The sequence below is a fragment of the Gymnoscopelus microlampas genome (genome assembly GCF_963454915.1).
Source record: "Gymnoscopelus microlampas genome assembly, chromosome: 19".
NCBI lineage: Eukaryota > Metazoa > Chordata > Actinopteri > Myctophiformes > Myctophidae > Gymnoscopelus > Gymnoscopelus microlampas.
The window spans coordinates 23,993,068-24,281,425 of record NC_139956.1 but is presented as its reverse complement, the minus strand read 5'-3'; the positions used below and the strand labels follow the sequence as shown (position 1 = coordinate 24,281,425).

Sequence of the window (288,358 nt, the reverse complement as noted above, 5' to 3'; positions counted from 1 at the left end):
CCATTGGTTGAATTCATATTATACAACACTGAGTGGTAGCCACGCCTACAAATCAAATATATATTTTTACAATCAATAGTGCATTTTTCCCTCCTAAGTCAACGATTATTCAAGGCTTGATGATTTATTTGACGGCCCTATGTGGCACCAACACTTTGAACTTGCCCCTAGTCGCCCCTAGTCGCCTACACGAGATACTGTATGCACACATATATTCATGTGTCACTGGGGGTTTATCTTTTTGTACCGTACATGCTCACAGCACACACGCACACAGGCACACACACACGCGCACACACACACACACACACACACACACACACACACACACACACACACAGCACAGTATGCATTACATACAGTCCTTATCGCCATGTGATGTGGCCTACGTGATGGCGTGCATTATGTGACACCAAAGGCGTCTGACACTGTGTCCTGCCCTGAACCCTCGTCCAAGGCTCCTATATATAAACATATATCTGGCCTGCACAACTGCTCTTTCCATGGTGTCACCCTGCACACATGGGAGATTTATGACCTCGCTTCTGCAGCCCCCGAGACTGTGAGGGGTGAAAGAGTCCATGTGTGTGTGTTGTAAGGTGTGTGAGAGTGTGTGTGTGTGTGTGTGTGTGTGGGGGGGGGGGGGTGGCTGAAGTTATACTTTTTCATACTGTCAGCAAACATGTTCTGCACCTCTGTACGTCTGCAGTGATTGAAGAGGTACGTCTTCAACAGAGAGTCCTGCGGGAACAGTATGTCCGTGGAAAATAGTTGATCCTTTCCTATGTGATCTGCAAACATGAGCCCTAAGGCGCTATGATTTTTTTTTTTGCACTAAGTTGTCTGGTACAGTACATTATAAGCTATGGAAAAGTATTTTAAGAGCATTACAATACTCTTTAAGTATTTTGGTGAAAATCTCTCTAATACATAATGTATGATACTGAGAGTGTGTAATCTGATCCAAGTACAGAATGTACAAACATAATGTACATACAAAAAAAAAGCTGTGCTTTCAAGAGGAGATTTCCAGGACTCTTGAATAATGAATAAGTTTGAGCAAAGAGTGCGCTACTGCCCGCATTTTTTAAGTTTGAACATGCCGGAGAAAATTAAAAAAGTATTTAAGAGATATTTGTATTACATTTTGAACAAGGAACTTTTAGGGGTTTTAGACTTTAGACTTTAAACTTTGCCAACTAGTGTTAGACCAGCAATTTCTTATTTAAAACAAGGTAACACAAGTTTCTTTTCATTTGTTTTGAAAGGCAAGGCCTTAAAAATAAAAGTATAAAATAAAATAAAAAACAGCATGAATTCAGTTATGTTGAAGAAGCACTCCTCTGAGCCTGCAAAGCTCCACACCGCATTTGGTTTCAGCTGCCCTCCTGCCCTCTTTCATAACTAGCTAAAACCCAGAACTTTGCTCCAACTGGCCCACACCTCCACCCGAACCCCAACCCACCAACACCAACCCACCACCAACACTTTCCCTCTCGGTCTTTCACTCTCTCGCTCCCTACAGTGGGATCTCACTCTAAGTGTCTTGTGGCTTTTATCCGCAGGGCTACACGCCACAGCCAGAAGGCCTGTGCGCGGTTAATTATTCTTGGATCGCTGAGGGAAAAAGAAAATGCGTTCTCTCTCTCTCTCTTTCTTTTCTTTCTTTCCTTCTTTTTTTCCCCCCTCTCTTTTGATTTTTTCCTCGCTCGGCAGCGGTTTCTCATTCATAATAGTTGGCACCGGCCTTGCACGGCCTGCCAGACATCACACCCTAACCATTTTCATTTTCCTCCTTCCCGTTTGGTTTCATTCATGTCATAGCTTTGGCAGAGGCCCGCGTCGTTTTCCTGACGCTCGTTACGCCCCCTTTGACGGCCCTCCTTTGAGTCTGAAGCTACCGTTTTGTGGCCTTGTTTACGTCAGAGATGAGGGAAAATGTCGAAACAAAGATGTGCACTGTTTTGTATCCGAGTGGAGCTGTCTTTTATAAATCAATACTGATTCAATACAGAATTAAAGAATAAGGAGAAAAAACTAAACCAAACCACAGCCCTGCAAAACATGAATTCCTTCTGAAACTCCATGCCAAGAGACTTGACTTGGATTGTGTTTGTGCGGTGTGTGTTTGTGTGGTCAAAGAAAGAGATAGCCATTAGCTAGGGATGCTAACATTCCCGTCTCTCAAAGCTGTATTTTCCTGTAACAACGTTCCCTATAGCCCTCCATGAAAATGATGCATACGTCCACAGAATAGTGCCTAGGGACGGGGCAAGGAGTGAGATGGAGTAATATTGTGCTTACAGCGAGGAAGTGAAGTTCCTTATACGCTAAAGAGTATTCAGCTGTCTCAGCCCCAAAGAAACAGCAGTTTGTCATCATACAACTACTGGAAATATGCCTCCTGACAGCAAACCTTCACGCACACGCACACACACACACACACACACACACACACACACACACACACACACACACATCTACACACACTCACAAACTGCTCTCACCCACCCCGTCAACAACCACTTTGCTAAATCTATCAAGTGCAGCTGTGGGCATGTTTTTATGCATGCACATGTACACTGCACACGTGCGTCTGCATGTGTGTGTGTGTGCGTGTGCGTGTGCGTGTGCGCGTGCGCGTGCGTGTGCATGCGTGTGTGTCTGCGTGTGTTTGCTGAGCACCATATATATTGCCTGACAATTATATTATACTGTATGTACTCCACAGATGTAATGCGTTCTCTCTCATTGGGCTGAAACCCAATCCCAGGATGAAAAAGAAAGACCGACAAAACCTAGCAGCTCTTTAGGTTAGCTAGGATTTCCCAACATGGAAACAAACAAGATGGCTACCACCAATGTCTCCAAGCAGAGCACACTCTGCAGCAGCGAACGCTGGCTGCCATCAGGCTGTGCTGGCTAGCCGGAGCGTGGAGGAGAAGAGGCTCCCGGGGCTGTTGACTGTGCGAGCGGGACCGAAGAGGGTGGCTGCGACGTGGATTAGGGCCCCACAGTGGTCCATTGTTAATTGGGCGCCATGTGTGAAAGCTACAGAGAGATTAGTTTGTACAGCTGCTGCCATTTGTCATAACTGCCCTTAACAAGACACACATGGCAACCCAAGTTACAGCCAGAGGTTTTTACAGAAAAAGGTGGAGAAAGAGAGAGAGAGAGAGGGGGGGATGGGGGGGGGGGGATAAAGAGAGAGGGAGAGAGAGAGAAAGAGAAAGTCTGCAGAGACGTGGTCTGATAGGTTGAGAAACAGACCTGGCCATAAGCAGATGAAGATGTTTCTGGGAAACACCACGCAGACGTTGCCGCGTTCCCATAAGAGGCGATGGAGTGTCGTCACCGTGTTTGAGGTTTAGCCATCTGTAAGTCAACTGAGGTCGCTTTCAGAACAAGTAACAATGAAGAAGAAAAAAATACATAAATTAAGCCTAATTTAAGCCTGCATAAAATGAACCAGTATCGGTTACAGACAGTTCAGCAGAAACTATAAAGAAAAAGCAAAGACATCACTGCAAGTTCAACTCAACTGATCCCTGTATTCTGCAAAGACAGAGGCCCACAAAACTTATGAGCTGGTGATTTGCATGGCCTAGCTGTGGCATCAAGAAAAGTTCCAAGGGAGGGGTAGAGATGTAGAGAGTTATTTTTTGGTGAGGATCCGCAAAGTAATTGCGGGTTGTAGGCTTGTGCATATGCTGCAGACCTAATTACAATCTCCACATGGTAAATCCGGAACAGGCTTTCTAAACCAGCCTCACTTTCAGCTGGTCTATGCTTTCAATTTTTGCCTGACAGACGCTGGTGCGCTGTGTTTATTGAGGAGGTGCGGTTGATTTACTCTAAATGCAGGCTTTTGCGCCAGAGTGCAGGTGAGCAATAATTGTGTGTTTGTGTGCACAGTCCATGGGTTTGTGTGGCTGTGTGTGTTTCTGGTTCCTCAAACTCAGCGCGGCTCAAATACCAGCTGGAATCTCACGCCAGAGGAGCAATGCGGGCCAATGCGAGAAGAATTCAAGCTATCTGGAGTTAGCCAGATCATATACAGTAGGCTTTGAGAACGCACCATGGTAACAGGCTTCGTTTCTCCCAAGTAAAAAAAAACACTTCTTTTCCCAATGCAAGGAGTGGTGCAGTGGCAAGGCCCATTTCACCGCGACTATTTTTTATCTGTGCCAACTGGTTGTCTTTATTAAAGAGGGTCAGTGGAAATATGTGTAGTCAAAAGGCAAATGGCGATTTTTGATGGTTTGGTGTGGTCTCTGTGGTTCAGCTACTGTCTACAAGAGATAAACTGTATCTAAAATAAAAGCACGTAAGACGTTGCACTCATCTCTCCAGCAAAGCAAAGCAAAGTTTGTTGTTTACCCAGGGTGTCGGACTAAGTACGAAACTTGTTTCCAGCCGGACCCTGCATGGAAGCCTTGCTCAAGGGCTATTCAGCAGTGATTCATGATCGATGTGATGAATTGGGGAATCGAACTAGGGACCCTCCGGTATCAAGGCCGCCCCTCTGACCACTAGGCCACCACTGCATCTGTCTGTTGCAGACAGATGCAACAGACTGTATTTTCTTTCGGTGTCTTTGATTAATTTGGCTACTCCCTGAAATTCTCTGCTGAAAAGTTGAGGGATTTTGGTGCTTTTCTCTTCTCTATTCTCCTCCCCTTCACGCTCTGTCTCTGTCCCTCTTCTGTAATGCCTCTACACAATGAGGCAGTGTGAAAACAGGATATGATTATCACAAGGGGGAAAGTGGCTGTGCAGAAACTCTTTGACATCTGTCGTTTCGGTGATTTGAGGATTGGTTTTCATGTTGTCGCAACCAACGGGATGTCCACATTTCCTCTCCTTTCACCCCCGATTTATGTCTCACTTTTATTGGCCACCCAAACTTGGCACAGGTTTACGGTTTTCGCTCGTAATTTCGATAATGGAAAAAATGTTTTACTCTTCTGCCGTTCTACCATTATTCTCATGGTCTGTCGATTTTCTTTCATCAGACAGAACCAACAAATGACACTGATGACAGAACGGCTGGTGTGTCTTGGAGAACATATCATAAGATCATCCGATATTGACTCAATAATGTCATGGGGGGACACTTTCCAACAACGAACCTGACATATGCGTGGGAAGAGCGGAGCCTCCGTTTGGGCAGGGAGTATGTTTTTTTTTTTTGATGACTCAATGGGGCGTTCGCTGAATCCTTATTCCCAAGCCCCAGACACTATATCCCCTCTTTGACCTGCTGCACTAGACATTAGATAGAATTCCTCTGGGGATTCGCACCACCCTACCCCCTCTTCATCAGGCCCTAAGCAACGGCACCACCCCCCCCCCCCCCCCCCCCCCACCCCCCCAGAAAAAGTACATTTTGCACGGAGTTGCAATGGCGGGGGCCTTTCTTTCTCTTGCCGTCTCGCTCAGGTCCTGTCGAGCCATCACAGTGACGGGCCGTATACTGTACGGCCAGACAAAAGGCGGAGACAGCCATCACTCTACGCCGCTGATCAGCCCTGTCTGGACTGAAAAGGGGTTTGATGGGGCAGAGCGGTCGGGGGGTGCTCCGTGGCAAAGTTAGCGTCTCCTGGGCAACCACCCCGATTGTCTGTTCCTGCCCTCAGTTCCCCCCTGCCCCACCCCACTACCGTCTAGCCCCTTCCCGTCAGGTCTTTTTTTTTCACTCTCTCTCTCTCTCTCTCTCTCTCTCTCTCTCTCGCTCTCTCTCTCTTCTTCTTCTTCCCCTCAGTGGCTGTTCACATGGCTCGTTCCTTGATGAAGGGGGTCTGGCTTTTGCATACCTCGGATGTGAAAGTCACAGACTGGCCTTTTGAGAGGCTGCCTTTCTTTCTCTCTCTCTCTCTCTCTCTCTCTCTGTCTCTCTCTATCTCTCTGTCTCTCTCCCTCTCTCGACAGGACTATCTTTCAGTCCGTTTGTCTGGAAACACTCCACGGACTAAAACTATTTCCATTTCTGACGTTCGGTAGCGCTCCGTTCTGCTTCTGCCTCTGTCCCACATCAATCCCCCTCTTTCCCACACAGATCCAGCTGTCCGGACACAAACGGGTTCAGTAGGTATAGGCATTGAGACGGTCAGGCCGGTACTGTAGGATGGCGTAAAGGGGATGGGTGGCCATTGGATGGAGAAGCTCAGGCACTAGCAGGGAGGGTCTTTGTGAGTGCAGGACAGTGCGGTACAGTGTAGTGCCTGGGACAGGGGGTGAATGTACCCATTTGTCTTCATTTGGGAGGGCCTGGCGGACAGGGTGGGGGTGGGGGAGCTAGCTGAGAGTAGTGGGAGGTGCCGGTTCTCCAGTCAAGTGGCCTCGAGGGGATTTGAAATGCATTCGGTGGTCCTCCCCAAAAGCCTGGGAAAGTGTGGTGAATCTGAGAACTTAACCATGAACTAACAACGTACTACAGCATACTATGGCCCTAACCATGCAATGCATGCTGGGTGATATTACTTACAAGTAACACCACTATATTTTTGGAACAAACGTCCACAAACAATTGTCTGCATATTGTTACATTCTTTCAAAATGTCCTTAATGACACAATTCAACAGATGATTTGACTAAATATTCGCTTATACATTTTTTTAAAGATCATTTGAAAGTACGAATATTTTTTCAATATATTTTCAGTATCTAAATTTGCAATATGGCATATTGCATTATTTCATATTGCTCTAAGATTATCGTCAAAATACACCCAAATGAACCTGGCCTATTGGGTTAAATTAACATTTTACTGTGTACTAACACAAAGAAATTATATTTCAGATACTCGTTTGGCAGGTTGCTATTCGACCATAATTTCAATATTTGGATGATACATGTTTCTATTTTAAATCTTGCACAGCCACATCATGTGTGCACACACAGAGCTTATGAGGAGCGTATCCATTCCTCAGTCTGCTCCCATGTTGAACTGCTGTTGGCTGCTTGTGGGTGTTTCAGCCAGTGTTGTGTGGGAGTGAGTGACTGTCTGGGGTTCATGTCCCCTTTGGCTAAATGGACATGGAGCGATCTTTAAATATACCAAACCTCCATGAACAAAACTGCTTCACAAGAACAATGTTGGTGTAACAGATACTCGCTGGGAAAAAAATAAATAACAGCCAACATTAAGTTGCACATTCTCTTAATGACTTTCACTGTAATTTCATCATAGAGATGTCAGTGCAGAGTATAGTTGATAATCAATGCATTTAAACCATTTTATTTTTTGGTTTGGGGGTGGAAATCTGTCATTGTTATTGTGAAGCAGTTCATAGGTGAACTATTAAAGATCACTATTTCCATTAGCCTGTGAGACAACACAAGGCAGTGGCCAGTTTACAGTCGGCTTGTCTCTAAAACAGACATCAACGTATTAACCACCTAATTCACAAGAACAATGACGCTGTAACAAAGAGATTCCGTTTTTTTTTTACATGCATACTATGTGAACTATGTGCAACTTAAACAAGCTGGCATTTCCTGATTTTGCACAGATAAAACAGGGCAGCCTCTTGTTTGGACGATGTGATTGGCTGCCGAGACACGACTTACTGTATTTAACCTCTGCAGAGAAAACAACTTTATTAGATTTATTGGTAATCAATTTAGAACAAATATTTGGACATTTGCTCTAAAAATGCAAAGAATATCTGAAGCTTGAAAAAAAAAAGGTATTCAGGACAGCCCTACACACCAGTTACTGACCCCACATCTGCAGCAGAATTTCAACAAAACACCTTTTCAGGCACAAACCTCCCCACAATGTATTTAAAAGGGCCCTTTCTCTCGCTTTTGATCGATTCCCGTTGCGCAAACAGCGACACAAGTAAAATTAAACACACCGCGGAGCAAAAGAGAAGAGAGTTGTAAATTTTGCGGAGAAGCAAGGCCTTCACAATTCGCTGTGGCCTCTGCTCCGGATTGCCTCGTTTCCATGGAGATTTATGTACACAGGGAACACAAAAGAAGGCTAAGGAGGTAACAGGGTCTGTTTAAGCCTTGAGGTATTTGCTCGAGCAAAACCCCGCTGCTAATAACACAAGCTTCATACTGAGTCGGGCAACCTGGCTGCACTGCACCCAGGTTGGCGTTTGGAGAAAGAGCAGGAGGTGGAAGCAAGAATGAAAGAAAACATGTAAAAAGTCAGACATGGGGGTCATATCATAAACAAGGGAACAAAAAAAGAAACCTCTAAGACAGAGTTGTAGAGAGCGCAAGAAAAGGAAAATAAGCGAAAAGAAAAGAGAACACTAAAGATTATATGTAGACACACAACCGATGCTGCCCCAGCACTGGTATAGCTCCCGGGTAAGGAGAAGAGGGATTGGGAAGACATTTAGTGAGAAGTGGAAATCAATAAGGCAAGCGGTGGAGCTGGGAGGGAGTTCTAAGTGGATTAGATGGAGAGAATGTGTTCGATAGGTTATGGCTCTGAGAGAGAGGTAGCCAGACACCGCAGGCTCTATTGCATACTAATAAGGTAGCCAGCAGAAGAGCCAAGCATGGGGTTGAGCGGTTCACTCTGCACAGAGATTTTCACAGAATGTCCCAAGAGGGACATTCTATGTGTGTGTTACATGGCTGCAAAAAAACTATATATATATATATATATATATATAGTTTTTTGCAGCCTCTACATTTTGTTTAGAAGAGTTATTTTTGCCCAGTTCACAACTGCTTCCCTCACCAGCCTGAGAATAATGTACCATTGTGAGTGCCGTTTCTCAAATCTGCACAATTTATCCAATCTCATCCAACAACAATGAAAATGGCAGAATTAAATTAAATAGAGAGAGAGAGAGAGAGAGAGAGAGAGAGAGAGAGAGAGAGAGAGAGAGAGAGAGAGAGAGAGAGAGAGAGAGAGAGAGAGAGAGAGATATGAACACAAACAGTGATGTCCTTAACGCTGTCTGCTTACAACAAGTTTTGTTTCACACTTCTGGCCTGAACCCAGCCACCCTTGATCTGGCCAAGTGCCTGAGCCCAGGACAGCTGTCAGGGCAGGAGTCTAGGGCTTGAGAAAGAGAGAGAGAGAGAGAGAGAGAGAGAGACAGACAGACAGACAGACAGACAGACAGACAGACTGAAGAAAGAGACAGAAATACAGAGGGAGAGAGAGAAAGAACCAGACAGGGAAGGAAATAAGAGAGCGAAAGAGAGAGAGAGAGAGAGAGAGAGAGAGAGAGAGAGAGAGAGAGAGAGAGAGAGAGAGAGAGAGAGAGAGAGAGAGAGAGAGAGAGAGAGAGAGAGAGAGAATGAGAGACATGGAGGGGGAGATAGAGCCAGAGAGAGAGAACAACCGAGAGAGGGGAAAAAAGAAAGAGGGAACGAAAGTAAGGGAGAGAAAAGGGAGTGAGCTTGCAGTCGCTCGACCGGGCAGTGTGCCGCGGGGGTGATTCCTGATGGCAGAGGCGGATAGGGGGGATGGACAGACGGAGGGAGGGAGGGAGGGCGGGAGGGGATAGATGTTGTGCTTAGTCACCGACCACCACTGTGACCCAGGAGGTCAGCCCACCGCACCAGCCGTGCCTCCAGCGCAGCCGGGCGTTTAAAACGAGACGCAGGCGACCGACCGCTAGAGCCCCACGCAGCCTAGTGAGGGAGAGCCAGGCAGCACTAGCCCCACTGGCTGGAAAACAGTAGCCACGCTAACTCAGCCTGGGGGTCTGAGGAAGGAGGGGGACTGGGGGAGTTGTGGCGGTGGGGGTCAGTGATACTCACTACTCCCCTTCACTTAGGTCACTGAACCACGAGGACCACCGACCTCACCAGAGCACAGAGGGAGAGAGTGTGTGTGTGTGTGTGTGTGTGTGTGGTGGTGGGGGGCACGACAAACAGTTGCCAAGAGATCCATGGTGATCCCACGACGGTTTGACCCCGATTGAGGGAGGTCAATGAGGGGAGCTTACAAAAGTAGCTACCCGGCTTCCACGTCCACCTCCACCACCCCTGACCCCCCCACTACACTCCGGGGCCAAAAGTCTTCCTCCTCCCCCCCACGTGCCTCGCAGGCTGCAAATGGCTATGTTTTCACTGATCTGTTTTGCTCAATTAAACTTCAGAGGACACCCTGCCACATCTCTTTGCAGAGGTCACGACCCCAGGGTGCAGGGGCTAAGTCTCGCTCTCGTAAAACAAGGTCTCTGTTAACACGACGGCCGGCACATATTGCGAGGTAATCCATCCGGATCCGCAAGCTATCTGGATGGTGAGGGGGGGTGGGGGGGAGCTTGTTGGAGAAAGGGGGTAAAAATGCAAGGTAATGATGTTTTATGGCCGTGTTAACTTTCAGCACCGGAGTAATGGGTAAGCTACTTGACCCTGACCCCTCGAGTCTCCCACCGGAGCACCTAACCAATCCTTTTCTGTCACTGGTTATAAGGGAACCCATAGATAACTTTCAAAGAAGCTCATTTGTAAGGGAATTTGTTTTGTGGGTAATGACAAGTCCAACTGACATCCCAGATTTAATGTGCCTAAGCTGTCTCCTGTAAAGTTCATTCAGAGTTATGGCAACTCCGGGCCAAATAAATACCAATAATTGCTGCTCAGAAAAATCCCCCCCAAAAAATCCCCAAGATCCCTCAATGTGATAAAAATCTAAAATATCTATCTCACATTATCTTTGCAAAATATACATTTTTAGCCAACTTATAACTAGTGTAATGATGACTGCAAAATGTCGATCTAAATTTGTACAGAGGAATGTTCAATGTGCTTTACTGAAGCTTAGCTTAAATACACAATGAATACTTTCCTACATTCGTGGAAGAAACAGTGATGAGTAATAAGTGGAAACCAAATGAGGATGAGGAGGAATTCGAACGTGTCTGGACATGAACATCATCTATTCATCACTGATGACTATTCCCTCAAGAAGTAAAACCAGGCATGCAATATCTCAATACAGGTGGCGAATTTGGATGATTAAAGGAAGAATTAAAATATCTATTTGATCCAACGAGGGTAACTTACGATAACCGTATCTTGGGTGGCTCTGTTATAAACCAGGGTTAGTGCCACTGTGTGTGCCCATGAAAAGCCAAGGCCCGCTATTGAAGACAAGCTGCCAGTTGGCACAAAGGATGCCACAGCCACCACTCCCTGCCCCCAGCGGGCATTCATCTGGGCATGCACATGGGCGCTATAGCTTTGCTCTGCCTGGCTAAATGCTATGCCCAACAACAAGGGGAGGGCTGAGAGCCGTCTCTAAATTCACCCAATGCAAAATCGCTGCCAACTCGGCGACCTTTCTCATGCAATGACCCAGGGAGAATCATGAACAAATACATATTTGGCTTATAAAAAAACAAAACAAATAGAAATTAGGGGGGAAAAGCATGGCATCAACATATTTGATGTGATTCTGTTTCATTACACTGCAATACACGTAAGCAATTGCCAGTGATCCAATGCATGGATGTAAACAGAGTTTAGACCCATTTCGCTTTTTTTGTAGCGATTGAGCACATAGGCTAGATTGAGTTTCAGGGACAGCCGTTTCGTGGGTTCTTTGTGTTCGATTGTTTGTTTGTTTGTTTCATGCAGTTGCAGTAGAACAAAGGTGGCGGGTTTCCATTCTGCCACTGTCAAAAACTTTCCAACGTGCCCACTGCATTGCGGATGCCAACCAACGAATCAAAGGCACGCTGCAAGCAGACAAAGAGGGTTTGATGCCAACCTCCGAACCTCTAACAACCATTACTGGCGATTTCCCTGCCTCCCTGGCACGGTGCAAAACAAAATGGCGCCGCACTGCACGCTACCACAATATGGCTGCATTGTCTGGAGATGGGCACTGCTTGGTAACTGGGAGAAAAGGATAAAACGCTTTTACTCAAAATACCGAAAAAAAGAACACCGCCCTTCCGTCATTGCGATGCCGTTAAAAGACTTCCGTTACAGCGTTTGTCACAAGTTACAAAAGAAATACAAATCGTGAGGGCAATTGTAAAGGAACGCGTGATATGCGAGATGTGATTGGAAAATCACCATTCAAATATTCTCGTCAATTAGGAAATCTATCAATATTTATTTCAAACAAAGGTAAATTTTCCCCCTCAAAGTATGCTACACAGTAAAAATCAATTTTGCTAATTGAAATCCAAAAGCATACAAATGGAACCAAACAGGACTTTTACGGGTCCATTTGGTTCCATTGTACACTTTCGTACAATGGAACAATTAACAGATAAATGATTTTAACTTAGAAAATAACTGTTTTAAATTGTTATATTCAAAACATCAGCTGACCAAATGGTGCACTCCGTCCTCGTTCCGTCAAGTCTAGCAAAAGTGCTACTTATTCAATCATGTCTCTTATATTTTAAAATAACAAACGAGCACCAGAGAGGCATTCTGTGATTCTGTGATACTGAACAGTTAAAAAACACAGCAGATGCCAACCGAGGAGGCAGCGGCATCCTACAAAAGACACAAAGGAGGTCTGATGCCAACCCTGGTGCCAATGGCAACCATTATTGTCTCTCTGCTGTGCCTTCTGCTTTCCCTGGCACTTATCAAACACAAAATGGCGCTTGGAGTTTGATGATAATGAGCTAGCTATACTGACATTTGAAGGGGGCTCGCACAAGAACACAGTGTAGAAAAGAATGGTGTTCATTGGATAATGTTTAAAAATCGCAGATCATTATATCCTTTAAAATGTTGTTAATTTAAAAGCGTCACGCTCATAGGCGAGAAGTTCAGCGAAATTCAGTAGCACGTAATGCAGCAGCCATTTACATTACATAGATATCTCATTTTGAATCTCAGCCTTTATGCATAGGAGTGAACTTAATCTGGCCACTCTTTATCTTCATTTAAGTCTAATCAAGAGAAGGGTATTTCAAATAGGACCAATATTACAGAAAAGCAAGAATGTCTAAAATGTAGAGAACAAAATGACAGTGAAGTGAGGCCTTTAACAACAATAAGGCTAACTCATTAAGCAGGAGACAGCATTACATCGTGTATTGAAAAAGCTGCTATGAAGTTATGCAACAGTCTGAAAAAAGAAATTCACTACTAGTACTACTGATGTCCAAACGCTACTACAGTCCACAAACATTGTGGATTATTAAATGGACTGCATATAAACAGCATTATTACAGAACGTGTGCAAAAATGCAACTTTTACTTTCACACTTTTACATAACCTAAAATGGAATTATGAAGTGTCACATTTCTACCTGCAAATGGTTGAGGTGGAAAAATGTCCAACCATCTATTTGTGAATTTTACCATTCAAATTCAGAGATTAAATTGCAATGGTTATTGATTATCACAATTTTGCTGTAAAAGTACAGGATGATTTTTTTGGGGGGCAAAAAAAGAACATTTAAAAAATGGTGTTTTGAAAAAGTATTGTAATATACGGTATTCAATTGAAGCTCATACTCAAAAGCACATGAATTCAGATTTCACATTGCTGACAATAAAACCTTTCAGGGATTAAGAAAATAATGATTTTCCACATAACAGCAGTATTGATTTAAAATAACAAATTGAATGGGGAGTATCGCTCCTGAAATGTATGTGAAATGTATTTGATTGGAGAATTTTCAATTCAGTCAAATTGAAAAATACCAAAGTTGAAGTCACATGTTAAGCTGAACAAACAGTGATGTGTAGATTTAAAATGAATCAAATGTGGTCCTGACTGTCCTCTATACTTTATCTGCATTATACTATTCCACAAGTTTGCGGTCAAGATAAGAACAAAAAGGATTGTGTCTTGATTGTGTGTGTGTGTGTGTGCGTGTGCGTGTGCGTGTGCGTGTGTGTGTGTGTGTGTGTGTGCGTGTGTGTGCGTGTGACGTGTGCGTGTGCGTGTGTGCGTGTGAGAGAGCTCACTAATCCTCTGAGTGCATATTAGCAGCACTATTGCTAATCTACATCAGTGCACATCCAAAGCGCACATGACATTCACACACTCATTGTATCTGTGACAAACATAGCTGTGGTCCCAGCTACTGTCCAACAAGCTTGCCACAAAGTCAAGACATGTGACCCTTGACCCTGCCAACCTGTCATGCACACATTTGTGCCAACATACATACACACGCACACACACACATGCACGTGTGCACACACACACACGCACACGCACACGCACACACACACACACACACACACACACACACACACACACACACACACACACACACACACACACACACACACGCACAGATCATTCACACCGTGGAGGAGCCTACCTTGGTCCTGGACATAGTATGCTAGAAACAAGTCCAGCTCCTTGACCGACACTGTTATGTGGTGTGGCTGGACGCAAAGTGCTGGGTTGGTGCAATGCGGAGACTTGACGAGGCGCTCGCCGTCTGTACTTTCCAGAGGGATGCCTTTGAAGAGGATGACCATCACCAGGTCCAGGCGCCAAACTTTGTCGGCCTGCCGCAAGCAGTCGATCCTGCGGATCTTCCCCTTCTGGTCCGGGTTGGAGAGCACGCAGCACGGGTGTTTCTTGCCCGTCACGCTGAGGACAAAGTCCTCCCGGTACTCCTGGCGAATGTCCTTGCGGAGCTTGGCCAGCAGCCTGGATGCCCACTTCTGCTTCACCTCAGGCTTCTCGCTCAGCAGCTCGTCCTTGACCGCGCGCTCCTCGTCCTTGGACATCCGCTTCTCGTGCTTCTTGAAGTACTTGCGTTTCCTGGCCTGGAGGTTGAACCATGTGTAGGCGATGGCACGGACATGAGGGAGAAGAGCCTCGATGAAGGGATGAAATTCATCCTGGAGCGGTTCCGGGGAAAGGGATGCACCGGGACGAAGAGGAGGGAAGAAAGGAAGGAAGACAGAAAGAGATAAAGTTAAACACAAACTATTTGCAGATGAAATGTTCATCAGTCGGCCTGTAAAAAAGTTAAGACTATAATAAAAGTAAACAGTTTCAGTTTAGTATGGTCTTGTCATGTGATAACGTCATAATGTCAGTTTCAACATTTATACAGGTAAAAGGCACTCTCTTTACCATCCTAAACGTATCTGGATGTATTGCAGGTACCACAACCAAATTACACTGTTTATATCAACTGCCAGCGCCACAATAGGAGAAGGCACAGCAGCTCAAGTCTCCCCTCTCCGCTCTCCGAGCATGCTCTGAGCGGGAGTCCCATGCTGCTGCTGACGGAGAGAGCATGCGCCCCGCGCACTTGGATTTCTCTTATCAAGGTAGCCGAGCCACATACCAATGTGAACTTGTCCCATGTTCAGTAAGGAAGGAGGATAGGGGGGGGCAGGGGTACAGGACTGGAGTAGATTCCAACAAATGCACAAATAAAATAGAGTAATCTTCTCTGTGAGCACAAGCGCTCCTACATCAACTCTGTGTTCCATGAGTAGTGGGTCTACGGTCAAGGAACTGTAAAAGCTGTATATTGTATAATAAATAACAAATATAGGAACTTAGTGGAAGCTAGTATTTGTACGTTTGAGACGGGACTATGTTTGTGATCCTTCCAAATCCCACACTGTGTTGACATTAACGCACGCCATGACACTTGACCGCGTTCATTCCAAAATCTGACTGAGCTTCGACAACGAAAATAGAATTCTGGCCTAGTCTGCAAATTCTTTGTTGCTTCTGACTCTGCACCCCATAAAAAATGTGCTATTGAGTAATATCCCGCAAATATATTTACGTGAAATTATTTTATTTAATGCTGGTAGAATCTCCTATAAAAATGTTATATACATTTTTGTGTCATAGTATAGTGCAATTTATACCACAGCTTTTCTTTATGTATAACTTATTTCTGAGACGGGGCTTAAAGGAGAGGAAATGTGAGCTTTTGATCAACAAAAAAAAAGTTTGTGTGTGTGTATATAGAAATATATATATACATATATTTATACATATAGTACATCATTGTTTTAACCTTACAACTAATAGTATTCCTGCGAGCTGGGAGATAGGAAGAAAATACTGTACAACAAACCTAAACGTATTAATACTGTAGGTTTATTTCACGGTATCACTAGGACAACTGTAAAAAAAAAAAAAGAAGAAAATATAACTTTTCAGTGTACATTCCCTATAAGTTTTGGAATGTGCTGTGAAATATGGGGATTAATTTGGTACTGAATTATCTGAAATTATAGTAGCTGTGGGTGAGAAGTGGAAACATGAACATGTCATTGTTTTAGGTCATTAAAATGTCAAACTGAATAACCATAAGACGCTTCATTTGAACGGGGCCTTTGAAGAGTTAAACCACATATTGTTCTTTGTGTAGGCAGGCAGGCTATGGGAAACCACAGACATCCACTCCCTATCTATGCTTGCCGCTGGTGCTCCAACCGAGAAGCCACATTTCTGGGCCTCCCTTTCATGCCAATAAAACTTTAAACTCGTGTTTGGTATAGTTGTCAAATAATAATGAAATTAAAATTACAGACTTCAGTGATGTTTTGTGATATACAATACTTTACAAACTTTTAAACAACAGTGTGTCATCTTGAGCGTAAAAAGTGTAAAATAAAAAAATAAAAAAATCTAAACAATTTATTTAATTGCCATCTCCCTAAAGTTGACTGTGACACTGAGAAAGGTGAGTATAGGCCTAATACTGGGAATAAATATACACGGTAGCAGCTTTTCCCCCCTAAATGTGTTATACACTTGTGGTTTCCGGTCAAAAAACAATCAAAATATTGAGTTAATATTTTAAACCAGACTAAAACCAAGCTCTCTTAAGATAAATGACTTGGCGAGGAGGCCCTATGCAGTGCACTTCAGCTGAGGCCATAAAAGCACAATCCTCTTAAGTACAAACTAAACCACATCTCAGTCAATCACTTACTTATGCCAAGTAAAATATAAACAGTAAAACTGAGTCAGCCAAACAGTCAGCTACTCTGTCCAAGTCCTGAGTCAACCTTATCATTAGTATCTCTTCATTCAGTGAAAGTGCCTCCATCTCCGCACAACTTGTTTTTTCTTAAAATGCAAGTGTTTCTGCACTACAAATAAAAATATGCACAAGACAAAAATATTAAATAGAGGTTAGACAAGGTCCTATTGTGTATGTAAGGTTATTTGAGGGCGTGAACAAACTAATTAAACTTGGCAGAAATTGTGCATGCAGGTATGAATTATACCGGATTATCAAGGTGACAATTATTGTTGCTTCCTTGGGTAACAGGATAGCTGGGCACTAGGGACATCTGGGCACCTCGGTTGTAAAATTGGCTATTTTGTCCAAAATGTAAAAAGATATACATATATATTTGGAAAATGTTTTAAGTAAAATAAAGTATACTTGATTAGAACATGCTTAAACATTCGACAATTAAGGTCTAATATTTCTACAATTGCTACAAATTGCTACAAAACCTGTTTATCCAGTCATTTTGGGGCATAAACAAGAAGTTGAAGGATAAATGTAAGTCTGATAATGATGTACCGTGCATGTTCACATCATGTATATACCTCGATGTAAAATTGCCTATCTTTGCGCACAACTTTACGCAGTTGGGGAGCAGCTCAGCACATAGGCTATTTGATGGTTCGGGTTTGACTCTGGATTTTCACTGGACTCTGATCTTTTCCTGTATCTATAAAGCCAACGTAACGCTGTTGTAACACTGTCCTCACCTTAAACCACACCGTTTAGATCGATAACCTACATTTAGTTCTGTTTGAACAACCTATATCCGCCAAAGCGGCGATTCCCCTTACCGCCCGAGGTCGGTGGAACATTATTTACATGGATTATGAAATATATATTCACGAGGACAGGAAATTGAACGATCTTTAACAAAAAAAAACGTGCACACCGAATGATTATAGCCTATTACGCTGTGGTAATATTTCAAATAGCAAGAGTAGGCATCAAACAACGGCAGGTCAGTAACAGTTTAAAGGAGTAGTTCACCCCAAAGAAATACGTATTTTCTATCAATTACACAGCCCATGAAGCCTTGAATTCATGGAGATTTGTTTGTTTTTGTAGCATTCCTGAGCCAATAATTTGATGACCGGCGGAGACTCAAAGAGTCTCCTACCGAGTCTCCTACTGACCGATGACCCATCAAATTATTGGCTCAGGAATGCGACAAAAACTAAATAATCTACATGATTTCAAGGCTTCGTGGGGTGTGTAATTGATAGAAAATAGGCTACGTACTTTTTTTGGGGTGAACTACTCCTTTAAATAAATAAAAAAAACAAAGAAAGACACAAATACCTGAGTCAGACAAATGGGAGAATACATGGCGAGCCAGTCCAGTCGCGCACAAAACCAATGTTATTTCGAGTGATTCCCGTGAAGTGTGCGGATCACTTTATTATCGCGCCATTCCTCCTTGCAGGGCCGACGACACTGACTGTGTGCACCGTGCGTTCACTTCTGATCCGCGTCCGAAAGATTATCCAAGAAGAACATCCATGGAAAACCGTGATGATCCGAAAGATTGTCGTTGTGTCTCTGAGTTGTAAAATGTAAAGTACGGCTATGATAAAAGAAAAAAAAAAAAAGTTCACATGCACGCGTAACGGCACTTTTGTAGCCTATGATTAAAAAAAAGAAGGAAAAAAAAAGTTCAACATGCACGGCGTAACTCTAGTTTCTAGTTCTAAATGCCTCCGATCGGACTCGTACTAACGCCGGTAACTGAACAGCCCTGCTGCCGGGGTTGGATGGATGATCATGGATGGATGGATTTGATGGGTGTTTAGCGCTTCTCTCTCTCCAGTTTCAGAGTGATATCTGCTTCATACACGCATCGTGTACAGCGATGTGTGCACGCAACGCAACGCACGCTCCCGCGTTTCAAACTTGATATGAAATGGACCTGCATGCATATACACCTTCAGCCCTGCATGCACGATCCCAGGCAGCAGCAAATCACACACACACAACTTTTTTTTTTCTCTCTTTCACCCACGTAATTACATAGTCACACTCCTCCTCCTCCTCCTCCTCCTCCTCCTCTCCTGCTGCAAACACATTCCATATTATCAACCATCTATCCCACCGACCGAACTATTCTGTTCTCTCTTCTGCACAAAACCACTGTGTTCATTTAAAAACTCTGCGAGTGTACAAATGGGACCGATCGAATGGTAATGGTGGAAAAAGTATTTTTTATTTTTTTTACTTAAGTAAAAGTATCAATACTGCAATGTTAGAAGTACTCTGTTACAAGTCCGGAATTCAAAATTTACTTGAGTAAAAGTACAAGAGTATTGGTATCAAATGTAGGCTACTTAAAGGAACCCAAAGTAGAAAGTACACATTGTGCAGAATGTCCCATTTCAGGTTTTCAAATGTATAAACATCTTTTGAAAATTGCAGATCTATTGTAGATCTGCTATTTTCAAATGGCCGAAATAAGTAGTGCTGAAGTGGTTAATGTATGTTTTGTAATAATAATCAAAATCTACAAAGTAACTAGTAACTAAGATTTTCAAATAATTGTAGTGGAGTAAAAGTAGCCTACCATATTTTCCTCTGATCTAGTGGGGTAGAAGTAAGAGTACTGAAAATTGGAAATACTCCAGTAAAGTAAAAAATACCTCAAAATTGTACTTAAGTACAGTACTTGGGTAAATGTACTTAGTTACTTTCCATCACTGAGCTGCTATAGGGCTACAATTTATTTCTGAGAGGATTCTTTTATGGGCTCAGCCAGGTCAGGAGGACTTTGGACCGGTGCCTCCCTCCGGAGTGTAACTTTATTCCTGCACACACACAAAGTCGTGCGCCCTTTTAATCGCACTTTATGTTTCAAGAGCAAAGCACTATTAACTTCTTTATTAAATTAAATTAAATCGTCTTGCAGATTTACAGCAGCAGCAGCGACACAATCGTTAACTGATCCCCTGAAACAGCAATTCCACTCTCATCCCTTCGACATTTATAGCCGTGTAAAGGGGCTAATACTGGGCCCTGTAATGATGATAATCCACCAAATATAAAGGTTATCTCTGCAAAAATGTACCTTTTTAGTGTGTGTGTGTGTGTGTGTGTGTGTGTGTGTGTGTGTGTGTGTGTGTGTGTGTGTGTGTGTGGGGGGGGGGGTTAGGGTTAGGGTTAGGGTTGGGGGGGGGGGTGCAAGATGCAGCTTTTTGTTGGCCAGAGTGAGTTATGCATGGGGGGGGGCTAAGTCTGATAGGCTACATAAAAAATCATCAATCATCAATCTACTATAACAGAATAACATTATCTAATATTATTCAACTTGACTGAAAAAGTTTCAGGCTACCTGAATGACTATTTTTGTGTAGGCTGGTGGGGTAAAAAAAAAAATCACAAATCTGTTCTGTGTGTATAGCCTATATCTTTAGGCCTAGTGTATGTGTAGGTTAATGAGATAATGTTATTCAAATTGTGTGTGTGTGTGTGTGTGTGTGTGTGTGTGTGTGTGTGTGTGTGTGTGTGTGTGTGTGTGTGTGTGTGTGTGTGTGTGTGTGTGTGTGTGTGTGTGTGTGTGTGTGTGTGTGTGTGTGTGTGAGGCTGTCTGTGTGGCTGTCTGTCTCCGACACAGAATAGTCCAACATTCCAAATGAAGTTCATTCGCCAATAAAGGGGCGTGGAGGGTTAACGTAGGTTACTGTAGAATCGGTGCCAAATTGACACGTCTTTTGGCGCTACAGTGTTGTTGTTACATTGTTTCCAGCCATGTAACAACCCACTTATTACTCCATCGTATTGGTTACATTTCTCTTGGCAACCACCACCACGCGTTATTTTACTACCATACAGCAAAATGACTAAATGTCATCATCATAGATATCATCCTAACATCTCAGAAACATGTTCACGTACCATCGCACTGTACTGCATGGATTGACTGTGGGTCCTGGAGCCTTGATGAGACACAAGCCGGTAGAATCACATTTCTCACGTTGTTCAACTTTGTGCTTTAGGAGGCTGTTTCTCTTGCAAAAAAAAAAAAAAAAAAAAGTCAATACCGGAAGACAATTCTTGGCAGAAGGCGGTCAAATCAAGTTAAGAGCACCTCGATTTTTTTTTCTCTCTCTTATCTTCCTTCCTCTTCGCAGTCTTTACTTTTTGGATCGGATTTTTTTTGGGGTTGTTCGGTTGGATTTTGAACGCGATCCAGAAGAGGTTGAGTTTTGGAAACTGGGAAGCAGGTCTCCGCCTTCACTTTCACTGACTGACTGCCGCCCCTCCGACGGGCTCTCACCAGCCCACTGAACGCTGCTCTCCTATTGGCTGCCACTACTGCCCCGGGGACAACTATCCCATAGCCTGACGGCCGCACTGTGATGTTATGTATCATATGCAAGTGGTGGGAAGAAGTAGTCTACTCTGATAAATAAAAAATAAATACAAGTAGCAATACCATAAGGTAGAAATACTGTTACAAGTAAAAGTCATATATTCAACATTTTGACTTAGTAAAAGTGCAAGTGTTCTCATCAAAATATAGGCTACTTACAGTAGTATTGTCACATCACAGGTTTACAGTTACAGGTGTAAATAAATGGGTGAAATTCGTTATTGCGCAAGCTCCATTAGTTTTTTTTTGGTTTGTTTTTTTCAGAAAGAGAAAAGAAAAGAGGGGGGGGGGGGCAGGTAGAGCAAGGAGAAAAAAAAAAAAAAAACAGTAGAGAAAAAAATGCCAAAAGTAGATATCTACTCTATATATATATACACAGCATAATCCAGCTTGTACAGTACATGAGGTTAGACATACAGTAAGATGCATGATGCATGGACATAGCAGCAGGTATATGTTGGTGCATTGTACATGAGATTAAGGTGCGAAGAGAGTATCAGTGTATTGTCAGGTTCAACCACATGTAGCCTATTCATTATGCATAATGGCCCTTTTCACAATCATATTATTGCATTTATAATTAATAAGTAATGCATTCATGTGTTCATCACTTTAATGTTGCAGCTGGTAAATGTAGGTCTGATTTGAAGGACTTTGTGCTGCTGGGTATAACTTACCTAATAATACATAATAATAATCTATGAGTTAATGTACGTTTTGTAGCAATATTCAAGATATGCAAAGTAACTATAAAATAAAGCTGTCAGATAACTGTAGTGGAGTAGAAATACTCAAGTAAAAAGTAAAGTAAAAGTACCCCAAAATAAAGTACAGTAAGTACTTACGTACAGTAGTTGAGTACATAGTTTAATTCCACCACTGCAACTTAAATCAAACAAGATAATTCAATTGCTACCTCTTCAAAGATTCCACAGAGAAGCACTGTAAATGTATCCATTAAACTGAAGATGGAAAATTGGACAAGGTTTTCCCCTCAACATGTTTGATGTAAATCTGTCAACGTAATTCATATTATTACATTAAATTCCACTGTTGCATTTGTTGTGGTGTGTGGCCTACCATGTTCCCTGTCAACAGTCAGTCAGCAGTGAAAACCAGCCAATCATGGCACAACCATCTCTTCAGGCCATAGGATCTCTTCGGGCCATGGGAAACTGTGTACCCTCGGCCCCTCACTTCCGCCCGCCTGACTCACTGTACTGTTTGTGTGACTGATGTGTTGTACTTGCATGACCATAGGTCAGCATGCAAGACCACTGGTCAGTGTGCATGTCAATAGAACACAGGTCAGCATGCAATGTGACCCCAGTCAGTGTGTCGGTTGTGTCAGTTGTCAATAGAACATACATAGGTCAGCATGCATGACCCCCGGTCAGTGTGCATGTCAACAGAGCATAGGTCAACGTGCATGACCCCTGGTCAGCGTGCATATCAGTAGAACATAGGTCAACGTGCATGACCACGGGTCAGTGTGCATATCAGTAGAACATAGGTCAGCAAGCATGACCATAGGTCAGGGTGCATGTCAATAGAACACAGGTCAGCATGCATGAACACCGGTGAGAGTGCACGTCAATAGAACTTAGCGTGCATGACCATAGAACGGCGTGCAAAACCATAGAACAGCATGCATGACCATAGATAGGTCAGCTACATGACCAGAGGTCAACTACATGACCATAGGTCAACTACATGACCACACGTTCAGCATGCATGGCCATATACACATACTGTACATGTATGTAGGCTAAATGTCTATGTGCATGACAGTCAGATCAGCGCTTCAGTCATCTTGAACTGTCTAGTATCAGGGGATTGATATTATACACAGTATGATTAAGAATTAGGTAATATATCTATTCTCACCTAACAAGTAGCCCACCAATAGAGATGACTAATAACAATGATACAGAAATAGGCATATTATTATTATTATTAGCAGTGTAATAATAATAATATTCCCAGGCCGGCCATTTTATCAAGTTATAGACCTACCATAAAATAAATTATACGCTACCTTACCACAACAAGATTTTGTTCTAATAGGCTATATGAGCCCCTGCCTTGAATACACATGGTAACTTATCATTTATGATTCATTCCACAAACAATGCCACAAATTAAGTAATACGCATTAAGCCGTATAAGTAGCCATAATGTGATGATCAATGATGAATGATGGTTTCAGAGATAACGCCAATCTAATACTTAATGTGTATCTAATCAAATTAAGGCCGACTTGAACCATACAAAGGGGTTTTGCCTATTTAATATAATGTCACGCTAATAATAGATGAAATGATAAGTATGAATCATTGTCATCCATTCAAATTGGCCTCAACACATGCATGGCGTGGAACACACACACACACACACACACACACACACACACACACACACACACACACACACACACACACACACACACACACACAGTGGTGTAAAGTAACTAAGTACATTTACCCAAGTTCAAATTTTCAGTACTTTTACTTCTACTCCACTACATCTAGAGGCAAATATTGTACTTTTACTCCACTACAATTATTTGAAAACTTTAGTTAGTAGATACATTAACCACTTCAGCCCTATATACATTTTGGCCATTTGAAAATAGCCGATCTACAAGCTCACAATGCGTCGCATCGCAATGTATTGTGTGCTTGTAGATCTGCTATTTTCAAAAGATTGTTATAAATTTCATACATTTGAAAACTTGTGAAATGGGACATTTTGCATAATGAGTACTTTCTACTTGTGGTACTTTAAGTACATTTTGATACCAATACTTTTGAATACAAACATTTTGAATTCTGGACTTTTACTTGTAACAGAGTATTTATACATTGCAGTATTGATACTTTTACTTAAGTAAAACATTTGAGTCCTTTTTCCACCACTGCGCGCGCGCACGCACGCACGCACGCACGCACGCACGCACGCGCGCGCACACACACACACACACACACACACACACACACACACACACCTTTCCATGCAACTGGAATGCAAAGTTTTAGTCTTTCAGATTGTATTGATAGGTCCATTTGCTGCTCCAATAATCCCTCACTCTCACTCTCTCCCTCGTTAATTTTCACAACTGTGACATTTTCAAGGTCTATAATATTAATTAGGGCCATTTTACACAATATGGAACGTGATTCTGATAAAACATTTGATGACAGTAGCACATATATTTTTTATGAGAACCATTACTTGAGATTAAATTGCTTCATATTTAGTATCACATGGGGATTTATTGTATTTAGTTTCCAATTGTCTTTATTTTTCTAGGCTGTCTAAGGCCATATTTGTCTTTCTTACAACAGACGACGGATTGAATTGATTTAAAATATTTCGTTAGCATAGTTATTAAATTGATACTTTCCCAGTTATCATCAACTATATTACGTTATAAAATATAAGACCGTCATTAAAGCACATTGTAAGAACTGTCTTAATATTCAGCTTTCTCCTTTGTGTCTGCTGCCTCCATGTGGTGAGAAAGGGGACTGCGGTTTTCTGAAAGTAGTCGGACTGGAGGACGGTTACACTGTTGTTGACCATTGACCAGTGGTGGAAAGTAACACTTTTTAGGTACTTTTACTTTACTGGAGTATTTCCAATTTTCAGTACTTTTACTTATACTTGACTACATCTCAGAGGCAAATATTGTACCTTTACTCCACTATAATTATTTGAAAACTCTAGTTAACCGTTATTATTATTACAAAACATACATTAACCACATTTTGACCATTTGAAAATAGCCGATCTACAAGCTCACAATGCTTGTGAGCTTGTAGATCTGCTATTTTCAAAAGGTTTTTTGAAAACTTGTAAAATGGGACCTTCTGCATAACTTTTGGTTAAGTGTTTGGTACTTTAAGTGTTTAAGAGTGTAAAACCCTACTCACTTTCAAAAATGCCCTAAAGATACACCTTCAGGAGGCTGGCCCTCGAAAATGGCCCCTGTCTAAGTCTTAACCTATGCCAATACCTTTGTACTTTTAGAGTATTTCTACATTGCAGTATTGATACTTTTACTTAAAGCTAGGGTAAGTGATTTACTTTGGTTAGAATAAGTGTTAAATTGCTCTATATTCTGATAGTACTCATTGCTATAGAGTGTTTGTTCAGTAAAAGGAGTCTCCCATGTCTCTCCAGCTCTTTATTTAACAGAAAATGCATTTTCAGTACTCTCTCCTGATTGGCTTAAATTTTGTCACCTACCTGAGTCCTGAACTGTACTTACTTACTTATATTCTATTTACTAAAGAGCTGGAGAGACCCCTGTGACCGTACAAACGCTCTGTAGCAATGATACTATCAGAATATAGTAGGCCTACTTAACCTTTTAACTAAAAAATAAATATATATATATATATCACTTACCCTACCCCTAAGTAAAATAAAGTGAGTAGGCTACTTCTTCCACCACCACTGCAAACAAACAAACAAACTATCTTGACCGAAGAATTACCTTTCTAAATGTGTACGCTATAGAACATAAAGAATGTAAGGGTCATACTTTTCAGGTAACTTAAAAATTAGTTTAATGCATAAGGAGAATGACGCATCTCCAGGACAGAGTCAATAGCTCTATGCACAGCAGCCATATTGGAGAGAAATTGGGCCTCTTCTTACTTCCTTCACAGGTGTTACCAATGATACCAATGAAGGCTCTGTACCATTCTGGTTAGGGTGCTGATATCGTGCATGTTGGCTCACTAGAAACACTCCATTTTGGTTCCCAAAGGGTCCATTTGGTTCCATTTGTACACTCTCAGAGTTATGGGGGCCTTGAAAATAAGACAACCACTATGCCACACTAAATGGAACAGAGCCTTAATTAGTATCATTGGTAACACCCGTGAACACCCGTGAAGGAAGTAAGAAGAGGCCCAATTCATTCCCAATAGGGCTGCTGTGCATAGAGCCTATTGATTAAACAATGATTTAGAAATTAGTCTCAGCTGCCACAGTAGGCAGACGCTTTATGGCTGTGATATCTCCCAGATAGTCTCTCTTCTATAAGCTCTTAGTCTCTTACTAAGCGTATTTATATCCAAGGGAAGGTCCATTTTCCTTTTCTTAAAGCTTATTTTCAAGGAAAGATTAAAGAAGGTAAATGTGGCTTCTTTTCTTACTAAGCTTATTTTCAAGGAAAGAAGGTACATTTAGCTCCTTTTCTTAATACGCTTATTTCCAAGGAAAGAAGGTACATAACATTTAGTTAATTTTCAATAGACAAAAAGGCACGGGCCTTCACAAGAAATCACATCTACCAAGTAGTCTTCTACGCTACAGGCCAGCAGGGGGCCAGCAGGGGGGGCCGGGCAAGGAGTTGCCTGCCTGCCATAGCTTTTATTAGTATGTGCATTTGACCAAAACAGGTGCCCATTTTTATGTAAGGAGTACAATGCAGACTTACCTGCTGGAAACTCGGGAAAGTGTTTTTGCGGAAATGGAGGAATTCAGTTTTAACATGCTATTCTAGACCCCTTAACAGACGACAACACTGGCTCCAAACGTCATACTGGCTCCAAATGAAACCCATTCTGTCAGGTCTCGCTAGGGCGCGCCTCACTAGTCAACACACAAGGGGGGGTCCGGGTGCGCTGACGAAACAACAGGTTGAGAATTGATTGCATGAAACAATCACCTGTGCATCCAGTCTCAATGTTAGTAAACAAATAATTGGTCTATACATGCTCTAATCTCTTTATTCCGCTAGATGGCGACATGCTCATTCTGCCGATGTGCTGACTGAACTGAAGACCTTGAAACCAGCTTTTAAACAGTGGTGGAAAAGGTACTTTTTTAAGTAAACTTAAGTAAAGTATCAACACTGCAATGTAGAAATACTCTGTTACAAGTAAAAGTCTGGAATTCAAAATTGACTTGAGTAAACGTACAAATGGTATCTTAAGTACCAAAAGTGGAAAATACTCATTATGCAGACTGTCCCATTTCACAACTTTTCAAATGTATACACATCATTTGAAATTATTTTCAAATGGCCAACATGTATATAGGGCTGAAGTGAGTAATGTATGTTCTGTAATATAAATCAAAATCTACAAAGTAACTAGTAACTAAAGTTTTCAAATATTGTAGTGGAGTAAAAGTATAATATTTCCCTCTGAGATGTAGAGGAGTATGTAAGTAAAAGTACTGAAAATTGGAAATACCCCAGTAAAGTAAAAATGCCTAAAAATTGTACTTAAGTACAGTACTTGAGTAAATGTACTTAGTTACTTTACACCACTGCTTTTAAATGGTACGTTTTATAATTGAAGTGAAACAAATAAACAAAAACTTTATTTAAAACATAAAAACAAGTTTTTAAAACGAGCTCAGTGGCCTTGCGGTTAGAGTGTCCACCCTGAGATTGGGAGGTTGGGATTCGATTCCCTGGCCGGGTCATACCCAAAGACATTCAAAATGGTAACAGGAAAGGTGGGCACCAAAACATTCTGGGCACTAGGCAAATGTGGGCACTTCTGGGGGAGAAGAGTGGGCACTAGGGAAATCTGTGCACCAAAACAGAGTGGGCACCTCAGAAGAATGGGCACTAGGGAAATCTGGGCACCAAAACAGAGTTGGCACCAGACCTCGGAAGAGTGGGCACTATAGGGAATACTTTGAAGTCTTAGGGTTTGTGTCCACAGAATGTGTTTTGCACTTGCCTGGCATGCATATTACTGGAAGTGTGTGTGTGTGTGTGTGTGTGTGTGTGTGTGTGTGTGTGTGTGTGTGTGTGTGTGTGTGTGTGTGTGTGTGTGTGTGTGTGTGTGTGTGTGTGTGTGTGTGTGTGTGTGTGTGTGTGTCAAATTTAGTAAATCTCTGTTTAATTGAACAGAAAAGAAGTTCCAGGTTGTGTCTAGACTGTTTCTGAAAGAGGTAGGGATGTTTGCGCTCTAAACTCAAGGCTTACTATAGGGCTGAAAACAGGTGGGAGAGGCCAGTATGAAAGTCCGTAAACAAAAATAAAGTGCTTGCACACTGAAAGATGAAAATTGAGGCTCTTTAGATGCAAAAAAATAGTCCTTTACTTTCAAACGTGCAAAAAGTGACATGGTGAAAATAAAGTGACACAGAGAGTGGACGTTTCAGTCCTCAGACCATCATCAACCATATACTGGTTGTGTCACGTCATTATGATGCCATCGTGGACAACAATTTCCCTTTAGTTGCTTTTACGTTTATTTTAGTAGCTTCTCATTTAAGTTCACGTAGTTGCCTTAGCTTCTCTCTTAAGTTCACTTATGAGTCGCCTGTGACTGCCCTGATAGTCTGCTCAAAGTAGCTCCCTTGCCCTGCCTGCCAACCGGCCTGCCAGCCAACCTGCCTGCCTGTCTGCCAGCCAGCCAGCCATCCAACCTGCCTACCTGCCTCGCTGCCAGCCTACCTGCCTGCCTACCTGCCTACCTGCCTTGCCTGCCTACCTGCCTTGCCTGCCTACCTGCGTGCCTAAACCTGCCTGCCTGCCTGACTGCCTTGTTCTGGTCTCCTGCACTTGGGTTCACCTGTCTGACCCTTACAGGTTGTGCATTACAGTGAGATCACAAGGGAGGTTCTTGGTGGTGTAGTTGCTGGCTCATAAAGGGAGAGATGCTTGTTCTCTTCACAAGTAGTGACAAATCGCTCTTGGAGAATAATTTAAGTGACTACTGAAATGCAGTGGTCTTCCTGTTAAAGATAGGTTAACTCAGTAATCTAGAGCATATAGTTAGTTTGATAATGCTATTAGACACTTAAAATATATATATTTTTTCCTTATAAAGCAAAAATGTTTTTCAAGTAAACTTCAGACAAAAAGAATTGTACCGGGGTTTCAGATGCAGTGTAATAGCAAGATGTCTGTAGTCAAGTAAATAAATATTCAGTAATAAATGTCAGCCTGTGTTGCCTCTGTAGCCTGGGAAAGGCGCGGGCTGGACAAGGGCTCTTTGTTTGGCACTATCAAATTAACACTGTAGAGAGTGCACGGAGAGGTGCACTCCAGGAAAGCCTTTACACTGAAAACAGGTGAAATACTCCCTTTTGTTATTCATTGTAGATAGAAAATAACATTCATTTCTGTCTGCACAGTTCACCCCCTCCTCCTTTTAATACAGTTGCCTGATGTAATACTTCTTTGTGCTTTAAAGAAAGTCTACAGACTTTGTAAGTGAAAATTGCAGTGGTTTCTATAAGAAAATATGGGGATAATATCTATAACACAAAATTTGAATGATTTCCATGAATTCAAAATAAAAGCTGATCAGTGGTTACCGGTACTTGAATTAATCATACAAACAAGGGCAGGGTTTAAATAAAGCACATGCTGATTGTGTGCAGTCGAACCCTTTTATATCAAAGTGCTTTTTTCACCATATCCCTAACCGAACCTTACCTGCTGTGACACAGGCATACAAGGATACAGGGAGACAAAATCCCATCGTCATTTGATGTGACAGCTCAGTCAATTTAGTGATGCAAAATTATAGCTAAGTTCTGCTTTCCCGAAAGTTGTAAGCAGAGCCAAACAAGGTTGACATCAAATCTTATTAACAGACACAAAGCCCCCAACTTGTGTTCTTTATCTGATAAAACTGTAAAAGACACAGTCTGGGTGTGTGACATATAATCCCTAATCCCAACGCATTCAATGCCAAAGGATACATTGTAATTTTGATTCAAGATGCTATTCATCACAGAGGGATAAAAACCAAGTAATTAAAAAGCCACAAGAAACGCAAAAGAACTGGCAAAAACAGGATAGGGAGCAACAAGAGAAAACAATGTAAAAGATCTCCACTTACCATCCACCACGTCCTAGCTGACATATCATAACAAAGCTGCCATTTAATGGAGCTGTCTGTCAGTTTACCAGCCATAACTTTGTCCCCGTCCTCTCACCGGACACGGCCCGATGTAAGCTAAGACACCTAATCAAGAAGACATCAGAGAAGACATGCTGTGCCACATGTAGGCCAATCCTCGGCAGATGGCATTATGGGAAAAGAAAAAGGCAACAAGTTGACCAGCAAGTGGAACCTGACTGTAGTAATTACAAAAGCCGTGACCCTGCTCTCCTTCCATCCACCCCCACCCCCTCGTACAGTGGCCCCCCCTTCTTTATTCCTTTCTTTCTTTCTACCATCTCTCTCTCTCTCTCTCTCTCTCTCTCTCTCTCTCTCTCTCTCTCTCTCTCTCTCTCCCTCTCTCTCTAGTTTAGATTAGTACCCTGATTAAAAAAGGTACATGAGTTACCACAAAAAAAGTCACTTTTGAAGTGAGTAGACCATTTGTTGAATTACATAAAAACTAAATATTTAGATTCATTTTTTTAATTGTATTCTCTAGAATAAATATATTCTATATTATGCATATATATAATATATTATACATATATATAATATATGCATAATATATAATATATGCCCCCCCCCCTTGCCACACACACACACACACACACACACACACACACACACACACACACACACACACACACACACACACACACACACACAAATTAGGCTCGGCTAATTTCAAAGAGTGGTTTAGAACAGGAGCATCATTCTTTTGTGTGGCCTCTGATTTAGCAAGTGGGAGTCAGACGCAAGCTGCTTTGTGAGTCACTGCTGACCTTATAGAACTACAGTCCTTGTCTCTTTCTCAACCTCATCAACCCTGGGATTGTCTGAAGAGAAGCTGCCTCTGTTGTTCATAGAAAGCTGCACTGGAAGCTTGATGGTGCTTTGTTGTATTCAAATGAATATTAAAAAGGTCTTCAACAGGTGGAGATGTTTTTATATTAAAAAGGCCCCAATATGAAGACTATTATTTATTCTCCCAGATTGGTTCAGTTATTTTTAAATATAAAGTGACATTTCCTGACATAAATCTTTACATTTATGTTGAAACATTTCTATTATTTGACCAAATGAACCCTAGCGTCCCTATTCCGGGGTGAACATATACAAGCTCACAACGCATCAGATTGCAGCACGTTGTGAGCTTGAGAGATTTGGTGTAGAGGGGGGAAAAGGACCGGACCAAGTAGAGACTTTAAAGTTAAAAGAGGCCCATACATATATATACAATGATCATAGTTGTGTAATGAGCTTGTTACAGGGTTACCAAAATGTCCACTTCTGTCCAGTACTGTTTGACCCTCTTCCTCGCTTTATTTTGATATTAAGATGTTGGACATATCCATGTAAATGTTAAACGGATGCCAGATGAAAAGAGCTTTTCTCCCCTGTCACATTCCAAACCGCCTCACTGAGGCCACACAGTGGCAGCTGGATTTCCCCCACGTGGATGGTGGGTGGAATTAATAACAGTAAAATATGAATGGCAATGCAGCACTACACAGTAAAATCCTGTGAGTGTTCATTCACCTCTGAGAGTGTACAATTCTTTATTTATTTTATGAAATGTATTTTCCATTCCTTGTATATTTTAAACTTTTAATTATTCATCAATTTAAAAAAATCTGATTAAATAGATTAATTGGCTTATTCAAACTGGCCCTTGATGCTTTTTATTCTGTTCTTAGTTTGGGGGAAAATTACATTAAATACAGATACATCGTGTACCACCAGTGATGCAAAGATGAGCTGTCATGTTCTTGCAGAAAGGAAAATCCTCAGTCTCTATGCATGTTATTGATTTTGAGTGCAAAATCGTAAATACATTTCATAGTGTTGATTGGATTAGATATTTCACGTCCAACTTTTAATTGGATTGCTACTTTATACAGTGAGAGCTCATATGAAAATCAATAGGTCAATCAATACTTCCATGTTCACAAACTTAGTTTGGTTTTTCATGCTTGAACTTGGCGTAGCAATGAGCAGCAGAAACCAATGGACGCAACGTGCGTCTCAGATCTCTTGGGCACACGAAGGATGATGATGGGTTTGGCTGTTATAGATTGCTGAAAACATTTTCACTGAATCCTGACAAATTCAATTATGTCTCGAAAAAGAGCAAAACACAAAGGCTAATGATTTTATATGAAACTATAAGTCTGTTTGACATTCTCATTCCAAAGCTGTGAAGTTGAACTGCCAGCCCTGGTCTGACTTCCACTCCATCCAACAAACAAACATGGATGTGACTGAAAGTCGTAGGCTACTTTTTGCATGTAGGTTCTGAGCTACAACATGAATGTAAATGATGTATCTTTGAAAATGATGGCATGAACAGATTTTGCAGATGGAACCTTTCATGCAGGATGCTGAATATTCAGCTTACAGTTTGCTAAACATTTGTGATATAAGCTCAGTGTATATGATGGACCATATGGAAAGAAACCTAAACATCCTTGTCTAGGCTTAGCTAAATGGGTGCTACACGACAAACCCCTAACTCCGATCTTACTCATAAAAATCATAGACAGGGCTTGCATCTGAGACATAATTGTTCCAAGCATAGTTTACGTTTATCAAGCCAATAGCAAATTATTTCTTTTGTTCAGCCAGATGTCAAGTACAGTAAAAATAGCAGTTGGCCACTTCATTAATTATCTCAGTTGACCAAGCACAACCAGAGATTAGGAATGTACTGTTAGAGATTGCCATTATCTAGACAGCAGTGGATCTTAAACTTTTTCAGCCCATGGTCCAAATTACTGAAATATTAAACTTCACCTTCTGGGGCAGGCTTGTCATTTATTTTAGTACTCTTTTCCTCCTAACCTGCATTATACAAAATACTGTTAGAACAAGAGATGTCAGAATGATTACATATCATCTACTTCGGGATTTCAGGAGAATGTGGATGGATGTTAATTGACTGATATTAAAAAGGTTAATTTCAACATACACCACCACTATCCTAATTGGTGGATAAACAGGTGGCTACTTGTCAAAGAGGACAAAGGTATTCCGTTTTATCTCTGTGTCTAACTAGGAACATATTGTGAAACATGTGTCTAATTTGTCTGTGCTCATTTACATTTGCAGTTAAAAGATACAGCAGCAGATATCATACAGGTTATGATATCAGCACTGGACAAGAAAGGGTAAGTTAAAATTGAGATAGATTTGATTTTATGAAATTATATTAAATTGCTGTTTATATATTAGTAATTACATTAACTTTTGATAATATGTGTCGTCAATACTTATTGGGCTGAAGGGAAACTAAGGTGGGAGCACTGAGGTCAGTCCAACGTGTGTGCACCGTGTTGAATGTGCCTCTTTGGTGTTTAACAACATGGACCCTAGTGTCCCTGTTCTAGGCCAAACAGTCAGCAAAAATAGCTGCTATTTTGAAGCAGCTAGGAAGATATTTGGTGTAGATATGTTGGGGGGGCCTCCGGTCAACCAAGTATATACAGTACGTAATGTTAAGTGGTTAACAAGGTGATACTGTGTGTACATGGTGAAAGGCCTTCTTTTTCCCAGAAATGTTCCCATACTCAAGGTCTTCCCTTAAATAGATCAAATGTACAGTTACCCCCCAAAAAAGTCAAATCATCATGGGGATCTCAGGATCCACATGGGAATGGCATGACTCCACTGTGGATGTCGGACTTCATGTGACCAGCCTGTGACATCAGTCATCTAACATGTCTACTGTGCTGTATGTTGTATGACTCCAAATTTGGGCAAGGTTTCAGCTCCATCAGAGCCCCATTGACTTCCATTATACATGTATAAATATTATCATTTAAAAGCTTATAAAATGTAATTTAAACCGAGGAGCGCCAGACCAATCTGCCCGGGGATAAAACAAATGTATAGCTGTGGCAGATTTGTCTGGTTTCCAGGTTAGCGCTGATCAGTCCAGCTGTTTGCGAGATTAGCTCCGGACACACTGACAGACACACAGACCCTCAAACACAGACTTGTAAATGGCTAGACTCCTGTAGAGCTACACCGGTAAACATGAGTTAGTGAATATCAAAGATGTGATTTTCTGTCTCTACTCTGGGCAAGAGGCATCATTCCATTTAAGTTATGAGCTGATAACAAATAACTTTAAGTAAAGAATACCAACCACTTCACATTTATTCAGAATCTTATTTATTCGAATATTAATAACTATATGATGACCTTGATCATCACAAATATTACAATTTTCAAAAGTGGATAATAGACAATGTATTATAGGTAAGCTGGAGAGAAAGAAGTGGACATCTATTTGTTTGGTACCATTATATAAACTCCATTAAATAAAATTCTCAAAACTTCATTGTTCCAGCGTTTGAGACTAGACGATGATTGACGTTTTAGCGCATCCCTAAAACATACATCCATGAGAACTTAAACATAATAAAAGAAAGGTGGGGAAACGTGGCCATATGGTGTGGTGATGGTACAATGATAAGGAACAGTACAGAACTGAACACAAAGGCCTGGGGAACACCAGATAATGTGGTCGGCAGTGAGCAGTGAGGTCTCTCGTCCTGAATGTAGCAAATATTTTACCTGTGATCTTTTTACCTGTGATCTGCTGCCGCCTCCTCATTTAAATAAAAACATTGAATTGAACTCTGAGTCTGAACCCCAACTGCTCAGGTCAACAAGTTTCTAGGTTAAGATTATACTGAGTGAAGCTGCACATACTAGCAGCACTAATTGTAAATGTAACATACTGTATGTATGTCTATCGTAGCAATGCTCAAGTGTTTTTGGCAATAGAGCATGTGTGAAAAGTGGAACAAACCATGTCATCGTTAAATTGTGACAGTAACTTTCTCACCTCTCCACTATTACAATTGCTGTACTGTTTCAATAAGTGGTTATTGCTTGTACAATTAAAGGAATATAAATAACTTAGACATCAATACACCTTCTGTGTGTGCCAATTATGTACATCTACATATCCCTGAAACAAAAACATAATTCCTGAAACAAAAACAAAAATAATGTCACAAAGCAATAGCAGCCGTTGAATTAATTCAATTTCAAATCACAATTCAATACCAATGAGTCATGATGATAATGATTTCTATAAAAAAAGATGATAAAATCAATCAAAATACCAAAAATATAAAAAATGGCAATGTGATTAAAACAAAGCTTTCCCATTCAATACAATATGATAAAATGACTTACAGCATAAACTTTTCTTCACATGGACAGTGTGCTAAATTAGTGCATTATATTAAAGCATCACCTCCAAAATGTTGGTACAACCACGGTGAAAACATGCACTTGTTGAATGCTTATTTCTTCCATTAGCTAGGACTTTGGTTTGTACGAAGACCAACGCAAGGTGTGTGTGAGCTAAGTGCGAAGTGGGAACTGGCAAAAAATAACAGCTTCTTGACAGGCACTTAAACTACTTGGAAAACCTAATATTCCACATGGCAACTTTAATAGTTCATTTACAGGTTTAACCAGCAAATTGCTAAGTAACATAGAAAATATATGGTAGAGATGCACGCCAACTCATCTTAACCTTAAGGTTACTGTAAGATGAAGTCCCTTTCCAGTGTCAGTTACACAATGGAAACCATTCTCTAGTGCAGCCAGCTGTACACCACACCACCACACAAAGACTCCTTTGATTCTGCACAAACAATAACGTTACATGAATATATACGATCATCCTTCATATTTAAGACCTAAATCGTATGAGTCTATTAAAATACCAAAAGGTACTCAGGTATAATAAATCACAACGTCATATATGACCAGTACAATATGAAAGACACAAAGCATTTGTTCCACTGACTGTATCCTCAAAAGCTAAAGCTTGATAGAAGAGACCTAAGGGGTCCTATTTTGGGGCAGGTGCATTGGTGTGAAGCACACGGTGGATGGACAAATTGAGCATTTCTATCGGCGCAGTGGCATGTTTTTCCCTGCCTGCGTGTTTGGTATTTTGGATTTCAGTACAGGCTTTGTCATTTAGAAATCAACAGCAAATTGCAATTTTGGGGTCAACAAGGACAATGATATGAGCCGTCCGCCTGCTTGGACCAGGTCACCCAGTTTAAAGCGACGTGCACCCAGCCATTGCTATTTTTTCTTTTTCACTTTACTGTTAAGCAAATTCCCAATTCCCCCATGTAATTGGACTTTTGAAAAATTTGAATTGCTTCCCATAGGACGAGTTATAGACTCGTCCTTTATTTCCTCCGACGCAATTTTTCCACCGTGTGCTCTTGGCTGTCCGTTTAAGGTGCAGTAGATTTGTTGTTTTATAACTGCAATTCCCACACAAGGACATCAGTTTGCTCTTGGGATAAATTATGTTTCAGAGGCTTTTTCCCCATGGCACTATGAACATTAGCAGTACGCCATATATGCACCACACTGTTCTTAAAGGTAATGACAAGTGTTCATTTGATGGGATGACTGAATCCACCTGCAACACACCAAATGTCTAATCCAACTCATCTTGCCACTGCACCACGAGTACACAGTCCGATCCCAATAATAATTAATAACAATAACTTAAGTCCGTCGCCAAGCCCTATCCACAATGCTATTGACTGCCCCTCACGCCGCTTTGTTTCCCTAGAATAGGGCCCACGGTAATAGGTTGACTTAAGTTAACCTGAAGGACATGAAGAGACACTTGGAATACATTTCAATGTGGAATTCAAAAGACATCTTAAGACAGGCATGTGGAAAACGTATATGCACTAAAACATCCCATGTCCGTGCGTAGGGTCCAACAGTTGTTATTCTATTACATGACAGAAATTGCTGTGGTATATACAGCCTAAGGTAGATTGTGTTAGTCTGCTGTCTGTCACAGCATGGCAAAAAAGCACTATAAAAAAGTATTTTAAATTCTCTGTGTGCCCCAATACATAATTCATAATCCAGCGAACCCCAGCAATGTTCAAGTTAACGACTCACGTTTCCTTTGTGCATGCGTCATCAAAACAATCTTGTATAAATAATAAATATACAAATGAATGTAAAACAACAGAACCATATAAAACATGATTATCAATAAATGGATGCTCCATCCCTTCGCTTGCCAGAAATAACATTATATTGGGTAAGGGCTTTCACTCCCTTCAGAGACAAGAGAAAAGTTTGATCTACTCCACTGGGAGATCACTAACCAGATACATTAAAAAACACTGCACATACATGGTAAATTCATAGATAGAAAATATAATAATGATAATAATATAAATAAAACAGAAATAAGAACAAGGCACAAATCATCAACAAACAGCCGTTCTTATGGACACACTGGAGTTATTGTAGTTTTGACTGTTGTATTGTTTAAAAGTTGGTTGCAGGGGCTCTTTATTAAAAGTAACCTGAGATGGTTCCCTTCTGCCAGTGGCTTTCAGGTGACGATGTCCGTCTTTGCGATGCAATTGCCTTATTTTATGTGGTTACCAACTGCAGCAGTCACAGTGAGTAATATGTATTATTGAGGTCAACAAAACATTGCCGCTCCTTGAACACTGTACTTGGCCCTGCTTTACTGCCTTTATGGGCACAACAGAGAAAGGCAAAAAAGAAATTTAAAAAAAGCTTTATGTATCCATTGGTAAAAACGACGACTGCTGCCCAGTTGCCATGGCACGGAAGAGGAAGGTGACAGAGACAAGCAGATGGATGCTTACAGTGTGTATTCAGTGGTTCTCCTTGCCGAATGGGGCAATTCTTACCATCTGGACAGGTAGGAGTTAACAGCTTCCATTGCTTGTCTACACTTGAGTGCGATAGTGGTGGATTTGGAGGGGTCGTCTGCTTCTAAGAGGGATGAGCCAAAGGACCTTCCAGTGCGTGCCAAACACCTCGGCTAGTGCCCACTGCCAGGATCTTGTTGATCCAAATCTGTGAGGGGGCACCACAAATATCTGCATGGGTTTGTTTGTTTTCAAAACAATGGCATCATAACTGATTTACAGGATCAGAATCAACTTAATTGTTCCATCACCGGTTTACAGGTGTAAAGAAGCAGGTGAGAATCATTCCTGTGCAAGCTCCATCATTTTATGGTTTTCAGAAAGGAAAGGGGGGGGGGGCAGAGGGAGGGAGGGCAAGGAGAAAAATAAAACCATAAAGAAATGTGTCAACATGTGGAGTGTCGCTTGGGTCCCGGTGCAATTGCCGTCTCCACCAAGGTGAACAGATGGCTGAGGAGAGCTTTCAGCACCAAAGACAGTGCAGAGCACTGGGGCAAGTGGTGGAAGGAAGGTATGTGCCTGTTTACATTCTCACTCAATTGATATGATGACACCTGGTGTCTGACTGCCAGAGTGGTGACAGCCCTGGTCTGATCAGCCCAGCCCCATAATGTTTGCTGAAACCCTCAGTTGGAACTCACACCTTTGGTGAATGGACGCAGGATTGGGCGGTAAGCGATACAACATTGTACTGAGGATGAGATAGCTTGTGAAGATTTCACATTACTAATTGTAACTTTCTGTTTCACCATAGGGCTTTGCATGGCCTTAAAAACTTTTGTATTGAAATGCCCAGGTCCGGGAGGAATTTGTGTTGACGTTTTCCCCCTACCTACCTTTGTTAAGTTCTCCCCCCAATAAAGGTTTTTGCAATTCAAGTGTTTTAATTGGTCATAGATTGACCACACATATAAAGTTAAACAACTAAATTCTATCCAAACGATATCTTAAAAGTAAATTCCGTGCCTCAAAAAATAAGTTTAAGAGCGTTATAAAACCGAAAGTGAGAAGTAAAAACAGCGCAGCAGAAAACAATGGCGGCTCGTTCCATTTTCGTCGGCTGCACTCGGTTCCATTCGGTTTCACTCGAACAGTTCACACGGACACGGACGCGACACGGACGCGCACGAAAATTGTAGGGAAAATACGGATTTCAGAAAGAGGACTGTGTTTCAATGCAGGAAAACACCCCAGCATCATTATATATTGGCTGATAGAGGGGAAAAATCACACCCTGTGTGAAGGTAGCGGCGATACATTTTGTCATCGATATGTGTTTATAATGTGTTTATAGCCATGTGTCACGTGAAGCTTGACCAATCACTTTGTTGACGGGTCTGACCAATCAGAGCGTTGACGGGTCTGACCAATCAGAGCGTTGACGGGTCTGACCAATCAGAGCGTTGACGGGTCTGACCAATCAGAGCGTTGACGGGTCTGACCAATCAGAGCGTTGACGGGTCTGACCAATCAGAGCGTTGACGGTGAACACGGACAAAGTCAGGTATAGAGCAGGATCCGCCGCTAAAAATGCAAAATATATACTGTATATATAAATATTTTTTAATTTTAGGCTTAATGTTGCCTAGAATCCCTTTAACAAAATAAAAAGATATCTACATATACAGGTAGTGTAAAAGAACAGCAGGTATGTACATGAGATTAGATATCAGGTGCAAAAAAAGCGCTCTATAGGAAATTAACGAGACTCACGTTTCACTTGAGAACTGTGCCATTTTCTCAATCGTGGTGGTGTCCTGTTTGTGGAGAAACCAGTAATTATACATTTCGAACAAATAGTAGCAGGTGATCATCAAAGCAGCACTTTGTTTGGCTATCTCTGAAAGCCAAACTATGTGGCAGAATCTAGAGAACCTCAGGTTTTAGGGGGCAATTAGAAAGGAGGGGTGGGAAAAATCATAAAAGATTAAAATCATAAGTATTATTGTGCCAGTATCAACCTGGCATCCCTATTTTGAGTAAGGCATTACTGTCAAAAGATGTTCAAAAACAGTGAAATCCCATATCCACAAGTTCACAATGCATAATGAATTAAAAAATAATAATTACGTCACTTCACAATAGGGGACCGCAGCCACAAGCTATGGCTATTTAGGGGTCCTTGGTGTGGAAAGGTTTGGGAACTCTTGTACTAAACCACTGAAAAGGATTTCTGCCACAAGCCTAGTGCAATAGTTCTTGAGACTGTAAGGTAGCAGTCCTGTCAGTTAATTAATGAAACCAACTGACCATGTGAATTAGACGGGGAGGATAACAGGATTTTCAAGGACAGCAACAGATACGGGTACTTAGCAGCCAGGATAAGTGAGGTTTACTCTACTTAACCCAGATGTAAGCTGTTTAACTTATCACACAAGCACTAGTCTAGTCAGTCCACTCTAACAGACACTGCAAGGGCAATGACAGAGCATACTAAATAGAAAAATGCAAATCCATTACTTTGTGCTTACTGAATATAAACGAAGTACCCTATTTTCCGCACTATAAGGCGCACCTTCAGTGCGCCTTATAGTGTGGATGCGCCTTATAATGCGGTGCGCCCTATATATGAAAATAATACATTTATTGAAGGTGCGCCTTATACTCAGATGCGCCTTATAGTGCGGAAAATACGGTAATATCAAGTCCAAACAAAGAAAAGCTGTCTACCTGTGTCCCCTGCATACCCATATATGGATGGTATATGCCCATACCCTGTACATTGGCATGCCCATATATGGACATATTGGTTGGATCGGCGGTTCTGGACAACCGCATATCCGATTTTATTTTTTAACACAAATCTTCTCTTCTGGGGGGTCCCTGGCACAAAACATTTTCAGATGGGGGTTTGCGACCAAATACATATCATTTTGGGAGGCAAAGGTTTGAGAACTACTGATTTAGAAGGCATTTGTAGAATCGGCCACAGGTCTTAATGGGTTAATTCTCATCTGTCATGCAGCCATAATCATGTGTCAGAATGTGTGGAGGGAGTTACTTACAGACAGGATGCCGGTCATCTGAGTGTAGAAGAGGCTGCTCATGCCTCCGAACATGACCATGCCCATGAGTGCTGAGACTCGGAGCAGTGCCAGTTCATGGCGTGCAGTAAACTTTTCCTGGAAGAGGCAAATAAAAGCTAAATGAAAAATCCTAACAAATGTCATTAACACCATTATCAATCCAACACTTTTTTGTTTTTGTTTTACAGTTTAGGGGGCCTAGTTAAAGATCCTTGAAATACTTGATATCCTTAGCTTGCCGTTACAAAGTAGTTCCAGTAGCAGAACATCGAGCACCTGTCTATCTGCACATCATCATCAAAGCAGCTAGCTAGACTTTTCGATCTGAGAGTGCTGTGGCTTGCTTCTTGTGGTCTAAAGCCTATTTACCTTGTCTAGTCCTGTCAATGGCTGGAAGTAATAATACTGGCAAAAGTCCAGGGCCAGGGTGAACAAACTGAGGACCTGAGTGTAAAAACAAAGCTGTAGGAACAGCCAGTGGTTGTCCTCTCCCACACAGTTATTTATCCTGAAGGGGAATAAAGAGACAGAAATAAACAGTGCTTAGAGTTCAACTCAATTCCTGAAAGTGGAGACTTATCTTCTTTTTTTGTATGATTCTGTTTTTCAATATTTGCAAAATGCTATTGTTTGGTATACGGCTTAGAGGACTTTCAGGGAGCCTTACCAAGGGCAGTGGTGGTCCATTCTGCGTACACAATGGCCACAACGACTGCAGTGATGAGACCTTTTAGGTCTCATTAAATTGCACTTGTTGCACAATTCCCAGAGGTCTCGCTCTGTGAAAAAAAAGAGGATAGCATTAAAGCCCAAGGTGGTGTACAACATATTTACAACTAATTCAAATGAAATGGGCCGTGCCTAAGGACGGTAGTTTCACTTGCCATCAGCATTGAGTCCTTGCACTGATAATTGAAGGAGCAATAGGTCTATTAAGTAACCACTTACAGGTAAGCCCTACATTCATTGTACATTAATAGTGAAAATAGTGGAAATGTGTTGCATTGCGCGTGTTGTGAGCTTGTAGATTAAAATAGGGATGCCAGGATTAATGAGGTTATATGTCCGGAATTGCATATTTTCAGTGTGCATTATGTTTGCACTCAAAGAGGCTGATTAAACGCTGTGAAAATATGAAACCTCTTACTTTTTCGTTTTTGAGCGGTGTAGCCGCTCCTATAAGTGGGGTTGGGAATTCGTCTTTCCCTGTACTGTGATTGGCTGACTCTATTCAGACCCTTTGCTTTGATTGGCTAGCGAGACGCATGATGAAATAATAACCTATAAATATCACCACGCACTTCAAAAAATCTTTTTTTTTAAAAGTGAGCTTCCAGTGATGACCACTGTTGTTTCTAAATAACACCGCTCACTTCACACTGGGTGTGATTTTTTTTCCAGTTCAACTGCACAAACATTCCTCCCCATTTTACAAGCCATTCCAAATTGTATCCTGGTTTGATATCAAGACCAAGCATTGTTGAGCTTCCCAGGAACGAGGTTAATAGAATCGTGGTTGTAGGCTTGTAGCCATGCCAGAGGGAGTTAGAACTCAGATGAAGGTAAAAACTGAAGGCTTGGAGTAGCCTACAATAATTTGATTGTCTACAGTGTTGCTAACAGCTGTACAACTTGAACTTAAGTTAGCATAAAATGTATGGCTTAATGTGTGAATTAGGCAATGGTTACTGTATTTAATCACTTTAGATCATTTTCCCTATCCTCTCCTAAATCCACATGCTCGGGAGTGCACAGCACATTTCACACCAGATTGCATAAAAAAACAGGAAGGAACTACTGTATATAATGCAGCAAGCATGGAAACAGTAAGCAACTGTTAGATACATCATATTTATTGATTATCGCAAGTGTAAAAGTACTTGTAGAAGTTGTAGCTATTTTTTGCTAGCCTGTTTTTGCCTAAAGAGGAGATTGTGTGTCAGGGAGAGGGCGAGAAAAGTGTTTTTTTGCACAGGTCTACAATTTTTGCTAGCTTCAGTATTCATTTCTGGATTGTGGATTAACCTCATTCCCTCATTTTCTCACACTTGGCCAATCAATAGTCAGATAATGAATATTAATGACTAATCAGCAGTTACAACTGAAAGTGAAAACATGCTGTGAGTTAGAAGAGCAGAAAGAGGCACCCAAGAGAAAAACAGATGGAGATGTGTAAATATAAGTCCAGGTGTGTTTAATTAATAGATCTTAAGGAATGATCCCAAATGACTAAAAACTCAAATATGGGACCTTTTTGGCCGGATCGTGACCCTATGCTATCAAATGTCACAATAGGGATTCCTATTGGACTTTACTTGGGTGTGATGCACACATTTCTGACCACCAAGGAAGGATTTTCTTGAAATATTCTTTGTTTCATATTTTACACCGAGTTTGTCATTATATTCCCCTATGCATGCAAGGCTGAGTGCTCAAGAGTCACTGATCTCATATTACCACATTTGTGGTGACCAGACTTAAAGGAAGAGCCAAGTCCCTGCCCTCAAGCGGTGTATAATTTACAATGCCCTGACCTTAAGGCAATGCCCTGTGCCATATCCCTGCCCTCATGTGGTGTATAAGATGCCCTGACCCAAAGGCAATGCCCTGTGCCATATCCCTGCCCTTGCGTGGTGTATAATTTATGGTGCCATAACCTAGCCAATGCCCTATGTCAAGTCTCTTGTGCATTGTATGATTTGTGATACCCTGACCCAAAGACAATGACCTCTGCCACATCCCTGCCCTCGTGCAGTGTACTGTATCATTGGACTACTTGAAATGCGCTGAAGAGACATGTGCAGTTCATTCATTGGAATTTCCTAAAAGCTTTTGTTGCTTATCTCAAAGGGCTATTCTTCCAAATAGTTTTCAAAAACAAAATTGTGTCATAATAGGCGAACATTTAAGCTCACAACACGTCATGTCGTGAGCTTGTAGATGGGCTATTTTCAGCGAAGAGGTTTGGTGTAGAAGGAAAAAAGGAGAGGGTCAAGTATAGACTTCTGGGGACTCCGGTCAATGATGTACAGGGTTTAAGTGCTTAACATCCATGGCCAGCAAAAACACTTCTAAAGTTAAAGGACGATTAACCCATTTTCACCCATTTTCCTATCGTCATATAATTGGTCCTCACTAATGCTCATTATGATATAGTACCATTTTTGTCTATCCCGTCTGTGTCTCAGAGGAGGGCTGTGGACAGTTCAGAAACCCGCCTACCAGTGACATCATCGATGGGGAATCCAAGCCAATAGAAAATGCAGGCTTTATATTCCTGGAAAGTTAGCATTCTATAATGGAAGTCATTGTTCTCACAATAAAATAGAAAAAAATAGCAAATTTGAAATGTGTCCAATTATATGAAGATAGGTTGAAAATGGGTGACGTCGTCCTTTAACTAAACAGATGTGGAGTTCAATGCATGTTTTCCAATTTAAGCTGTTCAGCTTTTATTTGACTGAGCCTACACCAGCTGACATCTCTATGTGGGTATTAGTTTGAGCACTGGTCTGAGAACATTTCCACTACGATTTCTTACCAGAGAGAGGGATTTGTGGGTCCGTGGGAAGACGCCCGGGGTCTGCTGTGGAAGCTCTGAACAGGGCTGCTACGCAGAGGCCTGACGCAATGTAATAGCCTGAAGTGAGACATGTGAAATGATGTCAGAGATTAGTGCAGAAACATACATACATAGAGTGATTCACAGCTGGTTTCCACTCTGGGGAGTAACATTTTTGGCTTAATTGGCTTAATGTGTCGTCCTATGATTAACCCTGTTTAAGCGTGAAATGTACATGCTAGTGAAAATTAGCCGCGCTCTGGTGGCACAGGGGTAAAGTTCCTGCCCACCACCACAGAGATTAAGGCTTTGAATCCTCCTACAGGTTGGTCAAGACAAGAGTGCCTGTCAGCAGGGGGGTTGAACTGTGAGGAATAGGGTATTCCTCGGGGCCCCTAGGTTCTGGAATGCCATGCCAGAGGATCTAAGCCTTAGAACCCTAAGGCTAGCAAAGTCAATGACTTATGTAAATCCACTTTTATACCAAGGCCTTCTCTTAGATTCTTGGATTCATTGATTTCTTTTTTACTTCCTTACCTTTGGTTTTAATTGATTGTTGTGTGTTGTCATTATTTTACCTTGCCGCTCTGTATTTTATCTTGTTATTACAAAGCACTTTGTGTTTTGAAAAGTTCTTTATAAATAAAGCTTAGTTCAACACCATCCCTAGGACCAACCATTCTGAAGACCACCAGCAGGGGTCAGCATTAACAAGACTAAACAAATGTGTGGGGAATTTGGCATAAGGACTAGATTGGGAGAAAAAGGCAAAAAAGTAAGTAATAATAATTTTAAAAAAGAGTATTCGCAAACAAAAACAATACCTGTATTTGATGATGGTGATTTCATGTAACGTTTTGACCATTTAGGAGTGAGATTGGTGTGGTTAGGTTCTGGAAGTAAGGTTATGATTAGGCAAAGCTAGTGGGGTTAACATTAGGGTTACGCCAAGGCTTAAAGGGGGTGTGAGGTGGGGATACCAATTTCATCCAATCAGGAGAGAAAACTCATACGAATTGGAAGTGATGAAACTTGTCAAACATGAGCAGACATTGGAATTGGAATTTGAACACTATAAAATGTAATCTGATAAATGGGATCTCTCTCCTGATTGGATGAAATTGTTGAACCACCTGATACTGGGTTGGCCAATTGTGTCCGGGCAAGTTGGAGGCACTGCACTGCTGCTGAGAATTTGAACCTGGGTCTCTGTGGCAGTGGGCGAGTGTGTTTTACATCTACGACACAATCTAAATCAAACCCTTTTGGAGGCAATTTCATCCAGTCCATTTAAACCACTGGTTTTAAACCGATTTTACACATGAGCCGTATGTTATTTAGTTATTATAACCCAATTTATTACATATTAACCACTCCCACAAGGTTACCGTTAAGAAAGACGCCAAAAGTGGCTGAATCACCCAAATCTTAACATAAGAAGTCAAAGGGTGTAGAGACTCACAAACAACTATGGCCCAGGGGATGTGTCCTTCATTGAAGTGTGGAAGCAGCACTAACGTAGGAACGAAGAGGCTGTTGTACAACCAGATACCAAACACCACACTGATGCACAGCCAACCCATGGGGTCAACCACAAAGTGCAGTCGAAGCTTCATGGCTGCTCTGGAGTACAGGACAAAGAGAGACCCCCAAACCTACAACACAGTGGATAAAACCAAAAAACGTAGTTTAAGCATGCTGCACGACGACGGCCAGTAATGTCCAGTCCACGTTATGTCAGTGTCCTGTGCGAGATGTGTAATTTGTAAGTTTGAGACTGCCTCAGCAGACTGTTTAGCTCATCTCTCCCAAATGTGTTACGTTAGGGGGAATAGGCAATAACATATCTAGTACCACAATGTTTACTAAAATGAAACTGGCAAGTACATTTAACTCATTCATGAATATTAAAGGTTAATCCGTTAAAACCGGGAAAGAATTTGGGTCAATTAACATTTCTGCTTTGGCTATTCAAAAATAGCAGATATACAAGCTCACAGCGCGTCACTTTGTGCCGTGCTGCCGGGCTTGTACATCTGCTATTCTTGAAAAATCTTGGAAAGTGTGAGAACTACTGATTTATAAGGCATTTGTAAAATCGACCTCAGGTCTTAATGGGTTAAAATACAATAGTCAACTTAGGCTGTGATTGCAATTTGCAGTGATAATATCTAGGTATGGGGAGGAGTCTGCAGAGGAAGTCATGCAACCAACTTTAAATAGATTACACAATTCTGTTCTGCCAAGGTGTATGTGTGACACACAGCAGGCCTTCTATAACTGGTATGTCTGGTATGTATTTGTGTACATATCTGTCAACCACCGCCCTTGATCCACCCTGCCCTGCCCAGCAACCTCACTGATCTCCACTTAAGATCTGCTCTTGCAGTTCATACTGTATGTTCATCATATAGTCTATAGCCAGTATAACCACACACACATTTTCAGTTACTAAACAACAGATGCAAGGACAAAAGACAAAGACAAAAATCAGTGAAATAATGCAATACAAACGACCTATAACTGTATTTTTAATAGCAGAAAAGTAGGTTACTGGTTAGGGTGGAAACAGGATAGGTGAGCAGTGGGCACTAGGGGCATCTGGGCACCTCGATGTAAAATTGTCTATTTTGTTCAAAATGTAAAAGAAAATATATACATATATATATATTTGGAAAATGGGTTTAATTAATGTCAAGTATACATGCTTAGAACATGCTTAAATATTAGACAATATTGTAATATTATTGTAATATTTCTACAATTGCTACAAAACCTGTATATCCAGTTATTTTGGGGCATAAAAGGATAAAAGGATAAAATTAAGTTTGATAATGATGTACTGTGCATGTTCACATCATGTACACAATATGGACAAAATAGCCAATTTTATATCGAGGTGCCCAGATGTCCCTAGTGCCCACCTATCCTGTATCCGTTAAGATCCTCTGCTTCTGGGTTAGCAAGCTATACTGTTGTTGACGTTGTTGCCTATCTTCACTAAGCAAATGTAACACAATGTTAAATATTAATCATTTGTAATCGGATTGCAGCATGATTTGAAATTTCGAATGAAAGATGAAACCGAAACAATAAAGATACATACTTGTTATTCAAAGCCAACACACGGCGGGTGTGATGAACACTTCCTCATCTGGATCATGGATGGGTGGTTATTTAAGGTGGGTGGAGGAGTAGGAGGAGGAGGAGTAGGAGGACTCGCTCCACCGACAGTGTTGCCAGATTTTGCGAGAAACAAGCAATAAGGTCTATGAAAACAAGCCCAAAACAAGCGACTCGGTAGACCGGACCTCCAGAAAAAAATGAAATATGCGCGACTTTTATGTGATCTTATTCGGTGAAATTGCGGAAGTTGTGAAATATTCGAAAAGTTGCGGAAAGTTTTTGCGATGCAATGCGATTGTTGCGGTGAATATGCGGCCTTTTGCAGAGGTGGACGAAGTACTCGACCCCAGTACTTGAGTAAGAGTACAGAAACTCCTTGGTCAAATTTACTCCACTATAAGTAAAAGTAGCTCAGTCAAAATGTTACTCAAGTAAGAGTAAAAAAGTAATTGCTTTTAAATATACTTAAGTATTCCAAAGTACATGCTTTGAACAATACTTAAAGTAAAAGTAAAAGTGCATTTCTTATTTTTTAGATCAATGAATTGCTGTAATGTTTTCACAATGAATTTATAGGACCTTGTAACTCTTGTTTCAGAGAAGTACTGTAACTCGGCACTGAAACCAGCACATCACTGCATGCACTCATGTGCTTGTAGAACCACTACGTTATACAAAGCCTGCAGAAACGCCATATAAGGAACCAGAACTAAATACTTCTACTCCTATACACGAATACAAGAAGACTCACCTCAAGACAAACTCACCTCAACTGAAAAAGGAATACTCACCTCGGGGGTAGGAACAGTCACCCCGGGGGGTGGGTAAACTCACCTCAGGACCTGAGAAAACTCACCTCGGAACACTCACCCCGGGGGTAGGAACACTCACCCCGGGGGTAGGAAAACTCACCCAGAAAAACTCAATGGTGTAATGTACAGTGAGTTTTTGTTTTGTGGGTGGGTTTAACCTTTCCCCTCTACACCAAGTCTGTATGTTTAAAAAAGGCACATCTACCGGCTTGTGAGCTTTCCTTTTTCACAGAATGCTTTCATAATGAGACACGTTTAATCCATACTGGATTAAATTCTGTCTTTGAAGGTATAGAATTACCAAATTATGTTGTTCAATGATATATTTGTGTTTAAAATACACACACACACACACACACACACACACACACACACACACACACACACACACACACACACACACACACACACACACACACACACACACACACACACACACACACACACACACACACACACACAAAGAGTAAGGCATCAAAATGTACCAAAAGTAATATTTCTAAAAACTAAAGTTCTCAAACAATGCATGTGTGCAATGCAATGTTCTATGCTGTTATCATTTATACCAGCAAAGTAGTAGGTAACTAAATATCCTAGGTAAAAATAGGGAAAAGTGTTTAATGCATGTTTTACAATAGTGAACTAAAGTAGTATAGTAACTAAAGTTCAATAATGCTTACTATAGTGAAATGTATATCTAATAGTAACTAAAGTTCAATAATGCTTACAATAGTGAAATGTATATCTAATAGTAACTAAAGTAACTAAAGTTCAATAATGCTTACCAAAAGCTTTTCTCACAAATGTGTTCACACAGAAAACAAAACATTATACCTGTGTTTTACCTTCACTGGAGTTTTTCTTCATTTTTCTTTGTTAAGTAAGTATTTGTTTGCATTATACACATTGGAATGTTCACTTTTCTGATGAAATCTACCTTGTATTTAAAGCACTTTAATTAGCTAAATGTAATTTAACAACATACATTGACATTGGAATGTTCATTTCTCTGGGTTCCTACCTTTGTTTGTTTGTTTGTTTGTTTGATGGGGCACAGGAGTGAAGGGGAGGAGGGGGGTTGACCACTTAACACTAATATCCCATTCCACTTAATGATTCATTGTTTGATATCTAATAGGTGGATGGGGCAAGGTGTGGAGCTGGAGACACATAGCAAATGACCATGCTATTTGCTATTTGCATTCCTTGTTCACTTTTCTGATTAAATCTACCTTTCATTCATTCTGTGAAAATGGAAAGCTCACATTATGAAAGCATTCTGTGAAAATGGAAAGCTCACAAGCCGGTAGATCTACCTTTTTACCTTTTCTGATGAAATCTACCTTGTATTTAAAGCACTATTTAAAGCACTTTATTAATTCTATACCTTCAAAGAAAGAATTTAATCCAGATATGGATTAATCCAGATATGGATTAAACATCATTATGAAAGCATTCTGTGAAAATGGAAAGCTCACATTATGAAAGCATTCTGTGAAAATGGAAAGCTCACAAGCCGGTAGATCTACCTTTTTTTAAACATTGGGGTGAGTATTCCTACCTCTGAGGTGAGTCTTCCGAGGTGAGTTTTCTCAGGTCATGGGGTGAGTGTTCCTACCCCCCGAAAATCTTGGGGGTGAGTATTCCTACCTCTGAGGTGACCGAAAATCTTGGGGGTGAGTATTCCTACCTCTGAGGTGAGTCTTCCGGGGTGAGTATTCCTACCTCTGAGGTGAGTTGGTTTTGAGGTGAGTCTTCTTGATACCCTATACACCCATAGAAGATGTAACAAAGAGGCGAGTGGAGGGGGAAGACAGAAACACGGCCAGTGTGAGAGCAGAAGTTAGGCCAATTGCATTTTAGGGAAGACAAGAAAACAGCCAACCAAAAGGCCAAACCGCAGCAAGGCAATTAGTCACAACTCCTTTCAACAAAACCGTTTTAAGGTCAACCGCACCAATGCAACTCCTGGCAACTGCCATTGGGGGAAATGGTTGCAAGACAAGTAGTTGCAAGTAGTTCCATGTTGCAAGGAGTTGCATGGCGAATCATTGGTGTGGATGTGGAGTGGGCTTAAAAGTACTCAGTACTTCACAGCCTTCCTAGAAATGTACTCGAGTAAAAGTAAAATATTTTTCTTGGAAATGTATTCAAGTAAGAGTAATATGTATCAAAAAAATCTAATACTCAAGTAAAGTACGGATCCTCAGAATCTGTACTCAAGTACATTTACTCCGTTACTGTCCACCACTGGCCTTTTGTAAAAACATTAACCCTGCATAATCTGCGCCATTTTGGCTGATTGCGCAATGAATTATGCGATCGCATAATCACGTTTATAGGCCATTATGAGCACACATAGACAACTATTTGACAATAGCAGATCTGCATGCTCACAGCACGTTGCATCGCATGGCACAAAATATTTTTCAGATGGGACTGGGAGTCCCTGAGTCCGTGGAGAAATGCATATTCATTTTGGCTGTCCTTGACATGAAAATGTTTGAGAACCACTGGGTAAAACAACATTTAGGAAACAACCCCAAATAACCAATTAACTACACTTTAGAAACAAGCCTAAATAAGCAACTACACTTTAGAAACAAGCCCAAATAAGCCCAAAGTCGCTTATAATAAGCGGACATGGCAACACTGTCCACCGGTTGCTGTGCAAGAGCGCAGTGCAGTACACTGCACAATATGCCATAGCCTGGCGGGATGCTGCTTTTTTCAACGTTTATTATGGTCCAAACAAACCCTCTAATAAAAGTCAATTGCATTATTATTATTATTTTTTTATTTATCTTACCAATAAAATAATATCTTGTCTAAACAAAACTTGTTACTTTTGACATAGTAGTCAAGGGTATCATTGTATTACTCTCATTTAGACAATATTGTTTCCTCAAAATGATTGATTGATTGATTGATTGATTGATTGATTGATTGATTGATTGATTGATTGAATACTTGAATTAACAGTTTGCAAAAAAAAAAGCATTGAGGTACAGATTTATACAAAAGGACAACCCAAGAAAGCCTATGGTTTATTTCCAATGGGGTCCTAAATTATTTGTATTCATCAATGGAATATATTTATTATTATTATTATTATTATTATTATCATTATTATTATAATCATTATTATTGTTGTTATTATTATTATTATTATTTTATTACATCGGGTCATATTTGTTGTTCACGCCCAACTAACCGTCCCTCCAGGCTATGGGATGTAGACTTTGGAGTCTCCTCTCTGATCACACTTGTGCTGACACCTATTGGTTAAATCAAGGCAACGCTCGAGGAGCTCTTAAAAAACAATGCATATCTGCATTTCATTGTGATTAACGGTTAAATAATGTAATTGAGGTTAATACAATTAAAATGTAATAATCTTTGAATGAGAGCATTTATTTATTTTTAATTTATAATTCCGTATAGCAGTAGCCATGGATTACACGACGGTAGTCTGTCACGACCGTCATGGATGAACTTCAACCTGGTGTTTACACTTTCTCTATTTTCGGCCCGGCCACATACAGCTACATAAACGTTCATATTTCAAATATAAAGTGCATACGGCATACCCCATGACCATTGACCACAAATGTTAACATTTTGTTCGGCCCCTCAGCAGTACCCGTATCTTCCGTATTGTACAATAAAAAGCATTTTAATCCGATTGGTGCCCATTTCCTCATAAAGTTATAATGTATCAGAGTGCAACACACCCCTCAAACAATAAGGTCTCATAGTTGAAAGCATATGGCGAAAATACGGAGAAAATTGCCACCGATCGGATTAAAATATTTTTTATTGAACAATACGGAAGATACGGGTACTTATGTGAGCCCGAACATAATTGTAACATCCGTGGCCATTGGAGTAAGCACTTTATAATTTAAATATGAACGTTTATAGACGTACGGGGCAAAAAGGGAGAAAGTGCAAACACCAGGTCTAAGTTCATCCATGACTGTCGTGACTCGTGACAGACAACCGTCGTGCGCTCCATGGCTACTACGTCATTCAACTTCCGCTAACAATAGCTACCGGTTTTATTTAGGGTTGAGAGCCACGCTACTCTTGACAACAACACTTGGTTGGTAGTAATATAAACTCAGTAATAATAATGGCATCGCCCAACTCGTTCAAACTGAGCTGTTCTGTCCCGGGACATGAGATGGACGTCAGGGGGCTCACAGCGGCGCTCTTCCCAGAAGGAGCTTTTGTTTCTGTCTCCAGAGACCGGACCGGAAGGCTCTGGGTGCCCAACTCAAGGTAGCTAGCATTAGGCTAGGCTAGGCTAACAGCAGCAGTAGCTAAAAGCTAAATGATCATCTGATTTGTGTTGTCGTGCTGCTTTTTGCACACTGTGTGATAGGTTTTTAGGAGGGCTTGTGTTTACGCAAACTATCTATGATACCAGTTACGAGATGTGTTTTAAGAAACTTAATGATACTAATAGATGTTGGATTAGGTTGCTGCTAGCTAAGCTGTTACACAAAATGAGCTTTGTCATTCATTCCTTTCCTAACAGTTAACCTGCCAAACCAAAGCCTCCCACATACTGTAGTCATTCAGTAACTCTGAGAGTGTATAAAAGTCACCAAATGGACCTGGTGACATTTGTACACACTCAGAATTACTAAATGGATAAACCATTTGTGATGTCATGGTTTAGTGTAGTATTTTTTATTACAGGCATCCATAGGAACATGTCAAATTTGCTATAATGTAGTAGGTTTTACTACAGTCGTCCATAGCACCATGTCAAATTTGCTATAATGTATGTTTTACTAAGACATCCATAGGAACATGTAAAATTTGCTATAATGTAGTAGGTTTTACTACAGACATCCATAGGATCATGTCAAATTTGCGATAATGTAGTATTTTGTACTACAGACATCCATAGGATCATGTCAAATTTGCGATAATGTAGTATTTTGTACTACAGACATCCATAGGATCATGTCAAATTTGCGATAATGTAGTATTTTGTACTACAGACATCCATAGGATCATGTCAAATTTATGATAATGTAGTATTTTGTACTATAGACATCCATAGGAACATGTCAAATTTGCTATACGCTGTTGGTTAATAGGTCAGAAATACAGTTCTGGTGGACAATGCTATGTGAACACGTGTGAATGAGCTACACTACAGCAAAGGGCGAGGTCACTGATGGGGCTAGGATTTAATACTAATCAATGGATTTGACCATGTTTATATCATGATTCCTCTCATCCCTACAGCCCGGAAAATGGTTTCACAGAGATGCACTGTATGGCCGGCCATTCAAACTACGTGTCCTGTGTATGTTTCATCGCACCGAGTGAGACGTATCCCCGAGGGCTTATCGCCACAGGTGGACACGACCATAATATTTGTGTTTTCTCACTGGACAGACCGCAACCAGTGTTCACCCTCAAGGGCCACAAAAACACAGGTAAAGTGTGGTTTTCAACACCTGCATTGGGCCACCTTATATTTAGTATTGTTTTTTCTTCACTCAACAACACCTCTCACACTTATGGTTAGGGTTGGGATCCTTTAGGATTTTAACGATTCCGGTATCCTTCTTAACGGTCCAATTCCTTAAAGGGATATTTCACTTTCAAAAGAACTTTGGGTCATTTTATCGTCTACTCAGGCTTTTGTGAGCCCCCCAGACCGTTTTTAAGTTGCTTGATTTAGTATTTAGATATTTGATAATCATTTTATCAGACACGCCCCCTTCCTATACAAACCCATTATAACTTCAAACTCCATTTTTAACCTGTTGGATTCATCAAAAACGCCCGTCCTTGGTTCTGCTGACTCACCCTGCCCTCTTAATACGTGAGGGGGCCGTGTTTTTCCGATTACTTTTTTCATTTATTTTATTTTATTTTTTTATTGTATTTAATTTTTTTCAATTTTTTTCAATGGACCCTTACGGGTCCATTTGGTTCCATTTGTCCACTCCCAGAGTTATGGTGGTCCTTGAAATTAAAAAGTTTGACAACCGCTGGTATTGTAATTGTATAGCAGACGTGAAGTCCACATACCAGCCAGCTCTGACAGTGTGATAAACCGGTTCCAGAACCGGTTCTGGTTCCTCAATGTTTGATCCGTTTCCTACGGTTTCGGATCCCAACCCTACTAACGATGTAGGTGCTTTGCATTATTTGTCATCAGCATTGACAGGATTTCATGTGATCAACCACTGTCCTATCCACAGTTTGCACGCTATCCTCTGGGAAGTTTGGGACACTACTAAGTGGCTCTTGGGACACAACAGCCAAAGTCTGGCTCAATGAGAAGTGCATGATGACGTTGCAGGTATAGCCACTGCAATTGTTCACATTTCAGTGACCCGTCTCCTTGACAATAGTGTGATGCTAATAGTAGGATTTTAACCTCCCCAGGGTCATGAGGCGGCAGTATGGGCGGTGGTCATTCTACCTGAACAAGGCCTTATGCTGTCTGGATCGGCAGATAAGACCATCAAGCTTTGGAAAGCCGGCCGCTGTGAGAAGACCTATACAGGTGAGGGGGCTATTATTGGTTATAATAATAATAATAATAATAATAATAGTAATACATACAATTTGTACAGCGGTTTTCTGAGTACTCAAAGTCACTTTAGAAAATAAAAACAACTTTATTAGGAAAACATTTTTTTAAAAAGTGAACTATAGAAGTAAAGGTAAAAAGGGGGATTAGGTAGGGAATGCGAGTCTGAAAAGGTGGGTTTTGAGTGGTTTTAAATGTGGCGAGGGTGGGGGCAGCTTTCATGTGAGCTGGGAGTGAGTTCCATAGGGAGGGGGCGGCCATCGAGAAGGCCCTGTCACCCCAGGTTTGTTTCTTTGTCCTGGTTATGGTTGAATCAACAACTCTGCTTTTTGGTTATCATGCTGTTTGAAGGACATGAGAGATTTATTTTCGAGTTGGAGTTATCGGACTGATACACGTAGGAATGACACAGAACAACATCATTTCAATAATTTGTTTATTGAATGATTCTACTTTTGCACTAAATTATGAGTTATATAATGATATGCAATTGGATGAAGCGGTCTTATCAAGGAAATAAATGCGATAATCTACTCTTATCTGTGAATGAATAGATGAAGACAGTGCAATAAACCATTGATGAATGCCTGTAATCCATATGAAAAAAGGAAAAGTGATAACTTTGACTTCTAATTAACAAATCCTACATCAATTTAATGCCGTGGATATGCGCTGACCTCATGTTCGTTTGGAAGGATCTTAGCCAGGCAGGCACACGCATGCCGAACTGATAAAGATTTTGGAGGTCGGGGTCATTGGCAGGTGAGTCCAGTTACAGCGGTAGTTTGGCTGTCAAGGGTTCTGTGGGCCTTGGCTCGTCGAGGTCAGCCAGCCCAGTTATACAGTGTGGATCTTGTGGACTTCACATGGGACTCAACCCTGGCGATCGCTCTGGGCCGACTTCTAATGTTGAGTTAGTACCATTAGGTGGTTACCAGAAGTTGGGCTTTTCTGGTGACGGTGGAGTGAACACCAAGAGATCAAAGTCTTGGTAACTCAGTTCTGGTATTTTGTAAAAGCTTGGCATATTACTGAAGTAGTGTGAGAGGGAGTCCTGGCTTCCAGGGACTTGGAGGAGGGGTTATCATGGCGTTGTCATAGCAACCGCTAAGAACATCATGTAAACACAGATAGAGGCAGCAGGCAGAGTAGCTCACTGCCTGCTGGGATAGTCCGGCCTGATGTCTCAAACATAGCTCTGCTGCGCACTGCTAACGATGTTAACTATCAGGCTGATGGGAAATATTACGTCTAAATGTTTAGTAAGCTGGTAACATTGTTGATGATGCAAGATGTTGTAAGAGAGAGTGAGACAATGACCCTGTAACCTCATACTTAAGGAACAGGATATTTGCATACTGCTGGCCTATCAGCAACTCCCTTTTAGTGAGACATGAAAATTAAGATTACCTCATCTAGGTTGAAATGTATTACTGGTACAAGTCTCTTTATGACGGTGACAAACCTTGCCATTGATTTCACCATTAAATAGGCTTTTAAGGGTGTGTCCACAGAAAGAATGTTCTGGGTTAGGGGTTAACTGTCATGCTTAGGGACACTTTTTTATGGGTGGGGCGGGGGGGGGGGGGGGTAGAATTCCCTGGCAGCCTCTCTGCCCACCAAGCTACTGCTGCACCATGATCACTGCTGCACCATGATCAAGGAATTGAAATGATTCTATGATGTGTGCGTGTGAATTGATTTCCTACTACATAACTTATATGACATTAATGCCTTTGACATGCATGACAAGTTGTGTTTATGCATTATTATAAAAGGTTACTGGCTGTCAGAAAATAGAATTGTGATCTTTTCTCTCAATGCTCAACTGCAATTAATGCCATCCATTAAAAAGAATAGCACCGTTGTCCACCCATAGCTATGTGTAATTGTTTTGGTCATTAAACACTTTGAGCAAAGAAATTTCATAGTTCATAGAAATTGTTCAGCAAATGATGTAGCAACAATATTAATGCAGTTACACATTATTGGTATATATTATCAACTTCCTAGTTAATTAAAATGTACAATTCAGGTATTTAGCAGATGCTCTTATCCAGAGCGACCTAGAATAAGCTAGGTGAATAATAATAATAATGCATATGATTTATATAGCACTTTTATAGGTACTCAAAGTCGCTTTACAGAAAACAACTTTATTAGGAAAAACTAGTTAAAAATATTAAACTATAAAAAGGTAAAAGGGGAGTTGGGATTTATGTAGGGAATGCAAGTCAGAACAGGTGGGTTTTGAGTTTTTATATTTAATACAATTATATATGAAATTACAAAGGAGATTTAATCTTTCACAATAGTTCAGAGATCTGTATGCTTTTGTTTCAATTATTATTGTTCCTAGTTCATTTTAATACCTCTTATATATATATATATATATATATATATATATATATATATATATATATATATATATATATATATATATATATATATATATATATATATATATATATATATATATATATATATATATATATATATAAATATAAATAAATAAATAAATAAATAAATAAATGAGCAATTCCTGTGCACTTCTGGAATGGAGGAGGTGCTGGCCCGGGTAAGCAGGTAATGTATCAGACAGGTGAGATGAGGCCGCACACTCCAATGATGAGATGGACTTTTATATTTTCATTGCTTTTATTTGTGCACAACGCGGCTTCGTCAGGTGCAGAGAATGCACCTGACGAAGCCAAAAGGCGAAACGCGTTGTGCACAAATAAAAGCAATGAAAATATAAAAGTCCATCTCATCATTGGAGTGTGCGGCCTCATCTCACCTGTCTTATTTATATATATATATATATATATATATATATATATATATATATATATATATATATATATATATATATATTTAAAAAAAAAGAGCTGGTTAATTATTTAATGATTGAAGCTTGAGCTGCAAAGCCATGACTACAGACAATCTCTTTGTGTTCCTTCGTTTTAGGCCATGAAGGCTATGTAAGGGGCCTAGCAGTGATCAGCGAAACAGAGTTCTTCTCTTGCGGCAGTGATGCCAGCATAAGGAGGTGGCTCATAACAGGAGAATGCGTACAGGTCTATTACGGCCATACCAACTTCATCTACAGTATGGCCGTCTTCCCCAACAGCCACGGTGAGTTCCTGAGAACTGAGGTATAAGGAGAGTTAAGGATGTCACAGGGAAATGGAAACGATGCGAAAAATAATACTACACCTGTTTCCAGGTCATATGCTCTTTCATGCGAACACAGGATCAGACAGGATGCTTTTTGAACTTATGAGGTGGCTTCAGTGGCACAATAATTTCCCCAACCGTAACATTCAAAACCCTTCAAGGCACTTAAAATGATCATTAATACAATTATATATGAAATAACACACTTGTTTTGCTTCACTTGATAACCTATTCCATCCACCTCATCTTTAAAACTTTGCGCACTCATGGGATGTTGAGTGAACCAAAACAAGCGCTCCCTCTCTAAAACATCAGGCTTGGGAACTATGTCCCACTTCATTGACATAGCTATAGTAGTAGTAGTACCTAAAGATCTTCTACTTCACCTAATCGCCCATTATCACAACTACAGACTTAAAAATGGACCAGCCAATGTGTCTGGTAGGATGCAAGGTGTTTTGCCATTAAAACTTTATTTTTGCATTTGAAGACGGTGAGTGGGAGTTTTTTTTCTGTCTAGAATGCAAGGTGTGCAAGCTCATCTCAAGAAAGAGCAGCTTCTTGCAATATATATTTTGGGGCCTGTATTGTATAAACCTGATCACTCAAGCTGCCTGTGTTTCCTCACCCATTATAAGACATGCAATGCAGTTAGTGCATGAATCGTCTGTTTTATTCAATCAGTCCAGGAAGTTCAAGTCCATAGCATCTTCAGTGCTATTGCGAAGTCGGGTCACAAATCTCTGCACACAATCTCATGGCTGGCAGATCTCCGTTTACAAACGGATTTCCGCCAAAAGTGAATTATTTGTTATGAGTTTTTTCTTTTTTTTTTTTACAATTTGATGGTTAATGGGGATCTGTCTCTTTAAGAACAGTTCTAATAGCGATGTAGGCTCCAAAGAAACAGCCGTGACTGACTGAGCCAGAGATGGTAGAGATGAAACCAATACACCGCAACTTCTATTCATTTCCTGTATCATGTTGTGTCACGATGGGTGAAGACTAGAAGCAGGTGGTGAGTCTATTCATTCCAATAGGAGAAGTGAATGTGACCACAGATTTTAACAGATTTCTTCACCCCATAGTCACTGAGGTAAATATTGGACCCAAGCCACACATATTCAAAACGTTCAGACACTATAATGGCATTTTTCACACACGTAAATCAGGAGAAAATGTATTATGTACTGTGTTAGTGACATGTCTCTGTGTCAGCATTCAGCAACACGTAGGCCTTTAACCCAAAATATGCGTAATTATTTAATGTATGCCCGGAAATTCAGAATAAACAAAACAAGAAAGAAAAAAGATCACACAGATCACACCACCATTCACGAGATCTGACAACAAACTGTAGTCACGTAGGGTGACCACGCCCATACCATTTCATACCATTGGCGAGGTGGAAGGACATATCTTCTGTATTAAGGATCTTTAACTAAGCCGCAAAGCTCTCTTAAGAAATAATATATCTGGGTCATGAGGGGGTTATGTAAGGTTTTCCAAAACAACACGTTCTATAAAAAGCATGATAAATTGAGCTCTTAATTTAGACCAGAGGGCTCAAGCATTATAAGAGTGTGGACCCAGTGTGCTTCTATGCATAGTCGTTTTTTCACCTCAAGGGATTCGGAACTTTTTCAATAACCCAGAATTTCAAAGATGCTGGGGAGCCATGGTTGGCCTGAATGTAGCGATTGGTGTTCTGATGTTCTGGTTTTCAGTGGTGGTTTGAACAACATAGGCCAGACCACCAGGGGCATTTTAAAGGGAGAAATGTCATTTGTTGAAGCACAGCATTAGTTTTCATTCTAATCACAATATTTACATAAACATTCTTTGGGTATGTAATGCTTCGGCAGTGGAAGCTATCCTATTCGCTCCTACTGGAAAAAGCATAATTCTAATTAAGGTGCGTTCAAAGTCTGTAAACCGTACACAACTGACCAAAACAAAGTGAACGGCAACCATCATCTCTAGGAAAGCACAGACTATTCATTTAAATGTGAATTCAAAGGGTCAATGTAGTCCTCAGAACTATGTTCTAAATGTGCTAAGTTGTTTATAAATATTATAGATTTGTGAGAAATGCGCTTGTGGAAAAGAATGATTCTGGGGTACCACCCAATGTCTACCATGGTAATGCCCTTGGTCCCGGGTGCATATCTGTAGAGCGTAAAAATACAAGGTACCTTGCAATACAGAAACCGCTCAACATCCTGTCTGGTCGGGGCCTAAGCTTTTGACCCAGTGTTGGACTGCTGCTCTGACATTTTGACTAACTGTAGACTGCCTCACTTCGCCCATCACAGACTTTGTGAGCACAGGAGAGGACAGAACAGTGAGGATATGGAGGAAAGGAGAATGCTCCCAGACCATTCGCCTTCCAGCTCAGTCGGTGTGGTGTTGCTGTATCCTGCCCAATGGTGACATAGCCGTCGGTGCCAGGTAATGGATCCCAGTCTGTGTGGTATACATTAAATAATCATTTGCATTTTCATAAAGTCAGGAAAATGTAATGCTGTTAAGGGCAAACATCATCTGCTTTGTGTGTGTATCTATAATTAGGGATTATGTTTCATATACATCTTTCACCCATGAAAGCACATAAGAAATGGTATCCTGTTACTTCTTTGCTAGCAATCATTATGGGTGAATTTAAAGATTGAAGTTACATTTCTAAGTTTCACCACTAACACTATTTACTGCTTTGGCTCTATAGTAGTCTCGCATAGCCAGACAACTATTCCACACACGAATGCTATATAGAGTCTGGAACTACACCTCCCGAAATCCGAGAGAGTTCCGTTGACGAAAATATATTTATAAACATCTCTACATTTTATTTTTTAATTTCCATTTCTGCTTAGCAGCAAGCTAAATATACTTAGATCATTCTGATTTATATTAGGATAAATTTGCGCGACTGTAAAGATGAAACGGAAGTGGGGAGGAGGCTTCACATCCGGTTTATATTTTAATCATGATCAGAGCTTCCGAGTCCCAGACTGAAACATTTGAAAATTGTGGGAGGCAACAGTCTGGCCACACAAGACTAGCTCTATAGGGCAGAACAGATGTCTTCATCTTGTTTCATGTTGTAGGCTGAATAAAACCAAATAGAGAATAGCTGTCCTGCTCCTAACCTTGGTGGTGCTCCTCTCTCCACAGTGATGGCATCATTCGTGTGTTTACAGAAGTTGAGGACCGCATAGCCAGTCCACAGGACCAGCAAGCCTTCGAGGATGAGCTCTCCAAAACCACCATAGACCCAAAGACGGGTGACTTAGGAGACATCAAAGTGGAAGACCTGCCTGGCAGGGAACACCTTGATGAGCCAGGTAATGAAAAGATTGACTGGTAATAAATGTGTTTTGATATTGTTCCCCAAATCATTGCTACTAATAATAAAGGTCTTGCTATTATCTAGCAAAAAATGATCAGTATTACGTTGTGGCAAATATTCATAGAATGCCAAATGTCCATATTTGTTCAAAATAATTTCTTCATAAAATAACATTCATTTGGAATGTCTCCCTGCATCTGTGAGTCTGTGACCGGCCTATTTATTCTATTTAAATGTTGTATTGGGACTGCCTGTCTCCTCTCCACAGCAGTCATACTTCACTCTTGAGTTTTTTTTGCCATAACAATTATTATTTTAACTTTCACTTGTGTTTATATTATAACATCATACAGAAGTCAGGCTGATTAGAAAACGGATGTGTTTGAGAAACTTGCGCCCCTTCTCACATCAAGGTGGTTTTGTTCACTGTTATTAGAGATTACACGGTGTGTAATGAAAAAAGAATCTAGGACAGTGGATCTCAAAGTGATAGTGATGTGCGGGTCGGGTTTTTTCATGACCCGCCCCGCCCCGGAACCCAACCCGCCTCAACCCGCCCCGCGAACCCATATATAAATCTATGGCTCAACCCGCCCCGCGACCCGCGGTAAAAAAAAAACGGTAAAATCATGAAGGAAAAAAATCTTCAAGTATACACCCCAAGTGTAGTCAAACTGTTTTATTGTTATTATTCTTATTATTATTAGGAATAAAGACAAAACAAGAGCTTTTTTTTTTTTTTTTTTGCGTGTGAGAGCGGCTGACCCGCTCACCCGCATCCCGCATAATTGCCTCCTAATTGAAATCCTGACTCGACCCACCCGCGCCGCGGGTTGACCCGTGGGTCCCGCGGGTTACGGGTCGGCCCGCTCATCACTACAAAGTGAGGTCCAGGGACTCAGGGTTCCTTGAGGGGGTTCCAAATGAACCAGGTCTGTAACTCTGAGAGTGTACAAATGGAACCACATTTGTACACACTCAGTGTTATGGGGGTCCTTGAAATTTAAGAAGTTTGAGAACCACTGATCTAGGAATAGATTAAAAAAAATAAGAATATATATCAAACATTAGTGCAACATCAACTGAAGCATTATAAATACAAAATAATTGATTACTGTGAATGACATATCATGTGATAAATGATCTGGTATGGGAATGGCATAGACTGGCATACTCACCGATACCAGCATTTTAGGCAGTATCGGCAGCTTTTCCGATACTGGTAACTCTAGTTTTGCTCACTATAACATTTCTCTCAGGAAATCGTGATGGGCAGACACGTTTGATTAAAGACGGAGAGAAGGTGGAGGCATACCAGTGGAGTGCCAGTGAAGCTCGCTGGATGAAGATTGGAGACGTGGTCGGAGGCTCCAACCAGCAGACGTCAAAGAGTGTGATGTATGAGGGGAAGGTATGGCCGTCGTCTCTGTGTGGGTTGTTATTAGCTTGCTTGTCCAAGTAGACCAGTGGTTTCCAAACTTTTTTGCTCAAGACCCAAAAGGGAAATTAGATGTTTGCCGGGGACCCAAACTAGTGAACATAGCATATAGCTATTTTCACTACCTTAAACGTTTTTAAATCTAACCCCCCTTTTTAGATATTATGCTACTCTCCGCAGTCAAAAAGCAATTACTACTACTTGTATGTTTCAAAGGTTCAGTGAGTGTTTATTGTAGATTCGATGTTTAAAATCATACATGTAACTTCTAATAAATATAATATGCTACTAACAATGCTTTAATTGCAATCAATGCAATGCTTTTCTCTAACCTTAGTGTTACAAGAGTCACACAGGTGGTGCGGTGTTGTAGGGCAGAGTCCAATTCTGTCATTTAATCGTGGCATTATTCCAAGATCTGTGTGAATGTTTAACCTGGCTGTCTTCCCATAGATTGAACCCTGATCTCTCCGTAGGAGTACGACTTTGTCTTCACCATTGAAGTGAACGAGGGAGGGCCCTCAATGAAGCTCCCTTATAATGTGGCAGAGGATCCCTGGCTGACGGCGCATAACTTCCTGCAGAAGAACGACCTCAGTCCCATGTTCCTGGACCAAGTTGCCAACTTCATCATAGAGAACACTAAAGGACATGTGCTGGAACCTGCCCAACCTGGCACTGCTGACCCATTCACTGGTAAAACCCCCTAACAAAGTAACAGTGGCTACTCTGAGACATGAAAGAAAAATTATGGAAAGTATATTCACCACAATCATAAATTTAAAAAAAATCACGTTATCAACGCCACCATGTTTAGTGTGCCCATTCCCATTGCGTGCATAAGTTCATTAAAACCGAAGCACCTCTGATGACCATGAATGAATTCCATGTTTTATGTCTTTGTGCAGTATACCCACCCCAGTTTTGTTCTCTTAATTTACAGGGTCTGGTCGCTATATCCCTGGCGCATCCGACAACAGGCCAGGCGGGATAAATGATCCCTTCACAGGTAGCTGTGTTCACTAAATAATTTAAATTAAGTTGTGTGATGTTTTCTGCATTTAAATTTAATCTCTGATAAGAAATTGTGTTGCTGACATTGTATTTGGATGACTTTTTTTCTCCCAGGCTCTGGTCGGTACATCCCAGGGTCAGGCACAACTGCAGGTGTTCCTGGAGGCGTGGCGGATCCGTTTACAGGTGAGCTTTTAGTTGCACAAAGAACGAACAAGCTGAGCAAAAGCAACTTATATAGCTACCATTACTCCGACTCCCTTGAGAAGATAAACTGTACAAGGCCAGTGGTGGAAAGTAACTAAGTACATTTACTAAGAGGTACTTTGAGGTATTTTTTAGCGGCGCTAGCCGCTCTATACCTTTAGGTATAGAGCGGATATTAGCCCTCTATGCCTGGCTTTTGCGTCAACGTTCTGATTGGTCAGGTGCGCCAACGTTCTGATTGGTCAGGTGCGTCAACGTTCTGATTGGTCAGGTGCGTCAACGTTCTGATTGGTCAGGTGCGCCAAAGTTGTGATTGGTCACTATTCATGACATCACTATGATGTCATGAATATAGAATTCGATGTCTATATAAACGATGACAATGACTTCATCTTATTATTCATTTGGCTAAAGTCTCCGTCTAGGTAAGTTATTTAAAGTTAATATGACGAATAGAAAGAGAAAGATACAAGAACAGATGAAGGGTGAATGTATAGAAAGTCTGAGTTCGGGACCCAGTCATCCGTTATGACAGAATGGTTTGATAGAGACGATCGAGAATCCAAGAGTCCGTTAAGGTTCTGATTGGTCAGGCCCGTCAAGGTTCTGATTGGTCAGGCCCGTCAAGGTTCTGATTGGTCAGGCCCGTCAAGGTTGTGATTTGTCAGGCAAGGGGACTATTCATGACATCACTATGATGTCAAGGTTTATTTTTTATTTCCTCATGTTTTTTTTTGTATATATTTTTATTTGGCTAAAGTCTCCTTCTAGGTAAGTTATTTAAAGTTAGATCCTCAATTTAACTTTATCTGTCGTCGACGCTCTGATTGGTCAGACCCGTCAACAAAGTGATTGGTCAAGCTTCACATGACACATGGCTATAAACACATTATAAACACATATCGATGACATAATGTATTCAAAGGCGCCGCTACCTTCACACAGGGTGTGATTTTTACTTAACTGGAGAAATGTTTCCAATCTTCAATACTTCATTACTTCTACTCCACTACATCTCGGAGGCAATTATTGTACTTTTTACTCCACTACAATTATTTGAAAACTTAAGTTACTATTATTATGAAACACTTCAGACTATATACGTTAATGCCAGATGCCAATACTTTTGTACTTTTACTCATGTCACTTTTAAATACCGGACTTCTACTTGTAACAGAGTATTTCTACAATAAGGTATTGATACTTTTACGTAAGTAAAATGTGAGTACTTCTTCCATCACTGTACAAGGATTTTTGTACCCCATTCCAGGTGGAGGCGCCTACTCCTCAGCCGGCTCAAGACAGACCGCAACGAACATCTACTTCCCTAAAACGGATGGATTGACCTTTGAACAAGCCAACCCTACACAGATCATCGGTGTGCATTTTCTTTCTACTATGGCTTTGATCACATGACATTATATCCTAGAGGCAGTAAAGGGTCAGCATTTTCAAAATTTTGCTTTGGATTATATATCGTGCTGTATATCGGTTGGCCGATCTTGGGCAACGACAAATACCCTTTTGATAATCTCTTTGTGTTATGCCTAGTTCAGAAAGTCTAATTGTACCATGGTTTGTACCCTTCCCCAGCCAAGCTGAAGGAGCTGAACAACGGAGCCCCACAGGAGCACAAGATGTCTGAGGAGCTGCTGGATGGCCTGGAGAGGCTGCTTGCATGTGTGTGTGGTCAGAGCTTTGAGCAGCTCCCTACCCTCCAGCAAATCAACCTGCTGTGGAAGGCTGCTCACTGGCCTGAAGGTACACCTGTTAGCCAATGAGACACCACTGCTACGTGTACTATAGTGATGTTCTGAAAGAATCGTAAAGAAAAAAGGACAATTTGCCACATTCATTTGATAGGTGAGACAGGATAATGGCAAGGCAAAGATCACTGGATTTTCTATTTGGTTTGCTCCAGTTATTTACCTGCAAAGTGCTAAGACGGAACCTACAAACCACATGCAGCGCATTTTAAAATCCAATGGTCCTTGTTTTTGTTTTATTTGAATCTTGCATTGTTCCAGTACAAGACGCAAGAACAGAAAACACACAATTATACCCGTATGAATCTTTATTAAAGCATCAGTTTTATGCAGTTAACTACAAATAAAACTGGGATCAACCACAGAAACAAACTGAGGATCACAAAGAAATGACATAACATTTCACATTTTGGAGTTCCAAGAACTTCTCCTCTTCACTTTCTGTTCATTCTCATTCTGTTGCTCTTTCCTCCTCTGGACTTTAGACATTGTGTTTCCGGTCCTGGATATTCTGAGGCTGGCGGTGCGGCACCCACAGATCAATGAGAGCCTGTGTGGTGAGGCGGAGGGCGTCCAACTGTGCAACCACCTGCTGAGCTTGATGAGACCACAGAGCCGTCCCGCCAACCAGATGCTGGCGCTACGGACTCTGTGCAACTGCTTCAGTGGCAGGCATGGCCGAGCACTCCTTATGTCGCAGCGTGAGACCGTGCTAACACGTGCCGCTGACCTGGCCTCTGTCTGCAACAAGAACATCCACATTGCCTTGGCCACTCTGCTGCTCAACTACGCAGGCTGCCTGCACAGCCAGCCTGACCTGGAAGCTAAGGCCCAGTGCTTATCTGTTGCCAGCACTGCCTTAGAGACGGTGCAGGATAAGGAGGCTGTGTTCAGATTACTGGTGGCCCTGGGAACCACTCTGGCCTCGGACCAGACGGCCCAAGACCTGGCCCGCTCCCTGGGTGTGAACTCCCAGATTTCTAAGTACACCTCAATCTCAGACCCACCTAAGGTGGGTGAGTGCTGCCAGCTGGTGTTAAAAGAACTGCAGTGATGTGAATGACTTGTAGAAACAACACTTATTTGTTCCTGTTGTTATTATTACTCTTGTTTTGATGAATCATGTGGTGGGGATTTGACTGATTGCATGTTCTGCAATAAAAATTATGTACAAATTAAATATTTCCTAATGCATAGTCTGTTTTTATTCATGCTGCTATTACATCAGTTAAGCACTCATTTCCTTTTGCTTATGTCCTTTGATATCAAATTGGAAAAATATAAATGGTGAAGATGACACTTAATAGGATCAGTGATATAATGTTTGGAGGCACTGTAAATCTAATTAGTGCCCAAGATAAATTAATTACAGACGAGCCATTTTATTCTGACTCACAATGGTATTGCTCATGAAATGCAAATTTATAACGTCTGCCAGTGTTAATCTCAGATTAATTCTAGTTTTAGTTTATTTCAGTAAATGTAATGTAAAGCTCAATCAAGTGTAATCAAATATCTTTCTTCAAAACTTTCAGATATGTGTTCTGCTTAATGCACACCAATGAGAAAAGAATGCTCGTTATGGTGTCAATAAAGAGCTGAATGTGTGGTATATGAAATACCAAGACTATGCTTTTCTATATTCCTATCATACTTGATGTCATTTGTAAGTCTGATGCAGTATCTGATATCTTGTGTGTTGCAGTTAATCTTAATTGCTGAATACACTTAATTTAATTCAGGCACAATGACACGAGACAGAGGTACTTCATTCTACCAAAATAACTTTATTTGACATCTTAAAACCCATTTTCTGTCTAGAAGTCAAATAATTTGGCAACTGCTTGTCGGTCTCAAAATGTTACTAAAATGGTCTTGTGTACAGGATACAAATTCTTAGAAACAGACCGCATTTTATCATCTCAAGTGCATGAAAGAAAATCTCTTTATCAAACATTAGGAGTGATTCTGCAGTCCTGGCTTTGACACTATTAATAGACCAAATCTCACAGGGAATTTAAACCAGTGGTTCTCAATTATTTTCTTACACTTTCTCTCATTGGGCTAACTTCACTATAAAAGTAAATATAACCACTCTCAATCTGGCATGCCTATTTTGGGTGTGTCATAGGCAGAATATTAACATAAAAAATTGAAAAACAGCTGTAAGTAGATAGACTTTCTACTTTTCATTAAGTATAAAATAGGGGTTAAACTGTAACTCATTTTTCTGGGCCCCACTTTGATAAGTAAAGTTGTAAACAGAAGCCAGGCTAGAAGGCCAAGATGATTTCAAATGTTGCATTATATTGATTTCCAAATAACACTACAACTTTTAATTCAGGCACAATGACGTAGTGTGATAAAACAAACCCAAGAAATTGTATTTACTCATTTACAGTGGCATCACTTGATAAAAATCAACACAAATCAAAACCAGAACATTTTTTATGAAAACATTTGATTACTGTTAATCCGAGTTCTGAAAATACTGGCTCATATCAGTCAGGTTCTACTGTGGTTCCACAGTCCTGAGTAAATCTATGAAAGACAAACACCCATAGGTTGGGTCGTGCAAACAGGTTACTGTGGTCACAACTGAGCCCATGTCAAAGGCCTGTCATGTCCATAGTCCATTTCAGCTTGGCATAGGCTGCCGCCTAAGGATAGTCATCCGACCATGTTCGACGAAAATAAATTCTCAACTGAAAAACATGACACATTGTATGTTATTGTGACACAGGCACAATGCCATCCTAGGCTTAAGCCTAGGCTGGCATTACAATTTGGCTTTTGGTGTTTCCTCCAGCAGCTTCCTCATGTCCATCAGTGTATCCTCCAGGACCTTGGCCATACGCACTGCACTAGTTTCTTCACAGCTGTTGAAAGCAGACACCGCAATGTTGATGTGGTTAGCCATGGGATTGTAGCACACACCGTACCCATCAGGCACCCCAGGTCCAAAACACATCACGCAGTCCGTTTTAGCTGGCACCTGGCTTGTGGAGAGATTGAAGTGCTGCGCCACAGCATAAGCTGTGTCCATGAAGATCTCAGGCATGGAGGCCAAGTCCTCGATGGCTTGCAGCTTAAGGCCCAGGAGGTGTCTGTCTATAGCTTGGCCACGGATTGCGCTGTCAGTGTATGCCCTATGCGCCATCACAGCTTTCTCCATTAAAGCCACCTTTTCTGTGTTGTGCTTGGCAGGGTCATCAAAGGCCTTGACAAAGTTGGCAGAGTCGATTGATGCCGAGCGGATCGTGTCTGTGCGGCCCCGTTTAAACATTCTCAATGAGGCACTTTCATATGTGGAACAGCACCGCTGGTACATCCTGTAGTAGGCCAACTGCAATGCAATCTGTATGAATGCATCAGGGCTCATCTTGTGGGCCTTTGGGACATTTTTCCCAAAATGGTCAAACACCACCACTCTAACATCCAGGTCATGAACCATTATGTTCATGTCCTGCTTGGCCTTTTCAATGTCTCTCTTGATCTCAGGGGTAACATTGAAGCGTAGCTTCTTGGGCATGGGCAGGGGCACCATGGGTGTCCGCACCATCTCAGACGTGTTCATGTACTCCACGACGTGGTCAATCAAAGCCACGATGGGTGGGCCTTCAGCAGGGGCATGCTCATAGATCAGACCGCACGTCCCATCTTCTCCGACAATGAACTGCAGGGTTTTGTCAAACCAGCGGTTGCCACTGTTCCAACGGCTACCACCACCGTGCAGCATCTGGAGAGCGGCGCGGCTGCGATACATCTCGTCTGACACGCGGGGCATTGGTGCGTCCAGACACACGGTGAATATGCTCTTCTGGATGGCCCGCACCGACTCTTTGTTGGTCTTGTCCCTGGTGAGGTTAATGTACGCCTTGCCCCAGTCGTTGCGATGCTGGGAGGTGAGGATGCCGACCGGCTCCTTGTTTGTCTGTAGTGATGAATTCCAGATTTTCTCTAGCTGGACATACAGCTGATCCACGGTCAGAGGTGTGCGGTCGCTGTTGTACACATCCAGTACGAAAAACTGGAAGTTATGCACCACTGTGATGTGTGTGGGCGCCCTGGCGCCCCTGGCATGGTTGACCACCGAGTCTCTCTTCAGGCCAGGGATGCGACAGGAGGACAGTATCTGGTAGTACTGGTGCATACATAGAGGTTTTCCCCCGAGGAATTCCAGTGGCAAAGTCTCAGCGTCAATCATGGTCTTGAAATCCAACACCCCAGCTATAAGTTTGGCCGCAAACCTCATCTGTCCCTGCCTGTCATTGAACTGCATCCGCGGGAGGACCACCCCGGGACTGGAGTGCACCACCACGGGCATCCGAAAGTCCAGATAGGCCGCCTGCAGCCACCAGTCCGAGAGCCAGTTGTCGGTCCTCCGCGCCCTGCTCTCCAGCCCTTGCTGTAACCTTTCACCTACTCCCCCGGAGCGCTGGAACTCACGTACCAGGTCCGTGGTATGTGTCAGCTCCTCGCTCTCCAGAACGGGTTCCAGGGCGGCTAAGTAGCGGTCACAGGTCTGCTGCAAGGGCGGCACGGGCAGGCAGGGAAGGCCGTTCTGGTGCGACAGGTAGCGGCCACCGGAGGCCACAGGCCGGAGTCCCAGCCTGTGCCTGCAGCGGTTCGCCGTACTACCCACCATGTTTCTGAGTAGAACCAGCAGCATTCTGAAAAGCTATACAACGCAACGCCCCTCAGACAGAAGCGGAACTGAACCCTTTGGACTTGTTTGTGTTGTGGTCGGGTGATCTCGCCTGAAGTCTCGCTACGACAACCTCGCGTCACTTCGTAGTACGAGCGTTGCCAGATTTTGCGAGAGAAATAAGCAACCATTTTGATTTGATTTGATCTTTATTTATCTTGAACAAATAAACTACAACAACAACAACACGTCACGATGTGACGTGTTGTGAGCTTGTAGATCTGCTATATATATTTTTTATATAGGCGTCTTTTACAAGCCGACTCAATATATATATTTTTTAAACAGAAAAGAAAATAATCTTGAAAAAGACAGTGGTAATCTTGGAATATTTTTGAAACATTTTAACAACACAAATCTATTGTATGGGTGCGGTTCCCTGGCATAAAATATTTTCAGATGGGGTCCTTGGACAAATACATGTTAATTTTAGAACCACTGGTTTTAACAAGTTCAAACAACATTAGGAAACAAGCCCAAATAAGCAACTACACTTTAGAAACAAGGCCCAAAAACCGCAATCCGCAACAACCACCAATATTTACAAGCAACTTTACAGAAAAACAAGCCCAAAGTCGCTTATAATAAGCGGTCATGGCAACACTGGTGGAAAGCCTGGTTTATATTTACTGCGCAGTGTTCAGATCCGGTACAGCCCGCGTACTGTATCCGGTAACGTCCACACATCATGGACATACAGACCGTTTCCGTATCCGCTAAGCTGCAGAGACGCACGAATGGAAACATTCCACATTGACACACACCACGGACATTCTGCATAATGAGTACTTTCTACTTTTGGTACTTTAAGTACATTTTGATACCAATACTTTTGTACTTTTGCTCTGTAATGGATATTTTAGAATGCCAACCTGTTCTAAATCATTTATGTATCTATCTGTATTTTGGCCCTAGACACAGCAGGGTTCTTTTCACAGCTTCTGTTCCTGTCATTCAACAACTGTTACAAAGGTCTATTTCCACATGCTCCCTCTGTGTCAGCATATAATTTGTCCTGTGATACTATACATGGGCATTGCTAATTTAACCAGTCAGCTCTATGGTACTGTTACTTAGTATATCCTGTGTATATTTATCTACATTTAGGGAAGAGATCTTTGTGTATAAAAGGTGTCGCATATGACACTTCAGGAGGCTTCTGCCCCGATGGGCTGGCTGTTGGTCAGGCCAGGAGGCCTGGCTCTACCGATCTGTGTATGCTGTTTGCTCTGCTGAAATCTTCCTAATAAATGATCTAAAACTTCACCCAAATGGAATATTATTATTATTGATATTTCTATAATAGCTCAAGTAAAGTTTGAATTCCGGACTTTTACCTGTAACCATAGCTTGTAACAGAGTGTTTCTACATTGCAGATACTTTTACTGGCAGCCTCAATGTTTCTCAGCAACTCTGGGGGCCTGATAAAAACCTATGATAAAAAACAGAGAATGAAGAAATGCCAGGATAGATGGGACATAGATAGCAAGTGGAAGGACATACCATAATATACAGAAAACCATCAGTGCACAGGGGGTGGTGAGAGGGAACAGAAGGGAAGAGACGGTCCTGACCAGACTGAGGTTCGACCATTATACAGTACTAAATAAAACATTAGTCCTAATAGGGAAAAGTATAAGTGATGAATGCTCAGAGTGCCATGAGACAGAAAACGCAGAACATATTTTAAAGCAATGTAGGGAGTATAGGGAAGAGAGGAATAGAGGAATAGATTCATGAATAGGGTAGCTGAGGCAGGGAGACAGTGGAGAGAAGTGTAGGGAGTCAGACTACATACTCCAGTACAGTAGGTGGCGGTGTGCACCTAAAAGCAAACGGTTGCGACCCGCCATAAAACCAAAGAAGAAGAAGATACAAACCAGAGAAGAAGAAGAAACAGAATAAGAATAACTTCCGGTTCACTGTGTGTTTGCAAAATAATTTGGCGGTTTGTCTGCGTAGCAGCATTTCCTCTCGACTTTTAAAACTTCGGTACAAAGTGTATATTCGAATATCCTAGACCTACATTTGCCAATGATTAGCGATTTGTTTGAGTCAAGCAGTGTCAATTCAGTTTATTTCAGTGTTACACGTCGACGCGTATAATTCCGGCAGCAGTAACGTTAGTTAGTGAATGTTGTCAGTTGAATGTTAGCCGAGGTGGGATCAGACTGGCGGCTCGTAATTAATTAATGAATCGACTGATTATCCTATAAAAGTACTTAAAGAGGCGTGAACATGGCGGTGGCAGTGACGCCTGGCTTTAAGAAGAGCAATGGTAGGTATCTGTGGTGGTGTCTGCTGAGCCAGGGCTTTGAGCCAGACTTGGCAGCATCACACCTGAAGAGAACCAACGTCAAACACATCCACCTCGGAATGTGAGTTATTTATTATTATTTTATTTGTATTTATTTATTATTATTTTTTTGGGCTGGTGAGTTCTTTATTTATTGTTCATCCTACTATTCTTAACCCTTTAAAGGTCACACCAAGAAAAAAGCAGTGGAAAAAATATTTCTTTGCATTATTTATTTGGGGCAATAGTAACAACAATCAATTATATATATATTTTTTAACAGACCCAACAGTTTTCTAAATATAGCCTCTACCAAACAGTTGAGATGTCACTTTATGCTAATGGTAAAAGTTTCATGCATTTACATTGATTTATATTCATTCACTGAGAAATGTATATATTTCTATTCATACCTAGCTCTGTCTATGCACATGACTATGTATACAAGTTGGAAATGTAAATTATCAACAAAATACATTATCATAGCGAATGTATCACAAAATCTGGCAACACTGCTACTACTAATAATAACTTGAATAAAGCCTGTCTCTGAATAAAATGTGAATGTTTCATCACCAACAGAGAAATGTTTGACAAACCAAACAAGGATGCTTTCTACATAGTCAGCCATTTCTTGCTGGAGAAACTCAACCCCACACGTTTTCATGATTCGTACAGGTACGTTGACAACTGTTGTTGACATCAGTGACACATGTGTACCCTTGATCCCAGTCTGTATTATGACCCTAAGTTATAAGGAAATGCCTTGTTTTGTTTAGACATTGCTGGCCTGTATTGGATCACAAAGCAGATGCAGAGTATCGTAAAATCACCTGTGCATGGCTGCGGGAAATAATGGTAAGAGGTTTTAAAATGTTCTTTTTATGTACATCCACCTATGGGGCTCCCTGCCTATTGGTCATACTACAACAAAGTGGTTAATCCACAAGCTCTCAATGCGTCTGCGATGCATTGAGAGCTGGTAGATGGGCTGTTTTCGGTTATTTTAAGCATTTGTACTAGTCAAACTATCAATATGTTCAGAAGCATTTTCCAGACAATGTTAACAGTCTCAGATTTGTCATACTTTTGTATAAAAGTAAAAGTTAAAGCCTCAATCTGTGATTTCTTCACCTGGTTGACAGTATGTAATACAGCAGGAACAATATTACTAAGACATCATAATGTTACATGTTGTGTTAATTGTTTAGGAATCAGTGCTTTAATACATGGGTATGAAAGCCAACATGGGGAACGAGTTGAGAAAGACAGGTGTAATGTTCTTTGTCGTCTCTGTGTGTATTCAGGATGAAAACAGCAGTGGGGGACCCAAAGTGGTGGCGTCACTTTTTCTATCGCCAGGAGGCCCAAAGTTTGTCAACTTGATGCTTCACTTGGCCAACCACGTCATGCTGCTGGAAATGAAAACATTTACCAGAGGTATCTTTTATTGTTTTCAATAAATGCACAAATGACAGTTACATTAGCATAGAACATACAGATATCAAAACGGGACAGGACATCCTATATCCAGTAGACAAGCCTCAGCCTGTCAATCCTCTCTAGAATTGTTCCACTGACCCTGTGTCCAAATCAGTACTTTCTAAATATTCAATAAAGGAAAACACTCAACTGTTCTTTTTAGGCAGTAACCTGATTCACACTCTTATTCTCCAGGTGTGCATCAGATAAACAGATGCACACCTGGGAGCTGCACAGCATAAGCACAGTCTCATTTTGGCCACTGAGCAGCTCCACTAGAGCAGTTTTGGGTTAAATCCTTCACTGGTGAGTGTTTGGGTAGGGGGGTGTATGATGCTCTCACTTCCCCATCCTGATATATTAGTGCTGCACAATTAATCGAAAAAAGATTGTGATCTCGATTCAGACACCTATGCAATCTCGATTCTAAATTATGGCGATTGTTTTTTCAATATACTTCTTTTTTTTTTTTTTATATATATTTACAAGAGAATCGTGTGCGAATCGTGATCTCAATTCTTATGGAGGAAAATCGTGATTCACATTTGAGCAAGAATCGTGCAGCACTATATCCTACCTGTCTGGGGGATCGAACTGGAAACCTTCCGTTCTGTGACTCCCCTTGTTGGTTGTTACTCTAATGACGGGTCACAAGCACGTTCCTCTAACCTTTTAACCACGGCTGCCTCCAAGTCTTTGTTCTGTATGTTATATTTACTTTCAGAGTGCTTTATTGCAAAATGAAGACATTTGATAATATATGATAAGCAGCAGTATAGATGCTGTAGTTTATGCTTTAGGTCGACTATAATAATGATCAAGGCAAGAATGAGAGTAGTTAAACCTTTTACACCATTTAGTGCAGTTTTTTGCACGTGGTGTATCTGTGCTGCTTCTTAAATGATCACCCAAGAGGGAAGCATACCCCTGAACTCTATATGTACAAGGTTAATGGATATCTTTCTGAACTTTGTGTATGTCATTGTTAGATGCCAGCTGGGTTCCTGAGACTGCGGCAATGCCTGCCTCCTCACCGGACATGGCCGTAAAGAGATGCAAGCTAACCAGGGCCAGGTTCTTGAAATACTCTGTTGAGCAGGACCATCTACTACATGAGTACCAAAGACGAGCCCAGTATGTGTGCATCTTGATACAAAGATTTAGGCATCATTAATGGCACCCACTGCTCCTAAAGGCCAGTCTACAACAACGCAAGTCCTTGCAACAAGACGTTTTAGAGACCGTTGCAGCAGTCTGTTTAATTGTTGCAAGGAGTTGCAATGGTGTGCACTGGCCTTTTTAGTTAGGAAGGGTAGCAGAGGAGCACATTCAGGCACCACAAATCTGATTCTCCAAGGATTATACCCCTTCACTTGTATGATTAAACTTGGGCGGGGAGAATATTTAATTCAAAGTTGTCATGTCAGATTATTTTCACTTATCTGGCTCTTTCATTTGTTTATTGGCTTGAATACCAATTGCCCAACCAATGAGTAATCGTCTACAATTAATGACTGAAATGATTGGTTGGCGTAACTGCGCCGTCAGCTATGTATGCAATCACCAATTTAAATACGCATGTGCATGAAAACACACTTGTGTTGTGTTCCAGTACCTTCTGGCACATCCACATTAATATAGGCTTAGTTCTTTTTCATCTGTTACCTAAGTTGCATTTGTGTCTTTCTTGCAGGTCCATTGTGAAATCTAATAGAGACAACAGAGCTGAGTTAGCCAAATATAATGAACTCCTTAAGTAAGTAACCCCCCCCCCTACCTCAAATATTTTGAGAACTAATTCTAGAAAAGTTTGGCCAATCCGTGTCTCTTCTGCGTCTTCAGACGTCACAACGTTGATGCTGCACAGGATGGACTGTCTTTGGAACAGAACACTCAAAAGGTAACTTTATAATAACATTCCAAGAGGTCTACATATCAAAAATAGGTAGCACATCCCAAATTTCAAATCAATGGAGGACAAAGTACCGTACTCACATTTCCACTTTTTTTAGTGGCACACACCAATAAACTAACACTTACGCGTTTCGGCTAAGAGCCTTCAGAGCATTTCAAGAGGTCCGTTTCTTGCAAAACACAAAACGTAAATCATCTCTTTACAGTTTACACCCCACGTGGTTAAAGAGAATTTCATTGTAAGCTTGATTTTCACTTTTAATACATATAACAGTTTAACTCAATATCAGCTTTGAAAATATATTTGAACAACCTCAAAAGTAAAGCAAGTTTTTGTTGAGGCTTGTTTTAGTAATGATGCCCTGGTTCAAGTTCAAAATATATAGATTGAAATAAATACTCATAAACCTCTTTACTCACCTTATGCTTGTATTCAGGTGCGCGCCCTGTGGTTGGCATTCGATGGATTGTTGGCAGCAATTAAAGAAGAATGGCGGGTGACCGATTGTGTTACGAGAGGAGATGTTGATCAATACTGCTTGGATGGAAGAGACTTCACCCTCAAACTCCCCCGGGTTTTGTTGGACAGGATCGAACAGCTCCCGCAACATGTGAGAACATGGAATAGTGCGATTACTCTGTGAACAACGGTTCAATAATTCATGTTTGCAAACATGTTGAGGTTGTTTTACCACTTAAGCCTGATTTATTCTTAGTCATACAATAATGTGGTGCCACGAAAATAGAGGCTCTCAATGTGTTGCATCATTGTGAGCTTGTTTACAAGTTTATTTATTTACTTGCACCTACTGTATAACACAGGGTTAGTTGAAAGTGGTTAAAAGAGTGAACAGTACACACTTTTTCCTTAGGAATTTGTATGAAAGCACAGTTGATGTTTGCAAAAGGGGGGCGGGTCAGGAACAGAGGTAGTTCATTCTGGTTGTGGCATGGATTATGTGGGTCCAGAAACCGGGATCCTAACCACCGCTTCAACAATGGACATTGTGATTGTGTTTTTTTGTTTTTTCAAGCCTTGTCTCGTGTTTCTTTTCCAGTTGAGCACAGGGAATGTGTATGAAGAAGGGCAGCTTAACCTCCTGTGTGTGCTCGAGTTGATGAACCACGCTCTACAGCTGCTGAAAGAGGAATGGTCTCGAAATGGCACCTCCCTCCCTCGGATCAATATGCCACACCTGGAGGAGAAAAGGCTGCAGATGGCCAGTGCGTTGGATAATCTGCTGCTCATGAGGTTGGTAGACTAATATATTTACGATAGCCTAAACCAGTAAGTCACATTAGTCACTTAAAAACCTCTTTCACAATGGAGCCAGCACCGTATATATCTTTGTCGCTGCATCTGTGATTCCTACAGGTTGGTCAAGGGCACCTGTCGGAAGGGGTGTTGAATTGTGCGTTCCACTGCCCATGCTACGTTAGTGAACCACTGGCAGGTGAAAATAAGCAAGAGATTGCATGTGTATTAGTTTCATTACCATCCCTAGGACCAATCAGTCTGAAGACCAACCAGCAGGGGTCAGCAGTGGTGAGCTTAAGCACAAGTGGGAGAAAGGGGAACAAATTGCCACACAAAAAAACAACAATGGTGGATTTGTGCGAGCCACGTGTTTGTGCGATCAGAAATACATTGGAGGAGAAATATTGTAACTAAGCAGGGAGACATTCAAGGCATTAAGGTCACGGTGCACAGGATTTTAAACTTTACACCTTACACTGTGCCCCCAAGGAAGGAAGGATATTGCGGTCAAGTCAAGAGGGAATCCTGAAGTTAGTCATCCCCTGAGATTCCTAGTTGCCTAGTTCGGCAGCCTTTGTGCAGAAAGGTCCAGTTACTGCTCTCATACTGAAGTTGTACAATGTGTACCAGACAGTGCCTGAAATTCCACTATTTTAGCATTTGGCCATGATTTTCTTGCAACATGCAAGTTTGCAGACAAAGCTGTTAGAAGGCACTGCAGATCTTTCCGATTGATGCTTTCTTTAAATATTTTTCTGCAGTTCTTTTCTGTTTCTGAGGGTGACGGGTTTGGATTTTCTTAAGTACTTTGGATTGGTGGCTGTCAGGGAGATGTTTATCTCTGCCAGAAAATAAGTTTTAGACATTTCTGTTACAATTACTGTATGTCTTGAAAGTTCACTGAAGCGCTTAAGTTTAGGGGGCGCCGATAGCCAAGTTAGTAAGGTGTGTACCACAGGCTCTGTTTCCTGACTGCAAATGCCCGCTTCGATTCCCAGGACGGGCAGAACTTTGCTGCATGTCACTCTCCTACCTATCGTGCGATATACTGTAACTAGTATCAATCAATAAATGCAAGAAAAGCCTGGGAAAAGTAGAGTGGAGAAAAAAAGGAAAGGTCTTAATTCTGCCTTGCTTTATTTCCAGGGATAAGATCACCAAGGAGGAGGTGCCTGAAATCAGGAATGTTATTAAGAAGCTGGAGTTGGAATGGGACAGAAAGTGGACAGGAACCCTGAAAGACACCCCAATGACAGCCTTTCTGAATGAGGATCCTGTGAGTGGGCTTTTTGAGCTCATGCGTTCATAGCTTATTACATGGTTAAAAATACAGCTCACTATAGCAGTTCTCAAACCTTTTTAATTTCAAGGACCTCCATAACTCTGAGTTACAGACCTGTAAGAGTCCATTTGGGAACCCCCCAAGAAACCATCCCTTGACCACATTATAAGAACTACTGCGATATAGGGTTGATTTATTTTTCACAATAACAAGACTGGATAGATTTGTCACTTGTCTCTCAGGAGGCTGATTTTTGCAAAACAAATCTTTTGATATCATGAACGCTTACCTAAAGCTTGTCCGATTGTTGTGAAAGGCAAGGAAGAAATGCCACACTTTTCACATTGGCTTATTATAGCACCACCAGCAGGCCGAGTTACACATTTTGTCCAAGCATCACGCAAATTGGTACACATTGGCCCTCATTTATCAACGCGGTGCAGCCCAAATAATGGGCGTACGGCGAGATCACCGCACCTTTCGGCATTTATCAATATATCCTGAAATCTCACGTCTGGTCGAGACCAGTTGTTTACGTTGGCTGCACCCATTTATTCCATCCTAGACCTGCGGAGCAGCTTTGTTTGACTGTCTGAGAGGCATCTGGACACATAATCCACTCATAAATGTATATCTACACTAATAAATAATCCCTGTGAAAATATAACATTTTATAAAGTAATTTAAACAAACTGCTTTAACAGTCATTCAGATAAGATTGTAGATCTGGCTGTATTGAAAATAGCAGATCTACAAGCTCACAAGCCAGCGAGGCGTCGGGAGTCCTGCGGTCGGGACTCCCGACTATCTTTTCATGGAGTGAGGTCTACAAACTTACAGTAGGCTAGCTTGTCCTCTGGTATGGAGTTATGTCATAGAGAGTTATAGGCTACAACCTGGCTGGGTTAAGGATATAAACCTGACGCTCCAATCGCTTATATATAACGTGGGTTGCGGCACGGGATCACTGCAGTCTGCAGACCGCCCGAGTCTCATGGGGAATATAGCCAACATGACTCCTTAGTGTAACTTGAACGCGCGGTATGGGGTAAATAAATATACAAACGTATTACATTCATGGCGATGTAATTTGTATCATAATGTCATTCACGTAGGCTTAACCTACGTGACAGACAAAAATTATACCGTAACGGATTATGAAAGACACAGTTGGGCGCGCGCATGAGCGAGAGAGAGGCGTGTGCATGTGTGTGTGCGTGCGTGCCTGTGTGTGTGTGTGTGTGTGTGTGTGTGACAGGCGGCGAGCCGGCTAAACTCTTTCTTTGGTCGTATTCTGGTTCTTCATGTCGTAAAATCGGGGTGTTTCGAGAATATTTAAGGGCGTGTTATTTAAGTGACGCTCGTTTTCAGACGTGAGATTTATCAAGGCTGGGACCAAATGTATGCTCGGATCGGCTGTGTAGGATTCGTTGATAAATGTGACTTCGACGTTGGTGTACGGCCGAATATATGGGAAAATATACGCCGGTTTATACGCTCCGTTGATAAATGAGGGCCACTATGTCTATAGTCATGACTGAATTCCAAACATTACTGGCCCACAATAACCTACCTGACCTGGCAGAAACCTGTGCTCCAAGGAGCACTTTTTCTAGTTTTAACGTTTTTTTTTGTCTCATTGATTCAGATATGCATTATTAATTTAAGTACCTCCTTCTGCAGGCTCTTGCGTTCCTTTCACCCATGGCTCCACTGTCTTTTGATGTGGACAATGATGCATCTTACCGGGCCAACATCTTCTCCCAATACCCTGCTAAGCTTCTTGGTGAGTAGAAATTTGTACTTTTCTTTTTAATAGACCCTTTTCACAGCTTTTATTTAAAAGTGTTTTTAAAAGTTTTTTTAAAAGTGTTGTTGTTCTCAATTATAGTCAAAGTACTTACCTGGTTGAACTCCAACCTGTGTAGAGCCTTAAAAGGAAAAGTGTTTATTATATGGGACCTTCCTCTTCAACAAAGGTGCCGTAGTCTGCAATTGATTTATTCCATTGATATTCACAATAATTATGCACTCCGCACTTTAATGTGTAACTTATATTTTATTTTTGTGAATCTAATTTAAAGGATTAAAAGGGTGCCATTAATTTGGCAAGTCAAATGTGACACTGTTGGCCACAGTCACATATTTGGCACACATTAAAGTGCGGAGTGCGTAATTATTGTGAATACCAATGGAATAAATCAATTGCAGACTACGCCGCCTTTGTTGAAGAGGAAGGTCCCCTATAATAAACACTTTTCCTTTTAAGGCTCTACACAGGTTCGAGTTCAACCACGTAAGTACTTTGACTATATTTGAGAACAACACTTTTAAAAAGGCCCAATCCCCTGACAGGTGACGTCACCGCAGCTTAAGCTAATGCCATTAACTGTAGGTAGGTGTGTGTATGCATTTGTTACTGTGTGCTTATCCTGTAGAGTTAACATCATGCAGGCACCCCTAAATACGTAAATGAAACAGACCCACAATTAATGTAACTGCATTCAGCTGTGTTTGTCATAATGTCTGCTGTGAAAACTTTGAGTTGAGTGTCAAAGGTTTTGTACTAGTAGTATGTTGTAACAGATTTTCTCCAAATGCTACATAAAAAAAAACATGACTCCAAGTAAACAGTGGTGTACAGTAACCTTCCATTCCTTTAGAATTTTCAGATGCAGAGACTAAATCCCAGAGAAGTACCACTATGGATTCTGACCTTGAAAGGTAATGGCTGCATTATTGCATTCTTGTTGGTTAGATTTGGAATGTCTAGATCTGCTCTTTTTTATTATTTTGAAGTTTTTAGAAATGTTTGCTTATAATGAAATTCCCAAAATGGCGACGCCAGGTTAAAAAGGTTTCATTGTTCCTACTTGGAAAGGTGTGTTGGTACCCCTCTGGGCACTGCCACTCTAACCCTATTGGTCAGTTTATGTTAGTAATGCAAGATGTCAAGCCTATTTGATCTTTTGATTTGATAAATTTAGTGTGACTGTAATAGCATTGACTTGGTAAGGTAAGTGTGACTGTAATAACATTGGGTTTGATTTTAGTCTTGCTTTGGGAGACAGATTCCTGGGCAGGTCTTTGAGCAGTGTTCTGTCCGGCACTAGTCCTCCCTATAGAATCCCTGCTCTCTGATGACCATGGCGAGTTGAGGGAAATCGCCACGGACAGATACGGAGCTGACACTCATTTCCCTGCATGAACATTTTATTTGAATTAATTATTTTATATGAGGTTTTTCTTTTTATTTGGAGTTGCATAATCATAATGTGACTGAAATTTTTTTTTTTTTTTAAGTTTCATAATCACAATGTGAAAGAATTATTTTTTGTTCGTTTTTTGTAAAAGGAGCATGTGTAGTTGATCTTGAGAAGACCGTAAACACAGGTACTCATGCTGCAGATGAAATGCTTTCTTTACCCCATTATACCTATTATATACTTTGTTGTGCGATGGGGTTGCGCAAAAATCTACAAGCTCACGCTGTCACATTGTGAGGCGTTGTGAATTTGTAAATCTGTTATTTCCGCTATTTGTGGAGGTTTTCGCCGGACATGCCCAAAATAGGAACACCAGGTTGACGGTGGTTAAATAAAATGACCATTTCTCCTGTTTGTGAACAGTATCCGCTCACCACTTGTGGAGAGGGCTGAAACTCCTGTTGCGACGACCAACGTGTTGCGCCAAGGGAATACATCCCTCTGCGATTTCCTTGAAACATCACCATCTCTGCCGGAGAAGACGACATCACTACCACAACATGAAAAGGCTAGTATTGTGCATCATTTGACCAACTAGACTGGCTGGCACCGGCCTAATCGGGAACCTCACAAGTCAGGAACACTTCAAGTTGGGTTGCAAACCCCTTGTACCTTTTATCTGAGTCCGTTGTACCCAGTGCAGTAACCACCAACATGTGACCGATTGACTAAATATGGAGATACAGGGATCGCTGATGTCAGAAATTCACACTCGGCACTGCACACCCCGGGTCATTGGCGACACTCGCACACCAGGTTTGAGGGAGTGTTATGCCATGTTTTGTGAATTTATAGATAGATTTTGCCTGCAGCCCAATGCCTCACTACGAATTCAATCATAGAAAGTAGACCAATCTTGGTTATTGCTTATGAGCAGTTAGTGTTTGCTTGTTAAACCAACTTGCAAACCACTGCCATCCTCTTGTGTGTGGTGCATATCATAATTTTGATCCTCCATAATCTTCATCCAAGTGTTTTTTTTAAGCTCTTCTTTTTAATCAATATTTAACTCTACTGCTACTCTTCTCTAGGTCAGCATGAGGAAGACGGCGCTGCCTCGTCCAAAGTTGTCTGCCATGGAGAAAAAAGTTCACATTTTGGACAGAGAATGTGACAACCTCGCAGATCAGGTATGTGGGCTGCTTTCTACTGAAAGGAATCATTAAATGTAGCATTCAGCCTGGGGGGTAAATACTGGGCTATTAAGCGATTCACAGAACATTTATTTAACTAAATGTTTGTTATGAAATCAGTTTAGTGATATCTAGGCATAATCACTTGGTCGCAATTATTCAAGATAATGAATAATGCAATTATTTTGCATAATTGTCAGAATCATTTCCATTAATCTGTATAAGCTCATCTGTTGAAATCTACAAGCTCACAACGTGTAAAAAATATTACATTTATGTCTTTATTTTTTGCAGCCATTAGACACCCATGTTCCTACTATTTCTGCCACTCTTATTGATTCGTTTTTTTGGCACCTTATCTTACCCTAAGTTTTGGTTTAAATGAATCCCATAGATTGTATAAAGAAAAAAACATTGTATTACTGTCTATTATGCAAGTGGATTTAGCAATGAATATCCAGGCAACAGTTTATTACCTTGGTCCAGGGTTTATGGCTACACAGGGTATTGAATCTGAGAGCTTTGTGTTATTTTGCATAAGTTTTGCCAAGTATTGAAATAAAAGATCTCATACAATATGGATAACACTGTATTCGCCATCTGACTTTGATTTTGAATTAATTGGATTCAAATTGGTATGAATTGCATTTTATAATAACACAATAATATAGTTTTGGCCTTTCGCTATCAACGTCTTAAAGACAAATTCATAACGTAAGAGAGCTGTTGCAATATTGCAGGACCTTGCTATTGACAAGCCAAACGGGGGATGGCAAGCAGCCCTGGCATCCCCTGCATTCAAGTTTCTATAAATGTCTTCCCATGAGGCTAGGCCCTTGTCCTAGACTTAAACAAATGTGTATTGAATGCTTTGTTTCAGTCAAATGGCATGTAATAGGATTTTGGTTTTAAACAATTGTTAAACACAGATTTATAATCTTCAAATACTTGTCGATCATTCAGCTAAACAGGTTATTTCCTCCTGTCCATTATTCCACCACTGTTGGATCGCATCAACTTACCGCATAAAGTCAGTCTTTCATAAAAAAAAACATTCTGTAACGTTACAATAAATTTCTCCTTAGATCACTCAAAATCACTACAGGGGACATTCCTTCACTGCTACAGCCCTACATAATTGATTATCAAACCCAAACCCTATTAAACTAAATCTGTAATCAAGATTATCAAGTTGGATTTACATGGATACAGTGCCAAATGAGTGTGTGTGTGTGTGTGTGTGTGTTAGTTTGCAGATGCTGTTACTACAACCAGCCACACAGAGGGAAGGAACAAAGGCTTGGATCTTGAAGATCTCCTCGTCACTATGGGTGGAGACCCCTTCTCCACTAGGAAGCAGTTGCCACGGACCCCCGAGAGCTTGAGTTAGTGATTGTTATTGATGGATTGCATTTGGTTATAGTCCTGATGTGGTGGAAATGTTTCAATCACTTGAAAAGATGCATGCTTTTCTTAATGTATTCACCAATTGGTTATGTTGTTAAAAATGGCATAGGCTATGTAACCGTTACATTTTCTTAAGTTTATTTTTTTATGACGGGGCATGTTACCATCTTTGGAGAGGTGTCTCCCTATTGTAGATGGGAGAGTTTTTGCATGCAGTATTCTCATCTGATCTAGATATTCCCATCGGATCTAGAAATAAATTCCAGGAATCTGTATGCCTGTTTGTCCTTATCTCGAACCAGCCATTCAATCAACTTCACACGTGGCGGGTGTACTGCTTAGGACTCAAGTAATGTTGAGTGTGAAGTTGACCTGTGGGCAGGTGTTGTCTCGTGAACCACTCATCCAATTGACCCTCACACTTGTTTGGTGTATTGCCGTGTTAAGTCAATCGGATGATCGGTTCTCCAGACCCTGCCTAAACTTGCATGGGTGCCCAAACGGACAATCCAATGAGTAAATGGCACATTTCTAGTGGGTAAGGTTCTTGAAGACCATGAAAGTCAAACCACTGGTCTCCTTCCTGCTTGTTAGTGGGGTAAATATGCTTTGTTCTGTTTTCTCAGTTTTGGACGTAAAGAGCTCATGGCGAAAGGCAATTCAAGCAAAAAGTCAAGAGTCTGCGACTTTGGATGATGACAACTCGATGAGAATATTTTTCTCTCCCCTTGCTGAGACGGAAGACGTCTTTGGGAAACCTGAGGCGCCTTCACAAAGCGTTTCCTGTGACCCTGCCTCTGCAACCACGTCCCAGAGCAGCCCACCCGAATGGGAGCAGGGGGTCTCTCACATGTTCACACCATCCGGGGACTCCTCCAACATGGAGGCTCTCTATCCAATCGAGAGTGGCGTTGAGGCTTTACACTACAGCCTCCAGCACGAGACACTTCCTGATGCGATGGACAGTGACAGCATGCTGAGCCTAGGTGATGAGGAGTCTCCAAACGCTTCCAATGACACCGAGGATGAGCTTCTCCTCCCAGGCATTCCCTCCATGACAATGGAAGCCAGGCTTACGCCACTGGCCGCACGTCAGCATATGGACTGGATCCAGCAGATGTGCAGTGACTCGTCCTTTATGGACAACAGGAAGAAGACGCCTGACCGCCTCATGTCTCATCACTCGCCACGTCTTTCACACATAATGGAGAGTCCAACAAGCACAGGTCAAGTCTTTTCACTCGATCTTGACTCGCTAGAGAGTCACTCGCCGTCAAGCAAGCAAGAGTACAACCTCCCTAACCTGGTCACGTTCTCTCCCATGGAGAGTGGCTCACCGTCAAGCAAGCAAGACTACAGCCTCCCTAAACTGGTCACGTTCTCTCCCATAGATGACATATAGTGTCTGCTAGCATTTCTGATACAACCTGTTTCTCAGGGGTGCAAACTTGTGACCTTTCAGCAAAACTTTAGTGACATTTTACCTCAAAATGTGTCATCCACGTGAAGATCTGCAAATAATTAAATACAAATTACGTGAGGGGGATGGGGTTGGATCTGTCTCTTTAAAAAAAAGCACTAACAGCTGTTATGGACCTGATGATGCACTAGTAGTGACGTACCAGGAAATAACCCTGAATGAGTTTGTAATATGAGCCACAGTTCAAGTGACGGTTCATGTGCAGAGTGGAGTTCTGGCTAGAAAAATGTGTGGAAAAAAACATGTTTTACATTATTAGAATACGAGCAGATCAAACAATTTGTCGGTTCTAAATCATTGAAGTTCGCGACAAGCGAGTGCCCTGGCTTTTGGATCTCATGTCCTGGACAGCTAGTTTACATCCCATAGTCCGAGGAGACTGTCTGCTGCAGTATCCAGTAGCTAAACAGTTATTGGTTACACTTACTGGTGGTCACACCTTTTTGAGCCATCACCAGTTTGCACCCCTGGTTTTGTAGTTTTAACATATTGTACTGTGCCTAATTCTTTTTTTTTTTTTTACATATACATGTTTTAAATTATTGTATATAACTAACTGTCTTAAACTACTGTAGATATGCTTGTATAACATTTTTGGTTGAGAAACGGGAGACATTTTATTTAACTACCGTCTACCTGGCATTCCTATTTTGGACATAGGTAGACATAGGCACAGTGCAGTAGGTTGCTGCACTGTGCATAACTGATGTAGCTCTGTATTTTTTAAGATGTTTTATGATTGATTTTAATAAAGTTTAAACTTTGCCTAATTTCTTAATGTGTACAGTTAAAATGACTTGCTATTCAAAATGGAAAATGAATTATTAGGGTGTGGGGATTCGACCCTTCTGGGCCACATTTCAAACTCTTGTTTGGAATTTGTCATTGATAATTCATCATTAACCTGGCGTTTACTATGCTGGGAGTGTAGAAAATATTTATATATACACAGAGAGATCTAAACAATTAAGGGAACACTGATTGCTTAAAGTGTTTTGTTTTTCAAAAGGTTTTAGCCTGAATCTCTCAGATGAAGACTGGCCATGCTATGGGGCACCCGCTGGCCTAGTGGTCCAGGTGCATACCACATATGCTGGTAATCCAGCTTGACAGCGAGTTCGACTTCCGATCCCGACGACCTTTGCTGTGTCACCCCCATCTCTCCCCATTTCCTGTCAGCCCACTATCCTAACAATAAAGGCAACAAGCCCCAAAAAATATCTTTAAAAAAAAGAATGGCCATGCTATTGTCTGTCTTGAGCTTTTTCAGCTGAAATTACATTTACACCTGTGATTTATAGTTTTTGACTGTGTACGATAGTTTTCTTTCAAATACCATAATGCTAAGCGTCCGGTACAATAATTTAATATTTCCCATCTGGCGCCACTGTTCAGTATGTAGAACACTTGGGCAGCTGGTCCCCCATCAGGACCTGTCTCTCCACTCCGCTCTCTGAGATGGCCGCCAACCTGATAACCCCTCCACTGGACCCGTCTCTCTCCATGGCCAGGGCCAGAGCGGTGGCAGTGAGCTGCACACATTGCTCCTTGTTCATCCCAGCCTTGTAGTTAGAATCCATGAAGCCGTAGATGTAGGTACTCCCACTTCCTCCGATAGAGACGGGCTGTCTCACCATCATACCCCCTAAGGGGACAGAATACACCTGTCCCCCCTTCCTCTTGTCCCACCCTGCCACTATGATCCCAGCGGTCAGTTCCTCTCTGTAGCGGTAGCAGGTCCTTTGGAACAGATTGGCTGCTGTCTCCACCAGCGGAGGTTGGTTCATTTCGATGCCATGAAAACCCAGCTGATAAGCCACCACGTCGGCGATGGCCTGCGTGTCGGCGGCAGAGCCGGACCTGCAGCAGAATATGCGGTCGTGAATGGGAGTCAGTTTGTCCGTCACTCTGTTAGCGATGTACGGCCCTGTGGTCGTACGGGAGTCGGCACCGATCACGACTCCGCCATCGTATTCGACAGCCATGATGCTGGTGCCGGTGCTGACCTCCGTCCCGGTCCAGTCGGGTACCAGGTCGTTATTGCAAACATTCGCTTGAAACAATTCCATCTTCACCGCCGGAGGACCAGTTAACTTCTGATGAGACTCAGATCCCAAAAAACCTTACATACCTCTGATCTGACGACACATGCAACACTAAACCGTTACCCATAACAACTTCGATTTGTGCAGGTGCTGTTGCCGTTAGTCTGCATTGTAAGGAAGGAATGGTTCACTTAATAGCAAGTAGAAGCCCTAGAAGCATACCCTACTTATCACAAAAACGCATATGATAATTGAAAGAACACTTTAAACTAGCGACTGAATGCATAAAGTATTCAGGTCAATGTTTACTAGGATAATAAAATCAGTGTGTATCGGGGTGTAAAGTCCACCCAAATACCCATTCACTTGAATGGGAGGTTAATTTTTCTGCAACCAGCAGAAGTGGAAATAGTGTTGCCACCTTCTAGGCCATTATTGAGAACAGCAGCGTTTTAATGACTTGCTTATTGGCTTCATATACAGGACCCGATGCTTGCCGCCTGTGTAAAACGTGGATGTTTATTGGCAACAAATCAAGTGGACAACAGAATATCCAAAATTACAAGTTATAAAATTCCATCTACAGGCTTGTAGATCTGCTATTTTGAAAGAGCCGATGTTTATCCACAAGTTTCCTAGGGCATTGTGGGCATCACTTCCTGTCAATTTGATCCCTGATACCTGATTAAATCGACAGGGTGGGATGCCCACCATGCCCTAGGAATGATTTTGGTGCTTTATTATCTAATTTAGCTGGGAACCCCCTGGAACCCCTCAAGGACCCATGGGGGGTCTCCGGACCCCACTTTGAGAACCATCAATATTTGTTAATTTCGAGGTATGAATGTATTATTCTTTTGTGGGAGGAACCCTTTTATCAGACCAAATATTTCTTACTGTCTCAAAATGTAATTACATTTAATTTATCAAATGTAATGCACATTCTATTTATCAAAAATAACATGCATTTTTCAAGAGCGTTACGCAAAAGTATCAAAAGTAGACAATCTACAAGCTCATGCGATGCGTGGTGAGCTTGTAGATCAGCTATTTTGCTACTTTTGAAACATTGTGAAAGTGAAAGTGGTTGAGTGTTTCTGTCTTTCTTAAATGTAGGGAAGCAGCATTTAGTTTTTATGCACCACATATCTGGAACAAACTCTGCCACTCTTATTCCTTTTAAAACACAACAAAAGACCTTTCTATTTGCCACTGCCTGATTGAGTTACTTTTCTTTTTCTTTCTCTTCTGCACTGTAGTTGTATCTGTTATTTTTTACTTATTTTGTTTAATGCATCCTAATGTCAATGTATGATTGTTTTTCCTTTGCTTGATGTTCTGTGTAAAGTACATTGAATTGCCTTGTTAAAATATACTATACAAATAAAACTGCCTTGCCTGCCTTGTCTTCTGAAGCAAGACCCGGAGCCCCCTTTCCCGAAGAACAATACAAATAAAACAATTATACAAATAGGTGGTCATCTTTCACGCTCATGCCACTATGACTATCCATAACTCCATATATGGGCACAATAGGGGCATGCCCATATATACGGTATATGGGCATAAAAGGGACTGTATCGGTGGTGAGGGCCATGTAGGTAGCAGCAAGTGTAGGGAAAACACTTATAGGCAGTGGTTCAAAGTAAATAAGTACACTTACTCAGGTACTACACCTTTTTCATCTTTCTCCACTTTCTCCCACTTCCAATTGCCGAGCTCTGACCATTGCTGCACAACAGCTATAATTATGTATTATTGTTATTGCACTTCATGCTAGTTAATTACATGTTTAGTCAAACTACAAATCGGAACTTGTGCGGAAAATAATTTCACATTGCTGCTGCACTACATGCTTAATTACATGTTTGATAACTGCTACTAAGAGATTCCTCTTCGTTTTTCCTTATTTGTGTTCTCCCATCATACACATAATGTACCTATATATGTACATGAAACCCTGTATTGCCTTGGTGATTGCGCGGTTAACATCAGCTCACACTCGTTATTCCTTTCCTCCTCACTGGGTCACTCTTTGCCTCTCAACTCACCCGTCTACACCCCACCACCTTGCATACTTCCCCCAGATCACTCAGTGAGGTACAAGAGCATTTTGTCATTGACATTCTTGCGCTCAGGGTTGAGGCGCTTAAGGATATGTGCCAGTGTGTTGACCGTCTGCTTGCTGCTCAGGCCAGTGCGCTTCGTTTGGAACTTCTTCAGCAGGTCCTTGGTGGTCATAGGCTTGCGGATCAGGTAACGGCGCACCGCATCCTCCGTCAGCTGCATATCACTGGAGTTAGGGGTTGATCTGCCAGGCTGGGTGTGCCAGTTGGGTTCCGTCTTCAGCGTCTTGGCGACCGGTGTGTCAGTGACAACACCCTGGTGCTGGCTCTTACCTTGCTCCAGCTTGCTGGCTGTGACATGTAGCGTACTGGATGTAGAGGCGGGGTCTGTGGACGGTGTCCCAGGGCGACTGCCAGTGGGGCTGCCTCTGCACTTGGGAGGCGTGAGCTTCTTCACCATGAAGAGAGCAGAAGCCGCCCATCCTTCGATGTCACTGTCGTCTGAGCTGTCTGTCACTCCGTTACTGTCTTTCTTTTCTCCTTGGACTGGAGTCTTCTTTCCCTCCTCTTCCTCCTCCTCCTCCTCCTCCTCCTCTTTCCCTTCCTCTTCAATCTGCTTCTCCTCCTCACTCTCTTCTTCGCTTTCGGAGGTCTCATCGATTCCTTTGGGGACGTCCTCTCCTTTGTTAGGTTTCCCCTTCTCTGGCTCCTCCTCTGAACTACTTTCGTCTGACATGTAGTCGACCTCCATGCCCTCGTAGTCTCCGTCGTCACTGTCTTCCATGGCCTCATTGTCGCTTCCCTTCCTCTTCTTACTGGCCTTCCCTTTGCCCATCTTCGCTTTCTTCACCTTGGACCTGCCCTCCACGTCTTCTCCCATGCTACAGTCGCTGTCATTGCTGGTTAGTTCCAGGTCCTCCTCCAGGTCGTGGATTTGCAGATCGTCTCTGCCTCCCTTCTTTCTTTTGTTGCTCTTTTCGCCCTCTTCTTCCTCATCATCACCACACTCTGTCCTCCGCAGGCGCCGCTGCAGCATGATGTTGAAGTGGTTCACCACCTTGTTCCTCCTTCCCCACTCCTCCTCGGCTTCCTCTGTTGTGAGCGTGCGGTGTTTGGCCAGTGGTGCGAAGTTGTACCAGCCATGGACAGGGAAGGCCTCGAAAGCCCCGTCGGGACACTGCGTGAATATGTAGTAGGAGGTGTTCTCTGTCACGCCACCCTTCTTTTGACCTTTGAACTTCTTGCCGGCCTTCCCGTTAACCTTGAGGATCCAGGGCTGGTCCTCCGTCTTGAACTCGCGCGCCACCATGCCATACTTCTTTCGACGTGCCTCCTGCCGCTGCTTCTTACCGAACTCGCTTGCTGCCGCGCCTTCATTACCTTCCTCTTCGCCATACATCCGCCGAGCACTCATGTCACGCTCCATGCGAGCCCGTGTCCAGGTGGAACAGTTGACTTTGTCACCCATGTTGAACGCCATGATATTATACTTCTTAGTGGTGTTCTTGGGGACCCGTACAGTGTATTCAATAGGTGAGGAGCTGCTACACCCACTCCCCAGTGACATCATGGCTGGATGTTTATCTGTGTTCACGCTAAAGCTTACTCGCTAGGTATCAAACAATAGTAGACACGATTGAAAGACAAAACGTCAACTTTATTATATATATATATCAAGGTTGTAATCCTGTTATTTGACTTTTTCTTTTGTTCTTTCCTCTATTTACAGTATAAGAAATGTATGTGACTGCAGATCGTTGGGACTTATACAGAAAATAATTTCAACCACTTATACAACTGTCAATTTGTGATGTGACAGATAATGTGAAGTTGAGCTGTTTTCACAGAACAGCTACAACACATGTTAGAATGACCACTTATGTTGGTATAACGGCACAAACATCACGCAATGTTGGCCAATCAGTGAAGCTCATGGGCTGGGTTGCATATCCGTATATGGAGCTAGTGATGTCAGGGGGGGTTCTCTAATAGAAGTCTCTGATGTCAGATAGGTCGGTTGTCTCCATATATGGGTATCTCCATATATGGGAAGGTTGAGATTGAATAGGTCACTAAAGGTCGGTACTGAATAGGTCATTTATCCCCCTATGGGTTTCCGGGCATCCTGCCACGGTCTACCTTGCAGTGATGTCCATTTAAGGCTAATGCTGGCAAGTATGCTCTGAATGTTCGCTACAGGTATGGAGTATCAAAACCCTGTTTGATGGTCACTGGCACATGACTCATAAGATTTGCGAGAGACGTGGCCATAACTTGCTCCTCCAAGGGAGCTCGTTTTCTTGCCGTTTCCTGTTACCTGTCGGTCTGCCAAGTTGGAGCCCGGAGTTCGACTCTATAATATATTTTCTGCATCAAAATGGCTTGGTTTCATTCTCTGGGCTTATATTTCAAACTGCACCCCATGACTGTCCCAGCCAGTGGCGGAACAACTGAAGGGCGGATTGTGTTCGTTTTTGTGTTACTTTATTTCGGTTTTAGGGTTAGGGTGAGCTTCCAACAGTGTAGCCTATTGGGGTGCCTCGAATATATTTGCAGTTCCATGTAAGCTGGTGAATCTCTGGGAAAGTTGCTGAGTGGCGGCCGCGGAGAGGCGGAGCACGCAAAGTGCGTCTAATTCTAATAAAATAAAGGTCCATGTGATCTGACGGCCCGGGCCCTCCGGAGTCCCGGGCCCGTAGGCAGCCGCCTACCTGGCCTACCCGGACACTCCGCCACTGGTCACAGCCCTGGCCAACCCGGCCTGGCAGAGATCTGCACTCCAAGGAGAACACCTTCTTGCACAAATTGCTCTGGAGGGGAGAGAATGAAGAGCAAGGCTTGTGTGTGATTTCTACAACAGCCTCTAGGGGGCGTCAGAGAATAAAGAACAGTGTGCGTGTGTGTGTGTGTGTGTGTGTGTGTGTGTGTGTGTGTGTGTGTGTGTGTGTGTGTGTGTGTGTGTGTGTGTGTGTGTGTGTGTGTGTGTGTGTGTGTGTGTGTGTGTGTGTGTGTGTGTGTGTGTGTGTGTGTGTCTGTCTGTGTGTGTGTGTGTGTGTGTGTGTGTGTGTGTGTGTGTGTGTGTGTGTGTGTGTGCGCGCGCTCTGCTCTGGGCGGATCCGTTGTGCCTCAAGCTGCCGTCGGTGGCTGAGAGGAAAAAAAACGCAAGAAAGAAAAAGCTGAACTGAAAAAAGCATCGGGTCCAAACACACACAAACATGGCGTCGCTGGTCTCTACTGGTGGAAACTTCAGATGAGAGTGTAAAAGAAACAAGAGGGTAACAAAAGTTTCCAGGGAACATCGGAGGAAGACACATGTCTGCGGGTTTTTAGTGATCTTTTATCGATCTTTTGGATTCTCTTGGATTAGAGCGACGGGATATTACAGATCGAGGGGATCTAAAACAGCCAGTTGCATACATGTCAACATTGGCGAGTCTCGCCGCGGTGTAAACAGCTGGTAAGTGGCTCGGATCGGCAGTTCATTAGTTTCATGTTGACGAGAGCAAATGGAGTTTGTTGTGGGGATTTGTTTGAGCGACTAAATAATTCGATTTTCTCACGTTGTTTGACTTTGATCGGAGTGTTAACTTGATGATCTGCGATATGCTGATGATCGACCATTTGCTTGCGCTGCCTGCAACTTGCTGATATGTGGACTGCTGCTGAAAGAGGTGTAAATGATCATGGTGGGAAAAGTACTCACATGGTTTACTTTTAAGTAAAACTTGTAAAAGTATCAATCAATACTGCAATGTAGAAAAGGTATGTTACAAGTTAAAGTCTGGAATTCAAAATGTACTTGAGTAAAAGTAGTTCCAAAAGTAGAAGCTACTCATTATGCAGAATGTCCCATTTCACAAGTTTTCAAATACAAATCTTTTGAAAATTGCAGCTCTATGCATTGTGAGCTTGTAGATCTGCTATTTTCAAATGGCAGAAATGTATATAGGGCTGATGGGTACTGTATGGTTTGTATAACCATAATACAAATAATAATAATACAAATCTACAAAGTAACTATAACTAAAGTTTTCAAATAATTGTAGTGGAGTAAAAGTACAATATTTGCCTCAAGATGTATAGTGGAGCAGAAGTAAATGTACTGAAAATTGGAAATACTCCAGTAAAGTAAAAAAAAAATACCTCAAAATTGTACTTAAGTAGCCTACAGTACTTGAGTAAATGTACTTAGTTACTTTCCACCACTGGGTATAAATGATACGTTGACTGATGAGTAGGAAATCTAATTATGTTCTAAAGCAGTGTATCTCAAACTTCTCAATTTCAAGGTCTCCCCTTAACTCTGCCAAATGGACCCGTTAGGGTCCATTTGGTTTAATTTTGTACACTGTCTGTCAGACTTGCAAGGGTCAATTTAGACCTCCCTAATGGGAACCCCGAGAGTCCCTGGACCCCACTTTGAGAACCACTGTTCTAGAGTAGCTGTAGAATACAACTCTCGTAGACGTATTTATGATTCTGACGTTTTCAATCTACGAGAGTTGTAGGGTTCACCCCCATGGACACAGGGACTTTCAGCACTATACCTCGTAGACACTCCATACATGTACAAAAAAAAAAAACGGTGCTTACCGCCACGGCCCAAATGTTAACTCTCGCTACGGGGTAGTAGTTTAATGTAATAATCCATATCTTTCAATAAATAAGTGTTTTAATGCCGTCTGTGGCCGAACGCCATTTTTTCCACCCTCGTTTACTTCCTGTTTACATTGAGTGTAATTCTGGGTTTCACCAGATAGGCGCGTCACTACCGCTCATTGGGAACTTCCGACAGAATCAGCCACAGACGGCATTAAGACACTTCTTTATTGAAAGATATGGATTATTACATTAAACTACTACCCCGTGGCGAGAGTTAACATTTGGGGCGTGGGGTTAAGCACCTTTATTTTCAATTTGTACATGTTTGGAGTGTCTACGGGGGTATAGTGCTGAAAGTCCTTGTGTCCATGGGGGGTGAACCTTACAACTCTCCTAGATTGAAAACGTCAGAATCATAAATACGTCTACGAGAGTTGTATTCTACAGCTAGTTCTAGAGTGAAGTCAGAAGCACCGTCTTTTAATGGTGAAAGAAATGTGACCTAGTTAATGGCAATGGCTGCATGCAACAGTTGGGAATGTAATACTTCTTCCCCCGCCCATCGCAGGGCCGCTGATAAGAAGGGCTCGGCTTTACAAACAATACAGGTGTCTTTTGTCCATTGAAATTATGTTATAGCAGCTTGCAATGTTGGCCTTTCGCCACAAAGCTCTCTGCTAGTGTTATTTAGCCAGTGGTGGAAGTACTCAGATATTTTACTTTGAGTAAAAGTAGCAATACCACTATATACAAATACTCTGTTACAAGTGAAAGGCCTGTGTTTGATGCCAATAGTATTGGCATCAAAATATACTTAGTACCAAAAGTAAAAGTACTAAAATGTTTGAAAATAGCAGATCTACAAGCTCACTTAGTTTGTAGATTGGCTATTTTCAAATTATAGCCTATGTATAAAATAGGGCCAAAGGGGTTAATGTATCTTTTATAATATAATAATTGATATCTGCAAAGAAACTAGTAACTAAAGTTTTCAGTTTTCATTGTAGTGGAGTAAAAGTACAATATTTGCCCCTAAGATGTAGTGGAGTATTAGTAAAAGTACTGAAAATTTCCCCCCAAAATACTCGGCTAGTGTTATTTAGCATATTACACTCAGGGGAAACAACATTTCTCTTGGTTTTGGCAGCCTGCAGACAACAATACTACTTTACTACTACTACTAAGTTGTTTAATAATAACTTTGGATAAGAAACTGCAGGCCTACTTAGTTACAGGCTTTACTTGTACACATAAGCTAATCATTTATTTCTGCCTTGTCGCTTGAAGCCAAAATGTATGGACTGAAGTGGGTAATGTATGTTTAGTTACTTGTTACTTTGTAGATTTTGACTATTATTACAAAAGTTTTCAAATAATTGTAGTGGAGCAAAAGTATAATATTTGCCTCTGAGATGTAGTGGAGTAGGTAAAAGTATTGACAATTGGAAATACTCCAGTAAAGTCAAAAAAATACCTCACAATTGTACTTAAGTACAGTACTTGAGTAAATGTCGGTGTGGGAGGCTGACTTCCGCCTCTGCACTACTAAAGATTGTGGCTTTCATTCACTCACTCACTGACTGACTATACTGCTTATAGAAGTGCCGTGTCTGCATTTATATGACCCTTACAAAGGAAGGACATGCCGGTGGTCTGTAACACTGTATATTATAATACCATTGCATGCACTGTCTGCCAACTAGGTGGTGTTCAGACTGTGCTCACATATCTACACCTCAGCATTTGACTGTTTGCCAGCCACCGGTAGGTAGTTTTAAGGACAGCCGCAGTATAGGAGCCATTCACAATACCAGCTTTCCATCGCAGCGTTTTGATGCATGCAGGGGTCGTTGCCATGTTGGCTTGTGGTGGACATTTTTGTCAAAATTCCATTTTTGCCACGGACATATAAGATGAGCGGACAATAAATATTACCAGAAACTCATAAAGAGATAACCCTGAATGACCATAACAGGTCTGTAACTCTGAGAGCAACCAAATGGACCCTACGGGTCCATTTGGTTCCTTTTGTACGCTCTCAGAGTTACGGGGGTCCTCGCAAATAAAATGTTTGGGAACCACTTGTACTAGTAACTAGTGGACTCATAATGTGTCATAGTAAATCAGTGTCATACATATTTTGAAGAAAACCTGGAGACTGACATTCAGTAACTGCCTGGGTATTATGATCAAAATAAGAACATTATAATGGTGTGTAAAAAATAAAATAAAACGTTTGCTGCGGACACATTTCTCCGTGTACGGACACGTCGGTCATATCGATGACCCCTGGATGCATAGCATCGCTGTGCCATCATGTCTTTTTTGGCATCGATGGCACAAGTCCCAGCAAGCCAAAGAGGACGGAGATTCCTGACCGATAGGGCAGCAACATGCATCTTTTTATACGAGAGTCAGGGACGCGTGACAGTTAATTGAACTAATTGATTATAAAACAAAACTAATCGATAATAGTCAATCATTTAATGAAACAATCGATCAATAATTTATCCCTATTTTGGGCATGTCGTTATAGGCAAAGTTAAAAATAAATAAATAAATAGATGCGTTGATGCGTGAACTTGTAGATCTCCTATTTTCACTATGTTTGTGTGACACGTTCGTGTGACAAAGTATAAAATAATGCTTAAGTGGTTAATCGAATCCTTCATATATTTTATTTTTTTGTACTACAAAAGAAACACTTTTAAATAATTCAGTTAATCAAAAAAAGGAAGTGATAGAATGATTATGTATAGAATGATACTGTACATAATTTATAGTAGTTGCAGCCCTTTTTCAGCTTTTAATATTGCTTTTTAAGAGTGTCAGACACTCATGAACAGGCAGAAGTGTACTGCGAAAAGCCAGGTCTTTACCTGCTTTGGCACGTTAAATGCCCTGTTGTAAAATAGTAAAATGTCTTGACCTTCACGTGGTCAAAGGGCCTGTTGGAAAAAGGGAGTGTAGTGGATTTAGCCTCCTACTTAGCAGCGTACACACAGTGGTGGGAAAAGTACTCAAATGTTTTACTTAAGTTAAAGTATCAATACTGCAATGTAGAACAACACTGTTACAAGTATAAGTAAGTCCGGTAATCAAAATTGACTTGAGTAAAAAATACAATACAAAATATACTTCAAAGTACAAGAGTAAAAGTACTCATTATGCAGAAGTTTTTTAAAATAGAGTTACAGTTTTCAAATAATTGTAGTGGAGTAAAAGTATAATTTTTGCCTCTGAGACGTAGTGGAGTAGAAGTAAAAGTACAGAAAATTGGAAATACTCCAGTAAAGTAAAAAATACCGTACTTTTTTATTTTTTACTTAAGTACAGTACTTGAGTACATGTACTTAGTTACTTTCCACCACTGAGTACACGGCATAAAGTGGGTCACAGCAGGCAGCACTGTGCCTTTGTGTACATTGAACTTGCACTTTGTCACCACCACCAGTCTCCGAGGTTCTCGTCAGGTGACCCTGGAAATAAGGAAGTGGATTGGCCGAGGGAGGAGCAACAGGCGGTTTGAAGGACTCGGCACAGGTTGCCTAGGAGAAAGTCACATAGCATTATGGGTATTATGAGAAAGGCCAATAATTCACACAGAGGGACTGTAAAGGAAGGGCATTTCCCACGAACAAGAAGTGACCATGTCTTGGGGGAACTGGCCATTAGGGACATACAGTAAGCAGTGGTGTAAAGTAACTAAGTACATTTACTCAAGTACTGTACTTAAGTACAATTTTGAGGTACTTTGACTTTACTGGAGTATTTCCAATTGTCTATATTTTGAACTACTCCACTACATCTCAGAGGCAAATATTGTACTTTTTTATTTTTTACACACACGCGGTACATTCTCATGCGGCCAGACCCCCGCCACACACACACACACACACACACACACACACACACAACGGTACATCCTCATGCGGCCAGAGCTGTCCCCCGTCGCGAGCACACATACGCGGCCGTCGCACGAACACAAATAATGTACATTTTGACACGTGCCTCCCCAACGTGCATGCGCACGTGCGTGTCCGCGCATACACGGCCGCGGAGGCGAGTGTTAGCTCAACAGTGTAACGCAGTGGGGCTGTAGATGCGAGCATGGAGACATTCTTTGACATAAAAATGCGAATAAACAGCTGAGATTTAGTGATATTGAAAAACGGGCTTCGCAGTCACATGCACATGGTAATGATGAATGGCTGTGCGCAATTTGAGATCAATAGCTCCAGGCACTGAGGAGAACCGGGCAGAAAAATGTTTGGGCTCAGAGATTTGGCCTCACAGGTTTGGCCTCAGAGGTTTGGCCTCACAGGTTTGGCCTCAGAGGTTTGGCCTCACAGGTTTGGTCTCAGAGGTTTGGCCTCACAGGTTTGGTCTCAGAGGTTTGTGGAATTATAGGAAGATAAAACATACATTAACCACTTTAGCCCTATTTTATACTTAGGCTATTTGAAAATAGCCGATTTACAAGCTCACAACGCGTCGCATCGCTTTTACTTTTACTTTTGATACGTTAAGTCCTTTTTGATACCAATACTTTTGTACTTTTACTCAAGTCAATTTTTAATTCCAGACTTTTACTTGAAACAGAGTACTTCTACATTGCAGTATTGATACTTTTACTTAAATAAAACATTTGAGTACTTTTTCCACCACTGCATGCATACAGTATGTGTGTGTGTGTGTGTGTGTGTGTGTGTGTGTGTGTGTGTGTGTGTGTGTGTGTGTGTGTGTGTGTGTGTGTGTGTGTGTGTGTGTGTGTGTGTGTGTGTGTGTGTGTGTGTGTGTGCGTGTGCGCCAGAGTGGAGCACGTCGTCTGTCTGTTTTTATTCACATCAGCCCTGAGAGCAGTGAGTTGTAGTTCATGGTCTGAAGTTGATACATTGCTCACTTTGCTCAGGTGTATTTAGATATCGTCGCTATCAAGTGGAAACCTTGTACTGTGTGTCCAAAACCACTTTTCAGGAAATGAAAAAAGAACCTGTGTGCCAATGTGGATCCAGTGTAGTTATTATTTAGTCACACCAACTACTTTTCATTTGGTCAATATTTATAAAACCCTCAGACCACTTTCACATTTGCCTTCAAAATGTTTTGAAAATAGCCGATCTACAAGCTCCTAACACGTCAAGATGCGACCGTTTGTAAGCTTTTTGCTCCTTTTGCGTGACAGTCTTGTATGTCTGTTATTTAAAAAAAATTATACCTATACATCCCACGGGGGAACTTCAGTTTTCAGCTTCACCCAGCTGACTGCTGCCCACAGAGGAGCACGGAGGGGGAGCAGTTAGGGGTTAAGTGTCTTGCTCAGGGACACTTGGACACGGAAACAAGTCCCCAGGACTTTTCTTGGTTATCTTTTAGCCTTAATGTCTTGACTGTACCACGTGCTATTTACATTTCTTACTAATAAAGTATTCAATCAATCAATCAATGCTGAGGGTTGGAATGATACCTGGGACCTCCGGGACCTCTGGACTCCCAGGCGGCCTCTCTAACCATTCAGCTATTGCCGCCCCAAATTAATCTCTCTCACACACACAAAAAACAAAACAACATAAAGTTGATATATGGAGGAGATAGAAGGTTTCTGCCCGATTGCGATGATATACAGCCTCTAGTTAAAATAGTTCACTTAAAGTAAGTAATAAGTTCGCCTCCAAAAGTGACAAGACCACCGTTTTTGCTCTAACCAAGTTAAGCCTAGCGTCCATAATATTCTGGGGATGAACATTCGACGAAAAGATCAGATCTACAAGCTCACAACGTGTCACGTTGTGGTGCGTTGTGAGCTTGTAGATCTGCTATTTTCGGCGAAGAGATATTCAGCGAAGAGAGGGAAAAAATAAGCTGACCTAGTTTAGAGCAGTGTTGCCATGTCTGCTAATTATAAGCAACTTTGGGCTTGTTTTTCTGTAAAGTTGCTTGTAAATATTGGTGGTTGCTTATTTTGGGCTTGTTTCCTAAATGTTGTTTAAACCAGTGGTGGTTCTCAAACATTTTCAAATCAAGGACCCCCACATGAATATGTGTTTGTCCACGGACCCCTCCACCTGCAAATACTTTGCACCAGGGACCCCTGTACAAGATTTGTGTTGTTAAAATGTTTCAAATAATATTCAAAATGTTACACTTTTTTCTATTCTTCTTGAAAATAGCAGATCTACAAGCTCACAACGTGTCACATCGCGTGCTTGTAGATCGAACCCATTGGAACCCCCTCAAGGACCCCACTTTGAGAATCAGTGTATTATAGAGAGAGAGAGAGAGAGAGAGAGAGATCAGGGATGACATGCAGTAAAGGTCATGAGCTGAACCTGGCCTATAATGTTACAAGAGCGTGGTGTGTGCTACAACCCCTGCACTTGACCACTGTGCTTTACTTAATCATTTCAAGCCTGCATAGGGCTGCTGGGCAATTAACTGAAAACATATTGAAACCGATATTTAGAACCAATGACCGATTTATTATTGCTCATGTAGGTTGATCTATTAATTCGAGAAGCAGGTTATTTTTTTTGTCTTATATAAACGAATCATCGACGCGTTGTGGGCTTGCAGATTGGCTATTTTCACTATTCGTCATACGACACTTAAGTGGTTGAGCAAGAGAAAGGCAAACTCTTACTTCGTTTATGGGCCTAAAATGAATAAATAGGGGTCCATCAATTAATGGAACTAATCGATTTAGTCGATTATAAAAAATAAACGATAATTGATATTTTAATAAAATTAAATGAAAATGCCAATCTACAAGCTCACAACGCGTCACAATGCGGTGCGTTTTAAGCTTGTACATCACTATTTTAGCACAACACCGTTGTGCGGCAAAGTATAAAATAACGCTTATGTGGTTAATCAATTTGTTGAAAACGAACGTCTCGATTATTCGATAAATGCAAAAAGGTAACCGATAGAATAATCGTTAAGAAGAAAATCTCTCTCAGGCATCCTGATCCCTTCCGCTGGTCTTGCTGTGACGTGCCATTTAAGACCTTTTGCTGTGGTGTTCAACCAGGCCACGATCGGGAATCTGTTTGTCTGATGTGAACTGGTCTGGACTCGGCTAGTAAGCGAGGGCAGTGAGTTTGCGCTCTCTCTCTCTCTCCGCTCACTTCAGAGTGGAAAGAATGCTCCCTGTCTGCCGGGCCGTCACGCTCCAGGGAGGGAGCCAGTCTTGTGACGTCGGGCTTTTAGCCTCACCCCTTCACTGTTACGTGTCCTGCTGCAGTCATTGAAAAAAGGATCTTTTACGGAGGCAGATTATTATAATTTCTTCACTTTTTTTCAATTGTTTGGGGGGAGTGGGGATAAAATGTCTTCAAATAATTTGACCATAATTCGGCATAGACCTACGGCTAATTCTTTTTCACAACCTGCTCTCTCTCTCTCTCTTCCTCCCTCTCAACACTGTGGTTGTTTACCAGGCCTTAAGGAAAGCATGTCTGCTGCTGGCTGTTAAGGCAGAACATCAAGTGCTTAACACGGAAGGTTGGGAATTAAATGAACACTGATGAATCTGGATTTCTGTTGAAGGTTTTCTGTTTAATGGCAGGTAAAAACGACGGAGCTGATAACCATTTTACAAAAACAGCTCGTTTGGTCTCTGCTGCAAACATTGGGACTCACAGTTTACAAAATCCATCCAATCTATCAGCCAAAAGTGAATTCCCGGCACCCACTGACCCAGTCTTTTGAAAGTGTGTTATTCAAGATCACACCTGTTTTTGTCATTATTTTGCTTAGTTTTCTTTGTTTTGGTGTAAAGCGTAGTTGGGTTTCTCGAAAGGCACTATATAAATCTAAGTTTTTGTTATTAGTATTATTATAATAATTATTATAATTATAGTTGTTTTTTAACATCATTGAACTTGAGAGATATTCAGGCCTGAATGAAGAGATAAAGTAGCCATGTACTGTAGATGAAGAGGGGAAATGTTTCCCTCTCTGTCGTCAGTTTTTATTTGACAGCACCTTTTATGCGGAGACGGAGCCGTTTAGGATTCAGCTGCCACCACTGCGGAGGTTGTGGGTTCGCATCCACCGTGGTGCAACCGGCTTTGTCGAGCGTCTGCACGAGCACGTGGGGGCTCCTCACTGGTAGGTGAGTCAGTAGGTCATGCAACAGCAGTGACAACACAGAAATGTGTGTGTGGGGAGGAATCAATTAGCATAACGACTAAATTGGGGAGAAAAGGGGGTAAAAAGCAAAAAAAAAGGATTTTGGTCAGCCTCTCACTTAGATGTTATCTCCCCATAACAAGTGCCTCAAGGAGCTGCGACTTGCCCTGGCTCTTCTGAAGTGCAATGCAAAGAGGAGCAGACGGCATGGAAATGAGCCAGGCCTCCCTGCGCTTGGATTAATTATTGTCGTAATGTGTGTGTGTGTGTGTGTGTGTGCGTGCGTGGTTTTTTTCTTTTTTAATTCCACGTGAAGTGAACATGTGCTGTTTGCGTAGTTAAGTCGGTCTTGTGATGTGACATGTTGTGTATATCAGTATAGCACAGAACTATTTTCTGGGGATTATATTGTAGGCTAATTAAACAAGTTCCGATATAGTCTAAGTGTTGATTTGCTGGCTTAGTTTATCCTCATGCCATGTAGGAGAAAGTTGTTGGTATCAGCTTATCTCACACCAAAGAGGTATTACGTTGGTCTTTGTCAGCGCACAAGAAAAGGTGTCATTTTGTTAATAATTATCACCTGACCCTCTCCTGCTTCCCCTTTGAAGAACACCATTAAAAATAATAACACATCCTGTTTTGTTGGCACACAGTTTGATCATTTGCTTTGACCGGTACAATTCAACCATGATAACAGCCTGTGTCCAGACTAAGGAAACTGAATTTTGGTTCATAGCCAAATAAATTCCTTTCACTGAAAAAGAAAAAGAAGTTGTGCAACAAAGTAGTAAGCCATGCCGAGCCATGTGGCCCTTAAATCTAAATTAGCCTTCAATGAATGCGTTTTCCCAATTGACTTTGTCAACTGATGACTGACAGCTCCTAAACGGAAACAGAATCTGCTCATTGCCTCATTATTGAGCAGATGGCTTGACATACTGTGTCATCGTCATGGTCAAACAAAAGAGCCATCTTCGTCTAATGTTTGGTTTACGTGTAGACTAGAGGGTGCTTTGAATGGATTCTGTTGTAACTGTAAGCATACTGATATGATGATGCAATACTACCAGACGGGCTCATGTTTAGGTAAATGGCTGATATGCCTCTGAATACTTCCAGAACAATTATCAGTGGCTGTTATTATGATATCTCTCATTCTGCTGCATTTGCATCCTCAATGAAAATACAAAGGCCAGTATCATACTTCTTATTTTCCTCCCTCTTTCTCTCTGTCTGTCCTTTTAATAATTTTCCATATTGTCAACTGAAAGATGATGTCACTAACAGGCTAGCACCTATGCCAAGAAGGGCAGTTTGAATTCCCTCAACACACTGTTCAGATTAATTAGCAGAACAAAGTTATTACTAACCACAGTTTGAAAACCCACCCAGTTTGAAAACCCAGCCACATGCACGCACATACACACACGTGCGTGCACATTTGTGTGTGTGTGTGTGTACACACACACACACACACACACACACACACACACACACACACACACACACACACACACACACACACACACACACAGCCACAGCCTGCACCATATGAATCCATTCAGATGGCGCCTAACCTAGTTTCACCCCAGCTACTCAATCCCATGATCCACCTCAGAATGAGCATGCTCGGGTTTTCCTGTGGTTGTCGCCTTGTAAAAGGAGGTTTCACACTCACAGCCACGTTGCCACCTCAGACCTCACACTCCGCCTGGCCTGCACCGCCCGACACACCACGCTGTGATGACAGGTGGCACAGGGGGTCACTTTGCCAGTCAAGGACCCTGATGGTCATGGTAATGAAGAGGCACTTGAAACACATGCCAGTCGTGTGTTTGAGCACAAGGTACTGATAGCAGTAAGATAAAAAATAGAAGTCCGCACTCTGTGACTTTGCAAAGCTCCCGGTCGAGGCTCTATTATAGATTAACGTTTTTCGCCACATTGTCTTCTTCAGAATTCTGAAGAAGACTAAACGTTAATCTGTAATAAAGCCTTGACTGGGAGCTTTGCAAAGTCACAGTGTGTGGACTTCTATTTTTTTATCTTGCCTTAAATCCACTGTTGGTCCTCCACCTGCCATCCAGCGGATGTGCCAGTTTTATTGTTTCTTTACTGATAGCAGTAACCCTCCCTTCTTGTTGTCGACTACAATGGCTGCCTGGCTGGTAAAACACCCAAATGCACCAGCCAGTTGTTTTACTTGACAAGTGGATTATTTGTATGACTTCTTTTATCTTTAAAGAATGGATAAGGATGGTTTTGTGTTATGGATAAGGATGCTACCAGACTGGCTGATAGACACTCCATTTACTGCCCTCTTGTTTTGTGGAACTGGTTTTGCCCTTTTTGGTTATCCATCATTCCACACACTCACAGTAGAAATAGCTCTTTTAGTGCCCCTCAGCTACAAAGTGTAATTATGAAATAATTACACATATCTCAGAGACACAGCTATGTCAAATGCTCAGAGGGAAGTGTCATGCAAATGTGGCAGAGTGGCCCAATTCCTTTTTGCCTGAACATTAGGTTTGGAATCTTGGTTCCCCATGCTGGAGACCCAGGTTTGAATCTAGGTGGCTACACGAGCCCAGCACTTGGATCGGGGTTAAGTGTCTTGCTCTTTCTAGCCACTCCTCTAAGACCTGTTTCACAGACAGCGTAGGTCTGCTGCAGTGCCTATTAAGCAAATAGTGGCGCGTGTCTACAATTAGGCCTAGAAAATCATGTCTGTCCTGTCTCTTCTGCAATGTGAAATGCAGCGTGGGGATATTGCATGTGTCATCTTCTGCAGAGTTAGGACCACTGAGACAGGTTCATTGAACAACAGACACAGCACTGTCCACACACATAAACCCCCCCCCCCCCCCACACACACACACACACACACACACACACACACACACACACACACACACACACACACAAACACAACAGGCTCATTCTCACTTGCTGTCTCGTTCTCCCGCTATCTCATTCCCTTTCTTTCAACACACAAACACACACACACACACACGCTCCAGCATCCAGGCTCTTTTGTGTGAAAGGGGGTGAGATCACTGTGGGGTAGACTATGGGGGACAGAGTTGAGAGGGACGTTGCACTCTGTATAGTTAAATTGGGAGACATTTTTCTCTCTGTTTTTCTCTCTCTCTGTCCCACTCTGCCTAGCTTTCTGAGCTTTCTTTCGAATTGAATTTGGGATCTTCAGAGACTTAACAGAGCCAGGTGACTGTTTATTAGTGTCAGATGAGGCAGAGAGAGTGAATAAACAGCAGTTCTTCTGGCCCACACGTCTATTAGGATCAAGGACCTCCCGAGTTTAATTTATGGCAGCTAAAGACTTCTCTCCTGCCCTAAGGTGTTGTTGGGCTGGCACAGCCGGCCTTTGGACAGCATACAAGTTGAGACCAGCGACATGGGCCAAGAAACAAGACTCAGCAGTGCTCAGGCGAATCAGAGGCCTTGTTTCACAGCTAGGAAGGAAGGAATGATCTTGCCTGTTCAAATAGCCAAACTGTTTTTCTCTACAGGATCAAGTAGATGTTTACTTGATGATTAGCCCATTGGTATGGGCTACATTGGTATGGGCCCAATCGGGGATATGGATGTAAACAAAATTGATACCATTTTGGGTTTCATACCTCAAATATTAAATGGCTTTGGAGAGACATGTTGTTATTCTCCAGGTGACTGAGTCGGCTCTCCTCATTGAAGGGCCAGTATTTTTGGACTTTCATAGTTTGTTTATTTGTAAACACTGGAGTAAAATAGACTTATATTTTCATCTGTGATGGGGTAAGAAATATTTTCCTGACTGGGTCTTTAAAGTGAAGCAAGCAGTAAGCATAGAGGAGTACAAACATTCAGAATGGAAGGATGGACTGTGCATCATTTGAGTACCTAACAACACATTTGCACAAAGAGAGCCTGACGAGTCAAACTCCAAAACCAGTGTTGCCAGATTTTGCGAGAGAAATAAGCAACCAGATCTATGAAAACAAGCCCAAAAGAAGCGACTAGGCCACGGCTATTTGAAAATAGCCGATCTACAAGCTCACAACGCGTTGCAATGTGACATGTTGTGAGCTTGTCAATCTGCTATTTTAAAAAAACCCACTTTTAACAACACAAATCTATAGGGGGTCCCTGGCACAAAATATTTTCAGATGGGGGCGGCCCACGGACACATATTCACATATACATATTCATCTGGGGGTCCTTTGCCATGAAAATGTTTGAGAATCACTGGTTTAAACAATTAGGAAACAAGCCCAAATAAGCAACTACACTTTAGAAACAAGCCCAAAAAAACACAACCCGCAACTTTACAGAAAAACAAGCCCAAAGTCGCTTATAATAAGCAGACATGGCAACACTGCTGACAAGTCAAACTCCAAAAACCTTCCAACTAGAATCTGTCCGCACTGTAGCCTCACAGTAGCTTCCCCCCCCCACCATGCTCATTACCACGGTGACCGTACTCCCCGAGTGGCGTCCAAACAAAGGGCGTGTGACACCCGATCGCTGGGGCTCAGGCGCAACAGAGGAACAGGTTTTCGAAAAGGGAAGGGAGGGGCGGTACACGACCTGGACTGGCTGGGGTTCAGGTTACAATGTGAGACTCAGTACAATGGAAATTTAATGGAGCAGTTTTGTCCTCCACTCTGAGCCTGGAAGCTGTCCGCTAAAGATGTCGGGACTGCTTGTGCAGCGAGACTAACACGGCTTACTCATGTGCTATTCACCAGTTTTCCTGAATGCTGCCCTGTGCTGCATGCTGTTACAAGTCAAGGACAAGAAAGCCAAGATCCTAATGTCATGTTCACTCCTATATGGTTGCTGTCAGGTGGAATATGGAGTATGTCAAACTCGTTACTTTTCAGGTAATGGGGGGAATAAAAGAGCCTGTGTAAAGGGCCATTCACACTGAGCACTATAACTATAAAAGTATAGTCGTTCTAAGCCAAGTGGATGGCAGAGTTCACACCAACTATAAAAAAAAATACAATGGTGAACGATATAGTTATAGTTATCTTTATAGTTATAGTGCTCAGTGTGAATGACCCTTAACAATGGATCCATTTCAATGCAGTTATTATTTAGTCACAAGTTCTTGATAATACTTTTCTTTGGTTCAATATTTATAAAAACCCACAGACACGACGCTTAACCACTTTCACTGTCATAAAAAAAAAAAAATTGCAAAACTATCTCAAGCTCTTGTGACACTGTAGTATGACGAGGTAGGGCATTCATTGACAGAAAAACATAAAAAGTTGAAATATGGAGATACAAGGTTTCTGCCTCGACAGTGACGATATACAGTACAACGCCCCCATGGCTTTTAGTGTAATCCCCTTATCCTACTCCATTGCCATTTATGGCTGTCATCATGTTTTATTTGCTTGACAGATATTAAAGTGGACTTTAAAATGGCTCTTCCTCCATGCCTTTGTTTACTATAGTTGTGTCTATATAAAGCACCAGTCCACAGGTTTTTGTTTGTAAGTTCCTGTGAGCCAGTTGGCGCATTACAGGAGGATGAAGGGCTAATAATGCTTGTACCTTTTGTGTCAGATAGCGTGAAGATCAATTTCCTCCGCTGAAATATCACAACTGGCAGCACCCAGGAGGGTATTGTTTGGAACTTGGTTGCCATGGCAGCGCCAATGTTTGCTATCATGCACTGTTCACAAAGAGATGTTTGTATGGTGAATGGGGGGGGGGTGTTCACAATTGGTTCCTGTCGTGAGTATGTGCTCACTGTTGTGCTTATTCTTAAAGGCATAGTGTCAGTAATGCGTGCACTCATCTGTATTCACTTGTGTGTATGTGCATTCAGATGTGTTTCACCTTTAAGTGGCATGTAGCTTACAATGAGAGCTTGTAGATCGGCTATTTTCACTAGTGTGGGTCCCGGGGAGACATCAAATTTATCTTTTGGGTCTCGAGCTAAAAGGTTTGTGAACATGATCCTTTGTGAATCAAAATGTATTATGATGTTAACCACACTAACCATATATAGCCTACTACTTAGATGACTGGAGTCCCTCAGGCCAGGGCTCTGTACTAGTAGACCCCTCCTGCCTTCGCTCTACTACACTAAACATCTTCGCCGAAAATAGCCCATCTACAAGCTGCAACACGACGCGTCGTTGTGATGAGCTTGTAGATCTATTTTCATTGGATGTTCCAAATCTTCTGTTACATGCAGTTTGCGTGTTTCGTTTTTTTGTATTAAAAAGGTTACTTAAACTGTCACTTCACTGTCATCTGGGGACCCCCCCAAAATCATGTGGGCACCCCCCTGGGGGTCCCGACACACAGGTTAAGAACCACTGCTGTATGGAAGCACTGGTGTGAGTGGAAGAATTGGATCAGATAGCATATTGACACACTAGCATTTGTGACACAACTTGGCACAGTGTTTCACAACTGACCATACTCATATGACACAAAACCGCCAGAGCTTTCTTGTGAATGAAATGAATAATTATAAAGAAACTTTTGAATACATTCCAACGAATTGCTCTGTCGGTGGTTTCCCGTCCGGTCTTCTTTCTGAGAGGGTGGTGCTGTGGCTCTAATGAAGGAAGACTTCTCTTTTGCTGATATGACACCTATTGTAACTGTACAGGTGATCTTATGCTGCAAGCCAGTGTCAATTTTGACAGCAAATTTTTATTTAGTCTATTGAATAACACACCATTTAGATTTAATTTTAGTCTTCTGAAATTGTTTAGTCTTAGTCTAGTCTTAGTCGACTAAATATCAAAACCATAGTCTTTTAGTCTTAGTCGACAAAATTAACACTGCAGGCTTAGCACTCCGGTGGAGCTGGTGCCAGGTGCAGAGGATTTGTAATGCTGGGAGAGGGAGTGCCAAAATGCCAGTAGAAAAGGGGGATGAACGATTAATTCTTCTATTAAATATGATAATTTATATTCAATCAATAAATAGCTTAGTCTGATGAAAATAACCTTCTGATTTTATATCAACCTATCTGTCCCACAGTGCCAAGCATCAACATGTAGTGTAATCATCCAGGTTGAGATGTAAATAGATTTTAGGGGCACGTTGCCCCTCAGAAACGGAAACAAATTATTTCAATCCAGGCAGCAGCCATCTTTATAAACATTGTCCTTCTAAGTTAGTGTGCTCGCTAAGAATCTCCCTTTGGTGCATTGCCATTTGTTTGTCATAAAATAAAAGGTGTTTTATCCAGGGGGGGCACCAACCACATTGAATCCAACCTGTCATGTCTCCTCTCTCTCTGCCCTCAATTTCCTGGCTCTCTGCACTCTTTTATCTAAAATGATGGGCAGCCACTGCCAAGAAGTATCCTAAAATGAATTATTATTATCCTCATCAATACTGAAAGTGCAAATGTAATTATGTATATTCCAGACAGTTTTAAGAGCTCACTGTCTGTGTAGTTCTCAGTACACCAAGTGCTAAGACTTGAATTGAAATTCTTTTAATCTTTTATTGAAGGAGTGTGTGTCACCCTTCATGCAGGATGTCTGCAGTTTCATAGCAACAGCAGCGGTCATGATGACCTGCCTGGCGTTCCTTAAGTTACAGTACAAGCACTTTCTAAGAACTGATGGCTTAAAACAATCTGCCTGTTGGACTCAGGGGTTCGCTGTGATGTGGCCTTTCCACTGTTTAGGGTAATGGGTATTATCCTAAACAAGCAATTTGAGGATAACCTGTGAGTGAACTTGGGGCATTTAACCATCACTATTAAAACCTCATATTGGCCTAGTATGTGATGATAATTTAGAGGTTTTACTTAAGATACAGCTTATTCATATTCTGTTGGAATAAAGATTGGCTATCCTACAGTATTTGTGTTGTATATTGGCCACTTGGTGGGTTACTCACACTGGTTCCTCAACGAAATGCAACTATTTAGAAGAAAGGCTATGTGTAAAACTACAAACTAACCACTAACAATTACATTCACTGCATCACTGCACAGACACAGATCAACCTTTTGATGAAAACAGCAGAATTTGGAAGAGAGGGAGATGGAGCGAGAGCTGTTCCTTATTAACACCGGTTCCATTTTTGATAAAACTTTTCAATCGTTTCAGCAAAAGTTCACTTATTTTTTTAACAGCTTTCATAATATGCTACTGAATGTTTTCACGACTCTCTCCATGGTGCTGAATACGCCTAAATGTATAAAAAGTGGATGAAATTTGTTTTTGTCTTTTGTGCAAGCAAGTTTTTGTAATTTCAGAAAGAAGAAAACAAAAAGAAGAGGGGAGCAGAGGGGCAAGGGAAATAAATAAATAAAATCAGAAAACATGTCAATGAGAGGCAAAAATATTAAATATATACACATAGCATAGACCCCTTAACAGACGACGTCACACTGATAAGAACCAGTATGCGTGCAACCAGTATGCTCTCAATGAAACCCATTCTGTCAGGTCTCGCTAGGACGCGCCTCACTAGCCAACACACAAGAGGGGGTTGGGGTGTGCTGAAACTAGCGCACCCCAAAACAACAGGTTGAGAATTGATTGCGTGAAACAATCACCTGTGCGTCCAGTCGCAATGTTAGTAAACAAATAATTGGTCTATAGACCAGCAGGTACAGTATGTACATGACGTTAGACTCAAGGTGTGAGGTGGTGAGTGGTGACACTTTCAGTAGATCTACAATCCACATTAGCAGCAGTATGTACATGAGATTTAGACATAAGGTGTACCAGTAAGACTCCCTAATCGGGAGATAAGCGACCGTAGGTCACATGTATACAGAAGAGGGCTGTAACGGCGATTGGTTCCTAGTTGTGTGGGCAATGGTGTGTGTGGTGTGGGAGAGAGAGTGTGTTTATAGGGGAAAGGAGGGATTGTTTGTGGGGGGCAAGCCCCCGAGTTACGGCATTTTATGTGAGCTGCAGTGGCAGGGGGTCCTCCACTGGGGGCGCCACCACTTTTGCATCCGTTCTGGAGCACCAGGAGTGGGTGGTCCCCGGGAATGCCCCGTGAGCAGCCCCGTTGGGGTGGTCATTTGGTAATTTGTCCACATGTGCTCATTTTTTACACTTGGGGGTCCCCGAGGCAGCTGGGGGTCCCTGGAGCTCCGGGGGTCCTTGGAGGGTGTAGTTTGGCAGGTACGGAGTGTGTGTGCAAAATGTGGCATGGATCGGGGCAATGGGTGCGGAGATATGAGCAGGGCAAAAGTGTGACGTGTGTGACGGAGTGACGGAGTGACGGACGGACACCTGGAGCAGCTTTCTGTAGTAAGTGCGACCTACGGTCGCAATTATCTACACATTGTCAGGACCACATATGTTACACACATATTACCACAAAAACATATTACCTATGGTCACTGGTCAGTAGTTTGCATAATACAGTCAATGTACACTATCAACTGCAACGTGCCAGCGTGGTTACATTAGCCAGTACCTGCTTGTTGTCTGCAAAATACTTTTCCATTTCGACCTGGTGGGCCTTTTTTTGATCCAGCTACTGTATCTATGCAATCCAAACAAGACATGTACATCAGATCTAGGATGGTTATCTGCACTTTTCCAGGATTTTTTTAACCCAGAAAGTTTTCCAACCTTTTCCCATTCCCTTCTTGTATTGAGTTTAGGAACACGGTTGCTTCTTGGAAAAGCGAATCATCCAGTCAACTAGAACATGAGGTGCTGTTCTCTTAGTACCCAAAGCAATAGGAGTGATCAACAGACAGCAATATATAAATAGCTACTAACCAAAGACTTGCAATAACTGTGAGGTGGGGAAACTATGTTCATTGATTGATTTGCTGGTATGTATGACCAGTGATTAGGAAGCACTAGAATCCAAGACGTTCATGTGATACGCATAGTTAGTGTACTGGCCATTTAATATCTTGCACTTTACCCTTGCACTGTGAGGATTTGTGAACCATGTGTGTCTCTAGTAGTATATACTTGATATTTGGTAAGGAACTCTCATTCTGATGTACATTTATGTAAACTCTCAAAGCTTACCTGAAACTATAAGTCACACAAGAGTGGCATGCTATTGACACACACTCGCCTTTCTATGCCTCGTCAAACATTGTCAAACCTCCCAAACTTGACATTGTCCACATTCTGTAGCTGGCTGGGACCTGCACCCCTCCCCCCCTTCTCCCCAGGGGAAAACCTCCATCTATGGTTAAGGGTGCGTGTGTGAATGAACAGTGTCTGTTTAGCGGACAGTACCGTCATGACAGTACGTGATGATGATGCTTAGGTAAGAGACGATAGTTGTATGAACAAACAATGAAAAAAAGTCTTCATAAAACCAATGTTGGTGTAAGAGATTCACTGGAAAAAGCTCTTGTATGTAGTATGTGTGCGTACTGGTGGGGAGAGAGGAAACGCGTGTGTGCATGCTGGTTGACGTTGGACCATATATATATGTGTGTAATTGGTCAAGAGAGAGATAAAGAGAGAGAGAGTGAATGACTGTGAGACTGCCTGCAACCAGGACAAAACTGTTCAATGAATGCTTCGTAAGAGCAATGTTGGCACAGCTACTAGATTAGCTGAATAAATATACAGTAATTTATTCGTTAAAAACTGCGATGCAAGTTATACAAGTAGCATAACTCCTTCTAGTACGTTGTGTGCAGACAGAGATCTGTGACGGAGCAAGAGAATTAAATTAAACTTATATTAGCCGGGCGGTCTGCCAACCTGCAGATGGATATTTATTGTTTCTGTTCATCCCAGACGTATTTTATCATCCCCAAATAGACTCCTCATGCAAGCATTAAGTACTGTACTGTACCCATTGTCTTCATCTAACATTCATTTACAGTAGGTGTGAATTTGTATCTCAATCAATCAGTGTTTATAGACATAGTAATGTGTAATTCAAAGTGCTTCACACAAAACTTAATAAAAGGAAATACAAACATGTCACAATAGAATAGAGTATAGAAAATATATAAAAGTAGAAGCAATAGAAGAAGGAAACATTGAAAGGGGGAGCAATGGTAAAAAGGTATATTGTATGAAATTGAAGTGTTCCAATCTCTGGCAGGAGGTACACTTTACCTCCCTTCATCTGTGTATGAACAGCATAGCATAGGGCAGGGGTTCTCAAACTTTTTTATACCACAACCCCATATTATGAGGGCAATTTTGTGGCGTTTTTCTCCATCGCGGCAGATGTTTGTAACTGGTCTGGTTGTCTGTCTGTGAGAATGATCTCCCCGCTCGGTAATGTTACATCGCAATCTAAATTTAACTCCGCGAGGGTACAGAAGATGGAACCAAATGGACCTGTGGTCTGATTGTTCTGATTGACGTCCGTGTGTGTGTGTGTTGCGGATTGTTCTCGTCGGTGTTGGAGGCGGAGCTGTGTGTGTATGAGTAGTCAAGTGGCCGTCCTCTTCACGTTGGTCGCGACTACATGCTTATACATTTTTTTTACCGTTTCTTGAAAAAAGAAATTGCCAATGCGGAACCTTCCCGCGACCCCACTTTTGGTCGTGACCCATAGTTTGAGAACTGCTGGCATAGGGCAATGTCGAGAAGGGCTATAATAAAGGATGCTGATCCTCGATTCCTTGTTTCAGTTAGGTTTGTACAAGGGCCAACTGGGAAAACCAATCAGCCCGCGAATGGAAATTACAGCGCCCCCCATATCTGTCCAAACTTAAGTGACATGAAGATAAACCGTATTAATATTCACACTCTCCCTCTCTGTCTGTGTCTGGTACACACATGCCCATGTGTGTGTCATAGAAGTGTGGGGTATGTTGTCACCATGTTGGTGTTAATCAAACGTGCGCTCCAACCAAACAGTGTCTCTCTCCTGGGCAAGTGCACAATGAACTCGCATCATAGGTCTCTCTGTGTCGCTCACTCTCTCTCCCTCTCCATGTGTCCGGCACACATGCATGGATGCATGGCATGAGCATGCGTCGTAATGATCGTGTGGTCAAGGGTTACCCACAGTGTTACCCACACTGTGTCTCTATGTCCCTCTGATGTCTCTCTCTTGCTCTCTCTCTCCATATCTCTCTCTCTGTCTACGAGTGTGTGTGAGTATAGGACAGATGATGTAGTGCGCAATCTTTATAAACTGCACCAACAGTACTTCCCCACAACAATGTTGGTGTAGCTAAGAGAATCGCTCGGAAATATATTTTCAATTGTGTGTAAATTTGGAGGAGTTGACTGATGGGTGGTAACTACTTATAGGGAAATAATGATCAACAGTCCGGAACTCCGGGTACAATCAAATTGCTTTGCCGGAATTTACCAATACTGTCCAATACATATTGAGACACATATGTTGTAAATAATGACAGACCTCTTCTTAATATTTTTATATTTACAAGAGAATCGTGTGAGAATCGTGATCTAAATTCTTATGGAGGAAAATCGTGATTCACATTTGAGCAAGAATCCTGCAGCACTACCCGAGATACATAACCTGTTTTAATTATTCATGCATCCAAACACTTGCAAGTAGTGGGCAGTACCCTTATGGAATAGACTAGGCGATGGAATAATAGCGGTTTAATATGCAGTCTTGGGCAACACATTTATTAGTGTGGTTTGTCATTAACAAACAGCATCTAAAAACAGCTGCACTTCACTCTGGACCAGACTCTGAGAGGTTTTGACCACTGAGTTGTAACCATGGATACAGAGCAGCAAGTCTCTTCAGAGCAATAAGTAACACTTTGTGTAGATTACCATTGTACATCCACTGCAGCCCAATGAGTTGGTCTCTGTCGCAGGCACAGCAAGCATTGGGTGTTGAAAGAGTTCTGTAAGGACAAACAACATTCTTTGCTGACTTGCAATAATGCACATCTGGAATTGTTTTGACTTGTTGGTAGAACTTTATTTACAACAAGAAATAAAAACTTAAAGTAGGTCAATATTGACAAAAGAAAAAAAGTAAATGACTTATGTACAAAGTATGTGTTTCTCGTGAAAAGAAGTTTACCAGAAAAAGGTTACAGTTGTTTTTAGAATTGTCTCTACTGTCAGAAGAGGTATTGAAGTCATGAGTCAGACGACTCTGTCCCACTCTTTTTTCCCCACTGACTTGACCAAAAAGCAAGCAGATCCTAAGACCTGACCTGCGGTAAGTTTTCTTTCATGTGTCCTTCTCCACGTGTGACCAGCGGACTCCACAGGAGCCCTAGCTGGTTAATGTTTTACCACTGCACTGTTGCTGGACATCTTCAAAGTAACCTGGAAGTGAGTGACTCAGTATACCACCCAGCCCTTATTGTTCCAGGCGTTTCTTTTTTTACTGCCTTCTTTGTTTATGGAATGCTGCAGTCATTCATCCAAAATGCTTGGACATGACATCAAACTGCATTGTTTTTCTGCTCAGGGCTAAAGCTTATGTAAGCCTTTGATGGCAATACAACTGACACTCAACACTTTTTCTTTGTTAAGAGTTGGCTGCTTCCAGACCATTATTATTGTTATTACAAAGCTGTTAAAGAAAAGCGTAGATTTCAAGGATTTATCCATCATTTCTCTATTACTGTCTTGAGAGTGCCACTGCTGTACCAAAATATAATGTTTCCACACTGTATTGTCTAGCCTAGGGATCTAATAACAAATTATGGGTAGAGTAAAAAGTATGAATGATGAGCATGAGAGATGTACAGAATGAAAATGTGTATTTTGTATTTTTGAGACCAAAGTGTTGGATGGACAAGTTTCACGGCAATCGTGCAAGTGGAAATGTTGTTGACCTAAAGGTGACATTAGATTAGAGGAAAGGCCATGGGGTCACCAAAATCATTATGGTTCATTCTCCAGGGAGCATGGAGCTGCAGAACAAGTTACATGCAATCAAGATGATATATTTTGAGATATCAAAGACAAAGTCGTGGCTCCATCCTTGGAGCCACACCGCTATTGGGGCTAAAAATTTGTATTCATTGTGTTAGCTGTCTCAGTGTCTCCGTGTCTTTCATGTAGACTAGAGGACTATTCTTCAGACTTGGCTCCCAGACCTTCCACAACACAGGCCAATGGATGTCCTGTACTGTACTGTAGCCAGTGTGTGTGTGCGCGCACACACACACACACACACACACACACACACACACACACACACACACACACACACACACACACACACACACACACACACAATGCTATAAAAATGTGGGGCACTTTCTAATTACACAGCGTTTTTATATTTCTCCTCCATATATAGCAAATGATTACTCTCTGGAACTTTCTCTACCTTCTTAAAAAATAAACTGTTGGACAGGAGTCTTCTTTTCCTTTTTTCAAACTGTAATTATTATTCTGCATAGGCCTCAGCGTAGTTATTTTGGCAATAGCTCTGTTTGGAGATTCTCATGTGTCGTCTGTGTGGCAGACTCCTGAGTGTGTTATGAACAGGAAGCAGCCTAGGTCAGTGGCCGTCTGAGACAATACAGTACCGTGGACCCCTTACAGTTCACTCAGTAACTCTTATTTTTTAGCTTTTCCTCTTCATCCTATTTCCTCTCTATATTTCTGCAAACGTTTTCCTTTTGCTAACCACTTAAACGCTCTACACTTAGAGAACCGGACCTGTATTGGCTCTGTACTTGGTTACGTTGTGATGCGTTGTGAGCTTGTAGATAGGCTATTTTTGCGCCTATACAAGAAGGTAATTATTCTTCAAATATCTTAACTGAATTTTGTCACCATATTTTATCACACCCTGTAATGACAGGATTTCATCGTTAAGTCATTTTTTGAGGGAAGTCCGTGTTTTTCGGAATATGTATGCATTTATGTATGCATATATGCGTAACAACACATAACAAGTGTATATTAAGTTCCAACTTGTAGGTCACTTACTTTTAGAAGCAAACAAAGCAAACATGGAGCACAAAGGTCTCAAATATAGCTTTCAGATTATAAGCCTTTACCTTAATCTCAAGTTCAATACATGCTCCTTCTGACGTCGGAAAAATGTTCAGTTTGGGACGGGCTTCCTGAACTAGTTCGGACAGTCAGGACATCTGGGGGGCTTTCTGAATAAAAAGATCGGACGTCGGAAGGAGCATAGTACTGCGCTTTAAAGTGACCATATGAAGAGATGCCTGGACAAGCAATACATAGTTGTACATCGTGTGTGCTCTATTAAAAATATATATATTTTCATAAACAAGAATGCTTCTGCACACTTGTATGGAAAAGGCTTATTTTGGAGCACGGTTTGTCGGACGGAAACTATTAGAAGAAAAAAGTGGAGGCCAACTCAATAAAAAGTCGGGATTCACTTCTCGTTATTCCCTTATTATTCTTTTAATAAAATATCTCAGGAGTTTCCTGAGCATAAAGATTTAAAAGCTCTCATGGGTTTTCTGAACACAATAAAGATTACAGAGCAAAACTGGAAAGCCTAAAATGAATCTTGGATAATATAAATCTGTGTTGAAATCCTTCCAATCCGATGTCTTCATCCCTGTTCTAACGGTTTAACCCATTAAGACCGGGAACGCATCTTGAAAATGTGTGCAAATATTTGAATGTGTGTGTGTGTGTGTGTGTGTGTGTGTGTGTGTGTGTGTGTGTGTGTGTGTGTGTGTGTGTGTGTGTGTGTGTGTGTGTGTGTGTGTGTGTGTGTGTGTGTGTGTGTGTGTGTGTATTAACGTTTGGGAACCACTGATATATAGCAACATGAGTAAAAAAAAAAAACTGTTAGGATTTAGGAGACATTTGTAGAATCCACAGAAGGAAAGATTTGAGTTAAAAATGTTCGCTTTGAAAAATATATATATTCAAAGATTTGCACACATTTAAAAAAAAAGACCCCAAAAACATCTAAAAATGCCACACTGATGCGTTACCAGTCTTAACGGTTTAAAGGGGTTGAATTTTTGTCCTGCTGCAGCTGACTCACCAGTCACCACTGGAAAAAGTGAACTTCCTGTGTGGGACTTCAGAGCTCTTTGAAGGGGGATATGGATGTTTGCTTTCTTCTTTCTTCTTACACATCCATTTTCCCCCTGTGTGTCGCTTTTGACGTGTCCTCAAACAGCCGAGTGTTTGTCTTGGACAGCAGGACATGTTTTCTTTGTGCCGTGCTACACCGGGTATGAATGATGGGCTTCCACTATCAAAGACGTCCCATAAAGCCCACATGTCACACTCATGATGTGCAACTTCAATTCTTTTGCTGCCTTTTTTATGTAACATTTGACATTTTTACAAAATGTGAATGTTTTCCCAAAATAGGAACACCAGGGTTCATGTGTTTTAAGATATGTTTTAAAACATGCATAGCAAACTTATCAGACAGGCTACATTTCCCAAAAGGAAATGCACCAAAAGCGGAGATCAAATATTTCCCCACCGGTGATAAAAATGACTGGGGAGGGGGGGGGGGCTCTGCTCAAAAGCAATGGCATGGATTTCCTTCTATCCCCTCCAGCAAATTGAACCCAGGTTTACTTGAGAACTCACTTAACCTGGCAGGCATAAGATGAATCGATTAATTTATTTATTTGTAATTTTCATGCAAAGAGCAAATGGGTGCAATTATTATACTGAAGCCAACCCTAAATTGTGGCAGTTACTGTAAATATAGTACTTAACTGAGTCATTGCCTTCCTTTCTCCAAGTCTTTCAAGTTGGTACATTTTACAAGTGTGCAAACAATTTCCCCCCCACCAGTTCTCAGTGTTTCAAAAGGGAAATGAGAATAGAAGCTTCCTTTCTACATTGATGCACTGAAACTCAAAACTTGAATCCATCAACTTTTGTGTATAGATTTATAATTTTTCTATTCTAATTAGGTACATGTTGTGTTTTGCATTTCTCCTTTTGAAGTCATTTTAAAGTCCCCCCTGCTGGGACATATTTTAAATTTAATCTAGAAGTTTTGTATTGTAACTTTTTTCCCCTCATGGAAAGAAAGGCGGTACATGGAATTTCCTACTTACGGGAGTGCTTTTTTGTTTTTTTTAGACTTGTGTGTCTTGATTTATGCTCACAATGACATTTTCATGCATTCCTCAAGGCTCTGCTGTTTTGCCTCTCATCTCCTTAGCCACCACAAGCCTTAACTCTCAGTGTGTCTTCATTTGGAATGGTGTGGTTCTATACAATGACAAAAGTGTTTGACTGTGAACAAATCCTCGGTCCCTGGACAAGACCCCCAGTCATTCATTCCTTAGTTTATTTGCTTCTTGGTGGTGGAACCGTCTTTAAGAACTCGCCTACTGCTGTACACATAATTATCATTAGGCATTCTGTGTGTGTTTGCATGTTTGGTCCAGTCCAGGGTTGAGAAAGAGAACAATCGCAGCGCAGTGGTTGCACTTTTATTACCATGTCAGTGTTCCCATTGATAGTCATGGTCCCAGTATGCTCTCAGTGTTAAGTGCTAATACTATGTGATACAGACCTACATGAATGGACAGGAAGGTCTGCAGAGTTGCAAGGGAAGGCTAGATTTCCAACTAGACAACCATACCAAATGTTTGATAACAGAAGGAATCTACTTTATAGGCCGAACCCTATCTTCCACCAGGCTTTTATATGGACATCACTGCGTGCCGATTATTCTTACCTTAATCTTCTTTATTTCCCACGCAGGCACGCCCAGCCATGATCGAGGACAAGGGTCACCGTGTGACCGACTACTTTGTGGTGGCCGGGCTGACGGACAAGTCCATGCCCCTGGAGCAGGACCTGTCTGAGACCAAGTCCAGCGGTCCAAAGGGCGCCATCACAGACCTGGCTGTCATCAACAAGTCGGCGGGCGAGACGGTACCCGAGGGTTTCACCTGTATTGAGAGCACCTACAGTGGCCAGCAGGCTAACCTCAACCATGGCAGCCTCAAGAGCCCCGAGCTCTTCCTGTGCTATAAGAGGGGTCGAGGGAAGGCCCCACTCATTGACATCGGGTGAGTGAGTCTATTGCTTAAAGGTAGGGTACTAGGGTAAGTGATATTTATTTGTTAAAATGAGTGTCAAATAGCTCTATATTCTCATAGTACTCATTGCTATAGACTAGAGTGTTTGTTCAGTTACAGGAGTCGCTCTGTCTCTCCAGCTTTATAATAAACAGAAAACTGCATTTTCAGCCAGGTCGGGATACCAATTCTATCCAATCAGTAGAGAGAACTCACACAGAATACAGGATAAACAATTGAATTTGTAAGTGATGACATCATGACACAAAGAAATGAGCAGACAAAATGGAACTGGAGCACTCTAAAATTGAAGCTGATAAATGTGAACTCTCTCCTGATTGGCTGAAACCCACCTGAAAATGTTTGGTATAGAACTGGACAGATGGGGAGACCTCTGTTACTGAACAAACGCTCCATATAGCAATGACTACTATCACTTTTTTTGTTTCAACCAGAAAAAATATCACTTACCATACCTTTAATTTATTCTCCGTGGCACGATGTCGCGGTCCGAAATTAGCCGATCTATAAGCTCACAGCACGTTGTGGAGTGAGCTTATAGATCGGCTATATTCTGTCTGCGATGTCGTCGTACAACAAAGTAGAAAACAGTATGTTTTCAGTTGGATGTGCATGTGTGTGAAAGGCTTTGGGTCGCAGCTGTGAGTTGTGTCATTCATGGACGGCTGCTGGCGTCACTATTGATTACTTTGTGATGATGTAACCCGCCGTCTGTTGGGAACTCCTTGGGTGGCACAGAAGTTGAAATCCAGCAAGTTTTTGTGATGCTTGACATGCAACCTTAGTCTAAAACGAGGCCATGTGTGGAGAAGTGTTTTATTTCAGAGCTGTCTGGGTAAACCTTTAGAGTGGAGATGAAACATATCCTTCCAAAGCCCCATTAAAATCTGTAAACCATAACAATACATTTCAATCTCTCTCCAGATCCCCTGCCTGAGGCATTCTATGTTAATGCCACTAAATACTGCATGCTAGGGTGGTTAGGTCTGATTTAGTTGTAATAGAAGTAACTTGTGTGGCAGAAGAACAATGTTTGTCAAAGGGAGTGTTGGGTGGACATTTACCCAGTGAATCCTAATATGTCCTTGACTATAGAAATGAACATTCTGATGTTTCTGATGAACATTCTGAACATTCTGATTTCACAATGGCCACTGGCTATTGAAAAATCAACATTCTGATGTTGATTTCACAATGGCCACTGGCCATTGAAAGTTGGAAGAATTAAAGGTTTATATAGAGTTTACAAATACCATGTGCATGCAAACGAGCTTATAATGACCATATACAGTATTTGTACATATCTGTCAAAGGGATAAAACACAAAAGCTGGAGAGCTTGTTTCCATTGTGGTCTGTTACTTGTCAATCATATTCCTGAATCATGGCCTAAGCTATTGCTTACTGTGTAAATATTTGCAGTCTGCTTTTGCTCATTGATGTGGCCACTTTTCCCATCTATGCTGTGAAACACAAATTCAGTTTACGGGAACTCTGACTCAACCTTTGATTTGGCCCAGTAAAACAGCATGTTCAGTATTCTTTTTATTTGGCCATAACAATGATGCAACCATCTTAGCTGTGTCGTCTCTCTGTACAACTTAGGACTTTGTCTAGAGCTCCTCGTCGGTGTTAGCCAGGAAGCCTGTGTGATAGAACCGTTGCAACACTTCCTAGACAGATCCTAGCTTAATTTCAACTGTTAGCAACAAACTGGAGTTTCCAGTTACACAAGTCTGCACTCTGCTGGTCCCTCTCAAAGGATTTCCCCTCCCGTCTTTGTGTGAGCATGTCATTGACGTGGGCTGCAGTATGAATTGCATTATGTTAGCATAATTTGGTGGGATATTAGTGGTATAATGGGATATAATTAGTTCTAGGGGTGCAACAGATAAACAAACTAATCGATTTCATCAATTATAAAAAAATAATCAATAATTTTCATAAATAATCAATTAATCGATTAGTCTATCACTATTTTGGGCATGTCAATGTCATTATAGGTAAAAATTTCAAACATGTTGAAAAAACCCTATTGACAATAGCTGATCTACAAGCTCACAGCGGTGCGTTGTGAGCTTGTAGATCAGCTATTGTCCCTATTTGTGCAGGACACTGTTGTGTGACAAAGTATAAAATAGGGCTTAAGTGGTTCATCGATTTGTTGATGTACAAAAAAAGATATTTAAAAAATATTTTAAAGGCACGCTTCCCAATTATTCTATTAGTCGAAAAAGTAATGGCTAAGAAAATAATTGATAGTTACAGCCCTAGCTATAAGCCCTGTGAAGACTCACTGTTTGTATCTCTGTTTATAGAATTGTGTGTGTAGAATGCTCATGTGTTGATGCAGCCCTGCTTGCATAGAGTGTAAACAGAAGATCATGTTTCTCAGAAGAGATTACACAATCCTTGAACAGGACCACTCATTGACAGGAGCTCTGGGTTGGGGGTGGGGGGCATATTCAAGGATTCCTACTTGTTGCCAAGCAAAGATTGTTTATGGACAGCCTATATTGGTGGTTGAAAAGAAGTTTCAAGTTCACCAGCCGTTTCTCAGTTGAAGCTTTCTTGTAAACAGGTTGTCATTGTTAAAATAAGGCCTAATCCATCAGTGTGACGAGGCCTAGATTGCTACTAGGAACTTATTTTATGTTTTTTATTTGAAAAGAAGATTGATTTCCTGTCTTTGTCAACTATTGCATTTTGGGGTTCTTGGAATACCTGATGTTCCAGTTTTGGTTGAACAAGAAGTCTTGGTGCAGGTGGCTAGAAGGTCTGTAAATATTTGTGGCCAGTCTGTTGCAACAGTGGTGTTGTCTTGATAACCATCACATGTCATGTCCCTCTCAAAGAATGATTGAAAAACTATCAGTGTGTCAATTATTCATTCTACACTCTCTTGCCACCAGCAAAGCCAACATTCCTAGCCTGGGCCTCCGCGCTTCACGATTGACTGTGTCCATTGGAACTTGGGCTGGGCTTTTGTCGTCGTTAATTAAGAGTTTTTGCCGGCAATTGTCTTCCTGGCCTCTTTAGGTTCACCCTGTGCTCTGTTGCAGTGAATGGAGAGGCGATCACTAGAGAGCGCAAAGTTGCAGGACCATTGTATCTCCCCCTGTAACACTATGTCTACTTCCTGGCCGCCTTTTGGAATTCACAGGACTCTGAGATCTGTTTTCAGGTCAAGTCCAACATTCTATATTACATTTCATACAGGGGGAACCTTGGCGCACCTCACAGCAACAACAGGTTATTTTCTTTCACGCGGATACATTACATGTCGGAAGTCTGTGTGCGTACATGTTGAGTGAAGAACAAAGAGTGGAGGCTCACTGGTCTCAGTCCAAAGACTGCTACGACCCCTTGGCACTAGGCAGATGGTAGGGGACTGGTCAGTACAGAAGCCCTGCAGCCATGCAAGACAAATTGGGCTGCAGGCAGCAGTAACGTTGCGATGACTGCTTTCATGAATTTAGTCTTGCAGGAAGAAGAAAAATGGACCTGGGCACGACCATCATTCTTGAATCAAAATAAAGACACATGGTTTTGAGCTAAAAGTGAAGAAGAGCCAAAGCATCGAGTCGAACTGACAAAATGTCAGATTTAATGAGTCAGCCAGTAAATATGTCTGATTCACATTATCCGTTGGAGATAGGCTTACCCCCAGGAAGGGGGGGGGGGGGGGGTGTGTGTGTGTGTGTGTGTGTGTGTGTGTGTGTGTGTGTGTGTGTGTGTGTGTGTGTGTGTGTGTGTGTGTGTGTGTGTGTGTGTATGCGTGTATGCGCAGTCTGTTCTCACAGACATGCATGGGTGATGAGTCAAGAGGTTCAAAAGGAAAAATCAGCCTACGGCTAAAGGCAGTGTTGCTGACCACAAACTGACCCACCTTGCAATACATTTCTCACTGCTCAGAGCCAAGCTTTTGAGTATCTCAATTATCTTTGATTCCTGTTTTGTCTTCACTGTACAAAGTGCCTGTATCAGTCATTTCACAGGGTCATTTTCATTCAAGAATGAGGACTTATCTGAAGGCTGCATTACTTTTGTATGGCAATGACATTTTGAGGAAACATATTTTTGATACTTAATTGTACGACGGTGTCATTCAGTGAAAAAGCTCACACAATGTTTAGACATTTGTGACACCGGGTTGAAAGTTGCTAAATATTACGTAAGCTAATAAAAAAACAATGGGCCCGATTCATGAACCGTACTTACGAACAAATTTGTTCTTAAACCCACTTAAGAAGTTTTTTAAGAGATTTTGGCATTCACAAATGTTTTCTTAGCTGTGATTTGTTCTTAAGTTAAGAAGAAATCTACGCATACTAGAGAGCACTCTTAGGGTGGCCTTTGAGTTCTTAAGTGTGATATGTTTGTGCAAAAATAATTAATTCTCGAAGTTTCTTCAATTCTACAGTTGTATAATATAGGATTTAAATTACAATAATATTTTTATCATATCTTTAGAGCAAAAAAGGTTCTCAAAGGTGTGGTCTGGGGACCCCCAGGGGTCCTTGAAGCTGTTCCAGGGGGTCCACAGCAAACGAGGAACAGTTTAATCACTTTAACCCTATTTTATACTTTGTTTGAAAATAGCTGATCTACAAGCTCACAACGCGTCCCATTACTGGCAATTTTTCGAAACATTTTGATAAATCTTGAAAACATTTCCCTAGCAGAAAATATTTTCAGGTGGGGGTCTGCAGCCAAATGCATCTAACCCAAACAGACCCGGTTGAGTTGAAGCCCAAGCCCCATACCCACCCCATACCCCCCCACCCAACCCACCCTCATCGCCCCCCCATACCCCCACCCCCATATCCCGACATTCGCCACACCCCCATTTTCAAGTCCCCTTCCTACCTGAAAGCCCCCCTATACCCACCCGTCACACCCATCCCCATACCCCACACAGCCCCCTACACCCCTCCTTGCACCACCATATCACCCACCACACCCCTATTTCCACCCCATTACATACCAAGCAGCTGCTACCTTAAAGACCCTCTATATCCACCCACCAGCTTTCAGTACTAAAATGTTTTATATCCACTACTAACGCTACTCCTGAACATGAAATATGGATAACATTTTTAACGGCTAATTTCAGCAAATTTACATTGATATCGAGTGGTGATATGTTGATTAATGTGAGAGAAATAATAAAATACATTCATTAATTAAATAAAATAATTTGCTGTTCACTTCAGAAGTACCTCCACAGAAATATTTATTTATTTTTATGTTTGGAGTCTGGTGTTCCACCATCTTTAGGCTTTAGTTTAGGTATTCTTTACTTCATTCTCTCAACTTTATTTCTCTGTGTGATTTCCTGTGATTTCTGTGTGCAGCAATCACACACAGGTGTGACTGCAGGCAGAGCCTAAGAACATTTCATGAATCTGACTCGACTTCTCTTAGGAATTCACTTAGGAAGAAATTTAAGAAGACAACTTACGAATTTATTGCTGAATGAGGCCCAATGTGTATCTGGGTACGATCCAATTTTGCCAACAAAGAACAATATTGTATCTTTACTGATACATTTACAGGAGTGAGAAGCTTTTTTTTTTTTCATTTTTTACATCCCTTAGACTAGAGTATGCTACTGTAGTCAAAATGTTTTTTTGAGAAAACTATCATCATCTTTGGAGCCCTAACCCATTTACCGTCAAATTGGTGACACAGGCTAAGTTCCCCCTTAAGATCAACACTTAATACTGTTGTGTGACAGAGAATACATTTGGCTTTATGAGGTCATGGTGGGCACCTTCTGCGCACATGTGAACGGAATCCACAGATGAACCACAGGCTCCCCACAAACAGAAAACCACTTGGGGTGGGGTTCTGAGTATGAGGTAGAATTACAGTATAGAAATAAAACTACTGTATAGATCAGTGGTTCTCAACCTGTGGGTCGGGACCCCCAGGGCGGTCCCCACATGATTTTTGGGGGGTCCCCAGATGACGGTGAAGTATAATAGCCGATCTACAAGCTTGTAGATCTGCTATTTTAACAATATTTATCTGTGGAACTGAGTTAAACAAAATGTAATGCCTCAACTCAATTCCAAGTCCCTGTCAGGGTGGGGGTCCCCAGTTCAAATATGATTATTTTGGTGGGTCGCGGCCTGAAAAGGTTGAGAACCACTGGTATAGAGAAAGAGACAACCTCACAGGATGGCGCCCGGCGCCGCTGTTCGTTTGAGCTCAGTGGGCAAGTGGCACCATCTTGTGAGGTTCCAAGCTATTTCAACAATGCAGTGTGATGTCACGTTCTCTTTCTCTCTATAGGAAAAGTTTTTAAAAATCTAGTATAAATTTAGCCTAACTGCTGCAGAAATGAGAGGTGTGCTGTTGTGGCCTCAAATCAAAACTGTGATTGCAGATGGGCACTCAGGGCTGGCATGATGAAATTCATTCATCATCATGCCAGCCCTACATTCAGAACGCCGTCTGTGTGTATGTGTGTGTGTGTGCATGAGCCAATTCCTCTGCCAGCACTGCCAGCACCTTGCACTGCCCTGCAATCTGTCATCTCTGCTTCCACACGGAGATAGATATCTTTTTCGTATTTCCTGTTTGTTTCTGTCTCTCTCTCTCTCTCTCTCACAGCTACAGAACCTCGTATTACTTATCTATGGCGGCTCACAATGTTATCATTTCAAGTCCTAGGGAGTTTTCTCTCCTCAGCTGTTGCTGGCAGTTCGTGCACCCTAAGTAATCCTGAGCACTCATTTCACCACCAACACATCCCTCGCCTTCAAAACTTGGCCATAAATGATAAACCTTGCCCTTTTCTTAAGTGGAGGCTTACGACATTCACATCCCAATGTTGACACAATGTTGCAGACAGTGATTTGTTTTTACTCATAATTTCTTTAGGGCTGCAACAGTAAATCGGAACTAATCGATTAGAATAAATAATTGATTTTTAATAAAATCATGGATTTTGAATATTTTAGTTTGTGGTGAAAAGTTACATGAGTGCATACAGTATGGTGTGTGTGTGATACGAAATCTAAGCTGACCATAAACACAGCTATCATTGTTTTGTTAACATTGACTGCCTTCCATCCTATGTATGTTAAGGGTGTGGTGGAATCTCTCGAGGAGTAAGGCTTTGACAGACCAGTCTGCATGTTCACTATTTATTCAGCACAAAGTACATTTACAACATTAGTCTAATCTAAGCAAGCGAGCGAGCAGGCGGCGGCGGCAACTTCATTCCGTTTCAGGCAGCTTAGATACCCTCTTTCTTACCCTATCCAGGCAGATGGAATCAAATCTATTCTTACCTACCAATCACAAGGTGTTTTAATTATATGAGCGTCCTGCATCCATCATCAGCATTCATGTTGATATCCTAATATTATGTCCTGTCTCCTTCCCGTCGTTATTTAAATCAGAGACCTTTAGTGACCAGTACAGTGACTGGTCAGTGTGACCCTTCCAGATATAATATTATGTGTCGTCACGTTGCATTACTCTTAATATAGCTGTTCAAGCGGACAGTGATGAAGCAATCTACTAGCTAGTCTTTTAGTCTGTCTGACCAAATAATATATGTCTGAGTATTTACTTTTTACTCAAATACATACACACACTGTACAATATGAATCTTGCATATCACCGCATAGCATAGAAATTCCCTAACAAGGGCTTCGTGAAAAACAGTTCAAGTCATTCAAGGTGTTTACCCTAGTAGGGACGAGTTACGTTTTCTGATTTTTCGTGTGTGTGTGTGTGTGTGTGTGTGTGTGTGTGTGTGTGTGTGTGTGTGTGTGTGTGTGTGTGTGTGTGTGTGTGTGTGTGTGTGTGTGTGTGTGTGTGTGTGTAAACATTTTGGAAACATCTGTCCCAAGCATAGTACAATTTGATTTTGGTCAGTCATGCACATCCATATACTCTAGTATCCAATCAAATAAATATAAAAAAAGTTCTGTCTGTCTCTCCTAAGACGTGACACTTACGTGACTCTTTCATATGTGTGTGTGTGTGTGTGTGTGTGTCAGTGTGCTGTATGAGGGCAAAGAGCGTCTGATCCAGGGATGTGAGGTCATCCAGGCCACGCCGTACGGCCGCTGCGCCAACGTCAACAACAGCTCTGCCAACTCGCAGCGCATCTTCATCACTTTCCGCCGAGCGCCACCCGTCCAGCCGCAGAATTCCCTGGCCGTCACTGACATCTGCGTCATCGTCACCAAGGGCGAGACTCCTCCACATACCTTCTGCAAGGTGGACAAGAACCTCAACTGTGGCATGGTGAGGCGAGATGCAGCTAGCGGTTACTAGGCCTGTGACAATTATCACATATTCCCCTGATCGCAATTATTTGAGCTAATCGTAATTATTATGCATAGTCGTTAGAATCGTTTCCATTCATCTGTATAAAAACAGCTTGATTAAATGAGCAGAAAAGTCATATTTCCATCATTTCCATGTCATTGTCCACGTTCTTTTAACCACTTCAAACCTGGCATTTAGGGCATTTTTTGGGGGGGGAATGTTCTTACATTTTCCAAAACAAATCCCAATATAGCATATAACAGATCTACACATTGTGAGCTTTTAGACAGGCTATTTTAGCTATTTATGTACTTTTTTTTTAAATATCAAGAGTATTATAATATTATTAACAATTTCATGATCGTGACAGGCGTAGCGGTTACTCTGGGTAAATACTTATTATACAGGGTCTGTGTAACCATCATGTGCTTAACTTTTCAGTGGGGCTCCAGTGTGTTCCTGTGTTACAAGAAATCGGTATCTGCGTCCAACTCTCTAAACTACAATGCCGGTGAGTTCTGTGGCCAGATTCTTTGATGGCTTTCTCGTTTCCATGTTGAATTTATCCAAATGAGAATCACTCTGTTGCCAAGTATGAGTTTCATGCAAGGAATGTTGTTTGGCATCTTGTGCTGTGACAGCCCAACAAATAAAAACACTTGACAATTGACACAAGACCAGGAATATTGACATACAATGCTCCTTAAGTGCCTTTTCCACTGGAATACCACTACTGTACATTGCTGGGTCAAAAATAAACATAAATTGCCGGTATAGGCTTTCCTAAAGTAATTCCCACATGCTGCCCTCCTTAACAGTTTAGTGCTGTCATATGTCTGTTCCCACGTTAGATGAATGTAATGGTACAGTCCTTAATGCTTGCGCACATGCAGGTTGGCAGACCTGCTAATTTATCTTTGATTAAATGTACTGTAACTCCCTGCTATCTCTCTCTCTGCACAGCGTACTGAAAGTTACGCTACTATAACTTGCATCGTAGTTTGACACGCCATCTCAATGCGTGTAAAAATATATTTTCTCACCTAATCTCTTACAGTTATGTAACACACACACACACACACACACACACACACACACACACACACACACACACACACACACACACACACACACACACACACACACACACACACACACACACACACACACACACACACACACACACACACACTCACACACTCAACCACACACGTGTTCTGCTCTCTAGACCCAGTGCACTCACACACACGTTTCTCTCCCTCCCCATGCTCATCTCAAGAGCTTTTTCAAGTGGGAATGGGATTTAAGTGTAAGAGGGCAGGAGATGGTTACATTGTATTGAGAAAGCTTTGAATTAATTGTTTACGGTGGTGACTATATTTTCCCCCCACAAATGCGGCCTATTGCTTTGCAAGCTTCTCCTTTTTGCCTGGCTCAAAGCCGAAATGTGCCAAAATAGGCAACATAACATTTGGCTCAGAAATTAAGTAATGCCAACTAGCATGAACTGTTATGGGCATTTTCCGAGAAGAGCGTTCGCTATAAGCATTTGTAATTTAACGTAACTATATACCATTTTTGCTTGTCTTTCATGTCTGTGTATTATATATATATATTCAGTTGAATGTTATCCGTAGATGTCCAGTACTTAAGTCTATGAATAATTAATAATTATCGGACACACACAAAATAAATCCCCCATATGATTAATAATGGACTGCCCCCTCCCCCCACACACCTCAAAGCTGAAGTGACCGCTTCTCCAGAAGTCAATGATGAAAAATAAACAATGACTATTGTGCTTATTGGAAGTTTACCTGTCATATAACATTGTATGTCATACAACAGCACTCCTGTAACTTAGGAAAAAAAAGAAAAACAATTGTGGTGTTGATGGTAATGAGCTTGACCCCACGATATGCATCGCATTACGCGGGTTATTGTGCCAGCCCTAATTCTAATGCTCTAATTTTGTATGGCAATCTTTTTGCTCTGTCTCATTGTATCATTTTCAGCACTGTTTTCCTGCATAATATCTTGCTATTTCAGTCAGCTTTCTTTTCTTCTCCACTGTTTCTTGTGACTGAGTCACAGCTGTCTGCTTATCTCTTGTGATTAGCCTCGCTGTGACGTGCAGGTACGGATAACAGCTGCCGTTTTGCGAAATGACATTCATTTTTGCTCCCATTGAAATCCTCAGAAGCTGCACAATGCCCAATGACGTTCAGCAACATTGTGAAACCATTTGTCATTTTCACAAAGCAACACGACTACATTAGAATGCCTCACAAATGTCGAGAACTCTGTAATGCAATAACATTACAGTGAACATTGAAAACAGTGCATCACAGCAGTCACCCTTAATTGTTGCTGATGGAAAGTGCAAATAGTGTATGTACAGTATGATTACATTTAGAATGTTATTGTAGCTGATTCTGAGCTAATGTGGGGTGTTTTGACCATGAACCACAGTCTGGCCTTTGGAACAGTTATTTATCCCATTCTTATACATACTGTAGAGTACACATAGAAATTGTACGTACCCACAAGCTTTATCTTTGGCCAGCCTTTTTTCCTGTGAGATGACTGCGTATTCATCTCAGGCAAACAGCACTTCCTGCAAAGCCTGTTGCTTGTGCAAGCATACATACATGTTGATTTGAGTTTTTGCGTCTTGTCTTGAATGTCATCTCACTGACATTCAAAAAAGGTCAAGACTCAGGGGTCAAGACAGATCAGGCAAATTATGCCATCGACTGCAGGAAATTATTTCAATGTTTAAAATGATCTCACTGCACTCCTATTCAGCATGTTTGCCATTGTGACCAGTTTGAAGAGCTGGTTAGCAGTTGTGAGTGACAAGAACGCTTTTGAAGCTCAAAAGAAAACTGCCTCTATACACAGAAGTTAATGAACTCTGCAGTACTGTTATCCTGAGTGATGTGTACAGATTTTATATGCTGACAAGGTGGTTATTCTGAAGATAATTGGAAAATAAATCTGACCTTCGATGTGCGCTGTGGTAACTAGGCCTATTACATACAGTATGTATTCTGCCTCTTAATGCCGTGACACACTTGACGTGCGTCAAGAAATAAAAAGAGGTTGCCTTTCTGCGTTATAATCAAATCTTGGAAGGCCTGTGTGTGTGTGTGTGAGGCTCAAAATAGAACAGATTTCTGAGAGGCGCGTCAACAGGTTTTGACGCGTCCAATTGATGCCTCCAGTGTGGCTGCAGCCGTTGTAAAGAATGGGTGCGTTTGATAATGCTTGGTCTGACGCTTACAGTCAGGAGCTTTAAAGTTTATGTGACTTCTGCAATTTTTCCATGAAGAGTCAAGGAAATTAGAAAAGAAAATCATCATATGAAGGGTCAATGAAATCAAAAAACAAGATTCATCAGAAAACTTACACTGATTTTAGTTAAGTTTGCATCCTTTGCTTTATTATTTGTTTGTTTTTTACCAGATTTTGGTTTTTACCTTATTTTATTAAACCATACTTCGCAATTCAATCTCTCCGTTCCAGGCCTCATCTTCCGTTACCCAGAGGATGATTATGAGTCCTTCCCTCTGTCAGAGTCTGTACCTCTGTTCTGTTTGCCCATGGGCGCCAAGATCGAGTGTTGGGCACCGAACACACGTGACCCTCTGCCCGTCTTCTCCACGTTTGTCTTAACCAACTCCTCTGGAGAGAAGGTAAAGTGCCGCAACCAGGAGGCTCCTTTCCTTGCCAAGAACCCAACATCCATGCATTTTTCTTTCATTATAAATCCGTTATAAAATGCTGCACATCCTGTAGCGCTGGGCATTGTGGGCAATATATCAATATTGTATCTAGCGTGATATACTGATACTAGATATTGTCTGGGATTTTGGATATCGTGATATTGTATAATTGTTGTCTTGTCCTGGTTTTAACCACTTCAGCCTTATTTTATGCTATATATTAACTTTTTTTGTTTTAGACTATATAAAATGGTTCAAAATGTAAAGAAATTGCACCCCAAAAAAAGGGCGCTGATCTACAGTACGAGCTCACAACAGGACGTCGCATCACAATATGTTATGCTTTTATCTTTTTGTAAAATCTTTGAAAAAACAAACATATACAGTACTGTATGTTATCGTCACAATACAATATTATAACAATATCGAGATTGAGGTATTTGTTGAAAAATATTGTGATATTTGATTTTGGCCATATTGTCCATAGCCCTAACATCCTGTCTGTCCACGTGTTTCCGTGCCTGTCGCCCAGGTGTACGGTGCAGCCATACAGTTCTATGAGCCCTACCCGGTGGACCTGTTGAACGAGAGGCAGAAGATCCAGTTGGGTCTGATGACCACCGTGGAGAAGAAGATGATCCCCAACCGGCCCGTGAACACCAACAAGTGCATCTGCGTGCTCTCCCGCTGGCCTTTCTTCGAGGCCTTCCGCAAGTTCCTCATGTTCCTCTACAAGCTGTCCGTCTCCGGGCCGCACCCGCTGCCCATCGAAAAGTAAGAACCCGTTCTAGGACTCATGTGAACACTTGAGACAGGATGTCTGAACAAGCTGGTTGCCGGAGGGAACCACGCATTTGTAAGGATGTTTCTTTTTTTCTTTTAAGATTTTTGGCATTTATGCCTTTATTGATACGATACTGACAGGAAATGGGGAGAGACAATGTGAAAGGACTTAGGAGCCACCAAGTCAGTGTATGAAAAGGATATTTATGTAGGTGTGTGTGACATGTGAGGACCAAATGTCCTCACAAGTATAGTAGAATTTGAGAAATAGACATTGTGAGGACCATTTTCCTGGTCCTAACAAGAAAAAAAAAGGTTTACTCAGGTTGGAGTTCAGGTTGGAGTTAGGGATATGGTTAGGCATTTAGAGGTTAGTTTTGGGGTTAGGGTTTTCCCTATTTTATAAGTTATGTGGCTATGTCATACACCGTGAAGTAGCTGATCTACGCAAAGCGTTGTGAGCTTCTAGATCTGCTATGCATCGGCATTTTTTTGCTATTTTCAATGACGTCCTAAAATGTTAGTAATACAAACGTGTGCGCGTGTTTGTTTCTCCCAACAGGCACATTTCGCACTTCATGCACAACGTGTCGTTCCCTTCACCACAAAGGCCTAGAATTCTGGTCCAGGTGAGCTATTCTTCCTTCCTCTTCTATTCTTACAGGGCAGGCCGTATTTGACTGGGTACAGTAGCTGTCTGGGAACCAGAAGATTGAACCCCCGGCACACCCAGTATACTGTATGTGTCAAAGTGTCCCTGAGCATGACATAGCCTCCCCCCGTGTGGACTCATCAAGGGCATCTTAGCAGCCATCAGCTGGGTGTAGTTGTAAAATTAATTTCCCCCTTGTGCTTGTGATGAGGGAGATCCCCGCACAGATTTACAGCGATGTTATTAATATATTCGACCAACGTGAATGTGGCAACGACTGGCCGGAACCACTGTGTCATCAGCCCCCTCTGCTGTAGTGCACTCTCACTAGTATATCAGGTTTCAATTTGAACTGCGTTCAAAATATTGAATATATTGCCCCCTTGAAAACGAGATGGTACATCTCAAGGGGTTATTACCAGTGAAATAATTTCAATATATATATAAAATATGAACCACTGGCTTAATCCTCCGGATCCTGAAGCCTGTTTCATACTTCGTTGCGAGGGAGCATAAATTAGCCTTCAGACAGATGAAAACAAAAGTAGCTAGACAGGTGACAGTAACTTAAGTAAGATGAAGCAGCAGCCAAAAGACAAGTTTTAGCCTAATTGGGTCAGAGCATGACAAGGAAGCAAAGACTGATGTCATTTAAGAAGTTTTATTTTACTTCATTTTATTTATAACATTTAAGTGGAAAGACATGAAGCAGAGTGGAGGAGACGGCACACCAATGTAGTTCATAAGATTCCTGATGTCATGTGAGCAGTCTGATTATTATTATTAATTTCTACACCATAATTAGAGGAGACAGTACAAGAATAGAGTATGGAGCCACCATAAGAAAGATTAAAGGAGTCAAAGGAGAAAGAAAGAGACAGACAACTACAGCATAGTTAGAATCCCTTAAATTGGATCAGAGCGTAAAAAATGCAATCTGAGGTTAGAATAAGACAACATAAGACTTTTTAGTTATGCTCACAAGTATTACCCCCCCCCCATCAAAGAGCATAAATCCCCCCCTATACAGTATGAAGCATACAAGCGAGAATTTCCCCCCATTTTGAAAAAAATAAAATTCAGGCCCTCTGTGTTTTTTCTCCAGCTCTCGGCACATGACACCTTGATGCTTGCTCAGCCTGTATGCACACCTTTGCCTCTCAGGTAAGACCGGTCTCATATTATGTTTGTAGCAATGATACGATCATATCTTGGTTATTTCAGTTCTATTAACACTGGAAAATGAGGTTAATCTTTTCTCTTAAATCTTGATCACTGTTTCCGATTCAAAGAAGCTAAATTAAGTTGTTGGTACATGTGCTTCACTTCTGCATATTCTGAAAGCATAACGTGTACACACAAGTATGACTGGAGAAAGACCGCAGTGTGTGTGTTGTTGTTGTTTTTAAACCATATTGTTCCAGAGGAAATGGTGAGGTTATGAAAGCATTCATCCATTTAATTTTCCTGGCTGGCTCACATGAAATTACATTCATCCATGTCAGTTTTCCAAAGGTCAAACACAAACAGCCATTACTCTGTCACTGTAATCATGATTGTAATCATTGAAGGTGCCCTATGAATAAAAATAAATACATTAAAATGAATATGGGAAGACAGCGCTGCTGCGGTTGCTGCATCGCGTATACTAGTAATGGTTGAAGTCATTCTATCAGCTTATTTGCATGTTAATGATTTGCCAGACAAAGCAAAAAAAAAATCTAAAATGGCTTCCCACAGTCATTAAATTAAGTTAAAGTTGATCATTGAATTCTAGACTGATGTGTTTACTTCCAGGTGAAACCCTTCATTTTCTTTTTAGCCTCACGTTCCCAATCTTCTCTTTGACTCGATTTGGGTACCGTACAGTACTAGAGGTTCGGCTCGCTGTGCGGCCCTCCCGCCTAGCCGCTGCGCGGTGCTCCCGTCTTTGTAGCCTAAGTTTCCATTAGGTAGACCTCTCTGAATCAGATCTGTGAATAATGCATAAAATAATGCATATTCACGACCCGTTGCAACACGGGTGTTTGTGTCGACACGCAACTGCAACATGCAAACCGAAAGCGAAGCGAGACCGAACTTGTTGGAGACCCAGACACACAAACAGCTTGGAGACGCAGACAGACAGCCAAGCATGCACGCTACTCTCTATTCATGTATATTAGGATGACCCTTGTGCACATCCTAGTTAAGCACATCGGTGTCCCTATTCTGGCCATGTCATAGGCGAGCATTTGGTGAAAATAGCCGATCTACAAGCTCACAGCGAGTCGTTGTGAGCATGTAGATCGATAATTTTCACCAAATAGATTTGGTGTAGAGGGGAAAAAAGGAGGGGACCAATTATAGATCCCTGAGGGACCCCCCGGTTAACTGAAGCATATAGGGGTTTACGTGGTTAAATCATCACCCTAGCCTAGAGGACTCCAAATGAGCTTAAGTAACACCAAGGTCTCATCTCTCTTGATTTCTTGTTTTTTTTCCCCTTCCATTCTTGTTTTGTTTTCCTTCCATTTCCCACGCCGTTGTCTTCCTCTCATCTGGTCTGTTGTGTCTTTATCTTGCAGCGGGGCAGACTACGGCACTCTGCTGATGAACCTGGGCCCAGAAAACTCTGCCACGCTGCTGCACTTTGTCTTGCAGGAAAGCAAGATCCTGCTGCACTCCCTCAGACCCGCTGTGCTCACTGGAGTGGCTGAGGCTGTGGTAGCTGTGAGTCACCTCCGCCTGCCCACAAATCATCAATCAACATGAATAGATTAGATCAGTGGTTCTCTAACTTCTTAATTTCCATGACCTCCATAACTCTGAGAGTGTACAAATGGAAACAAATGGAGTCTGGACCCTTGCGGGGCCATTTGGTTCCATTTGTACACACTCTGAGTTACAAACCTGTAAGGGTCCATTTGGACCTGCTGAGGGTCAATAGACCCCTCTGTGTAACAAAGACGAGCATTCACACTTTATTGTAAATAGAATAATACAATTGTAAAATGTTTTACATGATACATCACTAAACTGAATATTTAATTTCGAAAATTGTATTTGATTAATTAATCGATAATAGTTTCCCTCTTAAAATCGTTTGAGATGTGTCTTTGACATTTGTTGTGGCTCTTTGTATGTGTATGTCTTTATTCTTGTACGCAGATGATCTTCCCTTTCCAGTGGCAGTGTCCCTACATCCCTCTGTGTCCCCTCTCTCTGGCGGGGGTCCTCAATGCCCCTCTTCCTTTCATTGTGGGCGTGGACTCTCGCTACTTTGATCTGTATGACCCGCCTCCTGACGTTGTGTGTGTGGACCTAGACACCAACACCATCTACCTGTAAGGCACCGTCTAACATCTCACTGGATATTTAAACATGCGTATTTGTTTTGTTTGCTAGTTTGTTTCTTCATTTTATTTATTTGCACATATAAAACAGAAACTGAGTGGTGCGTTGTCAGTGCAATAACCTTAGCAACACAGGACAAGCTGATAACGCGGCGTGAAGCTATGTCGAGTATTGCATCAACACAGGCAGTACTCAGTGAGGGTAGCAAATAGTTGCTGTCGGGCGTAAACCTCTTATCTACATATTTTTAGTTTTTGTGTTTTTTTGTAAATTAATGCCCTACTTGATCATACTATAGCGTTACTAAAGTATCAAAGGTAGCAGATCTGCATGCTCGTGCCGCGTTTTGAGCTTGTACATCTGCTACTTTTGCTATTTTTTTATTTGAATCCTGAAACGTAACAGTTTTGGACGAAATGGTAGTTCTTCTACCACTGCTCAATATTATGTCAGTATTTTACTCATGTTCCATAGAGTAAAACACCTTAGTTACTTGGAATGCATTTCCAATGAACTGGGGTTATGTTAATGTGACCTTTAGGGATGTCACGATTATGAAATTTACTTGATGAATTGTTGTTCAAATAATTTGCGAATAACAATTTGATTGTGTTTCTGTGGTTGAACAAAAATGTAATTTCTGTTTGGCTTTTCAATGATCATGACGATTATGACGATTATGCAAAAAATAATTGCGATTATCGCAAATAATTGTGATTTAGGCGATTATGTAGTAATTGTGACAGGCCTAGTTTCTACAGGTTTAAAGCAGCTAAGTGCCTGTATGGTGTTAATGCATTACAGGTCAGACGAGAAGAGACACAGTAACTGGAAAAACCTCCCAAAGAAGCCCTGTAAGAGCCTGCTCAACTCATTGAGCAACCTGCACCACCAGCTGGCCACCGGTACAAACAGCACCTTACCTCTTTTTTTTCTAGATACGCTCATTCTCCACGGTAGAATTCAGCTGTTAAATTAATAGAAATTCTGCTGTTAAATATCTGAATTATTTGTATAAAATGTTCTATTTAAATAAACAAGCACACAGTGCTGGAACAAGGTTTTGTGCGGTACAGTTACCGTAAATTGACTCGAGCCTTGTGTTCCAGTACGTCGAACAGCGCAGGAGGGCTTGGCGGTGGATATGACCCCCATCGAGGCGGACTTCACCTGGCACAAGAAGATGACTGCCCTGGAAATGGAGATCCAGGAGGCCTTTCTTCGTTTCATGGCCACCATCTTAAAGGGCTACCGCTACTACCTCAAACCCATTTCCCAGTGGCCTTCTGAGAAGGCCACATCCGCAGACTCACTATACGACCTGCAAGGTAAATGAGGGAGACGATTCACATTTTACTTCCTGAATGAGGTATGGGAAAATGGTGGGGGAAATTAGTTCTGGTCTCAAAGAGTAAATCGTTGTTCAGATAGCAACCTAGTTTGTATATAGATTATATTATTGACCTTGGTTTTGATTATGGGTTGTATCATCCATTTCGTGAATATGCATTATTTTATGCATTATTCACAGATCTGATTCAGAGAGGTCTACCTAATGGAAACTTATCGCCAAGCCTATTTCAAGAACCATTTCAACAATAGCTGAGACAAAGTGTTTTCAGCAATCAATCATCTCTATGACATTGGCTGTAAAGGGAGTTGTGTAATCCATTTCCTCGAAGCAACCATTAGCCATCATTGAACTTGATACTGCCTGAGAGGCCAATAGGAGATAGAGAAACAGAAGATCAATGGATCCTAACTGGGTCTTTGAAAGGTGTTTCAAAGTATTAGACCACACAATTGTGTTTATCTTACTTTAAACTGCAGAGTACGTTTTAGTATACGTTCTTACAGCCGGAAAAGTTTGGTTCTGGCTTGTGATTGGACTACTGTACCAGCAGCTTTGTGAGATTGCCAACAATCATTTGGAGGTCCTGTTAAACACAGCAAGTGTGGCTGGTGGTGAATTTACAGTACAGTACTACATGCGGTCAGTTCCGTCCCTTCGCCAGGATACATTGACGCTGACGCCTCTCCTCCTCCAGGGTTTCTAAAGAGTCGCGACCGCGCCCACCAGAAGTTCTACCAAGTTCTCACCAAGACCCAGATCTTCATCCGCTTCATCGAGGAGTGCACCTTCGTCAGTGATAAGGACACAGGCCTGGCCTTCTTTGACGATTGTATTGAGAAGGTGACTGCCAGCCTGGCAACCGTCCAGGATCAGATCCTGTCCTTGATTTTTATTTTTATTTTTTTTCTTCACCAAAGCTCCTTTCTAATGAAAGAGCTTTTGTTTAATGTTATTCTATTGGCAGGGCGAACATTCCTCCACTGGGAGATGAAGGAAGCACAAATTTCCTCTGATTCATTCTGTTCCTTTTCGCTCTTTCCTCTTCTCGCAGCTTTTCCCCGCCGATAAAGTCACTGACAAGGGCACCAAGGTAATTGCCCACTCCATAATCCAGTTTCCTAGCACCTTGTTTTTTTTACTGTTTGAATAGTGTGTGTGTGTGTGAATAGTTTCAATGGTTAGTTGAGTTGCAAATGCAGTTCAAAATAGAGCCTGTCAAAGGTGTCATCATCTCTTCCTGTTAAGAAATCCCTCGTTCTTTCCTGCCTTTCCTCCTACTTGAATCCTGATGATCAACTAATAGGCTTAATCAACTAATGAAGTAGGCCTAATCAACTAATGAAATAGGCTTAATCAACTAATGAAGTAGGCATTAGCAACTAATGAAATGGGCTTAACTACATGAACCCCTAGCATCCCTATTGTGGGCATGTCATATTACAGTAGGTGAACATTTGGCGAAAAGCGCCGAACATTTGCAAAGAATAGCAGCTCTGCAAGCAAAGAGCTTGTAGGTCAGCTATTTTCGGCAAAGAGGTTTGGTGTAGAGGGGAAAAAAGGAGTGGACCAAGTATAGACCCCTGGTGGAAGTAAAGTATACAGGGTGTGTTAATCAACTAATGAAAGAGGCTTAATCAACACAATGATGTGAACCACGCTGCAGGTGGAAGCCGAGTTATCTGAGGACACAAGGCTGATGGAGTTGGATGAGTCCCAGAAGAGTGAACACACTGTGTTCGTCATGCCCCCTGAACCCCCCGCTGAGGAGGGACACGAAGCCCCTGCCCGATACAGGTCAGTCTCTCCTGGGGGTGCAACAGTTAATGAAACTAATTTAATCGATTACATCGATTATAAAAAAGAATTGATGATTTGATAAAATAATCGATTAATAATGACTCCCTATTTTGGGCAGTAAAAATTGCCTTTATACAATCTCACAACATGTTACGAGCTTCTACATCGTCTATTTTTGCACAACAATGTTATTCGACAAAGCATAAAATAAAAAAGTGATTCATCGATTTGTTGATACATAAAAATGATAATGTAATATAAAAAAAGTGTACTTCTCCATTATTCGAATAATTGAAAAAGTAATTGATAGATACTAAGAAAATGATTGATAGTTACAACCCTTGTCTCTCGCCTGTGAGATCCTACACTGCAGCTGGCTCACCTGTGACCCATGATTTACATGAACCCTAGCGTCTCTATTCTGGGCACATCAAAATAGGTGAACATTCGGCCAAAAATGCTGATCTCTTCACCAAAAATAGCCGTTGTGAGCTTGTAGATTTGGTGTAGACAGGGGGGGACCCCATCAACGGAGTGTATTAGGTTTAACATTTGGAACTCAAATCTTTGCTTCTGGGGGTCCCTGGAACAAAATATTTTGAGATGGGGGTCCGTGTCCAAATACATGTAATTTTGGGGCTTCTTGACATGAAAAGTTTGAGAACCACTGATATAACAACATGGGTGTTTCAGAAAACTGTTAGGATTTAAAAGACATTTGTAGAATCAGCCTCAGGTCTTAACACATTGACTGCCATCGGCTAATCTCAGAACGTCCATCGTAGTGCCAAGCAATTTCTTACCTTTTTTGTTTTTTTGATTCCGTCATAGGCCCCGCTAAATCCGTTTAAAATCCGCGTTCATTTGGTTCGACACAAACACGGGACCCGACCGAACAAAACGCTGAAAACCGTGCGGCGATCCGACACTGCATTCTGGAGAACGAGAGGAAAACGCTAAAATGGTGGATGCGGTGAGAAAAACAACAAGCCAGAGATAATGGCGTCCAAAGTTGACCGCTAGACAGGAAACGGAGGCGGGAGAAAAACCGGAAACAGTATTATTTCGTTTCCGGTCCGCCCACTTCGAGACCGGAAGTGCAAAAAAAATCCGGAATCTGCACCTGCACGATTTAACATGGGAAAACTACGGGACTACGGGCTACGGGAACGGCAGTTAACGGTTGGATTTAACGGCCCGTAGGACTACGGGCCTGGCAGTGGATGTGTTAATGGGTTAAGTGGTTATTGTGATTGTACGCACTGCAGCGCAACATTGTTGGTGAACAGTAGTTTGTGTTTTCTTACACCCCCCGCTCTCTCCAGCTATAAGGGCTTCCCCAGGTTGCGGACGGATCTGTTCGACCGGCCCAGGGAGCTAAGACCAGCACTCAGTACCAGAGCAGCCGGATCCAGTCTGTCCAGCAGCCCTGCACTACTTGCAAAGAGGACCAAGCAGGTACACATGCACATACATTCGATTATTTTCTTAGCCGGTATTATATCGATTACTTTTTCAATTCATCGAATAATCGAGAAGCACGTTTTTTCTTTATGTCAATGAATTGGCCCAAAAAAATGAACAGGTTTTTATTATCAACTAAACTTAGTAGGATTAACCACTTAAGTCTTATTTTATACTTATACAACAGTGTCGCGCAAAAGTAGGCTATATAAAAGCTCACAACATGCTGCGAGCTTGTACATAAGCTAAAACAAATTGATCCATAATTCTTTATAATTTATGATTGATTCGATTAACCGTTGCACCCCCGGGAGGAGAGCTAGTGCTAATGCCATACTAGGTGATACCCCAGCTGCTCCAGACTTTGCCCCACACACAAGTCTCAAAATAACTAGCGGCACACATACTACGCTTGGAATATTTCACTACTACTCATCAGCTAGTTTATTTACAGAACAACAGGCCATTAGATGGAACACTCAGTTTCTTTAGCGTTGGCTGGAGTACAGAGTTCTGTTACAGTGTGGTGTGCAACATGCACAGTGCGCTTGACTTCAAACGAAATGTCCGCATGTTGGCCAACGGCAAGTTTATTTTGGACGGGATTTGAGAGGGAAAAAGGCACTCAGTGGAACCTATCTCTCTGAGAGACAGATGAATCACTGGAAGAAGAATATTCCCAGCAGGATTACTGGGTGTTTTTATTTATTTTTACAACATTCTGTTTTACCATCAGTAATGTACTGTATTATTTATTGATGACAAGAAAGATAAATATTATTTAATATAAAAATGTATCGTTAGGAATCCACTCCAGACATTTCTGATAAAAGACTGTGTGTTTAAAGGCGGAAAAGTTTACAAAATAAAGGCCAAAAGACTAGTTTCCATTGTATTAGCCAAATGACGCGAGGAAGCTGGAATTAATCTTTTCACGCACCTTCCTCCACAAATATTAAATTTGTCAGAGGTCATAACACAGATTTTCCTTTAGTTCACCATCCTGGGGCAGTTTAGAATCTAGTGCCTTGCTCGAAGACACTAGAACTGGGCTGTGCTAACTCACCGCTCTAATACACCCTCAATTCAGTTAATATTTAAGTTATTAGTCATAATTGACTACCTCTTGGCCAGCGTGTCACCAATACTAACACACACACGTGTGTGTGTGTGTGTGTGTGTGTGTGTGTGTGTGTGTGTGTGTGTGTGTGTGTGTGTGTGTGTGTGTGTGTGTGTGTGTGTGTGTGTGTGTGTGTGTGTGTGTGTGTGTGTGTGTGTGTGTGTGTGTGCATTTAAACTGGTATTTTAATTTAATTTGAAATACCAACACAAATATTATTGAATAAAATGTCAACAAATACATAATTTTTCATTAAAATGTGACCTCCACATGTATTGCAATTTGTACTGCATTAGACATTCAGAATATTTAGAGTAGGACTTTGGTACATAACTGTAAGTATGTCCCATTCCAGGAGATAAAGCTGGCGTACAAGATGGCCAAACGTTTCTACTCCAACCCACCACTATGGGCACGCTGTCTGTACAGTCACTGCTACAGCCTGTGGTTCATCTGTCTGCCAGCAGCTGTACGAATGTCCAAGTCTAAGAGCCGCGCCATGCAGCAGGCCTACACCATTCTCCTCAAGATGAGGAACACTGAGGTGGAAGTGCTGGATGAGGTACACATTTTTTATACTGTATATATTTATTATAACATTTTTCACATTTTAGTTTGTATACTTTTTTTTTTCTTTCAATTATGTGTAATATTAGACCAAACTACAATAAAGATGGCGGCGCATCTAGTCGTGTCCAATATTATATAGTTTCAATGTACAGGCTGATGTTCTTGGTTTACTTATTAGTTATTATTAGATTATTGGTTTACTTATGTATTACTTTATTTTTAGATTACTATTCCTATGCATTTGATGTATTATCTTGTGTTGTCCTTGCTTACTGTAAATCGCTCTGGATTAAGAGCGTCTGCTAAATGCCTAGATTATAAATTGTAAATTGCATGCTGTGTATAGTACTGTAACTGCAGTCCCGGTTCCCTGAAGGTGGCATACCAGTTTCAGGTTCAGTTTCCCTCAGCACATTTGAACTAGACACAGGCAAATGTGTTTCCGGTTTAAATCCCCGGAAATGCGTATGCCATCTTCGAGAAACCAGTACTACAGTTATGCACAGAGTGGACCCTATCCAGTGCACCATCTGCTTCAAATATTTTTTATAGACATTGTCAACCAGTAGGCATCCCTGTCCTACACGACAGCAGGGTCTAAATTTCTCAATGGAAGAGTGGGGAAACCACATCCAACCACTGCAACTGTGCTAGTTATATTGTATTAACATACTCTAGCATACAGAATGGTTAAAATGTTTTATACATTAAAATAAGTTCCAGAATATTTTAAGGTATGTTACAGAGTAGTAATGCAGCTGTGCGGTGTGTGGGGACTTCCTGTCATGGCCGTGCGTGTCCTGGTGGAGATGAAGAAAGCCGGCGTGCTTCCCAACGCCATAACATATGGATACTACAACAAGGTAGCATAGAAACATTTAACATTATACTACCACGCTATTGTATGAAGCCACTTTGCAAATGGCTCAATGGAATAGCAGTTAGCCACAACAAACTTCAGACTCAACCTGGAAATGTGCTGACCACATGGTCACTCTGGCACTGTCACTTTATATATGACTGGGAATACACTTTATAGACCATATTCACACGGCGGCCATATTGGAATTTAACATTGAAAGTGCCACCACCCGGGGTGGCTACTTTCATTGACTTCATAGAAACATGGCCGCCGTGTGAATATGGTCTATTGCCTTTACACTGGCACTATCACTTTATGTGTACCGGTATATGACTGGGAATACTCTATTCCCACACATTTCATACATAGTTGATATCTGCTGCTATGTTGTTTTGATATTTTATTTTTTTCTACTATCTCTATAATTTATGTAATTGAAATGCGTTGGTAGCATGTACAAAAAGTAATTACACTCACTCCTTTCTCCTCTATGATTGCTTTCCATATCAAGGCGGTTCTGGAGAGTCCATGGCCCAGCCGTAACCGCAGCGGCCTCTTTATGTGGACTAAGCTTCGCCTTGTGCTCCGTGGGGTGGCCCAGTTCAAGCAGGCCCTGAACCGCACATCTAACAGCAAAAGACCTACTATTATCACTACAGGTCTGTAACATTTTAGGTCCCGACTGGGATGTTTGAATGGGCAACATAAAGGGAGAGAATAAAAATCACAGAATTGTCTCTTGCGTAATAGATTTGTTTGTAGAAGTCAGATTTGAGATTGCAAATGATCTCTTTGTCTTCTAGCAAGGCTACTAATCCATGCTGATTTTGACCTTTCATAGTTGAGCTTTTTTTTACCAGGTGCTCGAAGAGCGCCTGAGTCTAAGAAGAGGCAAGGCAGAGTTCAACAGATTACAGATTTGCATTCGACACATTTTCGACACAGATTTGCATTCGACACATTTTCGACACATTTACGTCATTGGCTGTCCTTTAAGCCAATGGGGACATTTTCCCATACTCTGCACCTTGTCCTCCCAAGCTATGGGTAAGCGACAACTATTTGTCATTGGCTGTCCTGGCTGTCCTTCACTCCTTTAAGCCAATGGCCACACGAATGGGGAGACGGCCCGCCCCCCACTGTAACAGCTCTCCGCTGTCCGCTCCCCTCATTCACACTGTAACAGTTGCAGGCAGGACAGTTAGCCTAAATGCTAGCGTGCTTCATTAGACCTAGTTTGGCTATTAAGTTATTATTTGGCCATGTTCACACTGACTTCAAACTTCGCTATTGTTGGGAAGACCTGTGTGGTGTCTAAAAATGTTGCCACCACTTATATAAAAAACATTATTAGCGTTTAGCGTTGCAAATTCTGTTGCCAGGTTTGGCGAGAGAAACAAGCAATCCGAAAAACAAGTAATCAGGTCTATGAAAACACACACACACACACACACACACACACACACACACACACACACACACACACACACACACACACACACAGAGCACCTGGTAGAATAATTAAGACAATTTAAGTCTCTCTCTTCTACCTTTCTGTTTATTTTCCACCTTTCTTTCTCCATTACCCTTCTTTCCCTGTCTGGTCTGTCTGTCTCTCTCTCTCTCTCTGTGCAGCTGCATCAACAGGTGAGTCAGTGGTTGGCGATGGTGACCGCCTGAGTCACGGCAGTGCTGACAGCACCGGTGAAGTCAACGGGGAACACACTCTGTTTGCCCGCGGCCTGGTTATTGCCGACTCAACCGACAACCACCGCAGCACAGGTACATACAGTACTTGTTACTTCAACAGGTCGAGCTGTTAAAACACAACTATGACATTTGAGGTCCAAAAGTCACATCAGAGTTTTTTATAGGGTCCCATTTCCTCCCCACCATGTGCCCCAAGCTTGACATTTACAATATGTCAATTTGTATTATAAAATAAAAGCTGTGTGCAAAGCCAATAGTTGTAATGATGAGTGAATTTAAGTCTAGTGTGTGAATACAACACGGTATGTGTGTGTGTGTGCCACAGGGGGGCAGTCTGACCAAGGCTACGGCTCCAAGGATGAGTTGCATCAGGACCTGCCAGACTCTTCACACACTGCTGGGTCTGTTCTCTCCACAGCGCACAATGCCAAGGCACAGCACAATGGTGAGTGGCGCTGTTTCATTCACCCCCAGCCCCGTGAACAGCCTTGTGCACGGCGAAGGGTTATTCTAATCAGCACTAGCGCCGTATTCAAATGAGTTCATTGACCCCAATGTCGATTCCGGCTGGAGGTCCCATTTTGTGTGTTGTGCCGGTGTGCCCCTTCTCTTCCTGTCTAGCTACACTCATTAATCTAACGAAAGCTTAATGTGTATGTGGCCTCTTGTAATGCAGGGGATGATGTGGCTGACTCTGTGGACAGTGCTGTGGCAGTAGCGGAGGCCTCCGGCCCTGTGGACGGCCTCTCAAAGGTCCCCAGCATTGTGAAGCTGTCAGCTGGGAGCTTCGACGCTGGCAGGGAAACTGGTGAGGGGTGAAAAAAGGGAGCATCTTGAGGTTTACCTAAAACCAGTTAGCATATAGTGATATAACTGACTGACTTGGCATCAAATGGCATCAAAAAGTAGATATACAGTATAACTGAAAGCTCTTTTGGTTTGGTCAAAAACACACAAACCCCAGTTGACGAAGTCGGTGGCTTTTACTCGGATAACATGACCAGACAAACAGAATATATATAAGCTTCCATTATTCTTGTTATATCAACCTTTTTGTTGTTATTGCAGTTTACACAGATATTCTCTGAATTTGACCCGATGGCGACTGTATTGTCCATCTGTGCCCTTTTCCTCAGGTATGGGGAAGCTCTTCAAGCTGCGGGGAAAGAGCGAAGACGTGTCCCTCCCCGAGGAGACCACTCTGCTGGAGGCAGACGAATCAGCCCCCCAGACGCAGCAGCAGCAGCAGAGGCAGAAAGGCTTTGCCGAGCAGCGTAGCTGCAGCTTCAGCTTCAGCGCAGAGAGCCGTGCGGGTATGCTGTCGGAGAAGGGCGTGGACCACATAGCCAGCCGCATGGGCGCAGACGCCCGCATTCTGGCGGCCGCCCTGTGTGTCGGTGCCACGAGTCCGCCCCCGCCCCCGAACACCGTGTCCAAAGCACTTTTCAAAGACCTGGAGGAGGAGCCTGAGGACGACCAAGGTTTGATACTGGGCAAGCTGTCAGAGGAGGAGGGACCTGTAACGGACACGCCCACACTGGAAGACGAGAAGGGGCGTGATGAAGAGGAGACAGCGTCTGAGGGGGCCAAAGGGAAGGAGGCAAGCAAGGAGGACACTACTGTAACACAGGAGAAAGAAGAGGAGGAGGAGGAGTCTGGGGTCCGCGGGTTGACCCTGGAGAGGGAGGACGTGGAAGTGGGCGCTGACCCCCTCTCCCTCCTGGTGTTTGAGAGCGATGAGGTGGCCTCGGTGACGAGCCAGGAGCCACGCTCCGTCCCCGCCGTGGTGTCACGCAACCTGGCCGAGGAGATCGAGATGTACATGAGCCTGCGCAGCCCCCTGGGCACTAAGTCCTCCAGCATGGAGCTCCACCAAGGCCAGGTAGACGCTCCCGATGCTCTGCCTGACAAGCTGCCCCTGGAGAGGAGGTCCAGTCTCCCTGTGCCTCCCATTAAGACCCCGTCTGGCTCACCGGGCGTTACCCCCAACCGCAGCCCCAACACGGTCACTCGTTCCAAGACCTTCGCCGCCAAGAGCAGAAACTCAATGACTGTTGCGGCAAGTCCGCGCTCCGCCACCCTCACGGCGCTGGTCAAGTCGTCCCAGGGGGGCTCGCTGGGCTCTGTTATTAACACCTTCTCAGGCATGAAGATGGACACCCTGCTCTCGGGTCCTAAAATGGACGTCTTTAAGTCGGGCATGAAGCAGGCAGCTAATGTTGCTAGCAAAATGTGGGGGGCAGTGGCATCGGCTTACTCGTACTCGGATGACGAGGTACGTTGTTCATAAGCGATTGACTCGAGACTAGCGCTTAGCGAGGTCTGTAACATTTGGAGGATATAACCATGACAGATAGACTAACAGGGCGTTAAAATAATCTCCAATCCATCTGTGTGTTCCGTAGGATGAACTAGCCCAGGGTGGCGGCTTCCCTGCCCATCTGGAGGAGCATATGTTGGCTGGGCACAGCGGGGGGCACAGCCCCAGCGAGAGAGCCATCCCAGGCTTGGTGTCCAACGGCCTGAACCATAGCAACACCAGTCTGGGTAGCAGCAGTGGCAGCAGTGACACAGGCCGGGGGACCCACCAGACACGTAAGAACCCTCACACATGCATGGTTTGTTAGCTTGTTTTTGTGGTGAGGAATATGGACAGTGAAGAAACCCGAGTAATGAGCAGGTAAAATAATCCATGTAAGAATCCATGTAAAACGAACAGTCCCATAAGGGTGCAATCCAACACCCAACTTTAATTCTGCCTATGCGGTCGGATTCTGACAGTGCTTTTCAATGGGAACGGAGCTTCTTTTTTTGCGGAAATCCTCGAATGGCAACAAACCGTTGCGTTCCCATTGAAAAGCATCGCCAGAATCCCCCCGCATAGGCAGAATCAAAGTTTGTTCGTGTAGGCAGATTTTGTAGGCATATTAAATGATACAGGATTCCCCTAATAGCCCCAGCTTGACAAAGGGACTAACTAGTAGCAATAAGGCTTACTGTGAATCTGTCAGAGGATAGTTCTTTGTGTACCTCATGAGACATAAGGGAGCATTTGTTTCTGGTCTCTCCAGATATAACCCCGGGGCGAGCAGGCAGGGGTCCTGACTCAGAGCAAGGCTCCTCACACCACGCCTCCTCTAACAGCATCTACCAGAACTATGCTCTGGAGGTTAGAGACACACACACACACACACACATACACACACACACACACACACACACACTGTGTCTGTACATGTCTGTCATTTTGAAGTTGTAATATTTAGGCATGTAACGATTCACTCAACTCACAATACGATTCAAATCACGATACAACCTTCACGATACGATTTTTCAAAAAAAACATTAACACAAAATTAGTTTCCAGATAAATGACCGAAAAAACTGTTTTTTATGATTTCTCTTACACAAATCCAGTATTTTCTTCTCTTTTATTTTTTCACAATACTGGGTTTTCTCTTATCCTCTTTTCAATACAGTAGCAAATGACTGAAAACTTTTTTTCAATTCTCTTAGAAAGATACTGTATTTTCATTATTTTCCCCAATCGATTTAAATTGTCACCAGTTTGAATCGATTTTAATCGATTTACGTTAAATCGTTACATGCCTATTAATGTTACACAAAGGCTCTACGTGGTGTTGCATCAGCACTACTCTTCAGTGGTCGTAGGTGTGTAATAGGCTACTAATGGACTCCACTACCAGGTGCTGATGTCAAGCTGCTCCCAGTGCCGCTCCTGTGAGGCCCTGGTCTACGACGAGGAGATCATGGCAGGCTGGACGGCAGACGACTCCAACCTAAACACCAACTGCCCTTTCTGTGGCACTGCATTCCTTCCCCTGCTGCAAATAGAATTCCACGACCTACGCACCACCACCGGGTAGGAAGCCATCCTCTTAGCTACGGGCATGGGACAGTCATGAGTCTATCCTCTCTTAAAGGAATGCTTTACCCCCCAAAAAATCTATTACTCCTCCTATGAATTCATGGAGATTTTTTTGTTTTTGTCGCATTCCTGAGCAAATAATCCAGTATACCTGGTGTCCGCCGCTGTAGGAGACCAATGCAAAACTATATAAAATAATAATATAAACCCCAAAACAACTTTCACAGTGTAATCACTGATGAGCCTACTGATGATCCAGGTTCAAATAAAATGTTTTAAATATAGTTTTGCTTGGTCTCCTATTAACTTCAATTGGTCAAATATTGGATTATTGGCTCAGGAATAACATAAAGAATCTCCATGAATTCAAGGCTTCATGGGGTGAGTCATTGATTGAAAAAAATGACATTTTTTGGGTGTTAAACCTTACATTTGTGGAGCTGCTTTTGATTAAATCCATTGTCAGTATACAAGCTTGCTTATAGCTTGAACCACAAAGGTAACTGAGAATAGGCTTGCTCAAATGTTTATTAATTAAGTTCCTCAACTTTCATCGTCTACCCTCTTTATTTATTTATGAATGAGGATTGCACCTCTGATCATACTAAATCATTATGTATAATACTTTGTACTTCATGTGCATTGAAGTACTTGGCAGTAGAAGCTAAAGGGAAGTGGTGCTGATGGCTGCCAGTCAGTAGTACAGACTCTATGATTTTCCTCTCCAGGCTCTACATGAAGCCCAGTGTCTCAGGAGACAGTATCCACAGCACCAGTACCCAGCCTACAGCCAGCAGCTCAACGCCAGACGCCAAGGCCTCAGACCTCATCTCGTTCCCAGAGTCGACTGAGGAAGAACCCAGGGAGACGCCAGATAACCACTCAGCCACACACAAAAGGTTATTATACTCCAAATGTTTTTATGGAAACATTTGTATTTACGGGGTCAAGCTGGAAGCTTGAGCAACTCATGCAATGTGTTGTGGTCACGGATTCCAAATCCGTGTCCACAAGCGAAATCATTTCTGTATTGGATTTTAACCCATTTTGACCTGAGGCAGATTCTAAAAACGTCTTCTAAATCCTGATAAAAATAAAAATGAATGTTGCGTATAACAATGTATACAGTAGGTGTTCCAGGTCTAAACCTACAGGCCTCACTTCTTCCACACTAGAAGGAAATAGATAATATTATCTACATGCTCCAGTGGCTTGCAATCCTTCCCCAAAAGATCCTAGGAGACACTTTTCACTATTTCACCATCCATATATAGTAGATATTTTGGACCATAACAGGACCTCCAAATGATTGCTGCTTGCCTGCTAATGTGGCTGATAATGCAGACAATTTTCCCAGTCACATAAGAACCAAAAAACAGCACCATCGTTTGGTGGGTTGTCAGTGTTAATTTCCCATTCTGTTGTTCCAGCAGCATCTCAAGCTGTAACTGTTCTCGCTATTTTGTGTTCCCCCAGTCTTGTTCCAGAGCCAGCGGAGTCGGACCCGCTGGGTCTGGTTGAGCACCAGGCCGCAGGTAAGCAGCAGCGAAGCAGTGGCACGTCACTGACACGCAGCAACAGTGTGGGCGGCCCCCTGCAGAGCCTGGACTCCACGCAGCAACCAGGACATGGCATCTCAACCACCAGTCTACCTTCCAGTCTGTACGAGGTGGTGGTGAGTGCCCCCCTGTGTCCAAAATGTGTCATTGCTTTTTTAAATGAACCAGCAGAATTTTTATGCCTGCAAGCAATTGGTAATACTAAATGCTGTAGCTCACAATTCTGTTCTTGGCCTATGAATCGATGTGTCAATGCCTTTGCATCACTATAATGTTAAGGGAGGTTTTAGTAGAATTCCACAGTAACCCAGTGAGACAAAGCAGCTGTCTATTTAGCTCAAAATATTGGAAAACGGCATACATTGACCCTGTAAATGAGGTTATGTTGGATATGATGGATCATGTAAATGCCATTACAACTTCACCAAAATGAGTTTTGGTTTTCTCTCTTAAAGTCATGTTCTGACTGTGTAAACATATGGTTTCAGATATAATATTGTACTTTATTACATTATTTCACAATTTTGAGTCTAAATTAACTGCATAGATTTATCACATGATCGGAAAAGATAATCAACAGATTAATCAATTGTGAACATAATTAGTTGGCTCGGCATGTGTCATGTTCTTGTGACAGGATGGTGTGAGAGCAAAGAGGCCAAACCCCAAGCCTGTGTCCGTGCCCTATCTCAGCCCCTTGGTGCTGCGCAAAGAGCTGGAGACCCTGCTGGAAAATGAGGGAGATCAGGTAACTCACCCATACAGACCAATACACACACTATGCCATTACTTTAACCACTAGTCTTAAACCATAATACTTAGTTCACTGCAATCCTCCCAGGCTACATCTGTGGCCCACTCCTTTTTTCCCTCTACACCAAATCTCTTCGCCGAAACTAGCCGATCTACAAGCTCACAACAAGTCACGTTTCCATGCGTTGTGAGCTTGTAGATCAGTGTAGCGCCTAGATGAATTTCGGGGTGGGATTTTGGTTCTTGCAGCTGGAATCCCGAACCTAAATACATTGCATGGCTAGTCGGAAGCGCTGTATCATTCCAGACTGTCTTTTGTGGCGCTCTCTCTCCCTCCCCCTCTACAAGACTATGAGCCCTGTAGCACACTCTCACTACCTTTCAATGTGAACTTTAAACCTCGAAAGCATTGGTGCAAACAACAGGACCAGTCAACATCGTTATCGTTAATTCTCCGAATCCTGAAGCCTGATTCATACTTTGTCTCTTCAGACAGATGAAAACGAAAGTAACTGGCGCAAATCGCAAATGACAGTAACAGTGCTAATCCTCCAGATCCTAAAGCAGATGACGGTAACGTTACTAAAGTGACGCAGCAGCCAAAAGACAAGTTTTAGCCCAACTGGGTCAGAATTATATTTCAAGTGAGCAGTTTTATTTAATTTACTTACATTTATTTATAACATTAAGTGGGAAGAGTACAAGAATAGAGCATGGAGAGCCACCATAAGAAAGACTGAAGGACACTGATGGAGTTCAGAGATTACCACTAAGAGAGGAGGAGAAAGAGACACAATTACAGCAATGTACAGTATATAGTTCATACAATTCCCGATGCCAAGTTAGCAAATACTGATGTCATGTCAGCAGTTTTTTTTTTTTTGTATATATAAAATATCTATATATAATATATATATAACAACAAAGTTGTAAAGTGGAAAGACATGAAGCAGAGGAGACAGAGGTCAAGAACATAGTATGGAGACAAGAGGGAGCCACCGTAAGAAAGACTAAAAGACAGAGTAGAAGGAGAAAGAGGCAGACAACTACCGCAAAGTTAGAATCCCTTAAATTGAAGTGGAGTGACATAATGCAATCTGGGGTACGAATAAGACAACATAAAAGCTTGACTTAACCTCACAAGTAGTATCTCACACCTAAAGTGTATAAATTCCCTGCTGAAAAGCTGAAAATCATTTTTTTCACACTACAAACATGGTGTAGCAGACATTGTCACTCATGTGCCTTCAATAGATGGATATGATACTAACTGGCAGAGTCCCCCACTTTTGTCTTACCTGGTCAAACATTAATAGCAGTATATGGAGAGTGTCTCCAACCATAGTAAAGATATTATGAAAAAAAATATTATGAATTAACTATTTAACAATGAAGTAAAAACCCAGATTGGAGCTTATTTAGTAATCCATGGGTCTTATTTTTCAGACATTAGGCATGTAACACTATCATGTATAACGTGGCATTGCGAGAAACACTGTAATATGTGGTACCAGGTGATCTACACCCACAAGTTCCTGAGCCAGCATCCCATTATCTTCTGGAACCTGGTGTGGTATTTCCGCCGCCTGGACCTGCCGAGTCACCTTCCCGGACTCATCCTCACGTCTGAACACTGCAACAACGGAGTACAGGTTAGAGATTGATTAGGAAGTCAATTTCCCTCTAGCTGAGAGGAGGAGAGGAACTTGAATACACAATGACATATCCATTTCCATCCATAATCCATCACATAATGTCATGAAACGACAACTAGAGGTGTGCATTGTTTGAGCCATGTGGGGTCATTGCCAGATAACCTCAGTTTTTTAGCTAATAAACATTTTCTGAAATCGTTCTTTAAAATGTCTTCATCATTCAGTCCAGTTCAGAGTAAGATTTAAAATCTGTCGAATCAGGAGTCAGAGTTTGAAAAACTTTGTGTGTGTCTCTCTTTGTAGATACCCGTGACTTCTTTGTCCCAGGACAGCAAGCAAGTGTACATCCAGCTCTTGTGGGACAACATCAACTTGAACCAGGAGCCTGGAGATCCCCTCTACCAGCTCTGGAGAACCTTGTGTAAGTAACCGCCTACCCTGACACACAGTTCTCCAGATTCTGGGCCCTATCTTATGCCTAATGTTTTTTGGCTTTTTTTTGTTGTGTTTTTAGTGTTTTCTTAGAGTTCCACGCAAGTCACTAAGAAAATATGCATCATTTCTGACATTCTCAAGGATTGTGAGCCTAGGTTATCTACAGACTAATCTCTCAAGATGATGGGTTCCCAGATTACCTACAGACAGGATGTGATCACCACTTGAAACAATACTACTCTCAATGCTACTCTCTATCCATTTAATAAACATAGACGTTTTAGTCGCAGTGGGACCTTCATCAGACATGTACAATGATTAACATACTGTAGGCCTATACATTCTGTTCAAGTGAAGGCAGGGGTCAATAGTTAACGACTTAAACCCTATTTACTTACAGTAGTTGACCAGGGCCCCCTAGGTCCTCAAATCTTTCCCTCAACACCAAATCCCTCAACACCAAATCTCCTCGGTGAAAATAGGCGATCTGCAAGCTCAACGCGTCTGCTAAATTTGTTAAATGTTTGCCCCAGAATAGAGCTCCTAGGGTGCTTAATCAGGGGACAAGAAAGTACTGGAAAGGTTTCTTTTCAAAAAGAGAAGAGAATAGGTAGCCAGTTTGCTGGAAATGTGGAGGTAACTTGTAAAGTATGTTTCACTCATTCAAAATGTTTATTGTGAAAATAGCTCAACTGTGGCTTACTATATATGCGTTGACTTCATATTTATTATGTAAAGAGGGAACACTAACTATAAAATATACACTGATCTACTGTGCATTACTGTGAATCACCCAAATGCTGGACTTTAACGATTATGGTAACATCTGAAGCTATGCATTAAAATCCTCTGTTCATTTAACCAATTAACATTTCATTTAACACTACTGTCTTAATGTGTTGTTAATTAGGGGAGAAGAAGGGTACGTTGGCTCCCACTGACCACCAGGAGACACGCACCCTCCTCAACACCATTGTCCGCAACATCCAGACCAACGACGTGTATGGACCCATCAACCTGCTCATCCGAGAGGTCAAGCGGCGGCCAGATGGCAAAAGGCAGAGGTCAGCCTCATTCACCGGGGTTCCTTTGAATTAATGTTGGCCTCCCTGACGAACTTTACGGTTCATTTGTATTCTTTCCACTAATGTTCATGTAGACTCCTCCCAGTCATTGATAACCAACCTTCTTATTCTTCTTTCGGCTAATTCACAGAGGATCATCAGATGATCCAGATGATTCTGTTTCCATCTGGTTCAGATGATCCGCTGTGGCGACCCCGATGTAAACAGTAAAAAACAAATGTCATTCTTTCTCCCTCAGGAGTATCTATAGAGAGATTCTGTTCCTCGCACTGGTGGCTTTGGGACGGGAGAACATTGACGTGGGTAAGTGATGCATACAGCACTTCAGTAAAGCATCTGAACAACAGCAGTGTCTTAACACTTTGAGTGCCAAAAACGGTCCGGACCGTTTTTCATAATCCAAACGAGGTGTGCCAAAAACGGTTATGACCGTTTTTGGGCAAAACTTTTTTTTTTTCAAATTGATTTTTTTTTTCCTTCACAGCACCAGGAGATATGATTTTTCGAAGATTTAGACTCCAATCCACTTCCTGGTTAACTTATGACTTCAAAAGCCTGTATCTCGGCTCCTGTGTACTTTTCTTTTTTAGTATGTATTTTTGACTATTTTCAACTGGCTGCAACTATGGAACGGATTACCGAATGTTTTTAATGTTTTTCCCCGGATTGTACGAGACCCCTGTGTGTGTAATGAGGGGATCACCGTGAGGACGGTGATCACTGAAAATATTTTGTGACTACTTGAAAAAGGTCCAAAAATGGTTAAAAATCCAGGCACTGGAGGTACCCTGTTTTGAAAAACCCCTGGCACTCAATGTGTTACATATATAAACCGTGGCCTGATCAACCCATTGAAACCGGTAAAGCATCTGTGTCATTTTAGATTTTAGCTTTATATCATCTTTGTTCGTGTGGAAACCTCATATGTCCAACACTGTTACTTTTCAGGATTCAAATTCAAAAATACCAAAAGTAGCAGATCTTCAAGCTGAAAATGCATCGCTTCACGCTGTGTTTCGAGCTTGTGGATCTGCTACTTCTGATGCTTTTGTGTGACACTGTAGTATGATCAAGTAGGGTGTTAAAATATGAATGGAAATAAGAGGTTTCTGCACCGACAGCGATATATAGCAACATAGGTTATTCAGAAAACTGTTTGGATTTAGAAGGCATTTGTAGAATCGGCCTCGGGTCTTAATGGGCTAAATACTTTTGTATAGTGTTTTTTTATTGTATTTATGTAATAACTGTTCCCTGTCTGTATATGTGCAGAGGCCTTCGACAGGGAGTACCGCTTGGCCTACGATGAACTGAGCCCGGAGCAGCTCAAGGCTCTGCACCGCATCGACCAGCCTCCAGGCTCCAGCGTCCAGTGGTGCCTCAAGGCCTTTGGAGCCCCCTTCATCTGAGTGCCTGCCTGACGCCCTGAACCCAGGACCCCACGGGGAGGGGTGGGATGAGAGGGGTGGGATGAGGGTAGATTGTGGGCCAGATCATGTGAGCGAAAGAAAGTTTTGTAAAGAGTTTTTTTTTTTTTTTTACACTTTCGACTTGCCCAAAGATGGTACTTTTCCCCCTCTCTGCCTGGAAAATGCCTTTGTGTGCTTTTCCTCTTTTTCCCCACTTCCTTGCTATATTTTGGTCTTTCCAAGCAACCACTTGTATGCAAGAGCGTGTCTGTGTGTGTTCTCAAGGATTGTGTGTGTGTGTGTGTGTGTGTGTGTGTGTGTGTGTGTGTGTGTGTGTGTGTGTGTGTGTGTGTGTGTGTGTGTGTGTGTGTGTGTGTGTGTGTGTGTGTGTGTGTGTGTGTGTGTGTGTGTGTGTGTGTGTGTGTGTGAATTGCTTGGAAACCTGCAGGTGGGTCTTTGGGGGTCCGGGTGAGGTGTTTCTTTACAGATCTTATATGGAATGAAAATCAGCTGTATAGAGTGTGTTTGCTGTCTGTCTGTGTGTGTGTGTGTGTGTGTGTGTGTGTGTGTGTGTGTGTGGTCTTACGGTCACTGCCCAGTCTAGAATGATTTTATCCCTGCTCTTTACACATAATTGCTTAATCTCTTATAGCTCTGCCCAGACGTATCTGTAGATTCCTTGATCTGTAGGAGTTGATTGACCATCTGACTGTGTATAGACCTCCAGCTGTTTGTTCGTATGTGCACTTTCACAAAACAGTAACACCAGTCCATCTGTCTTTTTTTTTGTACATATTTTTCTACTTGGGAGGGGGAAAAATCTAAAACCAGGGTTGCCTTTTTTTCGGAGGCAAACGAGTCTCGATGCCTTGATGAGTCTTTCTACCGATCTTAAGTCTTAATGAATGTTGTGTCAATGTGAGTATTTGTTTCAATGCAAATGTACAGGTTCAGAGTAGTAGTTGTCCTCTGTGTCTGTGTAAATACGTGTCGACTGGCTGCTCATGTGAACGGGAGAGGACGACTGAGGCCATGGACAATCGAGTCAAATCTATTTCGGAACATTCCAGAAGCCCTGCGCCGCAAGTACAGGTCTTAAATAATAACTGTTCCTCTCCTCTGGGGAGAGAGTCGATCGCTTATGTTTCCAATTCTAACCATTTTGAAGGGGGCAGGGACATCATAACAAAATGCATCACTTGGAAGGGAAATTGCATGCCAAATTACTGAAAAGCAGCATTCACACAGCAAAATCATGTGTCGTACAGGTATAACTGTATAACTGAGGGTGTAAAAATGGACTTGCAAAGGTCAACAAACGGCAACGTGCTGCAGTGCCTTGGAGATGGCAGTAATCAGCAGGCCTACAACTCTTTGTCTTAATTTCTTTTAAACTACAATATACAGTACATCACTTGTTCAGCTAATATGCCTTATTGTTATGATTACTGTAGTTTAGTCGTATAGTTGTCAAGCGTTTGGGTAATCTTAAATCGACTCTAATATAGTTTCATCATGGCATAGTTGAACCTCGCTTGGTTTATGAAATCTTGTATGTTTTTTCATTTATGTAAGGCATGCTAATGGCTGACATGTTAGACTTTTAAGATTCACACATAGCATCAGTATATAATATTGCCTCTCCATTCATTTTGAATGATATCTTACAAAGGTAACAATTAGAGCTTTGAATGGCACATATTACTTCAAAGGGCTTATTCGCACTGCTGATACTGGCAAAGCAATATTGCATCGGGGAAGGGGTTTTGTGCCCCGTTTTGCAGGTTACTCACAAAGTGTAACTAGTCCACAACCATACTAAACATGCTATGTTTTTGTCTCTCCATTAACAAAAATTATGATCAATTTGGAATTTAAATCTATGAACTTATTTATTATTGTCATGATTAAATTTGGCTCGCAGACATTGCTTTTTTCCACTTTTGGAACTTTGTCATTATAAATTGGTTTTAAGTCACACCCCAGACCCTCTTATGTGTCTACTATGAAATCTGGTCTCATTGTAGCAGAGATTATGGTGCGTCTGGCCAGAGGTTGTACAGAAAAGATTATTCTTTATCAATGGTTTAAGCGATCTCTTACCGTCCTGTGGAATGGATTTGAATGTGTACACACAATTGTGCTGCAATAAATGAGTATGTGACCTGAATACTAAGCGTGAGTCAGTTTGTTTATGGGACCTTTGATGAATAGGATTTGAAATTCAGTCAGTGTCAGGTGTGAAAATCTGCTGTTGTGCTGGAGAATATGCACATAAAACACACTGGCTAAGTTAATTTAGTTAATTTAGTATGTAAAAAAAAAGAGAGAAAACAAAGCCTTTGAAACTTAATATTAAAAAAAGGTTATGGCCTCATGAACGCATCTACACATTCATGAAAAATGTATTGCACTCTGTACAATTATAACAATGCCGTTCACATGTAGACCTGCAGTAATAAATTTGTTCTGCACGGTTGAATCATCGGTTTAAACTAAAGTCCGCCTTCCAGGCACCACTGGGTTGGACTGGATTCTCACTATGGCTTTCTTCCACCGGGAACGGTCCATGGCCACCATATGGTCGATGCCGAGTGCTTTCATGACAGCCAACACAGTCGTCTGCCAGGTCTTCCTAGGCCGGCCAGTGGCTCTTGTCCCTTCCAAGTTAATCGACATTACTTTCTTCACCCAATCATTCTCTTCCTTCCTTACTGTGTCCGTACCATCGCAGTCTGCCTCAGCTCTGCACTGGTCTTTCTCTTCCTCAGTGACACACCGCACATCCATCTTATCATCCTCCTCATCTCTGTTCAGCTTCTCTTCATCCTCCGCCCTCGGGGCCTATGTCTCGCTTCCATACGTCATGCCACTTCTGACGCAGGCTGAGTACACACTTCATCTTCAGGGATAGGGCCTTGGATGTTAGAAAGGGCATGAGTTCTCTGAACTTCTTCCATGTTGAATGTCGATTATAAGCTACAACAAAGAATTTAGGCCAATGGCACTGTTACAACAAGACAATCCCAGGGTTGTCAGCCAGCATGGTGCAACAGCAGTGACAACACAGACATGTGTGGGGAGGTATTAATTGGCATAACAACTAAATTGGTCATGCTCTAAATTAAGAAATAAAGAAAAAAGAAATCCAATTTGCCAATATGATGGCCTAGTTCTACACGGCCACCTCCATCCTCCCCACAGCATCACCATCTGCCTCTACTGACAAGGCCAGGTGCAGACTGCAGAAGATCATCTATTGTAACCTGCGCCTAATAGTTCTGAACCTGGTCTGTAAATATAGACTTGACTTTGTTGAATCACAATCATCTTTATTGTCACATCACAGGTTTACAGGTGTAAAACAGTGGGTGAAATTAGTTTTGGTGCAAGCTCAATTGTTTTTCATTGTTTCCAGAAAGAAGAGCGGGTCGTTGCTTAAGACTAGTCTTTTGTTAGGGCACTAACCTCACTATAAAATGTAAATGTCCAATAAATGTACAAATATACGCAAGGATGGCAATGCAACACACATAGCTGATTCCAAAGACACTACCCGACAATATGGCAATCTCCAAACAAAATCACAAATGTATTGATTGCAGCAAACCTACATATAGTGGTGTACATAGTGGAAGTATGATTGCTCCTATTGTAGCCCACACTACAAGAGCTCAAACAAACGTAATGGGTGTGGAGCAGTCTCCTATCGAAGATTGTTGGACCCTGGTCCATCCAGTCCCACTTGAATCATTCCTGGTCCAATTTGTAACCTCTCTGACCTCTTGGACCTCCTCTGAGTGGTCACTACAAAGAATAGACAAAAGAGAGGCTTCACCACAACACCTGTCTGAGATCTTCATGGTTACACTCCCTTTTTGATGCCTTTTTGTGTTTCTTTCTTTTAAATATAATGATTTACTACATCTAGTACTATAGCCTTATCAGTAGCCTTGCCTAATAAGACAAGAAAAGACAAAAAGCCTTATGGGGTGACGAGGGTACTAGCATGAATTAATACTGCTGCATGAGCCAGTCCCAGTTCAACTGAGTATTCTCCACAAAGAGAGACGGCATAAAAAAAGAGTAGGGGCGGTCCGGGCACCTAGGCTACAATGTAGCCTGACAGCACGTCGCGGGTTCGAGTCCCGATCCCGGCGGCCTTTGCTTCGTGTCACTCCCCATCTCTCTCTCCCCAATTCCTGTCAGCCTACTGTCCTATCAATAATAAAGGCATAAAGAGCCCAAAAATAAATATATATATTATTATTTTTTAGGGTAGGGCCCATCTGACTGGGGCGTAATAGGGGATTTTTTTATATGCATAAGCCTACATTATTCTTTAAACTGATTTGATTCAAAGTTGTAGGCTTGGTCAGAGTGAATACTGCATTTCACCGCAAATTAAGACACTCCTCAGTCAGAACTTTACCAATAATGCAGGCTTTGGAAAAGATTCACTAACAACCAGAATATATACTCTCTCCAGAAGAGGGCCAAGAACATCAAGTGCCACCCGTTTGAAAGGCCTAGATGTCAGTGATGGCTGCAAAGTTTCACATGACTTTTTCCCTTGAATCTTACGGGAAGTCATTTGAGACACCCTCTATTGTACTATATTGCCAACACATTCTTGGGTACCGCTACCTCCATACTTGGCCAAAGCCATTATGTTCAGAAAGGACATTATGTTCTTAGCACAGCACATACTGCAACCACACGCGTGTAGAGTTGGAACAACGTATGTTCAGGAGTGAAGACCATGCCTGACAGCAATTGTTGATTGACAGCATATGAGAACAACAACTCCCCCTAACTCCTCCTCGCACTCACTGTCACCAGTTCATCTTGTAACTCCTCCCTCCCTTACCTGACACCATACATTCTTCCCCCCTCAAGCCACGCAATTGTGTGTGTGTGTGTGTGTGTGTGTGTGTGTGTGTGTGTGTGTGTGTGTGTGTGTGTGTGTGTGTGTGTGTGTGTGTGTGTGTGTGTGTATCCGTATCCTATATATAAAGTGTAGGTAAAAAATGGTGTATCATTTTTTACCTACATTTTATTGCTTACTGTATTAGTTAGGTTATTATTAGGCTACTACTATACCTTACTTGCACTATAACTTGTTTTCCAGTACCTTATCCTATGCTGTACATTACTTAGTAGTAAAACAAAACATGAAACATTTCACTGCACATGTATCAACATGTGAAGGGATGAGGGCCCTAGCGGACAACACACCCACCTGTTAACAAGCTTATCCAAATTTCGAAGCAAGGGGTTTGGCTTCTTGACAAGCAAAAGTCATGCATTTGTCGCCTGGGACTAGACTTTAGAAACAATAGCGTATGTGAGCAACTTGGATGCCTAGCTACTAAGCATCACAACAAATGCAAAATGAAGAAATGCAGCCTGAGAAATTTCACAGACATTATTGACAAGAATTCTGCCGTTGCTGAGCAGGTAGGAATTCAGACAAACTCCAGAGTGCCTTCCTGGATAGATATGGTAGGGTAGATGATGTGGACTATTATTGCTAGAGTTTGTCATGGCACACAGACAGGTCAGATACATACAGCTTATAGATATCCAGGGGTTCCCCAGGCAGGGCTCCAGGTCCATTGTGGGAATGTGGGACTGTAATGTTCAGAGCCAGAGGCAGACAAGATAAAGGAGAAATTGTGAAAATTTACCGCACGCCTCATGAATGGAATGAGAAAATAAATGAGAGAAGATGATCACTACAAATATAACCGTGTATATGTATGTATGTGTTTATGGTATGTATATATATATTCCCTCTATTCAAAGTCACATGAATTGATGTGACAAAATTGGCTGGATTTATTTCAGGACTAATTAGAGAATGATCAGACATGTTCATGTTCATCATTACTAGGGTATGTGGTATTTTTGGTTAAATCAAAACGTTATTTGTTAAAAGGTTAAGGCACTATATTCTGATAGTAATCATTGCTATAAAGTGTTCAGTAACATGAGTCTCCCGATCTCTCCAGCTCTTTAATAAACAAAGAATTTTTCAGGTACAGCAGGTGGCACAATCAGAATCAGAAGAGAGTACCCATTTATCAGCTTCGTTTTTATAGTGTTCCAGTTCCAATTTTGTCTGCTCATTTCTTTGTGTCATCACTTCCAATTTCACTTATTTAATCTGTATCCCGTCTGAGTTCTCGATATTGATTGGAGAGTTGGAGAGACATGGACACTCCTGTTACTGAACAAAAACTATACAGCAATATACTATCAGAATATAGAGCTAATAACTCTTATTTTAACCAAAGAAAATCTTACCCTACCTTTACACATTCCATGCCAGCGTTTAATTGTTTTAGGTACTCACCAGTGCCAGCGTTTTATTGTTTTTTTCTTTTTTTCATGTCGCCACAGACCTCGTTAAATTCCTTAACTCATTGAGTGCCAGGATTGCCAGAATTATTTCAGAATGAATTCTGAAAAGTGCCAGAGTTTTTTTTCAAAGAAAACAAAAAGTGCTTAGGAAGCGAGATACAGTCTTTTTCAGTTCTAAGTTAAACAAGGAGTGGATGGAGCTGCACATCTTCAGATAATGATATCTTGGGTTCTGAACATGTTTTTTTTTTTTTTTTTTTTTTTTCAAAAACACGTCAAACACGTCATTGGCACCCAGCGCAAAACTCCAGTATTTTCGGGAGCAATGGACCTTCAGAAGAATTTGAATTTGTTTTTGGGATAACAGGCTAATGGGATTTTGGTCCAATGGGAAATGTTTCGGAGTATGGCACCTGAGAGACGGAGCCCAGATCATTCTAAAGTGTGTTCTTAAATTAGACAAACAATAAATGTTTCCCAAAGGATAACTTTGCTAGAACACTGTTTACCTGGCTTCCAATTTCTCTTGCTCTGAGCAGGTCTAATGGTCTATAATATATTCAAAATAAATGAATATGCTTGGCCAACAAAAATATCGATGAATTTTAAATATCTACGTATATATGTTATGAGATATAATGATTCTTGTCACTTTGTTTGAAGTCATTTGATTGGCTGTTCCTACTTAACTCGCTAAAAGCCTCTTGATTGTTTCTCTCACCCTGATGATTACTAGGCCTACATACTAGCATACTAGTGCCTGTGTGCCTATACTATATTGATGATCTTGAAGTGAGTACTTTTTTCCTTCCCACAGGACTCCCGTTTTGACAATAGGGATGACAATACTCAGCGTGAAACCTGGACCAATAAAAGGGAGTACACTATCTCCATGATTAGCCACGCTGTTGGCCTTGGTAATGTCTGCCGGTTTCCCTATCTGGTTTATAAGAATGGCGGGGGTGAGTATTATGGCATGTAACAAGTTCACTGTCTAAGCTGTCAAACAACCCAAATTAAAAAGAACTGAGCTTTTGCTCTATTTTCTTCCCCAACACAATAACCCCCCCCCCCTTTCCCCTGTGACCAGGTGCCTTTCTCATCCCTTATGTTGTGATGTTGTTGGTGGCTGGCATTCCTCTGTTCTTCTTGGAGAGCTCCCTTGGTCAGTTCTGCAGTCAAGGCCCTGTCAACATATGGAGTGCAGTGCCAATACTCCAAGGTGGGAGTACATGGAGTTCAGAAGAACTACTAACCTTAAAGGAGTACTTCACCCAAAAAATTACTTATTTTCTATCAATTCACGCCTTGTTTTTCTGGCATTAAGTTCAATTCATTAACTTGTGGTTAATTTATTTGAGTTAGCCACATTGTTCTGTACGCTTGTGCTGTCTTGGACGAATGGTTAAATCTGCTCTTTATAGACATTTACTACAATTGCCATATTGTTATGTTATATACCTGAAAATGCCAAATAAATATATTGTTTTTAAAAAAGATCTGCTCTTTATTTTTGTGTATTCAAATAAACTGACTACATCTAAATTATGTAGTGAATGTTTTTAGGGAACATGTAGATTCTTTAAACACTATTGTTTTTCATCTCAAAGCCCTTGGATATGCTGTGCATGCTTTATGTACCCATTCGTAATGAACTAATTACATTTTGTGATATCACTTTTTTTTCTCTTCTCCAGGTGTTGGAGCTACCACGGTGCTGGTGAATGCAATAACGTCCATTTATTACAACGTGATCATCGCCTACAGCCTGTACTACATGTTTGCTTCCTTCCAGTCTACTCTTCCATGGAGCAAGTGCTCAAGCTGGGCTGATTCTACCTACGGTACATTCTACTCTTATAACTTTAAGCAGCTCATAGATTTCACGCCTAATTTACCAACTCTGACCGTTAGTTGAAATCATTTGGTTTGTTACTAGAATTTAGGATACAGGACTGCTCTGTGAGAATTGGTTTGGCTATATATGCTGATGCTTAGGGACCAGTCGAAATTTACAGAAGGGGGTCCCTGGAGGAAAATAGGGGAGGGTCATGCCTTACTAATTTTAGTACAAGGGAGGGTCAGCTAATTTTACTTTGAATCCAAGGGAGGGTCATGCAATTTTGAATTGATAAAATACTATATAAAAAAACGTTTTTTATATACCTCTTTAGTACAGCAGAGCAGTGGTCAATGACCCCTCTATATTTCAAAGGATACAAAGGATTCAAATCCAGTAACATCTTGGTCTGTTTAGAATCAATGACGGTCGTTAACAAGCCATCAACGCACAGCGAGTGTGAACGACCCAGTCAAATCTATTCAGCGTCTTAACGATGGTGGTTGAACAACTAAGCAACACTTCAACAGGTGTTAGGCATATTAGAGAGATGCATTATCCCAATTTCCAACACAGAGATATCCTCTTTTAAGTGTTTTTGTTGCTCATAGAATTACATACACCAGGTAGGTTACAATGACCAATTTATAACTGGATATTCATAATCATTTGAAGTAATTCTGTGCATGTGATTCATTTGGATCTATATGGACAGTTGTGCATAGATGCCAGCCTAGCTCCACAAGTAAAACCAGAATCATCAGGCCATAATTGATAGCCTAATTTGTTACATGTAGGCCATTGGTTTTCAACTGATTATGAACCAGGGACCACCACCCTGACTGAGAATCAACCTGGGGGATATGGGCGTGGTGTGGGGGGAAAAGCTTGAAATTAAATAATGACTGTTAAGGCCTTAATTTAATTTTTTAATGGGAGGTGAATTAAATCAAGCCCTTAACAGTCATTATTTAACTGAGATATGCTAGTGGCAGAGCTCAAAAAAGATTGAGAACCACTGATCCATTCCTTTCCCATGGTTGCCCTTATTCTGTTCTCTTAACCTTCCATATTAAACTCATGTTAACTGATTCATTGCAACATATGTATGAGCAAGCACATGCGGTTGATATGGGCACATTTCCTACTAATGATGACTCAACCAGGTACAGTTTCCCTTGAAATTCTAACTCCCATTTCTGTGGAAGTTCTTGACATCCGACTGCCAAGTAACTGACAACATTGATGCGTCATCATACAGTACATCATACTGTTTCTCAACCTGTGGTCGATAAAAAATAAAATATAATACAAATCTTCACTTTCCTACATTACTAAATGCATGGTCAGGGACCACATGCAATACCTTCATGGACCACCAGTGGTCCAAGGACCACCAGTTGAAAACCCATGATGTAGGCAACAGTGTAGTCACTGTAGTTAATACGTAAAAGGGCAGAGTGACAAAAGTTGTAAACTACTGACTACCAAATACTCAACTTTTTTCAATCTGCCCAGGATTCAATGGGTTTCCCACATTTAAGTTGTGAACACTGTCCATTCTGCTACCACTACAGACACTACACTGTCCATTTAGATATCATACACCATACAGTAAGAACTCCTATAACTTTCACCGGCAAAAAAAAGTTTTTTAAATTTTTTTTATTAAAAAAATAATTTAAAACAATATTACGATACAGTTTGACATCATGACAATACCTATTGTCATGATATCGTGACACTCCTATAGGCGGGCAGGGTTAATCTTTTTTTTTTAATCACTTGGGGTCCGGGAGGGTTATTGATTGTTTTTTTTAGTCAAAGGGAGGGTCATGGCATTTTAGATCAGGGCACATACATTTTCTCCAGGGGTACCCTTCTTTAAAAATCGACCTGTCCCTTAGCAGTCCCACGGTAGAGCCATTTGTATTTGTACCCACTGACACTGATATTTTACACAATTAACACATGCAATTTTTTTGTATTATGCTACAAAATGAGGAAGTGCAGAACAAGGTTTTCAGTTATCCGATGCTACGAGCACTGTCCAATATATTCGGCATAAATGATAGCTTCACAAGAACATTTTAAATCATGCAAACGGATACGCACTTGATCAGAATATTCAGTAACTCACTATCTTTACCTTACATAGAGTTATGCAATATGACTGGTCTGCGATTGACCAACGGGACTCTGGAAAATGGCACCTGTCCGGCAGCAAACGTCGACTCCGCTCCTGCACAGAGCCTCACTGAGCAATACTGGGAGTAAGAAATACACATACTGTACATGCAAGCAATTTCAAATCAAACGCATACAAAGTAACCAGGGGTCATCACCATGGCAGCTCGTGATGGACATTTTCATAAAAATATTACATTTTTGCCACGGACATGCAAAATAATATTTTTCACCAAAAACACATTGGCCTAGCTGTAAATGTATACTAATGGACTCCTAATGTGTCATAGGGTCTATTCCAATGTGCTGCACATTTTAAAACAATAGTATGTCTGCATTAACTATACTGAGCCACCTAACCACCAAAAAATAATCCTAAATATAGCTGCAAGCAGCGATAATATGGGGCCAGGAGAGAGAAAGAGAAATGATAATTCCTTTAACAGGTCAGTTCATGAAAGTCCTTGCGGTCTTGTTTCCAATGAGTGCCTGTGAGCAATTAGGGGTTAAGTGTCTTGCTCAGGGACAAATTTCATTTCATCGACACATTTGCTGACCTGGCCTGGAATCGTACCTGGGGCAACCAGAGTCTCTGGCTCCCTAGGCAGGCTCACTAACCACTCAGCTATGGCCACCCCTCAGAGAGAGAGAGAGAGAGAGAGAGAGAGAGAGAGAGAGAGAGAGAGAGAGAGAGAGAGAGAGAGAGAGAGAGAGAGAGAGAGAGAGAGAGAGAGAGAGAGAGAGAGAGAGAGAGAGAGAGAGAGAGAGAGAGAGAGAGAGAGAGAGAGAGAGAGAGAGAGAGAGAGAGAGAGAGAGAGAGAGAGAGAGAGAGAGAGAGAGAGAGAGACGGAATAGATTGAAGAGACATAGAGAGAGACAAATGGAATAGATTGAAGAGACATAGAGAGAGACAAATGGAATAGATTGAAGAGACAGAGACATGGAAACGGAATAGATAGACATGGAAATGGAATAGATTGAAGAGAGAGAGAGAGCGCCATGGAAACGGAATAGATTGAGTCATGTTTTTTGCATTTCAACTTAAATGAGTCTGCATCAAGTGAGGCTTGAACCGGCAACCTTACGGTCATGAAGCACTCGTAGGTAGCTGCAACACTATCTATAGTGCTATATCTTTGTCCAGGTTGATATTGTCTGTGGAGGATCACAAACTCTTGCCTTCTGTCATGACCCAAGCCCCTGTTTCACTAACACTAAGATCACTCGTTCACAAACCATTTACCAATGAAGAAATTGTACATCTCCTCAGAACCAAAATTAGTGAAAGTAGCCGATCTACAAGCTCACAAACCATTAAAAGTTGTCAGATTGTACATTGGCTATTTTCACAATGAAGTATGTTATACATTGAAAAAACATACTCTCATTGCTATCTGAAAAGTTGTGAGATTGTAGATCAGCTGTATGTAAAAAACACTCAATTAAGTATTTCATGTTATCTTTAACAATTGCAGATGTATTCATTGATAGTCATGTTGTGTGAAATGCAACTTGGATGAAGTCTGCACCAAGTGAGGCTTGAACTGGTGACCTTCAGGTTGTGGGGCACACATTTAAGCGAGAAGCCACCAACAGACAAGAACCTGTGAAAAAGGAGATCACACACATCATACAGTTTCACGCAAATAGCTGAAAAATCCTGGGTTTAAGTGTTTTTCAAACTGCTCAAGATTGCGGACAATCTAAGGGCGGTGCTTACTGGTCAACGTGATAGATGTGTTCCTCATTAGTCCAGGCACATGTGTAAGCAGGTCTAATGGCTGTCGGCCAAACGAGGCATGACTTTTGCCTGTTTAAAGTTTCAATTTTCAAAAAATTGCTATAGCGCCCCCGTTTGACCAATTGGAGTAAGATTGGTTTCAGTGATATTTGGAATGGCCCTTTACATTTCTGCAAAGTTTCAAAGAATGGTAAGTCTGCATGTACTGTATGTGTTAGGGGCAGATGAATAATTGTCATAAAACTGCAATATTCATTGGCTCATTAAAGCTTCATTTTTTCACTTATGGAAGATATTTTGCAAACGTTTTTTGGTATAGGTCCAAAGTTCATGTGTAAAAAGTTTTGTGCAGATTACTCAAAAATCCCAGGAGGAGATAGGTTTTAACTGTTTTTCATATAATTCAAAATGGTGGGAGATCTAAAGGTCAGAGGTCAAAAGTCAGAGTGTGAAAGTTGTTCAGCATGAGGAGACGCATGTGTGCATCGAAGTTTCATGGCTGTAGGTGAAACAGGGCATGAGTTGTACCTGTTCAAAGTTGTCATTTTCAACTGAGTGCTATAGCGCCACCTTTTGACGAAAGATTGTGAGAATTATTTCTTGATCGTTTTTCATGACCATCTATCATATGGCCGAGTTTCATAAAAAGCGACTGCACGGTTCAGCCAGAACTGCCAAAAGTGGCAGAAGAAGAAGAAGAAGAAGAAGAAGAAGAAGAAATGGAATAATGCGAATAACAATATGGGTCCATGCTGGAAGCCTGGCCCCATAATTATTTTGGATGATAATAATTGAGTCTAATCAGTACAGACAGTGCTTCCATCGCAAAGGGTACACTTAGCTGCAAAGGTGAGTGGGTGCGTATTATACATCATATAGCTATTATAGAGATTGCTGGCTTTTCAAAGGACAGTGTTACTTGAGTACAGAAGGAGATCAAGGTGATCAGGTATTCTGCTGTTGATGGGAAAGTCTTGATTTGATTTATTTAGACGTAATAATTACATGCTTCTCACGGAAACAAATGCCAATGGAACAAGGAAACTTGAGAGACAAAAAAGATATGTAGGCCAACATGATGAGTGATTAATGGGCATGCCAGGATTTTAATTGAATGCAGTGTCACAATAGTTTAAAGGAGGAGTTCACCCAAAAAAATATTTAGTTTCTATCAATTGCACACCCCATGAAGCCTTGAACACATGGATTTATTTTGTTTTTTGTCGCATTCCTAAGCCAATAATTTGATGCCCGGGTGTATTTCCAGTAGGAGACACAAATAGTCTACTTTGTGTCTCCTACCGGATACATTAGCCGGTAGGAGACAGGAATCACATTATTAGCTTAGGAATGCGACAAAAACACAAATAAATCCATGGATTCAAGGCTTCATGGGGTGTGCAATTGATAGAAAATAAGTCATTTTTTGGGTGAACTACTCCTTTAATGCGAAGGTACCTAACTGTCATGATTTATGACCTTTATCTGCTTGACCCAGTACACGCACATGTGGCGAATCACTCATCTAAGTAAGCATAACATAAATCAATCTGTGCGTTCTAAATACACGAGGCCAGAGGCCTGTTTTAATCAGAAACTATGAAAGCACAGATAGAGTAATGACTAATCAATTTATTAGTATTTAATATATAATAATTTTTGAACAGATACAGTACATGAATTGTAGGGCAAGAAATTAAGTTGATTTCAGAGGCGAACATTTCATGCAAAGGCACCTAACTTTGGTGAGCTAACTTTTAGGTTGGAGAAGCACCCAGGCGGATGGATGGATGGATGATTTCCATGGATTATGATTGTTAACGACAGTCAGATTTACTTGTCCAGTTCTACCCTCCTTTGCCTTGGCAGCAAATAGCTCCTTCTGAACAGATGACAAGCCTTCTGTTTTTGCAATTTTTTTCACTGTGGTCCCTCGCATGCCGTTGACTTTAATTATTTCATTGTCTGACCACACCACATACACTACGACATTTAGCTATTTTCACAGAATTGAGGCAGCTATTAGCAATAATTTCTTCTGGCTGTCTTGTCTTCACCTGATGCATTTGTGTACAGGTACCATGTGCAATACTACAAATCTCCTGCACATATTAATGAGCATGTTACTTTACGAGTCACCAAATTTATTCAAACATTTTTTTATATGGTTTTATATTATAATGAAGAAAATATGTTTTGAATATTTTTTTCCCCCCAAAAAAAATGCCACAGACATGTCTTGCCAAGGACACGTTTGTCCGTGTACGGACATGTTGATGACCTCTGAGAGTAACTGCACTGTAAAACCCTGAGTGTTACTTTAACTCGTTGCACACACCGAGTTAAACTAACACTCGGGGGGTTTTATTGTGCACTGTACCTTTGACCATACCAGTCAATCTCTGCACTCCCCCCCCCTCCCCTTTCCAGTCGCGTGGTGCTGCAACGATCGAGTGGTCTTGATGAGACAGGGCCCATAGTGTGGCACCTGGCCCTCTGTCTGCTGCTGGCCTGGGCCCTTGTTGCAGTGGCCCTCTTCAAAGGCTTCAAGTCAACAGGCAAAGTACATCTGCTTTCTCTCCCCATGGCTTCCTGTGCTACATTATATCCCATCCCCACTTGTTTGAAATGCCTGCAATTCACTGGTATGTTTAGACCCTAGAATTCCTATTCCATGTCATAATAGGCAAACATTTGGCTAAAATGGATAAACATCTGGCAAAAATAGCAGATCTACAAGCTCACAACCCAACGTGCTGTGGTGAGCACATAGATCTGCTATGTTCGCTGATTGACGTTCAACACAGTATATAGGGTTAAAGGAGTAAAAGAACAAATGAATCCCATGCTTTGATTTAGGTCAGTATTTTGTGGCAGTTTTTGCGTTTCTCTATCTGACCCTTGCTGGACAAATCACTCAAAGTGAGTTGGGAAGCTCTGCCCTGGGCTCTTTCCTTGCTGAGCGAACACCCATCTTCCTTATATCCAGTGTGTATGCTTGTGTTTTTTCTCCCCTCAGGTAGCGTATTTCACAGCCACATTCCCTTATGTAGTGCTGCTTATTCTGCTGATCAGAGGCATGATACTAGAGGGCGCTGGAGATGGGATCGAGTACTACATTGGTTCTCAGTCCAATATGACTAAACTCAGTGAAGCAGCGGTAATAACGTCCCAAATAACCTAAATAAGTCATCACCAGAAAATTGTGTTTCGAAATCCTGCTTTCCGATATTGCTCTCTTCTAATGTACACGAGCATGTTTTAGGTCTGGAAAGATGCAGGAGGTCAAGTCTTCTATTCTCTGACTGTTGCATTCGGTGGCATCACAACCCTGTCCTCCTACAGCAAATTCCATAACAATGTGTTTCAAGACACTCTTGTTATAACTCTCAGCGATCTTGGTAAGTACACAGTAGAAAGAGCATGCCATATGCTATGTCAGGGGTCTTCAACAGGGGGTCCAGGACCCCTAGGGGGTCCTCAGAGTTTCTAGGGTCCGCCAAATCTTTGTGTGGTGGGGAACATTAGCAGATCTACTAATGGAGAGTTGGTGCAGAGGGAAAAAGAGCAGACCAAGAAATAGTGCAATTGCTAAACTAATACAGGAGCTACTTATTAATACATGTAATATTTATATGTACAGTATAATACACATGTGGGTTTGAGGTAAAGCATATGGTTTTTGTTGCATTTCTTCCAAGGAACCAGTGTGTTTGCTGGCTTTGCCATCTTTTCGATTTTGGGCCACATGGCTCACATATCAGGGAAGCCTGTTGATGAGGTTGCCCAGGCAGGTGAGATAACACTCTAGATTCCACATAGTAATTTATAAAAAATCCTACCAAAGTGATCGACACATTCTCTTTGACATGATCTAATTTACACCTTTATTTGTGTGCAGGATTTGGTCTGGCATTCATTGCTTATCCAGATGCACTCTCAAAGATTCCCCTTTCTCCCCTGTGGTCCGTTCTGTTCTTTCTCATGGTGTTCATTCTTGGACTGGGCTCCCAGATTGCAGCGATTGGTGAGTTTCAGATCTGCCACTGACTGCCAGTGGATATTCAATCAATACATGGCATTGATCCTTGCCTAATCTTAACAATACTAACAGTGCAGCACCTAATTGACCCTTCATTCATTAGTGTAGATCACAGAACCTACGATTGTTATAGTTTGAATATATGTTATTGTCTTGTCATTATTGAGTCCTTCTTCTCATTAGGGATCATCGAGACCAGCCTGCAAGATGCCTACCCTAAGTTCTTCAGATCCAGACGCCCCTTAGTTTCTGTGGTAACCTGTTCCGTCCTCTTCTTTCTCGGCCTCCCATTTGTCACAAGGGTACGTTAGCTTCCTAAGTGCCACTTTATGTTACCTGATATTGTAATTGCACCCAATACCTGTGTGTGTGTGTGTGTGTGTGTGTGTGTGTGTGTGTGTGTGTGTGTGTGTGTGTGTGTGTGTGTGTGTGTGTGTGTGTGTGTGTGTGTGTGTGTGTGTGTGTGTGTGTGTGTGTGTGTGTGTGTGTGTGTGTGTGTGTGTGTGTGTGTGTGTGCGTGTGTGCGACAGGCAGGAATATACTGGGTGACTCTCACAGATGCTTTTGTTTGTACCTGGGTTCTGCTAATTATTGGTTTCTTGGAGATCATTGGCTTCATCTACATATACGGTAAATATAAACAGGTGTTGGATAATAAAAAGGTTTAAGTCAAATAAGTTTCACTCACTTATTGTATGTTGTGTGCATGTACAGTCAGTGGCCACTTTTGTCCAACTGTTCCTAAGCCAATCAAATGGCAGCAACTCTGTTGCAGTTTAAACTGAGCATCAGAATGGGGGGGAAATGTGATTTAAGTGACTTTGAACGTGGCATGGTTGGTGATGGCAAACAGGCTGGTCTGAGTATGCTAGAAACTGCTGATCTACTGGTATTTTCATGCACAACCATCTCTACGGTTTACAGAGAATGCATCAGATTTGGCATTGTTTTTCCAATCTTCTATTGTGCAATTTTGGTGAGCCTGTTCGAATTCCTGTCAGCTTCCTGTTCTTATAGCTGAGAGGCGTGGCACCTGGTGTGGTCTTCTTCTGAGGTTCAAAGTCACTCAAATCACCTTTCCCCCCATTCTGATGCTCGGTTTGAACTGCAGCAGATCGTCTTGACCATGTGTACATGCCTAAATGCATTGAGTTGCTGCCATTTGATTGGCTGATTCAAAATGTGCGTAAGGAGCAGTTGGATAAGTCTACCTGATAAAGTGGCCAATGAGTGTTCAGTATATGCGCATACATCTTTTTGTGTCATGTGTGCGCTCTTTAATATGCTTTCCAGGTGGTAACCGTTTGATTGAAGACATAGAAATGATGATTGGGAAGAAGAGCTTCTGGTTCTGGTTGTGGTGGCGAGCTTGCTGGTTTGCCATCACCCCCTGCATCATCATAGTGAGTCTCACAAACACTGTCCCTTTACACTTGTGACTCTTCACATTCTGTTATACCATGGCACAGATAAAAAGCTACAGAAAAGTGTCTCTGTACACATTTTTAATGGAATAGAAGCATACTCTTTATATAGCCTATATGTTACGGCTCGCTCCTCCTCACCTTCACATTCACGCACTGCTCGACTCAGTGCACCTGCTCTCCCTCACCGAGGGACTGCTGCCTCGACAAAACCACAGTCTGCACGTCACTCCTCGCCAGGCCTGTCAACACATATGGTAAAGTACAGGCCAGCCTACAGTTATTGTTAAACTAAGTTGTAGAACAAGTTTACTGTTAAACAGTAAAGTTGTTCTACAACTTAGTTTAGCTTTACACAGCTATTTTGCCACGCAGTTGCAGCTCCAGCCTGTGGTGGTTTTTCACTAACCCTGCCTCTCCTCTCCTCTCCAGTATTCCGGATTCCTAAGCTGAATTTGTGCCAACCTGCCGAGCCACCAACCCACACAAACTTCACCTCCCTTCCCCAAAAAGACTTTCAATAAATGCGCCCTTGGGCTTCATCTAGCCTACGTCTCCTTTTGCTGTGCGCTTGGGTCACATACTGTACACCGGTCATAACACTATATCTGTTGCCAGAACCTTAATTAAAAATAAAATGGCATAACTGGTTATGTATTTGTTCTATATATATATACATAAAACAGACATTATGTTAAGGATACATTTTTCTTTTTTTCACCTTCCTGTTCTTATAGCTGACAGGTGTGGCACCTGCATGGTGTGGTCTTCTTCTGTGGAAGAAGACCACCCAAGGGGTGTACGGAGGGGTGTACGGACTCAGTCCTTTTTTATCTTGATTCTACATTTTGTCCTGCGCCAAGTTATGAGATTAGATGTGAGATGAGATATGCTCTACTCTATGAGCATAATTATGGTATTTAACATTTTGTCTGTCTGTTTTATGCTTCCACTCCCTGTGAGATTTTTCATGCAAAGTAACATCCTGCGATTTAAACAGAACTTTGACTTTGTCTTTTTATAAACTCTGCCGTCTGCTCTGACCATACGTAGGTGCTCCTGGTTTCGTCTCTGGCACCGTTCGTTCCTCCTTCCTATGGAAACGTGGCATACCCAGCCTGGGGCCTGGCCCTAGGCTGGTGCATGGCAGTCTTCAGCCTCATCTGGATTCCTATCATCGCTGTCTATAAACTGAGTAAAGCAGAGGGCAGCCTATGGAAGGTACGTGTGTGTGATTGCTTCTGTTACTATTCAATACTATCTCCTGGGATTAGTTTTTTTGCTGAAATCTAATTTGATCACTGAACGGTTCTCCTCCTGAACTCTGTTGACTTCCCGCAGCGTGTGAAGTGTTTGTGCTCTCCAACTGAGGACTGGCATCCCTACCTGGATGTTCATCGTGGTGAACGCTACCAACAGTCTCAACAGGCTGTGCAAGTCCAACTTGTATAATTTCTTTGAAGAAAAAAAAAGAAGTGCAGATTAGAAATTTTATGTAAAAAAAAAAACTTAACAAGCAATTTGATGAATCAACACCGCCTTGTCGCCGTCCATTCTGTAGCCTATGTTGTGTACCACCGAATATTTTCGCTGTTGGACAGAAAACTTGTATTTCCATATTTCATCTTGTTTTTTAATGTTTTTTCATAAATTAATGCCCTATTTTATACTTCAGTGTCGTGCGAAAGTAGTGAACATAGCCGATCTACAAGATCAGCTAGGGAAGCTGATCTTGTAGATCGGCTATGTTCACTCATTCTACTAACATCTGTATTCTGCTCTTGACTCAAAGTACATGAACATTCTGCATTCAAGCTCACTGTTTGTAGATCTGCTATTTTCACTATAAGAATCATAAAACACGGGACGTGATGTTGATACTGTCCATTGTGCCAATAGATGGTGTGCACTCACATGAGATTTGCCTTGATGTTACGAGAGTGGCATGGGAGGTGTCTTTCTTAGACTGGGGTAAGATGTCAATTTTGGGACACATCCTCAGTAGTGTGCCTTTGGATCAGGGGGTGTTTCGGCCTTCAAACACTATACACCCTCATCAAAGGTGGCCAGCTACAGGGTGATCAAGCCTTAGCTTGTGTCCCATGCCCAATCATTAAGATTTGCCTAGTTGTTAAATGGCAGACATCCCAAGGGACTGTGCAAGGCAGGGGCGTCCTCTTCCCTGAGCCAACCCTACAGCTGACCGCATACCTCATATGCGGTCAGCTGTAGGCTGAGAATTATGGTTAAAAAAAACATCAGCAAACTATCTACAATAATGAAAAAACTATTTCATTTCTATTTGAAATAGCAATGCATTAATGTGTGATGTTATGTACCTCAATAAAAAGTTAAAGTGTAATCCAATTAACTTTTGTTGTTGTAAATTTCTCTAACATGACATACTTTTGCATGTTGCTTTTGATTGTGTGACATCAAATCAAATTTGAGCTTTCTAACTTGGAACTGAGAGATGGATGCCCAGATGTCGGTAACCTTGCATTGCTTTAGTTTCCACAGTACCTGCTATGGAAAGCCTGTAGTGTTCAGTGCTTTTATCCGGTGGACAGCCCACCGCATGCACACAGATTGTAAAGGTTTAAATAAAACCGCAACCTATATACTACCAATATTTACAAGCAACTTCACAGAAAAATAAGCCCAAAGTCGCTTACAGTATAATAAGTGGACATGGCAACACTGGTTGGTACTTTGTGCTCTTTAGATTGCTCAATAAACTTATACAGTGAACACATCGAAAAGCAACACAACAGAAAACAATGTGTGATATGTCTTCTTTTATTTTCCAGAAGCAATTACTTTACAAAGGTTTCAGTCATTCAGAAATATATTTTGTTCATGAGCTGATCCACCGGGCTCTCATTAACTCCAATGCATTCCACTGAACTCACGGCTGCAGTCTGGCTCCCATGGTGCGACGAATCTGCCGGCTGGAATTGCATGATAGCGAAAATGACGTAGGTGACCCTACCTTCTTTAAATATATCTTGCCAGAAACCAGGAAGTTATTTCTTTGCCTTGGCCGTGCTTTTTTAATGTGTAACGAAAGTTAAACGTATCTGATCTGATAGTGGATGGATCGTTGGTAAAATGGCTGAAGGGGGAGTCCAGTTGGACCAGGAACAGTTCTGTTGTCCTATTTGTCTGGACCTTCTGCAGAAACCAGTAACTATCAATTGCGGACACAGTTACTGTAGCGACGAGAACGGCTGCAGCCTGGGGGAAGGGGCGGGGCGGTCTGCAGACAGCAAGCTCTGCAGACAGGCCTGCAGAGCCAGCAGGACCGACATTACTGCCCCCTAGTGTTTCGGTGACTCATGTATACTCGTATTGGGGCAAACGCAGTCCCCACCAAAAATATTTACGATTCTGTCCCTATCGGTACATAACTCGGACGGCGCTGAGTCGACTAGCAGACCTTCGGCCGGTCGTTGCGGGCACTCGCGCCTGGAGGCGCTCGGGCGCAACTCCTCGGCCTCAAGGTCTGCTGAGTCGGCGCGCCTCCGTCATAGGGTACATACACACTTGTCCGTTTTTGTCCGTTTGCAACCGTACGGACGGCCGGAAGTCCCATCCACTCCCATGTTAAAAAAAAACGGATAAAACGGACGCGATCCGGTCCGGAAAAAGCACATCCGGTTTCCGCAACACATTTGTATACATAACAAAATTGCCGGATCCGGAACAAGAGCTTCCGTTTCGTAGCGACCCGTTTTCCGCCAGCAAACGGACAAGTGTGTTTGTACCCAGTGGGTACAAACAGACATCTCCGTTCGCGACCGAACGAACGGCCGGAATTCCCATCCACTCCCATGTTAAAAAAAAAACGGACAAACGGACGCGATCCGTTCCGGAAAAAGCACATCCGGTTTCCGCAACACATTTGTATACATAACAAAATTGCCGGATCCGGAACAAGAGCTTCCGTTTCGTAGCGACCCGTTTTCCGCCAGCAAACGGACAAGTGTGTTTGTACCCACCGTCCAAGGAATACGAAATGCCCCTTTACAATAGGAAACGCCCCCGCACGCGGAAGCCACTAGTCGGAGTGGCGAGATGTCGGCATGGAAGACGGTTGTTGCCACTAGGAGGAGTAGGGAGGTGGCTTGTGTCTGCAGACCTGTCTGCAGACACAGGATCTGCAGACCTGTCCTCCAAGGTTGCAGCCGTTACTACTTGGTAGCGACTGCATCGAGGGTTGTTGGGATAAAAATGGACAAGAAGGGGTGTACTCCTGTCCACAGTGCAGACAGGCCTTCGCCCCAAGGCCTGTTTTGAAGAAAAACAACTTGCTGGCGGAGGTGGTGGAGCAAATGAAGAAAACGGGACTCCAACCTAGTCCTACACCTCCTAAACACTACGTAGAACCCGAAGACGTGGCTTGTGATTTCTGCACTGACAGAAAGCAGAGAGGCCACAAGTCGTGTCTAGTGTGTCTGGCATCTTACTGTGAGGCTCACCTGCAGCCACACTATGATGTAGCACCGCTGAAGAAGCACAAGCTGATCCCAGCCTCCGCACGGCTACAGGACAACATCTGCCCCCCGTCATGACAGACTCCTTGAGATCTTCTGTCGCACTGATCAGCAGTGCATCTGCTACTTGTGCACGATGGATAAACACAAAGGCCATGATCCAGTATCCGTCGCTGCAGAAAGGGTTGACAAACAGGTAAGAACGGTTTATTTGGAATTAGGCCCAGCATGGTATCTTTTCATGTTAACATAACATGTGTGTGAGTGTGTTTCATAAATAACTCTATGGTTACATATGATCAGGATAAAAGAAAAGATTGTTGATGATATTGTGTAGAGAGAGAGAGAGAGAGAGAGAGAGAGAGAGAGAGAGAGAGAGAGAGAGAGAGAGAGAGAGAGAGAGAGAGAGAGAGAGAGAGAGAGAGAGAGTATTTAGTTGTATCTATGGCTAAAGTTTACAATTTGTTTGATAAGTTATTCACTAAATATATCACTTGAAGTATTCATTATTTTTTGCCCCTCCCCCCCAAAAAAGGACAACAAACAAATCTCTCAAGTGCCCAGTTCTCAGATTACCGTTCAATTGTACATCACTGCAAAATATGAATCAAACATTGCATTACATATTTTATGTATAACAATGAAATTCTTCTCTGTAGAAGGAACTTGGAGTGACTCAACAGAATCTCCAGAAGATAATCCAGGAGAAAGAGAGTGGTGTTGAGGAGATTCAACAGTCTATCAGCAATCTCAATGTGAGTATCATTGAGGAGACCTGGACATTTTGTTTCAGATACTTTATTCAGCACAAAATGTATTCAATTAATACTTTTTCAGTTTAGTTCATGCTCAGGACAGTCCAAAAAAAGTTCATTACATTTTTGGTAGATCCTCACAGTAAAACTGTTTTACAGCAGAAAGCTTTAAAGCAAATGAAATAAAAAGTGCAAATGCAAAGTGTATAAAATTACCAAGGTGGTGGGGCATCTAGTGCAGTGGTTCTCAACCTTTTCAGGCTGTGACCCCCCAAAATAATCATATTTGAACTGGGGGCCCCCCTCAAGCACTTGGTATGTAGTTGAGACATTACATTTAGTTTGACTCGGATAAATAGATAAATATAACAGATCAATATTGTGAAAATAGCAGATCTACATGCTCACACCACCCTACGTTGCAAGGCGTTGCGAGCTTGTAGATTGGCTATTTTCACAATGTTTGCCTCTTTCGTATATTATATGACAATTTGAAAAAAATAAACAGTTTTTATAGTATATTTAAAAGTATTAAAGGGGTCTTAAAAGACAAGTCATTAAATTGTTACTGCACTGTCATCTGGTGACCCCCCAAAAATCATGTGGGACCCACAGGTTGAGAACCACTGATCTAGTGGACAGTTTAACGTCAAATGATGTATCTTCTTTTCCCCACGTTCTGTGACAGCACTCGGCCCAGGTAGCACTGGAGAACAGTGACAGGATCTTTACGGAACTGATTGGCTCCTTAAAGAGGAGGCACTCCAACGTGAAAGAGCTGATCAGTGCCCAGCAGAGGGCAGCAGTGAGTCGAGCTGAAGAACTCGTGGAACAGATGGAGAAGGAAATAGCAGAGCTGAGGAAGAGAGATGCTGAGATGGAGCATCTTTCACAAACAGATGATCATGTTCATTTCCTGCAGGTGATTCTGCTCAACTTATTGACTTGATATTTAGACCCTAACCCTATATCTGTATGAGATATAGGGCTCTCTCTCTCTCTCTCTCTCTCTCTCTCTCTCTCTCTCTCTCTCTCTCTCTCTCTCTCTTATTTGTCATAATAAACAAATGTAATATGTATACTGTATCTGTTCCCAAAACAATATACAGAGAAAATGGGCATATTTTGAGCATATTTACAAATTGTGAATAATCATAATGAATCACAGGAAACTATGATAATAACATGCCCTTTTCCTTTTGTCTTGTTTCTTAACTTCCTCTCCAGTGTTACCGTCCTGCCTGTAGTGAATTTTCGGACACACCAAATGCAAATATCCCGACTCTTGAGTACTTTGGAGAAGTGAGTGAGACGCTGAATAATCTAAAGCAGAGAATGCAGGGGGTTCTAGACAGAGAATGGACACGGATCTCTGTCAGAGGTATACATACAGTAGTAGTTGGTAAAATCATATATATATATAAAAAAAATCAAATCATATTATATAAAGATATATTTTTGTGGTGATTTTTAATAATCTATTAATGCTCAAGAAGACCATCACAACATACAATGTTGTGAATATTTTGTCCTAATCCTCAAAGGTTAAGTTACATGATGATTACAGATTGAGATACAATCATTAGTTTGAATTTGCCTTTCAGCGGGATTTGGTGGATGTGTTACATCAACCGACACCCAAGACAAGAGAAGAGTTGTTACAATGTGAGTTTCAGCATTATGAAGCAGTTAAACTTCTGTGGAGCAATCTGTGCAATGCTGTGGAATTATATATTTTATAGTTGTATAATAGAGTATAATGTTTTGCATCATGATCGATGATCAAACATTTGTGTTTTTAGGCAATGTATTTTCAGTAGACTACATTGAACCGCAGCTCATTTGTTTGCGCAAAACATTTTATATATCAAGAATAATTTCCAATTAATAGTATCATTGTAAAACATGTTTGTGTGAAATGTGATAATACATTTCTAGGCAAAAACCTAATCAATATTTTCTGCTAAAGTACATTGACCAGAAGTGAGCATGTAGGGGTATACATTTATCATGTTTCTCTTCTGTTAATATCTGATATAACTAGTCACACAGACTGCATTCATTGTATCAGGATCTCATTGGGATAATAGGACCAGAAGACCAAATGAAAGATTTGACATCTCTGTTTCATTTGACTTCCCTTTCTGCTTTTGTCCCAGATTCCTATGAGCTCACGCTGGACCCAAACACAGCTTACGGGCAACTCTTACTGTCTGAGGGCAACAGGAAAGCGGTGTTTGCGCACAAATTCTTTGGATATCCTCATCACCCAGAAAGATGTCTCAGCCACAGTCAAGTGCTTTGTCGGGAGGGTCTGTCTGGGCGCTGCTACTGGGAAGTCGAGTGGAGTGGGTGGGAAGTTAATATAGCAGTCTCATATAGAGACATACGCAGAGGAAGTTATATGGAACATGGATTTGGAGACACTGAATGGTCATGGACTCTACATTGCTGCAGTAATGGCTACTTTTTCAAACACAATAACATTGAGACTGCAGTTCCGGTGCCGGAGACCTCTAGGATAGGAGTGTACCTTGATCACAGTGCAGGTATCCTGGCCTACTACAGTGTTGTTAATTCTGACACAGTGACCCTCCTCCACAAAGTCCAAGCCACATTCACTGAGCCACTATACCCTGGACTTTATCCACGTTGTATTCCCTCCAGTGCTGAGCTGTGTCTGCTAGAGCAGAAGTTCTAGTAGTGAGAGTAAGATGTTTGATTGCCATGGTCTCTGACTTGAGTGTTGAATTATATTTTTTCTCTCTTTTACTCTCATACTAGTGATGTTTTTAGTCGAAAATGAAATTCAAAAGTGGTTTGAACTTAGAGCCCCTCGCTCTCACTACTGGGGCAAAAATGTCAAAAGTCTAAACAAAAACAAAAAGCCTTGTGGTGCCAGATTAATATTTGTAACATTACTATTTATGTGTATAGTATATTCACTGAGGGATTAACATCATATAAATAACAGAAACATTTTTTTATCGTGAAATAATATAAAGTACCATAAACAAATAATTATAATGAATCTGTTTTACATAATGACTAGTGATGCAATATGTGCTGTCTGTCTTTTCTTATATAGAACTAATGAATCAAAGGTTCAGTCTTTTTCTTAAAATGGAAACAAATGGGACTCCAATTGAGATCATGTTTATTGGCATATTATAATCCAATACTAATGTGACACACATCTTTCTTATTTTAAAACATTTAAATAAACATCTTGCTAAAAATCTCTCTTCTCTTCTTCCCTTGGCAGTATTGCAAGACAGAATTGTGATTATTGATATATGATACAAGCTTGTGCATACAATGTGAACATCACCACACAACAGGTAACACCTTAAAATGTTGATTTGATTGTCCTTGGAAGTGCTGTCTTTGTGTGATCATTACTTTGATTTAGGAAATTCGCGAAATGTACTTTGTCCTCTGATGGAACGAATGTGTGATGGCCCATTGTCTGGGAAAATAATTAGCAGAGAAACATGTCGGTTAAAAACCATGGACGCACATTTTCATGACCAGTTGCCATCTAGATTTTGACATTGCCTCTGACAAGGTCTTCCAGCAAAATCATTTATTTTCCTCTTAGATGAGACCTATGCACCTACTAGTTTGGTGGCTTAGACCAGTGGTTCTCACCCTTTTCAGGCCGGGACCCCCAAAACAATCATGTTTTTACTGGGGTCCCCCAACCTGACAAGCACTTGGAATATACAGTAATTACATTTTGACTCGGTTCCATAGATACATATTGTGAAAATAGCAGATCTACAAGCTCACAACGCCTCACTGCGAGCTTGTAGATCGGCTATTTTTTATGTTATATTTGATAATTTGGCCAATGTTTGACCATTTTGATAGTATAGTTTGTTGATTACTTTCGATGCAGTAATTGTCTTTTTTCTTTTCTTACTTTATTTTTTTATTTTAGGTATTAAAAAGTATTAAAAGTCCTTAAATTGTCACTTCACTGTCATCTGGGGACCCCCCAAAAAATCCTATGGGGATCCCCCTGGGGGTCCTGACCCACAGGTTGAGGACCACAGGCTTAGACCATGAATGACAAGTACAGTATAAGTGGGATAGTCAGCACTGAAACTCAAGAACACCACAAACTAAACTTCAGCTTAAGTGACAACTGCCAATTTGCAAAGCTACCGTACATTTTTTATTATAATTTTTTTTATTTATAATTTGGCTCACAACCTCCCCTTAGCTCAATCAATATACCATAGACTCAACTTTGTGTTCATGAGGCTTTGTTTGAAAGATTGTTTTCTTAACCGTGTCCAGATTAATGGATCACATTAACCTGGATTTGATGGATGAATGGCAAATTGATTCATTCCGAGGTGATTGTAATATAATCTTTTATGTACGTTACGAACAGTATTTGGTTCGTCAATGCCCATATGAATTTACAGGAGGTTTAATCATGGATGTACAGTATCTGATGTGCAGTGAACAATCGTATATGGAAAATTCACAACTTTTGAGTTCCTTGAGGCATTTATTAATATGGGCATCTCAATGAAAAAAAAAGTTTTTAATTTCATTTCCTCCACCAGTGGCCGCTGGACCATCTCTCAAGTCAAAGTCAAAGAAATCCACTATAGGAATCACTAGTATCGATTCAATTTGAAATAAAGTAATTTTAAACTAGATAAATACTTTTTCTTTCATATATTATCATATGAATGCACTATCATTCAAAATAAAAAATGTTTTATTAAAGAATCCTCCATCTAAATTCAACACCTCAAAGATACAGCTAATAGTTCTAAACCACTTACTGTAACTCCTACTTTAAAAATCTGTTACTTACTACAAAGTTGGTTTTACACATGGAAAAAGACCCCACATCTGCAGATTTGTGTTCCAATACAAATTTTATTAAACGTCATAATTTGATCACCTTTGTCCAGGAAGCTGGAATTTGTAACATGTTAGAAATGGAGAGAGATTGTCATCTTAACCACTTAAGCCCTATTTCTAAATTAGCTAAAATAGCCATTCTACAAGTCTACAACATTGATATACAAGGCATTGTGAGCTGGTAGATCAGCTATTTTAGCTATTTTTGAAAATCGTTGAAAACGCTTCGAAATGGTAGAAGATTGTCACCTATAATGACAAAATAGGGAGGACAGCAGGTTAAACGTGGTTAACATGCTCAATAGAGGCAGCGTTACTCTACAAAGCCAAAACTCTGAAACAGCGTTCATTAATGCTCGCTGTCCGTGAAAATATATCAAATGAACGCTTTACAGGAGGTTTAATCAGGGATGTACAGTATCTCATGTGCAGTGATACAAACTACTGCTGCATGCTGGGAGCCAGTGAATCCATCTCCACCTCCATGGGACACTCTGGGTGTGCTTGTGAGTTGGGATGGGGGGAGGACGTGGCTGGAGTGTTGGTGGCAGAACAGCAGGAAGCAGAGTCTTTGCTCGGAAGATCCATCCGTGGGTAGAATGGCCCGACCAGCCAGTTGAGCGGTGTGTTATTGACTAAGTAATCCATGACGTTGTCTAGGGAGTCCTTCATCTTGCCCAGCTGGACTCTGCTACTGGCCAGAATGCTGTCGGGCAGGTCTCCAAAGGCGGTGGCTTTACGGAAGCTGATGTACACCTGGGAGGCTGAGTAGCTGAGTGAGAGTGCCTCCTGCTGGATATGGTTGGGAAGGCCATGCAGGCCGGACATCATGACCAGGCAGGTGGTCTGTAGCTGTTCGGTGAGGGAATGCGCCAGGGCCAGGGTGCGAGACTCGATGACCTGAGTGAAGAAGATGGAGCAACGTGATGAATGTTGGAACACCGTGCTTTACAGCCATGCCACAAGGCAAGGCACGTTTATTTGTATAGCACGGTTGACATTTCAACAACAATTCAAAGTGCTTAACGCAAAGCATTAAATGCATGAAGACCAAACATTTAGTGCAAAAGAAACAAATAATAAAAAGATATTTGAATACAATTAACGATCATTATTAAAGAGTTAACTAGAAAAGGTAGAAGATCAAATTTGTAAACGGATGTCAAGTGAGCTTTGTCATCCCTGTCTTATACACACTCATGGTGTGAGGAACATGATATTATGGTATCATTTAGATTTATATATTTTTTATATGTTTTCATTTGTTATGGTTTACTTTAGCAAATGTATGGTTGACACGACGGTGAAACAGAAATGCAGAGTTGGGCTGTTTTCTGTTGTGATTTGTGTTTATGATAGAACACTCAACATTCTTGATCTGTTTCTATTGGTTCCTCCAGGGTCGAGATCATTCTCCTTACCTCTGCCTCATCGCAGTCCTTCTCCTGTTTCACACTGCTGGATGTCCATTCTACCAAGGAGTTGAACTTGTTATATACTGTCTTGTTGGCCCCATCGATGTTCTTCTTGGCATATTCAATCTGGTGAAGTAAAATGATGTATAAGCGTTACTAAAGAGAATTTATAAAGTAATGTATCCTGTTGTAATTCAAAGTAATTTAATTCATTTATGACAGTGTTAGTTTCATTTATCTACCGTGTAGCTATTTAAATAACAGTATAGGTCTTTATAGAAAAAAAAATCACCTCAATGATACATGACCAATTTACCATTGCTCACAAAAACAAGTTTTCCTTAAAGCTCATGATTTTATTAATTTGAGCTTTTAACTGGTAGATAAGCGCTTCATTAATTTTATGACCAACAATAAATTCTACAACAATCATTAGTTAACTCTAGGATCACAGACATATTGTCTGTGATGGTAATTGTCTGTGATGGTAATTTGTTTCAGTGGTTCTCAAAATGGGGTCCAGGGACCCTCAGGGTTCCTTTACGGGGATCTACCGATATAAATGTAAAAGCAGACCCACCAGGTTCACAGTGTGGTTAAGCTGAGCGATGGACTCCTGGCTACGCTGCTTGGCGTCTCGCACTTTGCCCAATGCTCTGGTGTACGCCCGCTTGCGCAGTTTGGTGGACAGTGAACCCAGGCGGACATAGTAGCTCGGCTCCTTCCTATCAAATCCTTTCACCATTTTAACCTCAAGCTCTGTGAACAAGGAAAGGGGAAAAAAGTGTCATTACATAAAGAAACAAATGGCGTGGTCATGATTTTTCTACGTTCAGTGTTTTTGAGTTTTTAATGTCTGAAAAAGCTTTCATAACAATGTCACAACTACTTGGATCTGAAGTGAAAAAAGGTTATGGATGTTAACAGCAAAACGACAGCAAATGAAAGTATCTCTCTTCTCTTGGCTTATTTATATCTTCTGCCTCTGAGTATTTGACAAGGATTTAACTTTAACCTTATACACTGCATTAAACAGGGTACAGTCCCCCCGGGGTCTGTACTTGGCCCCCCCAGGGGTCTGTAATTTACACCAAATCATTTTTTTGCTGATCAAATAGCTGATCTACAAGCTCACTATACTACACGGTTAAGTGGCTCGAGGCCACAATAGAGTAAATAGAGTAGTTATTCACTGAATACTCCCTAAAACTCAGTAGGACAAGTATCTTCAGTAAGTACTATAGCACACAGGAACATAGTGTATAGGATTTATAGGATTTAAATATTAGCTTCTGAAAGCCTTAGTGGAGCTCATTCAGCCCTGAACAGCTAACGTTCAGTTCTCACTTGGTGATGGAGAACTCTATGGCCTCTGAAGGAAAGCTTGACTTCTGCTAATGCAGTCCGATAAGCTGTGCTTTCCCCCTGAAAACTGGGCCAATTCCAACATCAACAACATACTTGTGGCTCCCTCTTAATGACCCCAATAATCCTTTGTAAACATGTTTTTAAGAACTGGCTAGGCTCATCTCAAAAACCTTTCATTAAGACAGATTGAAGTAGTGCATGTGTGCTTTAAGATAAATTAAACAAGATTACTCATTCAAGTACAATACTTAATGATCTTAATAATGAATATATTCACATTAATCTAAATGGATAAAAACAAAAAATAAGAATAAAATACAAATACATCAAAAAGACAAAGCAATAAGACTTTACTTAGTGGGTGATTAGTGGATTAATTATCTAGTTAGTGTATTCCAATGAGGAGCTATGTAACCGGTTGTGTTCAGTCTCTTGTCCGTGGTTTTGACTGTCACTCACCCAGCTCGCCCTCTGTCAGTGGCAGATACTGCTCCACCAGGCTCTCGGAGGTACTGAGGGCAGTGTCCATGCCGCTGCTGACCATCCGGACCATGCGGCTGTCCAGCACCGTGTTGACCACAGAAATGGTGATCTCCACCCCGTCCTGCACTGCTCCCCGTGTCCTGTCGACCACGATGGTCAGCGTGCCGGAGACCGTGTCCTTGGCACCGGTGACGGTGACTGACACGGCGTCTTTGGCACCGCTCACGGCATGCCTGGCATTGGCCACAATCTGTCCAGACGGGACAAAATGATGATGAAGCAAGCTAACACCAAGGGTCGTTTGTGTCCAGATAGTGATACCATCAGCATAGACATTGTGAAATGTGAGGTTGCGTATCTTTGCCAAGCCCCATCTATCTCAATTACAATAGTTGATGATTGAGTCATTGGCTACTGTACCTGCTCAGAAGATTGCTGTACAATTGGCAGAGTTTTCTCAATCTTATCCAGACCTCTACAAGCAAGGACATTGGCAATGGCAACTGTTGGCAGTACAAAAATGGAAATAATATCAATAAAACATACAAATTCTGTACAAAGAAAACTGTATATAAAACTCTTTGTTTGAAAAAAGGATATCCAATTGAAATAAATGGAATATTGATTTAAGTGAATAGACTATTTTTTATTGTGTCATCTGTCATGTGGTTGCCAGTTTTATTTAAGGGAGGGAATCGAGTAAATAACTGGGTGACAGGTCAAGACGAGTATGAGCCAACTTCCTGTTTCCCAACGAATGACTCATTCAGTCACACAGCCCAAATATCTCTGCTGAACAGGAACTGAGGATTATAAATATTCTCGTGTACAAACTTTTTGTAAGTAAATGACACCAATTAAGCGTTGGCGTGAATTGTCTTCAATGTTGACAGTCGGTACAACTAAGTACATTTACTCAAGTACTGTACTTAAGTACAATTTTGAGATATTTTTACTTTGATGTTGAGGCATTTTTACTTTAATGGAGTATTTCCAATTTTCTGTACTTTTACTTCTACTCTTTAGCTACTAGTTACTTGGTCAATTTTGATTATTATTAAAAAACATACATTAACCACTTCAACCCTTTATACATTTCGTCCATTTGAAAATAGCCGATCTACATGCTCACAATGCGTCTGCTAATTTCAAAAGATTTTTATACAATTTATACATTTGAAAACTTGTGAAATGGGACATTCAGCATAATGAGTACTTTCTACTTTTGGTACTTTAAGTACATTTTAATACCAATACTTTTGTACTTTTACTCAAGTAAATGTTGAATTCCAGACAGAGTTCTACATTGCAGTATTGATACTTTTACTTAAGCAAAACATTTCAGTACTTTTTCCACCACAAAATCTTACTTTGAGGTTCTAGCTTGCCAATGATGGGCTGGGCGCTGGTCATCGCCACAGAGGTGATGGTGTGGACTCCATGCTCCGCGGCCTCACACACAGACTTGATGTAGGGGTGTGTGCCCTTGGTGCTGGCGTACACACCGGACATCAAGCCATAGGTGGAGCTCACCAAAGGAAGGCTTGTCACCCTCTGAACCACATTCTGCAGAGAAATTATGTATAATAATTAATAATAATAATAATTGTGAATGAATGTTTTTCTTGGTATAATCGTTATTAATTCATAATAATTAATTAAGCAAACAAACAATTATTACAAATATTCCCAGAACAATCATCCTGTGAGGTATCACAGTCATACCTTTCAGTCTTTCCATTTTATTTTTGTTCCAGAACTTTAGGCTACATATGATCATTTTGGCTGAGGGAAAGAGTTGACATAACCTCACTGATACTTGATTGATTGATTACGTTATTTAGCAGTTTGAAGTCCTGTGTATTCAATTCATCAATATAATATATTATACTGCACAAAGTGTTCTGTGCCAATAGGAAAGGCATGTTTACCAGTATGTAGAAATCCAGAGGAATGAGACTACACAATAGCTACATGTTTATCAAACTTTAAAATAAACAGTTCAAGTACAAAAGTACAAAAGTACAAAAGTCTTACACACACATACCTGATTTGGGAGAACTGCAACTGCTGCCATATTATCTACTTGCAAAACCTGAAGCAACAGAAAATCAATGTCAACTTTAACAAAAAGTGACTAAAATAAGAGGATTAAATACAGTATCCAGTCATAACTGGATACAGTATGTTTAGTGATCAACAGTGGTGGAAAAAGTACATTTTTTAAAAAGTATCAATTGCAAATTTAGAAATGCTCTGTTAGAAGTAACAGTTTGGAATTCAAAATTGACCTTGAGTAAAAGTACAGAAGTATCAAAATGTGCTTAAAGTACCAAAAGCAGAAAGTAGTCATTATGCAGAATGTCCCATTTCACAAGTTTTCAAATGTAAAAATCTTTTGAAAATAGCAGATCTACAAGCTCACAATGCCTCACATCACAATGCATTGTGAGCTTGTAGATCTGCTATTTTCAAAAGGCCGAAATATATATAGGGCTGAAGTGGTTATTGTATGTTTTGTCATAATAATCAAAATCTACAAGTAACTAGTTAGGCCTACTAAAGTTTTCAAATAATTGTAGTGGAGTAAAAGTACAATATTTGCCTCTGAGATGTAGTGGAGTAGAAGTAAAAGTACTGAAAATTGGAAATACCAGTAAAGTCAAAATACCTCAAAATTGTACTTAAGTAGGCTACAGTACTTGAGTAAATGTACTTAGTTACTTTCCACCACTGCTCCAATGGTCTACATACAGTATATTATGTCTCATAAAATCGTGTACTTACCGATGCTAAAAATGAATGAAGAGTTATTTCAATTACGATGTCAGCTCTCTCATGAACCTACTGAAGCTGTTCCGTTTAGAATGTGATGTTGGGACAGTCAGTCAGTCAGTATTTATAACGTTGTCCTATCGCGAGATGCAGGAGTTGACGTAATCCACAGCAACTTTTCTGGGTCAAAGGTAAGGTGAAAAGGTGAAGTCTGCGGAATTCCCGGATCCCGTCACGAGTTGGATCAGGTACCACATGACACACTTTTGAGGGATATAGTAAAGGATATCTTTTACATTTCATTAGCCTTGGCTTGGATCAAGACTATGCATTTTATCGAGTCTGACTTTTACTTTGGTATCTCCGCTGTCTTGGCCTGCACCCTCCAGTGCGTCCTGCACTTTCACCAGTAAAGCCCGTACTTCTCCGAATATAAAGGGGCTTACCCGGTTGCCCCAAATGTTAACTCGCCCGTCGGAGTCTTTGTGCAATGTGTTAGTCCATATTTTTCAATAAAGAAGTGTTTAATCCCGTCTGTGTTGGATTCTGTCCCTGTATCCCTGTATTCCTTAATGGGTGGTAGTGACGGGGCGCCTCCGGTGAAAGCCGGTATTACACTCAATGTAAACAGGAAGTAAACGAGGGGGGGGATATGGCGTTCAGGCACAGACGGGATTAAAACACATATCTATTGAAAATACGGACTAATACATTGCACAAATATTCCGAATGGTTGGTTAACATTTGGGGCAACCGGGTATGTACCTTTTTATGTTTTGAATTTGTACATTTTTGGAGAAATACGGGCTTCACTGGTGAAAGTGCAGGACGTACTGGGGGGTGCTAGCCAAGAATATCGTAGATATAAAAATGTCAAAATCTATCTATGATAGTCTTGATCCAAGGCTAACATTTCATAATGTAATCACTCACAGCATTATGAAGATTATGGGTCGGATGTTATTGTATATATATATATATATCATGGCATTTTGTTCAAAAGGGGCCACTCCAGCAAACATTAGATGGCAGTCTTAGCCAATCAGGATGGAATATGAAACATCAGACAGATCTGTGTTGATCACATGACTATAGAGATCATGTGTACCGATATGCATAATGTTTGGATAAAATATGCAGGAATAATCTCAAGAAATGTGTTTTGCAAAAATCAACATCCTGGTGGCGCTATAAAAGGCTGACGTGAAAAATGCAGGGCAGAGATTTTTCCTTGGCCTCTAGGGAGTGTGCGCGCAAAGTTTAACCTCAATCGGTCGAGTTATAGGTAAAAATCGTCCTGTTATAGCGCCACCATAAGGCCGATTTTGAAAAATATAAGGTGGCATGTCATCCTCGGCCTAGTGGCAATGTGCGTGCAAAGTTTCACGGCAATCGCACACTGTGTTCATGATTTGAGGCATTTTGTTCAAAACGGAGCACTCCTCTGAAAAGCCTGTTTTGGTGTAACGACTATAATAGAGATGATGTGTACCGATGCTGTTTGGAAAAAGTCTGTCGGAGTAATATCCAAAAAAATGTTTTGCAAAAATTGGCCTCCTGGTGGAGCTATAACAGGCCCATGTGAAACGTTTGGTGCAATGGTTCTGCTCTGCCATCCAGGGAGTGTGTGTGCACAGTTTCACGTCGATCGGGCCAACGGTGTCGGACACACACACACGGACGGACGGACGGACGGACGGACAGACAGACAGGGTACAAAACATAGTCTCTGCCAGACTGCCCCGCCTTTGGCCGGGCGGAGACAAAAATACCATAACTGCATCAAATTTGTAACCAAACTACACTATAAAAACTGGTCAAACATTGGCCAAATTGTCAAATAATAAGAGGCAAAGATTTTGAAAATAGCCAATCTACAAGCTCATAACGAGGCGTTGTGCGCTTTTGGTCTGCTATTTTCACAATATTTATCTATGGAACCGAGTCAAACTAAATGTAATGCCTCAACTCCTACAATTCCAAGTGCTTATCAGGGTGGGGGTCCCCAGTTCAAATATGACTATTTTGGGGGGGGGCGTGGCGTGAAAAGGTTGAGAACCACTACTTTAAATCACCCCCCCCCCCCCAACACACACACACACACACACACGCACGCACGCACGCACGCACGCACGCACGCACGCACACACACACACACACACACACACACACACACACACACACACACACACACACACACACACACACACACACACACACACACACACACACACACACACACACACACACACACACACACACACACACACACACACACACACACACACACACACACACACACACACACACACACACACACTCTCAACGGGACCGCAGCAGATCCCACTGGACCCCGAATATTACATCCTAAAATCTGGGTATGTGTGACATACCCAGATTATGTGTTTTACAACATAAGTAACTTGTCACCTCTATTCTGTGCCAATGTATATGGGTGTAACACGTTGTGCTGACCTATGATCTGTTCATCATTTATTATCCACATCATACTATTTTAATTGCTTTAATCAGACCTGATGTGATGTGTGTTGGCAAGCAAAGTACAACCGGAAGATCATCACTACTAGGCTAAATGTAACACTTTACACCACATGCTGTGGTTTCATCATCACAACATATTCATAAAACCATAGAAATCCTATACTGTCTGATAATGAGGATATTTATTCACTTGCAGAGTTTATAACAGGTATTTGTTACAGTGAATTAGGGAAAAGGGGATTTTTTAAATTCACTATACCACTAGGGAATTGAAAAGTTCACTAGAAAAAATATTGAAAAAATCTGTACGGAATTGTTCAATTCCCTATACATACTAGAGAATTAACATTCCACATGACAAGCATTCGTGTTTGATAACTCATTTTAATGTAAACTTGATGAAAAAAGTAAACTCCATATCTGTAAAGGCTATCGGCTGCTCAGCACTCAGCAGTGGGCACTTAAATTCCCTAGTGAAGTTTAAAATGCCTTAATTTTCCAAATTCACTGTGGCATATCAAGTCGTGGCATATCAAATCTCTAATCTAATCTAATCTAATCTAAGGTTTCTGCGAGTGTCTCATTAATGTGAAACAGGAACAGAATTAATATATGCCTGTAATGTATTGGACATTACTGTACATACACCTGGTTTTGGTGTTGAGCTATGATGAAATAAAACTGCACTAAGTATTGCGCCCATTATGAGTATGGTTTAACTTTAACATTTTTTTCATTTGCTCAACTTGTTTGTCTTGTTGCAGTGGCCTGTGGTCATCAGTGTTATCTTGGTTCAGTGTCCCTATGTAACTCTTCTCCTCTGACATCATCTTCAATATGTGGTACGAGGGTCATCTTATGACCATTAAGTCTCATTCTGTTGAGGGGTTTCCCAGAGGTGGTGTAACTAAGTACTCAAGTACTGTACTTAAGTACAATTTTGAGGTATTCTTTACTTTACTGGAGTATTTCCAGTTTTCAATACTTTTACTGTTACTCCACTAGGCAAATATTGTACTTTTACTCCACTACAATTATTTGAAAACTTTAGTTACTAGTTACTAGTTACTAGATTTTGATTATTATTACAAAACAGACATTAACCACTTCAACCCTATATACATTTCGGACATTTGAAAATAGCCGATCTACAAGCTCACATTGCGTTGCAAGATTTGTATACATTTTATACATTTGAAAATTTGAAATGGGACATTCTGCATAATGAGTACTTTCTACTTTTGGTACCTTAAGTATATTTTGATATCCCGGACGAGCCCTCATTATGTTACGACCCAGGCAAGGGGTCTCTAGGTGTAACATAGATAATGGACTCCCTCCTTCCCAGTCCCCAAACAACCAGGCCAGTGAGGCCACACAGGTTTAGAATCACAAGAATCAAGGATTTATTTCAGGATTTAGGATAAAAGTCATGACCGTGTACACATTACCTCAGGGTGGGAACATAAAAGCCTAACTACAAAACAAACCTTTTACCTAATATAGGAAACCAAAAATACAAATATCTAACCTTCCATAACCTAACAAAAACAGAGGACAAACTAATAACACGAAAGAGGTCACCCACCCCTACACACACAGATCTTTAAACCATGAACATCTTAACAACAGGACAGAATGCTGGTGTTTGGAGGCTGACTAGGAGGAAGACACCTGAACGCTGGTTTATAGTTGAGCCCATTGTCACAGGAGTCAATCACCAACCTGGTTCCACATATTAGTTAGCCACTCATACTCAGCCACGGTAGAGCGGCCGGATGGGAACCGTTAGGTTCCCAGTTTGATCCCGGGCTCCCCCAGAGTTAGTGTCGAAGTGTCCTTGAGCAAGACGCTGAACCCCTATTGCTCCCGATGAGCAGGTTGGTGCCTTGCATGGTTTCCTCCGCCATCGGTGTATTAATGTGTGTTAATGGGTGAATGTCATGCACAATCTATGTAAAGCGCTTTGGATAAAAGCGCTAGATGCACCATTTACCATTTACCACCACTCAGTCACCATTAACACCATCTGGCAGTCAATCAGTCACTCCTCACCACGCATTCACAAACACACCAATGAGGGGGAAAACATACACAGGGCAACACCACACAGGAAAATACATATATGACCCTAGAGTCATAACACCAATACTTTTGTACTTTTACTCAAGTACATTTTGAATTCCGGACTTTTACTTGAGTATTTCTATATTGCAGTATTGATACTTTTACTTAAAGATAGGGCAAGTGATTTTCTTTGGTCAACATAAGTGTTAAATAGCTCTACATCCTGATAGTACTCATTGCAGTGTTTGTTCAGTATCAGGAGTCTCCATGTCTCTCCAGCTCTTTATTAAACAAAATGCATTTTCAGGTCAGGATACCAATTTTATCCAATCAGGATAGAGAACTCAGTCAGGATACAGATTAAACAAGTGAAATTGGAAGTGATGACACAAAGAAATGAGCTGAACAAATTGGAACTGGAACACTATAAAATTAAGCTGATAAATGGGTACTCTCTCCTGATTGACTGAAATGTTGTCACCTACTGTACCTGAAAATGTACTTTCTGTTTATTAAAGAGCTGGAGAGACAGGAAGACCCCTGTGACTGAACAAACACTCTATAGCAATGATTACTATCTGAATATAGTGCTTTAACCTTTTAATACAAAACTTTTAGTTTTAACCAAAACATACCTTTTAAGTAAAACATTTTAGTACTTTTCCACCACTGGTTCCCTATCAAATGAGTTAATATAGCATAAACATAAATGTATTTTAACCACTTTAACCCTAGATACATTGAAAATAGCCGATTTATAAGCTCTCAACATGTCACGATGCAACACGTTGTGAGCTTGTAGATCGGCAATTTTTAAAAAATGTTGAAATGTAAAAAATGTTGAATGTTTTTTAAACATTTTAACACCACACATTTTTTATGGGGTCCCTGGCACAAAATATTTTCAGATGGGGGTCCTTGACATGAAAAAGTTTGTGAAACACTGGTCTAATAATAGTCTCTCTATCTGTGGCTCTATTTGTCTTTATGATGCAAGAATCATAGTGGATTGATTCAGTCCTCCAGGCCACAGAGAAATCAAGTTTACAAAAACAGCACTGGGTCTTTGACTGGGTATTTGCCCATTTGGACCTTACTGTGTATTCAGTTAACGCAAAAACTGACATTTTGGCCAACCCAAATGCAATGTGATTGTCAATGGTGGAATAAATGCTACTATACCTTGACACTGATGGCAAGAACATGAAACAGATGTTGGTGAATTAGGTCTGTGTCAAACCCCACTGATCTAGTTCTTAGTAGCCTAATGTAGGAACTTCTGATGTTCTTCTTCTTAGCTGATGTTGACCACAAGGTGGAGCCCTTGTATTTAAATCCTCTCCATGGTCTCCACTCTCCAGAATAACTAAAGTCATATAAACTTCCTCTACTGTATCTTATAGTTACAGTAGTTTTAATCAGTTAATTTAACAAACAAACACAACATATGTGTTAAATATTCAGTAACAACCAACAGACTTAATGGTGTTTTTCTGACCTATTGGCCTATTTGTCTAGTAGTGCCATTGCATGACCTAACAGCCCCTTGATTCTTTGATTACAGTAATGTGCCCCTGTACTCTCTATCATGCATGGTTTTTGATGTTATTGATTATATTTATATGATTTGTCATTGCCTCTCTTCTCTTTGAACTGCAGAACCAATATTTTAAGTTTTGTGTTTATTTGCAGTTGAAATATAATACTAAATGCATGTATACTTTTACAAATTGCATTTTTCTAGGTCAAGTAAGAAAAAATTGTTTGACAGTAGCTGCTTTAATTTAAATTCATTCAGGCAGACAACTATGTTTTAAACTGGTCCTTTTATTGTCCCATAAAGAGAGCTTGCTAAATTTCTGAAACAAAAACAAAGAATCTGCATTAAAATAAAAGCCCACATCCAATGAAAAGATGTCCACAGTTAGAATCTCCTCGACTTTGAAACTATGTGACATCCATGAAGAATTTGAACTGCTCCTGTTCTGTTCTGGGGTACAGTTACAGTGTTATGCTTAGGGAGATCAGTCACACAAGGCACATGGGATTTATGTATGAGACCTCTCATAAAGTGCAAAGCACATGCATACACAGTAGACTCAACATTCACATTAAAACAGGATGTGTATGAACAGTATATCAATATAACAGACGTAAATGGGGTTCTGGATTTGAGGTGGCAGTGACAGTACTGGTCACTAAAGAATGAGAGGCAAGCTATAGATGAAAAGAGAGATCTGTCACGAAGAGCTTTATCCTCCACTCTCTCCTGAGGGCAAGGGCAGGTGGCAGCGGGAGTATAGCATCGGGCTGGGGGAAGGGGGGGGTCGCCTCTATTGTGCCCTGAGAGATGGGCAGGGTTGCGGGCAGCGTGCCAAGGTTCCCTGCTGGGTAACGGATACCTGCGGGCTTCTGGGAAAGTGCCACACCTCCGGATCACACACAGTCAGAGGCGCTGCCTGAAGAAAGACAGGCAGGAAACAGAAAGAGAGACGGAGCAGAGTAGAGGGAGTTACTGGCCCTTTACCGCTCAGGGCATAGAGAGAAAGAACAAGGAAAAAAACAAAACAGCAACAGAGAAACATGCAGTCATGTTTGGTACAACAGAATCAATACAACTGTCAAACGACTGAACTCTACTGGAACTTCAAATATAACTACTGGCAGGAAAATGTGAAACCACTCAAATATCTCTCAAACATGTTTGAAGACACCACAAACCATTGTGGGTTTGTGGTTCAGTCTGACCTTACCACAAAGCCAATGACCTTTTTAAGTGGACAGGATTTTGGTTCTCGAAATATCAAATTACCAGACATAGGAATGCAATTTAAAGATGGATAAGGACAGTAGATGACACCAAAATACAACTCTTTCTGGGGGTAAAACGACATACTTATGTTGTTGTATATCATACAGATTGGTTAAAGTAACATTTTATTCATTGAAAGCAGTCCCAGATTGTAGCTTATAAGTCATATATATATATAGACACACTATATATAGGTACAGTATACCAGGTTGGAAGTGGTAAGAGTCACAATATACTAGGCAAAAGCTAAGAGCTTGTGTAGCTGGGCTATATGCACCTGTTCAGTGTAATCCTCAAATAATGACTCAGGCTCATTAGACAGGGCATCCAAGTTGATTGTCCACAATCCCCACAGGGAAGATTAAGACAGAGCATGAATCAACAACTGTAGATGGTTATACGTACCAAAAAGGGTCAGAGGGTAAGTACAGCATGTGACCACCCTGGTCATAGGCGGAAGTCTTTATGCACCACCTGAACACTACACTTATCTTCATCGTTGAATAATTGTGCTGATTGTATTGGAAGATAATGTAGGGGTGAGGGACGTGTAATGGTGCCATACGGGTCAATTTGGGTAAATCTTTATTACAAAGAAGAATAAGAAGGAGAACAATGGTTCGTTTCATTGCGATTGGCTATCCTTTGATACACAAATACGGGTATTTCGCCACGTGGCCAAATCTGACATTACCTTGCAGGTGCAAATAAAACGGGTATCGTTGGGATTGTGAGACAGAACATATACAGTGTTAAATTTTTATGTTTTTTTCTTTTTTCTTAGTGCAAAACTATGGTCAGGCTCAGGTATTATAGTACAGGGAACTGCAACAACCACCAAAATGAAGTCGGGCCCCCAAATAATTGAGTTCCCAAGCCTCATTATTTAAATAGTTTTCCTATAATAATATGCCCAAAATAGGGACGCCAGGTTGACAGCAGTTAAGACAGAAGTAGTTACCTGCCAAATAAACACTTTTAGGACAAAATAAATAAATAGAATCATGTGGGGAAAATTTGTGGCACTTAATCATTCTTTTGGGGAGGAATCGAGGATTTGCAATAAATGACACCCACTTTTACATGTGAATGTTATGTGACAATAACGATTGATTCTGATTCTGATTAATGGAATTCAATCTGGTCTAAAACGGGTGCAAATATTTTATTTACAACGTAGATCACCAACATCATTCTCAAATGACGTCACTGTAGCTGAAAGAATAATTTCCATCCAACGTTTGTTGAAGCTGGGGCCTATTTGACAAAAAATGCCAAAGATCACAAATGCATCACCCTGTTTGCTTGTGATTATCTTCCAAAATGAGTGGGAGGGGCCTATTTCTTTATGTGTTCATGTGTTCATAAACACATAAACATCCACCCCAAATTGGAATTGCATGTTGAGGGGCCTCAACAGAGCACACCTCACATGTGCACTTTCACTTCAGCCCACAGGGAGCACCACAAATGTGAGTGTTGCGCCGTATGTCGTATGAATGCTATTCCCTCACGCAGCTTTCTCAGGTCTCGATGGTGGCAAACCACGACTGACACAGCCATGGGTAGGCCTCCCAGCCTGGTGGAGATATGAGCTCCACCGAGCGACCCTTTCTAGTTAGTTCTGTTCCTGTCTGACATCAACTGACATAAAAAGTGCAACAGCTTTGCACTGAACACTGACCTCTGAGGGGCGAATCACAGATATGATTCCCAAGGCCGATCAGTGGGCAGATATTTTGGGGTGTGAAAACTGTGCCATCTTAACAATAGCTCAGACCATTGATGGCTCTTGCTGTGTGGTTAAAGCTTCGTTGTATATGATCCCACCATGTTTGGACTTTATTCCATCACAAGGGCAGACCCCTCTGGAGGTGGCAAGCCGTTTTCACGGAGTCGTGCTGGGATTAGCAAGCCGGCTGTTTGTGCTGGCAAGCGTGCTGCTATTCGCAGCTATATTTTCAGGGGTGCTGTTGCTGACAACCATACCCGAGTCCCAAGTAATTATGATATAATTGAGAATGATCTAAAACCGAATGTCCAGGCTCGGCCATCCGAGCCAGTGTTTACAGAAAACAGCTGCTTAAATAGGCACTTAGAATGAATTAGAAAAACAGTTTTTTGTGTGTGTGTCCCAGTGTGTGAGTGCACCTCTGTCCATGTTTAAGTGTGCATGTATGCGTGGGTTAGCTATTTGGGCACCTACACAGACAATCTTTGTTTTTGATGTGTTCGCTTAATGTCCAATTTATGCACTGTCGTACAACGGTGCTATGCGCTGAAAATAGCAGATCTATAAGCTCACAACACGTCACTTCTGTAATATGTTGTGAGCTTATAGATTAGCTATTTTCTGCGCACTACACTATTGTACAACAAAATATATATCAGGTTTAAGTCTTCAGGGGCAGATGGGAGCCAAGAACAACGTGGGAAACGGGCCTTTGGTTCAGTTCTGCTTTCTCTCTGGGCTTTTCTCTTTGGCAGATGGACAGTCTGCTGGCCTCAATGACAGTACCTGAGCCCTGCACGGGGCAGTGCAGAATTGTAGAGAGACCGGTCCGGGAGACTGGGCCTTGGACAGGAGAGAGGTTATGAAGGGAACAGAATGCCTGGCAAGCTTTCGACTGTGCGAATCATGTCGCTCGCCGAAGATTTGCAGATTTTCAACTGAAAGTTTTAAGTCGTAAGTCTTTGTCATCTTCATACGTTCCCCTATTTGCTCTCTCTCTCTTTCTCCCTCTCTGTCTCTCTTTCAGACAAACACACAGGCATCTATGCATTCTTGTATGCACACAGACACATCAATTCAGACACACACATGCACAGTATGCATTCACACACACACACACACACACACACACACACACACACACACACACACACACACACACACACACACACACACACACACACACACACACACACACACACACACACACACACACACACACACAGAAGCATGTGTATTCGATAGAAGACACACACTGAGATAAACCTCTGCCCAGGTGGTCTCTGTGGGTGGCTCGTGGTCTGCAGCCCAGTACAAGATGCAACCACATTGGCTGGAGCAGCATTCACTGTGAGGTCTGGGCCTGGGAAGCTTCATATTGCATGTTTCAGCCATTAATATCTTTTCACTTGAGTGGAATACACAGCGAATAAGTCAGTTTGCGATGTGCTGACAAAACCCTCAACCACGCATGCAAACACAACGGCATGCCATCACGTAACGTCTTACAGTACGTATGTGGTAGTTTCATTGACCAGTTAGAATATGATCCACTTGAGAGGAAGGGAGTCTGAGAATCTGGATAACATGAGGAGATGATATAGAGCATTGAGAGCTGTGATTTATTTCTCTGGTTCCCCGTGGCGAGATGGGAGGTGGAGAGTGAGAGCAGAGGAGAAAAAGAAGAGCTGGAACGAAGCTACTGTTCTTTTCTGCTCTAGTTCAACGCGCTCGGGCGCCTGTTGACCGATCCTTGCACATGTAACTGATCCCGGGGGACGCTCAGTCCTCAGACTAATGCTGTTGCACTTTCAGCCAGGGAATTGCTAAAATAATATTCACTGGAATGTGTGTCTCCTTTTAGTGCCCACTTCATCACTTGCCTGACTCTGATTTTTGTTGTGATACAGTATTCAAGGGGATCTTCTTGAATTTTGTCAGGTAATTAAGAGCCTCTGGGGATGAAAACCCTGGCCACATCAACGTTTCCTGTGCCTCTCGATTGTGACTTTGACCTTTGACCTTTTCGACCCAAAACTCAACAATCTCTTCATGGCAGCCTAGTAACCGTTCTCCACCAAGTTTTATGAAAATCGAAACATCTGTTCTCAAGTTATCACGTTAGCGAACAAACAAACACAAACAGGCAGGGCCTATTATACAAACACTGCCTGATGCAATGCTTGCCTTTTTTTAATGGCGTTAATGAATCAGAACATGACAGGGAGTTGATTTGAATGGTATGATGCATTTGCTTCTGGTCTGGAACACTGTACCAAAAGTAATTGATTGCTACTGCCTGCATTTTGAATATTGAACATACACAGTATTGGATTTAGCATGTAAATGCAGTCCGAGTTCTCAATATTTATGCTCTAACACTTCTTTACTAAAAGCCACAATACTACTTCAGAGCGCATATGACCTCTGATACTTGACTTATTTATTTTGACTGAATGGACGTACATTTGCTGCAGCAGCAAAAGTATTTCTACGCTGACCGACAGGCGTATGACAGGTGTCATTTCTTTTGATCAGAAGAACGTTATTTTTTTACTGGAAAGGAAAGGGAGTATTTTCTCATCTCAGGAGGAGTGGAAATTGCCTTTACAGCTTCACCTAGCTGGTGGCTGCTCAGAGGGCTTTGATGAGTGCACAGGGGGGAGCTGTTAGTGTTTAAGTGTCTGGGACACTTTGACCTGTACACTGAGCGAGTCGGGGGTCGAATCGGCTACCTTCCGTCTCCCATACTCAGCTTTGGCCGCCCCTGTTTCTGGCTCAGAGAAAATAGTGGGCCTATACATACATACACATACATACCGTAAGATGCATCTGAGTTGCAGATGCAAGTGCTCCGAAATATTGTGTAGACCAACTGACCTTTGGCCCTGGTGAGGTTAGAGCATTTTGCTCTTTTGACTGGTGGACGGGAGCAGCACGGTGCAATTGGCAGGACAGCATGCGACGGACAGGACATGCCTGACGGAATGCAGCCGCGCAGCTGAAACGGATCTGTGCTGCTGACAGACAGACAGGTTACCATAGACCCCTGCAAGCTTGGCATTCTCGAGACACCATGGCCTAGCAGCAGCCAGAGCTTCCTTTTCCCCCGAACTTGCCTTGGTGATGAACTGTCACACGTACGTACGCACGCACGCTCTCTCTCTCTCTCTCTCTCTCTCTCTCTCTCTCTCTCTCTCTCTCTCTCTCTCTCTCAGCCTCCAATGTTGCTTGCTTTTTAGGAAATTACCTCAATGTTTTTACAAAGTTAAATAAGCATCTGTACAAGTCTCTTCTTCAAACACTTGCAAAGTAAATGTAAATGTGAAAACAAGCTGGCTGGTGAAACGCACCATCAAGGGCATTTTCTCTAACTGGTATCCGTCAAATTCCTACCCTCTCTTTGAACACATGGTGAGCAGTGCCTTGAGTCACAGGTCAAATATCACTGATCAAACAACTGTGTTTGGTGTGAACTAAATGGAGGGTAAAGCCTAATTTATGCTTCGCCGAAAAGAACAGGCATATTTCACTAAAATCAATTATTTTTGAAAATATAAATTGGACCCACTCATATGGGGGATGCTTACATAAGCAACAGTACCTGGTCCCATATAAGTGTATCTGCATGGTACGCATACACACACACACACACACACACACACACACACACACACACACACACACACACACACACACACACACACACACATTTTAGCTTGTAGAGATGGCAACAGAATTGACACACCTATCATCACACTCAAACAAAAGAAGTTCATCTCAACCAAAAGACAAGACATTTGCTACTGCCTCAAGTTCAACCCCTTATTTGTTTTCCTCTACAGAAATGTCCCTGTGAGCTCTGTTGAGCAAACACCTGACAGATGCTATTTACGCATGCTGAGAGTCCCTAAAAATACATTTGCTCTCGGGCAGTGGTGGACAAAGTACTCAAACTCTTGCGTCAAAGTATACCCCTGGTCAAATATTACTCAACGACCATGTGAAAGTTGCTCAAATGTAGTCCATAGATGCTTTTACAAATAATGAAGTATTCAAAAGTTCATTTTCTTTTGTTGATTTGTCTTTTGGGGGCCGGGGTTCCCTTCCTATCCCTTCCAAGTACAATTTTGTCATTGACATGTAAGTGAAAGTCATAAACTTTAGTAAACTACAGATACAAAAACGAAATGCACAAAAGTACTCAAGTAAATGTGCTTGGTTACTGTCCATCACTGCTCTTGGGGCAGTGATTTTGCAATTCCTCTGAACGAGTGCAGCCACTCTGTGCAAGTCCATCAATAAGAAAAACGCAATTTGTAACGTGTAGACGCGGCTTAGCCATGCACTACCAGCCACCGTGAATGTGAACTATTTATGTCTTGGAGCATTATCTGCTGTTTTCGCTGCCTTTGTGGGGTGCCTATATGCTCATAGGTGCTGGGGTGTGGGGTCAAAGTTCACTGAAAGGCTCCAAGATTCTTTGCCCTTACAAAGACACTGGACCTTTTTATGATGAGTGGCATGAACAGATAGGCTGTTTTTAAAAGAGCTATTAAGCCTCATAATTTAACTCTCGAGGTGAAAGGGAAACAATTCCAGCCCCCCATTCTCAACTAACTCCCCATTCTTCAGGTGAAGATTCTTTCCCCCTCTCAAGGGGAAAATAACATTTACATTCCTGTGCTTTAGCGTGCTAATAGAGATTAAGCTGAATTCAAGCCTGCGTGTCAGGTGGCAATTCAGGTAGCTCATACCATGCATACCTGTGCTATTGTGTGGCTCTAAAAGGGCACCTCGCTCAACCCTTTGAGCCTGGCTGAGCAGGGATGACATTTTCTAGGAACGTTGTTATTATGGTGGCCTGGACAGCTTCAAAAGCAACAAGCATGGGGGAATACCCAAGTTAAGTAAGCCTCAAGGAAAATGTCTCTTAAGGCATGAGTTCAAAAAGAACATAATTTTGCAAGCTCTATTATAATGTAGCCTATAATGGTTTCTTAATGATGAAATATAGCTTGTCCATTTTCCACAAACAGATTAAATTGAATTGTAGGTTTCTAAAAGAAACTGTTCCTTGCCCTCTCCTCTATTAGCTATACAGCTGAACAGACTTTAGTCACAATATAACTAGGCACTATGCACTGCCAAGTATAGGCAGTCACACAAACCCCTACTCCAGGCAAGGCCATGCAGGCACTTGACCTTTGTTGCTTTTCTAGTTCAGTTATCAGCTCGGCAGTCTGGAAGGAAATCCCTCTGAAATGGAACACAAAACCCATCAATATACAAAACAAAATCATGGTTATCTGCACAACAAAGAATGAACATATTTATGTGTATTCCTGGGTGGATGGTGAAGTGTGTGAGTGAGAGTTGGTGTAGAGGAAAAAGAGCAGCCCAAGTACAGAGCCAACAGTCAAGTTGACTAAATATTGTGAGTTTAAAAGGTTACATTTCAGAGAAGACACATTAACATGAATCCAACAAATTCATAGAAAAGATAATGTGTTAAAAAAAAAAGAGTCTATGAAACCATTATGAAAAAGTTTAATCTGCAACACAATTTTAAACAATATGTAGTGGGGGGGTCTGAGTCTCTGCTTCATCTCTCTCTCAGCTAAGGGGTCCTTGACCTGAAAAACGTTGAAGACCCCTGCGGTAGGTAGGCTACAACAACTTCCATCAGTGGAGTCGCATCTGCGAAGCAGCACGCGCGCGCTGCTTAAAGGAGAGGAGCGGAGTGTTCCTTTAAGAATGTAAGGTGGGTGAGCCCTCTTTTCCACCGACGCGCGGCTGCCTGGTATGCAAACATAAATTTAGCAACAACGTGTTTGCGGTGCGGGGGCAACAAAATATCTGGAAGCAAGCGACCGTGAAGTGTCATGTCGTCTCTCAAGCATTCTTTTATAATACCCCCCTCCTCCCCCCTCGTTTCTTCTGCAATCAGGCGCTGAGACGCGCGGCGCAGCCAGAGTAGCAGAACCTGCTGCTTGTGTCCCCGTGTGACTGACTGACTGACTGAGTAGGACTGTGAGCTCTCTTATCATCTGGACCCACACAGTTCTGTTCGGAGGACGGTGACAACTCCGGAGATGACCCGACTTGTGTTCTGCTGGACCGCTGGACTGGCTCTTCTGGCTGTCTGTGTGAAGGTAGGCTGCGCTTTCTTCAATATAAACGCAACTTTATCCTACTATCAATATCAGTTGCCTGCGGCTATATTATCTCTCACACACACTAGTCTACACCGGTGGTTCTCAAACTTTTTCATGTCAAGGACCCTCAAATTGATATGTATTGGCCGCGGACCCCCACCTCAAAAAATATTTTGTGCCAGGGACCTCCAGAAGTTAAACATGTAGATATTCAAAGATTTGCAAAAGTGTTTATGATAAAAAAAAAGAAAGAAAATAGCAGATCTACAAGCTCATAGTGCAGCACGAAGTGATGTGCTAAGAGCTGCTATGTTTGAATAGCCAAAGTATAACATATTGCTGAAGTGGTTTAAATGATTGTGACGTTATAATAAACACATTTTGCTGGGGACCCCTTGGTACCCCCACAAGGACCCCTGGGGGTCCCTGGACCCCACTTTGAGAACCACTACTACTACACATAAGGACACGGCAGAGGCGTCATTCATTCCAGATTTGAGACATAATAACGTTTGTGTTGGGAAAGTTGACATTATTAGGCTACATGTGGCGCAGATGGATTATTATAAATGAAGCAAGAGGGGTAAAACCCAACCACTGTGTTATTCTGTGTGTTATTCTGTTCAGCAGGAAGGTGGAAAGAATCTACCACCTGTTGCTCTCAAATTAGGTTATCCTTTGTCTCACAGTTACACCTTTTGACATGACACGATGATTGACGATTGTTTGCTCTTTATTGTAGGCCAACACACATCACTTACTACACTTACTACAGTCTAAGATAAGATAAACCTTTATTGATACAGTGGGTGATTCAGGTGTCTCTTAGCACCAACTGCAGTAAGCGTGAAAACATAAGAGTAGAGAGAGAAAATGTGTCTGACACTTGACATCTTGCACTTGATCTGACTGAGTTAACATAATATGTGTACTCTACCAATAAATATAGGAAAGTATAATCTATCACCAGTATCAGATGCGATGTCCATGTGTAGTTCCAAGAAGATTATTGCACAGACTGTGAGGATTAGGTGGCCAATAGAGCAACAGAGTTGGAGCAGGTCCCAGGATGAATGATGATGGACAAGAGGCAGAGGATTGTGCAGGGGGCGGGGGAGATGAACCTGAAGTGGCTTAGAGAGGCTGTTTATTTAGTTGCACTGTAATTAACAATGTCACAGAAACAGGATTAGGATTTTTCAGTTTCTGTCTGGCTTGCATTGGATACTCCCCAACTTGATTTGCAATACTGGGAAAGACTGTGGGTCACCCTGTCAGAGGTCATGGGTTATTTATTGGTCATTGATTTGCCTCCTTAGAGGTTATTATGGTAATTGCATTGTTAAACATGTGAGCTTGTTAAAGGTGTCTCTCTCAGACATGCATTCATGTCATCATGGTGTGGGAAGACTGCGGCACGTTCCAAAGAGGCGACATGATGTCTGTTTTGTAGTGCCATGCACACGCACACGCACACGCACACGCACACGCACACGCACACGCACACGCACACACACAAATCATTTGGTATGCGCAAGTATTAACAGTAACAGTGCCACTGCCAGAGTTTTTAAACGACCGGAACAGGTGCTAATGGCACTTCAAGGTGATCTGGTGCTTAAACACCCTGGCCACCACACAGACTCCGCTCAGCTTGTCATTAACGCCCTAATCAGACAGTGTTTGTCAGTGGCAGAGACAGACACGCTCTCTAGGTTTTGCAACTCTGGCTGCACTCCTGGTTTGTTTACACCCACAGTTCAGCCGTGTGAGGAATACGAAAGATTAAGCACTGGTGCAAATATTGATTGACCTGGCTGAGACGAGTTTTAGCGGAAACCTTCCACGACTGTTGTTGTAGGAATACTGTTTTTATGATGTGTGTGTGTGGGGGGGGGGGTTAAGAGACATGAGGATTACTGAGAGGGAGATGCGCACACAGTAACAGAAGAGAAGACACGAGAGAAAGCATTATGTAGGATTTCATCCCAGGCCAGCAGGAGTACATGTGAGGGTCTACTCTAGAACCCGTGACCACTACACTTTCTCGTTGATATATGGCTTTACACAAACCTTTGTTTTTCTATGTAGAAAAAGGCCAAAATGACCCCAGGTCATAACCCCCTCCTGTGAAGCTCTGTAAAACAGTCACAATTCTTCTGAAGAGTATTAGAGAAAGCAGTCATATGGTCAATGAGTCAGTCCCATGGTTCAGATGTTTGGAACATGCCGTTGGCACCCACAGCGGTGTGGGTTTAATTCCCGCACAGGCCAATATGTTAACTGAAAGTTGTGTCTGATGAAAGTGCCTCGTAAATGACTGTACTTATCTTGATTAGCCGTTTCATTTCCAAGATTTTTTTCTTTTCTTTTCAAAAGACAGGCATGTGTGTCGTGCACAGATACACATGCACATGCTCAGTCTTTCACTCTCTCTTTCTAGCCCACTGGCATGCTCTCTCTCTCGCTTTCTCTCTCTCTCTCACACACACACACACACACACACACACACACACACACACACACACACACACACACACACACACACACACACACACACACACACACACACACAGGCTTCTGGTTTTCTGCAATTTCTAATGGTTTGATTGCTTCTGCCTCTGTAAAACTGAGTGATTGAATCAGGTCTCTCTTGGCTTAGCTCAAATGGTGACCAGCAGCACATGATTGACACAGAGCACCACTTTCCCCCGGCTGTGCAACAAATAGGCCCCTTGAGTCAGCACTTGACATTTACTGTCTGTCTTTCTTGGACACAAACACAAAATGCATGCATGCACGCACACACACACACACACACACACACACACACACACACACACACACACACACACACACACACACACACACACACACACACACACATATACGCACGCAAGCATGCAGGCACTCGTGCACACACACACACACACACACACACACACACACACACACACACACACACACACACACACACACACACACACACACACACACACACACACACACACACACACACACACACACACACACACACACACACACACACAGACCACATTGACCCAGAGGAGCTATGCTTCAGATAGCAGAGGAACAAAATCTGCAGGCTCTAACTTCTGTCCATCGTTATCCATCATCCATCGTTGTTCTTTATAAGATCTGTTTGCGCTGCGAGACTGTTACTTTATGTTTGAGTGGGATGGGAGGGATGCCGTGTTCATTGTGGTGTGGTTCATGTGGTTGTTGGAGAGGTTACGGTGAGTCTGTGTGATTTGTGTGCTCTGGCCAAATGACCTGTGGCTCCAAACCTGTCTGCTTGATGGGGAAGGAATAGTCCCTCCTTTGCGGGTGACTTAATCACGTACCACATGTGATTTGTGGAGGTTCAGGATGCTCTCGCACCACTCCTGTGGCCTGTGTGCACCAAAATTAAATGTTTTGTCCTTTAAACCAGTTGATGTTTAGGGAGGCTGTGCACTCTAGCGGAGGAGGTTGCACGCTATAGCGGAGGAGGCTGCACCCTCAAAAGGCATTTAGATCAAATCCGTGCTTTGTTTTGTGTGTCAGCTTTGATTATGGACAGTTTTGACGATGGTCTCACTTGTGACAGTGCACACACCTCGCCGTTCATTTCCCAACCGTGATTTGATGTTAAATTAGGAAACGGTTACTAGAATTGTATGAGCTGAGTGCACTGAGGTATTCAGGAGGGATGGAGAAGGAGGGTGGGCAGGGGTCAAGTCGGGTCACGGTGCACAAATGGTACCCAAGTGAGCATTCGGTCAGCAACTTCCCCCACGTTCGGATACTCAGCACCCCCCCCCCCCCCCCCCCCCTCCTTGTTTAATCAGAAAGACCTCAAACGACCCAATTAGCTCTCACGAGCGCCTTTGTTGTGGACACAAGTGGAATGGGAAGTGAATTAACTTTGAGAGGAAAGTCGGTCCCACTCGAGAGGGCGAAAGAGAAGGTCTTCAGAGAACATCTGGCCAGTGATGGATGGATGGAGCCAGTTCTTGGAGTGCGTTAACAAGAGCGAGTGTTTTCAGTTACACTGCTACAACTCTCATACTCATCTCATTGTTCCCATCTGGCGCTGATCTGGGGGGACTGAGCGTTGCTTAGACTGGAACCGTGTGTGTGTGTGTGTGTGTGTGTGTGTGTGTGTGTGTGTGTGTGTGTGTGTGCACGAGTGTGTGGATGCAGGATTACAAATGCTGCATTTGTGTGTGTGATATGTGTATAATATATCTATATATACCATATCTCTCTCTCTATCTCTCTATCTCTCTATCTCTCTAGATATACAGTATATTGTTGCTGTTGGGAGGGAATCTTGTATCTCCATATTTGATCTTTCTAAATGAATGCTGTTGGTCATCCTTTAATCACTTAATATCTATCTTATACTGTCATACGACAGTGTCACACAAAAGTAGTGAAAATAGCAGATCTACAAGCTCACAGCGCATCACAATGTCACACATTTTGAGCTTGTAGATCTGCTATTTTCGCTATAGGGACACCAGGTTGAAATGGGTTGTGTCTGTCTGTGGGGTTTAAGTATTTAACCAGTGAAAAGTATTAACATGAGCTTGTGACTAAATAACTACATCGGAAGTTATTTTTTTCATTTTTTCCCCTTGAAAAGTAACAGTTTTGGACATACAAAGTTTCCACCCAACAGCGACGATATCTAAAATGCAGTGTTCATGGAATGCAGGCACATTTTTTTTTTTTTATCTCATTGATATTCTTGGCACAGTGGCCAACATTCCTTGGTGTAAGTCCCTTAGGTCCAGGTATGCTGTGATGTCCCTCTGCTGGCCCTGGAAATCCGCACACCAGTCATTTCTCTTTAGAGCAGGGCCAAAAGGAAGTTCCTTCACACCCTTTTCATTGGGTCAGTGTGTGTACGAATCCTGTACACCACTGGAACAGATTCCAGCTGTGCCTTGCAAATGTTAGGCTATTGGATGTTGAAGCAACATTCACCAAATGTTGACATCAACATATCCTGATAGAAATTTGACTCTAACCTGACGCTCATATCCAAATCCACGGCAGATAATCGTAACGGTTTTACCCAGCCAAAGGTTTGTTAAAGGATGCTTAGTGGTGACAATTTCACTCTGGCTATCACCTGATAAATTACCAATGTAAATGTGGGCATGGCTAGCACGTCAGGGGCAATTGCCTCTCTGCTATCTTAATATTTGCAAATGGTGCTGTGTTATAGATGGAACATTCTTTAGTTCGATGGGCATTTCCACATTGTCTGCAAACCCAGTGATGACTGACACTTTTTCCTAGCAGGGCGGCAGACAAATGGAAGCTGACAGACCAAATGCTTTTGTCATTACCTCACAATCCTCATTTTCAGCTCACATCAGGAACTGATGAATCCAGCTGAGCCACGTGAAAATCGGAAGGATGCAGAATGGGGCGGACGAGGCCTCACCGTCCTCCTCCTCCAAATGCCGTGGAACTTGATAGTGTTGTTTGCCTTGCCACAGCTTGATGCTGAGTGCTAATAACATGGCGTGACAGAGTGCCCAAAGGAGCCGATGCCAGTAAATGGCACTGCTCAGTGGAATCATGCGCCGGCACTGCGCCAAACTGTAAGCAAAGGGGCATGTTGTTCAGAGCAAGCCCATAATGAGCTTTTGTGTGAGTGTGTAGTGTGTGTGTGGTTATTTTGTGTGTGATTGAAGTACAAATGAGTGTGTTTCATAGTGACACACTGTTTAGAAAGAACCTTGCCACCACACATTGCCAAGGTACCACCAGCAGAGGGCACTGTTACAACAGAGGGTCCCCTTCCTGCCCCCTGCGACAGACAGTCACTGAGGACTCTCCCCATTGTGATTTTGCAGGTGGCTGCCCTCTTAGTTCCTCCCTTTCAATGTACTTGTTCCCTCATCATGAGGTTTATTTGTTGTTTGCCGGTCCCGGGCCGAGCTTGAAAGCCGAGCCTCTGGCATCCAGTTCCTCTGATGAAAACATCTTGGGCCCTCGATTGTGTGTGAGAGCCCACGTCCTCCCCATCAGCATGATTGAGTGTTGTTGTTTTATCCCGTTGTGTGTTCCTGGACTCCATTCGGTATTGTTTTTTTTAATGCAGCGGTGGCCCCTGGTGCATCATCTGGCTTCCACATTTATTGTTATTTTTTTTTTGCACACATTTCTTCTGCCTCAAAGCCATGGAGCCCGGATCAGGCTCTGGCTCTGGCGTCGGAGCATGTGTGCCGTATAGCACCGAGTTCCGTCTGTGCTTTAGCCTGGACCTGACCTTCAGGTCTGTCCCAGGGCAGGATTACAGCAACCAGGGGAGTAGTAGCTAACGAGAGGGACCACAGCAGCAACTAGGCCGACTCCTGAAGCCTAATTAGAGGGGAGAGCAGGTAGAATGTGAGCGTGTCTTTGTGAAACGTTATCAGTGGGGTTTGTCAGGAGGGAGGTACTGTAGTAGGAGCCAGGTCAGACGGGCACTTAAGAGAGAAGGAGCGAGGGATGAAAGAAGGGAGACGGGGGTAGGAGGAAGGTCATCAGGAAGAGGGTTGGGGAAAAGGATACAGAGCTTAAAACAAGGGAGGGAGGGAAATGGGGCATCTGACGAAATGCCTCTCACGAAGATAGTTATTCTCAATCCTTTTTGGTAATTGTTGAGTCAAGTTACAGGACTAGAATTGAGTCAAGTTACAGGACTAGAGAGATGAAGGAGTGTGTTGGAAAACATGAGGTGACAAGGTATTCGGAGGAGCAATGTGTCAGTATGGAATGGAAGTTTTTTGGGTCTCATCACGATTTCGGAGAGTCTGAGTGATTGCCATTGTTTTGACCGATATTATTTTGTCCAAAAGTTCCTAATGTTCAATTTGAAAAACGTAGATTTGATCAAAGTTTCTATTTGAGAACACAAATTAACACAAAACATAAAATAATTGATAGATAAAAATAAACACAAATTCTGAATTGTATTCACTTTGTTCATAAACTGTTTATTATATCACTTAAGTCACAAAATGTCACGTTGTGAGCTTGAAGATGATTCGCATGACATATAATAAAAATACTAATAATTATTATTATTATAATAATATAGTAATAATAATATAATAACATACATATAATTGCCGATACCGATGTTGTCAAAAAGTCAAATGATAGCAGTCTGGCAGAGATATCGGTCTGGCTCTAGATAGAAGCACGAGTCAATGTAAACTTATGAGCAGGAAAGACCAGCGCTGCACCACATGTGGTACAATGGTAGTTGGGAGTAGAATAAACTTGAATACAATGGAAAGTCTTTATTGCTCCCTGGGGGTATGACATAGTCAACTTAGCCATAAGCACAAAAAACTGCGTCATATAAAAAAAACAGTTCACTGCGCAGAGAGACACAAACGGAAGGAAGTGCACACTCACACCACATTGGAGAAATCAGTAGGACATAAAGGAAGAGAGGGCTATTTGGATTTGGACATAACCACTTAATCTCATACTGCCCACTAGTGAAGCTAGATGATCAACACAATGTGTTGTTAAGCAATCTTTTTAAGTAGGTTAAGCATTTTTTATTTAGAAGTAGGCCAACAGATAATGGACAATTTGTATTTATACTGGTATTGTAAATATCTGTATTTACAATACTAGTTCATATATAATATCAGTTTATTTTTTATGTACTTGTAAGGAAATTACTTAAAATGAGAAGTTCAGAAAAGGTGACTGTACAGGTAGCAGACTGAAACATGAGCTTCGTGTAATGTTTGTGCCGCATGGTCAATATAAATGAAGCCTGAGTTGGCCGGCACCCTAACCTACCTACTACTTACCATGAAAATGACCAGAACAAGGCCTATGTCTATGACGCACACGCACACACACACACACACACACACACACACACACACACACACACACACACACACACACACACACACACACACACACACACACACACACACACACACACACACACACACACACACACACACACACACACACACACACACACACACACACACACACAGAGGATGTGCCAAAGGGAGAAGGAAATCGATGGAGTGAGAGGAGAAGAGAGTTGTATAGGACATGGAAAGAGAGTAGAGGCCGAGCAGAAGACATGGAGGAGGAGTGTGAGGTTACCACCGTGAAAGATCAAACAGAAATGCATGCATTAGCAGCAACATGGAGGTCCAGCACTTCTGGAGGAAAGAGCAGGGGAAGGCTGAAGACGAGAAGGGGGAGTCACCAGCAGGAGAAGGAGTAGGGTTAGATAGACGAATCCACTGCAATTGTGAAGAGATGAACGACTGGGGTTGGATTTGTGGGTGGAGAGAGTGATTAAGGTCTCCAAAGGTCTCCGTCAGAGAGGAGGGTGGCGTGCGTGAGAGAGAGAGAGAAAGACGTACAGACAAAAAGAGATGGATCTTTAGCAGGGAGCGTGTCTGCGGTGCTGCTCCCTGACAGGTTCTCCACGCCTGGCTGGGGTCAATGTTTGCGTCGCTAATGATACATCCTGTGGTTCTTCTCACGACTGCACAAATCCCCCACTGGCCTTGGCCACATGTGCTCTGGGTAAACAGTCCTGTCCCACACTGCCTCAGCCAAGCACTACAGACTATTGCTACAACTTCTGTTATTCGCGTTCCTACAGTATGTGTGCTTATTTGCAAGGGCATTCTAGTACACTGTTGAATGTGTGCGTTTTTAGTTCAGCATTTTCTCTTTTTTGCAGTTTTTGAACATTTTGAAAATGTTGAAATTATTTGCTAACTTTTGAAAATGTTCACTATATATCATGGCGGCAGTGGCTCAGGAGGTAGAGCGGTCACTTGGGAATTGGAAGGTTCCCCGGTTCGATCTCGGGCTCCCCCTGTGGTACTGTTCAAGATACTGAACCCCTCACTGCTCCTGATGAACAGGTTGATCCCTTGCATGGTTTCCTCCACCATCGGTGTGTGAATGTGTAAATGGTGCATTTATATAGCGCTTTTATCCAAATCGCTTTAGATTGTGCATTACATTCACCCATTCACACACCAATGGCAGTGGAAACCAACCTGCTCATCGGAAGCAATTAGGGGTTCAGCGTCTTGCTCAAGGACACTTCGACACTAACTCTGGGGGAGCCCGGGATCGAACTGGGAACCTCACGGTTGCCATCCGGCTGCTCTACCGGCCACTCTACCCCTGACCCACTGCTGCCCCATATGTGCGTGTGTGTGTGTGAATTGGGGAATGTAATGCACATTGTAAAGCACTTTGTATAAAGGTGCTATATGCACCAATAACCATTTGTCGTGCCCAAAATAGGGACACCAGGTTGAAAATGGTTAAATACTATTGAACGGGACTTTGACTGAGGTGTGTACTAGCATGTCTCTGCATCTCGTGACCGCTGTGTGTGTGACCATGGGAGCAGAGGTCTCCTCTGCCTCCTCATTCCCAGGCAGCTCACAGGGATTACCTAGGCCATGGAGCCCTCTCTGACACACACACACACACACACACACACACACACACACACACACACACACACACACACACACACACACACACACACACACACACACACACACACACACACACACACACACACACACACACACACACACACACACACACACACTCTGGGGTGAGCACTGACAGAGTACAGATGTAGCGGCCACTGAGCAGACGAACTGGCCCCTGTAAAGAGACTGAGGCCTCCTCTCAGAGGAAGCCGTTGCCTGGGAAATTTGTGTGGCTTTGTATGTACATATGTGTACTGTATGTACATACACACACACACACACACACACACACACACACACACACACACACACACACACACACACACACACACACACACACACACACACACACACACACACACACACACACACACACACACACACACACACACACACGTTGGTGCTGCGTATAAATGAGATCCACAGCATAATATACTGTATATTTTTGTAAGTGTGTTGATCTGTGTTATATTTTCAGTGTGATTTGTGTGGATTTAGCATGTGATTTTGTGTGTGTGCGCACGTTTGTGTGTGCGTGCGTGCGTGCGTGTGTGAGAGCATGCATGAACGGCCCAGGTAGCAGGCCGTGGGAAGCAGACATGCAGCTTTATGAAGCCTATAAGCAGTGGTGATCTCAGGAGATCTGTAACACTGCAGACATGTCAACTGAATACATGTGTATATCCATTTGTAGATGTACAGTAGAGCTTAATAACATATCCAACATTTGTACATGTAGGGCTTACAGAGTTTATCCAAAAGAAATACACATTCCATTTTCTGCCTGTTGTTTTGTTTCTCCTGTTCAGCTACAAGTGAGTTAAGCCCGATTTATACTTCATTGTATGTCGGTGCCGTGCGCCAAAACTAGCCAATCTACGAGCTTGCATTCCGTGATGCATTGCGAGCTTGTAGATCTGCTATTTCTGGCACGTGACACAGCCATACGACGGAGCATAAATTAGGTGTTTCAGGGGACGAGATGCAGCACTTATACAAAAGTGAAATTGGACTTTTGCAAAAGATGTCCCTTTTACTGTGACACGTGTCACAGTGTGTATGTTTCAGAGCTTCTGCGTTAAAAGAAAAGAAAACAATTATATTCCTTTGTTTTTTTCTGCCTTTATTGATAATATACAGTATCTAGACAGGAAATGGGGAGAGAGAGACGGGGAGTGACACGCAGCAAAGATAGTCGGGATTGGGATTCAAACCCGCGACACGCTGTCAGGATGCAATGGAGCCTAAGTGCCCGGACCGCCAGCTTCTGTGGTTTTGACCTTTGAAAATTAATACCGCTTTGGCAAAACATGCGGTCGTAGATTACTGGTTTTGTAGGTCACTGCTGCGCTGAAAGCCTTTGTCGCTGTTTGGTGTCATTTTTGAAGTGCCACCGTGGAATTCTGTCCTGGCATACCTCGCCGTGGTGACATCATCCTCACTGGCATCTCATTCTGTTTTGATGTGAGGAAATGCATAGTAGAGCGCACACACACACACACACACACACACACACACACACACACACACACACACACACACACACACACACACACACACACACACACACACACACACACACACACACACACACACACACCACACACTAACATGGAACTTTGCAACTTGCTTGCTTTAATAGAATAGCCGTCGTCAGGGCCCAGTTCCTATCATCACTCTTCACCTCTCCTCCTGTCTCACTGTTGACAGGTACGTAACCTGAAAAATATTTGGCAACCGCGACCTGGAACTTTACATTTGACATTTAGCTTGTCACCCACCCTTCATCCCCTCGCCTTCTCCTTCACCTCAGTGGGACATAATTCCCTCTACAACAAGGCCTTTTGTTCCCTCCTCGTGGTTTTGTCTCCCACCTCAACGTGACTTGCGGCCATAGCTGGAATAGTTGGGATTGTTGGTGACCAGGTGGCCCATGAAATGGTCTAGATGTTTGGCAAGATATCGGAGTTAGCTCCGGATCAAAACACAGATTTTTGGAGAGCTGTGCTCCAGGAACCTAGATCATCTGAGCTCAACGATGAGAGAAAAATGGACTGACAGACAGACGGAGTAGTAGAACAGCCCATGCAGCGTGCTGCAGTCACAGCAGGTGAGACCAACTGCAGTAACCCATGCACCCTTATCAGCTTTACATATTGCAATGCCTGACAGGGTGCTTCAACGCCCCCTGAATCCACATAGAGTGGTCTGAGAAGTGACACATGTCAAAACATATTACAGAGCTAAAAAGGCCTGTTGTGTGTCAATGAAATATGCTGTGAACTAAAGTGAAGGAAATAACATCTTTGTGAAAAAAGTTATGTCAACTGACAATGAATCTTATAAAATTGTTATGGCTCAGTTGATATATTAGCTACTTGGTATTTGCATGTATTTGCTGGCGTGTAATTGTGCCACTCTTGGCCAGGACCTGCAGTGTTGTTTGGCTGTCAGTAGGCATTTCAGCAGGCTTCCCAGACCACCTTCCACACTGGTAATACCCACGGGTGCCACCGCATGCAGAGCTGTCATGGAACACATCCTTTTTCAATTGGCCATGTTAATCGTTGAGTGTATGTATGCACAGTACATCGGACACGCTTTTTTTTGCACCTCAAGAAATACACTTTAGAGATGGTTATTTTGGCATAAAAAAACCCAAACGGCTGCATATTCTTGGTTATGGGTAACCATTCATTTAATAAACAGTTTACTTTTGTTTATAGAATATACACGAAATGACAAAATGATAGGGAAGGTGTAGAGAAAATTACATCTGGGTAGGCCGCTGATGAGACCGAACACCATAGCAAATTCTAGTTGGCGTGTGATTTTGTGTGTGTGTGTGTGTGTCTCATAGTGAGACCAAACATGCTGCTCAAACGTTTGTGTCACCACCTGACTGTGGTTCGAATCCTCCATGGTGCACCTGGCTCGTAACTCAGTAGGAGCCCTGTGGTACGCCTCAGCAAGGAGCTATGTAGCACTGGCTCCCATGCTTGGAAAACTCAAGAGCCTTGATAGTGCCAAAGAAGGAATAGGAATGCACGTTACTTGCTTCACATTATTTTTGGGGCTTTTCTACGAATGATATCCCAGATTGATGTCATTCAGGGTAAAGACTGTTGTTCGGGTTAATTATCTGGAATCATTTTCAGAAATCAAAGCACAGCAAAATAAGGGTGCAACCTGTAATTTACTTGACCCCAAACGGGATCTCAGTAGTTCCACAGAACCAAGTAATCATTATTACCCATGTCCCCTGGAAGGGAAAAAAAAACCCTGCCACTTAACATGGCCTCCTCCTTGGTTGCCTCCTATCTGATAACTCTGGCTAACATTCCAGGCCATTAGAGTCTCATCTACGATAGAGAGGCAGCCTGATATTTGTCTTTATGAAGAAAGAGGGAAGAATGGAGGGATCGGGGGAAGGAATGAGAGATAAGCTTCCGAGACTTGTTTGATTGATGGAGAGAAAGAGGGACATGTTTACTGACAAAATGGAATTCTGGGAGACTGTGTGTGTGTGTGTGTGTGTGTGTGTGTGTGTGTGTGTGTGTGTGTGTGTGTGTGTGTGTGTGTGTGTGTGTGTGTGTGTGTGTGTGTGTGTGTGTGTGTGTGTGTGTGTGTGCTCGCTCGCTCATGTGTGTTTCAGTGTATGAGAGATGTTTACTCAGCATGTGTATTTCTTACTGAGAGATAGCCTGAGAGAGCATAAACAGGTGAGAGAGAAGGGGCGGGAGGTTGTCGTTGAAAGAACGCCGTTTTAGTGTGAGAGATGAGCGTAAACTGACAGTGATTGGCACGAGGGCGCAGCAGGAATGCGCCTGGCTGCAGCTCTCCACGGGACAGGTACAAACCCCTCAGTCATCGCACGGAAAAGTAATCGTTACGGGCAAATCATTACATGATCCGAGAGAGCAGAGACCATGCCAAATAGTACAGCCCTGAAGGGGGAGGGACGGGGACCAACAAATGATGGTAATGAAAGAGAACGAAAAAGGCAGGATCTCTATTTAAGGTAGTGCTTAAATAAGAAGGTCACATTCACAATCCATGAAAGAGGAATTCCATACGTAGCAACGATACAATCACTAATACATACAGTAACTAATACATATACAGTATAACAAACCATACAATGCAATTGCAAGTTTAAGTGTAGGTACAGATTAGGGCCAGTTACCCCTGGCCCTAATCATGTGTCTTTTACATTAAAGTGAATAATAAAGTCTTGCCACAGTATGTCACAGGCTCAAATTGAAAGAAATGTAAAAAAAAAGGAACGGTCACATCTCGTGCAGAATAAGACATCATGCTCACGTTTGCTCGGATTACTACATAACATTCCTGAACACCTCTCAAGATCTCTTGTGTTACAGCTTGACGTTGCTTTCATCTGTTTCAACTTGGCAAGTGTTGGAAGTAGTCCATAACCCGAGAGGTTCATCATTGTCTTGTTTTCTCCGTGGTGCGCCCACAGTTCTGACATAGTGTCAAACTATGTGGAACCACCTGATCTAATAACAATCACACACCGAGGTCTGGATGGAGTTTGGGGTCACATACCGTATAACACCATCCCTTTAGGATTCAGCTGTAGCTGTTGTATGCAGGTGCGACGGGGAGATACCTTGCCTTAAGGTACTGTGGAGGATGTGGGTTCATGTTCAGAAATGTGTGCCAAAACTACCCTCTCTCACCTGGTGCAACCATGCGTGTCTGTAATGCAACCCAGGGAGATTCATGCACTGACACGCCACCATCCTTTGGACTGCTCCGACAAAGTGTGTGCTTGCGATCGCGCATGTATGTTTGTGTGTGTTAGTGTGTGTGTTGGTGCATCTGTCTGTCTAATTTATCACTATCTCTGCACGTTCGCTTGTTGTGTTTTTTTATCTTTTAAGATGCGACTTTATTAACATAAGAATTTGACTTTATTTAATTCTAGTTTTTTATTTTGTTTAAAGATAATTCTTTATGCAAATACTGTAAAATGTCGATGCACTCTCCGTATTTATACTTACAATGCTCTAGTCTAAGCTACACTTCACAATGCATGACACCTCCTTGTCATCTCCTCCGCTTGCATGCTAACCAGCTAACTGGCTGAAATCCCACTGAGCCCCATAGGGCCATCTGTAGCCTCTCCCTTTTCCTGGATCCATCATTCTTCAGCTCCCAGGCTTCCTGCTCCTTGCAGGTCATCCTCTCAATGACAGCAGTGGTCTAGTCGTGTGTGTGTGTGTGTGTGTGTGTGTGTGTGTGTGTGTGTGTGTGTGTGTGTGTGTGTGTGTGTGTGTGTGTGTGTGTGTGTGTGTGTGTGTGTGTGTGTGTGTGTGTGTGTGTGTGTGTGTGTGTGTGTGTGTGTGTGTGTGTTGGAAGCACATTGTTTGCCTTTTGAAGCGAGCATGGTCATGATTTTGCCCCTTGCACGGCGATGTCGTGCGGAGTGAAGGTGTGGACTTCTTTCACAGCTGGAGTAAAGCCATGGAGGGCAGGATGATTTCCTGGCGAGGGGGAGAAAGACTGAGAAAAAATACGTACAGTATTGGTACAGTAGTTTTCCTAGAAGTTAGAGTATTCTCATGTCAGTTTGGGTCCAGTATTTTTTTCTTCTTCTTATAAAATGCAAATTCTCTACTTTATGTTTATGTGCATATATAAAAAAGAAAAAAAACACTTCCATTTTCGTCTGTCTGTCTGTCTGTCTGTCTGTCTGTCTGTCTGTCTGTCTGTCTGTCTGTCCTGTCCCCATCCATTTCTCTCTGCAGTGGGTTGTCCAATAGATCTGAACTTGCACATGGGCATTTGCCATTTATATATAGGGAGTAAGAAAGACAATTCTTAACTTTTCCCAAATGTATGCTTTTTCTAAGCATTTCTTTTTGTACTCAGACTCAAGAGTCCCCATCCATTTTCTCTAGGTGGGTTGACCAATAGATCTCAAATTACACATAGGCATGGCATATGCAGGAAGTGAGAGCTATTTACTAGCATTTCTGTGAACTATCACTTAATTCATCTAAATTTAAGATATTATTATTAAGACTGCTGTGTGTGGAGCCAGGGGGAGTGCCTTCGGGTTAATTGATCGGAAGGTGTTTCCAATTGAGACATTCTTTATAGTAGCATGTTGCATCTGGGCCCAGGGTTATACACACATAACACCAGAGAGTATGCTAGCAGAGAATGAGAGAGCTGGCTCAGATTTGAACTTGAAACACACGTATGATATGATACCTTCACATTCATGGTTGAAATCTGCTGCTGAGCCAATGAAGGAAGCTATTGGAACCTGACTCGGAACAGAAAACAGGTATGCCACCTTCTGGAAACCCTGGAGTATAGTTATGCACACAGCCTATATTGGTGAGTTTGTCTTCATCAAATACAATATAGATAGGGTTTTCCAATCTCATGAGGAGGGCTGTCAATGGAAGGAATTGCGGCTAGAGATTATACCATATCCTTTGTTTGCGTCGCTTGCAGCTATAGGTGAGTCACATGTTTTCATGCGCTGAAGCACAGAGGAGCATGTGTTGTTTTTCTTTCCATAGCACATATCCATATCCATAGAGTTATTGTCCCAGGCCTTCGCACCTCTAACAGGCTCTCTTGTTAGTGGGCTCAGTCTGTGATCATATAACTATCCTATAACAATACTGCACATAACTGTTGTAGGGACTAGACCAGTAAGCCTCTTAAACCCTCTATACTTCGTTGACCGGTATACCCCAGGGGTCTCTCTATACTTGGTCCTCTCCCCTCCATTTTCCCCTCTACACCAACTCTCTAACAGCCGATCTACAAGCTCACAACGCGTTGTGTTGTGGCTTGTAGATTGGTTGTTTTCGATAAATGTTCACCAAATGTTTGCCTATTATGACATGCCCATAAAAGGGAGGGATGCTAGCAATAATTGGGTTAGTATGGCAGGCTAGCAGCTCATCTGCCCCTTCTTTTCTGTCCACTTTCTATTTGTGCCTTTTCGCATACTGGCTGAGGCTAGCGTATAGGATGGCCCAATACAAGCCATTTGGCACCAGGACCCTCACTGAACTTACATGCCCCTGTTATCTGGATGACGCAAGTGGAGCTGGGAAGAGCAGCCACTTGTGTCTCATTAACATCGGTCGCACCCTGCTTGTCACAGCGCTGCTGTTTGCATGGCCTTTTGAGCTCATCTGTGATGTATTCTATGCCAGTTTTTATGTTCTACAGCCTTTTTCCTCTTTCAGTCTGTTTTTGCACTTAGTAACTTCTATTGTAATTTTACTGTATTTTTGTTAGGGTTAGGGTTTGTTAGGGTTAGGGTTGTTTTGTTCTGCAAGTGTTATGCACTTCAGAGGTAATCCAGAGAGGTGCTGTATGAATAAAGATTACTTACTAAGACCTAAGACGAGATTTGGTGTTGAAGGAAACAAGAGCAGACAACACACAGAACCCACTCAGGTCCCTTTTACTAAGTATAGGGGGTTATGGACTCTTTTTAATAATCACATGGTTAGATGAATGAAGGATAGTGTTACTGTACATCAAAGTACAGGTCAGCATTTATATTTGGGTTTCCCACTTCTTAGGAATGTGTTTTTGGGTAAGTCAGGGTTGGGTCCACAATCCTTCCGCATCCCCTAGGCGGGTACAGCACAACCCCTGCTTTCCTTTCCCTGTCCCTGCCCTGGCCTGGCCCACAGAAACCCACCCAGCCTGGGAGCACGCTATAGTGTCCTGTGTGGGACTGCTGTGCAGAGAGAAAGATGTTGAAGTTAGGGTGGGGGATTTCCATCATGGGCCAACTGGCCTCTCCCCCCTCTCTCTCACGCCTTTTCCTGTCCTTTTCCTTGCATCAACTTTAAAAAGACGTGATATGGTGATATGTGATGCTTGGCCCTCCTTATACCACGCCAGTGGACAAGTGTGCTTGGGTGGTTCTTTCTATTTTGGGTCCAGCACTGCCATAGTTTGAATTTTGTCTATGAAAAATGTCAGTACAGAGGGACTACGGATCTATTTTGTGGATGTTGTTGAAGTCATTCCGCTCCAGTTGGACTGCCTTCAACGACCCACAATGAACCTTGCCAAAATTATATGTATTTGGCCGCGGACCGCCCATGTGTGCCAGGGACCCCCAGAAGAGAAAATATTTTGTTAAAAAAAATCTGAATTTATTGAATATTTTTCAAACACTTTCAAGATTTTTCAAAACATTTCACAAATAGCAGATGTACAAGCTCGCAGCGCGGCACGAAGTGACACGCTGTGAGCTTGTATATCTGATATTTTTGAGAACCACTGTTTTAAACCGATGTTCTAAATCTAAAGCAACATACGTTTTCTGAAAAACGTATGTTGCTATATATAGCTAAAATCTAAAACGACACAGATGCTTTCCCAGTTTTAATACCAAATAGTAATGAAATATCTGCGGCGTCACAAGTTTCATGGCAGTCCGTCTATTATATTTTTAGATATGTTGTGTGCATGTGGAAATGTTGTCCTACGGGTAGCGAGGTGCTATAGGAAAAGTTATGGGATGACTGACATCAGTAGGGTTACGTGCACAGCCAATTACATGAAACTCCTGCCAGATTGTTCGATTTTGTTTGGAACCAAAGCGTTGGACATGGGATGCAAACTATTGATTAATTGACTAATTCATAGTTGATAACCTTATCGATAATTGATTCATTGATAAGGTTTTTTTAGGGCCAAAAGGAAAATTCTTGTCTGAAACCGGAAATGAGTGCAGAAACATAATTGCCTTGATGTATATAACATTAACGAGCGTCAATGTGGACAGGTGGACACACACACCGCCCCTCTGCATTGCTCTATGGAGTCTGTCTCATTTCTCTCCAAAGGCCCTTGAATATGATGGAATATGATTAAGGATTACTGTATTGTAAGCTGACATTTGATATCACACACACCATACCTGTAACTTTCACTAGCCCCCCCAAAAAAGGTAAAAAAACAACAACGATACATTTAATCGATTAGATTCTTAATGGCAATTAATCGATTATAGATGAATAGTTAACATCCCGACGTTGGACGGATGGACCAATTGATCGCTATTAGCATCCTTAAGAGCCCCACCTACTACCAGGGCATTAAAAACTAGTTTAATCAGTGGTATACTGTAGGTGTGTGACGTGACATTCCCATCCTGTGGACAGCTGCACTCACACACTCATCCACGGAACATCCCACCTGTCCGACACACAGCCTTGCCTCTCTGTCCTTTTGTTGACCCATAATTCCCTCCTTCCTGCCCACCTTACTCTTAAAGATTAACGGAGCGCTCACTACCTGTCCACCTGCTAGAGGCATCACATTTACTGGCACCAGGTTCACCTCAGGGGGCTAGTTTTTGAATCCTTGGAAAGAGAGATGTGGGGCCTATGGCCGAGGGAAAACTGTTCAATGTCCATCAGATGTCAGAACCAACATTGTTTGAATTGAGATGAGATCACCTGTAATGTATAACAGACATTGTTATGATTGTAGTATTTGTGTATTGTCAGTATTGGGAATGTGCTCTGCTGAATGCTGTATCAGCTTGCTGTGGATTACGATTTATAGTTTTATTCATGTTTGTTTTACTGGTCAAAAGCTAAATTTGCATGCATGGTTCAAATCCACCGTGGTGCATCCGGATTTGTCGAGCGTCTATATGAACACAATTGGCCCGTGTTCGGGGGAGGGAAGCCGGGCGTACAGTATGTACGTATTCCCGTAGGAATACGTGCAGTGATGTCACCTGGCAGCAGGGAGTAGGACGAAGGCTCTACGGCCTCCCGGTGGAGGCTCCTCACTGGCAGGTGAGTCAGTTGGATACAACAGCAGCGACAACACACAATTGTGTGTGGGGAGGAATGAATTGGCATAACAACTAAATTATGAAAAAAAAGACAGAAGCTAAACTAGAAAGAAAAATAGAGGTCTTCACAATGTACATCTGTCTTTAGGTATGTATGGATTTTTTTCTTGAGATAGATAGCGTAGACTGTAGAGAGACATCGGATTCAAACTCTGGTCCATGAGGCTCCAAGGAGTGGTCTGTGTGCACTAACTGGCTGAGCCAGCAGGTACCCCTCATGTGCTCTGATGTTATCCCAAACGTTAAATGTAACCCTGTCATTGAAGTCAATTCACTTGAGGTCATGACCTTGCTCCATAGCTCTCACTTTAATTTGACAGAAGTTTCAGACCATTAGGGCTGTATTTAAAGGTTTGTTTAGCCCACTATGAGTCACTGTATACTTTAAATGCTGGCAATACACTTGCAGGGAACTTGCTGACAGATCAGTCATCCACAGAAGCCAGAGAAGCAGAGACATTAGCGCTTGAATTAAACAAAATAGGGTAAATATTCCAAAATGTAAAAAGTTTAACTCCAGTATGCTTTGGAAATTTGTTAGCAGCAACATAAAGTAGACCATGACTCATAGTCAATAGGAAAAACATGAAATACCACCAGTATGGTCTATTAAGCTCAGTACTGCATATCTTGAGATACAGTGTTGTACCTTCTGGATCTCTCTCCGTGTCACCTGGGTGGATATCAGTCCCACATGGAACAGGAAGCCACAGAATGCAAAGCCATATCTATCACAAGTGCAGACCAACAATGGAAGTCCGCTTGGACCACATTTAGAAGGTTTTGGTTGCAGAAGCAATTTTGGAGCTATCAGATTGAAACTCAAGATGCCACAGCAGGTCACTTCTGTCAGGAATTCCTCAGTGCTCCATTGAAAGACACTTTTCATAATGTAAGTGGAAGGACGAAGAAACCTTTTCATTGTAAGAGAAACATTATCTTTGTCACACTGGAGTTGAAGATGTCATTCTTAGGCTTTTCGGTCTCAAATGTCCAATGCCATCTGTCCTCAGTATTTAAAAATGCCTTTGGTCCAGAAGCTGCGAATGTCCTTCAGAAAACTACAAAGGCATTCCGGTCACCTGCTTTTTTCTTTCTTTTTCTTTTTTGATAAGAAAGCTCCTATTATGTTTCCTTAAGTAGATGAGTTATTAAGTCTGAGTGTAATACTACTCTATTCGACACAGATTTCCAGCAAAAATGTTATCTGTTATAGGGGTAAAGTAAAGAGAAATTCTCAGAGAAAAATGCCCCCGCATATCTCTATCGCAAAAAGTCACTAAATATTTTAATATTTGATATTCTTACCGCGTGGCGCCTAGGGGGCAAGCCGTCTAGAACAGCCTTGTGTGTTTGTGTGTCCAAAGCTAATCTCGCAAACCACTGGGCTGATCAGCGTCACATTCCTTGTGCACGCTGCAAGAGGGCCATGGAAGTAAATCCCCAAATATGTGTGTGTGTGTGTGTGTGTGTGTGTGTGTGTGTGTGTGTGTGTGTGTGTGTGTGTGTGTGTGTGTGTGTGTGTGTGTGTGTGTGTGTGTGTGTGTGTGTGTGTGTGTGTGTGTGTGTGTGTGTGTGTGTGTGTGTGTGTGTGTGTGTGTGTGTGTGTGTGTGCGTGCGTGCGTGCGTGCGTGCGACTGTGTGTGTGTCTGTGTGTGTGTCTGTGTGTGCACGTGTGTGTGAATATTGTTTACATTTTGTGAATTTACATTCTCAGATCCCTCCATATTTGTACCAGACGGATTTTCACATTGTCGTGTTTATTAAGCTTTAGCGCTTTTCGCACGTTCAGACATTGTGGTTAAGACAACACTGGTTATACTGGTGTTTCATGCAATATCCTTCATACTGTATCAGTGTCACCACACAAATTTTGCATGACATAATTTCCCCAAATGACTGCTTCCTTGCAGGCATTTCAGTGGGTGCACGGTACGCCACTGAGATGCTCCACTGACTCTCTTGTGCCATACCCGTCTGATTTCCCTCTCGACGATGATCCTTGATTCAGTGCCAACGGCTGCGTATTAAAAGATGCTTACAAAGACCTCAACTTGTGCAGATTTCATCCTGCTGAAAGACTGCTTCCAACGGCTTGGCACCACAACCAGCCTCGTTGGCTGGTCTTGGGTTTCATACCACCAGGGCTGTATCTCCATTCTGATGAAAGATTACGTTTGTGTGTCCACTAGGGAACTCTTTTCACAGTGCGCGAATATCTCTTTCTTTCTTTCTTTCTTTTTTCTCAAAGGAGAGGAATCGTTGTTGGTGGTTCCTAATAGAGCTGAGAGCTTTGCACGACTTAAAGCTCAGTTCACCGTGTGCACTACTGTAGAAGCTAATATTTCTTGTTTAAAAAAAGCAGCCATGCTTCAAACAGGTTTTCTACAGTTGCATAACAACTAGAGCCAACTACAGGAAATTAAACATTTGGCGGTTCTGAAGCTTGCACACTCTCTCCTATCAACAGTCAGAGCCAGAAACCAACTCATGGTCACTTGGTGTCAACTGGATCAAATACAATACATGCTTGTCTACAGCAGACGCTTCAGGAAGCTCTAGCAGGCACTGCTGCACTGCAGGCTGGTCCCTAAAGGTCAATTTATGGTTTGAGTGACAACACTATGTCACACTATGTCTCATGACATGCATGGGAGGGAAGCCGGGTGGGGAGGGTGATATCACTGCACGTATTCCTACGGGCTGGGGAGGCACCTGTCAGCAGGGAGTGTTGGGCAGGAGGAGTAGGACGAAGGCTCTACCGGTGGAGGCTCCTCACTAGCCTGGGACCAGACGAATCTGCGAGTGAAAAAAAAATTGCACTCTGTGATTTGGGTCTGGCACCGCTCCATAGAGAATCCATTTCCTGCTCCAGAAGACGGGGGTAACCAATCAGGGCCCAGTATTCGAATATGGGAGACTGTAATTGGTAGTTGGTTTGTAGGTCTAACCAATTGCGTCGAGAGTCATTGTTTTGATCCCGCCCCCTTGGAAAAAAAACGTCCTCATAGAAGCGCCAGACTCATATCCACGCAGTGATATAGTCTGTCTACACCAGGCTAGCTCCTCACTGGCAACATTCTGAGTTTTGAGCATTCATACTGTCTGCGACTCACCAACCGCGTCACCACAAACTGGAAGTGAACCAGATTACACAACATTTTATGAAGCCATGTGAGACCATTTATCCAGAGCTGAGCAACATTCTCTGTGAAGGTCCTCCGTGACACATTTTTGACGTTTTTATGTCCCTTTCGTCATCCGACATGCTGTTTGACACTTGTCGCACTAAGCATACATTTACCTTAAATGAGACATTGCTTCACACAAGTGCTGTTGAGGCCTGATACACGTAGCATCAACAGACAACATGAACATCAACCAGCAACATGATGAGACACAGGGAAACAGTCCTAACAGCTCCAACTGAAATTCCCATAATGCAATTTTAGAACATTCTAATTGTTATAATATACATCATTTTCTACAGAAAGTTCTTCTTAATAGACCTTCTAAAATTTGTTTGCAATTAATTCATATTTATATTAATTAATCAAAAGCATTGTGTATGTGTAGCTGTCATCATCATTAGTATTATTATTACTACTGTTATTACTGTTGTTGTAAATTATGTTTGAAATTGATGACAATGAGGCGAACTTCAATTTCAGGTTTTTTGTTACATTACAAGTTTACAGGCATAATTTAAAAGTGTGTGACATTATTTTTTGTTCAAACTTCCAAAAAACAAACTGCAGTTTGTGCTGCAATCACAAGAGAAGGAAATGTCAAATAGCCAACAGCCCCAGAGCAAGACATCTGGATGTCTTGCTGCTGTTAATCGCCTTCAGTTCACACTGATACACTGTCCAAGTAGTTTTTTGTCTTCCACTGCAAGAAAATGTGCTTCTATATCTACAGTATATTATCCTGGATCTGGTTGCATTTCCTAAAACCATCCCACTGCATCTTTGCTCTATTGCAAAATTGGTTCTGGGAAATCTTGCAATCACACCATCACTAATCAACTGAATAGAATAATAGAATAGAAATATTTGTTGCGTGTTGCAATGCGACGCCTTGTGAGCTTATAGATTTTCAGTATTTTTGAAATAGGACTTAAGTGGTTAACTCATAATGTAATGGTCCAGGGGAGACACCAAATTTCTCCTCTGGGTCTTTCGAGCTGAGGAAGTTTGGGAAACTGCACTGGTGTACTTCCACTGTACAATCAACATAACCTGGCCCATGTCACTCATCTCCCAAAAATGTTCCCTATTGTCACAGGCTTCATCAGATGTATAACTTTTATAGATTTGTTAAATAAGCCACGATAGTTAAATGGTCAACAACGTAACAAACACGTAAGCAAAACCCAGATGATTTCAGTTTCACTAGCCTGGCAATATATTTTCTACAGTCAAACAATGCTTTACAGGTAGTTGTTTGATTCTGTTCTGTTGATGAGTTATGTTCCTCTCTGTCCTCCTCTTGCAGCAGAGTGGCATTTAGTCAGTTGGCTGCTCTTGGGAGTTTTGCATTCTCGGCTATGAAAGGCCAAGGGCATGGACGTTGTGTAGGGTTTAATGACTCTCAGGTGTGCGCCCGTGTTTGTGCCCAGCAGTGCCCAACCCAGCTCCCTGCTGTGATGACCCCGGGCACTTTTCTCCAGCTGTGCAAACACAACCGCATCGCTCAGCACCGCTCAGCACACTGTCACGTTCAAGTGGAGCCAAGTCTAATTATTTGCCGAGCCTAATATTTTCTTATATATATATATATATATATATATATATATATATATATATATATATATTCTTTTTTATTTTTTTTTCATTTTGATTCAGTAGCGCACATTCAGCCACCCTCCTTGGTACATACAAGCTCAGCCACCCAGCTGAATCAGGCAGACAAGCCTACCATTGTGGGTTCTCTCTCACTCTCCGTGTCTCTCTTTATTTCTCGTGTGAATATTCCCTCCTTGTCAGCTTAATTTCTCCCCCTTTCACCTGGTTTTCTTCCCAACATTTCGGTGTGACGGCGGGTATCCATTTGTTTGAAGGAGAAGCACCAAAGTCAATAGGGAGGAGGTGCAAGCTTCATGAAGCTCAGACACTATACACAAAAAATGGATTTGAAGAGGCCAGCTCAGAGAAACATAAGCAACTACCAGTCAGGAAGGTGTGACCTTTTGTGAGGCAGACCATGTTGCCTTCTACTTTTCCACCTAGTAACTCCATAATAACTTCAGGTCACTTAGGCCACATTTACACGGTAACGATCAGAACATAAAACGACAAAGTGCCGTTGTGTTCTCACTTTTTATTCTGCGTTTACACGGAGACGCCAAAGTGATTGAAAACGCTGTTGTGTGAATGCCAGGTGGCTAGGTGGCGCATGTCGGTGTGACACGCTGCCAGATAGACCAGTCACGCATGCGCAGAACCACTTCCATTCTACTTCCTATCACAGCTTTGTTTACGTTTGTTCCCGTTACATGGAGACGGGAGGCAGAGCGTTTTGAAAGATTTCGACTCTGGAAGGGGGTTTCACTTTGTTACGGCTTCAACCTCCGAAAAATGCTGTTGCCGTCTAAACTCATTGATATTTTATTTTGCCGTTTTCTCTAGAGACCGTTGTCGTCTAAACGGGGCCTTAGGCTTCTGGTGTCAGTGGCTCCCAAACCCCAACCCAACTGATAAAGACATTATGGGCAAGATCAGTTGCATGTGCTGGTGCCTTGATACGCGCAGCTGATGTTCATTTGATATTTAGCAGGTAGGCTAAACGGTTTCTTTACCAGCGTGTGCAGATGAAAGGCCTCTTCGCTCCAGCAGAGAATAAAGGCAGCGCGAGGGAGGAAAGGGCTTGACTATCACATTGCTGTCAACTTGACAGGGTAGGGAGACTGCTCAAGCTGCAGACATGGGCTGACATCTTAATGGGTACAGCCCTGGGACTGCTGTGGTTCTCTGCTCTGACTCTTTCTGTCCATCTCTCTCTCTCTCTCTCTCTCTCTCTCTCTCTCTCTCTCTCTCTCTCTCTCTCTCTCTCTCTCTCTCTCTCTCTTCTCTCTCTCTCTCTCTGTCCATTTCTTACTCTCTCCCTCTCATACTCTCTCTTTCGACTGCTGTCAAAGTAGAGAATGTTACCGCATGTATCTGATTCCAACCACACAGAAAGAAACACATGCACTCCCCCTCACTGTCTCTTTCACATACTGTACACACACATGCATGCACAGATAAGTATGTGTGCGCGTGCACACACACACACACACACACACACACACACACACACACACACACACACACACACACACACACACACACACACACACACACACACACACACACACACACACACACACACACACACACACACACACACACACACACTCAAACTTGCAAACTGAATCTTACACATTCTACCTTCTAACTTCACAACATTCACCCGCTGTATGCAGAGTTTCACAAAATAACGACTCTTAAATATAGTCATGTATAGTAGTACACTGATAGTAAGCTTGAAAAGCTTGAGATTATGCATAAATCTCTGGAGTCTTTTCAGTAACTCAATTTCAACTCAATTTTTAGCCAAACACACATATTAAAATTGCTCTATCTCAAATGCACTTTGAGATAGAGCTGACTAATAGTTATCCTCTTCTTAGCTCCTTTGATTGGAAACTGTCACTCTGAACGCACCACAATTGGGAACAACTTCAGTTCCATCTTAATGATGACAGTATGTTTGCAGAGCAAAACCCACAACTCCCAAGCAACAAAACAACATTCCCAAATTAGCCCATCTCTCAGTTTCTGGTGAACTCTCCGTGTCCTCACGAAACACATTTTTTACCATATCAAACAGTAGGAGTTTTGAGATCAGAAGGCTGGAGAGCCAAGGGGCTACTTTTGGCTGGTCGTTTTGCTTGAGTTAAATGTTTTCCCTGCGATAACCGCATGCTCAGCGGCCAGGTCCATGGGGAGCCCTACGCTGCACTGAAAACAAACACACAGTCTCTCACCGCCACTGTGCGTTGTGTTGAAAATGACCTGCCATTAGTGCAAATACGATGAGTAAACACAGTGACTGGAGCTTTGGAATTAACACACACACACACACACACACACACACACACACACACACACACACACACACACACACACACACACACACACACACACACACACACACACACACACTACACAATATATACATCACCAGCCACAACCGTGTCCAAAGACACTTAGAAAGGCTTATATAAATACATGCTTATAAAGGATAATTGATTTGTGTTCATGCACACACACACACACACACACACACACACACACACACACACACACACACACACACACACACACACACACACACACACACACACACACACACACACACACACACACACATTGAATAAATGTAGTAATTTATATACGTTATGTGTGAGTCATGCACATGTAACGTGCGCACACACACATTAGACAAACGGGTGCCCCACAGCTCACGAAGGAGTGGACATAGTGGGCCTATGTACGCAAACACATGGTGTCAGATAAATCTCCCGCGGCGTGTTAAAGAGTTCAAATGGCGCCTACGATCTGTCTCTTTAATACAAAGGGAATGCGGAGGGTGAGATGTGCCAAGCTCCCCTCCACCACCAACCAACACCCCACTCCCACAACGCTCAAAGCCCCCCACCCCCACTCCCAGCCCCTCTTACTCAAACGCCACTTTGGCCCTGGCCCATATGTCAGGAGCGTCATTCGTCAAGCCGCTCCCTCCCTTTGCTTTCTGGTAATTACAGAGGTATGACAAGGATGTTTGCATAATTTTTCACCGCACACCGTCGTTGTCTCAAGTCTGAGCAACCCCCCCCCCACCCCCTCCCATACACACACCCCTTTTATGGGGCATCGTCTTCAAAGGCCTTATTTTCTGTACATCCATCATGCTGAAAAGCAGTTTCTTTACGTCTGTGGCTTTCTTACTTGCCTTTTTTTATAGCAGAAATGTCTTTGCTAAGAGTTTTTTTTTGTTATTTCCCTCTCTCTTTGCCTACATGGAACATCTTTGTTCTTGGCGCGTTAGGGTTGCTGTGCGTCAGTCTCTATGTGTAATTGCACCCTCTGGAATCTGCAGTTGTTGACAAGCTGATGGACAGACACCTTTTTAAGTTGTCACATTACATCGACCGTGTGTTTTGGGAGAGCAGTTGGGAATACATCCTCATCATCTCTGCATATATTTTTGCAAGTCTACTCTGTCCACATCCTGGCTAGGTTGATTGACATGTTCAGAAGGCCTAAAAGACAAAACCTCTGGCTTCCCCCTTCCTGTCTGTACAGAGGGATGTTGCTGTTGTCGCTTGCTAGGTCAAGTAGGGATTCGGGATATCTGAGAATGTCTACAACGGTGCGGTTCTCAAATGGGGTCCGGGGACCCACAGGGGTCCTTGAGGGGATTCCAGGGGGTCCCAGCAAAATGAGGAACAGTTTTTGAACACTTGAGCCCTATTTTATTTTTTGGAGTATTCGAAAATAGCAGATCTACAAGCTCACAACGCAAGTTGTGAGCTTGTAGATCTGCTATTTTCAAAAAGAAATGAACAAATTGACAAAACTTCACAAATGTTCTCTTATGGGGGTCGATGGCGCAAATCTTTTCAAATGGGGGTCCGTGGCCAAATACCTATCTATTTGGGGGTCCTTGACATGAAAATGTTTGGGAACCACCGGTCTACGAGACATGAGACTGGAAGGCGATGTACTTTTATTAAACAATAAATTGCTCATTGTGGCATTTTTTTGGTTGGGCAGAATCAGAGTAGCCTGTCATTGATTGCTGGCACTGAGCGGAGCCTGATGAGTATGGTTAGGAGGGGGATTGAGCCTTTCATGAGATCCAAAAAGCCAATAGTGAACTAGGTTAGATTTTGCAACCACCAGAATATGTTCCTCGTGCTCAAGGACAAACTTTTACTCAAGCCAATTCTGTGTCCCTTTCTGCTTTCCTCTTAACCCATTCAATCCGGGAACGCATCTGTGTCATTTTAGATTTCTTCGACTCTTCAAAAATACCAGATATACAAGCTCATAGCACTACGAGCTTGTAGATCTGCTATTATTTTTGCAAATCTTTGAATATGTATACATTAACTCAAATCTTTGCTTCTGGAGGTCCCTGGAACAAAAATGTGTTGGTCCGTGACTAAATACATATCATTTTGGGGGTCCTTGACATGAAAACTTTTGAGAACCACTGATATATAGCAACATAATTTTTTATTTTTTTTTAAATGTTAGGATTTAGAAGACATTTGTAGAATTTCCAGAGGCAAAGATTTGAGTTACAAATGTTCGCTTTAAAAATATATATTCAAAGATTTGCACAAATTTTCATGATTTTCCCCAAAATTGCAGATCTACAAGCTCATAGCACGGCACTCTGTGCGGCGCTATGAGCTTGTAGATCTGCTATTTTTGAATAGCCAAAGTATAAGATAATGGTTAAAGTGGTTAAAAAGACAGATGCTTTCCCGGTATTAATGGCTTAAATCAGATCTTTTTTAAATGGACCCTTACACAAGTAAAAGAGCAACCACAAAGCAAGTTGACTGCCCGTGCATGGTCTTTTGTTACAAAAATCTATTTTCCATAGTTCTAGTTGGTCAATCATCTTGGTTCTTAGAGGCGTGACAGGCAGGTTAGTTTTCTGCTGGGGGAGAGTGAGGGATGAGGGCAGCTGATAAGGCCCTGATGTGGCCCACAGCCAGAGTCAAATTCTACTTATACTTTAGATTTATCTCCACCTGTCTCCCTTAACACAATCTCTCTCATTTCTCATGGGGCCATATCTGAGCATGTTTATGAAGCAAAAATAATGGGTGATATGGACATTCCTATTTAGATCAATGCATCACTTTTTGGCATACTGTTCAAGTGCAGTGGTAAGGCATCTCGAAGTGTGTGTTCAAATAATGACCTGACTGCTGTTAGACAAGAGAACATGCATGGATGGCCCAGATAAAGAGATGCAATTTCAGCGTTCTATCACAATTTGAAAGGAAATCCACAGAAAGGAGCTTGGTTTCCATCATACCCGAGCATGCTTCAGAGCTTACAGTAAATCTATCTTAATCAAGAAATGGGGAGAGACGTGGCTGTTATTATCGAGCATACAGTGATGGCATTTGAATGAAAGTTGGAAAACTAACTATTGGAGGGGCAGTGAACCTACTCTGTGCGTAAAACGGCAAGAATTCTTTCCACTTTGTGCATGATGTGCAGCTGGCCCCCAAAAACGCAGAACAAAATTGAAGAATGGAGTGTGGATTAAGGGACGGACGGCTGGATAGTTAGAGATAATGCCACGCTACAGTCAGGATGACATTTCATTATTAACCACGCTGCCAGCTACATGAGATCAGGCACTGGGAATGCCAGGGAATATGGAAATCAACATTGTTAGCTCGGTCGGTCGTCTCCGCAAATGAGAGGCTTAATTTGGGAGCAGGAATGCAGCAGTGGTTCCACCGAAACCACAAGCACTGCTTTTTGAGAGAAGATCTGCGGAGAGAAGATCAGCAGAAAGAGACATAGCAACTTTTCAACCACTTAACCACTTTGTTGACCAGGGTCCCCCAAGGTCTATACGCTCTTTTTTTCCCTCTACGCCAAATCTCCTTGGGGAAATAGCAGATGTACAAGCTCACAACCCGTTGCGTTGTGTCATGTTGTGAGGTTGTATATCGGCTGTTTTCACAGAATGTTTGACTATTTTAGCCAAATGTTCGCCTATGACATGCTCAGAATATAGATGCTATAGGGTTCACGCTATACTGTAAGGTTCATGTGGCCAATATAGGAAACTCTTTTAAATGTAGCTTTCACAATGAAAATGACTCCATCGAAGCTAAACTCTGGCGCAACGAGAACAAAAAAGCCATGCCCTTTCATCCATGAACATGGCCAATATGACGAAATAAACGACAATATAATGTTAGCCAATGGCACATTAGCCACAATAGACATAACTACACACCTGGCTATAACAAATAAAGACTATGTAGTCAAATTAATGACAACAATGAAACACATAGTTTGTGTGCGCCCCAAGCCATGCTGGGATGTCGTTCCCAGTCACATTGGCACGGGATGCTACTGAGCCATGGCTCAGCTGAGGGGTTTAACTGTTCCCAACATGTGGCCTATTCGCTGTTGGTGTGACACAAATTTGTGAACTCTGCAGAATGTGCTTGTTGACCCCCCCTCTCTCTCACACACACACACACACACACACACACACACACACACACACACACACACACACACACACACACACACACACACACACACACACACACACACACACACACACACACACACACACACCTATCTGACTAATTGGAAATAATCTCTAGATTTCTGCTCCATCAGCCGCCAGGGTTTATAGTTTGGTTGGCCTGCATAAATGTGTGGTTTTAATTCAGGCCTACTGTGCCTTTGCCAGGTTTGTTCCATGTCTCCAAGAAAGAAAGAAAGAAAGAAAAAAAAACAATCAGCAGGCAAGGTGGATTCTGGGAGGTCTAGCGTGTGTGCTGTCACGGAGGGATGGCACGCCACTGGGGCACTGCCAGACCTAGAACAGGGCACACTGGGTAGGTATGTCAACTAAATGGCAGAAAAGAAGGGAGGGACTGAAAGAGGAAAAAAGAAGACCACACGTGCATGTTCAGCTTGATTGGTAGAAATGCGAAGACGCAGCCAGTTCTTGCAAGTTCCCAAAGCACACAAGCTCACCACCATGACGGAAACACCGCAGGTCAATAGAAGCATAGTTAATCGTAGAATAAACATGTATTTTATTCTGTTCTATTGATTATGGAATCAGATTTTTCAGTGTTGTATGCAAACACTGATGCATCCTTAAACACGCACACGCACGCACGCACGCACGCACGCACGCACGCACGCACGCACGCACGCACGCACGCACGCACGCACGCACACACACACACACACACACACACACACACACACACAGCTGACCAAAATAGGGATGCCAGGGTTAAAATGGTTTAACAATAAATAGGACCTTTTATGACAACCTTTATGTATTGTCATAAAGGCAAGTGCTTTGGAAACTTGCTGTCTGTTGAGATCAACAGAAAGGATCTACAAGCTTGTAGATCTGTTCTGTAGATCTCAACGGACAGCAGTCAATATCCATTTTGGAGCTGCGAATTATGAATTAATGGAGAAAGGCCAGAAATGTCCCAAATACAAAATTTTCACCCATTTTCTTTATATCACATTATTAATACTGCTCCTGTAGATTATCGCATGCTTTCACTGTGCACGCAAGCAGGTCCATTTCCTTGTTTGCGTGTCCTCCAACTTGTCTGTCCGTGTGTCCGTCTGTAGTTAACGTATCTTGAGAACCATCCGACCGGCCAACTTCAATCGATATGCCCATACATAGGCATATATGGAGATCTAGTTGTCCAGAACCGCCATGACTAATTCAGAGATTAAAAACAATCCCTTTGCGCCTGGCACATTTACAGTAACTAGCTAAATTGGAGGCAGACACACCCCCAATGCACCCTGCATTTTAGACCTACGCCATAGATCGTCTTCTTCTTGTTATTCTTTTCTTAAAAGAGAAGCTAATATTGCAGTGAACATTGATCAAAAACTAAACTATGTTTGTTCAGTTTGACCTTCCAGGTTGCCATGACCTCAGTCTGAAGGCTGCACTACTCCCACATGGCCCTCAAGGGATTCAGGCCCTTTTTGCTGGCATGCATTAAACCTGCCCTAAACTCCACTTACAGCGCACGAATAAACTAAACTGATAAAGATTATGAAGATTGATCCTGTGTGTACTACTTAGGCTTGGGTTCTCTTGTCTCCACAGAATCCTCCCTTCAGCATATATATTAGGTTTGCAAATAACTGGCTCTGTCTTAACAGTTTTGAATGTCATGTGTTTTTAAATTACGTGTAATGTCACATGACCCAGCCTAGATAAAAAGTAATCAATCAGTGACTCAAAGATTAATGGCCCCTTGAAATTAAGCAAATTAAGTTCCATATTGTTTGTTTTCATCAATCATCCAATGATGATGTTAGTCACCTCTTTTGTGTGTGTATAACCCCCATTGGGTTGTGTCAGCAATGGAGGAGCACACATGTATGGTCTGGTGAACTCGATGCCCTGCTACATATGGTACATTGTATTGCAATAGTGCTACCCAGCTGTCAATTCTCATCCCACTTGCTATCAATACGATGAGGATAGACAGCTGTGTGTGCGTGTGTGTGTGTGTGTGTGTGTGTGTGTGTGTGCGTGTGTGTGTGCGTGTGTGTGTGTGTGTGTGTGTGTGTGTGTGTGTGTGTGTGTGTGTGTGTGTGTGTGTGTGTGTGTGTGTGTGTGTGTGTGTGTGTGTGTGTGCGTGCGTGCGTGCGTGCGCGTGTGGGTCTATTAATCAAAACCATGCATGCCCTCCTTGGAGTCACATCATTTTAATTCACTGCACCACTGCCTCAGCACCAGTGACCACAATCACTATTCATTTGTGTAGCTGCTTTCATCGGGGCAGGGCGGTTACACTGCTGCATTCGTGCTCATCATAACTCACTCACACACAAACACAAACACGCTTAGGCTTAATCGCTGATCATCACTGGTCATGGTTACTTAACACTCCTGGACAGAGCAGCAGCAAGGACGATGAATCAATCAGATTCATGAAGAGCCATGCTGGGGTGGGCTCCTCACAGCTGCTGGAATACCCCCCCCCCCAACCCCTTCAATGTGTCATTGCTGGAGTGCTGCCAGTGCTGTATGAATCTGACAGCTTGGAAGTAGGCTGTATGTTCGCTCATCATGTACTTGGGATGGGGGGGCTCGTTTTCAATATAATGGTTAGGGTTTGTGGGACCGTTTGAGTGTGTTCATGTGTGTAGAGGCAATTTCCAGTAGGCCTTTACTAATCCTGTGGGAGGGGGTTCAGTTTCAGCTCCACTCAGCTGATTGCTGCTCAGATGGTCATGATGTGCGCCCACGAGGGGGGCGGTAGCTGTTAGGGGTGATTCTTGCTCAGGGACACTTCAACACATATACTGGGCAAGGGCGGGGGCAAACCGGTGACCTTCTGATTACCAGACGGCCCCTTTATTCACTATGGTGGTCCCGTACAACACTTCAGTAAGTAAGGGAGGAAGTATATTTAAAACAAGGATATTTAAGTTTAAACTTCCCAATAGACCTTCATCTGATCCCTCCTCTTCTCCAGTCGCTGTTTTATTCAAAGAATTTGAAGCAGAGCTGTAGAGGCATCAATTGTCACGAAAATGCTTGACAGTGCAAATATGATTCAAATATGATTATTTTGGGGGGTCCCCAGTTCAACTATGTGTATATGTTTGTCACAGCCTGAAAAGGTTGAGAACCACTGGTCTAGAGTGGCTGCTATCAGCTGTGATCAGCTGGAACACTACCATGGACACTACCATGCCCAGTGGAATCCAGGCGCGACGGATGTCTTTGATCTGCCGGACACTATAATAATCCTAATAATATCCTGTAGTGTGTGATGCACGTTATGATTTCAAAATGTGTGCATGTTTGAGAGTATAGGGACGAGAATCTGTTATGATTCTTCTTATGAGCGTGACGCAACCTACGTAATGTAGTAGGATTTAAAGACCCCTGTAGTGTGACTGTGAGCACAGCTTAAGTTGACTGCATTTCTCTTGGTTGTTTATGTAGGGGACACGCCCTGCTCATCATGTGGATGTCCACCAAGGCACGTCGCCCGAGACACCCAGCCCTCGCTGGAATTAGCGATGGTGTAATTAATGACATCTTTAGATTTTTCCTTTTCGACTCAGCATTTGGTGGGAAAGTGAAATGAAGATGGTGTTGTTGTTGAACACCATCCTCAGATTGAAGATTGTTTGTGTGTTCTTTCGGCCCGAATCCCAGACGGAGAGAGGAAGGTTTGTAGAGAGACATGGGACACTTAAACTTCTGCCATGAGGAGTTGCTTCTGTCATGAATATCCACCCTTGCTCTCCACAAACACTCTCTCTCCTTTTCTCTCTCTCTCTCTGTCTATCTCTGCACTGTTACACATTTGTTCGCTGTCGACTCGGGTGTAAACCTTACATGTCCAAAACCGTAACTTTTCAGGAAATGGATAAATAATGTGACTTATAAAATAGTATGCATTAATTTATGAAAACACATACAAATATATGGAATTACAAGGTTTCTTCCTAACAGTGGCAATTTCCTACATATCCCCTTCCTTTACACACACACACACACACACACACACGCACGCACATGCACACACAGCTGTGATGCATGCTGGAACCAGCTATAAAAAGGAGTCCCGGCCATCCATCATGGGCAGAAGCAATGGTCAGGGAAACAAATGGCATTTTTGTCTCTAAGTGGGTGTGATGGAAGATGTAAACTGGGTGGATAACTGGAAGTACAGCTATTATGTCAGAGCTCCAGTCTTCTACTGCTTCTAGTAGTCACTTGAAGCACAGCTAGGCCTGCAAGACACTGGCGGCAAAAGGGGAATACCAACTATTAACCCATTTAAACTGGGAAAGCATCTGTGTCATTTTAGATTTTTGCGTTAGCTATTAAAAAAAAAGCATAATATACAAGCTCACAGCGCATCACTTCTGCTATTTTTTAACTTTAAAGTGTGAGAACTCGTGAAATGTGAGTCTTGGGGCCACAGGGCAATCCCGACAATTAACTCTGTGAGTCTTGGGGCCACTGGAGAATCCCAACTACAAACTGTGTTATCCAGGGTCCCCCAATTTTCTTTTTGATTGAACCTGTGAACCGACACTCAGCCTGAATTTTCGTTTCACTACATTATTCAGTCTGATAGCTCTATCAGTGCAGCTGTTTTCTGAAATGGGGGCGTGGCCAAAGTGGGACTCTTTGGCAATTGGTTCATGTTGGATAGATTCAGGGTGCGTTCGGAAATGTGCACCGGGAGCGCACTCGCCTATTAGTTGTATTGGCCAGTGCGCTCAGTGCTATATTTACAAACGCACCCTTAGATTTTCGGTTAGATTTTCAACCGAGAAAACTCTTTCTTCAACAGCGTCACCAGACCCCTGAATCGCTTAGCCAGAATATCTTTTTTTGGGGGGTATTATGAAACAATATGCTTGAGAGATTAACAAATGTATCTTGGGGTGAGCCAGTTAATGCACTTTGCATATTTTGTTTGTTTGCACACCACTGGCATTTATTTTTTATTCTTTTTATTAACTTAAATAAATTAATAATTTATCCAGCTCAAACAATGTGTGTCTGGGATAGTTTTTCCCCCTATCCTTTGCAACGCCCGCTTAGTCCAAGCATCTCACTCTCTGAGTCCCACGTGGGTGTAAATGCTGCTGTCATCCATTCACAGATGACACCCAGTTTACCCATGGACATTAGATTTTCTTTCTTTTGTTTTTGCAGAAATACAGCTCCCTGCATTTTCTTTCCTATTCCCAATTGACCTCATCCCAAACCATACTCTTGTGTTAACCTTTTTTGGTTGCAGATTGGCTAGCAGTGCACTGTTGGTGCACTGCTGTACTGTTCAGTTGCTGACAGCAGATACATACCTGTACAATGTTTATATAGCTTAGACAATACAATAAATTATGTTATACAATAGCCATGGAAAATATTTGTTTCTGATTAGGTGGTATCAGGAAACATAGTCCCAGTCAGTAATTTGATCGCTATTCAAACAGTAATAAACTGTATGTAGAAAGTGGTTACTCACTGACAACATTTTCTCAATTATGTACAGTAAGTAAAAGTGCTAAGCGGCCATGGTATAAGTGTGCTAATGCGCTCTAAGGTGTCCTGAAATGGGAAAAGATGCACTTGGTGGAGGGATTCTTCACCACTGTCTCATACGTTATTTGAGAGACAGCGAGATCCCAAACCGACGCTCTTACTGCGTTATTTTCTAATATTGGGACAACCCGTCAAGCATTTTCACGTTTTACACATATTTTTGGAGACGGGAACAGGGACACCCTGAGACTGTTCGCCGTCCTCCATGCAGTGACATCCATTATGCCACTTTTAGGACAAGAGGCAGACAGACAGCTCTGCCACGCCTATGCCTCCCTGGTCTCTACACTGGTCGCTTCAGTGCTTTGAGCCCTGACTCTCTAATCGTCTAATGAACTTCCATCCCTGCCGGGTACAGCAGGAAGAACTGGCATGTTTCAGGAAGGGACACCATAGTCTGCGGGGATGTGTCCGGATGTCCCCCTCCACAACCCCCCCCCACACACACACACACACACACATTCTGTCACGCTGTCGTTGCAGCCATCACCGTGGGAACCCACATCTGCCCTGGCCATGTGGGCATGACAGCATTTCCTGCCGCTGGCAACGGACCCAGAGGTCAGTTCAGGTACTCGGTCCTTGTAGACACTTGGTTCGGACTCGACTTCTCACGTTTCTTTGTTGTGGATTCCAGATGGCCTCGTTTTAATCTATCTTGTTTTGACACTAGCGCATACTGGCTAGAGTAGCTACATTTGTATCAGCTTTTCTTCTGCAGTGCCTTAGATCACAAGGCACCTTTTCTGGGGTGTGCTGACGTTTCCAATGATCCACGACTCCACGTTCTTATTTTGAAAAACTTCAGAAACGTGCATTGCTATAAGACCAATGGAGCTACTTACGGTAGTAGTGTATTGATATTTTTAAAAAGCCATAAAGTTTCTCTTTATGTAATACAATACTGGGTAACGGTACACAAGCTGCATGTATTCCAGGCCAGGTACTGCGTTCCAAGTAGCACCTATGTATCTTTTCTACAGTATGCTGAGAATACAACTTTTCACACAGCTTTCCTAGGAGGACATGAGCTGTAAATCAGTGTGACATGTTCTGCTCTGCTGCTTTGCTAGTCCACTTAATTTCACCAGACTTTAAGGGACCTCAGCGGGGCCAAACCCGATCCCTCTGGCCCGCTCATTTTCTGTAACAACTCAGCACCTTCACGATGGTGCTGCTGCAAAACAGAACGAGGGTTAAGTAAGTAGGATGCTGTTTGCTTGCACTCGCTCTGGGTACTGGTGGCTTTCCCACTCCCTGTTTCAATGATACGACAATACAGACTGTATGTGTATACATTAAAACACTGGCAGCAGCACATGCTTTTACAGTATGTTATGCATCTACTGTATGATGTCTTTGAGGAGGAGGTATTGTCATGTCTTTTCCTTAGCTAGTCTCGGACCTGTCAGAGCCTGTCTGAGAGCCTCATTAAATACCTCCACATTAAATATAATAGCAGTGGTTACCTGAGCGGGGGAACCGCAATGTGTCTGGTGCAGAGATTAATGCATCGAGTGTCGGTTATTTCTGTAATAAGACTTCTCTTTTCTGGCGGATGGTGCACAGCTCTGGGTCCAGTGTCTTCATCTGTTTGCATTGTAAGTGAAGAGATGCTGGCTCTGTGGTGTTACAGCACAAAACAAGCTTGCTTAACCACTTAAACTCTATATACTTCATTGACTGGAGTTCCCCTCCCTATGCTACTTTTTATTCCCTCTACAGCAAATCTCTTCGCTGAAAATAGCACATCTAAATCGCATTGTGACGTGGTGTGAGCTTGTAGATCTGCTACGGTTGCTGAATGTTTGCCCCAGAATAGGGACGCTAGGGTACATGTGGTAAAGCAGAGCACTTTGTGGTGAGCCCTTGTGGTCCAGCACATGGTCAGCAGGTGGACGAACCTGTTTGCTTCTGTCAAAGGCAGGAAGCTGGCTGCTTATTAACGTGTGCAGTTGAACTGGTCAAGCGCTCAAGTTGCGGTCATCCTGCACTCAGTTCCTCAGCCGGTGAGCGAAAGAAAGAAAGAAAGTGATTTATTGAGAGGGGTCTTGCAGGCGGTGAGAGTCACTGCTATGCTGACGATTAACGGTCACATTGCAAGACTCTGGTCTGCGTTTGTATTACGGGCTGAAATTCTGCGGTCAGGAGGGAGTCCTGCAAGAGCTAATGGGCAGTTATAGGAAAGCGCCTGGTGACAGCTCTGGTGTGACATGATAGATGATGCCCCGTGCATGATGACTTATCCTGTTGCCCCTGGGTTTATTGAGTAGCGTGATACCATGTGGTTCAGTCACTAAGTCTGAGGGCTCTTTAAACCCAGATATTAATATTTGAATCTCCCTTTGTGGGTGAGGGCTCAATTCCTAGCTGTGGTCAATCTGTTTCTCACCAGCTCTGTTATCCTAATGTTTAACTAAAGAGATAATACACCAGGGAAGTGAGCTCGTTTAGCCTGCTTTAAATAATGATTAAATTGAATGAATGTGAAAGAGCGTCTTGGTCTATTTCATGTCCCCACCAGTGATTCCCTATCTGGCGTAACTGCTGGGGAAATGGGATTGGTAATGATGGCTCAATATGCTGGCTTTTCTTTTTTTTTTATTAAAATCTTGTTGAAAATTAATACTGTTGAAAAAAAATTACAAGATACTTGACCTCAGATGTTTTCATATTTTATCTTCAACCTCAATTCTTAATACTGTACATATTTTTACATGGATTGTACATCCATAATGTATGACTAAAACAATTGACATCTATCAAAATATGCATATAAAAACAAGTTCAAAGACCCGGACTGCTGGCCTAGCTGTCCGGGCTCGTAGGCTCCAATGTAGCCTGACGGCACGTTGCGGGTTCGAGTCCCAATCCCGATCCCGCCTTTGCTGCATGTCACTCCCCATCTCTTTCTCCACGTTTCCTGTCTACCTACTGTACTATCAACAAAGGCATAAAAAGCCCCAAAAAATCACTTGTAGAATGTCTTTGTACAATGGCAGTACTATACAGTACAATCTAATAAAAATAGACCTGCTTGGGTCCAGTTTTACACTCTCAGAGGTAAATTAACACTCTTTATGCTGTACAGTTTTAAAGTGTACAGCATAAAGTATTCTGCTGAGCTAAAAGTATATGTCCTTCTATGTCCATTGACGTCTTCTGCTCTGTATCCTGTCACATGATGATCAATGCATCTGAAAGAGAGTAAATGAAGAAAATGTAAACAGTGCTATGAATGAAAACCTCACCTAGCTTAACTTAGTGATTCTGGTAGAGGTAAGAACACACTCGTGAAGGTGCTAACCTTAATAAAAACAATTGACATACTCTTCCAGCCTCTGCCAACACTACACATTTTTAATTGCATGAATAAATGTATTATGTACCCTTTTTTTTCTTTTTTAAAGATTTGTTTTTGGGCTTTTCTGCCGTTATTTGGATAGTAGTGGTGGAGAGTGACGGGAAACAGGGAAAGAGAGACAGGGAGTGACACGCAGCAAAGGTCATCATTCCCTTTGGTCGTATATGTGGTTGTGCCTTAACCACTAGGCCATCGGCACCCCTGTATTATATACCTTTGTACATCAAAAACATTAGTGTGCAGTAACGTATAGTTAGTGATTCTGTCCATGTTTTGTGGCAGCGGTGGCCTAGTGGTTAGAGGGGCGGCCTTGATACCGGAAGGTCCCTAGTTCGATTCCCCAATTCATCACATCAATCATGAATCACCGCTGAATAGCCCTTGAGCAAGGCTTCCATGCAGGGTCCGGCTGGAAACAAGTTTCGTACTTAGTCCGACACCCTGGGTAAACAACAAACTTTGCTTTGCTTTGCTTTGCTTTGCACATTTAGAGGTCTCTTCCACCAGTAAAAAAACTGTGTTGATGGTACAGTAAGTTTCAGGTTCACGTTAGGCCTTGCCAGCAGTTATTGGGGATTGTAAACATACAGTATACGTCATACAGTCACCCTCACTGACGTCTTAGGAGTTGTTTGTGTCTTGAGGAACCTTTTAACGGCACCAACATAGATAGTTGTGGCCTTGTAATTGTTTATTGCTTTCTTTTGAAAGAGGACTGTCATATATGTAAAGTATGTCACGGCTTCCTGACACCTGCTTTGGGCATTATGAAAACTACTTTGTGTTGTAATTCTTCAGAATTAGATTTCTTCTTAATGTGTGTATTAGTGTATTGTCTATGTTACATAGACAATACAACTTGGTATGTTACATACTAAGTTGTTGATGGGGTATTGGCCCAGTACATTTTCCCATATCTGGAATTTGATCTCTACATTTAACCCATCCTAACTGTTAGGAGCCATAGGCAACTATTGAACAGCGCCCTGCTATGTTTTAGGGTTCAGTGTCTACTCAAGGACACTTTGACACTGTGATTTTACTGGAAACCTTCCGGTTCCCAAACAGCTGCTCTAGCTCCTGAGCCACTGCATTGCGCTATTTTAAGTGCTGTGCGTATTTTAAGTGCACCAATGGATGGTCTATGAATGATGATTTTACAAAGATGTGAAGATTAGCAAAGGAGGCTTAATTTCTTCAAGTTCACTGAATGCATCAAATGATTTGCATCACAGAAAATATTGATCAATGATCATCATATAATAATGCAATAGCAAATATATACATATAATATAATGTATGCACCCATTGTGTTGAGCAAGATTAGGGTTATAGATTGTCCTGAATTGTTATCATGTTTTATCAGTATATCTGACACATATCTTGGGATTCCCACTCAAAATAGAATTACTAACATTCAAACACTAATAAAAGTTCCAAAATGCACAAGAAATGTATACAATATTCCAATATTAAACCACTTCATTTAACAAACCATGTATTCTAAACCATCCTCTTACCTGTTTTGTTCTCATTTGATCATCTTCAGGAGCATTGAAAAATCATTTTCCATTTTCCATCTGTGGCAGATATTGCCTGTAACTGTCCCAGTCTGTCACCGATGACTCTGTGAGGAGTTCACTTAGTGTCCCATAGTGTACGGTCCACCTTCGATGAAGTATTTTCCTCTCATAGGCCAGGTCAGGAGGATACCAGTCTTTAGAGCTCCTCTTCCATAAATGGTGGTCTTTTTGGATTTCTGCAGTGCGGTGCTTCGTAAAAGGAAGCTTTTGCTGCTCAGTTGGAGCTTTCGATTGCGCTGCCATTGTTGGGCAGGGCACTGAAGACCGTTTCCAGCCTGTGGTGGTGGTGTGTTGCTTGGAAGAGCGGAAACTAGGAGTTGTGTTGCAGCACCTATACTGTATGAAATACTCAGCGTTTGGGTCAAAGTCTTGATTTTATTGATGTACTATTTCCATCAGCAGCTGATGCTATCTTGCCATGTCAAGTTCAAAGTGCAGATGGCACAATTATTTTTCCATTTAAGGTAATGAATCTGTAGACAATCCACTAGATGACGGTAAGCACAGCGTCAAACACACACTCATTCAATACGGTATCTGCGTAGGTGTTGTTTAGCATCTACACAGGTACCATATTTATGAGCATGTACATTGTACTGGTTTAAACATGTGGTACTGTAGCTATCTGTGTCGATTTTAAACCAATACACACTCTTTAGTGTGTTAATTGCATATGTTACCCCAAATATCAGCTAAACGAGCAACACTAGCAGACGACGATACTGTGAGCAAGCCTTGACCTTTTGTGGAATCAAATACCACGAGCGCCAACGTTGAGCGGTACAGTCGGTCATCGTAACAGCAGCTTTTCAGACATGCTTCGGAACACCGAACACTCTACCCTCTGTCTCTTCCCTCTCACCCCCTCAGGCCCCGTTTAGGAATTTGTGCCGGTAAACAGACTGAAGAAAAACGAGCTGATGGGTTCTCACGGACACGGCGTTGGATTGTGGCATGATCACTGCTTTAAGTGGCCCAGCCTCCCTTACGGTGGCCGCCCTGAGCCGGGGCAATAACTCGCCTTGAGAGGGCTTGAGGGGCTTAACATTCTGAAGCCTGCCCTTTTGGCTTATATCATGCCCCTTGACAATGTGGGACAGCGAGGCATGCCCGTCCTTGCGTGTGTGTGTGTGTGTGTGTGTGTGTGTGTGTGTGTGTGTGTGTGTGTGTGTGTGTGTGTGTGTGTGTGTGTGTGTGTGTGTGTGTGTGTGTGTGTGTGTGTGTGTGTGTGTATCCAAGTCGCACGAGTATGAGGCAGAATCAACATTCTCCTCCTTAAAAGGCTGTGTCAGAACAGACGCCATGCATCACCAGTGAGATGCCATGCATCATTACGAGATATGAGAAGTTGAAGTAATAAGAGTGTAAGCAGCAGGATGTGATGACCTCGTTAGGAAAACTTTCCGTTTATGAAAAGCGGGGGTTATTCTTGCCCATTTCTCACATTCTCCATAATGAGAGGTCATGAGAGTTGAAGAGGGTGGCAGCGGAGCTCCTGTTAACTCTTCTTTCCATTATGACTGGAGAGATTGCACTCAGGAGGAACTTTACTCCTCATTACCTTAGATTACTAACTAACTTGAGTTGAGGGGAAATCTGGCATAGAGGGTGGATAGGAGGAGGTATGTCTTAAAAGACCCTGGGAGAAGGAATGGTGAATTTTGGATGCCTAAATAATCTATCCGGAATGATATATATATATATATATATATATATATATATATATATATATATAATTTTATAAAATCAATCAATCCAAAAAAAACAATCAATCAATCAATCACAAATATACATACATACATACATACATACATACATACATACATACATACATACATACATACATACATACATACATACATACATACATACATTCTCCCCAGAGAGCTTAGTTGCTGCCGGTTGCAGTGCAGGGATCCTATGGGTGAATACTGTACCTGACCTTTTTGTTGTTGTTCTGGCCTTTGCACCAAATGGTGTTCTGTTGCCTTCGGCAGCCTGTGATGGTCTTTTACCTTCATCACTACTGAGATCATGGAGCAGCTCTTTTACCTTCATCACTACTGAGATCATGGAGCAGCCTCAGTCCTTTGCTCTATAATGAGCAAATATTGAGCTAGGCACTTCTGAATCCCATGTTTCCCTACTTTGGCGGATGGAAAAACCCTGCGTTGTTGAATCGCTGTGTGTGGGGGCCCGGAGACGGATCCGAACGAAAGCCCTCGGATAAGACAACGATACCCGTTTCCCCAGATTATGAAAGGTGGTATAGAAGAGGGAGAGGAAAAGGATACAGTGATGTTTCTTCATCCAATATGTGTTAAGTGAAAGCTCACATAGATCCTCTTGAAAGCGGATTAGTGAAAATATCTTTTCCTCTTAGGTTTCGTTCAGGCAGGAGCTGGCCTCTGAAAAAAAAAGAAGGCCACCCTTATCAAAACAGTGGACGGGATCTTAATAATCAAAGGCAGCAGTGCGTGAAACACAAGTGCAGGTTTTGGCGTGCCGTACCATGGCAAAAGTCGCTTGCTTTTCACAGTTTCCACCCAAACAGTGGAAGTTGGCACTGCGCTTCAGGAAAGCCCAATTATAATATCGGGTTGGTGTTATTACTGTTGATTATGTGCTTTGAAGGTTCCTCCTTGCTCCTGAGTTCACTTCCTGTCTCATTCCCTGGTCGGAACATATACTTTGAAACCTGACTAGCCTTGGAGGTTAATGAATCAACGCGACTGGTGCCCTGTTTCACTTTACCCTTTGCCCTTTGTCACAGTGACAGGCACGTGTATGTGCGCGCGCACACACACACACACACACACACACACACACACACACACACACACACACACACACACACACACACACACACACACACACACACACACACACACACACACACACACACACACACACACACACACACACACAAAACATTGTTGTTGTAAGGCCTGCATGTGTAGGTTTTGTGATGGTGAAGCTTCTTGCACTGAGCTTGATCAATCGATCACAGGCCACCTTCGGTCAACGACCTTGTATGTGTCTTTTACAATAGTACTACTTGTTTTCATACATAGACATTTATAACTGTTTTTTGGTTATGAGGTGAGCGGTAAAATAATTGTCCCCCATGTCCTCCCTGGTCTTATGTGTGAATTAGGCCATGTCTGTTGATCCCTGCCTTTGTAACAATTTGGAAAGAATGGGAAGGCAACAGGAGACGGGGGCAGAGACGAACCTTATTTGTACCAAGATACGCACGTTATAGCAATGTCCCTCCATCATGCAGTATTTGTGTGCACGCACGTGTGTGACACGCACTGAAAACGTAGTTAAAGTGAGTTAAACTGAACCGCCAGTCTGTTCTCGAACTACAGATTTTGTGCATTTATAGTTAGACTAGAATGGGCACTGGCCTACTCGGGAACGATACAAGGGGGGAAAGCATTCCCCAACTACCGTAAATTTCGGACTATAAGCCGCGACTTTTTTCCCATTTTTCGACCCTGCGGCTTATATAACGGTGCGGCTTATCTATGGATTTTTATAGCTAACGGCCACTAGGGGACCTCCTAAATCTAGGGATTTTACACCCGCGGCTTATAGTCCAGTGCGGCTTATATATGTACAAATCATTCAATTTAGCTGCTGCGGCTTATATTCAGGTGCGGCTTGTAGTGCGAAAATTACGGTAGTCATGCAATACCCGTTGTACCCATTATAAAAGTACCCGTTGTCCGTCTGTCTGCCTGTGTCCCTTTTATGACCATAGCCAATATGGCAATGTCTGCATCTGTCTGTCCCGTTTTGCCCATTTATGGAGATCAGTCATCAGTACATGCCTATATATAGGGATATCGGTCGGATCGGTAGCCCTGGACAACTGCTTTTACAACCAACTTGACCCCAGGCACCGTACTCCCTCAGGTCCTCTGCAATACATGAGTTGAGTTTGAAATCGATCAATCAGATTGATTCTTGTTCCCCCTTGGGAACATGGTGCCCTACGCACACTCTTACTACAGTGGGTGGTGTGCGTGTGTACTGTGGCAGCATTGAAGAGATCAGAGACACCGGTTCAATGTCACTGTGGGAACTGGCACCCTCGCTTATGCTCCATAGACCAACTAATACCCAACCTCAAGGTCCTTCAAAGGGCCTCAAATAGAGGATGTTCCCAGTAACCTTCAACCCCCCTCAATGCGTGTTAGCATAACCCTGAACTCTGGGGCCACTTTGCAACCAGAGGACGTCCTGAGCACTGGCAGTTCTTAATGACTCGGCCCAGTGGGGGGGCGTACGAGATGCTTGACATCGGTGTTGAACAACCAGTGTGTTTTCTTAGGGAAATGGGTTTGATGGAGCCTTCTTTTTCAAAGGCCCAGTGAGACAGAGTTAAGCTGTCATTTGCTATTAGTTGTCAATTCTGCAAGCTTTATAGCCTGGATGCACATCATGCATTGGACAAGATCAGCCGGGTCAGCTGGGTGTTTTCATGTCTGTGTTCGACACTGTAAAAACTGTAAAATAAATAAATTAAATAAAATCATTTAATGCAGAGTGTAGAAATGGATCAGTAAGGGTCTCAGAGTTAAGATATAACCCATATTTTACAGTGAGCTGTAGTGGGGGGTGTCGAAAGCCCTAAATAAGCGGTATGTTTGCCCGCATGACTGATTCGGACTCCTAATGACTGCACCAGAGGGAGATTACTGCATAGGCATCACACAGAAAGGATGACTTGACAGTTTAGTGTCGTGACACTGAAAGTGTTTGAGAAAAATAATTGTGGGAGAAATAGACAATGGCCGTGTTCACTGGCCTCTGTGTTTGTATTCAACTTTGAGCAAAGACATCTGGTCACTTAAGTGGTTTTCCGTTCATATTAGCTGACAGGCTATCACCCCACACCCCCAAATCGTCTTAATTTCAGTGTACTTGACTTGGCACACAGCATTAGAGTCCACAATGGCTGTTCTGTATAGGAATAGTATGCCAGTGGTGTTGAAATATACAGTAGTGTAATATCGCTATAATGTACCAAGAATATGAGAATGCAATGACAATGACACACACACACACACACACACACACACACACACACACACACACACACACACACACACACACACACACACACACACACACACACACACACACACACACACACACCATCAACTGCTTTCAACATTGAACAGAGATGTTATTCATCCACATTACGTTGTCTCCACGGCGCTGTCTCTCGTTTTGTACTCGAAACAGTGAGAGATGGCGCTGTATTAAGTGACGGACAACCAGTTTCCATGCTGAGTCGATGCATCTGCAGCACTGCAATGACATAACCCGCACCACACCAAACGGGTGAGCAAACATTTGCAGCCATGGTACGCCTCAGTAATGAGCACACGCGAATGCTGGAGGGACAGTGGGAGTGGAGGCAAAATTCTGATTCCAGTTACTTGAAGTGAAACATGGTAACTTTAATGCAGAACCATCACACATAACTCACACACATAGGCGATCTACAAATTGTAGAAGCTGTAGATCGGCTATTTTTGAAAAGAAATAGGAATTTCTTGAACATTTTGAAAATATTCGCCTACAGTACATTGACATAAAATAGTGACGCCAAGTTGAAAGTGGTAAATTGACCCTAATAGACCTGTCCATTTTGGTCCATTAATACTTCTGTGTTAAATTAACATGGAGGATTTTACTGTGTTTGTGCTGCAGCCGACTAGGCCTAGCGGTTATTCAGCATTACTGTGATTGCATTTATCACTGAGCAAAACAGCAACCAAAATAAAAAAAACAAAAAAATAATTCAAATGGCCTGCACTTGATTATTGTTACACTCTACATAGGTTGAATTATAAACTTCCATTCCTTCCTGGTCAAATGATCCTGAAAATCTAACTGGATGTTGCGTCGACACACGGAGGATGATGTATGAATGGGTTAAACGATAGAAGCATTTATATTTGACTTCGCAGTCTCACACTGACGTGTATTTGGCTCTGCCGCCTTGGCTCTGTGGTTGTGCAACGTTTTTAATTTTAAGCATCACTGGCAAAGACGACACGCACCGGTGCAAGGGTGGCGATGTCGACGGGGGATTCCAAATTGCCTGAATCAGACACACAACAACAGCAGCAGCAGCAGCAGCAGCAGGCTGCGATCCAGGAATAGGAATTTTCTCATTTCTGTTGCTTTCAATTTGCCAGTTAAATGCGTTCGCTGCCCAAGTACTTACAGACCAGAGGTCATTAAACATTTGAGACATGGCGAGAATAACATACTGTAATGATATCCCCAGTGATGTGTGCCTCAGGTTCCTGCTGTGAGGTCCACCAATTTCCCATAAGGGGGGATGGGGTGGGGAGGGTGTCAAAATGACTGGAATGGGATTGTGTGAGATGACTGATGAAAGTCATTAGATTACTGCAACACATGTAATTATTATTATTTTTTGTATTATATTTTGTTGCGTGCCGTGTCGCATGCTGAAAATAACCGATCTGCAAGCTCACAGCGACAAGTTGTGAGCTTGTACTGTAGATCAGCCACAATGTAGCAGTTCAGCAAGCAACACTGTTGTAAGAAGAGTCAGTGCTCATTGGTTTTGTTGGATTTAAAAAATAATAAATATATAATAATCCGAGGCTAGCCATGCCAAGTATTGGCACAGCTGGGTTGCTGTGTGAAAGTTTTGTACATAGTGTTGCGTTGATGTGGGTGTAGTGAAGCATAGCACTGAATTCATTTAGCAGACAAATCATACAGTACATGCTTAACATGGTTGTTGTAACCATAGCAACATTTGTGCACATTGCTACGTTTGTCCATGGAATGTTCCCCCCCCCCCCTTGTAAATGTCTTAGTTACAAAAAAAAGTAACATTTTCTTCTTTCGAAGACATCTACAGTATAAGCGCTGTGGGGAACTTGCAACTCCCAAAAAACATTTAATGTGATGGCCATCAGAGGAGACTCTCAGCCACAGTTCCCCGTGCACTGACCTCCTCTGCTGTTTCAGATGCCGCCCCAGCCTAAGTGATCGTGACTCAGTGGTGCTGAGTTGAGGGCATTAGCACCGATTCGATTTGTCACTTTTAAAATGGCCACTTCAGCGGCCCTTTCCCACACTGGTGTGTGTTTTTGTCACGGTTGCTTAGCAGCACTTTATTGTTATTATTTTTTTCTACGGTAAAATCTTTAACCCCCATCCCCCCAGTCACCCCCCCTTTCGCCTCAACCCCCCTGAAGAACATCAAGTACCCCAAAACCCTCATCCAGCACTCGCAATTCCCTCTCAAATCTGTCTTGGCACAGGCCCCGGAGGCAGGCAGTTGACCCGGGTCATTACAGGGTGTTTATGACCCAGGGATAGCAGCTGAGGAGGGGCCCCCCGGCACCCTGAGTTTCCTGCATCCTTGAGAATGAGGTCCTGCTGTGTTGCTAATGGGCCTGGGCCCAGATAACCCCCCCATCTAACACACACTCACCATCTTGCGGGTTACTGCATCATCTGATATGAGATGCCTTGTGTTGTGAATTCCACTGGGGCCCTGCTGTTGCAGTAACCACCAGCACCCGTCCAAACGTCCCGTACCCATGCCAGGAAGGATGGAAGTGCAGTGGAGGGTGGGAACCAAAGACAGCAAAGTGAGGCAAATAAACCGTGGCGAACATAAACACAAGTTTTACTATGGATTCACTAAAGGGGCCCACACGTCTCCTTTCTCCAAAATATACAGTACTGATATTGGTGGAGAGAATGCTGGGTAACAGTCAGTCTTAACGGAGCGAGTTAAAGTTGATTTCACAGTCGGTGAAGCGCAATTGGGATCCACTGGAAGCATCGTGTTATAAAGAACAGGAAGGCCTTTACAGAGATTTCCTCTGGTTTTAGGGAATCATTAAGAGATTTAGATTTATTTAGATGAGACAGTGAAGAATGGCCAGAGGGGAATGAATGCAAAACAGCAGGCCCCAAGCAGGAGTGGAATCAATGACATCGTTGTTATGTGGGGGACATAAGGGCAACCCAGAATCTTATGATGTATAGTATATATAAGGATTCTAAAATATATCAGAATCATTTTGTTAATGATAGTTAACCCTGTACAAAAGAATACAAACAAAAACATAGCAGGCACATAACAAAAAAATAGATTCGAAAATGTATTTAATGTTGTCTGAAATGATTGTGTCTTTAATCCCCTAGAATAAGCAGACACTATTTAGATAGTTCTGTGTAATAACGGAAATGTGGTTATGATATGACTATTGACATTGTGTCACCCAGAGAATGTCCTGCAGACATTGCACAACAGTTCTGCGACAGCTAGATGATGATAAGTGCTCTCTTTCCCAGATTGGAGCGCAGGCCAATGATGGTGGGGCGGTGTTCATCCGAGAGTTCACCCTGATTCGCCGTGACCACCTTCCAGAGGAACCTCTCCCCGACGGCCCTACGAACCAAAAGCCAGAAGACCCGGTTAGTGCCTTGACTTGAAAACATTGTACTCATTGCTGTTTAGCGCAGCTGTGAGTTAACCTGCTGGCAATCAAAAGTAGGGGAACTGTCTTTTCTGTTTTAATGATGACCTTCTGAGTGTTTTCCTTGTATGAACCTTGGGCAAGAAAGTGATCCTCCCAACCAATACAGATGTAGATAGCCCTTGTGCTATTTAGGATGAGTGCCAGCGTAGTTGGCAAGTCCTGTTGTGGTTGTCAGAGGAAAGGTGGCAAGGGAGTGAGAGTGGGTATGTCATTGGCGTGAACAAGTGGGCACCACCCTTCACAGATGTTTCATTGCTCTGGGACCATGTCACCTCAAGACGTAAACCCTGTCACCCCTCCCCCATCAACTGCGTTCAACATTGATCAGCGCTATATTCTTCTACATTAGGTCATCTGTTCTACGCCACGCTGTCACTCATTTTGTTCTCAAAACAGTGAGGCATGGCACTGTGTTAAGTGGAGGACAAGCAGTTCCCATGCTGAGTCGATGCATCTGTAGCATTGCAATGACATACTGTAACACGCCCCACACCAAACGGGTGAGGAAACATTTGCAGCCATGTTACGCCTCAGAAATGAACGCAAGTGAATTATGTTGGAGGGACAGTGGGAGTGGAGGCAAAAATCTGATTTTGGGTAAGGGTTGAGTTTACTTGAAGCGGAACATGGCAACTTATGCAGAACCACACGTCAACTCTCACACACACACACACACACACACACACACACACACACACACACACACACACACACACACACACACACACACACACACACACACGCTGCAAACTTTGGGCGGGGTGTATTTTTGCTCCATTTTCGCATCACTTTGCTCTTGTTCTGTCAGCATTATTGAGGAAACTTCCGTCTGTAATTGGTTACGGCAGGTTTCTTAAGCAATGATCACTTAAGTTTATACTTTATACTTAGTTGAGCATCGTGTCGCATGCTGAAAATAGCCGATCTACAATTAGATGTTGTAGATCTTCTATTTTCAGTGCTTGACACCTACTCACAACTAAGTATAAATCAGGCCTTACTCAGCTGTCTTATCTAACTGGGGTGTTGGGGCCGCTGTGACCCTATGCCTTCATCACAGCACCTAGACATCTGTGCAACTGTGAATCTGTTCAAGTCTGATTTACTAAAGTGTTTGGGTGGTGCTACATTCACAGCAAACTAGAACTCTGACTTGAAATGGATGCGCATGTGCTCATTGCAATTTTCTGTTTGCCGAAAATTGATTGTATAATGGAGGGAACTCTATATTCTTAAGTAAGCAGCTGAGACAAAGGAACAAATGAGTACTGAAGACGCCAGCATCCCCTGATGTTTAGCATGTGTTTCAAGGGCAGTGAGAACACAGGCTATGATGATTGCATTTATTTATCTTGCCTAATTGTGCTTCTTTGTGCTGTTTTTGTGTGTGTGTGTGTGTGTGCGTGTGCGTGTGCGTGTGCGTGTGCGTGTGCGTGTGCGTGTGTGTGTGTGTGTGTGTGTGTGTGTGTGTGTGTGTGTGTGTGTGTGTGTGTCCGTGCGTGCGTGCGTGCGTGCGTGCATGTGTTTGTATACTTCCCCTCACAAGTGATTGACCATAAAGTTAGACTGACCCTTCTCTCCATCTGCTGGCCACAACCAGAGTGCTCCCACGCTTGAGCGAATGACCCCTCTTCACCTTACCAATTGAATATTCAACGCCACTCTCACCCTTTTGAACAGTAATCAAATAAAAGGGAAATTACATTTGACCTGGTTGACCTTGCCATTATACCAGGGAAAGGATCAAAAGGGGCTGTTTGAACATTCACATGTGCAGCCGAGTGTGACAGATTGGTGCAGACCTTTACTGCTGTCTCATGCATTGCCAGGTCTTGCTCCCACAGGTGCAAATAAGATACCTTGGCACTGATACAACAGGTGGAAACCAAAACAGACATTTTACATTTTTGTAACTTGACGCATTTGTTACTTTCCTGAAAAGGGTTATCCCCAAAGAGGATGTTCATTTATTCTCAACATTGAAATAATGTGATTCCTTTGGCCTAGTAAAGTTTGGCCTGCATTAGTCAGCACTCACTATTGTGTCCCATAGCTTGTCGCGAACAAGAGAAATCATGTCACCGGTGATATCTTGCTAACAAAGAGCACCAGCGAATAAAAGATGGAAAGTGTGCCTGTGTGACAGTATTCATACCTGAGGATGAGAGTGCACTTTCTGACTCTGAAAGGATCATACTTGTATGATTCAGTTGTTAAAGTTAAAGTTAAAGTTTAAGCAAAATGTTATATTGCATGCATCCAATGCATTAGTGTCCCAATCATTGTCAATGGAGTGCTTATACAGGTTACTGTATGGCATAGATTAATCTTGACATGTTAACATGTGGAAGATATTGTCATGTCAACAGTACAGTAATTAGGCAGTCCTACACCATTAGAAAGAAAGAAGTTAAGTTGTATAGTCTTTAGTTGTTGTTCATAATTAAATTCCACCCCAAAGCCACCATTGCTGCTATCTACAGTATATGAGTGCCAAACCCACAAAGATCTCCATAGAAAGACCCCACAGGCTCCCAGGAGCCACATTCCTGATTGTTATCACCACTTAGCAAGTTTAGCCCCTCTTGGTCTCGTATCGCTGTTCTGTGTTACATCTTTGTTCAGTATTAAGGCTACTTCAGAGCCAAGCTAAACAGAGCTTAATTAGCAGGCAGCCCAGGAGGTCGTTTTCAGCCTCCAAAGTGCTTTCACTCTCAAGTCGTTTACCCTCTGTTAGTATATGCCTGCGGGTGGGTAATAAAACTGACCTCCCTTCCAGCACCTGTAGCCCAGTCCCCAAGAGGGGCGTAGAGGAATTGTTCTCTCCAAAATGAAAATGTTTTTGCTGGCTGACTCGCCACAGACCACAGGGTACAAGGAGGTTGTCTTGTATGGCAGAGGTAGTGGTGCTGTATCAGTGAGATTATTACGGGGCCAGGCTTCCAGCATGGACCCGTATTGTTATTCGCATTATTCCATTTCTTCTTCTTCTGCCGTTTTTGCCAGTTCTGGCTGAACCGTGCATACGCTTTTTATGAAACTCGGCCATATGATAGATGGTCATGAAAAACGATCAAAAAATAAATCTCACAATCTTTCGTCAAAAGGTGGCGCTATAGCACTCAGTTGAAAATGCCAACTTTGAACAGGTACAACTCATGCCCTGTTTTACCTACAGCCATAAAACTTCAATACACACATGCGTCTCCTCATGATGAACAACTTTCACACTCTGACTTTTGACCTCTGACCCTTAGATCTCCCACCATTTCGAATTATATGAAAAACAGTTAAAACCTATCTCCTCCTGGGATTTTTGAGTAATCTGCACGAAACTTTTTACACATGAACTTTGGACCTATACCAAAAAACGTTTGCAAAATATCTTCCATAAGTGAAAAAATGAAGCTTTAATGAGCCAATGAATATTGCAGTTTTATGACAATTATTCATCTGCCCCTAACACATACATGCATACTTACCATTCTTTGAAACTTTGCAGAAATGTAAAGGGCCATTCCAAATATCACTGAAACCAATCTTACTCCAATTGGTCAAACGGGGGCGCTATAGCAATTTTTTGAAAATTGAAACTTTAAACAGGCAAAAGTCATGCGTCGTTTGGCCGACAGCCATTAGACCTGCTTACACATGTGCCTTGACTAATGAGGAACACATCTATCACGTTAACCAGTAAGCACCGCCCTTATATTGTCCGCAATCTTGAGCAGTTTGAAAAACACTTAAACCCAGGATTTTTCAGCTATTTGCGTGAAACTGTATCATCTGTGTGATCTCCTTTCACAGGTTCTTGTCTGTTGGTGGCTTCTCGCTTAAATGTGTGCCCCACAACCTGAAGGTCACCAGTTCAAGCCTCACTTGGTGCAGACTTCATCTAAGTTGCATTTCACACAACATGACTATCAATGAATACATCTGCAATTGTTAAAGATAACATGAAATACTTAATTGAGTGTTTTTTACATACTTCATTGTGAAAATAGCTGATCTACAATCTCACAACTTTTCAGATAGCAATGAGAGTATGTTTTTTCAATGTATAACATACTTCATTGTGAAAATAGCCGATGTACAATCTGACAACTTTTAATGGTTTGTGAGCTTGTAGATCGGCTACTTTCACTAGTTTTGGTTCTGAGGAGATGTACAATTTCTTCATTGGTAAATGGTTTGTGAACGAGTGATCTTTGTGTTAGTGAAACAGGGGCTTGGGTCATGACAGAAGGCAAGAGTTTGTGATCCTCAACAGACAATATCAGCCTAGACAAAGCTATAGCACTATAGGTAGTGTTGCAGCTACCTAAGAGTACCTCACGATCGCAAGGTTTCCGGTTCAAGCCTCACTTGATGCAGACTCATTTAAGTTGAATTGCAAAAAACATGACTCAATCTATTCCGTTTCCATGGCTTTCTCTCTCTCTTCAATCTATTCCGTTTCTATCTTCAATCTATTCCGTTTCCATGTCTCTCTCTCTGTCTCTTCAATCTATTCCGTTTCTATCTTCAATCTATTCTTTTTCCATCTCTCTCTCTCTCTCTCTCTCTCTCTCTCTCTCTCTCTCTCTCTCTCTCTCTCTCTCTCTCTCTCTCTCTCTCTCTCTCTCTCTCTCTCTCTCTCTCTCTCTCTCTCTCTCTCTCTCTCTCTCTCTCTCTCTCTCTCTCTCTCTCTCTCTCTCTGAGGGTCGGCCATAGCTGAGTGGTTAGTGAGCCCGCCTAGGGAGCCAGAGGCTCTGGTTGACCCAGGTACGATTCCAGGCCAGGTCAGCAAATGTGTCGACGAAATGAAATTTGTCCCTGAGCAAGACTCTTAACCCCTAATTGCTCACAGGCCCTCATTGGAAACAAGACCGCAAGGACTTTCATGAACTGACCTGTTAAAGGAATTATCATTTCTCTTTCTCTCTCCTGGCCCCGTATTATCGCTGCTTGCAGCTATATTTCTGCTTGTGTTGTGATATTAAGTGTTACCAAGTGCATAGGAGTCCAACAACAGTATGTCAGCGCACGTAATAAACAAACCCTAACACATAATAAAAGCTGTGTTAGGGTTAGTGTTTTGTTTGCCATAATAAGCCATGACATAATGGTAAACATCATTATTATGACTTAGCTGTTGCTATTTTCCTCTTTTTATGCCTGCACAATGAGTCTTATTGTGCAGTGGTTCAGCACTGTTCAAGCACTACTTTACATCAGAGAACATGCAAATAGTTAAAGGGGAACTACGCTGATATGTAACGTAAGAGAACACTTCCCAGTGCGTTCTGTGCACCGAGAGGTTGCTGTCTCTGCGCTGGAAAAATCCCCTCCAGCCTACGCAAAATGTGACGTTTCTGACGAGTTTTGCATAGGCTGGTGGAGATTTTCCAGTGCAAGCTCTTGGTACACAATGTACATACTCCTCCTTACAATAGAACGATAGGATTTATGTTAGACATCATGTTCCGCATTATTTCAGTCGAAATGTTATTTCTGTATGAGATGGTCTCAGATTTAAAGTCTATGGCTTATTGTGATGTAAACCAAATTAGCCACTGATTTAAGCAGACAGCTAGTCTGTCACTGTTTTATCACTGTTTGTGGTCAAAGAGGGAAACCTGAGACTCGACCACACAAGGGCTTCTGTCCCGAGGGAGACTTCTGTCGGGTCTCACAACCTCAGGCGATCAGCCGAAAGAGAAAGAGAGACATAAAAGGAGAAGGGAAGAAAGGACGACGGATGGAGCGACAGAATGAGAGCGAAACTGACATACAGTCAAAACCCTCAAACTTCAGAAGAACATTGTGAGATGCAGAAACTGAGAGTCAGGGGGTAGGAGGACGAGGGGGGTCTCTATATTATCGAGAGAGAGTGAGAGAGAGAGAGGGAGGGTGGGGGTCTCGGATAAAGCGACATGAGGGAGATAGAGGGAGAGGGAGACGCATGGCGCCAAGGCGCACCACACGGTTTTCTCCTCAGCCAGCTACACCGTCTAGACAGCAAATAGGATCATCCTGTCATCAGACGTCTTTTAAAGTGGGTTACTGAAAGGTGATCCTTCATTTACTGTGTGTGTGTGTGTGTGTGTGTGTGTGTGTGTGTGTGTGTGTGTGTGTGTGTGTGTGTGTGTGTGTGTGTGTGTGTGTGTGTGTGTGTGTGTGTGTGTGTGTGTGTGCGTGCGCGCGTGTGCATTTAACTTGTGCTGATGCACACTATTTGTGTGATTGTACACATGTGTTTTAGTTATGCTGATATGATATGCTGAGAGAGAGAGAGAGAGAGAGAGAGAGAGAGAGAGAGAGAGAGAGAGAGAGAGAGAGAGAGAGAGAGAGAGAGAGAGAGAGAGAGAGAGAGAGAGAGAGAGAGAGAGAGAGAGAGAGAGAGAGAGAGAGAGAGAGAGAGAGAGAGAGAGAGAGAGAGAGAGAGAGAGAGAGAGAGAGATCAAAGTTGTCCCCAGGAACCCCCATGACAGAGTTCTCAAGGAAAAAGCATTTAGTAAATTCTTATAATTAGGAATGTGGTCAGTGCCTTGCAGATATCGTACGTGTATGTGGTCACTTTCAAAGAGATGTTTTATATGACATGTACCATACTGTGTATGGCTTCTACACCTTAAAATAGTACTTCTGGAAATGAAATACTGTACCTTGCAGCAAATTGCCATTAAACCCAAGCTATTAATGGGTGTGTTTTCATATAGAAGGCACTTCTTCTTTATGTCCATTTGCCATCTTCAATAACTTTTCTGTCAAACAGTCAAATTCTTTTAGTATTCAAAAGTACATGCTTTTAAAAATACTAAGCATTCAAAGTACATTTTCTATGCAATATCAATGCAATGCTGTAAGCCTATTGAATCCCCCCCATTAAAGATTTTCCATAGTGAAAATAGCAGTTCTACAAGCGCACAGCGCATCACATCTCAATGTGTTGTGAGCTTGTCGATCTGCTATTTTCACTATATTTGAAATAGGGCTTAAGTGCTTAATTCGTAATGTACTTTTCCGTTTCTAGAAATGTAGAGGTACAATATTTGTCTTTGAATTCAAGTGGAGTGAAAGTCATAAGTATCCAAAAATACAAATTCTCAAGTAAAGTGCAATACTCAAGTAAATCGACTATGTTACCACCACTGCTGGCAAAGTACTATATTTTACATTAAAACAGTATCTTCCCCTTTATCTATCCCGTTCTCACTGTAGCTAGAGGTTGCAGTCACACACAGAAATGTTTTTGGATCCCAACAATTAGTGTTCTGTGGTCAGCTCAAGTCATGAGCCATGTGTTTGAGAATAATCTTTAAAAACATTATCTAACTAGATAAATTGTACTTGTAATTTGTAACTTTGCTCTGTGAACCACCAGTACTTCACTAGCAGCTTCGGACATGCTGATAGCTATTCTGGGCGACGTGTTGTGTCACCTAGCTAGATTATTATGGGCTGTTCTTGTCAAAGGAGTAGGTAAAGACAGTCATTAGTGCTGTCCTCAGCAGTAATGAGACTCTTTGGTGCGATGACACTTCCACTCTGCCCGTCTTAACATGTCTCATGGGATGGATAAGAGTGTACTGCCCAGCCACTTTATTTGATTTTATCTATGTATTTATTTAGATGATTTATTTATTCATTTATTTTTAGACCAACACATTAGAGATTAAGATTTACAATTCTTGTAGAAACAAGGAAACATAGGAAAATCACATTTTCACAATCACAATCACATATTTTCTCGCCTTGTATCGTTCTGTCTGATTATGACCTTTAACCCCTCTCTCTCTCTCTCTCTCTCTCTCTCTCTCTCTCTCTCTCCATCCGTTTCTCTTTCTCTCTCTCTCTCTCACTCTTGTCTCTCTCACCTCGACACATGCCAGGCAAGCACATTAGAGGCCTCCAGTGTTTTTACATGGTCAATTACACCTAAGGCAGCAGCGGCTGGGGGCCATGTGTTTTGAAGACCCTACAAGTGCACCGATGGGGCCCCCCGCCACTTGACAAGCAGGAGGTGTCAGCGTTTGGCGTAATTGGAGTTGGTCAAGTGGGGACAGTGGGCCAAGTAGCCGGCCAAGAGTGTGTTGGCCAAAGTTGCTAGGTCGTAACCAGTTGCATGTTGCATGGGGGAACTGGTCTTGCCAGCTGTGTTGTGGGTGCAGACAGCAGCAGGTGGAAAGCGCAGGAGTCTCACCCAATTAAACACCTCATTTGTCTCCATTAAAGGGACGGGCATGTTGGTTTTGGCATCTGGAAAGGATGTTTTATAGGTCAGTGTTTTTTTCTTTCTCTTACTTGGCTCCATGTGCCCTCTTGGCGTGATACCGTTTCAGATGAAAACTCTAGTAAGGGCACTAATGTGTCCCATGATGAACGACGGGATAGGATTTTGGAAGTTATTTTAATCTTGATTTATGTTTTCCATACGTCTTGCATAATTGTCGAGGAGGCGTTGGCTGTGTTTAAATTTGTTGAGAATGAGACCTTGGACGATTGCCTACAATTCTATAAACACAAACATGGTATCCTTTTAAAACAAGACAGGGTCTAATTATGGCCTCCCTGTGCACAGAGGCCAGACTGGAGCTGTGTGTAGAACTCCATGGGACAGCTGACCCCTTCACTGCCGCACAATAAAGAAATGGTGTGCGTGTGTGAGTGTGTGGGGGGGGGTGCTGTAGTACTCTGATGTCAGTCATCTCTATATTTGGGCAAGACATCCTTATTTGAGCAACATTTTGGGGGACATACATACAGTACAGTATGCATACGACAGACATACAAACTCTTATAGACGGCTGACCCCTTCAGTGCCACGGCGTAAAAAATTAACACGAAAAATAGAACAAATGGATTATGCAGTGAAATCGGCAGACATGTTCTTTCCTTCCCTCTCTTGCGCAGCCCGGTTTGTCTGACTGACTCATCTGTGGCGTTTTCCACAGACTTGGCCCCTGGTGCTGAGTGCTGGTGAATGTTGGTGTGAAGCTGCGTGGTTTTTGGGCTCTGCCTTTTTTCTCCCTCTCAGCTCTGTGTTTGTTCCATCAACATGTGGGGCTCAGCAGAGCCATGGCCCCCATGCCGCAGTGCATTCTTAAACCCTGTCTTGATGTGGTCTGACACCAGTGCATTGTGGGTACTGGAACGGCGCTCCTGAGGTTAAACACTCAGGGAACCAGGCCTTGCCACTGCAGCCACATAACAACTGGCTGTGCGTGTGTGCGTGCATGTGCATGCGTGCGTGTGTGACTTAATGACTGAGTGAATAATTGCAAATAGCATAATTGCCTGCTACTGGTTGCTTTTTGAGCACATTCCTTTTTGCAACTTTCCACCCTATAGCCTCTACATACTGTACGTATTCATCTTTGTACAATCTAGGAACGCATTTTTTCCCCCTTCGTTTTTGCCTCCGGGGGCACCACCTCCTTTTTTGCGTAGAAACAGGAACTCGGTTTGGCTCCTCCCCTTTCTTAGTCCACTTCCTCTCGGGTGATTCTAGGTTTATTCCTACTAACAACAACACTACATGTTTAACTAATCACATGAACCATAGCGTCCCTATTCTGGGGCGAACGTTCTGCAAAAATAGCAGACCTACAAGCTCCCAAAGCGTTGCATTGCGACATGTTGGGAGCTTGTAGATTGGCTATTTTTGGTGTAGTTTAGCTATTTTTTTTGTGTAGTGGGAAAAAAGGAAGGGGCCTAGTATAGATAGTATAGAGACCCCTGTAGGACTCCAGTCAACAGAGTATATAGGGTTTACTGTAAGTAGGTAATGGGTAGAGTTCCCTCCCCTTTCTCTCAGTTCTCTCTCCCGTCTTCCTCAAACTCTTCTCTCCTCACCTCCTGCAACAAGCCACCCTCCCCCGCCCTATCCTCTCGGCGTGTGCAGGCATGCACACATTTTACGGGCAGCAACCTACTGTAAGAGATTGATTTTTAATTGTTTACATTTGTGGTCGTACTCCCTGCAGATGTTTTGTTTTGTAGCCTCCCCCAGCGCGCCATGCATGCACACGCAATGCACACGCAATGCACACTCACAGAAACACAACACACAATAGAAGTTGGTTGATGGCAAAAAGATAGAGAAGGAAATTTGGATGGCTTTGCTATGGCACTTTTGCACAGCCTGTTTTAATTACCTCCAATTGAAGGTCCCACGCAGTAAAATCCTGAACGTTAATTTACCAAAATTAACAATCAGGATTTTGCTCTGTAAGCCTCCTTCACAGGCCGGTGACTCCTTTCTGTGTGTGTGTGTGTGTGTGTGTGTGTGTGCGTGCATGTGTCTTTCTTTCCGTGTGGCTCTGAGTCTGCATGTGTGTGGGAGGTCATAGGGCCTTTGCCATAAATATGGTTTCAATCTGGTTGAATGCGAGGTTAATGAGAGACACTTTCCCTTAAGTCTTCAAAACAAGGAATACAGCAAGTTCCATTGAATCCCAGCTCCCCTAATGTTGAAAGTGAATCTCCTCCCAAAAAGTCTTGGACATGGAGCTTAATATAATACCATACTCCAATGGTTTTTCAGTCACGTTTCAGTGGCTTTTCAATGTGAAATACAGAATGAAGTTTAATTGATTAATATTGTACCTTTTGTATCTTCCTGACTACTGTAACAAACTACTGTAACTTAACCCTCCCGCCAGGAATCAATAACGTGGAGTATAATCTAATCTCTACACAGTATAATCAGTAGCACTTGCAACTGCAGTTGCTTCTGTAGCCATAAGCGCCCATGATACTGCATATGAGATACAGCGGAGTGGGCACTTGGCTCGGTCGGCAGCCATAGCCAGCCTCCAATGTAAGCATTAGCATAGCATTAGTCTGAGTAATTACCTGCTGCTGAAGGATGCTCGCCACCCATGCAGAGCAGCTCTGAGGTTAACCAGTGGGCAAGGTGCAACCCAAAACGTACACTCTCTCAGCAGTGCGGGCTCTAATGGCTATGAGCAGTGGCATGGACGCATTGACCACACACACACACACACACACACACACACACACACACACACACACACACACACACACACACACACACACACACACACACACACACACACACACACACATGCGAGCGCATACAGTACATACTTTGGTTAATATAGTATATAAGCCCATATAAAGCTTTAAGCAAACTATTTGGATACGTTCCATCAAATGATGTATGAGCAGTCATTATAGTTCCAAACAAGATTATCTCCTAAAACTACTGTATGTATTCCCATGGAATTTGACTGTGCATCTCCATGGCAGAGCGACACCGGAGGATGAACCCTACAGTTTTTCCTCTAGCGGCACCATTTGGCCAAAATGTCCACTTGCACAGAAGATATCTCCAAATGTAATGGGCAGATTGCCATAAATAGTGTCGAGCATTTCCTGTCTCTGTCATTTGCAACAGAAATGTTTTTGTCTTTCAGGAAGACGCCTGAACAAACACAACATAAAATATAATTTATGCTTGTACCATCTATTCCTGCCTCACCGCTGACTGAAACAACCAGGTGGCTGTTTGTAGTCTCTGCAAATTTGCCGAGACTAGCAGAGAATTTCACCCTTACGTCTGCGAAAAATGGCTTTGTTATACAGTAGATACCATTGACTTCATATATCATTCAAATGGTTTTCAACCCATGTGTATGGGGAATGCCACACATTTCCATGTAGGTTTTGTTCAAATCTGACCGCGCCTTAAGTGTCCTTGGCTGTGATGGAAAGGCAGTGTATTAGAAAAAGTGGTTTGGTGTTAACCATAAGAAGGCAGTGGCCTTTTTCTTGGTGAATATTGAACGTGTACTTGGAACCATGGTTTAACTATCGGGAGAGTAAACACGTGCAAATTAGGACCATGAGGTGCGTGTGTGTGTGTGTGTGTGTGTGTGTGTGTGTGTGTGTGTGTGTGTGTGTGTGTGTGTGTGTGTGTGTGTGTGTGTGTGTGTGTGTGTGTGTGTGTGTGTGTGTGTGTGTGTGTGTGTGTGTGTGTGTGTGTGTGTGTGTGTGTGTGTGTGTGTGTGAGAGAAAGAAAGAAAGTGAGAATGTGAAAATGCTGAAGTCCTACAGCTGGGCACCAGACTCTGCACACAAACACATATATACAGTTGCGCACAGCACACTCACATAAACACACACACACACACACACACACACACACACACACACACACACACACACACACACACACACACACACACACACACACACACACACACACACACACACACACACACACACTTGATGTTTACCGTCTTCAGAAATGCATCAAACCAATTTTCACTCTCAGGGAGACCTTGGAGAAAATGTGCTCTGTTCACGGACCACAAAATTGAAAAATAACCCTGAAGCCCTTCCAAGCTGTAAAGTGAACCATCCCTGCAACACGAGGGGCACGTTCAAATAAAAATGTCCACAAAACGTTTACTTAACCTGCTGACTTCTGTTACTGTACTCACGCACGCACGCACGCACGCACGCACGCACGCACGCACGCACGCACGCACACACACACACACACACACACACACACACACACACACACACACACCATTAACACGCCGTTCACATACTTGGTACTGTAGTCAGTCCTGTATTGTCAGAGGATGGCTGTTCCCATGCCTTGTTGAACTGCTAGTGAGTATAATGTGGTCTGAAGAGAGAGAAGATGGTTCTAAGACAGGAGAGGAGAGTTGAGCAAGGCCTCAAAGTGTCTCTGTTTCAGGAGGAAAAGTAGTAGGCCTGCGACGATCGATTAATTTCTTAGCAATTATTCTATGGATTACTTTTTTGATTCATGAAATATTCTTAAAGCGCTTTTGTTTTTACATTTTGTGAATCGATAAACGACTCAAGCGTTAATTTATACTTGAGAATAGCAGAACATAGCTTATCTACATCCTCACAACGCATCAAGGAGTGTTGTGAGCTTGTAGATCTGCTATTTTCACTATTTTGTGATACCTTTAGCCCATAATGACATGCTCAAAATAGGGATCAATTATCAATCGATTATTTTATTAAATTGCCAATTCTTTTTTTTTATAATAGATTAAGTTCAATTAACTGTTGCACCCCTAAAGAGGAGAGTGACTAGAGCCTTGGAGTGTCTCTGTTCCATGTGGAAGAGGAGAGAACAGGAGAGCAAGCTTTGACTCATTTGTTTCTGCCCAGGAGGACTGAATGGGTTTTAGATAACTGAGTGTCAAAACAATACGTTTGACACAAATTTCAGGATGACGGGTGAAAAATAGAAGAGAAGACATGTTGTGACTATGTTAATGTTGCCTAATCAGTTCAGATTTCATCTCCCTTTGTTCTTATCTCTCTCTGGTTGAGCCAGTTTGTGGCCGCTGACTCAGCAGTCTGGTCTAAATTGTGCTGAGAGAAGCCAAACTTTTTTTCTTTTTCTCTTTCAACCACAAAAGTGGTTGGTGTTTCAATCGACTACTAAATAAATTATGATTTAGTGCTAACTACCCTGAAGTTTGTATACTTTGGGTTTGTTAACATGTGCATTTCAAGACTTGGCTGCCTTTGAGAAAATAAACCGTAGTTTTGCAATCAAATAGCATTTCGACCTATGCCAAAGATGCTAAATGTGGCCAAAGGAAATTCTGTGTGAGGGCGAAAGGAATACCAGTGACCTGGGTAATGTTGTGGTACGATTCCCAGCAGCACAGTGGAGAAACGTGTGTTCACTGTGTGTTTGAGGAATACGCCATGTCATGCAATCAGGATCTGTCCACGTAAAAAGAAAAACGGAAGGTCTCAAATGCATGGAGACGGCTCATCTCTCACAGGCTTGTTCTGGATGACACAGCCATGTGGTTGCTTAGACACAACCACATCATGCATGCCCCCTCCCTTCACCCCCCCCCTCCCCCCCCCAACATTGGTACAGGACAAGAAGCTGAATGCGGTCTTGCCTTAATTCGCCTCGCCTCTGCGCTCCCGACGCATGAGGTTTAGAAAATGCTCCCCGGGTTGATTTTGAACACATCCCGCGCTCTGATTCGAACATGAGCACAGAAACCACTGACGCTCTGGGAAGGCAACATGGTATTAATTCAAATGATGCATACCAGATGCATGCACCGGACACTGTATTTGGTGGAAGTTGATATGTTAAGCAAAGCAGAAAGAAGTCGATGCCCACATGCAATGCCAGAGAGATTTGAGAGGATTAGGCTGTGAGATATGTTTATTTATTTATTTATTTATTCAGTGAACTGGTAAAACTCATGGTTTCTGGGTTGTGGTGTAAGTTTTATCATGTTTATTGTTATTATTGTTATGAAGTTAATAATGATAATTATTATTATTATTAGTAGTAGTAAGATAAGACCTTTAAAGATCTTTTATTCCCCGCTGTAGAAATTCAGTCACCAAAAGCATTAAAACAGATCAGGGCGAGGAAAAAGTACTGTAGATACAGTATGATGGAAAGACATCACAGTTAAAGCAACACCATCACACCAGTTGTTGTAGTAGTAGTAGCCTAATCTGCGCACATTTATTGGCTTATCATCGCTTATCATTTCAATTATCAATATTTTGTTCTTCTTTTTTTTTAAACTTGTAATCACAGCTGCTTATAAAGTAAAAGTAACGTCATTTTTCATGGCTCCTCGTGTCATGTGAATCCTGGATCATTATCTTGCCACTTTCCTTATATTTTCTTACCTTTTGTTAAACTTGTTATACATAGCCTATATTTTGTGATGCCAAATTATTAGAAATTAACATGTTGTCAGAGGAGGTGACATATCACAGCACAGAGGTCAGGAGTTGTAACAAAACCTTCAAAACAACAATGACTTGTCTGTTCATCTCAGAAGAACTCTTCACCGACAGGGACATTTACAAAACAGTACCTACGGTACCAAGGAGTCCTGGTTTCAGGGTCGGCATCTGGCACTCGAAGGGGGATGTGCATCCTCCCACGACGTTGTATGAGCTTCCCGGATCAGCTTTCTCCCAGGTTTTTGGCGCTGGGCTGATTCCCCACCAAAACACAATGAAAGGTGACCCAGCAGAGTGTTGAAGCCTCCAGATTTATGGGCCCACAGTGCACAATCGTAGGCCCTGTGATGAAAACATAGTCTGGATGTTCGGGCCTGGAGCCAGGGTGCTAGCTGACTAGAGACAACTGGGTCTGACTTGCACTGTCCCTGAAGGAATGCCTGCATTCTGCCTGTTTTGACATCTGTGAAGACAGACCGTCATTTGATTTATAGAATGAATCTGTATGTGTAACTGTGTTGCCAAGTGTGAATCTCTTACGGGAAAACAATCAATCCATAAATCAATCAATCAATCAATCAATCAATCGTCCATTTCAATGAGGTGCCATGGGGCCCGATTCATAAATAGCCGAAAATAGACGGTTGCAACACACTTGTACATGTAGGTCTCCTATTTTCGGCGCACGACTCCTCCTTTCTTCAGTGTACTATTGAATCAAGTATGAATGCCTCAATTAATCATTAATTGATAGATCAATCAGTCAAACTTTGAGTGTTTTTGCCTCAATATGCGGTCAGCCTACAGCGACCACTAAAGAACTATAGTGGTAGAAATAGTTTTTGTTTGTTTCTATGACAGTCTAGAGTTGGCATCTGGATACCGAAAAAATCTAATTATGATCTGTTATCCAGAAATAAACAAAATACATATTGCAATGCTGGGACATCGTTACTGCTGTTTTGGCGCCTCTTGATTGCAGGTTGAGCCTCAAGCGATCCAACGCCATTTCTTTCGCATCCGTTTAGCGCTCAAACAACCGCCACAGAGTCAGAATGACCTCATCGGGATAATGATAGGGGATCGGGAAAAAAGTGTCTTTCCCCCACATGCCACAGATGATGGAACGATGGGAGAGGTGTGTGTGTGTGTGTGTGTGTGTGTGTGTGTGTGTGTGTGTGTGTGTGTGTGTGTGTGTGTGTGTGTGTGTGTGTGTGTGTGTGTGTGTGTGTGTGTGTGTGTGTGTGTGTGTGTGTGTGTGTGTGTGTGTGTGTGTGTGTGTGTGTGTAAGGGTTGTGAACAAGGGATGAAGTGGAGGCTTTAAGGTTTGGCATTGCTTTGCCCTCAATTGCCCGACGGCACGCGGCAGTAAACAGTGGCAATTAGGGGGAGGCGAAGAGTGAAGGCCTCCTTGATGAGCTCAGCCTGTGGCTCCTGTCTGGTACACACACACACACACACACACACACACACACACACACACACACACACACACACGTAGACAGAGAACACAAACATTTAGACACTTATAGATAGTCAGACACACAGACACACTCGCACATCCCTCGTCACAAACGCATCCTGACATACTCCAAACACGCAAGCAAGCAAGAGCGCACACACACACACACACACACACACACACACACACACACACACACACACACACACACACACACACACACACACACACACACACACACACACACACACACACACACACACACACACACACGCAAGCACTCGCACACACACCAACACACACGTGTGCGCGCGCACACACACACACACACACACACACACACACACACACACACACACACACACACACACACACACACACACACACACACACACACACACTCAGACAGACATGGGGCACCACCAAGACCTAACATAACTCTTGAGAAGTTGTTGTCTGTGTGTATGTGTGCCTAAGTGTTTGATGATGATAGGAGGGAGACAGAGAGAGAGAGAGAGAGAGTGTGTGTGTGTGTGTGTGTGTGTGTGTGTGTGTGTGTGTGTGTGTGTGTGTGTGTGTGTGTGTGTGTGTGTGTGTGTGTGTGTGTGTGTGTGTGTGTGTGTGTGTGTGTGTGTGTGCACGCGTGCCTGTCTCCGTCTGCCAGTGATGACCTAAATTGTGTATGTGTGCGTGCCTAACTATTTGATGATGATAAGAAGGAGGATGTGTGTGTGCCAGTGATTTGAAATGTGTACAGTATGTGTGTGTGATGTATGGATATCTTTGCCTCATGGGAGTGAGGAGTTGTATTGCACTCTTGTTATTTCCAAACTGTTGCAAGTTTATATACACTGCCACTCTTTAGATGTCTTGGACCACCCTAGTCAAGTCTAGGATTGTGTGTGTGTGTGTGTGTGTGTGTGTGTGTGTGTGTGTGTGTGTGTGTGTGTGTGTGTGTGTGTGTGTGTGTGTGTGTGTGTGTGTGTGTGTGTGTGTGTGTGTGTGTGTGTGTGTGTGTGTGTGTGTGTGTGTGTGTGTGTGCGTGCGCAGTCTGCGCACACACGCAAATATGTATGAGTGTCCAAAGGGCACAAGTGGAATGCTGTGTGTGTGTGTGTGTGTGTGTCTGGCACAGTATGTGCAGGCATGCCAAAGTGGCATAAGCGGGCAGGTTCAAAGTCTCTGTGTGTGTGTGTGTGTGTGTGTGTGTGTGTGTGTGTGTGTGTGTGTGCGTGTGTGTGTGTGTGTGTGTGTGTGCGTGCTTACGTGCTTGGGTATACGTCCACGAGACTCAAGCGCGCAAGGAGAGATATAAAATGTTAAAACTGTTGCTGGGCTTTAATCAGAATAAGTACTTTGTTAAATCCTGTTAGTTAGTTTACTGTGTACAAATAGTTTGTAGCTATAGCTGAGTACAGAATATTCTCCGCGCTGGGAGAGTTTCAGTGGAAATGATTCAACTCAGAAGTTATAAGCACTTCTTTGCCAAATACATGGTTCATACAAGAAATATGTTCTGGTATTGCTGCTGGGATAGTTGACCGAGAATAATAATGATTCACATTATTACAAAATAACTGCAAACTGCAAAAGAAATGCGAGCACTGGTCACAAACAGCAGGATTTTACCGGGTGCACGGTTCAAAGAGAATTAAACTAAATAAAAAAATCACCAGCTCTCATATCCATTATTAGACATAGTACTCCAACATTATTTTGCCTCATTTGCCCCCTTTACACCTATAGTACCATCAACACGTGTCTCCTCTGGATTGTGATTGATGATGTGATTGTGACATGATTCATGATGTAGTATAGTGGATCTGTTATCATTAGTTAGCTATATTAGTCCGTTTTAATGATGAGAACACATTTTTACTGCTGCTTTGAAAAGTATTGATTTGTTGTTTAGGTCAGTGATTTTCAACCTTTTTAATTTCGAGGTCCTCTGGTTTGATATGCATTAGTCCACGGTCCCCTATTTGATAACATTTTTATCTCTAGGATTCAGATCTACAGTACACTGTAAAATCCTCTAATTTAACTCTCTGAGAGTGCATAAATGAAACCAACCCGTACACTCTCGGAGTTACAGACCCATAAGAATCCATATTGTTACTGTACATTACCTGGACCCCCTGGAACCCCTTGAAGAACCGTTTGGGGGTCCCGGACCTCATGTTGAGAACCACTGGTTTAGATCCCCTCTTCTCTCTGTCTTGAACAGCGGTTTACCTGAGATAACTTTAAAATAATGTGTAGTTCTATGGCATAGACACAAGATGGCGATCTTTAGTTGTAAAGGCTGAAACTATTTTCTGGGAGAGGTTTTATGGTCTTAGGTGAGGAAGTATCTTTGTCAAGTGCCTCACACTATTTTCTTTCTTCGTTGAAATCATTGGGGATAAATTACTTTTCTCCCATTTCTTAAATGTTTCACAAGTAATGAGAAAGGAAATGGATCAAGATCATCTCACTACAACTTTACCATGAGATGGATTATCCCTATAACTCACTGTAACCATTTAGGATAATTCCCTTTTCTCCTGTTTCTTGAATGTTTCACAAGTTACGAGAAAAGAAATGGAACAAGATCACCTCGCCGCAACTTTACCAAGAGATAGATTATCACAATAACTGATCCTGAGAGGACATTTTTACACGCTCTGCATTGAATGAACTCTTAAAGTAAAGGATTTTACTGTGTAGCCACTGGACTGCTGCTACTCTATTTCATCAGCATTCATTGCTCTGAGAGATATATATATATGTTTGTGCTCACATGCATGTGCATGTGTGGGCACATACACAAAGGGACAAACACAACATACATACGTACATTACCAGACCTCACAGTGCGACTGTGCCGGGTGGTCCTGTGGGGCTCTGACAGCCTGGGTACAAGGTTGTCCTACTTTATAGAGCAGACTGTGTCACTCAATGGGGTTCCTGGGATCTCATGGTGATGACTCACTGTCCTCAGCAGGGACAAGACAGCAGGGAGCCTGACACAGCCGTCTGCACATAACAAGACCTGGAGGTCCACTTCTTCCATCTGTCTGTATGCTTCACTGAGTGTGTGTGTGTGTGTGTGTGTGTGTGTGTGTGTGTGTGTGTGTGTGTGTGTGTGTGTGTGTGTGTGTGTGTGTGTGTGTGTGCGTGTGCGTGTGTGTGTGTGCGTGTCTACATGAGCTAGGCCTTCATTATATTTGTATATTTGTAACGTGTAATGCCTTTGTTTCTTGGATCAACTGGTATTCAATACTTAGATACGCAAGAATCCGCTTAAACCTCTGGAAATTAGTTTCAGATTGAGGGTTAAGATAGAAAAAGAATGGTTAATGCCAGCAGGGCTTATTAGACCTCTCCTCTCCTCTCCTCTCCTCTCCTCTCCTCTCCTCTCCTCTCCTCTCCTCTCCTCTCCTCTCCTCTCCTCTCCTCTCCTCTCCTCTCCTCTCCTTTCCTCTTTGAATTTCCCCATGGGGACCAATAAAGGTCTATCTATCTAATGTATCTTCTCTCCTCCTCCTCTTCTTCTCCTCTGCTCTCCTCTCCTGTCCTCCTTCCCATCCCCTCCCCCTGAACTCTAATGCTGTTCAGTTTTATTGCTGTAGCCACTGGCTGTAATGGTGCAAACACCATACCAGTAGAGAGTTCACTACGGTAGCATATTTAGACAGCTGGAAGCACAAAGGCTCATGGGAAAACTTGGTAGAGAGAGGTTTTTATGTTGGAGTGGGATGAGATGGGGGGGTGAACTGGTACTTTGTGACTCTTTTCCTGTGTGGTTAATCTTCAGTTATGCATTTTCCCTTTTCTCCATCACCTGGCCAAGTGTTGACTTGGTAGTAACTTTAAAGAGAATATCCGGAGGGGACATAACATTTTATGAGCCTGTACTGTGTGACCCGCTTTCGGCAAATTTCTGCTATAGAAATAGACGTTTTTCTTCTCTTTGGATTTCCACATCTCCTCTTCCACAGTTTCATCATTCAACCATTTAGCCATTTGATACTGTAGCTTTCTGTATGGGGTTGGCAGCATGATCTAGCTGATCATCAAGAAGTGGGTCTTAGGTTGTGACAAGCAGAAATCTGCTCTGGAGCATGCGGTCAAACACATACATGCGCGCGTGCACACACACACACACACACACACACACACACACACACACACACACACACACACACACACACACACACACACACACACACACACACACACACACACACACAGTGTCACACACGCGCAGTCACACACACAGTGTCACACACGCGCACGCACGCACACACAGCAAACAGCCCTCATATTGTACAGTATTAGGTATTCTATTCACGTTTTGCTATACTCGTGTGTCTTCTTTATTGATCAGTCAGTCAGTCAGTCAGTCAGTCAGTCACTCACTCATTTTTTAATATTTAATTATATGATATACTATATTTAATAATTTAATTTGTTTCGCAGGCACATTTGTTTTGAAGGCACATTGATACCAAGAGCCATCAACATTTGGACCATCAACAGGGAGCTAATTGTCTTCCAAATTGGAGGTGTGAACATCAGAACTGTGGATATGCTAACTTGTTTCCAAAACTGTATCCCTTCAGTATCTACCCCATAGTCCTAAAAATATAGTGTAAACACATCCTTAAATGGAATTAGGAAATAGTTTTAACCCGAGGGTATGCGGTCACCCTGACTCAGAGATTAGACGCCTCTGCCCTGCACAGTCTAATAGAAAGCACAAAGCTTTAGAAAATAAGTCTGCCTCATCCAGGCAGTTGGCCAGGAGCCACTTTGAGTGGTAGTTGGGATAAACGCAGTCAGTGGAGCAAACGCAGTCCGCACCAATAATATTTACGATTCTGTCCCTATCGGTACATAACTCGGACGGCGCTGAGTCGACTAGCAGCCCAGCGGCTGGTCGACGCGGGCACTCGCGCCTGGAGGCGCGAGGGCGTGTCTCCTCAGCCTTAAGGTCTGCTGAGTCGGCGCGCCTCCGTCATGGCCCATAACTTATAATTATAAATTATAGGGAAAACACATCCTTAAATGGAATTAGGAAATGGTTTTACCTTTAGTCTAGGTAAACTTAATTATTTGCAAAACATGACATCCCTTATTCAAAACAGATGGCGAATGCATTCTTCTCTTTATAGGGCCTACACAGGTAATAAAATTGCCTGTGAGACCTTCATGAATTGAACCTCACAGTCAGCAGTCAGTCAGTCAGTCACTCACTCATTTTTTAATATTTAATTATATGATATACTATATTTAATAATTTAATTTGTTTCGCAGTTTACAAATTAGTTTTTTCACAGAATCAAATGTTTTATGGTCATAATTCACATTATTATTATTATTATTATTATGAATGATGTTGTCATTGGTAGGAAGGTTTTCTGAACGGATCATAGCCCACCATGGTAGCAGACAGAAATTGTGCCATGTTATAAATGAGATTTAGTGAAGACCTATTAAATGAAGATGAGGTAAAAAAAATGGTTTAAGTGCTCCATTAAAAGGTGCCCAAAGCGCATTTTGCTCAAAGTTACCTATATGATGGGAATGATGAATTGGCTTTTTGTGTTATCCTTTTAGCATCATTGTATAATCGTACCACTGTACTTTTTGCAAACTGTAAATAAAATATGCAATCAATCAATCAATCAATCAATCAATCAAAACTATTACAATCAGGAACAGTATGAAGAGATACAGGCCCCCTGGGTGGAAATTATGGATGTACCGATATGTCGGTCACATATCGGTATCGGACGATATTTGCCGTTATCGGTCAATATCGGTATCGGCAAATAAAGCTGACATTAGCCGATGGCAGTAGCCGATATTTATCTGTTGTTGATAAACATACATTTTGCGCTGGCTATGTTGGTGTGTTGGTTATCTGCAGCCTACCAAGCTGTAGATTCTGAACAGTTATTTCTTATAATGAAGATTTATTTGTTTCCCTGGCACAAAAGGGGGAAATAATAGCACCAAAACCTAAATAATCGGTATCAGTATCGGCTATCGGCTAAAGAATTTCCAATAATTCCCATATCGGTGCATCCCTAGTGGAAATATTACAAAATAATAACCCTTGATGATCACGTCACACTACTGTTAAGTAATGGTTCTCAGTGCAAAGTCTGTGTGCTTGTCAAATGCTTGGTTGGATTAACGACTTCTCCATGCAGCGGTGAGGAGTGAGCGTTTCAGCTGGCACAGACGCTCCTGCCCCGAAGCACTGGGGGGGATGTTCACGCTCTCTTGTTTCCCCCTATCCTCCTACCCCTCTCGCTCTCTCTCTTATATACGTACATCCACCTCTATCCAGAGCAGTGATGTCAGCTATTTTCTTTTGCCCATTATCTTGTGGTCATATTTCTTGGATTCTGAGCCCCCTGTACCTTGGCGTGCGACACAACGACAGCCTGATCCTCCCTGATGGCCCCCCTCCCAAAGTGGACCTCTAAAGCCCCCCCCTAGCTCTCCACCGTTGGGTAGGAGTTTAAGAGGAAGTTTGGAGGGAGCCATGGGCATATTTCTTTTGAATCATGTTTATCCTGAGGCTTTGGTGAAAACCCATAATGTGTGTCCCCGTGGGCCATATTTCATTGTTGACCTATTATTGAGTGCTCTGTAGTTGATATGCCAGCGTTTTTTTTTTTTTTTTGGAAGAACGGAGAGGGGATGTCGGACGTTTTTTTAAGCACTCTTTTCCATATAGGTCTGCGATCTGCTCAATGGGTTTGGACGGGCCGGGATGAAACGGTATCCATGCAAGGGTTTTATTTTTTATGTTTAATACCAGAGGGAAGGAAAGGGAAAGAACACTTGATGGACTGGCAGTTTGACCGAAAAGGGAAGGGGACAGCTAGAGTCTTAAAAAGAGATCATGTGGACGGATACTGTATGTTGGGAGATAAAACAACAAGTGTTGTCAGGGTGACGGAGTGACAACCGTGTGGAATTTAAGCGACATTTTTTCAAAACGGGAGATAAAGAGAAGTCTTGTGTGGCTTTGCGTGTGATGTGGGTGTGTGCACGTCTAGTGCAAATTCCAATCGCATGTTCACATGCGAGCATGAATGTGCTCTGGCATGTATATATCGTTCACATTTGCCTGTGCGTCTGGGTGTCTGTCTGGGTGTCTGTCTCACTCTGTTTGTCCCTCTTGAGATCACATAGTTCTCTATTTGTCTCACTGTGTCTGTCTTCTTACTCCCATACATTTGTTTGTCTATGTGTGTGTGGAAGACAGAGAGACATTCAATCATTGTTCAATCCTTTTTCTATTGCTATATTTCATATAAAGTATGGTACATGTAAAGCAGTACTGTATTTAGATATATTTTTTGCTGTCCATGTAAGTCTAGTTTTTATTTTTATTTTTTATTAGGGACAACAAAGTTTTGAACTTGAAAGGTGGTTACAGAATGCCATACTGACAAGCATTTAACTTCCTGCCAAATATCTTATCATTTCAAGTCAAGGAGCAGTGCAAGAAACTACTGCACTGTATCTGGTTGAACTGATTAGATTGACTTTGTTTTTGCTGTCCACTCCCTTTGTGTTTCATCTCCAAATAGCAGGAATCCCACACAGGATATTAGAACACTATAGGGTACATTGCACATTTATTTAACTAAGATTAACATCGTCAATCTACCAATGAGAAGTGTACATTTTGTGAAACAAGAGTCAACCCAAAATTAAAGCATTCTCTCTGCTTTGCGTATAAGCTGATTATAGAAGCATATGGACCAAGAATGTTCGATTCCAGAGGCATACTGTACCATGACAGACTGATAGATTGTTTCCTTTCTGTGAATCTGAGTGCTACAGGACAAAGTCCGGTTGAGGTGATGATGTGTGAAGGCTTGGGAGGCCTGTCAGCGGCCCCGGTACCATGGCAAGTTAACGGGGAGCGCTTGGTTCAGAGGTGTGGCCGACTGTTACTGTATGTGACCTACTATGATTCAGAATCATCATTCATCACTTAAATCTGCATGCTTATTTTGATGAATACAATGTAATTCAAAACCAGTCAGTGTGGTAGAGTATGTTAATACAATATTAACTAGCACATCTGCAGTGGTAGGTGGTCCCCCTACACTTCCATTGAGACATATATTTACCCATACTGTCAACCAGTAGGGTAGGACACATACTGGTCTTATGCGAGACACGATCGTTCGAATCCCGGATGTAGGCCATAAAAGTTATGAATTGCAGCTTCAGCTTGTTCCTCATCTTATGATTTGACTCTTCAATGCCCAGCTTATCTCTCCACAGCCTGTTGTGTGATGATGATGAACAGTAGCACGGTGAGGAATGGTCATCGATTGCTTTAGCAGAACGCAGGTTGCCAGACAGATCCATCAGGTCGCTGAAGGCTGCTGCGTCCCGACACTAAACACACACACGTCAAAGTCACTCAGCACTGGGATTCTCATTTAAAAGACAAGCTGATGTATGAATTGGGGCATGCAGTGCTGATGGTCATTCAGAGAACAAACAGACCTTTTCCTACTGCGTTTTGAGTCTTCTGTTGGACATTAAGCCATGACTAAATTAGAGTTAGCATATATACAAAGTTGTCAGTGGGATAATAATGAGAGTGTTATTTCAAAATCAGCGATATTTGGTTTGCACGAAACCGGTCTACATTCATATAAAAGATGCAGTGGATTTCTGTCTTACTGAAGAAGAACAATAGGCTATAGGTGTCATCCTATCCACTTGTATGTTCATAATTTCCATATTTCAGGTCAGACACAGGTCACGACAAGGAGCTGAACTGCACATACCCCTTAACTCTCCTAGTTATTGCGTCATTATTTAACCAAGTGAAAAGTGTCTGCTTTCGGAAGAAGCTCCAAGGGTTAAAGCCTCCATTGACCACCTTTATCATATTACTATCACTTTCCTCGATTGTCCCAGAGCCAAAGACAACACACACTACATTTTCAGCAATGGGAAACATATGTTACAGATGTGACTCAATTTTCGGGGTTAAAAACTGTAACCTTAGCCGTGGGTAGTGTACAGGAGATCGGATACGTCTCTTCATGAGTAGAAAAACTTCAACAAACTCAGAGTGTAAATACTCGACACTCACACATCATGAATAATAAGCTGCTGAAACAAACCAGGTGGGTTTTAGCTGCAGTTGTTCCTTGGTGTCTTTTCTTTTCAAGAAGATGTTGGCTCTGTTTTGTGTCTATATTCAAAATGGGGAGGCGGGTGTTTTGCTGCTTTGAGCATCATTGTTCTTAACTAGTCGTGTCATCTTAGCAATAAACAGATACGATTTTGACTCAGTTGTCCTTGGAGCAGTGGTGTTTACTTAAAACAGATATTCATGAAACTCCACGGTCGTGACAATTTATCAAGCTTGTCCATCCTGAGAACAGTTAATAAATGTCTAAATGTAGTAAACACTTTTTGGGGTTTAAGGAAATTAACAATGTAATGAATTGAATACTGCAGGACCACAATGGAAACAAGCTCCTAGGGCTTTTTGTGTTATCCTTTTGATAGTCTCGCGTAGCCAGACCCCACAGAAAATGAAAAACAGCGACCTCTGCTTTTCTGATATTCTGTGGAGTCTGGCAGGAGTATAATATTAGACTAGAGCGCAGGGAAACACCGGTTTCATGTCTGCCTATAGCGCATCACTTCCGGTTGGTGCGACCATGTTTTCATTCCCACTAACAATATTTCTACACGGAACACTAACACCACTTCTCCCAGAGAACATGGATGGTTTTGGTTATAAGCCCACTTGTTTCTATGATGAAAGAGTAATTTAAAATGTGAATATCTTTCCGTGGTTTTGTCCGCTCCGAGGACGCTATTGTTAAATTAGTTTCGGCTAGTTTCGAGGGGGGGAGGGTGGATCATGGTGGATGGACACGTGAATCCCGCCCACTACATTTGATTGGGTAAAGCGCGGCCCACTTCCTGATCTGAAGGCACGCCCACTTGTATCCAATGCGCACTGGTTAGGACGAACCGCTCCGACAGATTCCACCGCAGGTCGGAATCTGTTCTTGAGAGATTATCCTTTTGACAATCATTGTAAACCGTAAATGTGAAGTGCATTTAGTACAATTTTAGATAATTGATAACTTACATTTTGTTATCTCAACAGTCCTTATGCAGTGTGGTAGAATACATTTACATAACTTAATATAAATGTTAAGAATTGTCTTCAAACGTTATTAGACCCTGGTCTATTTTAGCAGTCTTGATCCTTTTTTGTCTGGGTCTTGGCAAGGGTGAAGGTCATTGACCCCAGCCACCCACACACTCTCATTGGTAGTTAACACGTTGCATTTCAAGTCTCAGACACACACGGTATGAAAAGGGAAATGCTGCACAGGCACAGCACTTCAATTTGTACGCTGCAGCACCTCATTGGTGTGTTTCTCTACTTACTGCCATCTAAGCAAGTCACTCTCCCCACATCTCTAAAAGCATCTGAGAGACTTTACTGTTCTCTGATTGTCCACAATGTCTCACAGGGACTCACCTAGGGACATCTCTGGTATATATAGCCCACAACGTCAAAATCGAGTACTCAAGACAAGCTGTTGGGGGGATTCTGGGGTCCACACACTGTTTTAAAGTGGATGGTTTGAGATGTTGGGGCTCATATTACCTGATTGATGCGACCCTGAACAATAACCCCTTCTACCGGCTTACTAGACTGTTCAGTCTATTTCATAAATAAAGTGCCCCCACAGTTTTCTTATATATCTTTATATCAGCCTGGGGAATAAAAGAACATGTTTTGGTCCCTTTCCCTGGTTGCCTATATGGGTCCGCTTGCTCGGCTCTTTGACCCGAGCTGATCCAATTAGGTTCTGGTTTTACTAGACTGTGCGCGAGGGTCTCAGACGAGCAGCCCCTTGTTCCCATTATGCTCCTCTGGCTTGATGCATTATGTCACTGGATAGAAGCCGCTGCCTTTGGGAATGTCCCAGTCTGTCTGTCCTCCTCGTAACCCTCTAAGGCGTCATGGTAGCGCCACAAAGACGACCCCCAAAAATGGGCACCAGTCTCCCCCACAAACCCAGTCAAATTTCCAGTGTTTCTAACTAATTTTGGATGAAGTAAATTAGGAAACCAAAACAAATTAGCCAGCCAGACAGGATGAAGTTTTTTCATGGGGGAGGGATGCTTGTCCAATGTGAACGGCCCCAGATCCGGCGGGGGATGTCTTCTGTTAAGTTTCAACAGAGATCGGAACAGATCAGATCTACAATCGCTAGCGCCAAACATAGTCCATTTGGGGTACAGACACACAGGAATGTATATGGTGGAAGAACATATGTACACAATACATGTTTATTTATGTCCGAAAGTGTCAAATATCATTAGTATCGGTAGATTAAAAAGAATGTATATGGTAGAATGTTTTCTCATGTCACTCTCCTAGGTACTGCGGGTTTAAAGGTGACCATACACACTGTATATGATATCAGCCCAACAAGATGTCCATATTGTAGCATAAATGTAAGAGAATCTTAAGTCGTAAGCGTCTTGGGTAGTTCAATATGACAGTGAGATCCAACCCACGGGCGTCGATCAGTAGGACGTCTCACACCTACCTACAGTACATGGATGTGCTAAAGAAAGACGCTGGTGCGGAAAGCTCAAACGAGCTGGCTGATGGAGAGCGGTGTTCACTCTCCATGCCGACATCTCACCACTCCGACTAGTGGCTTCCGCGTGCGGTTAGGGTTAGGGTTAGGGTTAGGTATAGGGTTCGTCAACGTCGGAAAGGCGACATGTCGGAAAGGAGAAATGCACCCAAGGAGAGCTGGTATGGAGAATCGAGATGACTGGAGACGCCGATGGAGGGCTCATCTGAGGTTGTCGTAGAGAGATGTTTTGGCTGCGTGGTGGCGTTGCTATGAGGATAGTCAAGGGGACAACCTCATAACATCTACAAACACTTTTCTAACAGGCCAAGTACAGTATAACATTTTTCCCTTCCCGATCCGATTCCGATACCAGCAACTTGCGTATATACCGAGTACCGATTCGATACCATGCGTTACTAAAATATATAGGAATAAATAACAATTGCATTAATAATTGTTAAAGTGCAACCACAAGTTAGTAAAATAATAATGTAAATAGTGCATTAGGAGTATAAAACGGCAATCATCAAGTGAAGCATTCAAAATACAAAATAATTGATTACTGTAAATTAAATATCATCATGTAATAACGTATGTGGTATCGTAATAGACATAGGCATAGACTGGCATACTCGATTCCAGCATTAGATACCGGTATTAGTATCGGGAGTCGGGACATCTCTTGTTTGTGTTGCCCGAAACTACTACTTTTACTTGAAAAATGACTTTGGAAATTTTGACGGTTTGATATAGAGAACAAGGCTTCACTCACCATCTGCTTGTCCCTGTACAGACAGACTCCTTTCCTCTTTTTGTTTTTGTTTTCTCAAGGTAAAAACATTGTGCTGGTATAGATAAGCAGACATTGGTCATAATAGTTCTGTCGCACTGTGTGTGAAGTCGCAAAGTGTGACCACATGATCATACAAATGGCCACAATTGGGCAGTGTGCATGCACCTTGAGGCACTTACTTGCGTTCTGTGGAGGACAGCATTAATGACAACCAGGTAATGGCAACATGGTCTCCATTTTGAGGCACATTGGTTCGCTCAAGCTTGGACGTGGGTGGGAGTCCATAAATCAGCTGTAGTGCTTATTGTCCACTACCCCGATCCTAACACGAGTCCCACGCTCTCAGCCTCCCCACAAACTCACCATGGTGGAGCAGTTTCCCCCCAGTCAAGCGACTTTACACGGCTAATTTATGCACGTCCCCTCGCTATGAAGACCATAGGGGGGAAGTCATACCCTTTTAAAATGCCATAGTGGCCGTGGTTGAGGATATGTTGTGGGTTCAGCAACAGTGTTGGTTTAGTGGGACCCTGGTGGACTTTGCCTGTGCATTCACCAGAAAGCTGCTAAAACACATGAGCCGCACTGCACACATGCTATGGGAAAAGCTCTGCGCCCAGAACTTATGAACCCAGGTTCAGGAAGCTGTAAATGTCACTGGTGATTCTTAATTACGTGCCCCGTTTCTCCTATAGGCTACCCAGGCTCCATGTGGGATCAGAGATTTTTTTCAAAAAGTGAATACAATAAAATATATATCATAAATTACAAATGTGCACTAGAGCACACAATAATAATAATAATAACTAGAAAAAGTGCTCCTCGGAGCACAGGTCTCCGCCAGGTCAGGTAGGCAGGTCAGGTAGGAGGTAGGCCTCCTGGTGGCGCTATAATAGGCCGCATAAAAAGGCTGCCATTTCTTCTTAGGCCTTGCACGACAATCGGACACTGACTGCATTCATGATTTGAGGCATTTTGTTAAAAACATGTTTTGCTAAATTAGACCTGTTGGTGGCGCTATAACAGGCCAATGTTAAAAGTGTGGCATTTGTTCCTCAACATAGTGTGAATGTGCGTGCACAGTTTGAGCGCAATTGGACGGTGCGTTCATGATTTGCGGAATTTTGTTCAAAACAAGCCAATAATGCAAACTTTAGATGTCAATCTTAGCCAATCAGTATGGCATATGAAAAATCAAACACATCCGTCTTGATCACATGACTATAGAGATCATGTGTACCGATTTGCGTGAAATTTGGATAGAATTGGAAGGAGTAGTATAAAATAATGTGTTTTACATAAGTCGGCCTCCTGGTGGCGCTATAAAAGGTAGATGTGAAAAATTTAGGGCAAAGGTTTTTCCTTGACCACTAGGGAGTGTGCATACAAAGTTTTACACAGATCGGTGCAATTATAGGTAAAAACACAAACAGGCCTGTTATAGCGCCACCATGAGGCTGATTTGAACATTTTCAAATGGTAGTTCTTCCTCGGCCTAATGGGAATGAGCGTGCAACATTTCACGGAAATTGCATGCTGTGTTCATGATTTGAGGCATTTTGTTCAAAATGGAGCAGTCCTGCAAACTTTGGAAGACATTTTTAGCCAATCAGGATGGAATATGAGAAATCTGAAAGACCTATTTTGTTTAATGACTACAGAGATACTGTGTACCGATTTGCGTGATTTTTGGACAAAATCTGTAGGAGTGCTGTCAAAAAATATGTTTTGCACAAATCGGCCTCCTGGTGGCGCTATAAAAGGCCCATGAGAAAAATTTGGGGCAAAGGTTCTGAATTGGCATCCAGGGAGTGCGTGTGCACAGTTTCGCTGCGATCAAGACAACGGTGCCGGAGATTAGCTGGTCACAGACGGACGGACACACACACACACGGACGGACGGACGGACGGGGTGGAAAACATACTCTCTCGCCATGCCTTTCGGCCTGGCGGAGACAATAATAATAGCAATGTATGCTATTCAATGAACAATGAACATTCATGAAAGAGTATCGTGGTATGTGATTATCAGTTGTACATTGTCTCTATTGTCTTCTTGCTGGGATGTCCTGATCAAATCACCCAAAGCATATTATTTTCAAATCCAGAATGCTTGTTCAGCAACTCTACTTGCAATTTCAAGACGCCACTGTATTAGTTTTGGACTGACTTAAGCTTGGGCTTGAATATGTGCAGACATTAAGGCTCTTATAATTTGTTGTCATGTCGTCATGTTTATAATGTTTTGGGTGATCTAACCTTGGTTGGTCTTAGCCGCAAAGTTGCATGTCTGTGATTGGCTAGTTCCGGTGCATCCCATAAGCTGGAGGGACAGGAGCATTTTAATTTGCTAGGCTGATGGGACGCTTGTCCTATAGCCTGGAGGGATGATGCTGGTGGTTGTCATTGACAGATCTGGAAAATATTTGAGTATTGAGGTCAGCATGCACAAGAAATGTGATGCTGATCGGCTTAGTAGTACAGTATGTGAGATTAGCTGCAGAAAGACACGCACGCACGCACGCACGCACGCACGCACGCACGCACGCACGCACACACACACACACACACACACACACACACACACACACACACACACACACACACACACACACACACACATTTAACCTCTAATAACTAACAGAAGATACTTTATTAAATGTTGGTCAGATAATATTTTTTAAAAGCAGCTGTGTTGAAAATTATGTACAACTTGGTGTGACTACTAAACAGCTGATATGAAATATTTCCCATTTTGAATGGTCAACATACCATGGCCTTCAAATACACCACTGTCTTGTAATTATCCCTTATCCAGTGGGTAAATCAAACCATGCAGGCTCACAAGGCCTTACTTTGACTCAAAGAGTCAGAATGCTGGGAAACAAAATATCTTGTTTACAGTTGCACGACAACCGCTCTTGGGGCCAAAATTCTAGCAGAACAAATGTCTTCCTCAGAAAAAAGTGGGGAATTAAGCTCTGTATTCTGTCATATGCCAGCGGATATGAGCCCATTACGGGCCAATTTGGCTTTTGTCTTTCCCTTGAGTGTATTATTTAGCCTCAAATGGCCTCATATGCAACACTCTTCAACTCTTATCCAGTATCCTCGATTTGTTTATGGCTCAATAAATCTATCGTGTTCATATAACCAGCAACTCCCAGTCTGAAACCAAACACTACCATGATTCCCTGGCTTAGCAACTGAATGGACCACCTCTCCATCTCAAGTAGGGAGTCAGCAAATTAGATGGAAGATCAACATGACAATATGATAGCGTGGGGGGGATGTTTGAGAAAGAGTACTTAAATCGTTAAGATAAGAGAGATCAAATATCTGAACAACTGGAGCAACCAACGCAGGTACTGTACTGTAAGTGGTAAGGCAATATCTAAATGTAACTCT

General features: G+C 42.2%; 10 protein-coding genes and 2 pseudogenes across 18 annotated transcripts in view; 6 read left to right on the top strand and 6 right to left on the bottom strand.

Moving 5' to 3' along the window:
* Nucleotides 1–21,138, bottom strand: part of LOC311035459 (nuclear factor 1 B-type-like) — a 92,339-nt gene extending 71,201 nt beyond the window's left edge. For 3 of the 5 annotated variants that reach the window (XM_084043676.1, XM_084043680.1, XM_084043677.1), the window contains exons 1-2: nt 18,225–18,852; nt 14,238–14,769 (exon numbers count right to left, since the gene is read on the bottom strand). In XM_084043676.1, the coding sequence (XP_083899802.1) occupies nt 14,238–14,769; nt 18,225–18,251 (559 nt within the window). In that variant the 5' untranslated portion in view covers nt 18,252–18,852. Of the gene's footprint in view, nt 1–14,237; nt 14,770–18,224; nt 18,853–20,807 lie in introns of those variants that run through there. The other 2 variants (XM_084043678.1, XM_084043679.1) reach the window with 1 other exon arrangement.
* A 13,176-nt stretch (nt 21,139–34,314) lies between these two features.
* Nucleotides 34,315–47,678, bottom strand: zdhhc21 (zDHHC palmitoyltransferase 21). Its single transcript, XM_084043411.1, has 8 exons — nt 47,613–47,678; nt 45,969–46,161; nt 44,486–44,584; nt 41,612–41,723; nt 41,314–41,452; nt 40,924–41,040; nt 39,632–39,675; nt 34,315–38,066 (listed from the first exon to the last, which is right to left on the bottom strand). Exons 2-8 carry the CDS (start codon nt 46,120–46,122, stop codon nt 37,937–37,939), a joined length of 795 nt encoding a protein of 264 aa, XP_083899537.1. The 5' UTR covers nt 46,123–46,161; nt 47,613–47,678; the 3' UTR covers nt 34,315–37,936.
* A 4,813-nt stretch (nt 47,679–52,491) lies between these two features.
* Nucleotides 52,492–67,157, top strand: plaa (phospholipase A2-activating protein). The gene is made up of 14 exons (XM_084043688.1): nt 52,492–52,728; nt 53,710–53,903; nt 54,678–54,778; nt 54,865–54,985; nt 57,980–58,147; nt 60,505–60,640; nt 61,364–61,533; nt 62,798–62,949; nt 63,453–63,672; nt 63,920–63,985; nt 64,105–64,176; nt 65,468–65,575; nt 65,791–65,958; nt 66,449–67,157. Exons 1-14 carry the CDS (start codon nt 52,580–52,582, stop codon nt 67,015–67,017), a joined length of 2,394 nt encoding a protein of 797 aa, XP_083899814.1. The 5' UTR covers nt 52,492–52,579; the 3' UTR covers nt 67,018–67,157.
* A 572-nt stretch (nt 67,158–67,729) lies between these two features.
* Nucleotides 67,730–70,697, bottom strand: LOC311035038 (carnitine O-acetyltransferase-like). Its single transcript, XM_084043114.1, has one exon. The coding sequence runs from the start codon at nt 70,633–70,635 to the stop codon at nt 68,743–68,745; it is 1,893 nt and encodes a 630-aa protein (XP_083899240.1). The 5' UTR covers nt 70,636–70,697; the 3' UTR covers nt 67,730–68,742.
* A 1,925-nt stretch (nt 70,698–72,622) lies between these two features.
* haus6 (HAUS augmin-like complex, subunit 6) lies at nt 72,623–87,272 on the top strand. 2 transcript variants are annotated; one of them, XM_084043335.1, is made up of 16 exons: nt 72,623–73,050; nt 73,551–73,646; nt 73,748–73,826; nt 74,276–74,408; nt 75,440–75,584; nt 76,144–76,206; nt 76,293–76,350; nt 76,802–76,975; nt 77,423–77,616; nt 78,769–78,898; nt 80,588–80,690; nt 81,577–81,628; nt 82,534–82,678; nt 83,202–83,300; nt 84,553–84,688; nt 85,337–87,272. In XM_084043335.1, the coding sequence occupies exons 1-16, from the start codon at nt 72,911–72,913 to the stop codon at nt 86,110–86,112; spliced, it is 2,523 nt and encodes an 840-aa protein (XP_083899461.1). In that variant the 5' UTR covers nt 72,623–72,910; the 3' UTR covers nt 86,113–87,272. The 2 variants fall into 2 exon arrangements, with proteins under 2 accessions (XP_083899461.1, XP_083899460.1); XM_084043334.1 differs by having other exon boundaries at nt 81,568–81,628.
* Nucleotides 87,273–87,581: 309 nt separating this feature from the next.
* On the bottom strand, nt 87,582–88,259 carry LOC311034434 (proteasome subunit beta type-6-like; the record flags this gene model as incomplete). The annotated part of the gene is made up of 1 exon (XM_084042314.1): nt 87,582–88,259. One exon carries the CDS (start codon nt 88,257–88,259, stop codon nt 87,582–87,584), a length of 678 nt encoding a protein of 225 aa, XP_083898440.1.
* A 2,064-nt stretch (nt 88,260–90,323) lies between these two features.
* On the bottom strand, nt 90,324–91,871 carry LOC311034691 (general transcription factor IIF subunit 1-like; the record flags this gene model as incomplete). The annotated part of the gene is made up of 1 exon (XM_084042646.1): nt 90,324–91,871. One exon carries the CDS (start codon nt 91,869–91,871, stop codon nt 90,324–90,326), a length of 1,548 nt encoding a protein of 515 aa, XP_083898772.1.
* Nucleotides 91,872–93,471: 1,600 nt separating this feature from the next.
* dennd4c (DENN/MADD domain containing 4C) lies at nt 93,472–159,593 on the top strand. Its single transcript, XM_084043389.1, has 34 exons — nt 93,472–93,758; nt 120,628–120,938; nt 128,989–129,238; nt 129,704–129,773; nt 132,791–132,960; nt 133,523–133,764; nt 134,336–134,402; nt 135,531–135,589; nt 136,993–137,137; nt 137,576–137,751; nt 138,566–138,666; nt 138,871–139,089; nt 139,810–139,955; nt 140,167–140,205; nt 140,779–140,909; nt 142,238–142,370; nt 143,852–144,058; nt 144,801–144,929; nt 145,440–145,587; nt 146,564–146,710; nt 146,964–147,083; nt 147,315–147,446; nt 147,775–148,913; nt 149,044–149,233; nt 149,710–149,807; nt 150,346–150,521; nt 151,256–151,426; nt 152,004–152,202; nt 152,724–152,834; nt 154,354–154,491; nt 154,798–154,915; nt 155,840–155,993; nt 156,253–156,317; nt 157,287–159,593. The coding sequence occupies exons 2-34, from the start codon at nt 120,640–120,642 to the stop codon at nt 157,421–157,423; spliced, it is 5,826 nt and encodes a 1,941-aa protein (XP_083899515.1). The 5' UTR covers nt 93,472–93,758; nt 120,628–120,639; the 3' UTR covers nt 157,424–159,593.
* A 3,224-nt stretch (nt 159,594–162,817) lies between these two features.
* On the top strand, nt 162,818–176,700 carry LOC311034433 (sodium- and chloride-dependent neutral and basic amino acid transporter B(0+)-like; annotated as a pseudogene). Its single transcript, XR_014602936.1, has 14 exons — nt 162,818–162,883; nt 164,607–164,751; nt 164,880–165,011; nt 165,487–165,633; nt 171,988–172,120; nt 172,577–172,717; nt 172,823–172,958; nt 173,259–173,351; nt 173,459–173,584; nt 173,783–173,901; nt 174,130–174,229; nt 174,893–175,002; nt 176,077–176,244; nt 176,365–176,700. The product of XR_014602936.1 is annotated as a sodium- and chloride-dependent neutral and basic amino acid transporter B(0+)-like (transcript).
* A 1,409-nt stretch (nt 176,701–178,109) lies between these two features.
* On the top strand, nt 178,110–183,460 carry LOC311034432 (tripartite motif-containing protein 16-like; annotated as a pseudogene). Its single transcript, XR_014602935.1, has 7 exons — nt 178,110–178,308; nt 179,181–179,715; nt 180,179–180,274; nt 180,963–181,196; nt 181,502–181,648; nt 181,879–181,939; nt 182,434–183,460. The product of XR_014602935.1 is annotated as a tripartite motif-containing protein 16-like (transcript).
* A 1,696-nt stretch (nt 183,461–185,156) lies between these two features.
* plin2 (perilipin 2) lies at nt 185,157–191,288 on the bottom strand. The gene is made up of 8 exons (XM_084042635.1): nt 191,215–191,288; nt 190,475–190,522; nt 189,798–189,993; nt 188,848–188,930; nt 188,404–188,677; nt 187,157–187,335; nt 186,583–186,702; nt 185,157–186,061 (listed from the first exon to the last, which is right to left on the bottom strand). The coding sequence occupies exons 2-8, from the start codon at nt 190,502–190,504 to the stop codon at nt 185,603–185,605; spliced, it is 1,341 nt and encodes a 446-aa protein (XP_083898761.1). The 5' UTR covers nt 190,505–190,522; nt 191,215–191,288; the 3' UTR covers nt 185,157–185,602.
* A 14,924-nt stretch (nt 191,289–206,212) lies between these two features.
* The window catches only part of LOC311034863 (ADAMTS-like protein 1), a 141,637-nt gene continuing 59,491 nt past the window's right edge, over nt 206,213–288,358 (top strand). For both annotated transcript variants that reach the window (XM_084042888.1, XM_084042887.1), the window contains exons 1-2: nt 206,213–206,470; nt 256,106–256,228. In XM_084042888.1, the coding sequence (XP_083899014.1) occupies nt 206,411–206,470; nt 256,106–256,228 (183 nt within the window). In that variant the 5' untranslated portion in view covers nt 206,213–206,410. The remainder of the gene's footprint in view (nt 206,471–256,105; nt 256,229–288,358) is intronic.

Excerpts from the sequence above, each read along its gene's own strand:
- plaa (XM_084043688.1), top strand. The coding sequence starts at position 52,580 with ATGGCATCGCCCAACTCGTTCAAACTGAGCTGTTCTGTCCCGGGACAT. Across the intron at positions 54,986-57,979 it reads CTGTGAGAAGACCTATACAG|GCCATGAAGGCTATGTAAGG; the intron begins GTGAGGGGGCTA and ends CCTTCGTTTTAG. Across the intron at positions 63,986-64,104 it reads GATAAATGATCCCTTCACAG|GCTCTGGTCGGTACATCCCA; the intron begins GTAGCTGTGTTC and ends TTTTTCTCCCAG.
- dennd4c (XM_084043389.1), top strand. The coding sequence starts at position 120,640 with ATGATCGAGGACAAGGGTCACCGTGTGACCGACTACTTTGTGGTGGCC. Across the intron at positions 120,939-128,988 it reads GCCCCACTCATTGACATCGG|TGTGCTGTATGAGGGCAAAG; the intron begins GTGAGTGAGTCT and ends TGTGTGTGTCAG. Across the intron at positions 150,522-151,255 it reads GACCTACGCACCACCACCGG|GCTCTACATGAAGCCCAGTG; the intron begins GTAGGAAGCCAT and ends TTTCCTCTCCAG.
- haus6 (XM_084043334.1), top strand. The coding sequence starts at position 72,911 with ATGGCGGTGGCAGTGACGCCTGGCTTTAAGAAGAGCAATGGTAGGTAT. Across the intron at positions 76,351-76,801 it reads TGGAACAGAACACTCAAAAG|GTGCGCGCCCTGTGGTTGGC; the intron begins GTAACTTTATAA and ends GCTTGTATTCAG. Across the intron at positions 83,301-84,552 it reads GTGACAACCTCGCAGATCAG|TTTGCAGATGCTGTTACTAC; the intron begins GTATGTGGGCTG and ends TGTGTGTGTTAG.
- plin2 (XM_084042635.1), bottom strand. The coding sequence starts at position 190,504 with ATGGCAGCAGTTGCAGTTCTCCCAAATCAG. Across the intron at positions 189,994-190,474 it reads TTGCAGTTCTCCCAAATCAG|AATGTGGTTCAGAGGGTGAC; the intron begins GTATGTGTGTGT and ends ATTTCTCTGCAG. Across the intron at positions 188,931-189,797 it reads TGGCAAGCTAGAACCTCAAA|TTGCCATTGCCAATGTCCTT; the intron begins GTAAGATTTTGT and ends TACTGCCAACAG.
- LOC311035038 (XM_084043114.1), bottom strand. The coding sequence starts at position 70,635 with ATGCTGCTGGTTCTACTCAGAAACATGGTGGGTAGTACGGCGAACCGC.
- zdhhc21 (XM_084043411.1), bottom strand. The coding sequence starts at position 46,122 with ATGAAGCTTCGACTGCACTTTGTGGTTGACCCCATGGGTTGGCTGTGC. Across the intron at positions 44,585-45,968 it reads CCCCTGGGCCATAGTTGTTT|GCTATTACATTGCGTCAGGC; the intron begins GTGAGTCTCTAC and ends GTCTCACTTCAG. Across the intron at positions 38,067-39,631 it reads GCACAGTTCTCAAGTGAAAC|ATTTGGATCAACAAGATCCT; the intron begins GTGAGTCTCGTT and ends GCCCCCTCACAG.